This window comes from Diadema antillarum, unplaced genomic scaffold (genome assembly GCF_040938485.1).
Source record: "Diadema antillarum isolate AM-2024a unplaced genomic scaffold, OU_Dant_1.0 seq00000254_RagTag, whole genome shotgun sequence".
NCBI classification, from domain to species: Eukaryota; Metazoa; Echinodermata; class Echinoidea; order Diadematoida; family Diadematidae; genus Diadema; species Diadema antillarum.
In genome coordinates this window covers 223,591-459,086 of record NW_027271296.1, presented here as the reverse complement: position 1 = coordinate 459,086, position 235,496 = coordinate 223,591, and the positions used below count along the sequence as shown (strand labels likewise).

The 235,496-nt window shown below is 39.7% G+C and overlaps 1 protein-coding gene across 1 annotated transcript; it reads right to left on the bottom strand.

Moving 5' to 3' along the window:
* Window positions 1-1,590: 1,590 nt before the first annotated feature.
* LOC139729721 (extracellular matrix organizing protein FRAS1-like) lies at window positions 1,591-231,813 on the bottom strand. The gene is made up of 64 exons (XM_071640650.1): window positions 231,162-231,813; window positions 195,359-195,390; window positions 97,350-97,457; window positions 82,640-82,729; window positions 74,740-74,899; window positions 73,840-73,973; window positions 73,090-73,173; window positions 71,296-71,400; window positions 70,688-70,745; window positions 69,549-69,682; window positions 65,308-65,455; window positions 64,188-64,325; window positions 63,648-63,758; window positions 59,176-59,289; window positions 58,278-58,418; window positions 57,622-57,762; window positions 55,734-55,907; window positions 55,171-55,311; window positions 53,810-53,953; window positions 53,286-53,447; window positions 52,504-52,647; window positions 51,718-51,861; window positions 51,021-51,161; window positions 50,111-50,251; window positions 48,986-49,126; window positions 47,791-48,470; window positions 47,145-47,304; window positions 46,276-46,454; window positions 45,664-45,786; window positions 44,975-45,230; window positions 44,261-44,530; window positions 43,426-43,825; window positions 42,702-42,864; window positions 40,029-40,161; window positions 39,147-39,337; window positions 38,275-38,511; window positions 37,429-37,609; window positions 36,785-36,973; window positions 36,103-36,222; window positions 35,359-35,663; window positions 34,507-34,647; window positions 33,675-33,923; window positions 32,957-33,049; window positions 32,230-32,380; window positions 31,527-31,753; window positions 30,866-31,133; window positions 30,047-30,127; window positions 29,334-29,503; window positions 28,943-29,066; window positions 27,492-27,703; window positions 26,142-26,289; window positions 25,112-25,317; window positions 22,157-22,313; window positions 19,965-20,165; window positions 18,920-19,107; window positions 18,299-18,382; window positions 16,296-17,215; window positions 14,644-14,771; window positions 13,984-14,144; window positions 12,903-13,015; window positions 12,040-12,206; window positions 5,499-5,704; window positions 5,178-5,324; window positions 1,591-2,692 (listed from the first exon to the last, which is right to left on the bottom strand). Exons 1-64 carry the CDS (start codon window positions 231,250-231,252, stop codon window positions 2,129-2,131), a joined length of 11,814 nt encoding a protein of 3,937 aa, XP_071496751.1. The 5' UTR covers window positions 231,253-231,813; the 3' UTR covers window positions 1,591-2,128.
* Window positions 231,814-235,496: the final 3,683 nt, after the last annotated feature.

The window sequence follows — 235,496 nt, the reverse complement described above, 5'->3', positions numbered from 1 at the left end:
GTCATGAGAGCAGGAATTGTGGGACAACAACATTTGAGAGTTTCATTACGCTGCCCCAGGTACCACCGTTGACAGAAGACAAGGACATGGTTGAACCAGAGCAAACTGGTTGTGATTCCACAATGTAGTGCTGTATCTCTCTCTCTCTCTTCTAGTTTGTTTTGGATGGAGGTAAATGATGACGCCAACGTCATTTCCTGGCCTTGAGAGACAGACATACAGCCAAGGCAATATGTGTCATATGGTTCTGGACTGGCCAATGCTACCCAGTATGCAAACACACACACACACACACACACACACATCCCCTCTTCCTCTCTCACACACACAGACAGATTAACAGAAATGAAGTGCACTACTGCCCTAAATTAATCAAAACAATGCTTGCTAATCGCCAATGGTGTAATAAGGCACCATAGCAGGCAACAGAGCAGCAGGACTTTCTTGCGTAAAATCAAGACGAACTGAGTCACACAGTGAAAACAGAACAGGCTTCAGTAGTACATGGAGAAAGAAGATGGGATTGATTGATTGATTGATTCAACAGATTACACAGACATACAGATACTTAGGAAGCCGAGGAGGCAGATGATATTGGAAGGATACATACTGATAGACATAAAGACAGATATGAGGATAGAATGAATGAATGAATGAAAGACAGATAAAAGACAGATAAACAGACATATGGATAGATAGATAAAGAAAGATAAAGAAAAAGATACCACCTGATGAAGGGCTTAAAGTTTTAGTCTGATCAACTTTATGTAGAAAATAAACATCTCTGGAATTTATTGATATGATTTGATGACACAGGATGGGTAGCCAAACACACCGTCACGCAACACACGTTCTCGGGTCGCTCACACTTCAAAGACGCAGTCGAGACTCTGAGTTCCTTCTCACGCGAGCTTTTGGCTCGCCAAGAAACTTAAGTTAGCACTGGGGACATCTTCTGGAAAAATGCGATGACTGACTATTAAACAGACTGTTCTTGCATAGACACAAAGACATAAAGGGTGCCATCTCCACTCCTTGGAGTTGGCCATTTCTCTTCTCTCATGATAATTCATTTAAATCCAAGAATATAGCCCTACGAGACACCTCCTGTTCATGCCATGAAAATGAAACAAAAATTAAATGTGTGGTCATCAGTGTTTACACAAGAATATAGAGGCACACTGGACATTAGCTTCCTTTGAATTATGATTTCACATATCTAACATGACCTTTTTGAGAGAAAAAGAAATTTACCTTAATTGCGCATAGCAGTCACTTACACGAAGAATGCAGAAATCCACCAATCATTTTGTCTTTAAACATAGAAAGAGACAATCAATAAAAGCCTACGTGAATTTGCATTAAAAAGAGTGTTTATGTTTCTAAGAAATTCACCAATCATTTTGTCTTTAAACACATAAACAGACAATCAATAAAAGCTTATTTGTATTTGCATAACAAAGAGTGTTTACATTTCTAAGAATCAGATACAAACAATGTAATACATTATAATAATGTTATTCATGTAGAGACATGAATTTAAACATGTTAAAATACATCCTGATGCACACCATACAATAAGCAGCTACTTTGTGTTGCACCTGGGAATGCCAAACTCAGTGAAGTTGTCAAAACACACACTGACAAAGCATCTGATACTTTCAAGGCATCTTGCCAAGTAAAAAGAAAGCATAATGAAGCAATCTACACAGCCAGGCAATATGACTGGGTAGATGTAGCTATCTCAGAATCGATTGCAGCACAGACCCTCGTCTTCGTATCTCAAGAGGTAGAGAATGCAACAAAAAAACATGAAGAATCTTTCTTCTGAAGAATATTAGCCTACAAATCAAAGTCAACAGTCAGAAGAGATGTCATAAATAATACAGACATAATGAGAAATGCCACAAGGCCTGGGTACACGGACAATTAACTCTTCAGTCACACCTGCATCTCTTAAAACACAAATAGTTCATGACGACATGATTAGAAGCTGAGAAACCACTGGACAAGTTTGGCAGTTATGTATAAAAATGCTATTTAATCTTAAATAAGTTCACTACATATTTCCACACTATTGTCTTTCATTTCTTAACATTAAAAGAATGTGCAAAATCAGGGTCAAAGGTCAAACTTCAGTTCCACCTTCTGTTGTATTCTGTCCTTGATATTTGACCTCTAAGTTGACCTTTTTCACTTTGACCTGTGGCCTATTCACATTATCTATCTTGTGAAGATTGAGATTGCTAACTCGAACCGCTTTCTGAATGTCCATTTCTACTTCTTCTTTTGCTGGAGCCATGGATGCTGCCTTGACGGAGGCCAGACTCAGCTTGCTGGCGGCTCGCTGACGGTTGGCCATTACTGGCTCTGTCCGCACCACCTCTCTTCGTTGCTGGGCCCGCCTCCGGCGCCCAACCACGAACAGGACGACAATGACGACGAGGACCACCACGACGAGCACTGATGCGATAGTCGTGATGTTCGACTGTGCCCCTTGGCCGGCGTACCCCTCCCCTCCGAGATCATCCTCGCTGAGGAGGAGTGGGTGCATGTTGGTCCCGTTGGGGTTTGAGGTGCCCGCCGCCCGCTTGTCAATGGTTCCCATGATGGAACGTTTGTAGCGTGGTGCACCATCGGTAGGTCCTATTGTATAGATTACTTGCATGTACCACTGATGCCCTGAATTCACCTGAGGGGGAAAACAATATGAAAATTAAAATTTGAGCAATTTGACTGGGATGGTTCTGATTGCCCACAAAGTCACTACATCATTTCTTCAGTACATGGCCCTAAATGTAATGTTTTATGAAGTTCACCATTGTCCTAAAAATTTAGCCTGTAATCCTCATTATGACATGGACAGTTTCATGATTTATTTCCATCCATTAACACACACACATGCACACACACAAAACAACATTATAATTACGCATTTACAATGACATTTATATGGCCAGAAAGTTAAATTTTCAGGTAAATTTTGGTGACCTTAACCTTGACCCCTTCATTAGCTGGCTCACTGTTTTTATCAATTTCTTTCCTTTTTACCAGATGATATCACCACCAACAAATGGCTGAAATAACATTTTAACCTAAGAACAGTGACCTTTGACCTTGACCTTAGAATCATCACTGTTATGTCCATGCATCTAACATTCTATTCATTTCTACCCTTGTCACAATACCACTTAACCTTTCAAGCTAAAATTAAGGATGAGAAATGTTTAAAGTACAGTAACCTTTGACCTTAACCTGTGACCTCTCATTAGAATAACTCTCCATCTATTTCTACCATGTCTATCACATGATGTTTGACGTAGAGGGAATTTGCCCAAAGTCTAATCAGCAAGTCAACGCTTCAAGTAGCATACCTGGGCCAGATACGAAGAGAAAATCTACACTATAGTTTTTCATAAATGGTGGAAATGGGAATAAGGAACAGATGGCTTGACAATGGAACTGGGAGAGGGGGGACAGAAATAGTGATGAATAACCCTAAAGCAAGCTCCCAGCACCCTTCAGGGCAGCAGCATAAAGGCAGAAAATATCGTACTCAGAGGAAATTCAATACCATCCCAAACCTTCTAATTAATGAGGCAAACTGGTCTTATTTTAACACCACAGTTCCGTCTTTTCAACAATTCCTGCTTTGATGGAGTTGGGTTACTCGGTAATCAAATATTCCAGCATGACGACTTGAAGTGTTTACAAACCATAACTACCTTTGATGGATTCCAGCAAAAAGTATTGATGACATTTTGTAATAGCTGTCATAACCATAACTCACTATCTTTTTCTCCATGTATCTAATAACCTGATCTCTAAATATTTGAAGTAAACAGCAACCACTAACATTTACTTCATTATCAGCTAGATGAATGACATATGATACTTAAATCCCTTTCTTACTATACAGTATGTCTCAATAATGTTTTCCCCCTTTCTATCCTGACCTGTAAATATTTGCAGTACATAGTAACCGATAACATCTACTTTATTATCAGAAGAATGAATGACATCTACTATTAAATTCCCTTTTCAACCATTTTCAACCATACAATCTTTCTGCAGAATGTTCTGCTTCCCCCTTTATCATTCAAAGATAAGACATCTTATCTGTCAAATATAAGATATTATTTTGGCTTGGTAACTTGCATTCCATTTCTGTCAGCTGTCTGTCAAATGAGATATGTTTGTGTCGCAGTGACCTGTTTAAAGGACAAGTTCACCTATAATATACATATGGATTGAGAGAATGCAGCAATATTAGTGAACACATCAGTGAAAATTTGAGGAAAATTGGAAAATCCCTTCACAAGTTATGAATTTTTGAACTTTCATCGCCACCATCGCTGGATAAGAAGACTTCTACAGCTTGTAATGTCAAATGCGTAGAGTGATATCAAAAAATAAAACATATTTTCACTTTTCTCACGTAATAAAGAGCACTTGACTTGCTCTCTTTTAGAAGGCAGGGGGAATAATGTTACCCTTAAAACATGTCAGTAGCAAGTCGACAGAATGTGTACTTTTTTCCCCCCAAAAAAAGAAATTTTATTGAAGTCTCTTTGCAATGTTTTTCCTTTTATCATTCTAAGCATGTGACACCAAAAACTGTAGTAGTCTTCTCATCCAGCAGTGACTGCACAGAAACATTACAAATTCATAACTTTTGAACGAATTTTCTCATTTTCCTCAAACTTTCACTGATGTGTTCTTCTATTATTGCTGCATTCACTCAATCCACATGTATATTAAGGTGAACTTGTCCTTGAGTCTTTGTAATTCAATGTTTGTCTAACTCTTTACAACAATGGAATTCTACTTTGTTTTGACTCGAGATACAGAATAAATGTAAAGAAACAGAATATTAACGATAGCAGAAACAAATTAATTTTTTGTCTTGCGAAGAAATCAACACCACCACTACTATCACCATCTCCAACACCATCACCATCACCACTACTGCACCACCACCATCACCACCACTACCATCTCCATCACCATCACCATCACCACTACTGCACCACCACCATCACCACCACTACCATCTCCATCACCATCACCACCACCACCACCACCACTATCATCATCATAACCACCATCACCACTTCCACCATCTTCATCACCACCACTATCACTACTACCATCTCTGTCAGCTGCTCCCTTCATACCTTGTAAAGAGGATCTACATTCATGGTGAAGCCATCAACACCTGGCATCTGACTGACGGTACGGTATACCGGGCTACTGCCTGCAAATGTGGCGTCGAACGGAACGTCATTGAAATGGGGGTGGACCGCATCAGGGTTGCCCCGATCCTGAAAAAAAAAAAGGGAAGAAAAACAAAAGAGGCATTATAGTTTGAAAAGATCAAGTCCACGTAAGATACATGTAATGGTCTCAAGTTATTATCATACCAGACACAGTCATCATCTCCATCTCAACTGGTCACCACATCCAGCATCCCACCCTCGGTTTCCATGGAAACTCACCAGCAGCAGGAACCTGTGTTTGAGGTGGACGTTATCCTGCATGCAGCCAAACTGGGGGCCCTCCTCGTAGACAGTGCCCGAGGGGTCGTAGTAGGGCACGTAGCCATCGTTGCCCGTGCAGATGAAGAGCTTCTGGATGGTGAGCCGGTAGGCGCGGTCCAAATCCTGGTCCGGATTCCACAAGACACGTCCAAAGATGGTTTGACCTGCGGCAAAAGTACAAGGTACCAGTGACCAATCAAATATAGTACCTCCATATGTTGTAATTTTGAATGAATTTTATGGTGATGTTACTGAATCTACATTCAGTGATTACAAATGGTGGTGGGCCTTTTGGTCATGATATATAATCTGTAAGTTCAGGGGCAAACACAACTCCATCATCAGTTCCTACCTGTCCGATCCCTCCATACACATTGACATGTTCCAATAGTCTAAAAAGCTGTCACAATAAGGTTGTGCATCATGCTGCCCGATGGCTAACAGCTTTCTGACAATAATGGATGAGTGCATGAAAAAAGCAATCACATCCATTCATTGTTGCCAAAGTGTACACATTTTAAAAAGTCCTGCACTGGCAACTACTACATAACTTGTACTGAACACCATCAAACTACACATCACATTGTCAATATTCACTCTAATGTTCCTAAAATAAACATATGAACATGATGGATGAAATCTATAGGAAAAGACCATGTCAATAAGTCACTGACTAGCTAGCAAAGACCTGTGCTCAGGTCAAAAAGGACCCATCCCCCTTCCCCCCCCCAAAAAAAAAAACAAAACAAAACAAAACAAAACTGTTTAACAAGAACAGCACCATAGCCAATGAGGGTTTCTTGTAGTTTTTAACAATAATCCCTTATTTCATTGTTATCAAAATCACTATGTCTGGTTTTCTGAATTTTATGAGAGGTTCACACAAACAATGCACACAAGCCATACTTCAGATCTATGGCTTGCAACATCGGACAGATGCAAATATGAATTCTCCATGATTACCATGTATCATGATGACAACACATCCTCACACTTCACTTCACACCAGTGACAAAATCTGTCTACACATTTCAACAGAAGGAAAAAAAATAGCTCAGTAGCTCATAACACAACAATCTGTGCTGTCGGTGCAGTGTACTATCTTTAAGTTCTGTTTTTGTTTTTGCTTGTTTTTGCACAGCAGTTGGCCCTGCTGAAGTAGCATATCAATGCTGCGATTTAGGTTTATCTACCACAAGTGGAAGTGATTTGATAGGAAACAGGATATTTGGAAGGATAAATGATTAGTTGATGAGGAGCACTCTTGGCACACCTCTTGGAAAGTTGCCAATGAACATAAACTGTCACATAGTTATGAGGCCTCTTCAAACCTCATTAACTCTTTGATGGCATAGTGAGCAAACAGCCAAAACAAAGAGCCTCAGAAAACATAAACTCTGAAGCCACTTTAAGCTTACAAATAAACAATATTTGGATCAGGAAGGAGTCTTATTATCACATGCATGCCAGGTTTACTGTAAGCACTGTCAGGTAGCAAACTCTGACCTACTTCCAGAACTAACTGCTTATCAATTAAAAGGAGTTACTGTACAGACATTTACTGGGACATGATACTACACTTCTCATGCCCACCACAAATAATTCACCCATCTTGTGCACGAACAAAAAGGTTTGGATTTTAAGTTTTTAAGGATCCAACCAAGTCTGCATTCTCAATCACATACTCCCAACTCTGTTTTCTCTCCCTTCACTTCATGATAGTTATACAATTCAGAAATCAAATCTTTTTTTCACTTCTCTTTCTTTATATCTCCATGATTTCCACCCTTCTTCTTCCCCCTTCCTCCCTCCCATCCATTTCATTTTTCTCCTTCCACCGACTTCATAACCAGATACCTGATTCTCATCGTATTCTTCCTCACACAACTGTCCCTGTCTCCTATTCTCCTACCTCCATTAGTGCAACCTCAACTTCCAGCTCACCGCTGCCAGCTGACTGTCACCATTAGCCTTCCCTACATTCTCCCTGTGTCCATCTCCTCTCCTCCTCTACTCTCCACTCCCTTGGTTCTTCTTTCACCAAACAACACTCCTTTCAAGGACTACATACACATGGTGTTACCGCAAACCTCTCTTCCTCATTCCTTTTTTTTTTTAATCAAAGAAAAATGTATGTCTCCAGTCTGTCTACAACACAGGTTAATATTTATGGCAAACATAAAATTCTATAGACTCCGATAGTCAAGTAATACTGCCGGTTATAAATGATCAACACTGGAAAAACCTCAAAGTTACTTTCAAGCTCATCCTATTCCTACCAGCATACTATAAACAAATACACGACATCACAGCAGACTGGCATGAGGTTTTGTTATCATATTGTTGGAAGGGGGGGGGGTGGAAAAGGCAATGTTGATCAAACTTTACAAACTGTCCACAGGTTGCTTGGTTACGATCCAGTTTCATCAAGTTTTAACCAGAAATAATGGTATGCTCTTGAACCACTTGTCAGAGGGGAAAAAAATGTCATTCATTCTATGCCTGCCAAATTTGCCGAGTCAGCAAATAGGATGTGTGAACTTTGTAATCATTCCAGTGCTTGCTGAGGATAAGCAGAAGCTGATGCACATCACTGGCACCAGGCTGTACAGTCAAACCTTTGTGGTGATGGACTTCAGGAGATTATAGCAGCAATCTGTATTATCTTTATTTCCATTCAAGGAACTTCAGTAATGTTTACATATTTGCAAAGAACAGATTTTCAGAAATTCCTAGGACCATTCACACTTAAATGTGTTTTCTGAGAGATAAAAGCACCATTAAAAAGCACCATTAAAATTTTTGCTTAAAGACTGCAAAATAAAACAAATATAGTGTATGATCATTAACCACACCTTAGACACATACAGGTGAAAGACAATTGAATTTCAATTTCTGCTTTAATATTTCTGTTGTATCATTATTCTATTGTCTGCTGACACATAAAACTTCCGTAAAATGTTACTCCAGACATATCTCCCGATTCCCAACTCAACTAAAAATTCAACTAGGCTGTTTGATCTATCCCCAAGGATTTGACTATTTAGATCTTACCCTAAAAAAGATGACCCCGTGAATTTCAAGTTGCAGCTGATTTGTCTTTATAATTTAATAGAAAAGAAAAAAGATCAAGGTCATCCTCTATTATCACTGCAACATATGCAGCTGAATAATCCACACGGGACTTGCAATACATGGCATCCAAAGTTGTAATCTGCAGTCTCAATACTTGAGATAACTGGGACGAACTTGTTTCAATATCAAAACATAAACATGAGTAAGATGTCACAAATAGAATATCTGAATTCTGCATGGATTGGACTGTTCCACCATGCAAATAAAGAAACTTCAGGTACTGCTCCCCTGGCTCATGCGTACAGACACGGAAACACAAAGCTGTATACACAAGCGATGGTATAAACAAACTTTTGAGGTCACTCTCAACTTGAACAAGGCCACTTACAACAAAGACATACAGCGTGACAGACGTCAAGCTCAATACTTTAAGGAAACAAACTTTGACAAAATTTTGATGATCCGAAATCTGACTAGTACGCTTGCTGATGTAACATAGGAACATCACATATTTGCCTCCCCCTTCCCACCCCCCCCCTCCCAAAAAGAAGATTGACTTCCCTTGCTAGCACAAGCCTTTGTGGTATAGTGAGGAATTACACACTTTTCATATATCAGATTCACTGAAAACTCATAAAGAAGAAAGGTCTACGTGTTCCTGTCATACCAAAAATGGAATCTGACTTTTCTCTTAAATGGGGACCTATACATCAAAAATGTGTAAAATAATGCTGTGATATCAAAATTTCAGTTTTTAGGTCACAATGAAAATGTGAAATATTACCTAAACGGGTATGCCAAAAGTATTGCAATCTCAGAGCATACCCGATCATGGTTGCTACGTGACATTTTATTATTATTCTTAGTCCATGGGCCAGGCCAGATATTGGTACCACCTGAGGTGGCAATACCTTTTTGGTGTCATTTTGTTTGTCGGGCATAGATATGCTTATCAAGCTATGATAGCATTTCCAAATGAGTAGCGTAGTCATAATAAATGAATTTTAAACCAATTTGGTCTTGTTGTTATATCCCTATACTTCTGAATCGAGACCAACCGCTATACAAAGAAGAGCACTGTCTTCTGTGTGTTCACAGGTGTTCTGTTGTAAACGCAGTGCGCTTAGTCTTTATTCAAGGCAGCGAAGGGAATATCCAAGGTTATGATGTCTACAGCGCTTAGTCTAATATTCAAGACGGCGAAGGGAATATCCAAAGCTTATAATACAGTGTATATCCCTTTATCTAAAAACAACAACAACAAAAAAACAATTTCTCGTGAATTTTACCGTATTTTTCAATTATTTATCATTTTCCGGTGAAAAAGCTACGGTGAAAACGCTAGTACCACGCCAATGTCGCTTTATTTCCATCCAACAATGAAAGATAATGCAAAAACAATGTACCGGTACACTACAATACATTATCATAAATAATGTTGTAAATGAACAGAGTGATTTTTGTTTAAAACTGATGTATTTGTTGAGAGGGTGGTATAAAAACAGTATAGATAATCCCTTTTATTAGGAACTTGAGATTTGATAACGGTACATTGTTCTAGATAAAGACTAAGCGCACCGCGTGACAGCTGTGGACATCATAACCCTTTGGATATTCCCTTCGCTGCCTTGCATAAAGACTAAGCGCACCGCGTTTACAACAGAACACCTGTGGACATACAGAAGGCAGTGCTCTTCTTTGTATAGCGGTTTAGTTTCGATTCAGAAGTATAGGGATATAAAAACGAGACCAAATTGGTTAAAAATTCATTTATTATGACTAAGCTACTCATTTGGAAATGCTATCATAGCTTGATAAGCATATCTATGTCCGACAAACAAAATGACAACAAAAAGGTTTTGCCACCTCAGGTGGTACCAATAACCCATTTTTCGGGTCTTGGCCCATGGACTATCTATTATAATTTACATTACATCAATTACAGTAAACAGGGCCATAGCAGTATCCATCGCACAAGAGTGAATTGCATGTGCAGCTTATTAGCTGCATGTGATTCAATACTACTGCTACAGCACATTGTGGTTATCACATACTAGTAACATTGTACCCACCCACTACTAAACAGGGAGGGCACTTCAGGAAGAAAAGTCATATGCATACAATCAAAATCATTTTACACTTATGATCTCAAAATACTCCGACACAACTTATCATCCTGGAAAATTGCTTGGGCCAGACAAGTTTCTTGGTGGAGCTTTTCGATTGTATGGCGAGCAAATTCCAAACGGTGGAAGATGAATTGTGAGCCCTTCTGAGGGCTCTGTTTTGCCTTTGAAGGGGAATGTACACATACAAAGTTCAAGGGCAGCTTGGTCTACATTGAATGGCTCTCTATTTGCTCCAGGGGACAAATCAATGATAGATAGCCAAGCACATTTTACAGATCCTGATAAGACATACATCAATCTCCCATCACGTCTGATCTCCACAAATCATTGTGAATGCACACGCTCTGTTGTCTTTCCCAGGGGCGGATCCAGGGAGGACCGCAACCGGCGCACGCCCCCCCTTTATTTTTTGTTGAAACAAAAGAAATAAAAAGAAAAAAGTGGGGGGAGGGGTGCGTGCGCCCCCCATTTAATTTTGTAAACGCGCCCACTCTTTACGGAATTCCTGGATCTGCCCCTGTTTCCTGTGATTCTGAATAACTTATGTTACATAAAATCACTTAAAACAACTAAAGTAATTCTATTTATGTCTTGCAGCTGATGCACAACTCTATGCGAAGTATCAGGGTATGATTTTGTTTTGATATTTTGTTTTGACAATTTCTACTTTTCCTCTTTGAGCTCTTAGATTTTGACAAGTAGGATCATTTAAATTAACGTCTGTTGATACACATGTTAGGCAAGCTTGATCAAGACTTTGTCGAGAAGCTAATCTTGGGTTATAGAGACATCATAATATTTGGTGCCAGTGTGTGAAGATTTTGTACGCATTCCATACAGTGTTATTCATTCACAGCAGTTCAATAATACACTACTCACATCTTCAAATATGCTACAGGTAACACAGCTCTTATCTATTTTATTTCATTTTTTATTTCATTTTATTTTTATTTTTATTTTTATTTTTTTTTTGGGGGGGGAGGGAGGGTGGTGGGAAGAGGGTAAAGTTCAGGGACCTTCTCAAAAACATACATTTCATAAGAGCTCCTCTGTAGTCCATCTTGGGTTGGGAGGGGGTAAAAGTTCAGGAACTTTCTCAAAAACAGCTCCTCTGTTGTCCATCTTGGGGTGGGAACTTTTTTAAAAAGCATACTTGTAGCTTTAGAAAGAATTCCTCTGTAATTCTTTTTGGGTGGGGAAAGTTCAGGGACCTTCTAAAAATACTTTTGTAGAAAGCTCCTTTGTAGTACATGGGGGGGGGGGTACATCATTCAGGGACATTCTCAAAAACATACCTTTGGAGAAAGCTCCTCTGTAGTCCATCTCTCCAAGGGTCATAGTGGCTTCGATGGGGTTCATCATGAATACCTTCTCATTGTTCATCAGGTGGAACTCGGTGTTCAGGGAGTACACCACTGGCACGGGGCGATTTGTTTGTTGGAATGCTATAGGAACCACGAACCTTGGGGGAAAGGGGAAAAAAAAGAAAGAAGAGTGAGGGTTAGAGTAATCGGTAATGTACAGAGCACTTTAGGCAAAAGTGTTGTTTTGCTTCCATCTAGTAGATACACAGAGTACATTACAACTTTGATAATTGAGATCCTACAACCACGATTTTGTTGTTGTTGTTGTTACTAGGTTCTTTATTTTTTTCTCACATACCATCTCACATTATCCTAATTAATCATTTCATATTGCATACATTCTGGCTACTATGGAAAAAACTCTGAGTAAAAAGCTATTCCTTGTTGTCACTTTCCCACCCCTTGCACTGTGACAGATACCTGACTATAACAGTCCAACTTACTTGTTGCATGAATAAAAACATTAAGAAAAATATACACCAACAAACCTAAAACTTAAACACGTTCAAAATTAGTGTTTGAATATTTAACAGTAATTTTCGTGTTTACTTCTCAGCTTTGTCAAACATTCCATCCTCAGGACATGACTATGCATGTCGTTAACACTTTGATTAAAACAACATCAACAGGAGATTTGTGACATACTAAAATACAACAACTTTAAGAAGTTGATTTAAGAATAATATTTCTGCAAGAATTTCGACAAAAAAAGAAAAGAAAGAAAACATTTGTAACACTCTAAATGGGGGTTTTCATGGATTTAGTCAAAAAGTTGGCCAAGGGACAGCGCTTACTTTTCAGGTGGGTGTGCCGTGCACACAATGGGCAAATCTGGAGACGGGTTGTAAGACTGTGTCGGAGTGGCTGTGCACGGAATCAGCTCGATGATGTAATCGCCGGAGTAGTCCTAGGGTAGTGGTAAATATGCAACAATCAGATCAGATCAGTGGTGAGAGAATGGAGAAGTGCAAGATAAACAATGTTATGTAATCACTCGATAAATGCTGTGATATCTTATTCGCGATAGTGACTGCTGATTCATGGCTTAACTTGTGTTTACAAAGAGAAAAGGCATCGAAAGGTCATCACGTTTTACAAAATTCTTTGCAAGACTTGTGGGATGATTCCTCACATACAAAGATTGCTTTTGTAAAGCAGGAAAAAAAAATGGTATGACTGCTGAAAATCTATGCTCATATCACTGGAATATCCAAGAATAATTCTTACAGCACAACATGAAATCATAGCAAAAATGCAGAAACATTATATTTGCAAATTGCACAGAACAAACAGGATCACCAAAATCTGGTTCCCATTGATCCAATAACCTGACCTTCATGACCATCGACAATGAATAACAGATTGCAAAGCATTCATCCTGGTAAATTTACTCCATGCAGTACATCAAGTAGCTCCACTACGCAACACAGAATCAAGTGATGATAAGAATGATGTACAAAGCTGCGATTTTGTGCAAATCAGGAATCTTGAGCATACTAAAAAACAATGGCAAATTGTTATGTCATGCCTCTTCAGCTGGTTCATGAGCATTAGATCAAATTAAGAACCATGTTCAACTTTGTTCCATTGAACTAAGATTACTAATGACAGAATATGAGACTATGGCGTTGCTCACAGAAACAAAAAATGCCTCTCGTACCTTAAGGGTGGAAGCATGGAAAGCCTTTCGTCTGGCACTTACAAATTTGATGGTCCAAAACTTCACCAGGTGAGGGAAATGCATATTTTAGAGCCAATTTGGACCAACATGATGAACACTTGGTTAGGGAAATATCTATATTTACTGAATGAACTCTACTACACGAGAGAACAGAAGAAGGTCTTAATGCGTAATTGGGCAGCAATTTTTCTCACCTTTCTGTTGTATGCACTTGTGGCTCGCCATAGTTGCTGTGGGCTGTCAAAAGTCCCTTCACTCCAGAGGAGCTCCAACTCAAATGCAACACCAAGCTCGAGGGGTGGGACTACACGAGACTTGTAGTTGTCGAGGGTGTGATGGTTGATGACAAACTGACCTACACATGAAAAATAATCAGCGTACAGCATTGATATAGAAATTTCAGCTTTTCATTAAATATTCCTGTAGCAGTGTGAAGTGTAGCATTCATAGCAAAGTTTTTTACATTTTTACACTTCTGTTCCTGTCATCTTTAAGTAATTGCTCAGTTCTAATTATAGCACATCCATAATTTGATTCTACAGTCAACCTTACTTATTACTAAAGGAAAACTCGCAAAAGCCAAAGGTCTTTTTAAGTCCTCTTCTCTTATATTCTATTGATTTTAATCCCTCATAAGCCCAATTTTCTCTAAGTCTAAGCTATTTCTTCAGTCCACATAGATTCGACTTAGGCAAGTTTGACCGTATTTCACTTTCCTTCACAACACCCACCCACAAACATACATACAAAATGAAGAGTAATTGATGGTTATTTCTAAAAGAACAAGTCTGTGTGTCTGAATCATCAGTTTCATTGATTATTCATCAAGTCACTGTTTGAAGACTTGTCCCTACCTCTAAATTTGGTGGTAGTCTTGAAATCAATGACAAGGTTGCCATTATCTCCAATCCAAATCCGAAGGACTTGAAGTCGGCCGCTCAACACGCTCTCCGTTTCAAGGCCAGTGCGCCACAGGATTGTACTGCACAGGGGTAAATAAATCAATGAAATGATCAAACTGTTATCACAATATAAAGAGGTGTTGAATGTCTGTTAACAAATCATTGGAGGAAAAGAATCATCTATTCCCAGAACTACCGAGTCAACACTGGAAATAGAGGAAAGTCACCTTTTGGCCTACTCATTTGAGTAAATTAAACTGTGCATTTGTGAGGTACAATGAAGATACACTATTCTGTAACAAGCATGAACCATATCAAATCATTAAAATCATGAGTATCTTACAACAATGTCAACACACTTTAACAATGTCTACATCAATACTGTCGGTAAAAGATGCAAAGGATGCCATATCTCAAGGCCTTTCAAATCAAATTGACTTTGATATTTATCAGATCTTCCAAATGTAGATGCGAGAAGATCCCAGTGGCATAATATATGAAGATAAGGTCTGTTCACACTAAATGGTCAAGTGCCTGGTATTCCAAAGGTCACTTTATCCTCTTATCGCCCAAGAAATTCCCAGTCCAGACTGGTCCAGACATACCTGATCCAAAGTTCAAACAAAACTGACTCTAACTGTAAACAGCTAACCTCTGCTAAGCTGTCAAATTGTTAAATGCTGGGTATACTACTCTTAATTCATGGATAAAGTGTTATCTGCTTGACTTCATCACCACTGAGTCAAGTAATCAGAACAGTACTGATTAACACCCCCTCCCCGAAAGAAGGAGAATAAAGAGCAGAAAAGTGGAGATAATGTCAGAGTCGAATATCTGCATGATCAATGAAATTAAACACCCGACTTTAACAATGAACACTAGCAAACATGGTGCCCATGCAGATTAGAAAACAAGCCCTATTCTTTTGTGGATTATCCACAAAATCTGCTGTTTATTTTATAGTGGCGAGAGACTGAAATGAACTTTAGCCAACTGTAGATGACATAACACAGCGGTTGTTCCAACTGACCATTGCACGTGACTGTTGAGATCACACAAATTGCAGGCTTGCATGGAGAAACAAGTTTGACCTACTACACATCAGCTACAAAACTCACACAAAAGATGACTGTCACTGATCCCACATGAAGAGTTCACTGACACTATCATGCACTCTGGATTTTAGAAATGAACCCTATTTCACCAAATGACACCACTTTAGGGGTAGGATACAGTCCATTCATTGTAATCAGTGCACTGGCTATACACCAAAGTACATTGTAGCACTGAGCTATGACTGCACTTCTGAACGCTGATGTAAACCTCTACACAGACACAATCAAATAATTTGAAAGAAAACCTTAGATAACAGAGAGGACCATGTCTTCGCATGAAGTCTGCAGAGTCGATCATTGGATGCAGTGTTTGCAACAGGAGACATATACATCCTTCATATCTTGCATTGCTATGCGTCTTCATGATTACAAAAATAGTATTAACATTAACCCCTACTTAAAACAAGTGGGATTCTATTGTTTTCTTGCTCTGATCGAGACGACACTTTTGATATTAGCATACAACAACAGATGATAAGATGGCAATACCTGTAGAAAAATGAGAACTCCATTTCAGTCCTGTGATCCAGCGATGCCCAACCTGTTGGGGCCATGACATAGATGTAGGAGACATAGAGTGGTACTGTGACAGTCAAGAAGCTCTTGTCGCCGTTCCGCACCTCGAAGTCTGAGCTGACGGCACCCCCACACAGGTCAATGAGTTCCGTCATGTGGTAGTAGGCATCAAAGGTCCACGTGCAGCTCTTGAGGTTGAGGTTGTTGTACAGCCGGAGCGTGTGCTCCTCCCGAACATTGGGGTCGAACTGGTAGGGGTAGTCGTAGCCCGGACCCATGACCATGCTGTCGTAGTCGACGGTGTCCAGGAAAGAGTACTCCGCCAGGCCGCTGCCCTGCTCGGTGTTCACTAGGTTGGAACAGATGTGGGCGGAGCGGTAGACAGGCTCCGTCAGGAGGAAGCGGATGTTATGGATGGGAATGGTGGAGATAATGGGAAGCATTCCATCCTGGTGAGGGACCTCCACCGAGACGTGGAGAGTGTTCGGATGCTCCTCTTCTTCCGGTCCAATGTAACGGAGATTGGCGATGAAGGACTGCGCCTGGAGACCCCGCGAGACCCCTGCCGTGACGGGTGTGTGACAGATGCCGTTGTCTGCGCCGATGGTCACGATGTTGCTGCGGAGTGGTATGCCAGCTCGTCCTCGCATGTCGTAGGGTTGCGCAACACACCGCACCTGGAAGTGTCGGCTGAAGTAGATGCTGTCCAGGACCTTGTGCTGTGAGCTGGTGAAGGGTGTGCTATCAACGATGCGCTCAAAGGGTGAGCGTGTTCCCTCGTTATCCAGAGGGGTGGATACCTCCCAGTTGTAGCGGATGCTGGAGATGTTGATGCCCGAATCAAGGCACATGGAGCGAGTCATGGAGTACTCAGGGAAATGTGGGTCACATGGCTACAGGGCAAAGAGAGAGCAACAAAAAAGTGTGACTGGAATTCCCTGCAGTTAGTCCTCAATGAGTTAATGAACGTGATACACAACTGGAACATAGTACCTTTCAACAAGGCATCAGTGGTGTATGTACAACGAGTGGTGAATCACAAGATACATGTAGATTCATGCAAATACCGAATACCAATGAAACTCACGAGTGAAAGTTACACATAATGTTTGGAGGAGACAAAAATGCACTGATATAACACATGATAATTTTACATGAAAAATAACTGATAAACAGAAATAAAGCACCAATTATATCAGAAAACTGAAGGAAGGAAATCTGCAACTGATGGCATGCAACTTGACTGAATTCATGCAAACCAAAAAAAGTATACTCATTTTGTTTTGCACAGTTTATCTAGAAAACAACTACAGCAAACTGATAACCATGAAGCAAAGATGAATGACATCAACACAAATTTCAACTATTGGAATGACATATCTCAACTATAAAAGCAACATCTTACCGATCTCCTTCAATTCCAGATGTATGCTTTAGAAAGCATAAGATACATTTTTGGTGAATTGAGATATTCCATATTATTGGTTTTGTGGACTGACATTTTAAATATGCATACTCAACTATGATAAGCATTGTGAAAATACATATGAATGGATGATTACAGCGACCATTTCAAACAAAAGTAGTTGGTAGTTGAAATAGTAGGGCCTTATAAATCAATTCAATATATGGGACAAATGCTAGACGTCAGAATGATACAGAATTACACATATTTCCGATTAACATTGTGCCCAAACAAATTCAACAAATTGATCATAGGGAAAGACGAAAACATTCAATATGACTGACTTGAGTGAAATCTTTCAGGTCTCATGGACACCTGTAAAGGGTACATGTAGAATCATATTTCAATTTTTGTTTTCACAGAACAGGGCAAAATGGCATTGTTTTGCCACTGTAATTCAATTGCAAAAGCAGTTGGGGGTGGGAAGAGATATCAATACTTTTTGCAGATGGTGAAAAATAATATGTTCAGTAAACACCACAAGAGCACAGAGTAATTTCTTAAGACTTACCGTACAACAGACAAGCGGGTACCCTGGAGATGGATCAGTGTCTAGAGCTGTGGCAATGTTATCGTAGTCCATTAGAGAAACCACCTGAAATATACAACAAAAATATAGAAATTACAACTTCCTTGTCACTACTGAGACTTCATCAACTCCTCCGTAAGATTGCTTAACAAAAAACATCCTCATGAATTATTCCTGAAGTCAGAATATCACCTGTTTGACCATCAAATAATGGTGGAGACGGAAAGGTGATGTATTTTAAACACATCAAAAATTACAGCCATGATTGGAAGACTGGTACTTCAACCACAGGTCACCATATGAATGACCAATGGTGTTCTGTAAAATAACAGTGACTAACTTTTATGACTCATGGAGAAGGATTTGAAGCAATAATTTAGGCATGGCCCAATTTCACATGGTCAGCACAATGTATACAGACACAATTTTGCCATTAAAGTTGCAGAAATTGAGGTCTAAAGCAAAACTGATGAATGAAATGAAACACATCAAAGTATCACAAAACCATTACAATAAGAAATCCCGTATGGGTTATGTAGGTCATCACATCACCGTCATTGCCTGGGTACACAAAACTAGTGGAGACACTAGTACTGGACATACCACTGGTGGTGCTGGGAGGACAACACTGCCCGCTGCCTCCTCGTCAATCACAGTGACCGTTGCCACGTTGACCGCTCCCAGGAGGGCATTCTCCGGCTCGTCTGGTCCGAGGATGATGGAGAACGTCTCGTGCCATTCCATGTCTTCATTGTAGAGAATCTCAACTTGTATGTCAATGAACTGCACGCCTGTTGATTGCCATGGAAACATTCACAATTGTTTATTTCTTTGCACATTAGAGCTTTCTGTAAGATTATGTGTATGCTATCTTTTTTTTTTTTTTTAGTTTTGATATTTTGGATTGGTTTTTATTTCATTTAGTGTAAATATCTTTTACATATCAATAATATATTTGTACAATTTTGTTTTCAAAAATTGGGAATTCACGTAATATAACTACATGCTTTCCTATGTAGCTTGATTAAGTAAGAAAATGGGAAAACTGATGGCATTGTTTCAAGTACAATGATCTAAAGAAGCATCTGCATATATTGTAGACTGAACGCACGAAGTGCAAATGAACAAGCTGTATTGCCTTTATTCTAATTTGCTTGCAGAACTTATCATTGTCCAACAAATGATGAAGTACCAAACAATTAGAAACATTATACTGACATGGTATGAAACATGATTAACTTTTAACTACTAATATTCTTTTTTTTTTTTTGGGGGGGGGGGTGTTAGGCTAGCATCCTTGTAGTTTTTAGACTCCCACTTTGAATGGGCACACTGAAATGTGATTTGCTCCTCTACATGTCTCATTCATCATTCGTTTACAGTCTTCTCATCTCACTGAGTACTAGACTAGTAACAGTCAATTCATTAATACCTTCACAGTCTTCACTGATAGTGCATGTGCCTTTCAGGGCACACTTGTGCATGCACGAATAAATCACTTCATAAAACTTTGCCTACATATGTTCTACATACAGTGTACTTGACTGCGATAAAACAAAACTTAAGAATGAAAGAGAGGCAAAGGTTTACTTTGAAATGCCGATTGAAGATACAACGATATCAAACTTATCTGCTGTACTGATCTCACCTGGATCAAATCGGAGGACCTTTGAGTAGGGTTCATAGTCTACGCCCGACTTGGCCGACCCGTCCCGGGTACTGCAGCGCACGCCAGAGGTTCGGTTCTGGTCACCCGTGCGCACGACTTTGATGTCGACGAACTGTGTCTGGTCTTGGCTGCTGGGTTCCCGGACACTGTACGCCATACGCTCAAACTGAAGCATCGGAGCTAGAGGGTAGATGTGTGAGGAAAAAAAAAGATGTCACAACTGAAGTATACACTAGAAATTCCCTGTTAATGTTCTGGGGGCATGCATGACGAGCTCCCAGTTCAAAATTCCACGGGTATATTGGAAAGATGTGAGCAGAGAATTTGAGAAATTCTTATGTCTTCTTTGGTATTCTTTTTTATTTGCTCAGTTTCTCAGATATCAATATATGTGACCCGCTACAACAAAAGGATCTGAAAGTCGGGAAGGACAATTTTCTTAAAATGCCATGACATTATTTCCTCACTCTTCTTCTTTAATTTCATCTATGGCACAACTCATAAAAGTACTTGGTTGCAGAGATATCGGTGATTTTATTAGTGCATGTCAAGTGGGTGAGGAAATCAGATTTTCTGGAAAAACGCCTTCAAAGTTTTCCTTCCGACGCTATAATGATCCAAGGGGAGGCGAGACAGTTTCCACCGCTTGGCAATAGAAGGCATGCTCCTAGCGACCTCCGCGATGTTCATTCAAGCTTAGCGCCAGCGGTCTACAGACGACCAATCAGTAATCAGGATGCCACACACTGACCAATAAGATCACTCCCTCATTGCTAGGGGCGGAGTCTAGCTGTGGCGCTAAATCCAAATCTTCGGACACGTTTCTGTTACGTTGGAAGTCAGAAAATCATGGCCACAAAAAATGCTGATTTCTTGCCTTTCCTTTGATCATTTAGCTTGGAAATTTCAGCAGATAATAGACAAAACATTGGACTACAAAATTATGTCAAAAACAGAAATCCGACTGTTTTGACCGATTTTGATGATGTGACTTCAAACTCGATTTTCTCGACTCAGCCGTCAGCGACTTTAGGATCCTTTTGTTGTAGTGGGTCACATATTATCAAGTTTACTTTATGATCTCCGACATACTTGTTCAGAGAACAGAGCTCGAAATCAAGGGCATCAGGAGCTGACTTTTCACATACCATCGCACAAAAAGACCAACAACATTTGGTGAATTAGTTAGGTTTTTAAAGAACAACTAAAACTCAAGTACTTTTTCCCAAAGTTTTCCAAAGGTTCTAGGGCAAACACGAATCAAAGCTGAACTCTGATTCACCAGCAAAAAATGCTAACTGAAGGAGGAAGCATCGCATGGTCAACAATTTAAACATCTGATGACATTCTTTTTTTTTTAAAGTCATTAACCTTAACATGACCCATTCCATGGTGTTTTGAATAGAAGGGCAGTCTGATCAAATACAAGGGTATCTAATGATAACAGCATCCTGGGCACTTGAACTTTCAATTGTCCCTGACATTCGCTGTCAAATGCCGGCATCACAGCCTTATGGTAGTCATTGCTCTCCTATTTGCATAAATCTGGACCTTTGCCTTGGTAGGAAGTGTACACAATAGATAACCTGCCATTCAAAAATTCACCACACTTCACTTGCGTGACTTATCTGTCAAAAACTTGCCTTTGCTCTATAGATATTTGTCACGCATGCACAAGGATTCTAACAGCTTCACAAGTCTCATCAAGACATACGAGGTACTCAGCTTAAAATACACTCTAGTTAATAACACTTCCACCAGAATTGTGCATCCATCAAACAGGCTAAGATATTAACTGGGCTTTTCTCTGTAGCTTCATACATTACACTCGAGTGCAAAGGCAAATATATATAAGAACAGGATTTCCCTGTGGTTGCAATGTCATTTCTCTAAAGTTATTCTATTCATTTCAACTCATTTTACTGTACATCACATGCCATTAAAGAAATATATAAATTTACCTACATATATTACACATCATATCTACATGGACAATTGGTGGAATAAAAATATACATATACAGCACATGAAGGAATTAGCAAAAGGTCACATAAGGCTTATCGAGGCTGATTTCATTAGAAAAACACATGCCAAATTGATGGTACTAAAAGGGCATTCACAGTTTTCCCATGTACTTTTTGTGTCTTGTCATAAATGTGAAGGTCACTTACCATCAGCATTGTCCGTGATGGTGATCAGGGATGTTCGGTTCTCGCCGATTCTGGCGTCGCAGATCTCACTGCCATATGGCATGGACAGCTTGAGCATGAACGTTTCATCACTCTCGTACGTGCCATCTTCCACCAGGCGCACTGTGCAATTCTTGACCTGCGTGCATGTGATGATCACAGAGTTAAACTTTCTTCTGCCAACATTAGGTTGGTTTCACAATCAACACTAACAGCAGTTATAATACTGGCAGACTTTAAAAGACATCGAAAGGAGAGGCAAGTATGCACACAAAAAAAAATAATCTATGACTGGATGGGATGGGAGTAAAATGATCTGAACAGAAAGAAACATTAAGCACTTGCAAAAAAAAAAAACGTAAAAAGAAAATGAATGATCGTGATATCAAAGCAGTATCCACTGCCACACATGCTTCACAGGGCCTATACATGGTAGCTTCAAAAGCTTGATGAAATTAAAATCATACTTCAGAGGGAGATTTGGGGCCTGTTGCATAAAACTGTGGTAACTTTACAATTAATGGTAACACTGTGATCAGTGGTAATCATTAGTGATTTCTTGGCTTTGATTGGATATTGATTGATTGATTGATTGATTCACTCATTCATTCAATTATTTCCATATCAAAACAACATTTACAAAAATCAAAACACAATTGCCTTGGATACAATTTATACATTTTGAATGGAGGGATCATCGAAAGCACACAAGAGGCTTGTTGGGAATGATCCCCAAAAAACAATTATTATTACATTTCAACTGAACAATTATCAGACAAATTCAATTGATAAAACAAAGGTGGAAGATACAACGAAAACAGAAGAAAAGAGGCAGAGGTGGAAACAATGCATACTTTTACTTATAGTTTCACATACATTTCATCAAAAATATACTTTTTATAAAGCCTTTTAAATTGACGTACTGATGTAAGAAGAGTATTCCAAAGAATAGGGCCATGGTAAAATATGGAAGATTTAGTTTTTTTTTATAAGGAATAGTGTGGCATGGTAGTTATCATTGATTGCAGAGTTACCATTAATGGTAAAGTTAATAAAGTTTTATGTCACGAGTCACAGGAGTGAATTTGTCCATGCCAAGAGGTCATTACTAAGTTCATTCATGTCAAACTATATGTGAACTCCACAAAAACAAAATCCACACAAACAAAATTTACAAAAACAAAATCTACAAAAACGAGATCTACAAAAACGAGATCGACAAAAACGAAATGACAAAAACAAAATCTACATCAAATAAACATACAAAAACAAAATTCTCCAAAACAAAATCGACATAAAGAAAATTACAAAAACAAAGCTAAAAAAAAAATTCTCAGGTGCAGGAACAAACACTAGCTAGGTTCAAATGATATGCACGTGTGTGAATGTTATGCTTAGTTAGGAGCTAACTTGCCTATCACAAGTGATTGCTCAGTGACTGTGATGAACATGGTTACTAAAAATAAATTAGAACAATACTCATAAACAAAATTCCCACCTGGCAAATGACCAGGTGGGAATCTGCTTTGTTGGAGCGATTGCAAATCAAAACATTCCTTTTATTGTTTCGACATGAATAGAAGACGTGTAATTTTACACAGTGACATTCTCAAGGGAGTCTGGTGGCAGGGTGAAATGTACATTCATTTTGTAAACAAGTAGGAATGCGTTCACAGGTGTCTCACAAGCCAGATGGAGACCTGTATGCCCAAATTTACAAACATTTTTTTTCTCTGAGGACCTTTTCATGATGAGCTACTTCAATGCAACCATTTCTTCTATATTACAATACATTTTGATCCTTTCTGTGTCAGGGACTTTATACAGTGTTTACAATACCACAGAAATCTCTGTACCAATCAGTTCTTGAAGCACACAAAAGGTTATATACTTGACATAAAGTAGTTGTTGCTATATAAGGCAAGCCTCTGGCAAGGTATCAGATAATCAAGAGCTACCATTGTCATATTGCAAAATTTAAAAGTTTCCATAAATATGTGAACTGTCTTCTTGATAAGGTGCACTGCTAGTCAGGATCAAGCTGAAGGGTAATATGTGACCACGCATCACAAAACAAGCAAAAAGTCGCCAGACATGGATTTCTAGGTAAGGGCAGATTCTGAAAGAGCAGACTCTAAGCTTTAAAATGATGTATAGCTCAATTGAAATGGACTGTCACATGCTTTATAAACACATTCTGTCCATGATTAATGCCAACTTTCAAAGCAGTAGCATTATCCCTTCAAAAGTTATTACACTTGAAAGTGAAGAGTGTACAAAGGGGTAATCAAGAAATGAAAAGGGGTCTCTAAAGACATACTTGAACTCACTACTCTACAAAAAAAGGTTGTAGAAAAACTGCTGAAAATTCATTTTCCCATTCATTGTATGATACCAAACAGAAGAATAATGTAGAAGGGTAGCTCTTGCAAAAAATATGAAAAACCCAATACTGACTCGGTTGACCCATTTCATCTTCTTTGAGTCCTCATGTAAAATCAAGGGGTGCAACTTTTTGTTCGTTTTGTGATGCACGATCACATATACTGTATGAATATTAGCTGCTTAGAGGGTCAGAGTTCAAATCATTGACCCATGACGGATTTTATATTTGCACATAAATGGTGTGACCTTTCACCAAGTCATAGCACACAACTTGCCATAACATTGCAAAATGAATATAAAGCACTCTCTTTTAAAGTAACAAATTTGTTCATAAACTCACAAGTCACTTCAACAATAAATACAGTACCAAAGTGTGATGTCATAGCCATTCATTGCCATGGAAACTGGTTCTAAACAACCTCATCTAGCCCAATATCTGTGAACACAACGGTTGCTAACCATGCTCCAACAAAAGACGGCGACATCATCATTTCGGTGCTCTATAAGCCCTCATTTCTAACCACAGTGATCAATTTTTCTAGCTATTCGTACCTTTTCACCAGGAGCAAAGATAATCCTGAAGTCATCGGTGTTGAGTCTCTCGTCGTAGTCCATCATCACCTGGGCAGTCTTCTGTCGGGTGAAGCACCTGACGGAAGACTCAAACGAGATATCTCCGGTCCGGACGACAGGCACGTGGACCACGCCCGTCTTCTCTTCCACTGTCATTCGGGTTGTCTGGAACTGCATTGTGGGTACTGGGAAGGAAGGAAAGTATCAAAATTAGTTTCAGTTTTAGTTTTATTTCTGCATTTTTCATGATATTAGTCATAGAATAACAACACATACATCAGTACAAAATTATCAGCAGGACTTGGGAATTTTAGGTTACATAAATTCACAAAAATCAGCTGAATTTTGCAAAATACATGTCGTGATAACAGTCCGAATTATTCTTTCCATCATCTTTGTTATCCTGACTGGAATATATAGGCAGTGTATTAATCTATAGATGTCTATGAATTCTACTCATTATTCACCATCACTAATAATATCCCTATTGCATCTTCTACCACCAACTTCCTGTCTCGGAATACTCAGAGAACAAATCTCTCATCCCACAGGGACACACAGAATAATTATTTTTACAATACAATATACAATTATTCTTCTTGACAGTCCACTATCTTGAACCCTTGAATCAAATATCTATTCCTCAAAGTAGCTTGATAATGTGCGCTGTATTTTGCAAATCAACTGCATTCAATCATGCATTGTGCTAAACAGCTTAATTGAACAATAACAAGCCACAAAAAAAATGTTAACACCATACTGCAAAACCAGAGACATTCGCAACATGAAACTTTCATGAATTGCCACTGGCATTCATTACAATGTGTAGAGAAAACCTTCCACATGTATTTTACATGTATTTTTGCAAATCTTGGTGAAATTCGCAAGTTTCATGAACACAAAAATTTCTGGTTTTACAGTATACAATATACTTTGCCCTAAATACTGTCAATGGAAGGAGAAAAAAATGTAAGATGGGAGAGGAAAGGTCCTCAGAACGGCAACTCACCATCGTCGGCAGTGTCGTTGATGACCACTACCACCTCCGAAGGAGTGCCCAGCCTGGTGTTCATGGCTGAGCTGAGGAAGACGATGAACGTCTCGTTGCCCTCAAGCTGTGGGCTGGCCGAGTCGTCCACGATGGTGATGCGACAAATCTGGAGAGGTAGTGCCGAGGAGGAAGAGGAGGAGGAGGAGGGAAAAAATATCAGACACATTCATTGTGTGCATTGAAACAGTGCCTTTAGCTCCTCAGATGTGGCTGTTACTGGGAAACAGTCTTTTTCATACACCGGAGCCCTCGAATGGAACAGCCTACTAATAAACTGATGGCATGCCCCATCCAAACATTCATTCTCAGCCCAATTTTGGAGGGCACTTTACTGTGCCCAAGTAAAGTTCTGTTTTTTCTTTTTTAGGTAGGAGCAATTTAAGGATAGGAGGATGTAATTTGTTAAATGATTTTTGATAAATTTTGAGTTTAATATATATTAGTATATAGTATGTTAAGTTATATACAGATTTGATACTGCAAACTTGATGTTGGTATTGTATAATTATTATGTGTTTATTTGTATGTATGTGTTCATGCAGGGCCTCCAAGAACAACAGTGTTTAGCCCACTGACGGAGCCCCCCTGTGAAAATAAAACATATAAATAAATAAATAAACACAAACCTACATTGTATTCGTACCCATGTACATATGACATGCACACAGCCATACGCATATCATATAGACTGGGATGCCAACCATGCAGACAGGACTGCAGTACTCTGAAGACAGAAGAAGTGTATTTTCGGTGGAAAAATAGTTTTAATTTTCTCGCAATAGACATGTGTAGTAACACAACTACAGTGTAGTGCAAATTGATATTTTCTATGAAACTTGCAGTAATTTTAGTAAAAAAAAAATTGAACAATAATACTGAGAAAAAAAGTGGTAGCAGCTGAAATCCCTGCATATGCATATCTTTACATCAGGATCAGTGCAAAACATGCTTTGAATAGTATTCAATAGTCCATATACACATGAATAACATAATGTGAGCTGATATATATCTCTTTAGTAAGCACTTCTAATCATGATGGCTGCTTGACAGTCACTTTGATGTCAACTGTATGATTTGTCTTGCCTCTCAGCTTGGAGTACGGAGTTTATTTGTTAAACTTCAGGGGAAAAAAAAAATGTCACAATTGCTGTCACTGATGAGACCCTCTAATGGGATTATGTGTCATTACTCGATTAAGTCTGAGTTGGTAAGATAAAGAGAGAGGGAAGAAAGAAAGGGAAAGTCCTAAATCAGACATGACATTGTCATAACACTGTACACTACATTAACATAAACACACACACTGACCTCTACTGTTTGCTGAGGGTCAAAGGTCAGCATGTTGGCGCTGGGTACGTAATCCTGGCCTGGGGATGCAGACTGTGGTAGGGTGTCTTTGGGGGCGCACCAAACCATGGATGTATAGGAGAGGTCACTGCCCTGGCGATAGACTTCAATCTCCACAGTGCCAGAATTCTCGCTGAAGATGTAGTTAGGATGCCCGAAGTAGACCACAGACTCTGCAACATACCAAGAGAATTGACAGAGCATTATTCATCTCTTTAGTATGCGCTTTACTGTAAAACCGGATATTTTGAGTGCATGAAGCTATATCAGTTCATTTTGTGAGGAGCTAATATTCGTGAAAGTAAAATGCATGTGGAAGTGTTTGTCTACACAATACAATGCATGCTAGTGGTGATTCATGAAGTATCATGCTGAGAATGTTTTTGGTTCTACAGTATTCCTCTAGATGCTATGTTTATGCATACACATATATCATCACAGGATGTACAGTATGTGTGTATGTATGTTTAGCTGTTCATGTACCCCCAGAGAGGCCAGGATAGTGGAGAAAATACTTGATTTCCAGTACTAGGTTTATGGTAAAGAAGGAGGGGGGGGGGGGGGGGTAACCAAATGACTGTCCAATCAGCTAACATCAATTCCGTTACCATCCAGGTAAAACAATTAAAGTGTGGGTCATTCTATACAATGATGGCCTCTGTGGTGAGTACAATGTAGTTTCACAGAATGGTAGGCATTGAAACAATTGGTGATAATTGTGAGAATGTAATGAACAAAGCACTCCGCTGAGGCCTAGTATTTCTCAACCAGGGCCCATAAATGGTCAGTCAATTATATGCAGTATTTTTGCCACAGGTTAATGACCATGGATTAACCCATGAAGTCAGGGCAATCTGCTCTACTCTTTGGACAGAGTACACTTGCTAAAACCTCAGACTTCTCTCAAAAATGCTTGTCCCTTCTCATGTTTCTATAATATATCTCATTCACTTCATCTCTTTCATGTCTCATATTTTGATGTCACATCACATTTCACTGACACAGTGAATTCTTACACTGAACAATGCTTCTAACAGCAGAAAGATGTTTGTGAAGCTACACTGGCTACTTAATTTCTGCTTTATGGAAAGAAAACACATATATCCCTTTTTATCTTTTCTGACCTCTTTTGTTTGTGGAAACTGCTTACCTTCCCAAAAAGTTGTTCTTGTCTGAAGAAGAAATAATCTGCAATATCACAGCTCTGTGTGCTAAAGCTAAGTTGTAAATTGAACAAATTTGGCAGCATGACCCGCCATTTGTGCAGTGTCCCAAACAAATACACAAATGGTGAATGCATGACAGAGATTGCAACTGGCTCGCGGGACACCATAGTAATGCCATACATGAATCGATCCCCAGATCAGTCTATGAAATAATTACATAACCAGCATCAGAATCCTTGTTCTTACCATCATTTGGACCATCTATGATGACATCAGCCCTAGATTTGGGCCCTATCCTGGTGTTGTATGACGGCATGGACAGGGCGATCTCAAACTCTTCTTGCTCCTCGTACAGAGCATCATCGATGATCTGGATTCAGGCACAAATAGACAGAAATAATATTTCCATTGTGCAATTCTACCCTTCACACTAGTCCCAAATCCTAGCTTCTCCATGGTGTGCTAATGAATAAGGATGTACATAAATGTGCGATTTATCTCTGCATCAAAACAGTCACCTTTGCCAGCCTCTGTCAAGTCCTCCATATTCCATCCCTCAGAACTTGATAACAAAGAGATCCTGAACAACCTCAACATAGCAGTACCATATCCATTTTGAATGTAAATCATTGCTTACCTTGATGTCACATGATGCTGTGTTCACTCCTTGAGGAAAGACTACCTGGTACTCCAGCGACATGCCCCTAGTCTTGTAGTCAGACCCAGACTCAAGGCCGGTCAGACTGCTGCCTGTTGCAGAGCGAGGGATGGTGAAACAGATCGCTGACACAGAGGAGGAGGAGTCCCCTGGGAAAGGAAGATTCGAAACAAAACAAAATTAAACATTAATTTGTTTTTTACTGATTTCGTTTTATTGACAGGTTACTGAGATAAGCTACATAAATCAAGAATAGCTTGGATAAGATGTCAGGTAATGTCTGGTACTACTTGGTTTCAATAACAAATATGTCTCTGCAGTAAATTCTGATTAAAAATCCTGTCTCATCCCCACAGACAATGAATTTGTGTTTTAACTTTATCAGCTGTATTTATCTGTAGCATTGTGATAAAAATTTACTAAGATACGATGAAAGTTATCAAACTCAGTTCTTTCAAAAACGTTTGAAGATCAGCATTACATAAATGTTCATTGATTCATGTAATTCAATGATAATATAAACACCCACATACAACATATCAACATTAAGATCTGGAAAGGAATTGAAATAAATCTATTATGAATTGTGAAACAAAACAAAAAAAAAAAGAACACGGCAGAATTGTATGTGGATTCATCAATCTTTGTGACATATTAACGCTAAATGAAAAACTCTATGTTAATATACCAACCTTTCCTCACTACTGGAGCAAAAAGGAACCCTGCACTCTCGTTTACATGGTACTGTGTCTGGGCAAACTCAATGCTTGGTTCTGTGAACAGTGATGGAATGAGAAAGAGTGGAGTTACATTACAACAACAAAGAAGGTTTAGAATGAATCAATTTTTCATCTACACTGGATAATCACCATTTTTTTCCCTCTGATCTTCATTATCGCAGCCATATCAAAGGGACTGTACAGTACTGGTTGAGGTGGGGATTCATGTTTTGGACATTCTTAAGTGAGATAATGAGAAACCTCTTATGAAATATGAAAGAGCATGTAATCTTAAGAAGGATTCAACGTTTATTTGATGAAAATTGGTTTAAAAATGGCTGAGATATCCCAAAAAGTGATAATAATAAAAGGCGACAGGCCACAACTTTATTAGGATCTCTTTGTTTCACCTTGTTTTTGGATATCTCAGCTTTTTCAAAACCGATTTTCATCAAATAAACTTTTGATACCCCTTAGAATTGCATGCTCTTTGACATCTCATAGAGTGGTGTCTAAATATATCGCAAAACGTTAACAGCTAAATCCTCACCTCAACCAAAACTGTACACACCCTTTAATCATCACCTTTCACTGTTTTAAAATAATTAACATCATCATCACCACCATTGTCATCACATCACTCATCACCTTCCTCATTATCGACATCATCATCATCATCACTGTCGTCATTTTTGTCGTTATCAACATCATTACAACTAAAAAATGTACTGGTAGCTGAAGTTTTCTCCCCACAGAACTATCAAATCTGTACAGTCATTACAACATCCTTACCGTCTTCAATGTCGTTGATGGACACAATGGCCCGCGAGGGCTCCCCTAGCAGGGCGTAGGCCGGCGTGCTGAGGTCGATGATGAAGTCCTCGGGGCCCTCGAAGACGTCATCGTCGTTTATGATGATGGTGCATGTCTTGGTGTCCTCCCGCTCTTCAAACTGGACCTGGCCAGCGTGCTCCACGTAGTCGTTGCGGCCACTGCGGGAGTTTCCAGCTGTCGTCGCTGTTGCTGTAGCTGCTTCCGTGCGGCACAAGACGATGGCATACTACAAGAGGAAGGAGAAATGCAATGACACAGTCAAAATAAAGACCAATACAAACTTCCATATCACTTAACATGAGCGTGATGAAAACAGCTGACATAAAACACACTGTGGTACATGTAAAGAAATTAAGAAAGTATGTGAGAAATCAAAAGCTTTGAGGTGTTGTTGAATTGATTTCATAACGTACTGTACATTACTAGCTTGTTTTTTTCCTGGCCACTACATTTTTTTCTTTTTTTGACCAACCAAAATTTCAGATCTAATGATTTTAGAGGCTCGAACAGGCCATCAGATTTTTTTAAAAAGAGTGTCGAGCTCTGCTATACGCCATAACTGGAAGTACAATGTGAGTAAAAGCAAGAGAAAAACCAAATGTCAATAATCTTGCTTTACCTGATTGATATTCCCTGTTCTCTTTAGGGCCACGCTGATGGTGCCCTGCGTTTCGCTGACATTGTAGTGGGCCCTCTCAAAGTGGATAAGGGACCAGCGAATTCTGTACACCGACCCAATGACGGTGTTCGGCAGCGTATCAGAGACGTCAAACACGAAGCTGTCGCTGGTCTCTGACTCAGCTCCTGGTGTCAGGACGTACCGGATTATCCCATTCTCAATATCCTCTGTGGACCAACAAATTAGGTAAGAACAAAATCTTAGTAGCCATACACTGAATGACATGATGCCATCACATAATATATTTCCCCTTATTACTTCTGGTCTGTTTTAGACATTGCTCTGAAATTTGCAACACATTAGAATAAGCTCCCAAGAAATTTATAATGTCATTTGTGACCTTGCATCAGAAAATCAACAAAAAGGCACAAGACAAGGATTTTAAGTTAAGGGCAGATTCTGAAAGCGCAGACTGTTAGCTTTAAGATGAGGTATAACTCAATTCAAATGTACTCTCCTAAGCCAACTAAATATTGGAAGTAGACTGAAGTAGTACCTTTTTTTATGCTTAGGAAACAAATGCTAAAAATATTCCAAATTCCTCCACTATCGGTCAAAATGTACTTGTTCATCAAACGAGAAGATACAAGTAAATTCATTAAAAAAAAAAAGAGCCTTATTGTGTCATTCTTGTGCTCCTTACGCTGTGTGAAAGTGGAGACGGGAACCCTCGGAGTCAGGGTACTTTCCAGGTATCCATGGCGAGGTGGTGATGTGACGGTGTAGACCAGGTCACGATCCGAAGTGTCAGCATCCATAGTTTGAAGGGTACGACTTGTAAGTACTCCCATGGCCTGCAAATAATACAGGTAGGAAAATCAGTCAAGTGGCTTACATGTACTGTAAAGGCAGAAATTTTCGCAATACATTAATGTTCGTGTATTTCACGCAACTTCTGGCTAGCGCGAATTCTACAACCTCTGAAAATATCTTCAAAATTTTCTCTGCACATTATGAATGAGTTGACAATTGTGCAACACAAATTCAAGAACCCTCGAATATGTTTTTGAGCAGCTCAGTGCGAAAAATTAATCACACGAAAATACCGACGTTAAAGTTATTGACCAGCTAAGGACTTCTGCAGTTATGCCAAAAATCATTGGAAATGAATGTCCTATTTTACTCAGGATAGGACAAAAGATAAAATGCCACTATGGCTAAACTTCTTTCTTTTCCCACCCAAATTTGTCTTCACTGTGAAGAGTAAAAAATCAGCTTTGCTAGTGAAGATAGAGTACAGCATTATGTCCAATGCAGCTGAAGTACAACGTATTGCTCTCAAATGAATGCTGTATAGGGCATGTGTTCAGTAGGTACAGAGGTACAGAGGAAAATCTGTTCAGAGGAGAGCCGATAATAAGATGCCATACCCTGTCGTCCACATACTCCAGGTAGGAGAGGCCGTTGTTGGTGACGATTCTTGGCGTGCCGTCGTCTACTGGCATCACCGTGATCTCAAAGACCTGGAGGCAAAATGTGACAACAAAAACCTCAATGTCATTACAACACGACAAAGGACAGAAATAATCATCAGAGCTAGATCTGTAGGCATTGTCAAGAATAAATTGTCTAAGAATGATTCTGAGCAATAATGATTTAAAAGCATCCTGTTTTATTTTGACACCTTAATTTAACTTAATGTCTCAGTATCTGCTTTACCCAGGCATTACGAGAGACAAGAAGAAACACATACACTGTAATTCACAAAAGGTAGTTTAGATATAGCGATAAATTATGCAAAGTTCAATTGGATAGATGTGCACCAACGGCAATCCACTGTGTGCTGGTTTCAGTCCATGGACTAAAGTTAAACCATGGATTTGATTTAAGCTACCACTGTAAATATGGGCCATAAAGTCTTCTTAGAGAAGATGCTGTCAATGTTTGCAGTGGGATGTTAATCCAAAATCTTCCAGAGAGAATACATTTTTGAACAGAATGTATTCTTCTCTGAACAACCAACTGAAAAATGGAGAGTTCAATTTGTCGTAAGATGCAAATTGTCTCCAGCAGAGTTGTTTCTCAGAGCTACTGTTTTTTCATCCTGTGCTATCAGCAGAGTTTTTTTTCTTTTCTTTATCACCATACCTGTGGCGCTGAGGTGGTCTGCAGTTCTGTGCCCTGCTCCACAACAAACATGGGGTTGGTGCCATCGGACACGGTGAACATGAACCGGTCGGACAGTGTGTTGGTGCCATCGTGGTTGTAGCTGATACGATTCTCATAGATATCGGCCATGGAGAAGGTCAGAGTGGGGGTGAAGCGGACCCCATCCAGGGTGAAGTCAACAGTCCCATGAGAAGGTGGGTTGAACACTGTGAACATGATGGTTGTCTCCTGTTGGGGCAGATGCAAGTGAATTTTAAAGAATTTATCTGACCAGGCAAAGAATAAGTATGACAGCCGACTGAAAATATTCAAGAAAGGGTACTCCTTTTAAGCACTTACAAAATAATGCAATATCATACAAAAGTGGCTGTTGACACAGTCACTCCCACTGACATTTCATATGGGATTTAAGGGACTAAATGGGTGCTTTTCATGTGGTATAAACTTTGCTTTAATTGAAAAAAAAAAACCCAAACAGCCAAAAGTAGAGAAACTAGCCTGTGAGTCGATTACAGGTGAGTACTTGGCGCACATTGAACAAAAATCCTTGTTATCTTATTCAAATTTCAAAGAGGAATGGCGAATAAGACTAGTCTGAGTAAAGAGATGTCACAAACTTACTTTTACAGAGTAAAATCTTCATACAAAAAACAGAAAATGCTTCATCTCTGGCAGTAACTGATGATTATACTACATCTTACAAGGACAAAGAAGTATAAATCAAGATAGAAGATTCAAAGAGATGCAGGCACAAACAAATTATGGTAGTCAAAGGATCAAATACTAGTCAAAGGGAACTAACGACGCTTACCGAGGTATCAAGATCAATGGCCTTGAGTTCAAACTCTGTGATGGTCTTCCGGACACCCTCCTGCACCCTCATCCCAAGATTGGACACCAGCGGGAGAGAGTCATCAACTGGGCTGATGTTGATGTAAAACGTTTGCGTCACCTGGAGCAACAACAATGTAATCAGGACGAGTTTCACATTTTCACATTTTCATGAAGCACACACAAAGACCTTCCCAGTCATACCTTGATTGACACTTCTCATTTACGTCTTCTGAATCATTTCACTCACAATCCCGATCATCATCACCTTAACACAATCATTGTCATCATTAAGTTTCATTATCATCACAACCATTATCACAGTCATCCTGATCTTTTTCATCATCATTATCTGTCTTTATCATCCATCTCATCATTATCGCATGCATGCATTCACAGGTGAAGCAGATCATAGCCAAAGAGGTTATACTCTCACTACCTACAGAGGTACTAACAGGGGCAAGATCACTTGGCAAGATCACTTGGCAAGATCAACGCAATATCAAAATATACTCATTACCTCTTTGACATGACTGGAGTTTGCCAGGTGCAGATGCCCACGTAGCGAACACTGAATACTGTGGTGAAAATAGTTCGCCCTCCACCAATAAGAAGTTTGCAATCTCTCAGTAATGGAATCAAAAGTTGCCTGAGCTTTTGATCCTGACAGAATCTTAGTCAGAGGCAACATGACTTAATGGCAAACTTCACTTCATGTGCTCACAGAGCAACTGTACTGGGCGTATTGCAAGCCAGCATTCTAGTATCCATTATTATGCAACCCTTTTGATCGTAACTCAGACTGGGCAACTATGTCATAAACCACACCCACCTGGTTGCTTCCGTCATCCACAGTGAAGGTGAAACTGTCCATCATGTTTTCCTCAGGGCTGGTGTGGACGTAGCTGACCGCTCCAGCGGCCAGGTCCGCCTGGGAAAACTGGGAGATGGCCGTCCCGGGGAAGTCGGAGTGTTCCACTCGGCCGTAGCTGGGGCCGGCCGTCACGTAGTACATCAGGTTGCCCGGGATGCTGTCGTCGTCCGTTGCCGAGAGCGTGGACGTGTCAATGACGCTGGATGCACCCTCCCGCACGGTGAGTGGCTGGTTGGCCAGGATGCGGGGCGGGATGCGGTCCTCTGTTGATAACCAATGATACATCATATCTTTGAAGTTTTCCCACCGCACTGATTATGTTTGAGAATCATCAGAATCATGAGGTACAATCAAAATGTGATGAATAGGTTACAATTAATCCATCCTATCATGCTCATTATAGTTATGGAATATGGAATCTTTGGAAATACGTGAAGAGAATCATTTCATTAGTATTAAAGTAACCATAAAACAGGTCAAGAAGAGTAACAAATTATAGCCAAATTTCATATCACTATGACATTTGAGTTTTTCTTTTCACGCATGCCCTTCCTATACATTTTATATTATGTGTAACAGGTGATTTCCTTCAATACTGTTTGAAAAAAGACAAAACTAGGCTTATCTCAGCTGGTTGGCCCATGGAATGTCTGAATATTTCAAGTTTTGGCACTTTTTCTCCAAGCTCTTGAAGCCACTTACCAAGGACAGTGATGATGAAAGACTGGTCAATGAGCTGGTTACCCTCTGGATCGCTCACTGTGAACTTAAACACCACTGTACCAGCTGGCTCACTGAGAGAATGGAGGTACTCCACGTAGCCTGTGGGAGAGAAGAAAAGTAGAGGGAGCATAACATCTCTACAAACCACAAGCATGAAGAAAAATCTGTACTAAACAAAAAAAAAAGAAGAAGTAATGATTCAACTTGCACAGAAATAATGCTTTGCCTTATAATCCTGATATATACCAGCAGAACTGAAATGTGAATGAAATCATAAATAACCAAATTTGCTGTAAATGTCAAAATTGCTGTTACACTGCTATCACATGACAGCTTAACTTTTACTGCTAGGTCTGAAATTAACACATCAAATCGTCTCTATCCTTCCAAAAAGGTAGATTTGTCAAACTGCACAAGTCACAATTTTTATTGTCACTGAATTAGATCATGCATATTATTTCACTGACATAGAGGATCACATGTGAGGATGGAAATATATTAGGGATTTATTTATTTATTCAGCCCTATTTCAACAGGGTAGTCTCATCAGTAGGCAGGTACTGTTCTTCCTGGGGTCAATATCATATCCATCTGGGGTTCACTAAAATGAAAGGAACCCATAATCCCAAGTCAAAGGTCCAAAAGTTTCATTCTTCTTTACCATTATTAATGTCACTCTGCTTGAAGGTGTTCTTCTGTAAGCTGCTGCCCAGGTCGAGCTCCTTGGAGCCTTTGACAAAGCGAAGCTGGCCAATGTTTGGGTCCGCCGTGATGGTGAAGAGGAGCTGGTCATCCTCGGAGTCGATGTCCGTCGCCCGTAGGCTGTCAGACGTCAGCGTTGTGGCCGAACCTGGGAATGTGCGGGAAAGACAGTGGAAACAACATTAAAGGAACAATGTGTTACACATAGGAATTATTAGCATCATTGCTTCTCACTTTGCATAAACACCCCTTCTATTCTGATAATAATACAAGCAATAACATGACATGAATCGGACCACAGGTGACTTTGGTATATCGATATTGCAATGCCAAACAAATGTCTGAAATAAACAAATGCTTCTTGTTTTATTTTTGGCAGATAGATAATTGTTTAACTACAGTGTATATGGGCCTACATTTTAACATTACATTTTTCCCCTGCTAAAAACTGTGATTCCTTCACAATTTCCACATAACATAATCTGCTTACACCTGCTTTAGTCAATACTAATTAACTAACATAACATGGGTTATGATATCATAGAAACTCAGTTTAAACCCTCCATTCCACATCCTCTTCCCATTTTTGAGCTTGATACTTACCCATGCTGATCCTGAGGCCTGTGTTGGTGGCAAGCCTTGGCGTCTCGTCGTTGACGAGGCCAATGATAATGTTGATGTCCTCCTGGGCTGTGTAGAGTCCATCCGTCAGAGACAGCCGGAAGGTGTCCGAGTTCACGTCGGAGCCATCATGGATGTAGATTATCAACTCTTCAACAACATCCTTTTACAAAGGGGAAAATAAAATCAAAGTAAGCATGATCAGTCACTCTTTAACAAGGTATAAGACTGAGTTTACTGATAAGTTGCATTGATCACTTCAAAACAAGTAATATCATTATACTTTCCTTGTATCACTACTTTCTCTTTGGAAGAAAATGTGGGGGGGGGGGTAAAATGAATCTCAAATTCACCCAAATTCCTTACATCACTTCTGTTTATTAGGAGCAAAGGGTGGGGGGGGGGTAAAATCAATCTCAAATTCACCTTTTTCTGCAAAAAACTGACAAACTGTCCTTCATCGATGTATATAAACACCGACAACTAAGTGTTTGAGAAACAGCCATATTAAACTTCATGTGCATAAAACTTGAGTGGGATTCAATTCAAGACTGCCAGACAGGCATTACATCACCTAGACTACCCAGCTTCTGCCCAACAGCCAGTGACGATTCTTATCCCTTATATTCTTATATCTCTTATACGGCATATCTATTCACTTTTCTCCCCCATTACACTCTTATAGAAGCCAAAATCTGCATGTGGGCTTCTTTGTTTACTGCATATTTTCAGAATCTTATAACAGGTGGGACACAAACAAGTTTTTGTTACCCCTTCCACCACTATCCCTACTTTCTATGACCCCCAATCCTCCCTATCTCCACTAACCTGGTAGGTGAAGGTATCGCCGATGCCAAGGATCCTCCCAGAGTAGATGGGATCCTCCAGGAAGGCACGGCGTCTCAGGTTGCCGTGCTGGGGGTACGTCACGATCTCGAAGAGCAGGTCCTCCGTGGGTGTGTCCAGGTCGCTGGCAAAGATCGTCACGTTGGCGATGATCACCCCCTCGCCCTCAGGCACGAACGCCTGCTCCGTGAAGATTATCGGCTGCTCATCATTGACCAGCTGAGAAGAACAGAAGAAAAGAAAATTGTTATCCAATATCTTCCATAACAGCAATCTTTTGTATGACAGAATGATTTTTTTGTTTAAACACAATCTTCTATAAACATCTGGTATATATAATATACATAATTTTCTGAAATTGACTCATCTTCACCGACACTGCACAACAGAACTTCAGGATGGAATAAAATCCGTTACCAGTTTGGCTTTTATTCTTTTACCGCTATGTTGCATAAATTCATACTGCTCAACAGGACTGATTCCCTGAGCAGACTCATGTCTATCAGTCATCAAACTTATCTCTATTGTTACAATCTAAGACAAAGCACGCACAATATATAATGCAACTGCTAAGGAGAATGCCAACTTCTTTGTACAAAAACAGCATGAATACTTCAATACATCTGCAGTGGATATGATCTTCATCTCCAACGTTAAAAGGTTGCATTTGACAGGCTGTATTGACGGCAAAGGAGAAGAGAGCACCATAAAATACATCAGCATTTAAGAGTTTCCCCCATAGCGTGAATAACACTCGAACATCAATCCTACCGTTAGAACATAGCTACTGAATTTTGACTTAACAAGCTCTGTCTCTGGTGATCGAAAAAATCCAAAATTTGCATCTTGCTGACCTGGATGGAGATGTTGAACCTAAACTGCGGCGATCGGTTTTCTCCATCGGTGACATGGAAGAGGAATCCATCGTGCACCGGCTCGATGTTTTGGTGCCTGTTGTTGACGTAATAGACGACGCCGTCCAGAATGTCCTGGACGCGGAAGGCAGATATTGGGATGCCAGCGTTGGACTGTTCAGATCCAACACCTGTAGGGGTAGGGTTGTGAGGAGCAAACAATGAGCCGTTAGTTTGCGGTGTCATTGTGCTCACTTTAACTCAACAATGTTTTGCTGTCACACAAGCAGACACATCGAGGAACATATAATTTCTCTTACCAAACTCATTAAATGCCTAAATTTCCGAATAATTCAGTTTGTTTTTAATATAAGGGATAACAATATGATGATACGGTATTATTCAAATGTTTTCTCCCTTTTTTTCTCTGTGCTGCCAAACTTCTTTTTCTAAACCCAGGCATTAATCTGTGTCAGCATAGTTAGCATATAAACTTAGAAAGGGGGTGTCTACACATGGTATCTATGAATACTAGAGTAGTCATAGCAATTATTTCTTTTTTCACTGAATGAAAACAAAACAAGAGAACCAGATAAAATACAAAAATAACATGAAGACCAGACTATCTTAAAATTTTGTTTCTTGCAGGCAAACAATTAAGGATCAGATTCTCAACACAATACTATATCTAAATCTTGTCGGTAGTCCAGTGGAACATCTAAACAGTTTATGACATTTCGTAATAATGCTGTCCACTGACCCAACCACATGACATTCTTCTCCTCCTCCTCCTCCTCCTCCGCCTCCTCCTCTTCCTCCTCCTAAAAGGACAGGACAGAGGGGCCAAAGACATTCTACACGCACACTAAACTTGAAACCCACCTGCTCGGATGTTCTCAAGGTAGCCAAAGCTGGGAGCGGTATCCATGATGATGGACAGTTGGCTGACCCTAGTGTCCAGGTCAGTGGTGCTCAGATGGAGGTTGGTGACCCCCTCCCGACCTCCCTCAGTCACCTTGGGAAAAAAAAAATTGTAAAAGGAATTAAGCACGAACAACCAACAAAAATGAACCAAACAAACAATCTGATCATAGAGACATTACAGGATATTTTGACTGCATGCCTACAGTGTTTTGTAGCTACAAACACACACATATACACACACAAACACACAATACTGCATACAGCACTATCACATAAACTAGATATATCGCTACGGCTACTGATATGCCTCCGCCATAATGCATGGTTCTCCTAATAGGTCTATAGTACAATATCTTGACAATGTGTGATGACAGTTTCACACAATTGGCAAAATATTAAAATGACAGGTTTGACACAAATGTGCTGAATGTTCACTTTCCTAGAACTAGGTTCAATTGGATGAATGATTAAAATGTCAGAGTGCAGGTATTTGGGGAACTGATGATTTTTACTTGACTTTTGACCCTTTTATAAGTTTATGCATTGAGTAATTTTCAAGGTATTGAGAAAAAGTATAATTTCAGTATCAAATGGGAAATAGCATTATCTAAACCTGGCCTTTGACCTTTGACCTCACAGTTCCAAAGAGAATCACTGTTAGGTTGAACATGCATAAATATGTAAGTTTCATGATGATACCTTGAGTTACTTTCGAGATATGGAGGAAAAAGTGCAATTTAGCACTTTCACTTGACCTTTTACCTTTTGACCTTTGACCTTTTGGCAAGAAACTTCCCCAAAAATATATATTGGGTAATACATGCCATACATCAAGTTAAAAAAAAAAAACCTTCAGCCTATTGCATTTTAAGGAAAGTAGTGATATTTTGAGGAGTTGACCTTGACCTTTGACCCCTGACCTTTGACCCATGACCCCCAACTTCCCTAGATAATCACTGCCCATCAGTACAAGCATATATACTCAGTTCCATGAAGATACCTTGAACCATTTGCAAGATATGGAGAAAAACATGAAATTTCAATTTTTTTTTCACAAAATAAACCTGTGACCTTTGACCTTTGACCCTGTGACCCTAAAATCCACACAAAGTATTATCCCCCAAGGATATACCCTCATACCAAGTTTGATGTAAAACCACCTCACGGTTCTTGAGATATCGACAAAAACAAAACGGGACGGACGGACGGACGGACGGACGGACGGACGGACGGACGGACGGACGGACGACCCGAAAACATAATGCCTCCGGCCACTTCGTTGCGGAGGCATAAAAAACATCTTCACTGATTTTAACACTTATTCATAGAGTGATTTCAATGAGTCTCATGTAACTTTTGGCAATAGTCCTGTCAAACAACAATCCAAAGAATTAATCTCAATATTTGTCCTCATTGACTATAAAATGGTAGAAAATAATGACATGGATATGATGAGATCATAATGATGAACAAGGAAAAGTAGAAATTACGCGGTGCGTAACATATGTCCCCGCCGGAAGTAGCATTTTGTAACAAAATGTGCAATATAGGTAAAAAATCAAGGTCAAAGGTCAAATAAGTCAAAGGTCAAAATTCTGTGTAGAAGTTTTGAAGCCCTCACCTAGTGCCATCACATAAAGCAAATGGAATCAAAATTGGGTTAGAAATGGCGAAGGAGTAGCATTTTGTAGCCAATGTACAATATAGGTCAAAAATCAAGGTCAAAGGTCAAAGAAGACAAAGGTCAAAATTCTGTGTAGAAGTTTTGAAGCCCTCACCTAGTGCCATCACATAAAGCAAACGGAATCGAAATCGGGTCAGAAATGGTGAAGGAGTAGCATTCTGTAGGAAAATGCACAATATAGGTCAAAAATCAAGGTCAAAGGTCAAAGAAGGCAAAGGTCAAAATTCTGTGTAGAAGTTTTGAAGCCCTCAACTAGTGCCATCATATAAAGCAAACGGAATCGAAATCGGGTTAAAAATGGCGAAGGAGTAGCATTTCGTAGCAAAATGTACAATATAGGTCAAAAATCAAGGTCAAAGGTCAAAGAAGTCAAAGGTCAAAATTCTGTGTAGAAGTTTTGAAGCCCTCACCTAGTGCCATCACATAAAGCAAACGGAATCGAAATCGGGTTAGAAATGGCGAAGGAGTAGCATTTTGTAGCAAAATGTACAATATAGGTCAAAAAATCAAGGTCAAAGGTCAAAGAAGTCAAAGGTCAAAATTCTGTGTAGAAGTTTTGAAGCCCTCACCTAGTGCCATCACATAAAGCAAACGGAATCGAAATCGGGTCAGAAATGGCGAAGGAGTAGCATTTTGTAGCAAAATGTACAATATAGGTCAAAGGTCAAGGTCAAAGGTCACGACTGAAATTCTGTGTAGAAGTTTCAAAGCTCCCATGTAGTGCTATCATATAAAGCAAACAGAATCAAAATTGGCTCATAAATGACAGAGAAGTAGCAAATTGAAGATTTTGATCACACACGGACGCACACACGGACACACGGACACACGGACGGACGGACGGACACACGGACACACACACGTACGGAGCCCGTTTCATAGTCCCCTGCTCGAACTCGTTCGGCGGGGACAAAAAGGGGTGGACACTCAAGATGATTTCAACCAACCTGCATGGTTTGGGGCAGAGTGACCACAGGAGCCTGGTTGTTGACCGGTGTGATGGTCACTGTGAAGGTCTGCCCCAGCAGACTGTTGCCGCTGGCATCGCTGACGTTGAGCATCAGCACCTCACTAACAGGCTGGCTACCTATCTCCCCCTCCGAGATGTACCTGTAAACCAATACGATCCCCTGTCAATTACCTCTTAAACCTTTCACTCGACTAATCAAAAATTTGTTGTTAAAAGCATGAACTGAAAGCTGCTGTTTATGATCTGGGATGGCTGCAAATCTCCTGTATTCATCTAATGTTGTTATCTGAGATAAAAACTTCATTTACTCTTACTGTATCTTTTCTTAATTATTAATGACTGGTCACTTTTACCAGAGACACTCATTCTGCTCCCTCTGTGCATCCTTAACATCCTATATAAACTTCTGTCTTCTATCAGACATCGATAACTGTCTACACATTTTGCCTGCCTACAATGTAACTGTCATTTTTTTCAAGAACAATCTAAATTCGCCTTTCATCTGCATACGTGTATGTGTATATGATCAACATTAAAACCTTGTCTCAGTCCATTATGTGTTCTTCCATAGTTGTTCTATTTTTGTAATATTACTAGTAATAGGATAATGTCATTGTGATTATGTCATCAAAACAAACACGTTGAACCCTTTATCTGTTGGGGATAGGGGACTAGGTACGAGGAAAGAGTCATACACAGACCTGATGTTGTAGGCATTGACGTCGCTCTGGGTGAAACTAGAACCCAGATGCAGGTCCTCGTACACATCCCCGGTCAGGCGTCGCTGCAGGCGGCCGTTCTGGGGCTCTGTCCGCAGCTCGATGGTGATCGCGTCCGCCGGCGAGTCCTCGTCCTCGAAGGCAAGGCTCTCGTGGGTGACCGTGGCCTCGCTGCTCTCTGGGAGGTAGAGGGCCAGCGAGGCCTGCTGGCTGACCACGGGGCTGGACGTGTCCGAGAAGGCCACCAGCACGATGGCCCGGAGGACCGTGACGTGGGACCCGTCGTCCACTGTGATCTCGAAGGAGTCCTCTGAAGAGGGCGTGGCATCATGGAGGTAGTGGAAGGCTTCCTGCTCCAGCTGGGTGTATGTGAATGGGGTACCTTGTGGATTGAGAGACAGGAACGGTGTATTTTCAAGTGTGAAATGGGCAGAAATGGGCAAGTTCTGGCGAACATTAATTCAACAAGTAAAATGTACAACAAAGTTGTCCCCGCTTTTTAGATCATAGATGTAGAACAACAACATTCAAAGTTAGACAGACATTGGATGCCCTTTATCATAGGAGCATGAGCTCCCTACTCGTAAGATTCTAATGATGACGATTTTTGCACACTAGAGATGTACAAACAATACTAAATACATAACCTCAAAACAACCATAAATGAATCACTTTCCTCTCTCGTTTTTCCACTCTTCATAACCAATGTCTCCATTTTCAGTATGATACAATTACAAAAAAATATATATATATTCCAGATAAATGACTGTTTTCCTTGGCGCGATAAAATTGTGCCATAGTCATCACGGATACTTACTCATGTCCCAGATATCGGGACTGAAGCCACCTTTGAAGAGAGCCCCATAGTTGGGAGGCACAGTCACCCGGTACACCAGCTGGGAGAGGGCAGTGTCCACGTCCCGAACATCGGCCAGGTAGGGACGCACGGAGACTATGCCGCCGCGCTGAACCTGCAGAACTGGGTTGGGCTCGCCGAAGACCGGTGGCGCGGTGTTTCGCTCCATTACTCTAATCGTGAAGGGAAATGGGCCTACGGTGTTTGCAACAGCATCAAAACCATCAGTGACTGCAGACAATTGAGAAAAAAAACACATATTTGTGGCATGATACTTGAGTGTTGGATTGTAGAACACCCTCCCCCCCCAAAAAAAAAAGAAAAAAAAAGACGAAAAGATACAACCTACTCCTTGACAACTGCTGATCAGCCACAGATATTTGTCAAGAATAGCCCTATGTACCATACATTTGTAGATATGATTCATAACACTGTTAAAATACTGACATTCTTGTATGTGAACCGAGAGAATGAAAATTAGGGGACAAAAATAATAATCATCCATTCAACACAGTACCTTTTGTTGCCTTTCTTTGGCAAATCATTTTCTCGCTTTCGACAAATCCTGCACACGCTAAGATTCAGATGACTGTATGCACTACCCTCCGACACTTGAAGACATCTCAAGAACAAAATATTGCAAAGGTCAGAGCAGCGACCTCTCTCAAAACTAACCCGTAAACTGGAAGGTGAAATTCCTGGCTCCGATGCCTGCATCCAGTGAGGGTGAGCGGTAGAGGATCTTGCCGGCGTTAATGTCGGCCTGGGTGAAGTGGGTGATGGAGGCAAAGGGGGCTTCCATGTTCTCAATGATTCCTTCCAGGGGGTTGAGGGGCATGGTCAAGTTGTAGACGATGTTGCGGTCATTGCTGTCAGGGTCAGTGAAGGCCAAGTTCCCTCTCAGGATCGGGATGACACTCTCTTCTTCCGCCTAAAGATGACAAAATTGAAAAACCAAACGTCACGGTAACATCAATACACCTCTCTTCTTGGTTTTGGGGTATGTTGGTCCGAACATCACAGTTCTCCTGAGAAGAGGAAAAATGATACTACACTAAATGCTCACACCAAAACCTTTGAGGAACTAGAAATTGTCGCTATGGTAACTGGTATGCCTCAAAAATGTTAACTATCTGTATTCATTTACAAACAGCATTCCTCAAGTATTGGAAAGTATATGATAAGATGTTAGAGGATGAAATTATGGATGGTCTTCAACAAGCTGTGCCTACAGGACCCAATGACCCATCTATAATCTGAATGAATGTGTGACTATGAGATGTGTTCCATGTCAGTTGGCTATCGCTATCCAAAGGTGAGGTCACCAGTTGTAACGCCAGTGGCTAAAATGGCGTGTCACCTACCATGATTCCAAGCGGTGGCCTGACTTGAGGGACAAGGTGGGGAGGCTGGTCGTTGCTGGGCATCACCTCGATGTTGAACGCTTGGCCGCCCAGGGTGTTAGGAGGGCTGGCGACGTCGGATACCTGACATCAATAATGATGACGAAAGTGGTCATTTCCTATGATCAAACTACTCTGGACAAAGTTTGAAGAATATTTTACTTTTTTTTTTCTTCGGGAGGCCAGGACACAGTTTTTTCACTAAAATCTGACCTTGCTTCTTCTCTACTGACTATAAATATCTAATTTTGCTCTTGTGAATTCTGCCTTGCAGTAACTGGCTAGTACAGCACTTTTGCTTCACAACGTTTTTTTTTTTTTTTATTTTAAATCACTATCCGTGAAATTAATTACTGGTGGAATGCATTCTCTCATTTTTGCCAGTGGTCAAGTGACTATCGTGCTTGAAGATCATCATAAAATGAGGACTATGTCGATGCAACAATAAACTCTGTGAAATTAAAAATGACTGGATGTGATAGGGAATTGTTGCACTGGATCAACAGGAAGTGACCACAATGAAAAGTTTTTATTATTTAAATCCACTTGTATGGCATTGGCAACTTCTCGCACCTCAAACATAAAATAGTCGGCGAAGGACTCAGCCCCAGAGTTGCGGTAGTAGATGTATCCCTGGTCGATGTCCCTCTGTCGGAAGGTCATGAGACGTTTCTCCATCAGCCCCTGACCGATGTCCCTCCACCCCTCAAGCACCCCATCCCCAGTGATTGGTAGCACCATGACGACCTCACCTGTCAAAGAAAAAGAAAATAACAAACCAAACCATATAGCAATGATAATGGTACAAGGGTTGTAGATATCATCAAGCATGTCAAGGTTACAATGTGTATGAGTGCTTTCAGATATCCTACCCGACTGCCTGATTCACTAATAAGTTAGCACCATCAGAAGGAAACAGGCAGTATTTTTCTTCCTCATCATAATAATAATGATGATGATAATGATAATAATACTGACAATAATGATATTAATCAACAGCAGCAGCAACAATGTGCACCATTTACTATTCAGAGGCACAGAGGGATACAAAGGCAGAGTCAAAGAAAAATCATTTTGAAAGGGATTCATTAAATAAAAATTCCCTTTCTAGACTGCATTTTAGAAGCCTTTTGAAAAAAAAAAATCTGTACCAGTTGGCCATGAATTCCATGGATGTGCAGCACACACATTGACTTTTTTCCCATTACAGAAAGACCAAACTCTGTGAGGTGTTACGATGTAGCATGCCACTTCTAGCAAATTGAAAATTATGACTGGAATGACGAGCCAATGAGCTTTGAATTCCCTGGACAACAATCTCCAGCCAACATATAAAAGCAGCTGGTACTTAGGGGTGACCAAAATGTACCACCATCTAAACTCAAACAGAGGCATCTTTGGGTGAAGACAGGCACAGGGGTAGAGAGTGTTTGGTGGCTCACCGTGCCGTGGGTTGTTCTGTGGAGGAGTGAGGGTGAAGATCAGATCGCCGTCCTCCGAGTCGACGTCCTGCGCCCGGAGGTGGTCGTTGGAGATCTGCAGGAGACCGCCTTCCCGCACTGAGCCCTGGACGTTGTTCACTAGAATTGGTCCCCGGTCATCCTACATTGTGATAAAAGCAAATGGATTGAAGAAAAAGAGAACAGTAAAAATGTTGAGCATGATACATTTGGAAAGATTCATCTATACGATCAAACAAAACTGTATATGATTTCACGAGTAAGAATTTGCTGCAATGTGCCAGAAGTCTATTGTCAATGATGCATTCTACCTAGTATATATTGAACACTTCAAAAACTCATTTGGCAAGGACAATTTGATTAGTCTAGAAAGGACACAACATTAAAAGGTTTCAGAAAAATTATTAACATAATCAGAACAATCACTACTGGAGAGGCATTAATGCACCTACAATAGCCTTGGTGTCAAATCCCATAAGCAACATCTCATGAAAATGTTTGTAACCGCCTCATGTGTAAAAACATCTGTATGTGAAAATAGCAGCTTTTACAGCACTCTGAATTAAGTTTACAGAGAGCAAAAAGGTAAAATTGAGGCTTGAAAGTACACAAAGTGCATATTGGTCACCTTGGGAATGATGTGGATGTTGAAGAGGAGGTTGAGAACGTTGTGGCCGTCGGAGACCTGGAGGATGAGTGCATCGTACTGAGTCTCGCTGCCGTCATGGACATAGTGGATAGAGCCCAGTCTCAGGTCTTCCAGATTGAAATTCCGAAGTCGCGATCGGTCGGGGAGCCTGATGAGCTTCCCGTGCTTGGGGCCATCGATCACGGACACGACCACCATGTCAGGGTTGTCCTCATCATGGATCTGCAGGTTCTGGCCTGTCGAGATCTGGGCGATCTCACCCTCGATGACCACCAGGGGCTCGTTGCGGGTCACGAACGGGGCGTGGGGCGAGATGATGACGATGCTGACGTCCTCAGGCTCTGACGTGTAGACCCTGTCGCTGACCCTCATGGTGACGAAACCGTGCATGTCGCTCTTGGCATTGTGCACATACCTGATACTCCCGTCCAGGAGGTCCGGGTACGCAAATGTGTCAAGAGCAGACATGACGATGTCGCGGCCGCGCTCGTTCTTGACGAGGGCACCGTTCGTCGGAGGGCTGACGAGGACGAAAAAGAGATCTCGGCTGTTGGTGTCAGGATCAAAGGCCGTGAAGAAGCTGGTGTCGAGAACTTGGATTCCTCCGATACCAGTGGTGATGGAGCCATTGACGTACATTGTTGGTGGGTAGATGTTGCCTGTCAGTGCAGAGTGAACAGGAAAAATGCATCATGAGATTGATGTATTCAACTTGAGCTTCAATACAGACCTTCCTAAATCAACCAAGCATCTAATCATCACTCTGATCATGATGTGAAGGTGGTATGATAACCTGGAATGGTCTCTTGACCTATTCTTAATTTGATACAGATTACTACCACATCTTCATCGGTTCTGCAGTACAACGGTCATGAAGTAAACATTCCAATGGTGCAGAAATGCTACTCAACTGTCAGTGCTTTAAGATTCTTGTTATATCCGTACCTGTCATCACTTGTGAATTTACAAAAAAAAATCAAATAGCCAGCAATTGTTTTTTCTTCTTCTTTTTTCCAAGTACAATATCACACTTGATCTAACCATTGCTCAAATTCATCTTTCCAAACTCGCATTTACTATGACAATGATGAATTCAAGATTTTGTGCGAGGCAATGATTGGCTTTAACGATGTGCTACGGTGCATTGATGAGGAGTGTCCCACTGCTGACTCACCTTCACACACATTGTTGAGAGGATTAGCATAGTAGCCATCGCCGCAGTCCAACACGCACCTGCCACTGAGGAGGTACGTGCCTTGTCGGCACGCCACACACTGGATTGGGGTGGCACATTCCACACAACCATCGGAACACTCTGTACATGATTCAAAGGGGGGGAAAAAAAGGAAAGGTCCAATAATCAAACTAAAAAGGAAAATGAAAATAAAGCCACTAATGTGTTAGCAGATAGTTATTTGAAGCTAGATTGAAATCACCCGAAGTGTCCAATTACGACTAAGCCAGAATATGCATTGGCAATATAATCATTTTGAAAAGTTCTCATTGCAAATACCTGGTACATCTATCCTTTATACCTGTAACTTGTAATATCCATTTTATTCATGAAGTCTCTCTCCATAAAAAACAACTTGCTTACAAAAAAGAAGAAGAGAAAACACAAGAAAACAAGAGAAAAAGACAAAGATCATCTACGAGAATTTTCCTCTGAAGAATATCACTCGCAGTGCATACCACACTCTACTTGATCTAATGATGAGAGCTCTCGTAATCTTGTGATTCCATTATCACACAGTTCTGTGACTTTTTAGCAGGTGTGGTGATTAATGTGGCATGTTCAGCATATCTCTGAAGGGGTAAATTGTGCTTGTGAGAGGCATAGGGGGTCTCCACATGGTGGGGCCTCTCTCTCTCTCTCAGACATCTCAGACAGCTGCACCATGGCAACGGACAGGTGACACTTAGAGCTGTGGGGGTGTGCAATGAGGATGTGTGGTTTTCCTTAATGGGTCAAAGACCTGGGCCTGACATTTGATAAGATTGAGATCTTACCAGGATTGCATGAAACACAGTCAGGTGAGGAAAGAAATGTCATTCACTTTTTGCCTTGTAGAAGAAGCCAACAAGTGCTTTCTGAGTATATGCCAAATTTTCTTCAATTGAGAGAGAGGAAAAAAAGAGGGGTGGAAATTGAGGGACAACGTAAAGGAGAAACAGAAATAAATGAACAAAGTTTGGGAATGGAGAAAAAAACAAACAAACAAAAAGAGACAGATTTAGGATGTATTTATGCATGTTTGTGCTTGTGTGTGCGTGTGTGACAGAGAAAGGGGGAACATACCTATACAAGTATGAGTGGCGTAGTCACTGTAGTATCCCACAGCACACTGCATGACGCACTGTGTATCCAGGAGTAGGCGAGGCGGATGGCACGTGGTACAGACACCGACACTGCGACACGTCATACACTCATCCCCACATTCTGTGTGCACAGAGAACAAAAAGACAATGGCATGAGAGTATATAAGATACTCCTTATTCAATCCTTAATCCTTTGTGTGTTGTGAGTAATGATTGGCACAGAGAACCCCATAGCATTGTACACACCATCCAAAGTTCCTGGTGCAGAAAGGGTTTAATGTTTTACTGCACACGGTTTGCTCAAACGAGCAACACATATCAGCATTTCAAATCCAGTGTCTGCTTATGCTCATCTTATTTCTCTGCAGAGCTCCACTTCATAAGAAGTTGCTATATGACACCAACTCTTGCTACAATGGGAAACTGTCCAATGTTTGTTGCATACTAGCAAATATCTGCTAGGTACATGTATCTATGACAACTGAGAACACAGCACTATCTGTAAATCTGCCTTAATCAAATTTCGGCAAAGCTGGATTTAAAGACAAACCTTGTGAGATTATGAAAGCATCCATGAAACAAGACAAACAAGCAAATGAATGGATGTACGTCAGTCAATCATCTATTCAGCCAAAAATATACAGGAATATACTTGTACAATGTAAATCTTGAGACTGGGCATGCTTAAGTGTTCTAAGGTACACAATCCACCAATCAAGTAACATACATCCACTATTTTAATACAGACCAGCCACCCACTGTGAGGTTGCCACCATTTTTTTTTTCTTTTAAGAAATGGTGTCTTAAAACTTGCAAGTGTGCCAAGGTTTTTGTGTGTTTGTTTTTGAACAATGGCGAGACAAGTCAAAACTATTTTTTCTTATGTTCACCTCTGCACTCTCCTCTAGCCTCATAGTAGCCTTCACCACACTGGGTCACACAGGAACCTTCCTTTAACCTCAGGCCATCCATACACTGGGTGCAGTCATTGGGTCCTGGTCCATTGCAAGAATTACAGCTCCAGTCGCACTCTAAAGCAGGGGTCAAGATTGATTTGTCAAACAAAAAACAAACATAAAAACTTACGTGAATTGCATTTTGACAGTAACATCACATCACATTTATGCTAGTGAAATGACTTGGAGTGTGCAGTGTTTAATTTCTGAAAACAGACTTTTCTCAGGGTATTTTGCTGACTTGAAATTATTCCTGTCAAGTGTACATAAAAATGTATCAGTATATTTTTCAGAGGTAAAAAGAAATTAGATCAAGAGGCAAACCTCCTACAAAGAGGGTAATCCTGAGAAAAGAAAGATTTATTCTTCCTCCATTATGACATACAATGTACACATCACAGGCCAGTATCACAATGTGCATGGCTCTTTACGGTATCAGCTCTAATAACAATTGTTAAAATCTGCAAAATTTCTCAATGTTCCCCCACATCCATCCATCCCATCCAAAAATGAAAGCTCATGCATAATGCACAACACACAACAAGCTGTCACAAACAAGGACTTGAGGGACGTAATTGTGATACGAGCTCTCTTATTAAGGTGGTTGCCTAGCAACAGATGTTGGCCTCACCCCTACACAGCCTGGTGGCTGGATCAAGGTAGTACTGCTCTGCACAGAGGGAGGAACACTCGCCAAACTGTAGTACGGCGCTGGGGTCTCTGCAGACCAGGCACTGGATGGTACTCTCGCATTCAATGCAGTTCTCCTGGCAAGCTGGTAGATAATCAAAGAAAAGAATAATGAAAATAAACCTGAAGATAAATATCTAAGTCAACTCTGAGGAAAACTGATGGAAGTAGAGAGACAATGGCGTGGCAAACAATTTATGGGTCAAACTAAATCTACACTTGGTTTCCGACATGATAACTGAAGAAAAATGAAATGTATCTAAATGTATCTGGCTACATGGATGCTACAAAAGGTTAAAATTACACACATAGAGACACACACAAACATGCATGCATCTCCCTCTCTCTGCTTTAACTACACTTTTTATCACAATATGTTGTTGGTGAGTTTCGTTTTTTTTTTTTCATGACAAAATCCAATGTACTTGGGCTTTACTTCCACATGGTAGAATCAATTTTGTGAATCATGAACATCATCCATAACTCTCCCAAGATAGTTATCAGTTTTATGGAATTAAAAAGTTGATGTGTTGCAGTGTAACATATCAAACCCATGAAGATTTTTAAGTATGAAAATAAACAACAGAGAGAGACAGGGAATAATTTACTTCTTTCTTTCTTTCTTTAAATCTAATCTGAATGGTATGTCAAGTGTCTTTTTGAAATACTACACAAGATTTTTGCTGGGTGAGACAGACTTTGAAGAAGAAAGATTGTGTTTGCCTACGTTTGCAGATGCCACCATCGTTGAAGTAGCCAGCGTGGCACTCCGTGGAGCACATGCCAGTGTGAGCGAGGGTGTGTCCGCCGTGGCAGGAGGTGCAGTCAAACACCCCAGAGGAGGTGCAGGTCCTACAGGAGGCGTGGCACTCTACAGGGGAGGAAGGAAGATCAAAACCAGACATGATGGTTACTGTTACTTTAACTCATTATCTAACTCATTGTAGACAAGAAATTCAGTGCTTACTGTTGTTGCTGCTGGTTAGAAAGCAAGACAAAAATTTCGAAAGACTGGTTGAATAGTTAAAGTACTGTTTATTGTGAAACTATAGCTTTAGGTGCTATTAAATGTTGTTCTAACCAACTGTTCATGCAATGTAAAGGGAAAATCATAAGCCATAGAATGTGAATCATCTGATGTAATGGGGGTGTATTGGAGTAGCCGTGAGAACCTCAGGTAAATGTTTCAAGCTAAGACTCTGCTACATAAGGAGTTGCAGTAAATTATGAGTTTGCTCAACAATCATCGAGCGAAAATGCTGCATGTTATAACACATTTCTGAATAAATCAAAACTTTTGAATACGACTAAAGCCCTGAACTGTCATGTTCAATGAGTATTTGTACAAATAATTTCTGAAGTCTATATAGAAACTCAGTCATGTGATATAAATGGCAGAAGTGCAGCTCAGTTAAGCAGCAATGGATTCATAAAGGGACCAACACATCATTCATAACATACAGAGACACCCAGATGCACACTCAAATTAGAGCTGTATCGCTCACATACCTTGACACATGTTGGTCTGATCCAGGTAGAAGCCCGTCCCACACTCCGACACACAGGTATCCCCCAGGGGGTAACTGCCATCCCCACCACCAGCACACTGGGTGCACTTGCTCCCCTGGCCCCCTGGGTTGGCGAAGCAGGTTCCACACGCTGAGTCACACTCTGTTTTTGGCATCATGGAGAAAGATGAAGAAAGACACACCCATACATAAAATCACACTGATTTAAAAGCTTCCGGTAAGGAAATGAAATCTGTGCAAAAATTTCCAAGGATTTACTTATCATTTTTAGACGTGAACGACAGACAATGAGACGGACAATGAAAGAGTTTCAGCCAGACTTTGTCGCGATAAAACAGATTATGGTTTCCAATTAAGCAGTGGAAATAACCCTTGAAAAAAATTTGTTACATCAAGTTCTGTTGCATTTAAGCGGGTTCCAGCTAAAGCGGCTCCCGATTTACGAGTGAGCACTGTATAGCTAGCATTGTTGGTAATGAGGCTGCTTCAGCTATGGGCACACACCTTGGCACAGCCCCAGAGATCCAGGGTATTGGGTGGAGCCACATCCCGGGCTGCACATGCCCCCCTGGAGAGAGTCTGGACTGTAGCAGCCGGTGCACTGGTTGGCCTCTGGTCCGCTGCACGTCGCACAGCTAGGGTGACATTCTAGGTACGGAGGATACACAGTGCGAGCACAAGAATAAATCATCTTCTGGAATACAGCCTGCTACTCCTAGTACATGATATAATTGGTATTCAAGATATTTTACAGTAGAAGTACAGCACTGCCCATCCTTACCCCATTTATTGGCAGAAATTTTGCTTTGCATCACCACTCTCCGGCACAATGTTCACTGAGGAACAAGAAACTTTCACTCAAAGATGCTGGGTGACAGGAAAATGTGCCAATAATACATTGAGACCTTAAAAATTATGTGAAATAAAACAGCTTGATAAACATACGATCATTTCTTTGTTTCAACATTTCTGTCTCACCCTGTATTATCCTCTCCATAATTCTTGACTTTCGAACTTTCTCATAACACTTTTCCCTGGCTACGCCGGATTACCAGACTTGGCAATCATGACACAAACTGTGGGTGCCTCGACGTGCTGACTAATGTCTGACAGCATGGAATATATCAGCTCAAAAAATGACATGTGTGATGCCTTATGCTTCCTAGTTCACACATTGTTTGCACTCTTGTTGTTGTTTTCCACTCATCCAGTCCCACTGTGGGCCCCCCTTTGGCCTTGACTGCTTGTTTTCAACATCAAATTGTCTGCTCCATAACTTCCTCTCTCTTTTCCTCCTTTATAATTTTCATTCCATCTACTTGTATCTCTTTTTCTCTTTGCATTTCACCCATACCTCATTTTATGTGCCAAGAGCATCAACCTATCTGTCCAAACATTTCTACATCACTTTCATACCTGAGGAAACACGCGTTACCTCAATCCTTCTCCCCATAGTATCTCACCTCTATTCTTCCATCTCTGAAAATGACAAGGATGATATGGTCCTAATCACCTTGGCAAGTTTTCTCACTGCTAGCACTACTCTTCCAAACGGTTCTGCCACTAAAATCACTTTAACATTGCCAAGTACCTCATTGTACACCCAAGTCAAGAGGGATTGTCAGTAAAATGTCTTGTCCAAAGATGTATCTATTGGAAAGAATTTGTACAAGCTTTAAAAAGTCCTATTATTTGTTTGCGGCTGGAAGTCTACACCCCATAGTATATAGTTTTGTTTTTGAGGAAAGAGAATAATACTGGTTTTGGTTGTCAATCATGAATTTAACCATCCATAAGATATCTGCCCTACACATCACATTGTGCAGTTTCACCACAAGATACAATCTACCCAGAGCAGTACTCACCAACACACATGCCCTGTATGGCTACTTGGTGATTGTCGCATGTCCGCACACAGTAGCCATGGTTCAGGAAGAGTGGGGAGCGACATGACAGGCAGGCATCCAGGCTCGAGTCCGAACAGGTCAGGCACGACGGATTGCATGCTGGGAGGGAAAATTTCAAGCAGGGGACATAAGCAAACTTACAAATGATTTGTAGTTCTTATTTTCATCCCAGCAATTACTTCTACAAGACAGTAAATCACTGATACAGCAATCTTTCAAAGCAGCAGTCATTTTAATATACATTGACTGTTTGGCATATCTGAAATACAATAATTGACCAACTAAAATGATCTGCCAAGTATAATCTGTAGGCACGAATTGGTTGATTCACTTTGATTTCACACATCCTGGCATATGAACTAAACATCTTACTTTCTGCTTCACTCTCAATTTCATCATGTGAATCATAAATCATATGTGTGGATTCCTTTTTTTTATCACACATTTAGGCTGATAGAACTGCAAAAACAATGAAACCACAACCATATTTCCTCAGTATGATTTAGCTGATTGTAACTCACGTAGGCAGACTCCATGGGCACTAGCAAAGTATCCCTCCAAACAGCTGCCGGAGCAGGAGCCACGGAGCTCCCCCCTGAATGGTGGTCTGGTCTGTACCAGCTCAGCGGCAAACCTACAGGACGTACAGTCTGATGGACCCGGACCCTCACACTGGTGACAGGAGGAGTGGCAGGCTACATATTTGGGAGGGACAGAAACAAGGGAAAATTACAATCAAACAAATATCCATCTGCAGATTATGAATGTCCAATCCATGCATTGATTTACCAAATGTATAATACAGCATTTGGCGGTTCAGGCAGTTCTGCAAGTGTTCAACTGTTCCCTTGAAGGTTACAGCATCATACTTCTTTTTTATTCAGATTTATGGCTTTGTCATTATGGCACCTGAATGATAGTCCAATCTAGACATTATGTTCAGAACATCATCCAACAATATCTTAACTCTGTGCTCACACCCAAACAACAGGAAGTCTTTATGTTATCTGAAGAACTGAAATCTTGTTGAAGCACATTACTGTATAATTTTCAAAGAAGAAAACACACTTCCTTTCCTCCAGACTGATGCTGAACTTGAGTGACCAAAATAATAGATTTTCAAGACACTGGGGTTCATTTTACATGCTTTTCCATCTGGATTCTCAGCAGACGAAGTTAACCACATTTCTATTTTTTCTTTCATAGACAATGACCCTGGGTTGACTCTTCATGTTCCTGGTATAGCACAAATTGGGTCGGGGGGGGGGGAGGTAGGGAATATTGTTTCAACAAAAATACTGTCAGAATGTTTGGAAAACAATCTTGTCACAGTGTTTTTCCCTCTCGGCATTGGTGGCAGGAAATTCCTAGCTGGGGGAGACCACAGAGGAAGTGAATGTCTGGGAGTCTGTGAGGAGGAGGAGGCAGTGGTGGCCTTGGGGTGCATACTACCGGTATCTCTGGGCTGGCTGGTGGGGGAGGGAGGGGGGTAGAATGTCGCCTTCAGTGGGCGAGACTCTGTCACCTCTACCCAGACAGAGCTCCATCAACAGACCATTATGGTTTTAGATAACAAATTCTACAGGCTCTTTAATGAGTGAAATGTGCAACTCCTTCATGTCTTTTATCACCTAAAAAGTAAGGGTGTAATGACAGAAATAGTACATCCGACTGTCAATGTGTAATTTGTAACTTGTATCCCCAAAACTTGATAATGTACCTGCACATTGCTGCCACTCTTTACAGACAGTTAGAAGGACATAAAGCATGAACAGTCCGAATGCCTTTATATCGGGCATATGACTATCATAATGAATTTTTATTTGCTCATGAGCCTATTTGGCTGAGGAAATTTTCCCAAGGGGCCTTGCAACTGTCACAACTCCACCATTGGCAAGTGTCCATTTATAAGTTGATATCAAATACAGAGTCTCCAACCCAAAGCACCGTCTGATCTGGAGATTCTCCCGCCTGAAACCTCTAGCAAACGGGAGACTCCAAGTTGATGTGTGCGAAGTGCAAAATTCCCAGGGTTCTAGATGCTCTCTGGTGCTATCTAAGGCTTATTTTTTTCAAAATACGATAGAAATAGGTAAGAAATCCTTTCCAACGGGAGACAAAGAGCCAGGGCGGGAGAAATTAAATCTCAAGCGGGAGAACGGGAGATTTTGCAAAAATGGGTTTTCGGCGGGAGATCTCCCGTCGAAAACGGGAGAGTTGGAGTCTCTACAAATATCTTGTCTAAAAGTGTGTATGGTGTGGAGGATTGGAAGCCATTGTGTGGAGGATTGGAAGCCATGGTCTCCTGTGCAAGAGCCCAAAGACCTGTCAACTGGACCACTGTGCTCCTGGGCATCCTTGACCAACAGGTCTTTTTTGACCGGGGAGAGATGGATGTGAGAATCTCACCGAAGCACTGTCCTTGCTCATTGAAGGTTCCCAGGGAGCAGTTCTGCAGGCAGTAGCCATCCATGAGGACGAAGCTACGTGGACACGAGGTGCACTGGTCAATCCCTGGACCGCTGCAGGACAGGCATGCTATCGAGCAGGCTGGAGGAGGAGAAGAGGGAAAGACAACGGCTGGTGGAACCAAAAGTCATGCTTAAAGTTTAGACTTATGTAACAGAAAGAAAGTTTCTTCTCTGCAGGATAAACACATAATCTTCACAAATCATTGCATTTCAAGAAACTTCACTATTCTTCACACTGCATGTGGAATAGAACCCTCTTATAAGACCTTCGGAATGGACAACTAACCATAATCCAGCACTCAACTTGATGTCATAGTAAAACACATGAATTTCACAATGTATTAAAATATACAGATGTCATCCTGCCAACAACTCCTGTCTTACTTGTTAAATGCAATTTAAATTCTCGTCTTCATCAACTGGAGTGCATATAACACATAAATACATTAGTTCTTGCTAAGTCAGGTAAGCCTTCTGCAACTTTAGAGATTCTATTGATATGGAACTATGCATAATTGGTTTTCTAATAGTGGTTAAGATTTTGCTGCGTTCTGTCATGGCAGACGTGCCAGCATCCAAACAATGTCCCTCTACCTTCACAGAAGCCGTTGGGTGCCTGGTAGAAGCCTGCACTGCACTCCCTCACACAGGTGCCATCCTCCAGGAAGTGATTCCTGGGGCAGGTCACACACCAGGGGCTGTCCAGGAAGCAGGACTGACATGAGGGGTCACAAGCTGCAGGTGGAGTAAGAGAGATCAGAATTATTCCACAAAAGGGAAATTTTTCTCATTTTCTTTTTAGACAGGAATCACACTTACAAAGTGGTTATTGAATAACTCAAGACCAATGCGGTGAATGGTTCGATGTGAATTTGTAGTGTTAGAAAAAGCAGAACACTGACACCATTACAGCACATATTATTGCAGGTGATAATGCACATCATTTCTTCTCATGCACGAAAAGACATTTGCATCATCTGTTTTATAGAATGGGAGACAATTTTTTTTTGCCAGGAATCCAATTTTTTGATCATGTAACCTGATGGTAAATTACTGGATGTATTTCATTTCAGCTTGCCGTAGATGCAAACCATGCATCCAGTAATTACTGGATGCACAGCAAATGTACTAGATGCATGGTTAGCTAGCCAATAGGAATCTCTTACTGAGTGCATGGATGCTTTCTTAGTGTGTGAACTCTTGCTATATGTACAAGTGCACGATAACATGCTTACGATGGCTATTGTCAGTGAGTCAATGAGCGACGAGTAAAAACTGACACACAACTCTCAACCAATGAGATCGCAAAATATTCTCGACCCATTCTATGATAAATAAGTGGTGCACATATCAAGACTTGCTATTACACAGATTACATAACATCATTGACTATCACAAAGGACTGTAATGAATGGGGTAAAGGGGGGAGGGTTGAGGGGTGGCTGGGGATCGGGGTATGAGGGGGAAAGCAATGACCAGTTGGGCTACTCACGGTAGCAGTGATTGTCCCTGAGGTAGTAGCGGGGGCCACACTCTGGCACGCAGCCATTGTCTCTGATCACATGACTTGAGTTGGCGCAGGATAAGCAGTCGGTCCACTTCGGCCCTGTACATGTAGCACACGTGGCATTGCATTCTGGGAAAAAGAACAGGGGGGGGGGGGGAGTTGGAAATGCATCAGTAATTTTCCACATAAGCGAAATTGCAAAAATAGCACAGAGAGGGAAGGAATTAAAGGGGACCATTTGGCTGAGGTAGACTTTTATATATAATATTTTTGCTTTTAAAAACACATGCCAATGAAATATCTATAGCACAGATGTGATTTCTGTGAAAAGAACACTAATACATAACTATGGTATTCACAAAACTTACTGAATATATAATTTCTGTACATGACTTTCGCCTGTTTATGTGTATTAATGATACGTTAAGTTCAATTCTCATTGCTCCTAAATTATCAGGTTCAATTTTTGATAATCGTAAATAATAATAGTGAAGTATCAGCTGTTTGGAAGCACACAGAGCAGGTATAGATTAGCTATGTTATCACGCGTAAACACAAGGTCATTGCAACTGGGTGCACTCAGTTGGAAGTTTTGAGATGAAAATATGTATTTGTCTTACACCAATTACAAAGTCTTTGCTCAGCAGTATCCTTTAAAGGAAACAGTCAGAATATGCACATTCATAAACATCTGCACTGAAGTATGAATGCATGTATTCTTTACCCCTTTGATATGTCAAGTGGTCAATACAATCTTCATGAGTTCATCAATGAATATCTGGTTCTCTAACCAATTGCAGGACCATAGCAATTGAAGGGAAAAACATTTAAATCAGCAACATGAATAGTCTGGTCAGTACATTGGTGCACTAAATCACTAGTGCATTGACATTAATACTAATAGCTTACATTTTCGTGTCAACATTGAACGCTTAGAATCATTTGAGGGAAATACAATATACACTACAGCTCTAATGACAAACCGCTTCCTGCTGAGCAAAATTTCCTTCAACCTTCAACCTTTTTCCTCTGCAAAATTGTACATTTTTCCCAGTCAACCCCCCCCCCCAACCTCCAGCATCCCCACAATACATGCCTAAAATGGTGACATTATGACATTTAATTACATGGTGGTAGACTGCTACAGCTTCAAACGCTCTTGAATATTAAATGGTGTCACAGAATGCTCCAGAGTTTTATTTGGACCAACTGGGTAGTAAATAATAACTTCCTGCATGATAGCTAGCCATAGACTTTCATGTACTCCTAAATTTATTGTGCTCGTGCAAACATGATATACATTGTAGGTTACAAGCACACCTGAGATATTTTAGCCCTGATCTAACTCTTCAGGAGAAGTTCCATTGTGAATGGCTCAAACTTCTTGAGCCTCATTTGCAGTGTGGCATACAGGATATATTTCGCGAGTATAATATAATTTTGCAAATGGAGACTTGGAAGACAACTTTTGTTACGTGGTTGAATTCACAATCACAAACCTCAGTGACAGAATTAGTGGCACATTAAAGGGATGGTACAGTATTGGTGGAGAGGAGAATTGGGCTTTTAACTTTTAGCCAAATACCAAGAAAACACTCATAAAATAGTACAGAGCATACCATTTTAAGAGGAATTCAAAGTTTATTTGATGAAAATCTGGTTTGGAATTACTGAAACATCCAAAAACAAAGTAAAACAAAGCGATCGTAAAAAAAGTGTGGGTCCCACACTTTCTAGAATCACTCTGTTTTGGTTATCTCAGCCATTTCAAAACCAATTTTCATCAAATAAACGTTGAATTCCTCATGGAATTACATGCTCTTTCATATTTCATAAGAGGTTTCTCATTATCTCACCAAAAAATCTTAGAAACCTGAAATTAGGTCTCAACTAAAACTATAAGATCCCTTTAAGAATTTCTGTGCCAGGGACTTTGGACAGCTTGTACAGTGCTATGGGGTTTTCTGTGCCAATCAGCAGTCAGAGCACAAAAAGGGTTAAGTGATTTCCCACCTAACTGATGTACTACATTGCATTTGTGTCATGGATGACAGTATTGTGACCCATTGTTGATTGCATGAATCAGTTAAACTTGCCAAATTTGCAAAAATAAAACTACTGCAAAATATATGCCCCATACGGTGTACAGTATCTCTTGACACACACCTGCAACAAATGCATGGTGTTTCAACATTAACCCGTTGAGGACGGTTTGATTTTGCTACAACACGCAATTCCCATAGACACCTGCCCGAGTATACTCGGGACTCATCCTCAACGGGTAAAGTAGCATATTCAAGCGAAACAATTTTATTTGTTGTGCCAAACGAAGCAAAAGAATAACATCACAATAGTTATGAATACCTCTGAAAACCTACTCCTACATGCTTTGAGAGCATTTCTATGTAAGAAATATACAGAATACTCTGGTAAGCTTTTTAGAGATCACAGTATAACCATGTACAAAAAAGAACATCATATTTGGCAACATCACAAAATCCTAGGTTGCAAAGAAAATTCCTGTAAGTCCCCCTAACTTTGCTTCACTGGAGCTCGTTGTAGCGGGGACGCAGATCAAGTGGTAAGACGCCAACACCTCTGAAATCTTTATCCAAACAATTGTTCAGGCCTTAAATCTTACAACAACTTTGGGGCTTTTTTCTAAATCTACCTCATAAATCTACCCATGGATTACCGAGACCATCTAAAGATTGCCAGAGAACTATTTCAGAGCTTTTTAAGGCAATCCCTGCTGTAATTTCTCTCCTGAATACCTGCTTTGGCCACTGTAGGTGAGAATGAAATATGTCTATCATGATTTCAAATTTGACACCAACCTTTCTCCTGCACAACCATCAGTAAATCGCTCATCATATGCACGTACATGTACATCCAATATATTCTAATGCTCTGCTCCAAAGTTTTTTTTTTTTTTGGCTTATTCACTGGCTTTGTTTTTTTCAGTCACAATAAGCCAAAGACCATTTACATGCTGGTTTCTGTTTTCTACATATATCTGATGTATATTCTTACCTGAGGAAACCCTCTTATTTGTTGTGTATTTTGTGATAAGAGTAAGTATAAGAGCAACACCATTACAAACTGTATGCTATGTGGAAGTACTTTTTCTTTTTTTTTGCCATCCTATCAGCTCAATCAGCGGAGAAATTGTCTGAATCTGATAAACATGGAAATATTTTTCCCCTGCGTGTGAGTATAATTAATCTAATAAACTCATGCACACACACAAAAAAATCTCTCCACCTCCCAGCGAGCAAAGGATCCTGCCGAAAAAGGCCACAAGGCTGAATGTTGAGGCATGAACTTGCCCCGCCCACTCACTGTCTCGTATCATGCTCTGTGGGAGTGGGTCGCTTAAAAACACAGTATCATGATTAATCATACTCAGGTTTTTCCCCAAAACAAACTCCTAAGTGGCACAAAAACAAAGTCAACCACAGACAAAAACTGACAAACACAGACAAATGCATACATGCAGACAGCTACATGTGAAATAATATACACAGACACAGACACAGACACACACACACACACACACACACACACAGACAGACAGACAGACAGACAGACAGACACAACATCAAAGACACAAATACACACAACTTCTCAGACACAGACACATCACAAACATACCCACTTTACATATCACAGACACAAATGCAGACACAACATCACAGACACACATGCAGACATACACAAGACAAAACATCACACACACACAGACATGCAGACAGGCACATCACAGACACTTCACAGAAACACACACAGTCACACTATAACAGACACACATAAGACACAGTATCTCAGACACACACAAGCCACATTATCAAAGACACACATAATGATACAACAGAACAGACACAGACTCAGACAGAAGCACAAATACATAACAGACACATACATGTGTAGTGAACAGACACTATGACACATGCTTTACTTGGGTTAAACACATGAAGGGTTCTGTTGGCACAAGACATATCAACTTTTTGTCAATTTGCTCCAAGATTGTTGGCTCATTAGTTTTTATTTTTTTTATTTTTTAAGGAAATGGAACAGTAGGAAGAAGTGGGCTGAAACAGCCTCCACATAATATCAAATATTTCTCATAAATCCCAGTGCTCCAATGAACAAATGTTCTCGGAAGAGTGACAGAAATCTCTGAAGGAAAAATTAGAAGCGATATCAATCTTTCAAGTAAATTCTAATACAGTTCTCACATTTAAAGCATCAGTGAGCTTGTTGCTTACATACAAAAAATATGCTTTTGTCAAGAAGCTAGCTCATAACATTTTGATAAAAAAGCTAAAAAAGAAAGTATTAGCATTCATTTTGTGTTGCAAGTTTCATGTTCCACAATTAGGTAGAGGCACAAGGATTGGCAGACTTCTAGCTTTGAGCAGTATCCCACAGTCTGATTATTTTGCATCACAGCCTACCTTGGCATGTGCCATCCAGCTGGAAGAACCCAGGTCCACAGTCGGCAACACATCGGCCCCACTGCAGCAGTCCGTCACCATGGCAACTGGTGCAGTGGTACTCCGTGCCTCCTGAACACATGGCACAGCTCTCGTGACACGCTTGAGGGATGAATGCAGAATTCATGTAATATTCCCTCGCCATGACCATCATGCATATAAAGGGGATTGAATTTTCCTTTTTCATCTCAATCAAACCGACTTATCTGCTCATTACTCTTGATTGAACACTGTTGAACACACATTGATGAATTAGGTATGGACTGAGATTTTCATGATACACTATCTACTAACACTTCGCTATGCTTTTGGCAATGAGTATGGTGGAACATAGGAAAATATGTCTTTTTACACAGTGAAGTCCTCTGACCTATCATAACATGGCATAAAAGATCATTCTTTAAATCACGGATTATCTTAACTATACAAGAAAACACAATCAAAGCTTGATATCATTAACATAGTGACCCCTGCATTCTGCCACAAAACCGGTCCACTTACCATTGCAGGTGGTGTCAGTGGCCCGGTACGAGCCCGGACGACAGTCCATCACGCACTGACCGTCCATCAAGAGTCTCCCCTGGCGACACGAGGTGCAGCCCATCGCGTCACAGGACAAACACTCAACTGGACATTGCACTATGTGAACACAGATTTGGAGAGAGTGAAGGTATGTGTGAAGGAAGTGGGTAATAAGAATAAAGGGAATAAAAGAAACAGAAAAGAGAGGAAAGAGAGGAGGAAGGAATACGAAAAAGAGAAGAGAAAAAAGGAAAGCAAAAATTACATCTGCCATACTTCTCAAGTTTCAGTAAGGAATAAAAAATGGAAATTAACATTAACCCGTTGAGGATGGACTGATTTTGCTACGTAAAGCATTTCCCATAGACACTTGCCCTAGTATACTCGGGACTAACGGGTTAACATACTACCAGTAGCATTATGTTTTTCCTGTTTGCTTCGAGTGCCAATTAGGATAGAAAACCCCATAGCCTTGTACACACAGTCCAAAGTCCCTAGCACGGAAAGGGTTAAAAAAAACAACAAAAAACAGGCTCCATTTCGTCATTTAGTAGTTAAACTATCCACCTGATAAGAGAGCATTAGAATACAGAAGAGCAAAGAGCTCATAAAGACAGGATGAATTCATCGGACACAAAATCTTCTTTCTTTGTGACATGCTGACATATATCAGTGTGGTTAGACGTACATGTATCTCCAGGAATATCACCATGGCTCTACCTATCTCAGTAATCTTTGAATGATGGACAGCACTTTCACTACAAGTAATTATCCCCCAAAGATTTATTTATTTATTTATTTATTTTTTTTTTTTGGGGGGGGGTGGTAAACTGTTACTGTTGTTGTTATCGGTTATTTGGTTGGTTTTTTTTTTTTGCTATTACTGCCATGGAATCACAGACGTCTTTAAAAGGCAGTACAAGAATGACATTGAGGTTTAAAACTTAAAAAAGGATAGGAAATCAAAATTTTCAGGTGATTTTTATACTTACAAATAGCACAATTTGTACATACTTGACAAAAAAAGGAAATCATGAATCAAATCAGATTGAAGTCTCCAGAGAATCATGCCTGGCATTAAAATAAACTGCACACTTACCTGCAACACACTGTGGACAGCAGGACAGAGGGCTGGACTGGGGGACCGTTCCCACCGGACAAGGGGGACAGTCTAGCCTGAAGCAGCTGGCTAACCCGTCCACACAGCTGCACGTCCTGCAAGGGTCCGGCTGCCACGTCTCACCAGCCTGCAGAGGGCGATGTTCAGTCACTCTTTTCATTCACTAATCTTTCTTTAAGCATGCCTGAGTAATGTTCCTATCATATCTCTTTCCAAAAATTTTATTTTTTCTGCTTGTTTCTGCATTTTATAAAGGTGATAATTACACCTAGAAATCTGCAATATGCAGTATGATAGATACTGCTTGACCATGCATGAGCAATCAATTTATTTTCATCTCTCTGATATTCTTCTTCCATATGGAAATGATACAGACAGAAAGACAAAACAGAATACAAGCTTAAGTTAATATCCATTTGAAAAGTGCTGCATATGAGTTAAAAAAACATGTGTAAGATACATTTGTGTCTATCTACAGATACCCTAAAACTGTACTACATATCATATCAGCTTGCTTTCAACGAAATAAAAAAAAAACGAACAAATACAATATGCTAAACCAGATTCCTGCACCACAAATGATCAACTGCACCATGCACTTCATAAACAATGTTTCCCTAACATTGCAGTGACCATGGTTACATAAAAATCATGTGTGAAACTAAATGCCCAGCAATGGATCATGCTTGATTTTAATAAGTTGACATGAGCAACATGTGGGAGGAAGCCAAATCTAGCTTGGCCAGGCTCATCCACGGATGATTTAAAAATGTGTTAAATGTTCACACTTCTTTGTGTCTTTCCCCTCTTTACCCCTTACTAATTTTTGTCTTGCTATCCAGGTAACAGCTTATGAATTAACATCACTTCCTGGTTTGCTAGTATTCTTGCCAATCAAGCATGTTGTAATCCTTTTATGAAACATGACCCTGAGATATTCTCATCACCACTGTATCTGCCGTTTATTTGGCAAGTAACAATCATTTTGTAAGCATAAAGTTAGGGATTTCTCATCTTGGCGACAACATGCAGAGCATTCATGTCAAACTGGAAGGCAACATCTCAGTGAGTGGTATATTTTGCAAATTATGGTCAACTTCCCAAATTTGTGAAAATGGAAACACCATGAAACTTATGCCGCATACAGTATATGATGGACTCTTTGATGCTTGCTATGGCTGTTCAAGGCAATGGACAACTGTTCTGTGACCCTAATAACCTACTTACCAGGCCCCTCCTCGGTCCAACCACAAACATAGCAGCCAGAATTGACAATAGTTTATATCTAGTCCATGGATCATGCAAATTCTGACTGCTTAAATGCACGAGACAAAACATGTACACAAAAAGACTTATAAAGATAAAATGCAAGCTGATACGCCCATGTCCACAGTCAGTTTATTTTGCATTTGTTTTTAGTTCATGGACTAAATTTGAACCAAAGATTTGATTTCACACGACTGTTGTGATATCAGACCATTGAGTCTGGCAAACAGGGTTAAAAAATTGGTGGAATAGAACCTCGGGAGAGATATAAATGTACAATGTACTTACCGCATATGTTATCCTGTTGTATATACAGAACCCTAGTGGTGTGTGGCACTCCGGGCAACATCGTCCCTGCTTGTGTATTAATGTTTCACCCTGCAGAGTTTCAAAAAGGGTGGAAAGTATTGCAGTGAGAAGTCTAAACAGGTTGAGAAGTAAACGGGTGCAACGATGTGAAATCTGCATCAATCAAACTGGACCATACCTAGACTACAAACAATCATACCTGATCTGTTGTTTATTTAAAAGTGAGCCTGTACTCTAAATTCAAATGCAATTGCACTCAATGTCCCATTGGTAACTATCTTCTAACCAATGTACAAAAGCAATTACACCAAATTTCAAGTCGCAAAGCTGATTATGGATTGCAGATGAGCTACGATTAAATATACAATGTTGTATTCGAAGCTAAGTTTGATTTTTGGAGCCATTAAAGAACTTTAAAAAACTTTGTTAAGCTCTATTTCAGTACAAAAAGTTTACATAATGAAAACATTGTGAACCATGTTCAGAATATTGTTAATGAATATTGACATTACTGATTATCATTTGCTGGGGGGTTCCTACTGAATGGGAATACAATTTTTTGATCCCACATGTTTATACACATGTTGGGAATTATCAGATAACCTTGTCTTTGGCATGTCCACATCATTTCACAATGATTTTGCTTTCCAGTGTGAGCAATCATCATCAAACCTCCATTTTCATTCTTTGTTTCTCAACACTTTTCAGACAATCCCCCCCTTTCCCCCTTATCCCTTGGTGTATACGTGTGTGTGTGTGTGTGTGGTGGGGGGATAAGGGGGAATAAGTGGTTTTAATGCGATGAGCAATAAAGAAGAACAAATCCCGAGAAGCGCCCTGAGACGATTAAGGGACCAAGAATGGGCGATGACAAATATGAAACCAGGCGAGACGGAGCGTGACAATCATACAGAATACTGGGCTGACAGACACCAGGTGAATGTGCCTTCTGTGAGTCATGACGTATACTGTAAGCTATCACTGTTAAAAGCATCACTGTATGATGTCACGATATAGCAGGTAAGAGAAATTTCTGAAAGTTTCAAAACTTTTATTTTCATTGCCATCATAGTCATTAATGATCAAAATAACGCATCACAATTATGTAGAGTTTGACACAAAAGTTTCCAGGTGCTTAAAATCATCACCATCATCATAATCATCATCATCATCATCATTGAACATCATCATCATCATCTGTACTAAATACTTGTGATTCATCAGCTGACAAAACAATCATATATTTGGGCAAGCTTCACACAATCCTGCATGAAGATAAACAAAAAAATACCAATATCTCAAAAACAAGCTTTACATTCATGACTCGCATGTTCAATCATCTTTGGAGCACTCTCTCCCTCTTTTCTCTCCTTCCCCGTCCCCCTCCAACCCCGCCCCTTTGCTCGCTGTCACTCTCTACCTCCTTCAATAGGCTAAGTAAGTCACGCTGCCTGGGATATATTTCATGGAAGTTACTAATAGCACACCACAGCACTGAAGGCAAAGGAATAGATTAATTTTACCACTCCTCTGAGCCAAATTCCACACAATACCCGCCCACGTGTATATGGACGCCATGCTGGTAATATAACACAGGCTGGGTATCAAAAGGTCACATGGTTTTAGTGAGTTTGGATGGGGGTGTCTTCTATTCTTTTCTTTCTTTTTTTCCCCCCACCACAGAGGAAGACATTAATAAACTATAATGCATTGGCATGACAACAATAAAAACAAAATCTTTCCTCATCGATGCCAAAATGCAGGGAAGCAGCAGGAGGAGCCAAATTGGAAATAAAACCAAAGAGTCTACACAAGTGTTTGTGACTTTTTTTCACCACTGTGTTTTCATAATAAAGCATTACTCTTTCTACCAAGGTGCAATCACGCTAAATAAGCGTAATTTTGGTGAGAAAATATGAAAAAAAAAATGATAATGATGACGATATGGATGATGAAGCTAATCTTCTGTTTCTTCTTCTTGTGTGGCACAATGGGCCTGGATGATACTGCTTGTTGACTATTGCTCATCACCTGGGGTGAACTACTAAAGGGTGGGCATCATTCATTCATTTTTCTTGTGTGGGAAGGTAGGTGGACCACTTCGCTTTAGCACCCTGCTCTTTGTAATGAATGAATAAATGACTGATAATGATAGTGATAATATCACACTTTTAATAAATGATAATGATCTAGACTCCGAAAATAAGGACTCGCATGACAAAAGCAAATTAAGATGTCTGAAAAACTGCTACTCGCAAGTCCTGTTTTCACCGGACGCGCGACTTTTGAATCCAACAAAAGAACACCATCATTTACAGCATACAGCTATACTACATGTAGAGCTGACAGATCAGCATTCATTATGAACATATTTGAATCCGCTGGTCACCCTTCTCTAACCCATGTACACCCTAGTTTGCAGGTACAAACCCTTGTTGGTGGTAAAGGCATTTGAACCAAAAAGACTACACGCACCACTGGCAGTGTCCCATGGGCCACGTACTGTAGCTGCTCCCAACACCTTGTCGGGAGCAGATACATTGGAGAGTTTATGCATGCAAACACCCTGAAATAGATGCTTTGGCACAGACTCTTTACCTATGACTGACAACGGTTTGTGTTTGTAGACTAAGCACACCCCTTACCTCTCTGCATTCCGTGCGGGCGCACTCCGCGGGAAAGCATGCGATCAGACCTTCCTGGCAGAAGCAGAATTCGCAGTCCGTCACATTCCACATATCACCTGAGTACCACCTGACTCCGTCGGCCTCGCAGGTAGCTGTGTGGGGGGTCAGAGGTCGAAGCACCATTTTCCTCAATTTTGCACCACGAGTGACTTTTGGCCATGCGCCTCATTAAAATGATCCCTACTGTTTAATGGCTTGTGATTAATTTTTCAGCACATTTCTAGGATCATTTAGCTAACAACACCTGCAAACCAGAGCATTTACGGAAACAAATCAAATCTATGTCTTTCATACTCTTTCTTGAATTGTGATTATTACCATGGGTTTATATTGTACACTGAGAAAAGGTTTCACTCTATTACAAATAAAACGAAAACAGAACATCACTTTTCATTCAAATCATTTGTCTTTGAGACCACATCTCACAAAATGAATACCAATAGCAGACAATGATACAGTCAACACAAGAAAATATCACTTTCATATATCATAGCCAGCAAAAACACATTTGCAGCTAAACGTTGATCATAGTTTGTGACTTTCGGTCGTGAAAAAAGAACGTAGGTGGCTATATTCTGATATTGAGAGAAATGAAATGACTGTCAGACTGCCATTATTTCTCAGGTATTTTTTTAAAAGAATTTCTGCTATCGAAAAAGAATATTTAGATGGTTACATTCAGATATTGAGAGTATCAAAATGGCAAACAGACTTTCCTAATTTTTCTGGTGTCTCACCTTTTTCAGTCAGATTCCTTATGACTTTCTATTACTGTATACGCCAAATATTTCGCGAATTTCGCGAGTCAGCTGCTATTTGCGTAATGACACGGGAAAATATAGACTCTAATGCCGATATGAATGTTATGTACGCGTATACATTTCTCCATTCAGTACAGGACTCCATGATCACAAATTCAATCACTCACGATATTGTCGGGAAGTCCCAATTCGCGAAAATTTAGACTCACAAATTATATGGCTTATACAGTATCACAAAAGAACACTGATGGTTACATTTTGATATTGAGAGAAATGAAATGGCTGTCAGACTGTCCTAATTTCTTTAGGTATATCATCTTTGTCAGTGAGACTCACCCTGGGATGACACACACTCAGAGCAGCAGTGTCCGTCTCTCCGCATCCTTGTCTCTCCCTGCAAAACACAAAGACAAGCAGAAATAAACCGTTTTTGCCGTGCAGAAATTATACACTTAATTAACCCGCTGGAGACTAGTCCCAAGTATACTCAGGCAGGTGTCTGTGGGAAATGCGTGTTGAAGCAAAATCAGCCCGTCCTCAATAGGTTACGAGTAGAGGACCATTACTGCTCCTTTTAGTTAGCACTCTAATTTTTTCCTTTCTGTCTGTAGGTACATGTAGTATAATTCTAGTGCTTAAGAACTGTTGAAATTGATTTGTAGAGAGAAGAACAGTGTATTATTATCAGTGCTTTGACTATAACTATTACTAATGTTGTTGCAGTCCTAGTTTTCATTGGGTTGTTTGTTTGTTTTCTCTCCTAAGAGGTATTTATTCCATTAAAATGGGTTAATGTAAAAACAAGTCAAAATATGTCACACTACAGCAATGAAATAGGACAATTGCAGAACCACTGGTAGGTATGGTCCTGCAATCAAAGCAGCAGTCACTCCACGAAAGGACAGAATGTTATCTCTCTGGGACTATGGCTAATGGTCACTTACCGGCGCACAGGGTAGGTTGTCCACACAGGTTTCCTCCACACAGCTAACGGTGCCACTCTTACATAGACAGTGGGTGCAGACACCGCTCTTCCATGTCGCTCCATCCTGAGAAGTTAATAAGACAGGAGCCAGAGTTAAAGATTTTAGTATCAAGGCCTGTCATCTTTTCTTTCTTTAACACCTCATCTCATTACTAATACTTTTTTTTTTCTCCAGTGTCACTTTTTATTTTGTATTTTGAATTCATCATTTGATATATGTATTTCAATTAAATATGTAAATGTACAAAAAAATAAACAAAAATAACAACTCATGTCAAAAAATACATCCTCTCATCTGCATACACTCACAGACACACACACACACACCCTCTAAGAGCATATCACATAACGACTCAATTACAATGTAACATGAAGAGAAAAGATAGTGTAGGCACGTTTCTGCCCTTCTTTATGTAACAATACAATGAGGAGTAAGACATCATTTTTATTTGGAATTAACGTATTATTTCATCATAGAACAGATATATAGCATGTCTTATGTATGAACATAATTTTCATTTGGCTTCCAGGGGTTTATAAACTTTTACTAGGAGAGAAGCCCATAGAGAATGTGTGAGTTTAACCAATACGTGATCTAACCGAGGGAAAAAAAAAATGTCCTTTGATACAGTCATACTGTTGTCTGAAATGGGGCTGCATACGTTATGATATAAAGACTTGACACACATTAATCCTCCTTGGCTGCATCCCAGACAGGTGCGACCCTGTGACATCCCTTGTCTGACAGCCTAAATGGGGGGGGGGGGGGGGGGGTAATTCCAGGGAGTAGGGAACAATATCTCCCTTCATAATCACCCTCCCTCCCTTCTCTCAAGATTGCCTAGGTGTAATCACTTCCACTAGGAAAAACCCTCTGTGCGATTTTAAGGTTGCTCGTCTTTAATCCCAGCAGAGGTGTACGTGTATTCTAACCGCAAATGTCATTGTTTGTAGCTTTTTGGTTGGCGCAAACTATGATGTCAAACATTTCAATCCCAGTCACATTTTTTGTCTTCTAAAATTTCGGACACAAGATCATGACTGAAAATGATTGATGGATTGCATCCACAAGGGATACAACAGTCACTTTGTACGACATTTGAATTGTTTTTCTCTTTGTACTGTTTTTCTCTGGGAGGAGCATGGTGGTGTTGTGGTGTGGTGTGTGTACTGGTGACTCATATCTGTCGAAACAAAAGTTCAAACCTCATCTACCTCAGCCACTGCAAATGCAAATGTGTTATTTGGTTACAATCTATGTGTTGCTCTTGATCACTGAAACCATCAAAAGCTGCACAATAGAAAAATGAAAAGGTAATGTTGAATAATGATTCAGTCATGACCGTCGGCAAATATTGGTCAGTTGATCCAAAGAGAGTGGAGATTAAAATCATTTGCAGAAAAATTTCCTATTTTTTCACTGGTGGCTCAACACTCAGTCTTAACTTTTAAAACTATGTTAACAAACATAGAAATATTAAAAATGCATACAAACTGATGCTCATCTCTCACTCTCATGGGCCATATGGTCTCTGACAGAATCTTTAGCTGTAACTCTAACTTGATGCCATCTACTACCATAACAACCATTTCACTTCAATATTGCTTCTTTTCATTCTTAATAGGTTGTTTTGCTTAACTCTATTGAGTAAAGAAGTAACACTAATGTTAAAACAGGAGAGTTTTGCACAATCAACGAAGAGCCTCCTCAATGGGAGGCAAAGATGCACCCCACTCTCTGTGGCTGCCTCACCTGGTATGTGGCCCCATCCACCTGACATGACCGCCCCACGCACTCCGGACAGCACTTTCCTTCGGGTACAACCGCCTCTTCATCCTGAGGGGGGGGGGGGGGGGGGGGGGGGGGGAAGAGAGAGAGAGAGGGCGCAACTCAGTCAATTTGAGAGAAAGGAAAACTTTTTAAATACCTGTGGAGAGAACGACCACATGAAGTCATGAGGATCCTGTTCAAGAATCAGCATTAAAGAAGTAAACAATGAAAAAAGTGGAGCCATATACTCAAGAATAACTTCTCACACCCATTCAGAGAAACTGTGTTTCAGATCACATCTAGTTGAGAATTCATATATTATTTCATGGTTTGGTTTTTCTTTTATTCACAAAAACTTGCCATCAAATGAACAATTGCACAATTTCTAACTAAACAGTTTTTGGTGGTAGATGTATCTGACATCATACAAAAATACTCTGGTCTGCAAAGTGCTGAATTCATTGAAACTAGCTAAGTGTGAAAGAAAGGTTGGACACAATTTCCACCTTTGCAGTATACAAATGGACATATCTATTTTTTTTTCTCTTCTTACTAGGAACACTGCTTGCAGCTTATGTAATAAGACCAGAGGCAGATACAAAATACTGTACAAGTACACCGAAAACAACCGAATTGTGAAATCAAACAGAATTAACTAAACCTTGCTTTATGAAAAAGGTTTTTTCCCCCCACACAGGATTCATGGAATGAGGCTGAATTTTGAGATCTGACCTGTCCACAAGTCACTGCGGGGCAGTCGGCGATGTAGCACTGGGACTGACCGTTGTTACATATGCACTTAGCACACTTGACGGGTGACCACTCCTCCCCGTCGTAGTGAGTCACCCCCCTGTCTGTGCAAGTTCCTGCCAGAGAGAAACGAGAGAGCATGTTATTAAGAGCACAATATACCACACAAAAAGAGATTGGTTAAACACACACATCTCATCCATCTTGACCCGTAGGAAATGAGGTTGTCCCGCTACTTCTCCATTTTACTGTACTATCAAGGTTTGTTGTCAAGGCAAAGACTCTTTGCCTAATCATCTATGCTAATTAACCCTTACAGTACTGCAAACCTAAAATCCCATGGACATTGTATGCACAAAAAAAGTTGGTGATGGTACTGATACAGTTGTTCAGACCTGTGTTGTTCTTAGACATCCATACAGTGCAGATGCAAGTCTAGCTCAGATAAAACAACATTTAGAAATTTGAGTGCACTTAGTGGCGTTAAGAAGTCCATATAATCATCTTAACACAAAATGCATTGGACTGTGTGTGTCATAATTACCCACAGTACAGCTTTAGTCGTAGCTTATCAAAATAAGATATTTTTCGTTAAAAAATTTCAGTATAATTTTAGATTTTCTCTTCACTGATGTATCTCATCAGACACAGAAATGCCTTTTGTGGTCCAGTCATTTTACCCAAAAGCACGATTTTGCTCCATGGGACATTGCTATCAATTTTTGTCTGTGTCATACATGATCAATTACCAGTACCGGTAAGTTATTTAAATATCATGATAGGGTATGCGAGCGATTAAAACAGAATTGAGACTGAAAAAGCATCTTTTGAAAGCAACGAGCCCATCCATAGATGTTGGAAATGAAAGAGACAACAGCTTACTTCCTGATCGTATACACGTGGGGCAACATTCCGTCTCTGCCTGATAGAGCACTTCTCCCGCCCTGCACTGCCTGACTGAGCAGGTTTGATTCCGACACGTCACTTGTCCGCTGATACATACACAGGTCGTACATGGTGAGGGATTCCACTGCGAATTATGCTGGAAGAAAAACAAAACAAAACAAGAGATATTTCAATGTGAAAATTTGGCATTATTCCCTTCTTCAAATTCCCATTTCTTAAAGATTCACAGTACTGTTGAAGATCCTTTATGACTTTCCAGTTGTATAGTTTACCATAAGGAAATTGAACATGTGGGACTGTAGAGTAAATCATAATCATAGTGCCTGCGGCTCTTTGATTTAAAAGCAAAATTAAAGCAAGCGATGACATTATGGGAACATCGATCTAAATCAACTAACTCATAATTCACCATAATACACAATATAAACATGTTTTAAATGCATGAAACTTTAACTCATGATTTTTTACTATTACACACATGTACACTATCATATCTCTGATTCTATTTGATATCACAATGGATCATTTACCTCCTTGTCTTATGCATAATTGGGCCCCTCAAAAAAATATAGGGTTGGCTATCCAACTATCGCTGCTTTTCATATTGAGTATTTTGCATATTTCTTTGCAGATTTGTGTGTAGCTTTTCCATGCCTCAGACAACAACTAAAAAAATAAAAATAAAATAAAATAATGAAAATGATCCTACAGAATTAACTCCTGGGTCACTAAAACTAATCAATTTCACAAAATGAAACATAACATATTTGATATCAATAACAAGGAGACAGAAAAGGAAGTGGTTTGTGGTGAGCCGTGTCAAAACAAGCCGAACATAAAAATTACAGCATCAGTGAAAAATCAGAGTGAAGTTTGACACCAAAGCCCACAGATTTAACACGTACGTGTCATTTATTCATTGATACAGTGATCATCTTTGGGTTTTTGTTTCATTTTTTTACTTTGCAGACTGACATTCTGATTTTACCAATGGTGCATTAAACATGGGGAGATCAAAATCTGTCTGCCATGCTTCATGTGCCAAAGAGAAAAGCTAGCCGTGATTACATGACCAAACAAATTGAAAAATGATCAAATGCTCATGGACAGATGCATACTGCAACCCTGTGTGATATGAGTGACAGATTTTCAAGGAAATTCATGAGGAGTTCATGTGTGGGTTACTGCATTAAAAGTACAACCATCCTTGCATTTAGCAAGAAATTACAAGATGAGTAGCTGAACTAAGAAAGTTGCATCATTGAAAATAAACTGGGCTACAAAATATTCCTCGTAGAATTTGAAATGCTCTTAAAAGGTAGAACGAAAAGATCATCCTGTTTTGTATAGGGTATGCATGTTTTTAAACCAAGATATGTGAACAATATACAAAGTTTCGATATGACATCATCACGTGTCACTTCTTTCCTGCCCTGTTGCATACTAGAATGTCGAACTAGCAGGCATGCAATGTTTCTCCTCCACAAAGAAAATATATGCCACTTGCAAGAAAGCATACTTGTGTCTGAAAGAACACTTGACTTAAAGAAAGTAGGAATAAAGAATATCCATGAGCTAAAATGGAAGATGCCCCACGGGCCCAGGTAAGCTGACATCTGGAAAGAATTTGCCTGCATTCTCCAGGTTCACTTGCACCAGGGCTATGCTTGTTTTAGAACTGTCTCTACGCTGGTGTTAATTGCCGTGGCAGGTCTCAAATCCAGGGGAAAATGGCGTCCAAATCCCATGAAATCTGTAACAACACTTGATGCTGTGCAAACTGAGAAGTATGACAATGGCCTCTCAAAGTTGATGATGTCTCTTTTGATACAGTACTGTTAATAGTTCCAAATGTGTGTATGTATGTTTGTCCATCTAAGTGTGTCGTGTATGTCTGTGTGTGTGTGTGTGTGTGTGTGTGTGTGTTGGGGGAGGGGGGGGGGGGGGGCTTCATTAGACTCTTGATTATCAAAGTTATAGGCCTACTGTTTATATCTGTTTGCTACAATACTTGGAATGTACCCACAAATCTGACACATTTATGAACTGATCAGCAAAAGAGGCATTACCCATGTGCATCTTACTAAATTAGGCAGTACACATTCTCGTACAGAAGAAAATGCTTTTGTTATTGCCTGACTTTTCATGAAAATTACTGTCACTGTAGATATACGAATAAACATCATGATACAGAAAACAAGCATCAGTGAGGAGAACTGAATGTAAGTGATTATTGTACTTATTGTAGTCTGGCTTGAACAAAGACTAGTCTTCCAAACAAATCAAGGAAATGTAACTTTATGTGCTTCCTATTGAGTAACACAAACAAAATTGTGTGGGTGCACAGGTCGGCCATTGATATGTAAATTGCAGTACTTAATAAACAAAGTTTATTTTGACACAGTTGGACTCACACTGTCTGCAACTTTTGTTCTTTCTTTCTCTAATGTTAACTTTTGTTTTCTTTTTCCAATGATCTGCTACTGTTTATTTGCAAACCTTGATGTTGTTCCTCTCATGAATTTCCCCCTAGGTCTTTTCATAACATGTAAAAAACCACAACCTTCTACATGGACCGACAGAAATCATTCACCCGAAGTTACCTTTATTTTCTTCCTATTTAGCAAATGTTGTTAATTTATCAGTACGTGACAGCCAAAATTAGATTTTGCCACTGACACAGTTGGAGTGTGTGTGTGTGGGGGGGGGGGGGGGGGGTGGGGGGCAGAAGACTTCCTCGTTGCTTTGGGGTATGGCTAAATGGGATGTGACGTGTTTGTCTGTACCATTTGTCCCTGATCTTTGCTAGGAAGAGATTAAAAATGGCAGACATCTATTTTGGCATGCAATGGACAGTCAGAGTCAAAAAAACAAAGCAAAACAAGCAAACAAAAACACAGAAAACAACTTGCCCCACTGAGGGACTAGCCAAGTTCAGGTAAATCTGTTTCCTATGAAATAGCCGAGGTCACCAACAGTCCTGACATGATTACTGAAAGTAGTTTCAGTTCTCTTCCCCTCCACATTCCCCCCCCCCCCCCATTTTTCTCTTTTATGGTCAAGTCTGGTAATGAGCTCATTGGAAGGGGTGGAGGATGGGACAGGAACAACTTCAGTAAAAGGAGACCACAACAGTATGCTTAGATAACTTAAAGGGGAAGTCCGGACGATTATCAGCCGTTTCGTGTGTAAAGAACAATATTTCATGAACCTATTACCCTTTTCCCGACGAGAAAAGACCATCAGATACATTTACTATGATTTTTTTTTAAATAAGGTAATTCTTCATGTTCGAATCCGTCGCGAGCTGCCCTTCGTACTATCTGTCCCAGGATGCATTGCGCGTGACGTATCGGGCGCAGTTTCCTCAGCTGAGAGCACCGCGAGCGAAGCCCAGCTACGCATCGATCTCCCATTGCACTGCTGACTGCGGGCGGTATTAATATGTGTGCCTTGTCGGCGCTACTGCAGGAGATGGGCAGGAGACCGTACACCGATTTAGGAGTGCTGTTGCCAAACGCTGTATTCCTTTATTCAAATAATCTTCGTTATATATCTATATAAAATCTTCAAAGATTAATGTAAAATAGTTGCAATGCTATAATATTTTCATTTAAATTGAAATATGTATGTATTATAATACTGCCGTACTTATTAGTGTCCACCCCATCACTTACAATGCATTAGCTGTTGTCGGGCTGTGCAGGCATACATTTACGTCTGCTGCTGCCAAGTGCTATCACAATCCGCGATCGTTTTTTCGACTTCTGAGTGTGAACAATCTGAAATCAGTCTGTCAATGTCAGAATTATTGCCTCTTTTGTTGTCCGAGACTGTTGAAAAGTGTGTCTGACGGTGATAAAATACGACAGTATACATGTAACTTGAACCGAGGAAGAAACGCCAGCGCCAGCTTGGTACCCGCCGCCGCGCCGCGCCGGTAACTACGACCAGCAGCCCAATACACACAGCGTAATCGGGCTGCGTGTTGTAGCATTCAGGATCATGTAAAGGTAGTATCGTGGATAGATATCAATTTAAAATCGAAATATTTCTTCAATTTGAAGACTTACTAGTAAAGTTGAAGTATTGACAACACCCTAACACTTGACACATCGGCATTTTTTTAATGAAGCAATAGATCATGCCGCGTGCATCCGCTGTGTGGTCAGAGACTGTTGAGCGGTACGCTACTACCGCTTGCTTGGCCCGTATCACCGTTGCTCAAGCAGGGCTCCCCCGAGCCAGCTGACGCTCCAAGCAAAAAGCAATGTGAGGAGGAAACGTCACGCTGTCACGTGATCTTTCTCGCCGGCGTACAGAAATCGAACGGTTACGATTCAAAATTAGTGATGCTAAAAAATCGATTGTGGCGAGTTGGGAGGGTCTTTTTCAATGAAACTTAGTCATTATGGTCCTTTATTTATGTAGATTTTGGTTAATTTTTTTCAAAATCGTCCGGACTTCTCCTTTAAGAAACACACTGTATAGGCAGGTAACCAATTGGTAAAACACAGTCATTGTAAGTGAGGCACATCATAACACGTCACCCACTTGTTGTCAAACAGTACAAAGCCATTTTTTTTTTACTTCCAACCATTAATCATTACAATAATTATGATGTGCATTCTCATATAATGCATGTTTTTCCTGTCCTTGTCGGATGTACTGCTCGTTTGTGACTCCCTTGTCAGTCTATTCCTGATGCGTACAAAGCTAAATCTGTCTTTCTAGCAGGTGGAAGTCCTGCTCATGTTTTTAATGTCAACCCAAATTGGCAATTCAAAAGGATGGACAGGATATTTACATGATTTGGCCTCTTTCTATAAATTCCTCGGCTCAGATCAGGAAGCATCCAAGTTCATAAGATAAATTTTCATTCTCATCACATTTGCAGTATAAACGTTCACAGAAACATTATGCATGGCAAAACACAGAGTTTAAATGTGTTAAGCAAAATACACCAGAAGTATCACTGTACAGATGTGTTCCATCTCATTGCAGAATAAATAAAGAATTTGAAATATCAACTAATGACAGAAAAACCAAAGAAAGCATCCCTGAATTCTTCAAAAGTTTGTGAGAGCGAGTTCAATCATCAAATTACAAAGTCTGTCTTCAATCACTGACAGGCTTGCTCCAAAATTTCCAAGAAAAAAGAAGAAGAAGAAAACGTGTGAGTTGCCACCAAGGATGCCGTAATACATTGAAGTGGCAGGTTCGAGTCAGAAGACTAAACAATTTATTCCCGCTACCTCAACAAGACGCTCATCTGTCCATTTGGCATGGAACAAGTCATGCTTGAGGGGGCAAGGATGTCTTAATGGGGACATCACATTTCAAAGATTTAAGAACATACAATGAATTGACATTTCATCTTGAAGAGTCTATACCACTTCTCAATTCACACCAGATCATAAACTAAACAAACATCAAAATTAGAAAGTAAGTCATCCTACATTTCAACATTTTTTTTTTTTTTTTTTTTTTTGGGGGGGGGGGGGGGGGGGGGGGGGTGGTTAGGGGGATAGAGAGATTTTGTGTTGCTGAAATCAGTATCCGAGACCTCACAAATACAATTTGACTCTTGAACCTTGAGGGCACACCTTACAATGTTGGGGCATGTTCATTTCAAAATTTCTTGCATTCTGTCATCAAAATATGACAAGTAAAGTATTAAAGAGGGATGGATGCTGTCAGAAGCAGAGATGCAGGATGGGGTTCTTAAAAAATAGATGCATTTTTATTTCAGAAACTTCAATTGGAAGGCTTTACTGCAGGGCATTTTCCACTTATCCAAATCATCTGTGTCTTAGTTTTTATTGTTGTTGTCATTGCTGTTTTTCTGATCAGTAGTACATATTGTTTTTGTCCTCTTATGTATTCTAAAAAATTATTTCAAAACATATGGCACTGTGGATCTTTCCGAAGATTTATCATCTAACAAAGTGGCGTGCAGCAGCTCAGAAACCAGTTGTGGCCAGGAATAACCTAGGTGCCACAAATTCCATGTTGATGACCCCCTTGCCACTATGATCAGATTTTGCAAAAGAGGGGAATTTCAATAATGTTTGCATAACATCATGTTCACAGGGATGCCAAATGTTATCATTCTGACACATTGATAAGGAACACGAGCCAAGCACAAGGATTATAAACATTTTGTCGAGACTAAAATAAATGTCACACCCATACTCATGATGCTCTCTCCTTTTCAATTTTCAGCTCCTCTATTTTCTCTTAGAATTAAAGGAAACCAAAACCCATAGAGAAATGTGGATTGAGTGAAAGCAGCAACAGTAGTAGAATACATCAGTGAAAGTTTGAGGAAAATCAGACAATTGATGCAAAAGTTATGAATTTTTAAAGTTTTAGTGTTCTGGTTGACGAGACTACTGGAGGTTATGATGTCATGTGTGGACAACAATATAAAGAAAATATAAAGGGAATTCCACAAAAATTAATTTTTCATGAAAATTACACATTCCATCACCTTAATACTGACATATGTTAAGGGTAGTAATTATTCCCCCTGCTTTCTGAAAGCGGTTAGTCAAGCGTTCGTTCATTATGCTGAAAAGTGAAAGCATGTTGAAGCCTCTTCAGCTTTTAACTAGAGAGGGGCCGTCAAAGGCGGCAGACCCACGCCTTGTACAAAGTCGGGGTAAACATAATGTGCATTCGGTCATCTACCAGAATTCGGTCACTTAATTGCCAGTGTGCTTTATCACCAGCCAGCGAGTTCTACCAAAGATCGTACACTGAAGTGTACGATCTTTGGGTCTACAGTCACATCACACGCAAATCACATCATTTCACATACGGTAACACTCATTCACAACAGGAAAGTCCTTTAGCCTCCTCCAAAAATCCATCGAAAATCCCAAATACCACCGTCAAAAGTGCAGAATCAGAACTTTTCCAAGCGCGCACGAATTAAGTCCAGTTTTAAGAGTATTGTCTACACGACGGGTCGCCGAAAAAGCGCTAAAAATCGAGAAATACGCCGTTTTCTTGCAGGATATTTTGCTCATAGCAAGCCGAGAGTGTGATGATATCAAAGGTCGTATGAGTGTACGATCTTTGATGGTATCCACAAAAGCGCAAAAGAAAAACAAAATTTACGTACTCCCTAGGCAATTACCCCTATGATTAGTGTCTACGGGTATTATTCAATGCAAGGGCTGAATGCAAATGTCTACTGCACCAGTATTCGGTCACCAACGAGCGCCGCAACGTCCCCGATGCAATTTTGCACCAACAGTGTAGAGCGCGATGCATTTTCAGCGGCCTTGCACACGCATTGACATTGAGCGCGCATATCGTGCAGTGTGACTGACCGAGCAAATGCTCTTCCAATGAAAAAAAACAATCAATGTTAATTTGAAAAATCATCAAAATACGGGCCAGTTTGTGACGACGGAGAACGAACTTTCATAAATCTAGAAGGACATAGTCCCTCAAATAGGCCTAAACGTAAATTTCAGAATTCTTACGAACATTTGAGCAGCGAAGTCGGATCGTTTGGGAGTTTATGTGTTTGTATGGTAGCGGAAAATCGCAAAGTGAGAAACGGGAAATTTTCGGAGTGGTCACTATACCATGGGGTCAAAACTTCAAGGTCACACAGAATTTGCAAGGGTCAAGCGATTATCACCAAAATCTAATCGATTCCTTCCTGCCATTATCCAAACATCCCCTGAACATTTCGTGCAAATCCGTTTACCCGTTCTCTTGCTATCTTGTACACAAACAAACAAACAAACAAACATACGGAACCCTTTACATAACCCCCTGCCGATTTTCATCGGCGTGGGTAATGAGGGAAAAATTCAACATGATAGTCAAATGGTCAATTCTAGGCAATCATACTCACCCCTACAATTTCTCCCTGATAGTCACACGACCCTGCACTCGACGCACACTCTGGGCAGCACTTGTTGGCTGATATCCTCAAGATGGCGCCCTGTTGACGACAAAAGAAAAGTAAACACAGTAGACAAGTGAGACGCAACTAGCTTTTTCTTGGGGGGAAGTCACCATACATGTCGATGAATAATATACAAATACCCTTTATACACAAGGGATATGGAACTGAACTGCTTCGAAAACACCTCTGTGAACGAAAAATAATGCAAAAAGGACTGATTGTAAATACTTCTCTGTTTCTGCATTGCTTTTTTTTTCATGCAGTTGGGGTCCTATCATCTGGAAAAGAAAAACACTTGCCAAAAACTCTTAGCACTGTTTTACTCTGTCCATACATTCCTTGGTCACCTGGTAATCAATCTTGAGAAGGGCAATTAATATCCTGCCGCTTAGCAAATTCTACCCAGATGGGATATATCTCCAGCTTCTCCAAAACACACACAGTGAAAATCATTTTCTCATTCTCTGTTACTGTACGTAGCAAAGTATAATAGTAAAAATTGTGGAGGTTTCTACACACTCCCATTCAAATTACCTACCACACTGACAAAAGTCGACAGATCTGGCCCTGACTACTGTGGACAGTGACAGACACAAAATGATCTTTGCTGCAAAACTTTGACATCATTTGTGAGTGAAACTGAAATTGAATTGGGAGTTAATGACACTCGAGGGATTAAAAACACACAGGGGGGAAAATGGAACCGAAAAAACACTCAGGGATTCCACTGTTGATCATGAACCTAGTTGTACGAAAAATAGTCTCGCACATAAAGTCCTTTCCAGTGTTTAGTATCAAGGGTAGGAAAGACTTATGTCACTATGATGAACCTGAAATGTGAAATGAACTTGGATTGCGATTTTGGTGGCAAAAACTTTACTTGCCAGAGAAAAAAGAAATGACCCAATTTTCTTCTATATTTTGAATATGACATCATCCACTGCACCACTGTCTTCTGCAAAGGAATTACTTGAATGTATTTCTGACAGTTCTATCATTTTTTTTCTCCGAGTTCGAAGGTGGATTTGTTAAGGATGCTTGCCAATTTGTATTGAGACTGAGCTCCTGATCTACAAATATCAATAATATTAATGACATTGATAATAATTTCAAGAATAATAACTATAATAAACATGATTATAAAATCAAAAACAATTAATGTTAACAAAACCTCCATAAAACTGGTCTCTATACAAAACAGTACTATGCTTCTTTTGCTTTTGCATTTGTTCTGAGGAATAAAAGACCATACTATCCTCATAGTTTCAAATCTGAATTTTGTCAAGAAAAGTGCTTTTGATGTTTGAACTACGGACTCAAGCTTCTAACATGTGGGAGCACTTATCTCAAGTATTGCCCAAGTATTATTGGTCCTTTTTCTTTGACAGAAGTTTTTTTTTTTTGGGGGGGGGGAGGGAGGGGGAACGAGGGGAAAAACCTCAAGGAATGGCTAGGTCTGACATCGCGCGGCCAGTTTATTCAAGCAGGATCTGGTTACAAAAGCTGTCAGACAGCAATTTTTGCCAACAAACAAATATCAACTGAGAAGAAATCTCCCGTCGTCTGAGCATGTCACTTAGCGTATTCCCCTGACATACACGGTCATTTCCAGCGATACACAAATTGTGAATGCTAAGCAAGAAGTCCTGTATGGTCCAATTACGATGGAATAAAGTTGGGAAAATACTTTAGCATGGCAGGATGACACAAAATATCCCGACCACTGAGGAAAGAGGTAGTGTCAGATTTTACTTGATGAGGGGGCAAGTTACGTCCTGTTCGACATCTGCATCCGCCTCATACTCATCCATGGAGGATCAAACGGAGCGGGCCCTGTCCTACACTGGTTTTTTAATACAAGACAAGGGCTTTTTTAGTTGAGGTACAATCCACACCACAAGAAACATACTCTAAGTCTGAGCTCATAGCAATTCCTCTTACTCTTACATTATTGTGCATCTAAACCCATTCTCCACACCCAGTGTTCATGAACTTGGTTGCTTTCCAGAGGTTTACAAAGAGAGCTATTCATTCATTTATCCTACTTTCTGGCTGTATTTTTTTTCTTTTTTTTTTGGGGGGGGGGGGAGGGGGGGGTTTTTTCTCATTCTTTCCTTTTCAGGTTAAAAAAAAATTTAGTTTATGATGCAAAGTGATTCTGGTTTCATATCTCTCAGACATCAAAGTCTACTCTCATGGTAGGAGGTTAGGGGCTGGCTTTTGCAAAGCTCAAATCTGACCTTTTGGGAGATGGGGTGAAGTGCAGTACCCCTACGGTGGGAAGATTACCCCATGAGAGTCATCCTCTTCCAATATGTGCTCCCTTAATTACCCCCAGATACCACCGCATTGGGGGAGACCAGCCCATTATAAAGCCTTTCCATCACTCCCTCTCACTGGATCTTGTCAAACATTTCCTATCTCAAGTTCATGACAGGTGAAATTGGCGAGTTACTGAAAAGATTTTGTAAAAAATGGAAACCCCTTTGCTAATTAGCCCCTGCCCCGCCGCTGGCTAGCACTCAAATCTTTCCTTCTTCCTTTTTTTTTCCCTATTTGATTGTTGGAATATTTCCTGAAGCATTGTGGTGGCTTACAATTGCATCTTGTTTACAAAATGGAAGCAACCGATTTCCCCCCTGCCCCACCAATATAAGTGCAAAAGCGTGCTAATGATGTTAGAGTCAATGGGCGATTTGAGTGAAGTAATTCACTCTGAAGAAGTTTGAAATATGTCATTCATACATAATATTTTTTGAAAGCCCATTTAGATGTGGTTGTACTTTACAGCTCAATAAGTGTGATTTTTTGTGTATACAAATGTGTGTAAATATTTGTGTGTATTGATGGGCAGACAGCAGAAGCAATTGCTTCCAATTTTGAGTGCAAGTGTACTTTGGCTTCGATGTTCTTCTTCCTTTTTTCCCAATATGCTGGATGTGGAAATAGAAGCTAAAATGTTCTTAGAAGATATTGCACTATGGGTCTGTGCCAAATATGAGAGTTCCTCAATGGGGAAAGAAAAGCAAAGAATACAGTTTATCTTATTCTTCTTCTTCTTCTTCTTTTTTCAAGTTTGTATACGTAACTGTATGCATATTTTAATTTATGTTTGTATCTCAACAGTTGTGAATTTAGTTTGATAAAAGTAATCAAAACGTGCTGTATGACAACAAATATCCCTCAAACTTTCCACCTTTGTGACCACAGTACCCAAAACCCTTTTCAAATTCTTCATGCAATTTCCTTTAAATTATTAGACTAACTTCACTCAACAACAAGTTATTATATCATAATGACTTAATTCATATGTCACAATATAGATTACATCTACAGTGCTCACATACAGTATGAACAGGATTGACCTAGAACTGGTTTTGGTTACTGCCTGTGATATCATTCTGACTCCCAATAAATCTAATTCATTTTACAAAGACCTGACTGGTACAGCCACTATCTTTTTTTTTAATCCAAGAAATCTAGCAGTAGCCAAACTGACCAGTCAAAATCCAGCCGCTATTGCACAAATAAAAATTTGCCAAGAAGCCATGTGGAGAAGTGATTATGAAAATTCATTATGAAACCACCCAATTATTGTTTTTCCAACAAATGACCTGAAGACATTAAAAGATACAAAGGCTTCATCATAAAGCAGTCAGCATTCACTTTAAACTCTTAGTATATGACTTACCTATAGTTACGAAGATCCCCCCCCCCAAAAAAAAAGAAGCAAGCTGCGTGACCTGAGTATATCTACAACCCCTTGGGGGCAAGTGACTTTACCACTAAGTAATAGTCACCAGTTAACCATTCATAGGATAGATTGCCCCCCCCCCCCCCCCTGTTCTGGTGGTGGCAGAGATGGTGAAGGCACCGTTTGATAAAAGAAACCACTCAAATTTATGCACATAGGAAATTCTTTGCAGTGAGCAAGATTATGATCTAAGTGCAAAACCTATCACAAGAGGGCAAGTTTTTTTTCTGGAGATGATAAATTGATGTGGAATGTCGACATTTTGGGGTTGATTGTACCACTTTGAGATGTAATTCAGTCTCCATTGCACCTATAATTAGGTTACTTGGATAGGAAAGAAGAGAGGATTCATGAGTTTTCAAATCCTCTTAGACCTTTTCTGGTGAGGACATGTATCAAAAAAGTCAAAAACATTTAATATCAAATGATATAAAATTCCTACAAAACAATTTTTGAAGATTTGCTTATTGTTATTATGAATGGTAGACATTTGACTTTGTGGTGGTCAATCAGCTACGGAATTTGTAAGCATTTGTTTTGATACTTTAATCCAAATCAGAAATGTCTTCATGTGGACATACTAACTGTGCTTGGAACAGATTTGGTACCACTGTCCAGTGTTGGAGGGGGAAAAAAAAGGAGGGGGGGGGGTTATAAAGATTATTCCATCTTTTTACTGGATCATGAGGACACAAGTTCAAAGTCCACAGATCATTCAAGCATCAATTCGGATCTGAATTTAATCCCCCACTTCAGAGCAGCAGGCCATGGGGATTAGTTCAAGGGGATTATACAAGTAAGCCGATAAGTTCACATCTTCATCTGCTTGCCATTCATTTGGGTCTGATCTAGGAATAGTAGCGTCCAGAATTACAAAAGTCTGATTAAAATGAAAGTAGTCCTGATCATCATGGGGAGGTCTTACACAGCAAAAAAGGTGAAAGGTCACTGTTATAGCTGAATATCATTTTGCACATCTTGTGAGCATATTGAAATATCAACTTAGGATAGAGTGCGATATTTGCATGATTGATTAGAATCTATCCTTTGCTGACTTGACATAATTTTGTGAGATGACATGAGAGTAGTGGATTCTTCTTCTTTTTTTCTACTTCACTGACAAACTTACATAACATGATTAAAATTCCTTCTTCTTTTTTTTTTGCGCTATGAGTGCTGATTGGCATAAAAAATCCATAACCTTGTACACACTGTCAAAAGTCCCTGGCACAGAAAGGGTTAACATGGTAAAATCATCAAGTTGCAAGAGAGAGAATGAAAAAACAAACACATGCAGCAGTACAGGATGAGACAGTTAACTCAACTTATTCATTTTTTTCTTCTGAAAAGAGACAGTTTTAAGACAGAGACAAAGCTGTATTTCAAGAGGAAGAGAGGATGACAATTTTCAGATGTCACATGTGATACTAATGTCGCCCCACAAACATACACCTTGCATTAGAAATTCGTCTTGCAACTTTTCTGAGCAAAGGCGGCCTGTCACAGTATTCTAAAACAGAAAACTATACACACAAATTCTAACAAGGGCTCTACTGTTTCACTCAAAGCAGCTGTCTAGATCTGTGAATCCTGGCTTTCTTTTAAAACTTCCTATTACTGACTTTAAATCCATCACCAAATCTCCTCATAAGGAGGTATGGGGTGATTTGGGGTGGGCCAGTCAGCAGATCCCTCACAAGGGGTGATTTCTCTACCCTCTCTACCCCCTTGGTACAGTTTTTGACCTCAGCTTTACAGATGAGGGTTCACCTTCCACTAGAAATTGGTATAATCACCTGCAATCATTCTCACATGGGGAGCTGTGCTGAGCAAGAGCCCCCAGGAATACAAGCTCCAAATGTTTAACTTTTCTTGGCTCTATGTCAATAACAAGGGGCAATATTTGTTTCCAAACTTTTGTTATTGTTGTTGTTTCCATCATTTTTTATAGGGAGGGAATGTAAGCTTGTGCTTACATTTTATTTGTTTCTCACGAGAAAAGCCATTTAATTTCTGACATGTCTGGAAAAAAGGGAGGGCATGAAATATACCAAGAAATAATTGGCTTTAATACATTGCAGCAAATGAAAGAAAAAATGGATATTGTTATAAAAGAAATATCCTTTATACACTTTCATATACACCTTTCTTCATGACATATCCCATCATACCCAAGAAGAAAAGTTATTACTTCATAGTACAGGATACAGAAGTCTAGATAAAGTGTAAAACTTATTCCTTACATGATATATTGAATGAGTCTAAATTCAGAAATATCTAAACTCCATCAGCCCATTGTCTTTGACAAACAAGTCTATGAAGTGGCTTTCACCATCCCATTCTTGTGTCAAGAAAATACCACGCAAAACTGCTTTGCATCCAAGCGCATCTCGAAAGATTAAAGCCATCGCTTTAACAGTGGAGAAACTTTTCCATTTCTCACTGCAACTCCTACATTTGTAAATGGCAGCACAATGTTTGTGAAATGGCTAGAATAAAAAGCACACACTTGCATGGGCCAATCATGCCCAAGGCTCCATCGCAACTGGACCATCTGAATAGAGAGGAAAATGCAGTCGAGAAAATTCAAATATTTATTCTCTAAAATACACCCTCTCCTGTGCCTGACAGAGTTCGGCTTATTTCAAATATAAAAACATCCTCCACTGGAAAGAAACTGTTGTTGAAAGAGTCCGAAATTTGCCTCCAAAAGATTTTTCCTGTCCTTCCCTTTATAACACAATCCGATAGTTGTGTTTGGAATCTGTTAATTTTCCTTCCTACAAACATACATGCAAACGCCCGTCAATGTCCAGGTTTCCTGCCTGCAGGGTTTATTTCTCACTGGTGGTAGCGGAAATTTTTTTTTCCCTTTTTTTTTTGGAAGCTTGGGAGGAAATGGGAAAGTCCTCAGAAGGTGAAAGTTGGTCTTACCCCAACAGGCATATTCTCAATATTCTACACTTTGAACTTCTTTCAGAATTTCTTCTTGAAAGACTCTCACAATACCACTGCTTTAAATCATCTTAAAGTTCAAGATTTTTGTAGTGCGACCTGGTGGAGTTTGAAAACTCGCTGATATATGTTTGCATTAATTGTAAATTATTACACACATATTCTGAGGGCCTTCTTTTACAGAGATTCTAGAAAAAAAAAATCCATCACTGCTAGAAACTTTACTAGGGCAAGAAAATCCACATAGCAATACTCTTCAACTCTGATGTCAAGGTAATGGTATTTTTGCAGACAATTGGTTTTCAGTCATGTTTGTGACTATGTCCACCTCTTCTGTAGATGATATCACTCAACAACTTTACCACATCTTTCTGGCAAAACACCAAATTACCTTCACAGGAGACAAAACTTCCCTTTTACCGCCATCTTTCTTTTAGTTCTGTGTACCAAACTCCAGAGATGAGATATTCTAGATGTCAAAGCTTTGTGCCAGAGTGACATCAATGAAGAAGGAGTCATACTGTATGGTATGTTTACTTATAGAGCCATCCATTTCCCATTTCATTAAAAAATCAATCAATTTATCATCCCTTACTCTTGCTACCATTGTGAGTGTACAGAGAGTGCAACAACTGTGACAATTAATCCTAATCAAGGCTGACCAAATGTTGGTGATATTGCAATTGCAAAGCTGCAATCAGCACAGGCAAGCACTGGTATTTCATCACTACTGAAACGGTCCATCTTGTGAGACCCATAGAGCTTTGCATACGAGGTATGTATCTCAAGGGGTCAGAGCTTTGGAAGTAGTCATATTTGGGGATAACAAATCAACAAACAGAAACAAACAAACAAACAAACAAAAATCAAAGTATGAGCTGTTTTGAATCCCTAAACTATGCAAGGGCTTTGTATAACATCTTAACTCTTAAGCCTGTACTACATTTTTTTTTTTGTTGGCTAAACGAACCCTAGTGATGACTGCCACTTTGAATTTGCTATATAGTAAGCTGACATCAGCCTAAGTACTGTAGCATGATATGAACACACAAACACACACACACACACACACTTGCCTACATACATACATACACATATATATGCATACACAAATAGGCTCACCATAATGAAATCACTGCTTAATAAACTTCAAACCTTGATTTAACTTGCATGCTTTCCAGATATTTGCGGGGGTGAAATGGCTAAATGGTGAATTAATCTTATCTAGATTTAAAACCAGTCGGACTGTTTCATCAAATGTACAGCTGTAAATACTCAAAAGTGTCAAAGGGTTTGTTTTGCTAGACTAGGGCATCAACATGGCAGGTAAATCTCTCAGACAGGAAGAATAGAGAGGAAAAAACATTCAGAGGTGCATGACCTCATAATCGTCAATCGTAGGGTCAAAAAGTTAATCTGACGAAGGGAGAGAAAAGAAAAGGGATAGAAAAAAAAATGCCTGAAGACTTTGTGACTGGTTGCAGCCCAACGCACAGCTACATGTTTCTATTTCTTTTTCTCAGGGTTCTAGATTCTAAACGGGATTTTTGCTCTAGGTAACCCCCTACTGAAATAATCAAGCAAGCAATAATCTGCAAGAGAGACAGAGAGAGATCGAGAGGGATGGTCCTAAAAATAATTTCTTGCCGCTTGCTTAAAAATTCTCATTCATGTTTCCTTGCACTAATGATGTTTCTCATCTAAAGTAGCACTGATTTGAGGCTACATATTACTACTTTGAAGATTTATTTCATTATCATGTAGGCCTTTTATGTCATTAAAACCAAGTGTGTTCAGTCCAGAGAGAAATATACATTTCCGGAGAACATACCTTTGAAGCAATAGTTTATCTGAACGATAGCTGTCCTATAAAAACTAGATCAGTGAAAATTTGTCAGAAATCTGATGAATGCCATGGAAGCTATGACTGTTTAAATGTCACCATTTGGCTGCAATTTTCCAGCTTGCCATTGATGAGATTTATAGTGAATGTATCTCCTTACTCTGAAGATACAGGGATGTCAAAGGCATGTGATATGAAAAATGACATAATGTACAAAAACACAAAATAATGCCACAGATACAACTGGACCCCAACCAGGACGAAGCAAAATTTCTTGAAATGAAATCAGTAGAACCAGTTCTGCAAATCAAGAGAAAATTTTAACACCCAAGTTAGATCTACATGTACGGGCTACAGTTACATTGCTCAAAGTCCAATCTGATAACATCAAGTGGTTTACAGAATGCATCACACCCCTTGAAAATCCCTGCCTATCGAGGAAACAATCATTTCCCTGAATAAAACATCTTCCGGCATGGCTGTAAAAAGCTCAGGTCAGACATCGGACAGATAGTCCCCATGAAAGAGAAGGAATGCAACTGCAAGGCAACATCTAATATCACTACTTCACCACCACCTTATGACTTCCTAATGTTCATTCTTGATCAAATCCAGATCTCATTAAAAAAAAAAAAAAAAGAAGAAGAAAAGATATGATAATGTTGATGGTAATAGTGGTCAAGACTAGAACAGTTTGAGCTCTTCAGGTTTGGTTAGCCTCAAATATCGACCAAAATATAGCAGATACTACTACTTTCAGTAACACCATATAAAGAGAAAAGATATTTCATGTATACCAAGTAGATGAAATGAGAGAGAACTGAATGTATTGACAGACTTTATATGAACTGCTGCTATGAAGCAGCAGGTGCAATGCCATAAAAGTATGACAGGTAGACTTGACTTTTATAATGCACAGGGTATTGTCATGCTATGCATAGCACATATACAATGTCACTAAGACCCCGTTTACAGTGCGGGGCTGGGCCGAGCCCCGCGATTCTGTCCGTTTACAGTGCCGGGCTGGCTTTTAATTCAAAACCTTTCAATATTTTGTCATAGTGGTTGTAAACAAACGCAATTTGGTAGAGTCTGGTTTCCAGACCCTTTGCCAACTGGATTCCGTGGCAACGAAGTCGCCGTTCGGCAAAGGCTTTTGCCGAAGGAAAAATCCTTTGCAGGACAAAACCACCTTAAACTATACTAGTTTTCGACGTTGAGGGGGTCAATATCCTGAATAGCGAAATAGTACGGGCAGAGGGTCTGGAAGCCAGACTAAATTTAGTACCGCATTTGGCCCAGTTTGCATTTACACTGAGAAAAGGCCGAGCTCGGCCGCGGCCGAGACCACCTCCAGAGTGTGGCCAAATGCGCCGCCAATTTTGGCCCCGCATTTGGCCTTTTGCGCGTTTACACTGAAATGAAGGCTGGGCTCGGCAGCTGCCGGGCTGCCGAGCCCGGCCTTTTCGCTCACTGTAAACGGGGTCAGAGACCTGGGAGAAGCGAATGTGTGTTGGGGAGGGGGTGATGGAGCCCACAGATGAAGCATTTGTCAAAGACCCGGTAGAGAGGATACCATGCAATGGGAAGGCCGCCCCAACTAGACTTGGGATATGTTCAGGAATCCCTGTAAAGCATTGTGTACAGCTTTTATTACTGATCTCTACGTCAGTAGGGTACACACACAGCCTATGAATCTGGACTTGAGTTGACCGTTATGATGAACATAGATGCTTCCATGCACGTATTCGCTGACAGGCAATTCTATTCTGTAAGACAAGCATTGTTTGTGGTCTTTGAATGTACCCTGGTGGGCAGCTGAGGAAGATGGATTCAACCATGCTACTGGGTCTTTAACAAGAGCAAAGACATCTGTCTGGATTGTTCACTGGAGGCATGGAAGGAAAAAACGACACACTTCACAGCTTGAGATAAAACACTCCTGTCATATTATTCATCCAAAGTCTTACAAGATAACTCAAAGGGGGAAAAAATCATGAATGGTTCTTTTCTTTTGGTCTCTCTTTCTCCCTCCAAGAATACAACTAGGACTCTTGTCTGAAACAGGATATAAAACTCCTCTTCAGGCACCTGACCTGATTCCTTGGGTGCCATATTTTTGTGTTGATGTCTTTCATATTTAGTCCAGTCTGAGTTAATATGAGAGTCTGAGTCCACTCCCTCCTCATCCTTACTCTTTTCTTTGGTTACAGGGCCAGGGACACTAAATGCAAATTGCCTTACATTATTGATGGAATGAACTCATGAATCTTCCTCTCACCTTTCAAAAAACAAATAGCATGGTGATCAAGTTGTCACATGTCACTGATTCAATATGATTTCCTTGTCCAGAAGCTTTCTTGCTCATAAATGTATGAATCATTCTAATCATGGGGGAAAAAAATAAAAACATAGCAAAGGCTTGCATCCCTTTATTCTTCTTTGCTTTTGAGAAACTACACTCAAGCCTTTAAAATGACTTTTTAAAGATGACAGCAGCAACAAGACAGGGGGCAAGTATGGTAACTGTAAAAGGATTAGGGATGAAATATGACAAAGATTGGCATGGCATCTTTTCCAAATTTCAGGAAACTCTAAATGTTGTTCAATGTCATCCTAATACCACAGGATCATCTCAGCAAGGTTGTTTGCCAAGCCTGGAGTAGAGAGGGATCCAGACTCTTTTCCCTCTCTTTTTCTCAACTGGAGGAGATATCGGTACCAAATCTGTCATCCTTGAGACCAGGAGGTGGCTGGGTCAGGCTGGGCTGGGCTAGGCTGGGCTAGGCTTGGAGGACAATACACACGTGGTTGGAATCAATCGGGGGATCATCCATCTTTCACGACTTGCTCCTCGTTAGCATTGAGCATGTCAGGATAATTACATCCGTGAACGCAGAACGTGACATGAATGCCAGAACATATTCTTTTTACTACTTGGTAGGATTCATGGAATATACGTGTTCATGGAAAAGAAGGAGAATAATCACAAATTGGTCCTTAAAAGACCTCATTATCTCTCTTCACTAGGCCTGTTCACACCCATGCAAAAATGATGTTTTTATTTCATTTTTTTTCAACAGTTTTTTTTTGCGTGTGAACACAGAATAATCACTCTGGCAAGCTCCATCCCGCTGAAAAGTTAATTTCATCTTAAATTTTTGTTGTTAACCCTCACATAATAGCCTCACACAGTGCGTGTGGACAGCATGCAAATAATAACAACAAATACATAAAAACACATATTAAAGTACAATCCCATGATGCAACTCACAATACCAGGTCAAAGGTGAGGGCACCCTGGGGTCATGCTTCGGTCATTGTTAAGGCATGCACAATCTTAGGATTTAAAGTGTGGCTTTGCTTGCAGCTGAGCAAGTTTTTTGGACATATTGGAACAGTGGCGATATATATATATTTTTTTTTTTTTGGGGGGGGGGGGGGTGGGGGAACATCACTATCCACAAAACTAATAGCTCTTGCATGTGAATGGGCCTGTCATTTCTTTCCCACTACATCAAAGACTATGATCCATTGATGATGCATGGTACACTGAATGTTTGCACATCCCTGGAGGTGTAGCTTTACTGTCTTCTCCTTACATATTAAGCCTATTCAAAGAGTCCACTATGCGGAAGGCTTCACAATCAGAAGTACATTTCTTGTTACTCTTGATCATATGAAGAGGAATTACAAAAACATGATGTACAAATATTGTCTCAGGTAGTATAGCCTTCACATACATTATTGGAATTAAAATATCACAATGGGAAAATATGTTTAACCACAAAATCTATTCTGTCTCTGTGGATGACGTCATGATCTTTCTTCATAAGGGGTTTAATTCTTGTAGCATTCTGTCACAAATTTCTAGTAAAGTAAAAAAGTGGAGAGAGTAGTTAAGATGGTTCCATGACACTTGCTCCTGCGACAACTGCTCTCATGAAATATCTGCACGCTAAGCCAAACATGAATGCTAACCACAGATAAACCCTAGCCCTAAACCTAATCCTTACATCAAACTAAACCCAAAACCCTATCATACCCTAACCCTAACCCTAAGTCCTTGGAGAAAATAAAACGGGAATACTTGTCGCAGGAGCAAATGCCCTGTCACCAGTACAAACATGGGGCGAAGAGAGGCAAGGGTGGAGAGAATTCAGTCTTTTTAAGCTACCTTCATTAAATTTCTTCCAATGGAACAGTTTTGACTTTACTTGACCCCTATTACAAGAAACTTGACTAACTCGAAGGCAGTCCCCGATAGAAAGTAGCCTATCTGTTTTGGTCTCCGCTATCTGCGGAACTGACATTCAGTGCTTCGTAAATGTCAGTCGGTTGACAAAAGGTGTTTGCCAAGATGCGCGCTATCGCAACTTGCTCTCAACTGCTACACCTGTGTCGCCAAACCCATTCATGCACGAGTTCATGCCGAGTGTCGCATGAAAGTATGCATTGCGCAAAATGCATGGCTAGGGGTGTGCAACCAGCTCGAAACGTCAAAACTCACACCCCAGTTTACAGATCGGCTGTTTAGCTTTATAGTGGGGAAGGAGTTGTCTCCATATCTGTCACTACGAGCACCAAACCCTGTGTATACACAATGTCTGTGGCATTTCAAGGCAGTGGGGCTCAAAGGGTTAAAGCTGCCCTCTGCAGGTGGCTACCATCACTTAAAACCAGCTTTCCATCCATCTGGGGCTGAATTCATACTCCAGCAGTAGTATAGTATTCAAGCACAGACAAAAAAAAAAAAAAAACCTGCCACAGAAGGTTAAGAGCAATTGAAAGCAACATATGATTTATGCCATGACAACACAATCGATCCCCTTTATCACCCCTCCTCAGACAGAGGAGTCTCTTTATTTTTTGTTACCCCCCCCCCCCCCCTTCTTCTTTTCTCTTTTCTGGAAGCTAGAGACTGAATTCCTTTTGGCTTGGTAATGTTGAATATGCTTGCTTCTTTATGAGTTTCTCCCCGATGTACACCACTATGACTCTGCAACAGTGCCATTTCCTTTTAATGCCTGCAATCAAATTGGCTAATTTTCCAGAAAAACTCCAAAAGTGACCATTTTTTTTTGCAATTCATCAAATTTTATAGCAAGGCTGCCCTCATCAATGGCTTGATATTCCATATGAGTCATTCCAGCAAGCATTCATTTACCAGCTTCAGGGGCTGGTTAGTGCAATAGTTTTTTTTTTGTGTGTGTTTTTTTGTGTGTTTGTTTGTTTTTTCTCCACCCCCACCCCCTTTAACAGCCATATTGTCGTCATATCATTCTTGAAATGTCTAGACAGAACTCCCGGCTGAGGATATTCATGTAAATCGCTCACGAGGGTGACTGTTAACTCTACCTTCTGTTTTCTGACACATATATTTCTTTGCCCCCCCCCCCCCCCCCCCATCTAGCTGTTCTGTCTGCATTGGGTCAACCAAAGCTGTTGTGACCTTTGCACTTGTATACACAAGTAAAATCAGTGTACAATTACCTCACCCAATATGCAATCATACAGTTTTGAAGGCCTATGTAATCCCAGGACAATTTTTTTTAAAATCAAATTTTGATTTAACTGTCCTTCTTGGCATAATAAAAAACAATTATCTTGAGGTTACTATGAAATTGATCATGTAATTTTGCAAGAGAGAGCACTGTTTTCTAGCATTTATTTTCATGCCTCTCATCCTAAACTGACTGTTCTTTTGGGTAATTTCTCCCAAATGACTGGATACGGCTCGATACTAAGGACACTGGTAGTTGAAGAAGTCTCCTCCATTGAGGGGACATGGTATAGACAAACTATGCACTGAATTGATAATCAACTAATCTAATACCTACAGCCAGGCTGGCACCCTTCAATTTTCATCCAATATCACAATTACTGCAACAGGTGAAATCAATTTCAATGATTCTATAATTCATGAACCAAAATGGAGCCACACTAATTATCCACATACCCAGGTATTTGTAATCCTATGTTATCTAGTGAGTTACCACTAGAACCATTCTCCTTTCATACAAGTGAAAATGAGGGATGAAATCCCTCCCCCCCAACCACCACCACAAAGAGCATGGAAGCTTTTTCTTGAACTCTTCACTTACCCTGGTGAAATCACATTCTGGATTCCGGCACTGCTTCGGCGTGCAGGACACGATCTCTCCCAGGCACGAGCACAGCGTACACGGGTCGCTCTCCCATACGGTATGATTCTGCAGAAAAGGAAAGCAGAAAAATGAAAAGAAGAAAGTGGTTTAGTCTCAGATATCAAGTCTATCTCGAGCAGCAGTTAATGATGACAAATGTACTCCGGGTGAGACTGTACAGTGTGGTCCCAGTTTATTGGAAATCAGTCCCCATAGACAAATATCACAGATTTCTCATTGATAATATAATGAAGGGGATTCATCCACAACTGTAAGATGAACATTTGAAATGGCTCTTGGGATAGAACTATTTTGAAATCATAGAACTATTCTCAAATCAATCTTCCTTTTTATTTATTAATTTACCCTGTGATGTGACAAATTGAACTTAATCATCTGAATTACCTGTACACAAAAATCTCATCTTTTTTTTTTTTTTTTTGGGGGGGGGGATGGGTAAAATCACATAAAAGTTCAAGAAGGACACATCGGAGAGCTAAATGGTTCATGATGTAAGGTTGGATTCCCTAGGATTCTTACGGTTGTCTATACCTTACACCTGAAGACACCTTCGCCGATCATTGGAAAGTGCACCTTTAATTCAAAGGGAAAGCGTACTGAAGCAGATGCTGTGCTGTGAACACAGAGAATATAAAGGTACAGCATCTATTTTTTTTTCTTTGATTGATCTCATCAATTGATGGTGTAAAGCAACAAGCATATAAATTGGTACAATCTGTCATCATCATCAACCAAATGATCCGTTTTCCCCCCTCTACATTGAGTCACTGCTTTCGATGAAAATGTCACATTCGGGTATCCAACAACACACTCGTGAACCAAAATGTCACAACATCATCCCATGTAGTTGAGATAAGTTTACGCCATTGCAGTCCCAGATATCCCCCTAAAGACTGGCTGTGATTCGCAAGGCCACAGGTGCTTCTCCAACAAGACATGACCTTATTAAGAAACCGTGAAGTGAATTCCATTTGATACCCTACGTCAAATGTCCTGAAGACATATCATCTCAATGGCACTTCTATTGCTTTGAGCTACACGTATGTGTCATTAGGCCTATACCACTACTACGCTGACAAATACATCTTTTCTACTTTGTGTTTTCTCTTGGACAAAATGTTTACACCGACAGACAAATGACACAACATCTGAAGCCCATGTCATACCTTTGCAACTTAGGAACAAACTTACGAGAATAAACACTTTGCCATATATATTCACTTCCAAAGTGGCTACCACTCTAGTCATGTGACAAAGAGCTGGTTTTTCAAGTTATCTACTATTACATTACACGTGTCAATTTTTACATGGTATGTCTCTCACAAAATTTGTTTTTAAAAAATGCTGATTTGACGATTGGAAACTATTCATTTATTCTCGGTCACACAAATGATACTCCTGGTTGCTTACATCACTGAATTCTCTGATCTAATGTAATCTGTTTTTTCTTGTAAACCTTCTCAGACTGGACACTGCCATCACACCATACACATGTCATGTGTGTAAATGAAATCTACCATCATATCTATGTGTTTCTGGGTTCAACCCTAAATGGACAGGGAATGCTGAATGCCATCAACCCAGGAATAAATAGCACGGACCCTGGATGTGTAAATCTGATGCTTTGTTAAGCCATCAAGCACGTACAGCTCAAAGTTTACTAAGAAAATATTAGAAATAGATAGCAGAGTGTCATCCATCACAACTCATCCTCTTTTTTTTTTATTTGTCCTTTTTGTGTATGCCAAAAGAGCATGTACAAGGTCTTCTTATCTCAGCTATGTTGATTCTAGCTACACCTGCAAGCAAGCCCCAGGTGTATAGAGAGCAAATTGCTTTAAAAAAAAAAAGAACTTCAGAAATACGATCCATTCATTGGGTCAAACTCGAGACCAGAAAGAACAGTTTTGATATATGGTGGGGAAATGAATTAGATGATCAAACATCTCAAAGTTGACTGACATATCTTTACACAGTATTCAGTATGTAGCTGACATATGTGCAAATATATGCCCTATATATGACCTAGATACATCATACATTCTCCAGAGTCCCTGCTTAGATGATGATTTAAAATTGTTTTTCCATAGATGCAACTGTTTAAATAAAGAATACCAAGTTTATATGAAAGTTAGTGGAGTAGATGTAAAACAGTAAGAAATTTCTCATCTGCACTATACTGTGCCCAAGATGTAGGCCTACAAATTCAATCATCTTACAATTCTATATCAACGTATCACGCCTGCTTGCAACTTCATCAAATATGGGATTACCAGGTAAAGCAAAAAAAAAAAAAAAAGATGAAGTAAGGGGATTTCCCTGCCCCCTTCACCATGCTGTTACTGAACTAACAAGACTACCTCTGCTAGAATAGAAACTATCCCTACCAAAAAAGTTAAACTTCAATGTACATCTCTAATTTATGCACAGAGGGCAATGACTTTCATAAAAACAGAGTTATATACACACACACACAATAGAGAGATAGAGAGGCATCTCATAGCAATACAGGCAAGACAGACTCCTCCAACAAATCTGTGATGCTGGGTGTCACGGCAACCATGTGCTGCACTACCAATGATGCGGACAGCGTCAGCTGACCTGGGCCTATACAATCTTACATACCCACCTGATAGCACAGACCTCACAGCACAGAATCGTTGAATGTGTGCCATGGTAGCACAGTCCTCACACAACATTCTCCATTTGCCTACACTGTCAATCATTTCTTATTCCTGCATGTGTGGCAGTCTATAGATACAGACCTCAAAGAATGGACAGGATGTAATGTTGGCCTCAGAAGTATTCTCCCCCCCCCCCCCCACCCCCTATTTCCAGGCAGGGTAAATGTCATTGTAGCATACAAACATAGCCTTGGCTGATAAGAATGAAACACACAAAACTTATCCCCCCCATTTGCCACCAGATACATACCATAAACTTGCCCTTAATAATGTAATAAACTTGTCTCATATTGAAGACCTTGGCCATTGTTACAAGGAAAATTTATGAATACAAGGACTCTCCCTGAAAGGAAAGGGTGATTTACAGCTGACTTCTGTGAAAGGCTGAAAAGGGCGTGATCCTTGGCACCCTTAATAGCCAATAACAATGGCTTTTTTTATACCAGAGCCAGGCTATAAACATGCCATGTCCAGTTTTACCAATTTTTTATTACCAAAAACCATGCTCCACAAACAAATTGGCCTACCATGCCTATCTATAATCATTTTATATTCTGATAAAAATTTCAGTGTTGTGATTTCATCCACATACCATTATAGGGCCAATCCAAGAGGTATATGACTGAATGAAAGTGAGAAAATATAAACGTAGAGGGGTGAAGATATGCCATGACAGATTTAGCTTTTTAATCAGTTGTCACCCTCTGTACAAATGTATTTGTAACACCACAATAGCTCATCTACATTTTAACAAACATGTAGTTGACAGGAAGCAATGGGAATTGAAACTCTGCAATGTCCCCTATTGAAGCCGTTTATGAGAACATAAACGCACACACAAACACACAAACATATACACCCACAGTGGTGTCAGTAAGAAGATAAAGACAAGCTCCCGTGGCGGCACAGGAAATACCGCGCTGCATCTGATCCGCGGCTAGACGGAGACACGAGGCGAATATTTAGGCCAGATAAGCTCGTGAGCAATTACGGCAGAATTACATCTAATGAAATGAGAGGCTAAATTGGTCGATTCCAGATTTCGTGCATGGACGCTTAGAACAGCTTGATCACAAATCATGAAGACACAATCCAGAGAAGTCAAACTGATAAAAATCGCAATCCAAGGTATTGTCTTCAACCTGTGTTCTTATCAAGTCCTGTTCTTAAGGCGATTGCCGTGTAAGCTCTTTATCAAGCTATGAGCTTGGGGTAAACACTATTAGAAAATACACCTTATCGCCAACAAGCATAATCAACACCTGCCCAAAGAAGGAAACCAATTAGAAGGCCGCTCGAACACAAAAATTCCTGAGCACATCTGATAAGTAAGTGTCATTATTGAATGTTTCCAGAAATCTACTTATCATTAGGAAATTCTGGAATGAATATTTGGATACTAGCACAAAACATAATCTCAAGCAACACACCCAAGTTATATAGTGATATATAAATTAACAAAATCTAGATTCTGGAGTGTTTGTCATTTAAGTGTTTCTGTATGTTTATGGGAGGCTTAGCTAGTTTTCCCAAAACACTGAATAACATCCTCCAATTACTCACATTAGTGTTGGACATATGACTTAAGTTTGATCTCAATCTCAAAAAATCTCATTTAGACTTATGTAGAAACACATTGATCCTCCATAGGAATGAAATAAAGTATTTTGAACATCTGCAGAATATGTAGCGTTTCATGATGTTTAAGCACATGGAATTGATGCTCACTATCATTATAGATAAAAATCATCCCTTCATCGAAAACAAAAAACACTATGCTTCTCGTTGAAGATTCTACAGAGAACGAGAATGGCATAATATTTCAGGAGAGTCTGAGAAGCGAGAGCCCTGCAGAGTGCAACTTAAAGAAAAAGAAGAGAGTTGCTCCTAATTGATAAGAAATGATGTGGACGTGTTATTTATGGAGGACAGGAAGATGGCTTCTCCCACACTGCTTCCCTGGCACTGCGGGATGCCATCACAATGAATTGGTTGTCAACGACGACTGGCACAGATGGGGGAAAGGGGGGGGGGGGAAACTTGGAGAACTTGGGACTTGTTTTGGGTGCACTCAAGGCATTATGGGGCCTAACTCAACAATGCATATCGTCGCTGGGGTGACAAGACCTTGTATCTGCAATTTTGGTGAAAATGACTTTTTTGCATTTATGGTCAAATAATCGGTTAAGTGATGTTCTGTCCAAATCCTAGTTGTCTTACCCCAAAAATGAAGCCACCATGGCACGTCAAAGGAACGGCTGTCCCATTCGGTATAGTGCTTTGGCCGCCATGTTTTTTGGCTCTCCTGAACGTTTGCCATTTTGTAGATACGGGTCTTATCGCCCCAGCGACGATATGCCTGGCAAAATTTTCTCATCTACATAGTGTATTCCTAGCCTCACATATACAATATCTATTGATATCATTCATGCACAGTAGCAGAAGCAGAAGAACACAAATGCAACATAAGGGCTTTTTACACTTGTAAAATTTTGCTTAGCCCCGGACCAACGGTGGGGCTAAGGGGGGGCCTTAGCCCCACCGTTGGTATGGGACTATCCTTAGCCCACTTTCTGTTTACACTCGTTTTTGCCAAAGTGGGCTAGCCCCACCGATAGTACGGTACTATCTGGCCCTGCAAAATAGCAGGGGTTAGCACCGCAATTGCGGTGCCAAGCAAGTGAGTGTAAACAGAACGAAAAAATAATCCTGGGCTAAGCGACGGAGACGAAGTCCGACCCTCACTGACCAATCAGAAACGAGGTAATCAAGTGCTGCCGGTGCGTGCGTGTACGTGTACAGTACACAGCGTAATTATGAATATTCATGTGGTTTGGAAAGTCCGGGGCTAAGAAATACGAGTGTAAAAAGGTCAGTTTTCTCCTTAGCCCCGGACAAGAGATAGTACGGGACTAATTGGCGAGTGTAAAAAGCTGAAAAAATTGGTACGGGACTAACGATAGTCCTGGGTCAGAGAAAGTCCGGGGTTAAGAAACACAAGTGTAAAAAGCCCTATAGACATCACATGATGACAGCCTCCTTCTACCTCTCAACTGACCCATCTGATCTTTATTCTCCAATTTCTCCTCTCTCCCAAGAACATGTGCAGACACTTTATGCTTGCCCACCCCCCAGTGTTTATGCAGCTCGTCGTAGCCTTGACCAGAAAGAAAACCTGTATTTTGGAAGAGTCGGCAGATTCCCTAATTGCCAGGTCCTGCTCCCGTTTCATAATCCACTTTCACTCCAATTATTCACAAAGTCTACAGCACTAGCATGGTGCATTAAGATTGAATATGAGGCTTAATTTTGATGGAATAACATCCAATTTATTTTTAAATCAGGTTAAACTGAGCACAACTTTAATTTTGTTTTTGTTTTGAAGCGCATGCATCCAATGAAGATGACTTAAGTCTGTCAAATGTGTGTGAGCCGTGACAGAAAATTTAGACTTCATCAGGGATTTTGTGGACAAAACAAGCATGTTGTGCAAGTCCCGCCTATTTCCCTCTATCTTTACCAGGGCCCTGTTTTACGAAGGGTTGTAATTGATTATGTAGTTGATTTCTATCATAAGTCTATGGTAGCCTGTGTGGTAAGGAAATTTATAGAGGATTATATCTTTGGTAAAACAAGGCCCTTAACACTGAAGTTAATTCTCATGACAAATGGCCTAAAATCCTGATTGTCAGTGGTTTTTCTATTGGTAACATAAATTACTGTCATAAAGCAGATGGAGTCTATGGAGATGACAAGAGAGGTTGAAGTACAGGAAGATCTGTCCTTTTTGCTTTACTCTTCATGCTCTCCTCCCCCCCCCCCCCTCGTCTGTATACTCATCCTTCTTACTTCCTTGACACACATACACACAAACATACCAACAAAAATAAATAAACGTTCTTTCCATCCCCTGTCTATCACCTAGACACACATAAACATAGCACACAAAAACATACATACTACTTTATAAAAGGCACATGCACACACAAGCATGCTCTCTCTTTTTCTCTCCTTAATTCCCACATCCATCAACCCTGATCTGGCATCTTGATTGCATCTTGATTACAGAAGAGATCCAAATCAAATTCGCCCAGTCCAACACTGGTCATAATGGACTACAGCACTGGCATGCTGCTTAAGGCTATACCGCTCTTTGAAAGGCATCTGACCTTGTGCCAGCAATAAAGCCATAACCCTGACATTGGTGGTAGGGGAACAAAAGTAAGATTAAAAAAAAAGACAGAAATAGTTTCCATTTTCTTTCAGACCTCATTTGTTTTCTCTGCCAGGTCAGGGGTCAAACTCCACAGGATATATATAAACCTGGTGAATGGGCAATATTCCCTCCAGGCTTCTTCCAGATCGAATCTTCTCTCTCAAATGCAGGCCAGATTGTTGGGAGGGAGAAATGAAAACATACAACTGCCCCTGCAGATGGGTTAACTATGGATCAATAGACCATCATGGTGGTATAAATGATGCAGGTAGAGATGGGGGGAGGGGGGATGTTCAAGAGCTGAATCCCTCCTATGCAGGGTGCACCGATAGCCAGCACTGCTACGCTTGGCATCTCTCGACAGGTCACCAGCTAAATCGAGAATGGTGATTCGTTCGAGGAGTACTCACCAAACAATTTGCTACGCATTACTGGAATCCTGTTCAGTTGTCATTGCGGTTACTGCAATGTTAACCACGATACTTGACAACTGTAGAGCATCGATCAAATAAGTTAATTTGTGATACGAAATGTGAAAATCTCTATGTACCAATATACGTACAATCACATACAGGCTGGTATCCGAATTACTCATTTCTGAAATAGACCTGGCATCAAGGTTGGAAACTGGGGTAACAGATGACACAAGATTTTTTTATTTGTATCTCAATCTGTTTGTGGGAGCAACTTGAACAAACACTGGGTTATCATAATCATTTCTGCACACGTCGTTAACCCCCATCTATCACTGGGCAATCCTATTGGCAATTTGCTGATAGGAAGGAGAATATCTCTCTTGGGTATTAAAGCTGGAAGCCGCCAGCCTAAGCAGGTTGGTGAGCGGGTTCAGCAATCATGGAAAATTGTGTTTCATGTTTTCTTCTTTTTATCTATTTGTTTGAGGATTGAAAGCATCCTCACCACAACAAAAGGCATTTGTGATGTTTCATCACATAAACTACATCTGATCTATTCAACTCTAGGATAGAGACATAGAGGGAAAAGTTTGACTGTACCATCTTGTACATGAATACTCAATTGTCATCTAAAGAACAAAATGGTATATTGAGCTTCAAGATGAAATCATTAATACTTTTACAGGAAGGGGTGCTGCTGAGAGAGAATTTTTAAAAAAACAACATAAACCTTGTCTACAGTAACATCCCAACTGTCAATGCACTGAGATAAAGTCATGCTCACTGTGATCTACCAGTGATAGTTGTTTCAATCTCCCACACCTTTTTACGATATCTGTTTATCTACATTCTTCCAGTTCTGTGAAGAACAAGGCTCGATTTAAATTCAGTGAACCTCTTTCACGAACAAGTCGAAGGCAAATAATTTTCATGATCGCTGACAAAAATGAAAACCTGGCAGAACTGTTAGGAGGAGCAGCAATTGTCACAACTTGGTGAGGAAAAATAGTTTGCTTTTCCCTATCAGGAAAATCATCAGCAAACTGAAGCGTGGAGAAGGCAATCAGATCGGTGTGTAATTAGGTGCATCACCATTGGTGTATCTTGATTATAACAAAAACATTGTTTGAAATGTTGTGTTCTCTGAACACAAGGATTCACACTGTATTTGGCAAGGTCTGTGTTTCTTCAGGTACAGTTCAGTCAAACTTCGCTCAACCTTGCCTTCACACTTTGAAGCTCCTTGGTGTTGTTTGTACTTGTAGTTCCACCAGCCAAGCACAACCTTTCCATCCTTTTAACACGTCTTAACACCCACCTCTCCGCCTCCCTCCCCCTTTTTAATAGCACAAATATTACAGACAATATGGTACAATAACAAGAAGCCCTCTCACAAGTTAGGTTCAAATAAAGTTTCTAATCTTAAAGATTAACTTGAAGTTTTAAACTTTAATGATAAGTTGAGTTTAACACCGTACAAACAGACTCAAATGTTAGCCTTCTTCAAGATTAAGTACTGTAAATGCATAGATTTTTGTAGTACATTACTTTTCATGTATTTTGCTCTACTTCAGGCTAGCGCAAATTCTAAAACCTGCGAAAATATCTTCACAATTTTCTCCACACATTTCGATTGGGTTGACAATTGCATAGCAGGAATTCAAGAACCCACGAATATGTTTTTGAGCCACACAGCGCGAAAACTTTATCACATGAAAATATCAATGTTTAGAGTAGTCAGTGACTAGAACCACAAAACTGCATGTATGTATTTCTTCCGGTTCTGTGGTGTAACGATTGAGTGGGACTCTCTCTTGGAAGTTTGATCTTAAAGATTAGGTGTCATGTGGACAGGCATTGTAGTTTACAACTACAAGCTCATCATCAAAGTTTAAATCTTTGAGTTTAATAATCATACAGATTAAACATGTAGCGTGAACCTGACTATTAATAAAGTATCCTTGAATGAGATGACATGAGACTGTCTTCATCAAACAGTAACATTTACATATTTGACTGTCACAAGACATTAACAATGTCATGAGAACAAAGCAGCATCTTTCACACATCATAATACCAGCCTTCAGTCTCACTTGAGGTATCACTGAGAATCCCATTGGTGCAAGACAATACACATTGAAAGATTTGAAGTGGAAATTTTAACAATATGTTTTCCCTTTTTTACCTTGTTACTTACAATGCTACAGTGATTTGCGGTTGTCTCCGCTTCCTGTGATTGAAAAAAATGACATAATGCCCTTAAGAGAAAAAGGGACAGCTCTTCCAATTTTTCAATGTCTTTCTATTTTTTAAAGTGATAAAATTTCAAGGATGTAGCACTAACAATTGATAAGCATTTCTTCAAATTTCGAAAGACAAAACATTCGGTGTCTTTCCTTTTTTGTTCTGTTATTGCTTATTCTCAACTACCATAGCTGCATCTCATGAAGGTGTAATTATCCTATCTATCCATCTCCCCCCCCCCCCCCCCCCCCCCAGCCCCGGAAAAAAAAAAAATTTAGCCTTGTATCAAGAAATCTGAATTTCACCATCCAAATTACACTGTTCAGGATTTAGGGCCTATATGTAGGTCCTACAATGTAGGCCCTACTGTAGAGGATAATTTGGCATTTGGGGACTGGAAGCAAGAATATACAAGGACTTTGACACATTACAGCACACAAAAGAAAGAGAAAAAAGGGGTGTATGGGATGACACTTTATATCTCAGGGTTCAACAAGATCACATCAGAGGATAAACCTAGCGCAGGTGATGAGATATTCATGCGTAACGTCTCATCCCTGGTATGCAACTTTTCTGGTCAGCATCGAAACAACAGTAGAGTTGATAACTACGAGAATTGTTGCTAAATCCTGATGGTTGAGTAATGTCTCGTGAAACTACACTTTTTTTTCAAAGTTGCTCACATAATCTTCTGTTTGTTTTGTTGTTGGTTGATCTTGTTTTTGGTTATCTTGTTTGCCTATTTTCACTTTGTGTTTGCTATAGCATACCAGCAGTCCATGCAAAGTGTCTTTTTCTAGATCAATAAACACCTGAATACCTATAAATGGATGTGCATGAAAAATTGAGCAAAGAGTCATTCTACATTGTGAATGAATTAGAATACGAGATTAGAATACTCATGTTGCAATCATGAACTGAAGCACGTCAAAAGGAAATTTGAAGTATGCACAAAACAGATGATACGACAATCTGCACTATGAGAATGTGAAGGAGGTCAAAAAGAATCTTCAGGAAATGTGAGACTGATGCTTGTATCATTCTGTCGGTGACACAACATCTGCTCCTGCGACAATTGCTCCAGTCTTATTTTCTCCGAGGACTTAGGGTTAGGGTTGTGATAAGGTTTTAGGTTTAGTTTGACGTGAAGATTAGGACTAGGGTTAGAGTTTTGTTTGTGAGTAGAATTTATGTTATGCAGATATTTCATGGGAGCAATTGTCTCAGGAGCAAATGTCATGGAACCCATTCTATGAAGGGGGAAGGAGGTGGGGGGAGGGGTTGGGAGTCTGTGGAGAGGTCACAATCACATTTGCCCTCATAGCAAAGTTTGAGATGCTTTAGGACGAGCAAACAAACACTGAATGGCTGCCAAGTTTATTCAAAATGTTGACTCTGGAGCCGTGCTGGCGAGTCTATCACTGCAGCTCTCAACAGAGTTCAATAAACAAATATCCAGCAAATCCTTCATTTCCGCACTTTGAAGTTCAGTATTCTTTTTAAAGAACGCTCAGTTTAACATTCCACATTACGGGCAGACCTCCGTGATAGTTTAACTCCCAATAAGCCTACTCGATATTGCCAGTTTGGTCAAATATTTGTGTTAAGCATTTAAGCAAATTCAGCAATTGTGAAAACAAAGCTCAAAAACTTTAACACCCTTAATAAACTCAATGGTAATTTCAATCTTGACAAATGGACAATACTTACTGTGATCCTCCATTCTGTCTCTGCAGTTTTAAACCAAGAATTCAACCCCTTGTAAAAATGTGTAGGTTCTAATTCACAAAAAAGATTATATTTTGCAAAATATTTGACCTCTACATTATCCTGCGTCTGCTCTCGGAATTACATTAACATAACTTAACAAGTTCCTTATCAAATTTCATCAATGTACGTTCATGCGAGAGTTGGAAAGCAAGGCGCACGGCAATAAAATGTGTACTGTGTTAATGGCAGACTGTGAGTGAATCTCTCAAGTGCATTGTGCCAGCATAATAAAAAAATTTCTCTATCACCATAACCTCACGATTTTTGTTTTGGTGTGAAGTGAAAGGTCAAACATCACCATACCTACTGTTGCCATATATCTTGACTAGAATGGGCCAATTATTGCAATACGTCTCTCTACTCTCAATTAGTTTATGGCTTAAAATTACGGAAGGGTCATATGTGAGAAAACTTTCGGGTATTTTGCTTCCTTGTGCGGGGATGGAGACTCTTCTGTCTGGCAAAACCCGTCTCCAGTTTCCAACGGAGGGTTCTGCCGACACATAAATCTGGTGTATGTTTGACATTATCCAACATTTAACCCACACATCTGTTCTTTGTCAGCCAGTTCATAATGAAAGGTGGGAAGGGTAAGGGTTTACAGAATGTGGGGATAAATCAGCCTGAAATCAAAGCAGGTACTCCTAGCTTGTCACCTCCCGCTATCAAAGTACCAGGAAGACAAAAGACTGATTGCCAGACTCAAAAAGTGAGATTGGTGATACCCCGTATATAATTTTGCCCCCCTGTACAGTGTTACAAAAGAAATACAGATGGTATGAATCAAAGTGTATCCTCGTTGCTGTTTTTCCATGGGATTTTTATCTTATTTCTTAATTTCTTGGTGGGGGAGTGGGATGGGTGAAGAGAAGTTACAATTATTGAATGGTTTAGTGATATTCGGCAGCAAGCATTATTTTTTTCTCCCATGATATGTGAGAAATATATTGGCGCGTCCATGGAGGAAACCTAACAAGGGAACAATTCGTCACCCAAAAGTATCATTTTCCCCTTCCAACAATTGGCCCAAAACACTCGTTATATGTGTGATAACAAGGGAACAATTCGTCACCCAAAAGTATAATTTTCCCCCATACAACAATTGGCCCTAAACACTTGTTATCTGTGATTTGATCGCAATGTCATTTGACACAAATCTTTACTGAGAAGGACTTGAGATTTTTCAATTGCTGTCATAAATGACACCTCCTTTGTGTCGGCGCGCGGGGCTGAATTACAGAAGGACAACGTCATTGGGGTTAATGAGATTTAGATTGGGCTATACTAAAAGTTTACAGCCTCTTGAAAAGAGATAATCATTTATGACAGGGAAAGCTGTAAAGATCAGCCCTAAAAAACAAACACAACCAATGGGAAGATACTGAAAAAGTGGAAATACTTGCGGAGTGGAAATTTTTTGTACATTTTGCGCAACGTGAAACTAGCTAGAAAATACAAGCATGCGAATTTCATTGTTCCTTACTTAAGGGCTTTTTACACTTGTGTTTCTTAACCCCGGACTTTCTCTGACCCAGGACTATCGTTAGTCCCGTACCAATTTTTTCAGCTTTTTACACTCGCCAATTAGTCCCGTACTATCTCTTGTCCGCGGCTAAGGAGAAAACTGACCTTTTTACACTCGTATTTCTTAGCCCCGGACTTTCCAAACCACATGAATATTCATAATTACGCTGTGTACTGTACACGTACACGCACGCACCGGCAGCACTTGATTACCTCGTTTCTGATTGGTCAGTGAGGGTCGGACTTCGTCTCCGTCGCTTAGCCCAGGATTATTTTTTCGTTCTGTTTACACTCACTTGCTTGGCACCGCAATTGCGGTGCTAACCCCTGCTATTTTGCAGGGCCAGATAGTACCGTACTATCGGTGGGGCTAGCCCACTTTGGCAAAAACAAGTGTAAACAGAAAGTGGGCTAAGGATAGTCCCGTACCAACGGTGGGGCTAAGGCCCCCCCTTAGCCCCACCGTTGGTCCGGGGCTAAGCAAAAATTTACAAGTGTAAAAAGCCCTATATAATACTAATTAGGATTATGAAAAGCATGCAAAATTCATCCTACTTGGCCTTGCAGAAGAAATATTATTCACAAAAATATTTTCTACTTTTACAGTAGCAGGACTAGCATCACTGAGTTGCAAGAGATTATCCTTTCACTCACGCTCTTCAAAGATCTGGTGGAATTTCAGTCAAGCCATGGCAAAAGACGATACTGATTCGTATACTGTACGCGCCATATATTTAGCGAGTCTAAATTTTTGCAAAGTGGGACTTCCAAATGATATCGCAAGAGGTTAAATTCGCGATTGTGGAGTACTGTACTAAACGGAAAAATGTATATGTGTGCGTTACATTCATACGGGGATCAGAGTCATCATTTTCGCATGTCTTTAATTTCGCAAATAGCACCTCACTCGCGAAATTTTTGAAAATAAAAATCTTGTATAGAGTATTGTAAGAATTAGAATTAGTAGAATTATTCAAGATGTCAAAACCTAGAGTGGAATTATTGGAAGAAAAAGTGATATCCCTATCAAACATATGTACTGCAAAGCCAGAAATGTTCAGGCAAATCTTAATTTTGTGAAAGCAAAGCTTTGCAAAATTAATATGTATGCAAAAGTTCTTGTTTACACTGTATGCATTGAATGCCACTGGCCATTTGCGAAAATTTCATGCCGCAAAAAAGGCTGTAGACTTCCATTCGTTAAATTCTCATGTCGCGAAAATATCTTGCTTTACAGTATATACATACAGATTCTTTCTAAATGCCTGTGCTTTCCTCACAGTCTCTTGACATGATTACAAGCTATACCTTCAAGAACTGGATAATGCCATGGAGCTACTAACAGAGTAGCTCCATGATAATACCAAGATATTGCAGTAACTCGGTTCTTTATACTAATTCAACATTGTTGTTTGAGCCATATATCTGCATTGCGAAAGCATGGGAAACTTTGCAGTGCCAAGAATTCCCTTTTTATCACAAAATCCACACATTTTATTAATGCACTTCTAGCGATCTCCTTGATTTGACTCTTTTCAAGAAAGGTCACCGTGGGCATGAAATGGCATTGCACTTTTAGCAGAATAAAACTTGGAATATCATACTTGTACTCTCCTTCAACAGGCTATTATACATCATCATAATATTATTTCATATTTGCACAGTGGCAGTATACATAGCCCAGCCATTATATCTACATCATCATGGCAGCATCTATTACTATAAAGATACACGAACAAACTAAAAGTGCTTCAGAAGTAATCTACTGGCTCTGAATTGCTCCTTCAGGCGGACCAATTAGGACCGAACTGTTTATTTTCACTTTGGATTATCACTTCGACGTTTATCTCTATTGGCAGTAATTCACATTTTTACGCAAGATGGGTGTTTTAAAAAACACTTAGCCTATTATGAGCTGTTGTAATATTGCTTTGAATCAAGTTCCCCTCACACGGGCGTTCAATAAACACACACATCCTGCCCAACAAAGGAAAGCATGGCAATGCTGTTTGCATTTCTTATCAAATTATAACTAGAGGGTAAAGATGCCCTGAAGCAGTTTATAAAAGCCTTCTAAACAGGAACACCCTCTTTCTCTTCTTATGTTTCATCTCATGATACTATACTACTTCTGTGTAACCCAATATGAAATGACAGGGAGAGAAGAGAGAGAGAGAGAGAGAGAGAAAAGGGGAGAACAGATTGATATATTGAGAGAAGAAAGAGAAGAGCGAGAAAGATAGGAACAGAAAGAAACCGGGTTGGAGAGATGACTCAATAAATGCCTAAACAGTCAAACAGATAGATGGACAGATTGATTGAGAGATAGATAGATATGTATAGTCAAAACTAGAAACAAAGGGCAAAACTATAAGGGGCATACAAAGCTAGATAGATAGGCACGACAGTAGATACAATATGTAAAGAGCGAGGGGAGGGAGAGAGAGGAGAGAAGGAAAGATTGATTGATGGATGGATAGATAGACAGACAGATAGATAGACAGATAGATAGATAGATAGATAGATAGAGACAGAATGCTAGAAGAACTAAAAAGATATAAAGAAGAAGAAGAAGAAGAAGAAGAAGAAGAAGAAGAAGAAGAAGAAGAAGAAAAAGAGAGATGGATAACTGTTGTGAGAGTATTGGAAGCTACATGCGGTCCAATCAAGTCAAAGAACTTTTCCTGGCCTGGCAAGCATGGGGTCTGAAGTAGGGGAGGTCATCACTACACCGGAAATAATATTCCATCAAATAACGACCCTTTCTCTTGCGCCAAATTTTACACAATATCCCTAGCAAAGTGACACACAGGGCATGTTTTTCTTGTTGCCTCTATACAGGGGCGGCAGTCTGACTTCAGTCAAAGCCAATTTGTCCCTGGTCTTCCACCTCACAGGAGCTTGGGCCTTTTTCACACGTACCGAGAGTGCGTGATTTGAATCATGATTCTAGTGATGCTTCACCAGAATTGTAATTCATACCCCTTTCAGTAACTCATGCATTTCTGGCCAGCTCCTGGCCCGAGATAATTTGGCCCGTGCCAAGCAGTAAAAAATTGCATTCAGTAACTACAGCAGAGCCGCGCTACTTTTACGATGACCCATTCATGAACTCGGCCACGTAAGGGATAACTGCCACTGTAACTGAACACGTCATGGACAGAGCGGAAGTGCATTTTTGCGCGACATTTGATGTGCATGCCGCGTGCTTCTGAGCTGAGCAGCGTAAGCTGTGACCTTTGACCGGGAAAGGAATTTTGGCCCGCGCCTGACGCTGCTATCGTTCATAAACTCTTCGATCAGCGCCAGGCCCATGCCTGGCCCGCACCTGGTGCTAGCTGCAGCAGCGCCAAAATAGCCCGCTCCTGGCGCGGGCCACTTTGGCCCGACCCATTCATAAACTCAAAATATTACGACTTAGCTCGGGCCTGGCGCTAGCCAGGGGAGTTACTGAAAGGGGTATCAAATGACGCATTTTGGCCATGTGTATGCAAACTGGGATTGAGGTGCATGATTTGAATCATAATTTAAGTGACGATCCAGAGGTGTTTTCCAGTGATGACTCTCAAGTATTACAGGAAGAAACAGTTGTGTACCTGGGCTGACCTCCAAATAATTTGTTTTTTGTTTTTTGTTTTTTTGTGGGTTTTTTTTGTTTGATTTGTTTTGTTTTGTTTTTTTTTTTTTTTGGGGGGGGGGAGGTGGAGCATAAAATGACCTTTCAACTACTTCCGCAAAAAAAAAACCGCACTCCTAGTGAGTTTGGCCGAACAGCAAAGAGAAAAAGGGGTACTTAGCAGTCAAAGTGCAGCTACTTTGAAATACTACTCAAGAGTGATTGATGGGAACTTGGAAAGAAGCCACACCTCCACTCCTGAAATTCAAAACCACAGAATCCGTGAAGCCTTCCCCAACTGTGTATACAGAAAATAATTCTAAATGTAATTGTAATCATAGTTTTTGCAATTCAGCATTGCAAATTATGTTTCTCAACACGTGTGAACACAGCCTCAGTCATGCGCTTTATTTACCGAGGAAACAAACTGCCCGTCAAGGTTCCACGCTGCATTAACTCCTCATGCCTATCTCCACACTGTGATATAAAAATATGGCTGGAATGGACTAAGCCTGTACGAAAACATGATTTGTGTTTGGAATGAAATCATATCGCTCATTATGGCTTACCCACACAACTTGCAAGGAATATGTGGGAACTGGAGTAATAGATTGAAAATATCTTAGAGCAACCAACTTTGAAAGCAGGTAGGAGTTCTGTAAAAATTTCCGTCATCATTCTCTTCTTTTATTTTGCTTGTTCTTCACGCCTGTTGTGTTCCTTTTTCTTCTTCTGTTGAATATTTTCCACGGGACTTGCACAATTACTATTGATGGAACCATTTCAACAACACTGCTGAAACAACACTGGTGAATACTCCTCGAAGCTGTGATAAGATGGATGTTGTGCGATGTTTATCACTCGTGTCAACGCATCCGGAGCCAGCCGTAGCACAATGGAACATTGCTACCTGTGCTTTAAATAGGAGTTTGTGTTGTGCCAGCGGGTCAATCTATGTCACATCCCTGTGATGAAACCCAAACACATTAAAATATAACCAAGGAAACATGAATGCATTTTAATTTGGCCTCAAAATGTTGTCATAACCTCAAATGTTGCCTGCCTGTATCTCACACAGGCTTTGTGCCAATCAGTACCTTCAATCTACCAGCATTTTTCACTTCTCTTTCCTTCCTCCTCTCACCTTCACACTTATTCCTTAGTTCTTCTTCTTTCTACATCTTCTCTATCTTGCTATCTTTTTCGCTCTTTTTCTTTTCCTTTCTCCTCTGCTTTTCTTTCCACGCCTCTACACCTTTTTTTTTCATTCACTATCTGTTCCATTTTTTTCTAATTTTTCTTCTCCTTTTCTCGTTTTTTCGCTTTCTTATTTTTCCTCATCATCTTCTTTTCCCTCTTTCTTCTGTCTATCCTCTCATCTTTTTTCTGCATTCTATTTTATCAAATGCTGCTACTACCACTTCTGTATTACATCGTTGCACACATCTTCCACACAACTATCTATGCCACTCTGTTTATGACTTAAAATACCTCAGTGCATGTGTGATAAGAAAGAATGGGCAGCCCCATGGTCTACACAGAAACCAGGGGGATATATATATACAAGTACATCCCTGGAAACAGCTACAGGTATATGCACCGACAGAACATTCCTGAATGGATCAAAGGTTGGTCACAGGCGGAAGCCTCTCTAAACTGACACAGATTTGACAAATTGCATGTTATTCAAGATGGAATCATTCTTCATTTCAGATAGTCATCCTACATTCCTCATTTTGAATCATTTCTCCCCCCCCCCAAAAAAAAAAGAACAAGACATTAGGAATTTGCAAACAATCACTCATGAGCATATCCTTTTTAGCAGGTTGATAAATGCACGAAAAAGAATTCATGAGCACCAGCATTCTCAACAAAGGCCGTTCCACAAATGACTGCATTCATCCTACTATGAGAAGAAAGAAAAAATGTTTTGAGTGATACAATTCACATATCTTGTTTACTGCTGAACACTAAAGCCACCATAGAGGCTCTTAAAAAGAATGAATTCAATACAAATTTGGCTGCAAACTTTTGACTTTGCCACATTTTGGCTCTCCATTGACGGATGTCACAGTGTTCCCACACGCAACTATACTTTGCACCACACCAAGGGTTTCTTCACATTTCTCCCTGAATTCATCGACAATGGCACACACAATGTTCCAACAAAGTTGCAACTGCTGGATTCATAAACATCCAGACAGACAGACAGACAGACAGACAGGCGAAATTGCATGCCTCCCGTGTCCACGAGCAATTCTGATAATCTGGATGTCATCGCCTTTGGCAGCTTTTTGCTGCCGACTTTCAATGCGCCATGACAACAACTGTTCCCTCTCCACCATCTCCTTTTCATCACGATAATCTCTCCTCCTGAAAATAGGAAATCCCGCTGGTTCGCTCGACCCACTGACTGAACTGTCTTCGACCCCCCAGTTTCTGGACACAGACCCCGCCTCTTTCCCCCTCACTTTCCTCCCGTTGCCATGGCAACCTTCCCTCTTCCTCCCACAGAGGTTTACAGGAGCTAATTCCTAGAGGGTTTATAGAGTTGCCACAGAAAGAAAACTTCCCTCCTGACTTTAACTCCATGCATGTCAGACAGGAGACATGGTGGGTCAGTCGTAGATCGACTCTAAACCAAATGCGAGGCCTGTGTGTGGTTACAGCCTTTGTCACTAACAATCAGGGTTGAAGATTTCAACACTTGCAACAAGCAGCATAACTTTAATTGCGACTTTATCCCGAACGCTGTTATTGAATGCACTTCTGCAACCACACTTGATTAGCATCAAGAACCTCAAAATAACCGATGTCATGGACTTTGTATAACTACCGTCAGATGTATCTACAGTGTACCTTCTAAAAACTTATTGAAGAAGAAGAAGAAAAAAATGAAGACCATGTTTGTGTTGGTCTGTGGGATCTGTATTAGACTTATAACCAGGCAAAGAAGTAAAAACTATTATTGCCATGCCTCAAAAGGATTCAAATGCACAGAGCAATATAACATTCAGGTTGTTCATTATTCCTTTGCATGAAAAATCTATCGGATATTTTATTTGCTATAGGATTACACATTATTCCTGAGGTGTAATGTCCACAAATATTCAATTCTTCTTTTTTTTGCATTCATTTTGTGCTCCTACATGCCTAGTTTTCTTTCAATGTAATACTTCAACCACTGATTTTATACCAGTGAGTTTTCCTAACATGAAATAATGAGATGAGAAATCATGACAGTCTGCGTTCCAGTCCAGCGACCCGAGGATCGCTTCCTCACACCTGTCTGGCTGACGTTTCCCCGTCAATGTCAACCGAGGCAACGATCACCTGACTCACAGACGGCGCAGGAAATTTGCACGTCGTGAAGCGAGCATGGGAAGTTTGAGGTCACAGACACAAACAATCCACAGAAGGAGAGGTGGGGGGGGGGGGTGTGTGAGAGAGGTTGAGGTTGTAGACATTGTTTTAAGAAGGCCCAAATGCTGCAATGCTTGACTGGAAAGGTGTGGAGTCTGACATCGCTGCCAGCACACCAACAAGAGTCACACTCCCTGCAGATCAAATTCTTTGTCATTGAGATGATTTATATTTAGGTACAATTTGACATTCATTATACACAGTTTGCATCATACATGCAACTGCCCCCCATGAGACAGCATTTATGACCAAAAAACCACATGACAAGGAGGAACGTGGCATCCTCCTTGAGGAAAAAAAAAATGGAAAAAATCAGTTGTCAATCAGTGATGAAAAATGTGAATTGAGAAAAAAAGTTCAGGGTAATTGATATGGAATTGATCACATTAAAGGAGTATTGTGCTTGTGTGTATGAAAGAAGGAAAGAATGACAAATAGAAAGATAGAGCAGAAAAGAGAGCAGAAAAAGAAGAGGAGGAGAAGGAGGGGGTGGATGGAGGGATGGAGTACCAAATTGGGTCTTTAATGTGATAGAAAGGGACTTGCGGCTGATACAGTGTAGTTGTGCTTGTGTGCAACGGAGAGAATTAATTAAAGGCGCATAGTCCTGGTAGTGTAGAGGGCACTGTTGAATGATAGTGCCGCTCACCTCTAGCAATGATACGAAGATTGCCAAAGTTGAGCTGTCATCAAGAGCAAAGCGCATAGGTGTTGCTAGGTAATGTTGACTTCGTTGTCTTCTCTGCGCATCACGCGGTCTGACGTAATGCCAGGGTGCGTGCATGTGAGCTTCTTATTATGACATCACAAAAGAAGTTTGCTAAAGTTGTCATAACCCTCAGCCCAATCATGAGCCGAACTGTGATCAGACCACCGACTACAGTGGATCAGACTTCTTCGGACTCGGGGAAATGGGTCAAAGCGTAAACGATAAAGAGGAGTCGATAGTGTAGGTCTCTATAGGAAACTTGCGCCATGCGCCCGCGTACGCATTTGACTAAACCACCGGGACCATGCGCCTTTAAGAGATGGAAAGGGGGGGGGTGTGGTGGAGAAACAGAAGGAACGGGGAGGGGTCATGGAGAAAGGGAAAGAAGGAGCAGGGGGGGGGGGGAGGAGGAGGGAAGCAGAGTCCACACAAGATGGAGAGAAGCCAGGATTTGCATGTGAGGTACTATGTATGCATGTACGGTAGGGACTGGGCATCAGCCAGTGTTTCGACAGGAAGCAATGGTGGATATCCGTCATGCTCACCAGCAGGAGGAAATAGTTTGTGGTCAAAGGATATCCAGCCAACAGACATACACTGTAGGTAGTTTTTACACACCTGTCAGAAAGCCAGCTGAGGGAAGGGGGGGGGGGGAGGTGGGGGGGGGGGGGGTCTCAGGGGAGAGGGTCATGACTGAGAATGCAGACAGTTGGATGTCAGTCACACTGGCATCAAACTGGAGTACTAGTATATCATCAGATGATAAGGATCTGAAAGAATTGTATCTCAATTACCCACATCAGCTGATTATATTGCATGATTTTCACATTTATCTAGCTAGGATGCTATTATCAGTCTCTGGGCTTGGTGTCAATAACCTTAAACCAATCCTGCACACAGCACACTGACTAGATGCCCATGAAGAGGTAGATGGCCCCAATTTTACATCACCCTGAAGTGTAATCTATGGCATATGATACCGGTATCTATAATGAGCAACCATGGATTTCATATCTTTTTTTTTTTTCTTCTCTTTTTCTTCATTTTCCTTCCCACACGTCTGTCGGAGCAAGCCTGCCAAAGAACATTTACTGAAGTCTGCCAAAAAAACTTTCACAAAGGCGAGACTTCTCAGTCCCTTTCATCATTGTTGCATCAACCATACATGTAAACAGCAGCCATTATTCTCCATTTCTCCATATTTCATATATTACATTGTACATGATACTGATTATATTTTTGCATGGGTATATACTCGTGTCAAACTACTTCTCTGTTTGGTAACAGGGAACAGAAATGCAACCTACATCTAATTTTTTTCCAGCATTCCAAATTCCTATGGTAAGGTGGTCAAAAGAGGTAATGTGGCAAATCTGTATGAATTATGTATAATTATGACTGTGAGTCCTTACATGCAACTTACCTCCATGAGGTGACAATGATTTGTAGCACATAAGTTCAATATTCCTTTAAAAGAAAAAAAAAATCAGCCAAAAATTTTCTAAAAGGACGCTGTATATTAGAAGTCTCGTTGTGTTGTATTTCTGGTTTCTAGCTGCTCAGTGAAAGCAACACCTATTGGCACAGTTCTTTAGAGACACTTGGTGTGGCTGCACTCCAAGCTGCCTCTGGGGAATCAATGTTTTCTGTGCCACGCCCACAAAGAATACCCCCTCTCCCCAAGCTTAAATCACAGCTTTTAGCCTTTAAAAGGCCAAGGATGCCCTCCCTCCGGTAGGCAACTCCCATTCCCACTTCTCATTCGTTTACTGTCAATTACCATGTACTTTTCTTTAACATGATCTTAGGTACCTGGCAGGGTTATTACCTCACAGGTGAAAAGGCCATTTATTTGATTTGCTCATAATGCACTGCTCAACAGGTGAGTACTTTGCATTATCATCCTGTCTGAATTTTGAGTAAAACATACTTGGGAATCCTGGACAGCTTACCACATAGCAGCCTTCTCTATCAAACTGTATATATACATGTATATATGCATCTCTGCTGAAAAAATAACAATAACAAAACAAAATCAATGTTTTTTTTTTTGTATTACGGTGATATCATTCTATGATTCTGAAGCAACAGTGACGGGAAATTTGTTTTAGTCTGCTACAAACAACTTTTTTTCCAAATAAAGTTGCAGGTAAAAATTTCCCCAGTGTGCTGTATGAAGTAAACAAAAAAAGACAAAAATAGAGAAAACATACTCATCTGGTCTATATGTTTTTCTCCTTCCCCCTCCCCCATTCTTTACCAGATATTTGCCAAATGTCAGACAGAGTGCTGATCTAATCCCTTTCACCTCAGATGCTGGCATCATCAGCCTCACTGCAGTACCCCTTTCACATTCTGCAATTTTTGGTGTGTTCTCCGGGCTGTGCATCCACTGAGGTTCACTCTCCATTTTCTAGCCTTTAAACCAAAAAGATTTTCAATGTAACTCTCTAACTGAAATGTGCATGTTGCGGTGCTGATGAAAATTTAAGCAAAAGTTGCTCTTTTAAACTCTGGGTGACTCCTGACCACTGAATGGTGATGAAACCAGAGACTCTGATGTCACTTGCTCTCCTGCTGAAACATAGCTCTATGAATTTGCACATGATGCGCATGGACGAGGTGCTAAACAGAGCTACCTGGCTGCAGTAGTTTACCTTTTCATGTTTGTCACTGCCTTGAGCTATAACTGCATTGCATTCCAGCCTGAAAGATAGTGGAGAAATTCATCACTGGTTTATTAATCACATATTTTTCCCCTCTAAGTTTGAATCACTAGTTGCATTCACACAGACGAAATTAGCAGGACAATGATGGCAATCCAAATACCAAGATTTGTGTGTGTGTGTGTGTGTGTGTGTGTGTGCCCGTTCAGATGGACAGAAATATCCTGCTAATTGCCTATTGGGATAAGTTGACCAAAACTGTGCATACCTGAAATCTACTGAAATGACAGGTTAAAAAGATCTCAAGATTTGTTGCTCCAGCATTTATACACCCACCACAGTACAAATTATCATGCAATTTCTCAAATTATTGCAATAATCGCAAGATTTCTGGGGATTTGGATCGCAATGCTCATCGCACTATGAAGTGAGATTTTTATGTCCATTCAAGCATAAATCTTGATATTCAGATCACGCTGATGAAAATCTTGAGATTTGAGTCCTGCTAATTCACATCAGTTTGAACTGCACTACTGGGAGTTCCACAGGTAACCCATGTGTAAAAATCAATCGGAACTGGGGTGTGAGACCTTGAATTCCCTCCTTTCCACAGGGGAAGGAACCATGGTCCATCAACATATTCCTAAATCAGCCAGAACCAAAAAAGGGGAAAAAACAAAATTCACAAATGAAATGTAACTAACAGATGACAGTATATGAGACAGAACATTCAAGGCTACCTCTGATAGCTTGGAAAATGCAGTGAAGATATATGTTCCCTTTAGATGAAAATAAGAAGGAAAAAATAGCTTTATGTTCAGAATCGGGGTTCGAGTGATTTTTACTTTTTCTTTCTGGGGGAGGGGGTGTTGCTGATAGAGAGGATAAGTAGCTAATCTTATGCACTATTGCATTTGAAGTGAGATTCAGAAAAATGTTGAAACACTTATTTTTGTGATTTACTCTCAGCTGTTCCTGGCCATAACAAGATCTGTCTGGTTCAAGGAGATAAGTTCAAATTAATAATGAACTTTCAAACATGAAAACTATCATTTAAGTCATCCAAGTTCCCTCTCTGCATACAACATAGCAAGAGAAAATGAATTATTCAACATTGGACAATGAATACTCTTATTAATCACATGATAGCACGGATGCACTAATTTACTTAATTATTACAAAGATAAATCAAATGTGAAGTGTCTCTCTGGAGTTTTGTGCATTATGAAATTAATGCAAAATAACAATTACAAGTTCAAATGAATCTTGATGCCCTTTGCAGAATTATGTTGCCAAACTTCAGACAGCAAGTCGCACTACTGGATTCGATGTGACAGTAATACGGGCAAAACATTCCAGAACCTAATCCCATGACTAATTAGTAATGATGGCAAGTATGACATACAGACTGGAAAATCTTGTGGTTACATGTTATCCAATACAATAAATAGCTGCCTGTATCTCGTAGTTCTTTTTCCATGTTTTATATTCTAATATCTAGATAGCGCACGCAAAATTTACAAGTACATTCACACCTTACATGTCTTTCTCTTGCTGCCTTAATTCATTGCTCTGTCATACTGTCTTCATCTTTCTAGCTTCAAAAAAAAAAAATCTAGTCTATACATTGCTCTTTTTCTTTCTTTCTTTCCTTTTCTTTCTCCTTCTTCTCTTCTTCAAATGGCAGCATCTTCACCTTTCATTCTATCTCTCTCTCTTCATCTCATTATCCATCCACATCAGCTGTCAGTCTAACTCAATCTAAATGTATCAATCCATCTCCACCTGGCTCATAAGTTCTCTTGATTATTTTACATTTTTAATTATCAATCTTCTTTTTAAATACCATTTTGTTCTCTGGCATTTGAGTGAGGGTCTCACTCCCTCTCAAAATTCTGAGATACATTGTCTCATTTAATAAATACTTGATGGAAAATTGAAGAAAAATCCTAAGGATCATCCCATAATCATGTTCCCCTAAGAGTCAGAACAGAAGTCAACAATATACAAAAAGAACGGACATGTATTGCCATCACCCTGCTTCAGATTTTGGGAAACAATCACACCTACTCGGCACCTCCAGGGCATTTGTCCCTGCACACACATGAACAGCCTGAGGTGAAGGGGTCGTAGAAAAATGTGACAGGTTAGGGCACATTAATTTCTCCTATATCGTCAACGACCATCCTCCTCCCCGATTTCCTCTGCCTCTCGGCAAAACACATCCCTCCTAAACAAATGGGGGGAAGAATTTAATCGTCCCATCATCACCAGATGCTGAGAACAGCAGCAGTTTATTGGTGCGCCACCCGGGGATTGGCATATTACATTTTCTTTGCACCCCTCTGAATCTTTCGTCCTCCTCAGTGTTAATTTCCCCTGCATGCGTAATGAGGGTAACGAACAGAGGATTACATCCAATCAAACATCATTACTAGCCTGACTGGCTGTAGGATAGGTGATAAGGTAGAGTGGCTCCAAAACTAAAGAACAGCAAAAAGGAAGGTACTGGGCAAGAAAAAGTACCATATGTCTGTTTTCCTGATATATATATATATATATTTTTCTTCCAATGTGAAATTGAGCAATTGTGCACATGAGAGGATCATTATACTCAATTAAGCAATGACATCAGGTTTTAAACATATCCAGAAAAAAAAATCATCAAATTTCAGTGCAGAGTATGAATGAAGTACCTTACTGCCATTGACTGAAGTGTATATTGGCCTGTTTGTTGGGATGGGGGAAAGGAGAGGGGAGGGGAACAGCTGGGGGGGGGGGAGGCAGGGTCACAATAACCTTCCTATCAGCATTGCAACTAAAAATTCAGCATGTGGGACTAGTAGTTGTGCATGTCTTCCTGCAAGATAATCATGCTTTTCCAACCAACACTGATCTGGTATGTATTGCCTTATCTAGCATCACTGGCATTATTGCAAAAAGAATGACAAGAAGAATTCCTGAAAGTTCATGTGCATGTCTTCCTGCAAGAATAATACTTTAAAATAATTATGCTTTTCCAACCAACACTGATCTGGTATGTATTGCCTTATATCTAGCATCACTGCAAAAAGAATGACGACAAGAATTCCTGAAAGTTCATTGGCTGTTGCCATGGCAACACTGATTGTAGCACGTTCCCATGACAGCCATGAGCATGATGCAATGGCACCAAGGTCATTGAACCGTTGGTCTGCCTCTTGAGCTAGGGGATATGTCATTTTAACCAATGTATGGACTAGGCCAAATTTCAGGTGGAATAAAGTCCCTGGACTAACCAAGACCAACAGAGCTCTCCCGTTAGTGACTATGATGATAATGACTTTCAACACACGATTTCATCTCCCGGACTTTAGTGACATCACCTACCCCTGTGCCAATGTCAGAGTTCATGCGAGCGGCAGCCGCAGCAGCTCTCTTCATGACAGATGCTTGCTGACCCTCAATTTCACGGGTCAGAGCGGAGGTCTTGGAGCTGTTTTTGTTGGGCTTAAGTGGGCCAGTTGTCTTTGGAATGAAAACCCAAACTCTTTATCGAGAACGGAAAGCGGAGGGAGGGTAGGGAAGGGGGCAAAATAAAGGAATTGGTTTTTGCGCACCAAACAGCATGCCCTGGGCCAGTGTTTATCATAATACTCTCTTGATTCGGCAAACATGCTATTCTATTGGTCGGCCGATAAATCCCCGCTACGTGCATCTCTGCAAGAACGACTGAAAGATGGACCGCAGGCAGAACAAATTGGGAGATGGACCGCAGGCAGAGCCAAATGCACACTGTATCATGTTTTCATCAGGCAGGTACTGCGGTTTGCATTGGCAGTCATGTTTTTCCCCCCTGAGCAAAGATTAGCGATTCCATTGACCTTTTCATGAGTGCTTATAAACATGCTCTTGCAGGAGGGAGACGACAGCCTTCGGAACATTCTTGCATAAACAAACACTGGAATTACACATGCCATACATATGGCACATAATGGTAAATCTGATTGCAATTTCGTGATGTGATCTACAGGCCTACATCTACAGCATTGATAAAGATGATTGATGTAATTCATTTGATTTTACTTCTGAAAATCAGGATTGACTTTCAATAAATCTTCCAAGCCTACAACCTGTATGTTCAGTAAAAATAAATAAATAAATGAATAAATAAATAAATAAATAAATAAATAAATAAATAAATAAACAAATAAATACATGAATGAATGAATGAATGAATGAATGAATGAATGAATGAATGAATGAATGAATGAATGAATGAATGAATGAATGAATGAATGAATGAATGAATGAATGAATGAATGAATGAATGAATGAATGAATGAATAAATAAATAAATAAATAAATAAATAAATAAATAAATATATATATATATATATAAATAAAGAAATAAATAAATAAAAATATAAATGCCTAGGTGTCACAAAGTAGGCCTAGATAACATGTGACTGTGACGAGACATCTTGAAAAAGTGAGCGCCTCATTCATTTTAATCTCCCTCTGTTTATTTCTCTTTCTTTGTGATCTGAGTTATCTATTCTCTGGTATCACTAGCAAACCAGGAAACATCATCATTATTATTTGCTCATTTTGTTTCTAACCATATCTGGCATCACATCCTTCACCATCAACAAGTCTATCACACATGATAGGAACATTGTTTAAGCAATAATCTGATGTTATCATCTTAATTTCACATGATTAGAATTCTTATTTTTCCACTAATGATTAATCATGAGTGAAAAAAAAATGCTCATAATACAGTCAAACCTGTCTATAGCAGCCACCCAAGGGATACGGAAAAAGTGGCTGTTATAGACAGGTGGCCGCTATAGACAGGTAATCCAACTTTGTGTGCATTGCCTACATGTACATGTATCATCGTTGTATATACATGTACATTTATGTGTGTAGGTATGCACACGTGTGTATCATGCATAGAACAATGCCGGTGTTTATGAAATTGTTGCACAGTACACTAGATGTAGCATGTGCACAGTCATGAATTAGTGCATTATTGTGACTGAATAAGTGATGAATGCAACGGTGGCGATCACTGAATGTTGCCCAGAAATGACTGGCACGGCTAAAAAGCAGAAAAATACCCTGAATTATCGGCTCGGCTACGGCTCCATCGGGTTTTTGGCCGCTATAGACAGGTTAAAATCTACCGCGGGAAACAAACTTTGTGGCCGCTGGCCGCGTTAGACAGGTGGCCGCTATACACAGGGTCTTTAACATGGCTTTTCTCTTGGGGGGATTTTTCAGTGGCCGCTATAGACAGGTGGCTGCTATAGAGAGGTGGCCGCTAAGGCAGGTTTGACTGTAGTTCAACAATATGAAAAATAGTTCTTACCTGTTTGTGTAAGTCCATCGTAGTGTACAGGATCATGAAAGAGAAACAGATAAAAAAAATACTGATTGTGAGTATTACAATGATAAAGCAATGTTCCATAATCAATATCATTAAAAAAGGATTGCTATTATTGGCAATCAACTTATCAAGAATTACACATATTTCAGTCTATAAATATGCTGAATACTTGACATTGTCAATAGTCACTAAAACCTTCAACAACGATGAGAATGCACGGACAATAAGACTGTCATCAGCATGGCTGTGATGTGTGTCAATGACCTTCAAGTATCCGTGTCCTACAAGAGTCATCATAGTCCTAAAAAGAAAGATCAAACTTTAGATGCTGCCTCCAGAAGACGCATTCATATCTCGAATTCCGCCGACTGTTGACCAACCTCTCAAATTGCGCCCAAAGTGCTCCAAGCAAAAGATTTCACTGTCAAAAGTCACTGCCTGCAACGCAGCTTTCGAAATCTATAAACAGGATATTCTCCAGATAACACAGTCCTTTTTCCACACGAAAGTGGGTCAAAAGTTGCACCAAATTTGGCTCTTTTCACTGAGTGTTAAGAAGAAGAAAGATCTTCTTTGATACCTCAAGGAATGTACAGTGAAGAACGTCATGTCTTGAAGCCTTTCATACAATGTCCATTTTCAATGCTATAGAATAGCTTTGATACAATAGTCCTGATATTTCATTCATCTGGTGTTCTTCAGAAGGCACCTAGTGAAGGAAATAGGTCAGTATAGACAAAGGGGACACCAAAATGACAGGATGAGAGAATAACACTCATTTTCAAAACAGCACATAAGAGAGAAAAGTAACTTCACATCCAAGTTGACTTTGAGGAATAAAATAGTCAAAATGACAGAACAGTATAAATGTCAGCACAGATAAGCCTGGTGGAAATATGAAAATATTCATGAATGACTGATTGCCAATACCAGTTTTATGACATATTCAATGATCTACAGACAACATCATTCAAGAAATATTTGGTTGCAAATATACTGACAGTGCATACAAAAATGGTGAGCACTTTTATTGATATGTGTATATAAGCAAGCAAATGGTGTTCTAGTTCTTTTACAAATGTGTGACAAAGAAAATGATTCAAGGAACATTACACTTTAAGGCAACAGCTGGTGTAAATAGTCTCCTCATCAGTGACAGCATGCAAAAATTTACCTCCAGTTCTACAACTTAGGACTACTGATTGATTCCTGTGGATGCATTTGGGGGGAAACTCCTCACTGTTACTGATCTATTCCCATATATTTATTGAGAAAGACTGAGGATTAAGATTTTCTACCTTCTTACCCTTTCCACAGAGAAGAGATTTGCAGGGAGAAGTTTATGGAAGCAGTGTCTTTATAGGATTTGGATCTATTTAAGAAATAACACCTTTGTCCTGACCATGACTATCAACAAAAAAAAATAAATGTTGAACATCTGAGATGAGCAAAACCCCTTACGTCGATCTTTAGCAGGGGAAAAGCTACTGGCCTGTTTAGTCTAGCAATTCACAGCTTTTCAACTGGGGGATCATTTTGAGTGGCCGCATCCGATTTATGATGGAAGAGATTCTGACAGTAATTGTAGTAGCTTTGATCTTAATCTTTCTTTGATATCCATTTGCTAGGATGCACTCTTGCACTCTGGGGCCCCAAAGTTTCCCTATTAAATCCTTCACTCACAGATTCATTCAGCATCTATGGGGGGGGGGGGGGGGGGGAACAAGTTGTGTGATTTAAAACTAAGAAAGCCTGCTTTCGCCTTCTTTGGGGAAACACAGGACTAGGAGGTAGGAGATAGGATGAATGCACCCACTCACAATGCTCTGGGGACCCCTCAAAGGTGGTAGAGCTTAAAATCTGAGCACCTTCCTCATCTGTAGCAGTTGATTTTAAGGTGCAGTTGTAGCACGCACACACACATGCACACACACACACACACACACACACACACACACACACACACACACACACACACACACATACATACACATCATCAACTTCTCAAATGTTTTTTCTGAGATAGTTTTTTATGCTAAACCCTATTTCTTCATGTGTACCTTATTGTGTACTTTATCAAGTGAAAGATTTCTTTGTTAATTGAGACACACGACCTATTACAATCATATTACAAAGTCTGTTTGTCACAATAAATGACTGTTACATTGAGGTCATTCAACAAAGGTACAATGGAACTGGAACATCTTTCATACCAAAATGCAAACATTTACCAATATACACACAACCACAATCCCTCCAACCCCCCCCCCAAACAAAACATAAAAAGAAAAAACAGAGAAAGAGTAAGAAAACTTACTTTACTTAAAAAGATTTTATCAGATCCTCACATTTGTGACATTGACAAACATTCTATCTTATCATCTCTTATTGATAACATGTTATTGTAAATGTCAATTATGTCAATGCTGGTATACGAAAAAAATAGATAAATACAAAAATAAAAAAGTACTTCAGACAAATGTGACAAATGCAATTTTTGGGGAGAGGCTAATACCCGACAACAGTAAGTGCCTTAGGACTACAGATAAGGCTTCTATTGGGCAAACAGTTACTTGGCTCGGCTTATCAATAGAGTATCGCCCCACAGCAGTCCTCTGAATTTTCTTACAAAGCAGAGATTGGGAGAGAAAAGGGGCCATTTCTTTCCATGTATGCATTCATACAAGAGTTCTTTTCTTCCAGTGAGAGCGGGCAAGAGTATTTAAAAAGGACTTATGACAGGAGCGAAAAAGTAAAATGTCACAAGGAGAAATGAGGGGCACTCTGAAGAGATCTCAAATAAAAATTGCTGGTGTGATAGTACTTGCTCCATTCTCCTTCTTTTTTTAAGCTTTCTAAAGAGCGCTCGCTATCTAATCTTTCGGGATTTAAACTCATGTGTTTGTGCTCCAACAAGCTACAAATGAAATCAAATGCAGAATGTAGAACAAATATATAAAAGAGTTTTAATCAACCTGAATTCATCATTCAGGATAACTGCTTATCTTGCTCATAATTCAACCTACAATTTCCTATGCATGAAGGCCCTTCCACTTTTCGAAATTTGTGCAGAGGCACACTTGGTCAGTCTTTCCAAAATATTCCACTTTGTTTGGTATCTCTACAACCCTAAATATTTCAAGGGGCATAATACAAACTGCCCACCCCCCCCCCCAAAAAAAGAATAGAAATAAAAGAAGGGCAAATACAGCTACTTCTTCTTTGATAATACCTGTGTTAAGGATAATGAAGCAGCAATTTCCATGGGAAATATCTGTGGACTGCTCTACTTTTGTTGCCAAAGTGCAGTGTTTGCTCTAATTCCAACCAGTCTTGGTGATATGCCATCGTGCCCTATAGCAAATACTAGATCCAAAGGAGGATTTGTACAGTTGTTTTTTTTTCTCCCCTTTTCATCTTCTCCCTACTATATGAAGACAAAAGAACAGTAAAAGAAGAAAAGTTTGAGCTAAGAAATACATGCCAAAGGAGTTCAATTGCTTCTTACGTCTCTCTTTCTCCCTTGTACCTACAATATAGATGTTAATACAATGTACAGACAGATGTCATGGAATGTGCACACGGTCTGTAGGATGAATTTTGAATATTTCAAGAGTTAAAACAAATAAACTGCATTACAGGACACCATAGACAAACCTGTCAACTTTGTTCCTTTTAGCTGTTTTACATCTTGAATTCTCGGGAAGATATGCTAGAAAGATTTTGGTTGAAAGTGATACTTTCATATCAAAGTACCAAAAACCAGATAATCCTAAAAACATATCAGTATCACTTATGTTCCTCTGTTATATTTGCAATAATCACAAGTGTATTCACAATACAAATCTCAATGATCCTCTTTCCTCGTAACATCAGTATATATGCCTACTTATATATACTTCTCTCCCTCCGTATGGAAATATATATTTATATATGTATACATACATATAAATGAGTGCAATGCGTATGTGTATCTGTTGCATATGTCCGTTTGTCCGTTTATGTGTCATGTCTCCCTCTCTCTGCCTTTCTCACTGACTGCCTGTCCATCCATTCATAGTCTCATTAAAACCCCCATATGGGTATGTAGGTCTGCTTCGTTAACTTGTAATGGAACCAGACATCAACTGGTCAGTTGGAAATACCATACACTTGGGCTGATTGTCCGAACAGCTGCTGCCCGGACCCCTCCCCCCAACACACACATACACATAAGCCCCTGATGCAGAATAGATGAATACAAGCTGTGTGTGGAATATTTAGTTTCATCATTACATGCTTTTTCAAGAAACCAGACAACTTGAAAATGCCCACTAATGTGCACTGCATCAGTGGTATATCACCATCATGCAAATCATATGACAACAGCCCCCTCTGTACATAAATCAGCCATATTTTCAATCATAATGTTGCCCGCATATGACAAACTGTGCACATGGTATTTGAAGTGAATAACTGGTCAAAGTTTAGATTATATTACTTCCCAGTTGGGAAGAAAAGCATATTGAACAGATACATGAAAATAATACTATAAAACACAATATATTCACGGCATGAAAATTTCGCGAATTGGAGCCGACGGCCTTTCTCGAAGCACTGGCATCCAATGCATTTTGTGTAGGCAAGAACTTTCGCGTGCATTTTAATTTCGTGAATGTTGCCGCTCGCGAAATTCGCGAAATCAAAATGCACGCAAAAATTCCTTGTTTTACAGTACTCTCTATATCTTTCTTTGGCTCCTGGTAATCCTTATGACTTTATCAAGGGATGACATTTTCTACTAAGAAATCCAGTGGCAAACTTTGAATCAATCCAGATCAGGTTTTTAAAATGAGAGTTGATGCTCAGTTCAGTAAGAATGAGGCACTGTAGAATCCAATGTATCTGTAAAATGGCTTACAATCTTCTCCCACCATTACCAAGCTGTAGACATAGTCCTATATGCCTAGAGTATATCATGTTTCAGTGGAAAACTACAGGATATGAACATCTTGAAGAAAGACTAACACATGTTCTCATCCTGGGGCAAAGTGAGGGCAGCGGTGTGTGTCCATGGCCTTGTCAGTGGTAAGTAAGGGTTTCAAGTCAAGCATGAGAAGCCAAAGTAAACATATCTTTCTCACTCTTTTCAAATTTCTCTCTTTACCACAACTACATTGTATAGGCTTCCTGTCTTCAATAGTTTCAAGAACTCAATAACCGAATAGGGTATATTGGGAAGTCTTTGCATCCAACCTTGTTGTGGTTGATGACGTTTAATGTCACATGTGCAAATCAAGCTTCAAAGAATATCACTTGAGCCCTTTTTACACTTGTGTTTCTTAACCCCGGACTTTCTCTGACCCAGGACTATCGTTAGTCCTGTACCAATTTTTTTCAGCTTTTTACACTCGCCAATTAGTCCCGTACTATCTCTTGTCCGGGGCTAAGGAGAAAACTGACCTTTTTACACTCGTATTTCTTAGCCCCGGACTTTCCAAACCACATGAATATTCATGATTACGCTGTGTACTGTACACGTACACGCACGCACCGGCAGCACTTGATTACCTCGTTTCTGATTGGTCAGTGAGGGTCGGACTTCGTCTCCGTCGCTTAGCCCAGGATTATTTTTTCGTTCTGTTTACACTCACTTGCTTGGCACCGCAATTGCGGTGCTATCCCTGCTATTTTGCAGGGCCAGATAGTACCGGACTATCGGTGGGGCTAGCCCACTTTGGAAAAAACGAGTGTAAACAGAAAGTGGGCTAAGGATAGTCCCGTACCAACGGTGGGGCTAAGGCCCCCCCTTAGCCCCACCGTTGGTACGGGACTAAGCAAAAATTTACAAGTGTAAAAAGCCCTTTGGAGACTGAATTTAAACAATTTATGGCAATTTTGCTAAAACATTCTTGTGGAAGTCAACTCTTCTAGTCCACAAGATGAAGTGAAAACATTCCTTAGGGATATCTCATGTTATCAACCTTTCAAACAAACTTTAGCAATTGGAAAAAAAAAGGAAAAGAAATGTATATTACATAGAAACATATGAATATATATGTTTGTATACTACTATTTCTATGCTTACACTTGAAGCAGAATTGTAATTTTGATCTCTGTCACACAAGTCCAGATAATCAATGGAATGGGGGGGGGGGGGGGCATAACAAAGTTTCAATATAGAAAATATGATAGAATGGTAGATGTGTGGTATGTCAGCAATGACAGAGAGAGAGAGAGAGAGAGAGAGAGCATAATGCTATGTCTGCAGTGCAGATACAATGCTCATGGTGATTACAGAAGTGCTAAATATGATTTTTATGTTCCTTGCAAATGTCTCAAATTCACTGTCTGTCCCCCATCAACTTTAATTACATGGCATCCCGTTATCCATTACCAAGAAGACTTTGTAACAGGACACATACACAAAGAATATATGTGCATCAAATGACCAACTCTGACAAGGACATATATCTCGCAGACATAGAATGACCGTTATAAGTATAGCCAATCCAAAATACCAAATTCCGTCACTTTAATCAGCATTGAGTGATGTTCGGCATTCTTAACATAGCTTAGCCATGACCAGCAGTGGCAATATGAAGTTCTTTCACAAGATGTAGTAAGTGAAGTGAGGTTATCAGAGGGGGTGTGGATGAGGATCTGTTCCCTGTGCTTCATATGGCAAGCAGGGAGAGCCCCAATAGTCAGAGTGCTAGTCTATGACTGGAATAGAAACAGACCTTATAGCAAAAAGTCTCATCTTAACTCAAACATTCCATCCAACAGACTATAAATTAATAAACACAGAATTTTTGACACATATTAGAGCCTGTAAAAAAATGAAATAAAATGACTTTAAGATATGGTAATATGGCTGGCCTGAATACAAAGTTTACATGAAGTATGAATAGGGGCTTCAAGTTTCCACTGCACACACATTACGATGAGTCTGAATGAAAAAAACCTGATAACCATTTCTTTTTTTAAGTAAGGTAAACCTGATAACCATTTCTTTTTTAAGGTTAACATAAAATAGAGTAAAACAATTTTTTTTTCAATAACACTGATATCATGAAAATCATCACAAACATTTTTACAATTTTCTTTGTTTGTCAGCTGATCTGATTCCAAATATCTCAAACTGATTAAAAATAGATTTTTTTTCCTTCAGTTTTTGCATTATAACTCTTCACATAACGACAATGAAAAACAAAGATTGAATACAAATGTACAAGTTTCTGTGATGAGACTACACCGAAGACCTTGGACTGGCCTAAAATGTAGACAGCTTTCTCTTATCTTCAAGAGTGGATGTGCTTATCACTGGTTGGGGTGTGAGGAGGGAGAGGTGGGGTGCTGATTACATAATCCCTGGAATCGCACCCCCTCAGATATGGGGGGCTAGTCATTTCCACTACCTCTTAGCAGGTATCAGCAGCTCAGATTACACTGTGACCTGAGAAATGGGTCATATGAGGACACGAGCTGGATCAGCACATGTGGATTTGGAGGGGGGGGGGGGGTAATTTCTTCTCTTTTTGGGGAGGGGGATGGATGGGTTAGTTTTGTTCTGATGTGTATTTCTGAGCACACTATTAATAGTACAGTGCTTATGGTAACCCTGGGAGACCCGGGAAATTCTGGTTAGATGTCGAAGTCCAGCAGAGAACCACCGCAGGTGAACTTTAACTCATTACTGCTTGCGATGAAAAATCAACACTCGGAATTCACGCAATTATGCTTACGTTATTGGCTCACACATGGTTTTCAAACAAGAAGTTGCCCTTTAATATTCAAGCATTTTTTTTTTTTCCCAAGCCATATGTGGAGAGACAACTGAGAAAAAGGCAGAGACACTGCGCAACAAAAACTGAGAAAGAGACAGACAGACAGACAGAAATACTGACTAACTGACAGGTCTTTGGTGTCACTGGAGTCAGGAAGTGAGCCAACAAACCGCCAGATGTCTTGCATGAAATACTGCACAATACAGTACAGTAATTTCATTTATATAGCACCCTTACAAACTATTAGTTTTTTTCAGGGCAATTTACATCGTATCATAATCTAACAATCTGTAATGAAGCATCAAAGCCAGGAGTTTAGTGTCCTCCATACGAGATGGAATATATATCAAAAAGACAATTTGAATGTGATTAAAGTTTAACATATATCCTGTCCTGTACAATCACAAGGTAACCATCTTGGTCATGCAGCATGGTAAATCGTCAGGTAAAAATTCCTCGAATATCAAAAAATATACTTCCTATACCCTACACGATCTACAAATAGCCATTATGTACTTGAAAAACATTGCAGATAGTTATGAAAAATTTCACTCAAAGGTGAGGCTAGTGACACTGCAGGCATCAAACTATGGAGAATTAAACATGTATCCTCACAGTCATGTGATACTGATTACTTTTCAAGGTGCCTACCAAAGTTGAATGACTCACCAGCATTCAAACTGTTATTAATTTCTCTCGACATTGACATTTCCTCAATGCCTAGAGCTGTACATCCTATAAATATTTTGTCTCAGCTATACTTACATCTTTGCAATACAATAAACTTGTAAAAATATTCGCCTCGGTTTTGATACAACATATAAAAAAATGGCACATAACATTTGTCAATGTACAGTTGCTATGCAAGGATGAAGCCCAAAAAACAGAGCCTAATATGTTTTGCTCATTAGTTGAGGTCAAAAAAAAAAAAAAACACTTACTGGGGATGATATTATGGCCAAGTCATGCCCAACACATGCGTCTAGCCTGTAGTATAAGCCAACCCCTTGTCATTGTTGAACTACTGTATACAGAGAGACATTAGAGCTCTGAAGTTTGCTGGCTTAAAAAAAAAAAATCCCAGTCCAGCAAGCCTCATCAACCTCACTTGCAATTTCTAATTCTCTAGGAATTCCGCCCTCTAACATTTTGAAGGAGGGAATCGGACAAGACTGTCCCTTGTAAAACTGGGTCTGTCTTCACTCTCTACTACCTCTGATGGCAATTCCAGAAATTCTCTGCGGGTGACGATGACGGTGCATCGACTCCTAGGTATGACTGTTGATAGCTTGTCTCTAATAAGCGTGATAACTGAATGGTGTACTTATGAAATCTTTCACTCACGCAACACACATACGACAGTTTTTTCCTGTAAGCAATTTGAGTAAAACTGGAGGCACATGCACCGACAAATCCAATCTCTGATTTGCATGTAAAATATGTATTTCAATGACTATAATCATTGCCCTGTGAATCTTAGCTATCATGATTAATGTCCTACATACTTTTTCTATAACGACCAGTGAACTGAAACAAGTACAAGGCCAATTTGAATGCTATTTGCATCAAAAATAACCTACATAGATATGAATATATGGGGAAAGTAGAACTCGGGGTTTTAACCTCTCCTAAAAACAAATATAGACTTATAGTATTTTAGTTGCATGGCCAATTTCCTAGCAAAAAGAATTGTTATTCGTGCTCATATAGAAAAGAAAAAGAAAATCTAACAGACAGAGAAGGACAGGACTACAATGGAGAAAAAATAGCAATTCACAAGGCAGCTTGAACACGGCAGTCTGGGGACCCCAAGGTTTGGATCGCACTAACCAAAACATGGCATGTCCGCATTCAGTCAAGCAAGAGGCGGGCATTGTTGTTCTTGGGATACGGACCGCGAAAAAGCAACGTACTGACTCATTTTTCCTGCCTGTCAACTAACAGAACACACCTGTGTACAACTAGGGCTTCAGGCCAGCAACCTTCACATATATACAAGCAAGCCAAGGGGTGAAATGAGCTACCATACACATTACATCGCCTTCACATCCTCTTCATGCCATTTCTCCTCCTCCTCCTCCCCCCCCCCCCAAAAAAAAAAACTTTAGAAATAACTACAGGCATTTTACGGTGCCCTAGTTTACATGATGGTTACAATGCCCTAGTTTATATGATGATTATAATCTACTATAAGCTACTATCATGCTAATTCACAGTGTGTTACGAGATTGCACTTTTGCATAACATGATCCAAATATGACATCAGAGCACAGATTTTTCTATATTATTTGGCAGTGTAACATCAAATGCTGAAATAACTGATAAGTTAGGCCTATACTGTTGTGACTACCTGGCATATGTTCACAAATAGGCCTACATAGCCACAAGATGGTAGCCACACATGCACATTGGTGCAAACCATTAACCTGTTGAGGACGCACTGATTTTCCCATCTAGATACCTGCCCGAGTATACTCGGGACACGTCCTCAACAGGTTAATGTGATAGTAATTATCACATTGATGTGATGTAAGTGTAACACCCCTTTATATCATCGCACTAATTTCACCATGATCTGTATCACGTATCTTGGCAGTGAACCATGGCCTTACCACAGCAACCTCCTATGAAAGTCGCACACAAAAGCCTTTCATTGTGCAGTTTTCAAAGACATGACAAGAGACTGACTCATGAAATTAATCAACTGCTCCAGTGCGTAATCTATTCCAATGTCAATATTTCAAACGAGACAGAAATCAATGAGGCCTGAGGCCTATGTATTCACCACAGAGATTTCACTGGAAAGATGAACTAAACTTGATTGCCTCATCTGGGCCCTGTTTTATGAAGAGTTAAAATTGATTATATAGTTGATTTCAACTGTAAGTCTATGGCAGCCTATGTGGTAAGGAAACTTAAAATCGATTTTATCTTTTGATAAAACGGGGCCCTGCACACATTCCTCCTGCACTGCTTAAAGGGCACTCATAATCTGCCCAGGTATTGGAGGATTCATTATCCAGCAAGACATTATGAGAAGATTGCCTTTGTCATTATCATGGATAGCAAGAAAAGCTCCTTTTTCCACAACCAAAGACCTATCCTACCTTTAAGTGAGTCACTTGCATCTCATCTCTGTAATACTAAAACATAAAATATGAAAGAGTTTTACATGATAATGATGTGAGAAAAAGAAAATCATGTGCTTTATCATTTCATAATCAGCCATGCACTGCTGTTTATACGTAGGTACATTCTCATCAGAAAATATCACAATGACACAGAAAAAACAAAAGAGATATTTTTGAGCTTTCCATTCACATGACAAAAAAAAATCATACACTTTTGGCACTAGAACACAATCAAGAGATTTTAAGAGATTTTATATACCAATGAAATGCTTGGCAGTCTGATGCTGCAAAGCACTTATAGCTATGACGTTAACAATAGCCTGGGCGACTAGCTGCACATTTGGTGTGTGGCTGCGGGATAGATTCCAAACACCAAGTGGAAGCCACACAGTAAAAAATCATGATATTTCTGCAGTTAGTGTTCTCACATCACATCATCTAGGCGAACTTTACTTAAAAGTTCTCTAGAAAAGTGTACTCCAGGGTACAATTTTTCTGGCTATGTTTCAAAAGGACTTTGGCACAGTTGCCTTGAAACTTTCCTGAATTTTGTAGTGTTGTGATTTTTTCCATTGTCTGATTTCATTTTCCATCTAAACAAGATGGCTGGATAGCCCATATTCAGCTGCACCAGCTGGTCTTCTTTGTGAACACTTCTACAGGCAGACCACTTCACTTTTGCAAACTGACAACCTTTTTTGCATCATGAAACTTTCATAAATTGTCAATGGCATTCAATCCATGGTGAACACAAAACCTTTTGCATGCATTTTACTGTTGCAAATCTTGCTTCAAGATTTATCACAAATGAAAACAGTATATCGATCCAACTGTCTACCTGGAGATTTGTACCTTTCCTTCTAAATATGAGGATACCCTTTCTCATGAAATGTAGGAGTATTCGAGTCAGTAAGTAAACTCACTGAGCTATTTACAAAAAAAAAAAATCTCCTAAAAATCATGGTTTATGTCTTTCTCATTCTGCAATTAAAAACTTCCTGCATTTCAGTTTTGACTGAATGTATAACTACATTATGAGGACTGAGAAAATTTCAACCTCCAGGGAACCTTCATGAGCAATTAACAAACTGACTGAGAGAGATGGAGAGAGACATAGTAATGGAGAAGGGGAAGGGAGAATGGGAGAGAAACAGATAGAAATAGAAACAGAGAGACAGACAGAGAGAGAAAGAGAAAGAAAGAGAGATAGAAAAAGAGACAGAAAGAGAGATAGAAAAAGAGACAGAAAGAGAGATAGAAAAAGAGACAGAAAGAGAGATAGAAAAAGAGACAGAAAGAGAGATAGAAAAAGAGACAGAAAGAGAGATAGAGAGAGAGAGACAGATAGAAGGATAGAGAGAGAGACAGATAGAAATAGAGACAGAGAGACAGATAGAAATAGAGACAGAGAGACAGACAGAGAGAGAAAGAGACAGAAAGAGAGATAGAAAAAGAGACAGAAAGAGAGATAGAGAGAGAGACAGATAGAGAGATAGAGAGAGAGACAGATAGAAATAGAGACAGAGAGACTGACAGAGAGAGTTAGAAAGAGATTCAGAGGGAGAGAGCAAGAGGGGTGTTAGTGGTCACATCATGTCATGCCCCGCCACTGTAGCTTTCCTGCTCACATCGGAAACTGGGCCCCAGAATGTTTACACCGTCTACAGATTTAATGGAAAGTGATATCCGTCTGTGTCTTCCCTGACAGGGGCTTTCCCCTCCCTCTCCCCTCCCCTCCCCCCCCCCCCCCCCCCCCCCCAAATTTAGCAGGATCTGACACCTCTGGTTAGATGGACGCATTTCCTAGTTCCTTTGGGCAATCAACTGTAAAACCTCAATATAGATAAAGAAATCAAGACATATTACGTGGGTAACATCTGGATCTTATAACCACTAAACACTTTTTTTTAAATTCTGAAGTCATTGGCAATAAATGACCACTCTTGCAAAGGTCACTCAAAAGTCATTCAGAAGTTTTTAACCCTGTAGAAAAAAAAAAGATACTTGGTTTTTATCATCAATGAAAATATAATGGAAAAAATGACTCATATTTCACAGCAATTAATATAGTTCTAGTCTCCATTAACAAAAGAGAAACCACAGATTTAACATGGCATGTTGGTTACCTTCAAAAGAGCGGCATATATACTAGTAATTGACTGTGGTTAGTTTGAATATTCATTTCCTTCTTGTTTTAACAGGGGCACAAGCCCATGTCAATCCTTTTGTTTTTCCCCTGATCAAACATGGGGGTGGTGACGGTGGTTAAAACATCAAGGATGAGGCCTTTTATCCTTGCTGCAAGTTTTCATCTGTTGGCAATTCTTCCTTCCTGTTCTTGGAAAACCGCTAATTATTTTGTGTGACAAGACGTCTAGACACAGGTGACATGCACAAACACACACACATTCATGCAAATTTAGCAACACGGACATCCATTTTACACACAATCTTGAGATGGCACTCATATAGCTCTTACTTAATTCCACTGCTATTGATCTGACAAGTTTAAAGTCAATGTTTATTTGTTCTGTTGTGTAAATATTGTTCATTTCTTGTATTTTCTTGAAATTGTTATTGCGCTTTGAGTCTGTACAGAAAAGGTGCTACATAAATATTGGTTATTATTATCATTATCATGATTATCATTATCATTATTACTATTATTATTATCATTATTACTATTATCATTATTATTATCATTATCATTATCATTATTATTATTACTACTATTACTATTATTATCATTATCATCATCATCATCATCATCATCATCATCATCATCATCATCATCATCATTATTATTATTATCATTATTATTTCATTAATACACAAAGGAGGCCATGATAAAGGCTCCTCGCACTACTCCCTGCATTGACCTGGGAGGTAATGATTCATATGCTATCTTCATCCCTCTCTCTAAAGCCCATTTTAACAGAGTCTTTCAAACTACCGTTACTGCACCAACGTCCGCGTAGTGTCCGGGTAATCTTTTTTTACCCAGCCTGTTAAAATGGTCCCCGCAAAATGTTGCCCGGACTGTGTCACAGTAACTTTTGCCACAAATTCTATCCTAACCACCTGGAGTTATTGCTGCAACGTTACCCTGACATTACTGCGACATTACCCTGACAACCCATAAGAATGCAACCAGGGTAACATTCCTTTGATATACTTAACACACTTGTGTAACATTGCAGACAGAGAATGAATGATTGCATGGATTGCAACCACTGATCTCAACGACATAGAGATCAGTGATTGTAACCATGTTTTGTTTACTAACACGACTGCCTACCTAAATGTGCACAATCTAGAACAATAAGTGGTGTTGGGCCAGTGGGTGAGGTAGTTGCATGAGTGGACACACCCCCTTCGTGAAAACCTACCCAGAAAAGGATTTTGGTGTGCGTCTGTTAACCACCCCTCGCTTTCTCCTGTGATTTTATTGTCTGAGGCGACTGTTCTCCGGACGCTGTCCCAACTTCGCCATGACAAGGTCTGTTAAAACAGAGCTTCAGTATTCAAAACCTTGAAGATAATAATCCCCTTTGAATCGATGCATGTGTTTCTCATCATCATCATCGACTACTGGTATCATTAGGGGGGGGGGGCACATGGGGGGCAAAGGGCAGAAATAATAGTGTACACTGAACACTTTGGACCAAAAACAAAGTATACTTCAATGACATCACTCTATATCTGCACAATGAAAATGTACCTTCTTCCATCATTGACGTTCAGCCCTCTCCTCTGGGTAGGGAAAAGGAAGTCCATAGTTCACTGTGAACCTTTCTCTGTCAGTACGGGGGCAAGTCAGGAAATCGAAAGCTTCCTCAATTTTGGGACCATTTTGGTAACAAAAAAAAAAGAGGGGCCGTAAAATTTTGTCTATAACCAGACAAGCCCCCGTCGACACATATCAGCGGGGTGTAAAGTACCATCCTTGTCACTTGGTACATAAAGTCTTCATCCTGGATGATACCTGTCCATTACAATATCTGACAAACAGCTTCCAATTTAATGTTTTGTTTTGTTTTGTTTTGTATTCGAGGGGAAACAATTATACCACTGGCTTCACAACAGCATCCCCCTCACTTTCATACATCCATCCTATTTACTCAGACTGAGATATGGCGTGACTGAAAGATATTAGCCATGCAGTTCATGTCATGTTCAGTTCCAAGGACAAAACTGAAATGTACTGTTTACCGGACATGTAATTTCCGTGCTGGCATCAAAACCTGAAGGGCATAATATGGCCCTTTATTGAAATTAATGCCATGAAACACCAACAACACTCGTTATCAGACTGTGTTGATGGAGTGAAAGAGAGGTTGAGGTTAGAGCTAGGGAAACATCCATTTTTTGATGCGGAAATAAGTCAGAGGCTAACACAATTATCTCTTGGGGTGATCTGGAACATGACTGACATCCAATGAATCTTGGGAACCTGGAGTCATTTAGGTTTCGGAGAAGGAAATCATACTCTCATCCTCCCGCATTTCCGACAGTCAATATCACTCATCAGCTCACAAGGAGTCTTTTCAATTATTAATCTTTTTGCTCACCAAAAATATTAAGGTGTATCATTATATGTCCTGTTCAATTGATCTTAATGAACAAAAATAGAAAAATCAGAAAACAAAGATTCTACAAAATTGAACATGAAATAAACATAAATTGTACTTATCATTTCTATCATATTTCATTCATCGAGGCTAAATTGGAAATGGGGTTGAATAGCTCTTTAACCCATTGTAGATCTAGCTCAAACTATACTCAGGCAGGTGTCTATGGGAAATGCATGTTATAGCAAGATCAGTTCATCCTCAACAGGCGAAGGTCTTTCATCGCCATGGTTACATCTGCAAATTATCTTTAATGAGTCTGTTCCAGCCTCAGATTCATGATATTTCCTTTAATTCTATATCTTTCAAATCTATTGCTGTTAATGATATTTCATCGCTGTAAACTTCTTGGCATTGTGCCCCTAAAGAAATCCTACCTATGGTCCTTGCTACCTGTGTATGTGCTTTTCTGTATGAGCTGTCAAACACTTCATGTCATGGCAACAACATGACCCTCACATTTAGCGACATGGCTTGTCCGTTCAGGGGGTGATGGCCACTTTCGCTCCGCTGCTCCCTTGCTGGCGACGGTCTCACGTTACATCAAGCTGTGCGCACCTGTAATCACTGATAAGGGGAGGGAGCCCTGTGCTTTTGTCAGCCGGCGTCATTTCTCGTGTCCTCGCATCACGTTTTCTTGAGTGGCAGCATAATGGGTATCTCCCGCGTGCTTGCCACCCGGCCTTGCCCCAGGATGTAATTAAGCTGCTATGTCAGCAATGAGCGGCTTGTCAAGGGGGAACATTGTAGATTCAGAGATTAGGAAACATAAGGATGGAGGGAGGGGATGGGTATGTACAGATAACAAAGGGAATATATATACATCGGGGATACTCTCCACGCAGGGATTACTTCTATACTTCACCACTTGCAACAAGATAATTTGCAGATGTAACCATGATGATGAAAAACCTTAACACATTGAGGATGAGCTGATCTTGCAATTACATGCATTTCCCATAGACATCTTCCTGAGTATAGTTGGAACTAGTCTTCAATGAGTTAAAGAGCTATTCCACCCCATTTCCAATTTAGCTCATGTCACTACTGGGAGAAAAAAAAGAGTATATAACACAGAAAAGAAAGATAATATACTTGTTCTCAAAGTCCCAAGCTCAGTGCTTTTATCATCATAATCTTCTTCAGAAGTAAAGAATCTCTAAGGTTTTTCTAATTGCAAAATCATGAAAAAATCCATTTTGATCTTTCAATGGCTGGTGGTGTGGACAATCAAAGGTCAAAATGTTAATTGTAATACTGTGGGTTTAATGCTTTAAAAGTCAAAATTTATTTCTTTTCTGTTGTAATTCCATTGACGTGTATTAGCCCAAAAATTTGAACCTTGGTCTTGAGAATAAATTTCAGAGTTTGAACAATGTCACTATTCTAGAAACTTGCTTACTGTCAGAAAATATTTAAAGAACCCCTTCTATTTCTTTGAGGATAACATGCCTCTTAGATACTGATGCTGAAAATGTAAAAGCTGGTATTTACACACTAGTTATAATAACAACAGAATAAGATTCTTTAATCTTCTTATTTATTTATTTTTTTTTTTTTTTTGGGGGGGGGTTGCAAATATGCATCAGTACCTGGTACTGACTTATAGGCATGAGATTCCATTTTCTCTCTCCTTGTTTCTTTCTTATTCTGCAGCTGGGTTAATGGAAGAGATACTTGCCTTAATGATAGCACTTCATTGTCAGAGTAAGTAGAAGATTTCTACCCTGTTGAAAATGAGCAAATTTGGATCAGAAGAACCCTAAAGCAACCATTCATATTGTTGGGTTTTGCTTTACACAGTTTTTAACTGTCTTGTGCTTGTGCATGAGTATAAGGCTTTAGAAGTTCAACAACTTTGCAAGCTAAAATGAGCATTCAAGGTAATATGCACATTCCAAACATTCTTGGCAAGTATCGTAGGATTTACCGCTTGCTTTTGTTTTTTGTCTGTTTTCATGTGAAGAGAATAACTAAATTGAATAGATTACAAGTGTCAACGAACTGTACTTGTCAGCAATACCCATCTATCTAATGCAAGTTTTGTTTTGCCTTTATACTCATATATCTCTGGTCTTCTAAAAAAAGCATTCTACAATAGATAAAGTATTCTACAATAAATCAGTGTTTGTGTGTGTGTTTTTTATAGAACACCTATTTCTTTGCATCACTGCTTACCTAGCCCTCCCCCCCCCCCACATAAAAACAAATTTTAAAGACACACAAACATGCATTACAACTGAATCATCTGTAAACCCTGCACAGTTATTGACATCATTCAAACTAGTCCTGAATTAGGACATGACAAATAGACCTCAGTTCATGCATCACTAGCATTCATTCAGACCAAAAAGAGAACCTTCCCAATAAAAGCATCAATCTACATAAAAATGCCAACTGCTGACAATAGCCAAGATGCATGATAAAGCTGGTACAAAGACATTCCCAATTTTATGTCCCTTCAGATCCATAGGAGTACCTGTAAAATGGAGACTGTGGTTAACTCCTTGACACAACCCTGACAAAACGCTTTCTTTGAACCTTTCTCATGCATGGAAGTTGTGGCTCAAAAAAAAAAAAAGAAGTCAGGATCTTTGCTTCAGCTAGACAAAATGTGTACAGGTCTGCCAGGGATGTTTACGTCCAAGGTAATAATTATGGAGATTGGAATCACTGTATGCTACTGAAAGGGATAACTCCTGGGCCCCGTTGCATAAAAGTTACAATTATGGTAACTTTGCCATCCAATGGTAACTACCATGAATACTAAACAGCCAATCAAAATCAAGAATTCCATGGAAGTTACCATTGGATGGCAAAGTTACCATAATTGCAACTTTTATGCAACAGGCCCCAGGTTTTTAAAAGCACCTGCAAAAGACAAAGGAATGTTCACATGCATTTTAATTTCATGAATTTCGCAAGAGCCAAGATTCGTGAAATTAAAATGCACGCAAAAGTTCTTGTCTACACTATATGCGCTGAATGCCAGTGACAATTCACAAAAATTTCATGCCGGGAAAATATCTTGCTTTACAGTATACATACATGAAACAACATGGAAGATGAGAAAGTTTAACCCCTTTTACAGATGAAACAATGAGGAAAATGCAGAAGTTTCAAACTTCCTCTTCTTCCCTGTTTTTATCCATACAAGAGGTTTTCCACGTAGTTACAGTTTCCCCAAAAGAGCCACAACTCCTCCAAAACCTGACAAAATCTTTAGAAGAGAGTGAAAAAAGAGAGAGAGTCTAAACCACAAAATCTGAATATGTAAGGCCTATTGGTTTATTACCATACCCAGGTATCACACCACTACAAACACAAGGTCATTCAGACACTGATAGCACTGATATGCGACAATTTAAATGTTGCCATTTTTCACTAATAAAAACACACCCAAAACTTTACAGCTCTTGCAAAACGGCAAAGAACTTGTTTATAAATAAATTGAAGATATGATTTCTGCTCCAACTTTATATCAAATTATGCGAGACAAAATCTTGAATCACCAAGTTTCTCTCAAACATATTTCTCAAACCACGATTAGCGAGTTTCGCTTTGGAGCTGTTTTCAAACTGAGTTATTTTTTTTTAAATTCCAGGTGCGCATTTGTACTCCGAATGGTTTGACCGCACTCGCACAATACAGGAGATGGAGCTTAGCTTGACCTTGTAATCACTTCTACTGTAGTGCGTGCGTGCATGAAGGTACGTACGTATTCTTGCCTACTGTTGTGCGTGCATGCGGATACGTACGTATTCTTGCACATAAAGCATGTCGAGAGTCGCTAGTTTGATTGACAGGCCACGGAGCTGGCGATTGAGATGTCGTATGGAATGCCTTTACCATTACTAGTTAGAGAGGAGACTCAACCTCATTTCATGAACTCTACGCAACTCTATACAGCCTTAGAAATGCTTCAGAAACGTGATTACGAGTAAGTTCTTTTTCAGTCTGAAAATCCCCGAGTGAAGATGAGCAAGTCCTTTGGTCATTCCAGCTCACTTCCACCCAAAAAGGCATCAAACCACAATCAATTTATCGTTTCATACTTCAGTATGGTATTTTTATATGACTGCTGATGTTGTTGTACACCACGGTATGGATTTCACAAACTGGGGGGCAAGTTAACCTAACCACACAAGTCAATTACTATTTGTGTTGTTTGTTTACTGGGCTAATTTCTCTGTCTCCCCTGCAGTCAACTGCTGAATGGGGAATTTCAAATAAACCAAAATCGTTCATGCAGAATTCCCTGCATAATCTGTTCTTGGCCATTCAGAATACTTCAATTTCATACCTAGATTTTGATAAACCTTTGTACAATTTGTGATGCCTTTTTTTATGCTGTTATACATATTGCTGTATTAGAAATCAAATCTGACTATCACATATAACTTGGCTTTCAAATGTTTTTAATAAAACATGTCATCTGTGCATATGTGTACATTTGACATTTTGTTCACTTCAAATGCAATATACATGTCCATATATTTTCTTTCGTGCTGGGAAAGGGGGGAAGAGTTGCCAAAAAACTGTGATTTCTGTTTTTTCTCCCATTAAATGTACAGATAAGTTCAACGATAAATATGACCTCGGATGTCCACTGCTAGAGTCTATGGATCAAAGCTGCAATGCTCAAACGTTATTATATTCCCTTTGCACCAAAAATTATCACTATTCACAGCACAGCTCTGAACACATATGCTTGTGACGCAGTGATGTGATACACAGTTTTATGTACAAAATATTGTACATGTTCTATTATCATATTATACCATATTATTATTGCAATCATTATGTACTGTTTAAATGTTTTAATGTGTTGATTTAGATGTATTAAGAAGATATTTATGAATGTGAAAGAGGAGTTCATGCAGAAGATGAAGAAGATGTTGGTAAGAGGAGGATTTTTCTGAACGTTGAATCTCCAATGATGATATGATTATGATTATGGAGTTTATTCAAACTACCCAATTGAATAAGATACAAATAAGATGTATTGTGAATACTATGATCATAATTTTCATTTTCTGCAACAACCAGAGTAAAAGATTTTTGTTTGTCAGATGTCCTTTGCAATGTATTATGCATATGCTGTTCTTTGATCGATTGTTATTTGTGTATATATCTCTTGTATGTAACACTGGTGGAAGGCATATTTCCACATTTGTATTTGAGGACAATAAAACATTAAATTCAATTCAATTCAATATTCTAATGGCTGAAATAGAAATCCCTCCAGAGCCTACTGACAAAACTCTTTCATACGTAAAAAGTAGGCCTGCACTTTCCTCAATAATTTCTTCAGTTCACGATTCTTTCATTCTCTTTAACACTTTGAGAACGACGAGGAGTGCATTCCAAGCACAGATGAAACTGGAAAGAGTTGGAGCGGAGCTAACACGTCTGCATTTCTTCCTGTAACGCCATCGCTCCCTCAATTAAGCGTGGCAGAGGACCCCCGGGCCATGCGACAGGGCATGTAAAAGAACCGGATGCTACACAAGTTTGTCAACAAAGGGAAGCTATATTAATGTGTTTTTGTTTTTCCTGTCTCCCTCTCTCTGTCAAACATCCACCGAAGCCACTACCTTCCCACCCCTAATTAACTGCCTATCTCGGCAAACAAAACCAGTGGGCGTGATGGGCTTTGGGAGATGGCGCACTAAATGTGGCAGTCCAACGGATTCGGCAACCGGAAGTTCTTAGAACCCTAACCCCCCAGTCAATGAACAGTGAAAATGAGCTGCTCCATGACAAGCTGTGAGCATGAAGAATTCAGCAGTATCAACTAGACCAGACATAGAAGCTGAATAGTCCGTGCATTTAGAGAAAGCCTTTGAAGCTATGGTTATTTTGTTGTTGTTTTTTGTTCGTTGTTTTGTTTTTTTTTTACTTGAGAAGATACAAACTGAGTATATTTAAATGCAATTAGTACAATTAGAATACAAGTACAATAAATACAAGGATATACACAACTCTGTCTCATTATAATACTTTTGAAATAAGCATATCATTTAAGGTAAGCCTGTAAAAGAAACTAAGAAAAATAAATTAAATTAAAATTGTCAGTGGTTGATGGTTCCTTGATTTGTATTTGGCATCAAACATTAACATCTTCATACCTGCCAACATTTTCAGATGAAATATCTTACTCGTGGATTGCAAAAATCTTATCTTATTAGTTATATGCAAACTGAAGTTAAAAATCTTACTTTCAGTCAAATCTTCAGAAAATACACATGAAAGGTATATCTACATATTTTTTTAAAATCTTATTTCTCTGACAGAAAATCTTATTTTGCTATTTTTAATGTAAAAAAAATCTTACTGAATCTGATAAAATCTTATCAGTTGGCAAGTATACATCTTCACACAAACTGACCTTTGTCATCTAGTATCTATGGTATCAAGGCATGCAAATCATACAATGCCTGCACTAACACACCTTCCTGATGAATCTCTTCCTTTTGAAACAGCTGTCATGGCACAATTATTCCTATCCAACCACAGCATTGCATTTACTGTGAAGAGAATAAGCTTCTCCTCCTCCCCCCCCCCCAATATTACGGTCATTTAAATCCACTAAAGTCCAGATTTTCCCTTGAATTGTGGTCAAATATTTGGACAATAAATTTTCTCTAGTTGCAGATAAGTAACCTGTATCATCCCATCTTTTACAATTCATGTGCGATAGAGGAGAAACACTAAAACTGACAGATAAAAATCACCTTCCAAACCCGGGACACATCAGATCAAACCAAGATCCAATCCTTGTCATCACAATTTAAACAAAAGTTGCCCCAAATCACCCAGGCAAGTGGTGGAAGGTGGATCTGGAGTGACAATGTAGCAATGTTTAGGCATGGACCTACAACGAAACATTTCGCGGTAGCTCTATGGTTTAAACGGAAGAGAAATAAGTTTCCTGAAGGGATAAACTTCAATGGTCAAGCTCCAGACTCACTGATCTGTCATTTCCCACACACCGTTGTCTACTGCACAATGTACGAGAGAAAATAAAAACATGATTTTGTGAGATCATGTGTCTTCAGGGAATTTCATCACTGTTAAGATAAGGTGGGTCGAAGGGCCATAATCCTTTATAGACAAGGCCAAGAAGGTTTTGCCATGTAATATTTCTGTAAATAACATAAATAAGTGCTATAACATTCATTTTCAGTAGGTCAATATCCCTGTAAATTTTAGTGAAATGTCTAAATATTGACTCCTGACTCCAAGTACGATCACAGTGACTAGAAAATGAAAAAAAAAATGCACCTTTTCTTATCAGTCATGCAAGTGTATACCACAAAACTTGGTTTTAGGATTGTTAGCATTTGATGCAGAAGTTTATTCAATTAATATGCATATGCTTTCATCTATTGAAAATCTTCAGTGTTTCTTTTAAGGATAGTCAAACACTGAAAGTCATATTTCTATGCTGATTCATGGAAGACATTTCACTTGTGGTAACTATCACAAGCTTGTCATATCCCTTCATTTCATCATGGGTCGTCCCCACAAGCTTGTCAGCATTTTGGTCATCAATTTGCATTCGGCGACCATCATCACAGTCAATACTTTTGTGCTATCATATCTACATAGCATAATCTTATATCTCACTTACCTGTGTGGAATATTCACATCAGAGGAGGGGGTACATGGAAAAGAGAGAGATAAGAAAAATAAAACAAAGATTAGAAACAATCATAAATTTAAAGGCAGTAAGTTTCAATTAAATGGAGGTACTGATTTCACTGCTTCTTACTCATAAACAATATTCAAAGTAATGGAATAAGGTCAATGTGCTTCATTATATCCTGACATCCTTAATATCAGGATGAACAAAGTCAAATATCAAATACATATTAATATCAGCATCAGAAAAATGAATGAATATTGGCTAACACACAAACAGAATTATTAAAGTCAATTATAGCAATGCAAAAACCAACAAGTTTTGCATGTGAACACACATACACACACACAAAAAAAAAACACTACAATTATTGCACTCTGCATCACAATGCATAAATTGGTTCATCTTGATGATTCCCTCGAAACCCTTGACATGATTTGCCATGCAAAGTGTGTGTGAATGGCACATGAAGACATATTACTTTTCGTTCACAACCCACGAATCATCTTGCCACAGCTAAAGTGTATCAAAGTAATAATTTGTGGCTGGTGTGTAAAGAGCAGCATATAAAATATTGATTTTTGCATCATTAAAAAAAAAAAATAAATAAAAATTCTGGAGTGTGAATGTGCCCAATTGGAAGTTCCGATCAGTGATCCAAACATAGGTCACCACATTTCCAAGAAAGACCAAAGTTTCTAAATGACCACAACCTCCCAGTGACCACACTTCCATTGAGTCGGTTTCCTGCCTTGTCAGACTAAAAAGCATCTTCCAGTGAATACCTACTACTCTCAACAGCACACCACCACAACCTAAGAGCATACAATTTTTGGCGCTTGTGGGAAGCACAGCTGAGGGGTGAGCATAGCTGAGGGAGTGGTAAGGTTACCATGACAATTATTCTGATCTTGCATACAACTTCAGTGGTCAAAAATGGCAGTATATTATAACGACTTATCCCAAGCTAAAGTCATCTCGCTTTGGAAGCGAGCAAAAGTTGTGTGCAGTACAAATGGGGGTAGATTCCCTAAAAGTCATGAATACCAAATGAACTTGTTTTCCCTTTTTATTGATTCTATATCAAATTTTCACTGCCCAACATCACATAATGTATGACAACAAACAACTATGGTATCGTTTACTATGAAAAAGTAGTGTCAAAAGGAAGCCACTTTTAGAACCGGTATCTGCAAAGTACAAACAAATATCAAATTTGGAGGGAGGAGGGGGAGTTCTCCAAAAATGACTCTCAACACCTATTAGTCCATCTCTACCATAAAGAGGGCTCTTTAACTGAGGGTATAAAGGACAGATATAGCTCATTGCCCAAAAACGTTCACACCACAATCGTACGGGATACACACTCCATTAACGACACCTGACGGAAGCCCTTTGGGTAAACAAATGACACAAACTTTTTTAAAGAGTGATATGCCTCTGCTCACAAAGCCAACAAAGCCAGACACATTACACCTATTGGAGCCACGTTTCCCACCACGGGTGATAAGGGCCGTCACCATAATGAGAGACAAAGAGAAGTTGGCAACTTGCAATCCAGGATTATAATACAAGTGACACCGAGCGGCTTAAGGCCTTCCAAAATATGTTGATGATGACGGGTGCGGGGCTACCCTCCAAGAGAGGTTTAAGCTGACAGCGGTGGAAGGATGAGATGTGATTTCTGAAGCGAGGCGGCATTTGTGCCCAGCGATCCGGTTCAGGGACGGAACACATCAGACACCCAGAGGGGAAAGTCAGGCATCAGCCACAAAACACGGGCGAGTCACAGTCTAGCTTCTGTAAAATTCATCCAAGCACTGCTTCTGATCAGTTTCCATAGAGAAAGTGTTGCAGTGATGGAACTCTGCCCAGACTTTCCTTACTCGCGAGGGACTTTGCTTCAATTGAATAGCATGAGGTATCAAATGATGCATATCAGTTGCCATGTAAACGAGAGTGTGCATCACGTATACTGTTTCTGCTGTAACCCTCTACATATTGTACATCTTTCCCCAGTGTATGATATATGAGTATACAGCTTTGCACCACTATAGGTGTAGGGCTTGGGAGGTTTGTATGAGTGATGACTATAGATTCGTACAAGTTACGAAACCACAACACTGTCATATGCATGTTTCGTTCTTAAGCGTTATCCAGTGACCTGAAACAGGTACAGGCATCTCTACGTGTTCCCATGTCATAAGCAACCTACAGACGGATACATTTCACTATGAATGAGGGGTTGACTGCACACTTGGGTAATATCTGCAGGTCAGCATTATCCCTCTATTGTAGAAGCCCTAGACATGGCAGGCTAGAATTAATACTTAAAACCTATTCTCTGGCTCCAGAGAAAGTGTCAGCAGCAGTCCAAACAGTCCCATACTTGGTAATCCCATTTCTTGTGAGGAAGAAGAGATTAAGACACTCTAGGTTGAGAACTGCACTGCCCTCTTCGCCCTCCTCACATCCGTACTTATCATTCTTCCACTTCCCACCACCCTACCCCTCACCACCCCCCCCCCCCAACAAAAAAAAAAAGGATTCTGCAGTGTTACCCAACTAAGACCCAGTCTATCTCACTCAAAGCACTTACTCCTATTGCCATTTTCTCAATTGGCAGCATGGTTCGCATTCAATGAAAAAGTGACATAGGCACATTAGGGACTAATAGAGACAGACAGACAGATAGACGGACAGACAGGTAAAGAAAAAAAAATGAAAGAAACAGGGGGAGAGTGAGAGAGACAGTCATTCTGACTCTACAATAGAGACAGGATTAAGCTGTGGTGGTCAGTGGCATGGTTTACAAAAGTGGTTTTATTTGATTTTTCCCTTTCATGGAGCATTCCTTTCTCTTTGGAATCACAAAGTTTGGCCACTCCAATGCAATTCTGCGTACAAGGGAATTGCGGCTCCAACTATATTTGGAAACTCGGCCCATTGTGGGAGTATTTCTCACATCTTCAATTTCTGAACAGAATGACCGTATATCATGAATCATTCCTTGCTTGAGCAGCAGAGGGTTATGAAGGAGAATATATATGAGGGAAAAAAAAGTATAGAAACTTCCTGAAAGAAGGTTACATTCACTGATGATAATAAGAACTCTGGCATAAAATTAATATGTAAAGAGATAAAATGGAGGGGGAAAATACTTGTAATTGCTCTATGGCCCACCATTGTGACAAATTAAAAGCTACAATGACAATCAAACCATTATTCAATTTGATAATGGCAGAAAATGCTGTGAAATTGCCCAAATCATCCCATTATTGCTGAACACTGCTGCCAGGCCAGCTATACATTCACTTTGGCTGTAATGACAACAAAAATTAAAGGTCAAAACATTTAAAATCCTTCAACTAAAGTCTCTCTTTGACGATGAAGAAAATGAGCCATCACTCAGCTGAAGAACACACATATACTGGGATGTTTTACTTAATCTTTTTGCCGAATAGTCTGGGGCTAAAAAGAAAGAGAGAAAGGAAGAAAAAAACAACAACACTGCAAATCTAATTCGGCCCTGGGAGAGATTCCCGTAAAGTGACCATTCGTGATACTGCCACAGCCTGCATCACAAAACTATGAACTAATTCTCAGGATGATGACAACATCCTTGTGGATGTGAAAAAGTAATTTCTTGCTCCTACTCTTTTATATGTTTTTACAGTAAGTCAGTGGGTGGTGCTTGCAGAAATACTAACCCAATGCCAGGAAAGAAAACAGAATTTTCAAAAAAGGGATTGTCAGTACGTTACAGCATTGCCTGTAGCATGGCAAACATTTGGGTCGTTGTCACTGGCTCTCGAGTTATCAAAATGTTTGCTGTTAATTTTCTGCTTACACCAGGAAGGTAAAGCTCTGATGACAAGAACGGATACCAAACTATTTACTAGTAAGTTGAGACAGTGAGGAAGGGGGGGGGGGGGAACTGAGAAGAAAATTTGTGGGGAAAAGGTGAGAAAGAGATAGAATGAAAGACAGAGAAACCGAGTATACAGATACCAAAAATATCATGGAATATATAAAACGAAAAGATTTCTAGAATAACACAAACAGTCTCCAACATGATCTAACCATAATGTGGAAACATTGCATCATGAATTCAACATCACAATTTGCACAGATGTATCATATACTTCTTCATCTTCTTCTATTACGGTGATGTACTTGTATCTTCAGTCTGTTTGCTTTGATGTACAATTGTAAAGCGCCTTGAGCATTTAATCAAAGTGTAGAACGGTGCTATAGAAATTGTATGTATTATTATTATTATTATATATTTAGCAAGAAAGAAGCTGAAATGCAAACTGTGTAAACTGTGCTGAAGCTTCATCTGCATCTATCTTGCCAATGAATAGAACTGTGTGCAGAAACTCTGCAGAAAGTGACGAGCCCCTGCTCAATGGAGTGACCTGTGAAGAATTCTGGCAGGTTTAAAATGTAAATGTGTGTGTAGGGGATGGGGGGAAAAGGGATCAACTGTAGGTCAGTTGACACTTCCTTTCTTTCAGAGTAAAAAGAGGGCATTTGTCACACAAGTGTCTTGTTTGTAGGATCCTGTTTGCATCACAGCTTAGCGACACCTCACAGTGTATAATAGTCCTGTACTCGGCCCTTGTGACAGAAAACTGATGCATTCATTAAGGATTTGGCACCTGCACATTTGAACTAGGGTGAAGTCTTTCCTCTTCCTCCTCTTGTACTTCTTTCCCCCTTCCCCTCCTGTTCTAAAGAGTAGAAATTATCATCTTGGGAACCCTGTGAGAGAAATTTGTGTATCAATAAATTGTTATGAGGTTTGTGCAGACAGCGCAAAAGCTCTGCTCAGAAATACTTGGATATGTACCTGAGAGATGGGGGAGAGAGGGTTAGGGTTATCTCCCACCTCCCTGGACATTATACAAAGGAGGTGGAACCCCCTCCCTGGCTGTCATAATTGGAACAGGAAATAAAGAGGGTGTCCCAATTCAACAAGCTTCCCGGACTTTAGACATGCATTTTCAATCTTTAGATTGTATTCTGTGCTAGGAGAGCTACACGCACAAATTTCCAGTCACACCTAATCTAAAATATTTCCATAAGAAATTAAAACTTAAAGAATTTACTTTTATTCAAAGTCAGCACCTTTGCTATCCTCCGGTTTTCAGAGATAACAAGGAAAAGTAGAAATTACGCAGTGCGTAACATATGTCCCCGCCGGAAGTAGCATTTTGTAACAAAATGTGCAATATAGGTAAAAAATCAAGGTCAAAGGTCAAAGAAGTCAAAGGTCAAAATTCTGTGTAGAAGTTTTGAAGCCCTCACCTAGTGCCATCACATAAAGCAAATGGAATCGAAATTGGGTTAGAAATGGCGAAGGAGTAGCATTTTGTAGCCAATGTACAATATAGGTCAAAAATCAAGGTCAAAGGTCAAAGAAGACAAAGGTCAAAATTCTGTGTAGAAGTTTTGAAGCCCTCACCTAGTGCTATCACATAAAGCAAACGGAATCGAAATCGGGTTAGAAATGGCGAAGGAGTAGCATTCTGTAGCAAAATGCACAATATAGGTCAAAAATCAAGGTCAAAGGTCAAAGAAGTCAAAGGTCAAAATTCTGTGTAGAAGTTTTGAAGCCCTCAACTAGTGCCATCATATAAAGCAAACGGAATCGAAATCGGGTTAAAAATGGCGAAGGAGTAGCATTTCGTAGCAAAATGTACAATATAGGTCAAAAATCAAGGTCAAAGGTCAAAGAAGTCAAAGGTCAAAATTCTGTGTAGAAGTTTTGAAGCCCTCACCTAGTGCCATCACATAAAGCAAACGGAATCGAAATCGGGTTAGAAATGGCGAAGGAGTAGCATTTTGTAGCAAAATGTACAATATAGGTCAAAAAATCAAGGTCAAAGGTCAAAGAAGTCAAAGGTCAAAATTCTGTGTAGAAGTTTTGAAGCCCTCACCTAGCGCCATCACATAAAGCAAACGGAATCGAAATCGGGTTAGAAATGGCGAAGGAGTAGCATTTTGTAGCAAAATGTACAATATAGGTCAAAGGTCAAGGTCAAAGGTCACGACTGAAATTCTGTGTAGAAGTTTCAAAGCTCCCATGTAGTGCTATCATATAAAGCAAACAGAATCAAAATTGGCTCATAAATGACAGAGAAGTAGCAAATTGAAGATTTTGATCACACACGGACGCACACACGGACACACGGACACACGGACACACGGACGGACGGACGGACAGACGGACGGACACACGGACACACACACGTACGGAGCCCGTTTCATAGTCCCCTGCTCGAACTCGTTCGGCGGGGACAAAAAATTATATAATTCCTATATAGATTATATTGATACTACAAATTAAATTTGGTAATTTTTAGTACTTGAGATATCGCAAGCAATGACGAACCCCTTGCTAATTGGCGTTATTACCTTCACTCCCACCTACAGTGCGTTCTATGTAAGGGTTGCTAACTCAACTTGGTTTTCTGCCAATATAGACTCTCTTCTATTTTTTTTTTCCTCGATAGTCGATTTGATTATCTACCTACAAAATAACTAAGCTTCTATTCCATTACAATACACACACACACACACACACACACACACACACACTGTAAAACCAGAAATGCACTGGAAAGTTCTTGTCTGCACTATAATGCATTGGATGCAAGTGGCAATTTGCAAAAATGTCAAGCTGCTAAAAAGGCCATCGGCTCCAAATCACAAAAATTCCATGCCATGAATATTTTTCGCTTTAATGATACGTTATATATTTCAAATGTTGAATACAGTACGTACACTTTTCACATGATCTAATTTGTCATGATATATTTCTGCCAAATTCTAGTGTCGCACAAGTTTAAGGCAATGTTTTACTAATAGTACTATATATTTTAATCATAAGGATGATAGAAAAGTTATACAAAAAGTTGAATAGTTCCTCACATTAGGCTTTGAACATTTATGCATATAGAGTACATCAGAAACAATTTGGTGGCCTTGCCCACGTTACATTTCTTCCTACATGGTACCATCTCATTGGTCACACTGTGTGTATGTTCAGTCTACAAACCCAAACTCTTCATAAACCACAGAGATTAGGTACAGAATGTATGCTGAGTCCCTCTTGCCCCTCCCTCCAATTTCCATTCACAAATAAGACACCAAACTCCACTATTGTGCGATGATGTTGGCGCGGGGAGGGGGATATTTGCTCACACGGATCACACCATGTTGACATTAACGACTGAAGAATCATGCAGCCTATAAATGAGTGTCTTTTGCATTCTGACCAATATACAAGAGAAAAGAATGAGGAAGGAGAACAAGGGAACCACTGATTTTTCTTTCTCCCCGTGGATCCATTCCCTCTTTTCATGTTTGATTAAAGGGATTGTATAGTTTTGGTTGAGACCTAATTTCAAGTTTCTAACAATTTTTGGTGAGATAATGAGAAACCTCTTATGAAATATGAAAGAGCCTGTAACTCCATGAGGAATTCAACGTTTATTTTATGAAAATTGGTTTTGAAATAGCTGAGATATCCAAAACAGACTGATTCTAGTAAGTGTGGGACCCACACTTTATGACGATCGCTTTGTTTTACTTTGTTTTTGGATGTTTCAGTTATTCCAAACCCGATTTTCATCAAATAAACTTTGAATTCCTCTTAAAATGGTGCGCTCTGTACTATTTCATAAGTGTTTTCTTGGTATCTCGCAAAAAGTTACAAGCCCAATCCTCATCTCCACCAATACTTTACCATCCCTTTAACATCACAGACAGAGAAATGAGGACTCGTTTTTCACGGCTACCAATGCTTCTTCAACTGCTTATAAATGTTGAGCACATACATAATTTTACAAATCTTGAGTGCGAATATCATAAACTTTGTGGGAACAAATGTAAAATAGCAACCTGGCTGCACTGCTGCAACGCAGAAAAAAGGGCAAGTTTGTACACTTCAAGAAATGTCCAGTGTCAAACAACTTGACAGTTACATAAGTTACGTTCAGACGGCAGGCCGTAACCTCGAGGTTAGGAAACCTCGAGGTTTAGCTCTTGCCCCCTAACTACGACGTGTGTCCACACGACGAATCTTAACCTCGAGGTTACGAAATCTCCAGGTTAAGCATCTGCTCCCCGTAACTACGAGTGGGTCCCACTCGATGTTAAAACCACAAAACCGGAAGTTTCAGCCCACACTGCTAACAAGGCGTCTATTTATTCTTTAGTCCAACCCTGTTGGACTCGCTTGCAGGTACTCTTTTTCTCTGTCATGGTATGCAGAGATAGCACTGCACTGATGATTTTATGCCTTTATGAAGATATTCGTCGAAAACATTTTTTTTTTAGCGTCGGAGAAGAATATAGAATACAGTAGCGAGTTCGACGTGTTCAGTTTCAGAGATCAAGCGCATGGGAAGAAAAGATGATGTTGTTGTGTCGTGCGTCATAGGTTTTTCACGTGTAGTGTATTTGTGGTGTACGTTTGGGAGGTTGACCCGGAAGCAGAGGGAAATTGTGGGGGCTGGAGTTTACGGCGAGGTCACTCTTAACTTCGAGTTCATTGTTTTTTGTGTCCACACGGTGTTTAACTACGAGTGGGGACCCCCCGCAGCTCGTGGTTAGAGCGCTAACCATAAGATTTCTCGTGGCTCGAAACATCGAGCAAACCTCGAGGTTTGCTAACTATGAGTGCGTCTTCACGGTCCCTAACTACAAGCTCTAACCTCGAAGTTTCCTAACTTCGAGGTTAAGGGCTCCCGTCTGAACGTAACTATAGAAATGTCCACATTGTGTTTACACCTAACCCCAGTGAAATGCAGAGCGTGTCAACATTTGAGATTTCACCCACAATACCATGTCATCAATAAGATTTTGACATGCAGCCTTCAACCAAACACCTACTATTCCAAAGAGACCTACCGTCATAAATTTCCTGAAATAGTTTCTGACCCTAGAATACAATTTTTGACGAATGATCTCTAAATATTTGCTATAGATTGCCAATGGCTGAAAATTTGATTTATATGCGTATACATTATTTGGAGACTTCAAAAGATTCTTCACAACATTATTCAAACAAGTCTAAAAAGTTCAAGTTTTGTTATAACCTTCACTTCAAATAACAAACAAAAATGGACTCTTTTGTCAGCTGTGTATGTAGGTCAATTCTGATTTTAGTAGACACACAAGCATGTTCATTTTTCTCATACCATGTCTTAATCTTCAATCCATCATCTCTAACTTGAAATGACAGGACGATTTATCGACAGTTACCTTATGGAGATCAAAGTGATTAAAAACTATGGTTCTTCTTTGAGAATCGAGTGCATCTGTGTACTATATCCAGGGATTTGCAGTTTCTAAAACACATTCAAATTGATCAGTCTTTTTTGCCTTACAATGAAATCAAAATGAATACAACAGAAATAGGGTTTTGATTTTCCCCACTAGAGGTTTTACAATGACATTCTCTTCGAATCACTTACAAACTTGTTTGATTTTTCTGATGGTAATATTACAGCGGCAATGAGAACCAAATACAATGGTAATAAAACTTTGCTTTAAGATGATTGCAATGATTGTACTTGAATCACTGGATGTCAACATCTTTTGGCACAGTTAGCAGGTAAGATAATGATGTTCAGTGATTTTCTAAGTATTAACAAAAGAATCAAGAACTTTTCATAGCATCTCATGCATCTATCAAAGTGTTTATGACAGTGCATCTCAGGTGAATCACGTTATCTCTGTGGAAACATCAAGGGACTAGAATTTCTCCTCCCTGCTTCTGTCAATCAGAGTCGATCATAACCTCCCTTCTTCCAGTTTCAATACCACAGGAACCAACACTAACTATCAAAGACTCTGAAAGGTTTTGTTCGTTCTTCCTTGATGATGACTGGAAGGTAGGTCATGTGGGAAATCTAATGGAGGCCATCCTGCTTATATCTTAACCCTCCCCCTCAAGCCAATGACATTTCTTTCAGACAGCGAGCAAACGGCCGAACAATCTTCATCCCCACCGTCTGCTCCACATTGTCCCTCATTTCCTGTCCCGGCTAGATCAAGCTTTTTCGGTTGTGACAAGGAGTGGGGGCAATCAAGGCAGGAATGGCTTGGGGGTTACAGAAGCACAGCAATGTCAATTACAGTATCAAGGGGGCATCATTTACACCCATCACCCCTCATCCCTCCCCCACCCTTCACATGTTTCTGGCACCTCCTGCACTCAATGACCCGGAACTCCCTCCCACTCTGACACTATGTTTTAAATGTGCTCATTAATAGAGGTTTGGGGTGTATTTCTTGCAATGCCGACTGAATTTTATTCAAAATGACATTTCATGAGGTCATGTTGAAAGATTTTCCAGCAAATCCTTCATACTCATCTGATTGTAACACTACCAGGAAGTATAATTGTGGAGATGCAGCAACTTGTTCATCTTTTGTGTGCTGCTCTCATCATCTGATGAAATGATGCAGTGTTTGGTAATTTATTTTTAACAACATCAGGGATCTCGCCAGCGTATATCACCCTTGTCGGCCCCGACAAGCGTGCGGTTTGAAGAAGCAATTGCCGACAAGGGTAAAACTTGCCGACAAGGGTAACACCACGCGTGAACTTGCCGACAAGGGTAACTTGCTTGACGAGCTAAGTTCGGACCGATTTCTCGCCTTTTTCAGTCTTTATTATCTGGCTAGAAAAGAAGCTAGATGTTGAAAGCAGCAGCAGTTTACATACTTATACAAGCGCAAAAATTTACCCACGCAGTCACTGCACCGATCACAACAACGCGGCTCAACAGAGCGACGTACTAGCTGATACCAGGGAGGTCTCACCTCCCTGCTGATACACACCACATCACACACTTGCTCACTCACATGCGCTCTGATTTGGGATCCACACACACATGCACAAGCACCCAGCCGGCCACTTATCCAGCCGCCTGCGTGTACAACGCTATAGTGTATTGTGAGAGGGAGAGAGAGGACGGGAAGAGAGGGTCGGAGGCCGAGGGAGGCTGAGGAAGGCTGACACGTGCTCGCTTGTTGTCACGCTTGTTGTCGGGTTACGCAAAACAAACGATATGAAATGCATGCCCCCCTCCGCCAAAGGTTGTATTTTTTTTTTTGGCTGCTTTGGTTTGTTTGTTAGCTTGTCTGCCTGTCTGTCTCTCTACTCGCAAAATAAGTCACAATTTGGGAACAGATTAGGATGAAATTTTCAGGAACAGTTGGTTGGTAAAATGGCGCAAGGAACAGATGATTAAATTTTGATAGTGAGCAGAATTTATAATACCACCGAAATTCACCGCCAGGATCCAGGATCTTTAGACTTTGTTTCGTATATTTGAAAGGATTCGTATCAATTCTTTAGGAAGCTGGCCATCGGCAAAATGACGCAAAATTAGATGCGTTCAAAGCATTGCCGCAGAGAGAAAATTAACTCAATTTTTCGTTTAAAAAAAAGAAAAGAAAAAAGAACGTGCGATGGAGTAAGCAAATGCAAATTGTTATCTAGGTTTTGGTAGTTTCAGTTGGTTATTTTTTTTTTAAATCTAAAAAGCCATGCGTTCCATTTTAGCCTTTCCAATTTCTGTGGATTTGTAAACGTCATTCGTGAATATTCCATTTTCCTTCTCCGGGCCGAAATTTATAGTAATTCTGTCATGATGGTCTTTCAAGTTCAACGTATACGTAATGCTCCACGTGCTTCTGGCTTGGTTTGTTAAAAGGTGGGTTAGGGGCCTTCATGGGCAGAAAATAAATGATGATCATTCATCAATGTTCCCAGTTGGTTTACATGCTATGCATGTACACGCTGTTTACGACCACTGAAGCAAGGTGGCAGTACGTACGCGCGACATTCTTTATCTGACACCTGGCTTTCGTGGAAATATCATGGAAATTTCCACAAGCCATGATATCAAGTTTCCCCACTGCTTGAGGTCGTGCTTTTTTTTTTATTCTTCATCACGAACATCAATTTGTTCAACTTGAAAAGTGTAGATAATTTGCTTTGAGGGAGTGTTTCTTTCTTTTCTTTTTTTTCATTGCAGCATCGGTAACATTTTGTTTTGTTCATCGTCCGTGCATGGCAGGGGTTCATGGGAGGAGAACGATAGGAATGACTGGGGAGAAAATAAACTGCGAAGAAGGAAGCATCTTTTGAGCGAGCTGTCTTTGTTTTTCTCTACACCAGCATCAGTTATCGCCACCAAGATTCATTTTTTTTTCGTTACTCCGACAGATTAATGATAAAATGATGCTAGATTCTTTATTCTGAAGGTTCGTTAATCCAAGAATGATTAAGAAAAAATGTCCGTTCATTTCACGACGAAATCAGTTTTGTTATTTCGAACGTTCTGCCAGTGAAATTTCTGAATAAAACGACGGCACAAAACAGCGTGTTTTCGTACTCTAAGGGTCTGTTATTCCGACAGAAGTAGTAATGATGAAATAACAAATTGTAGATTCTTTATTCTGAAGGTTCGTTAGCCGAAAATTGAATAAAGAAAAATGTCCGTAAATTTCAAAACGAAATCAGTGCGTCATTTCAAACGTTTTGCCAGTGAAATTTTGGAATAAAACGACTGCCCCAAAACAGTTGCAGTTTTCTTAATCTGAGGGTTCGCTACTCCGACAGATTAATGATAAAATAATGCTAGATTCCCTATTCTGAAGGTTCGTTAATCCAAAAAATGATTAAGAAAAAATGTCCGTTCATTTCACAATGAAATCAGTTTTGTTATTTCGAACGTTTCTGTCAGTGAAATTTCGGAATAAAACGACGGCACAAAACAGCGTGTTTTCGTACTCTATAAGGGTCTGTTATTCCGACAGAAGTAGTAATGATGAAATAATAATAGATTCTTTATTCTGAAGGTTCGTTAACCGAAAATTGAATAAAGAAAAATGTCCGTAAATTTCAAAACGAAATCAGTGCGTCATTTCGAACGTTTTGCCAGTGAAATTTGGAATAAAACTGCCCAAAAAACAGTTGCACTTTTCTTACTCCTAGGGTTCGTTACTCCGACAGATTAATGAAAAAATAATGCTATATTCCTTATTCTGAAGGTTCGTTAATCCAAAAATGATTTTAAAAAATGTCCGCTCATTTCACAATGAAATCAGTTTTGTTATTTCGAACGTTTCCGTCATTGAAATTTCAGAATAAAACGACGGCCCCAAAACGGTTACAGTTTTCTTTTACTCTGAAGGTTCGTTACTGCGAAAGAATAACGATATAATACTTTAGATTCTTAATTCTGAACGATCGTTAATCGGAAAACGATAAAGAAGAAATGAAAACGGTTAACAGTTTTCTTACCCTCAGGGTTCGTTACTCCGAAAGAATAATGGCAAAATAATACTCTACATTCTTAATTCTGAATGATCGTTAATAGAAAAATTATAAAGGAGAAAATATTCGTTTATATCCAAACGAAATCAGTTTTGTTATTTCGAATGTTCTGCCAGTATAATTTCGGAATACAACAACGGCCCCAAAAGGGCGTTTTCTTATTCTGAAGGTTTGTTATTCTGAAACAATAACGATGATTGATGATAGATTCCTTTCTGAAGGTTCGTTGATCGGAAAATAATAAAGAAAAAATGATTGTTAATCTTCGAACGAAATCAGTTTTATTTTGAACATTCATCCGTAGTACCGACCTTTGGTGTTGTTGTTGTTTTCGATTACAAACCTTCGAAGTACTCAGTAATGAATCGTTTCATTTTATGATTAAACAAACCTTCGGAATAATGACCATCATTACATTTTTGTATGATATCTCTTTGATGTCACGGCCAAACTACCGCAGTATACCCAGAAAGGAAAGTGCAACGATGTCCCGAAAGTTCTCGATCGCTTCTCGCGCATCTGCAATGCAATAGGCCTACCACGTGGTCGAGCAGACGGCGAGAAAGCAACACGGCGCGCGTTGTTGCGATGCAGAGGCGGCTAATTATTGCAACGGTGAAACAGGAAAGGCCTAAAAGAAATCGGAACCTCCACCATCGGCACCTACTTCTCTTTCATTTAGTATTTAGGAACTGCCGCTAACAAAAGGTATGGAGTTTCTGCATTGTTTCTGTGAGAATATGCCCCTCACAACGTTCATTACATCTCCGTGAAAATGTCGCATTTAGTGGCATTTTAGCGGCGATTTATCTGTGTTGTATTGAGCATTAGCGAAGGCTTCCGCGCTTCGCGCGGGAGGGGGAACCCCCCTCCCGTACCCACCCCCAGAACAGCGCGCATAAATGCCGACAAGCGTGAAGAAATTCCTGGCGAGAACCCTGAACATATAAGCTGTTTCCTCAATTTCACACTATCATAATTCTGAAATGCCGGGGACATTTCTTATTCTCCTGATCTTACAAGCTGCATGTTTGAGGAATAATGTGAGCTTTCATAAACCTGCCCCTTTGCTGATGGCAACATAATGCATTGGCACCTTGTATTGCATGGATAATAATGCAAAATAAGTTCCAATTATAGGTCTAGATAGGATATACTATAAGGAAGGTATCCCATACTCCTGCAGAAGAAACCATACCTTGTCAGACAGCTGGTGCAGGTTGTCCCCCTAGTAAGCATAGACACTATCTGAAGATGACACTCCAACATGACATGCTAACATAACATGCTTTATAATTGCCTCAGTGGAGAAAATGTGTGATTGATCTGCTCAGTGATGAGTGCAAGAGCTGCCAAAAAAGCAGCTAAAAATGTGTTGTTTTTGTAATTAACCCTCCAGTATAGGCCTACATTCCATATCTTGCAGAAATCAACTCGAGTGGAATATGGTCATTTGGTCACATCATGATTTCTATAAGTTTGAACCTACAATTGTACACTGCCAGTCATCATTTTTACTTCCCCACTCCCCCCCCCCCCAAAAAAAAAAAAAAAAACCCGGAGAAGATACATAGTGGAATACTCATTACCCTCTCTCATCTACCTGTGATGCCAAGGCCTGTCAACATTCATAGCAACGAGAATGACAAGTAAGCACCACATGTTGCCATGTAACCAAACTGTTTGATAGTAGTATGGCAACAGAGCAACAACTTCCCAGGCCCATGCTTACTGCCTATCAAGACAGCAATCATCCCTTACAAATATCAGAACAGGTTCAATTGTCCTGTTCTACTGAGAGGGGGTAGGCTGTGACTTCACCTTTGGTTAACCCACATAGGTCAATATGGGATTGAAGGGGGGGGGGGGGACTGGGGCAGAAGTATACTGATCTCTTGAAGGCTGGTCAGAAACCCAGGAGAGAGAGATGGGGTTATTCATAGCATCACTGCTTTCTTAAATATCTATCCAAATCAAATTGACATGAGTCAGAGTGATGTTTGGAAACAGCCACAACCTCTGAAAAACTGCTCCAGCAAAGGGAAGGCACAGAAGACCCACGGAATGAATGAAACAATTTCTGATTGGCCGCATCCTGTCACCGAGCAACGATCCTTCTCTTCCCTCCTCTGGTGAGGTTAGTCCATTTGCAGACAGGGCTTCCTGATTCCTTCCCATGAAATTTTCCTCAATTTCATGACACACTTGCCATCGCTTGACACTGGAAAGGTCCGCTCTGACACTTCCCAGCTGTAGCTTTCGCTCAAGGGGCTGACAGTTTACAAAAGTCCCCAGATTTCTCAATCCTCAAAGAAGAGGATTCTGATCCTGGTTTCCGGGTTAGAGATATGTTATATAATCATTCTGCTTGATAAATGTCAATCTGTTTGGTTTCAATCCAGGGAAAGAAGCCTCTATCATTAGAAGTTCACATAGCAATCACATCGTACGGATGGGTGATTCTCAGCTCGCATCGCCGCTCGGATATTGTCTTTGAGCAAGAGGTGAATCTTCAAAGCCCATTTTCTCGCAATTTTGTTAGGCTAACAAATCAAAAAGTGCATCATATTTCGCTTTATATGACCACTTACGGTACCGGATAATACAAGTGTTTGATATCAATGTAAAGCTTAGGAAATGGGCAATGTGATTCAAAGAAAAAAATGAATTTTCAAAATTCCTGACTTTTGCCTGAAACCGTTGTCACCGGTCACAAATGCTTAATCAAACAGTGATATCAGTCACATACGCAAAATGGATGAGGAACTGATGATTCTTTAATACACTGGCTTATCAACTCAACAGTTCCAAGCATAGAAAGTTCCCTGTTCACAGCCAGTGTTATCATTTGGAGGATACGACAGAAAAAAGAAGAAAGAGAGAAGAAAACCTGTCTGGGCTATTTCACCATCATCGTCCTCTGGGAAGTCAGTAGCTTGTGATGGAACACTCACTTCTCAACGATGGCCCAAATTAGAGTATGGTGCCAAGTCTCACAGACCGGAGAAACTGCAACTTCCTTTGAGAGAGGCGTAACACAACCACGACCCTGACAAGAATAATTCTCGATGCCCCCACGTCCGACCCTATCCCAAGACCCCTTAAACTTAAAAACCTTAAAAAAATCCTTCAGTGGTCATTGCCAAAATGGTGGATCTACACCCAAATATTTAGAGAAGGGACAGCAACTCAACGAAGACACCAGCCTATGACCCTCCGACCCTCTCAATAAATTTCAATGATATGAGTGTTATGTAGGTCTATACGACATACAATTTCGAGACACACTTTAAAGGCACTGTCACTGATTCAACAAAAACAAGCATGCAGCACAATAACAAAGCAACATTTCTCCCATGTCCCTTTAACCACTGAGAGAGGGAGTCACCCTTTCACCTTCTTTCCAAAACTTCCTCTCAGACTACTGTTGTCGACAGAGACACTTCCACCCGCCTTGGAGTTCGTACATCGCAGGGCTTTGCAGAAGCTCTTGTCTCCCAGAGGAAGAATCGATTACCTCAGTCGCGGAGAAGGGGGGGGGGGGGTGACAGGAACCATTGCAACAGTAAATTCTGCACTCAGTACAGATTTACTGCATGTTATCTTGCATACTGTAAAAGTGGAAATTTTCGCGGTGTTGAAATTTTCGCGCATTTCGCGCAACCAGAAACTAGCGTGAAAATTAAAGCATGCGAATATTTTTGCATGCCATACGTTCCAGTGGTTGATGTCTTGATTCCGTGGAATTAAAAACACGCGAAACTCTTCTCACCCGGCCAAGCGCGAAAAATTAGTCGCGCGAAAATAGCCACTTTTACAGTAATCTCCAAGATATAAAAAACAACAAATAAACTACAAAGACACAAAATTTGCCTATCCTTTGTAGCAGCATCCAAATTCTTCTCTTGCACACTACCTCTGTTAGTCCCCCTATTAAGTACATTCCCTTTACCTGTCCAGAATCGCATGACCACCTCAATGATTTCTTCAGTCATCCCATCTATCGTCCTGAATCAGGAATGTTTTTAATTGTGCCGATAAAAATTTGTTCACATTGCCCTTTGACACACTGACTCTCTTTGCATCTTTACTAGTGATAATATGTGCCAACGTGACACCCTTTTCCACTCACAGTCCCTCCATACTTGCTACAATAAAGTATATCACTCGATCCTTCCCTTACCCATCGCTTGCACCTGACTCCTCCCTGATCCCCCCCCCCCACCATCTTTACTGGTGTATCATCTGATGACCGTACCATGATGACACCCTTTTTCAACCTAGTTCCAGACATGATAGGATCTGAAACTACTCGGTATCAAAGATGCATATTAGTGTATGAAGCACACATAAAACACACTCTCCATCATCCTTTCCCAACCTCATCACCATGAAAAACAAAACAAACGGACAGAGTCCCTAGTATTGCCATCAATCTTCAAACTTGTCTCTGTTGATAATTCCTGGTACTTACAATTAGTTATGACAAATGATTGTTTATCTTAACCCAAAAGTATCTGCAGAAGGTCGCAAAGAGTCAAGCTCATTTCAAACCATGGGGTGGGGGCAACCGTTACAGACATCAAACTCCTTTAAAAAAAAAAATGGCCAACACACAGACCATGTACACACTGTCACCAGATCTATTTCAAATGATTCAGAAGACAATTTCAGTTTTTTTATTTCCCTTCATTTTCATATAAATCTAATGGAATAGAACATGAATTGACTGATAAGCACTCTAGAGAAAGTTACTGACAGGACTGCCTTGCACTGTGATGATACACAAATCCACTTTCATATGGTACAAACTCACTCACACTCCACACACAGACCATACATATACACCATAATGCATGACCTGGGTATCACATACACCCATAAACTTGGTACAACACGCCTAGTAATCAACACATGAAGTCTTGATTTCGGCAGACAGACAATGTATCTGACCAAGACAAGAGGAAGAAATTTGATTGATTCTCTTTTGCTCTTCCCACTTCCTGTCGAGACGAAAAGAAAGCAACACCAGTCGGCTATGACTTGATGCACCTCAGGGAGGTGCAACGAGAGAGCACATTCCTCTCGCTCATCATCCTGGGCTCAGTTCCAAAAGAAGTCGTCTTTCTGTCGAGATGTCCTGAAGTCTGCGTCTCTTTGATGTCCTGAATTCTGCATCTCCGTGATCTTCAGATGCAATAAGATGACTGTTCCTACAAATGCTGAATTTATTATGCCGCTTCTTACGAGAGATGTATTTCATGAATCACTTGTCTTTCTTTTATATCTCCCCATCCCCACTTAAGTTTAGCTTTCGGCATCTATTTCTTTGTTTTCCACTTCTTGTGCTCTTGTATCTTCAGAGATATCCTTCTTATTATCCAGTGTCTGTCCAGATTTTTACTGCCATTATTTTCAAGGATTGCAATAGGATGTTTGAATGATGGCTGGCATGGACTATGGAAAAAAAAAATGTAAATCACATGGATCACATAAATTCAAAAAAGGAATATACAAGATCAGGAGAACAGATGGGAGTTCTGTGCTCACAAATCAGTCGACTTTGATTTAAGACAAAAATGGAGATGAGAAATCTTGAAGCTATTAACATACTACATGGATTGTCTGTAATGACATACTTTCTTTCATAAATCAAGCTGTGTATGGGACAGGAGAGAATTCCAGCAGAAAACTAGGTCATGATCCAGTTAATGCATCATTTCAGATCATCACCCCACAATGGCTGGGATAGCAGTGAAGATACTGATACAGCTATACATCAACAGACATTTCTAACCATGTTTACATGGGGTGGGGGAGATGCCAACCAAAAATAGGATGGGCAATGTAGTTAATCATCTAGGAGGGGGAGAGTAGGAATAGAGGAGAGAAATGAATAGATGTCATTGTATGATTCCCAACATCAAGATGGGAGGCGGTGATCAGAGAAAGGGGTTTTTTCTCAACCATTTCAGACATCCCAAAATTTTTACAGTCAAACATTTCAGGCATTCTAAGTATCGCGTGAAAAAACTCTTTCACCTACTACCAGATCACAGACGAGCTAGTCAATACCACACCTATGGAAGCTGAAAAAATAAAAGGTAATTTTGAATCGACAAAAAAAAGGGAAACAAAATTGTACAAGCATGTGGACTTCAAATACATAGTAATGGCAACATCTATGTCAAAATTCACTATTTCATAGCGTTGAAGGGTTAACATTCTGAAGCAGGATGAATGGTTTTTCAAGGCGTGGTTCTTTCTGTCAAATTAAATTCAAGATATTATCAAATCAATCCTGCAGCACTAAAATATGAAGTAAGAGTGGAAACTGCCCCATGAGAACTCGAGCTGTATCAAATTAACTGGCACCATAACCTACAAGGTACAGAGTACAAGCTGTAAGTACCAATCCATACGGCATTCGCTACAAAAACATGACTTGCACTTGGGAGCTAGCTGTAGGTGCGAGGGAATTCAGACTGTTAAATTAGGACAAGGTAATGCAAGGCCAAGTGTAGTGTACGCCCATCAAACTGTGACCGACCGACTCGGATCAAATTCTCAGTAGCGTAAAGCAGCATTTGTCACGGAGAGGTGTTGTTAGCTGTCCTAGTGTTGGGTGGTCAAAAGATGGTATTGTGGCCATTCAACCTCAAAATCATAACTGTACGCAAATCATTCTGTTTACAGTCCAAACACACCAATATATTGGAGAATAGATGACTAAAACACATGGCAACTGAAGATGCTGGAAGAATTTAAAGAAAACAGATAGGCCTATAACTTCAGCTAATTATAGCACGATATTTTGCCCCACAATCTCAAATCAAAAGTTGGGCAAAACATTTAATAACTGTTTCTTGATGCGGGTAACAATATGCCTATCACTGGCTCAAAAGTACTGTGCACAATAACCTTTAGACATTTATTGAAGTTCTTTGGGTCCATAACAGATGAAATGTTTCATATTTGCTGCTATTTTGGTCCTTGCAAACTGGAAGCCAAAACCTTCACAAAGGAAATTCCGTTAAAAGTCCATAATTGAGCTCTGAGTGCCAAATACAGACTGTCCTCTGGGCTACATTAGCCAACACACAAACCACTAAATGGAATTCAATTACTGAAAATGTGATTAGCATGATTTCAAGAGGGCACAACCTTGGTGGGGGAAAAAAAAATCTGCCATGTCATCTGTACTATTTTGCTACCATAGCAACAAGAAGCCTATGCTTGCTATTTCTCACAATCATGTTACCATCTGTTGCTCTGTGTCAGAGAATGGGTTTAAACAAAGTATCATTATATTTTGAAATAAAACATACCAAATAGGTCTGTGACCTCATGTCCTCAATCTAATCAATATTATGGATTTCATTTTGTCCTATAGCCCAATGAAAACTGTTCCATCCACCTGTGCATATTCAATGCACATTGCACCTGGAATCCTATTTGCATACATTATGCATTGAGAGAACTTTTTGTTTTTTAAGAATAGGCTTTGTTACAGAAGTATACATTTTTTTTTTTTTTTTTGAGTAGCCTGCCTATTACAGCAGCATTGACCCACAAGAAAAGCCTGGCAATAATAAAAAATCAATCTTGCCAAGTCAAGCAAGAACCAATGATCCACTGTACTACCTGAGAATTTTATTATCCATTACACTGTAACTGCCATTTTTTTTTATGCATGTGACACAAAAAGAGAGAATGTAACAAGTGAGATAAATGAGAATGTAAATATGAATATGTGAGTTCAGTCTGAGGGCAAATCTGTGCAAATTTGTTGAGATTTGTGGGTGGTAAAATCAACTAAGGATGGGCAAAACAATAGGTAGACTGGCAAGGACTGTAGTAGACCACAAGAGTAATTGGATATCACTAGCCAGTTAGAAGTGACATCATTATGTATTGGGTAACACTATGCCATTCAGTAAGGTGTTGACTGACAAAGATAGATAGAGAGAATGAATATTTCATGTGTGGGTGTGTGTTGTGTGAAGAAAATGAGAGAAGGAGACAGACAGACACACAGACAGACAGACACACAGACACAGAAAGGAAAGGGCCCAATAAAATGTGAAAACAGAAATTCTACACACATCTAAATAAAAGGCATTAAAACTATTTCATTGCTATGAATATATACCATTAGACAAATAAATGGCAGATTGGAGCTCTTCATTGCAGGATACCCACAATGCTGGTCTTTTGTATCAATAAATCAGACACTCCAGTGGCTCAGAATAACTTCTGTCATTTCAATCTTTCTCCCACGTCGTCGACACAGGCTGGCGGCGCCCACTGATGGGCTCAGCTGTCTCCCTCTCAGACCGGAGCTCCGTGTTTGCACAACGGAGGATTTACTTCATCACCATGCCAAGTCAGGCATGCCATGCAAGTATTCCAGGGCGCAGCACTGACCCCCCATCAAGATCAAAATATGAACAGAACATCGACACCAGTAACGATGGGTTCAGCAACCAAACTGTATTACTGAGCAAATTACGAATCAAGCCATTGAACTCTTTGGCTTAATAGAATGCTTCCATGTATTAAGTTTCAAGTTTTAAGATTCAAGTTTATTTTCCACATCTCATAAAAAAAATTCACATCTCAATTCTCATTACAAAAAAATTGTACCTCCATTCAAAATAGATTGCACACAAAATCAAGATCATGAAAAGACAATAACTGAGCAGCCTCTAACATTGTAATGCTCTTCTACAATTTATACTTCCATTTAAAACCACTTGGAACAGAGAAGCAAGGTGGGAAAAGGACATCAAAAGTACCTTAATATGATGCAGAACCACAAATCATACGTGAGGAACATCGAGCCTTTCATCTGCAAATTCTGCTTCATGATTGAAATGTCCACTGAGAATAACTTAAAGGGGATGGCTAGTAACTGATCAGTGGGAATCAGTGGAAATGCTGAGGGATGATTGTTCCAATCCTTGTGGGATTCATTTAAGAGTACATTATATATCTATTCTGGTGTGAAAATGATTTGCTTCAGAATGGTCTCATATTCAAGTAATGTGCAGTTTAATGTTTCCAGGTAAGCGTCCCTGGTCAGTGACGGGGCATTAATCTGCACATTACTTGAATATGAGACCGTTCTGAAGCAAATAATTTTCACACAACAGTAGATATATAATGTACTCTTAAATGAATCCCACAAGGATTGGAACAATCATCCCTCAGCATTCCCACTGATTCCCACTGATCGGTTACTAGCTATCCCCTTTAAAGCACATAACCAAATCTACAGATCTTCTTCCGGCTAAGGAGATGGTGAACAAGAAACAGTGGCACCCCTGACCTACTTCTACTCAGAAGATGATATCATATCCTCTCATGTCAGATGCAAAGATACCAGATTTATTCCCTCAGCCTCTCTTCCCAGATTTTTTTCCAGCTATTCCACTCTCCCCCACACTTTTTATCACAAAGGAATATATTCTGAATCCATTCCCTGTGTGCAATGTTTTTCTTACCAGTATAATTTTGTGATCCACTCACTTTTCCTATCTTAAAGATAGAATAACAACACCACTACTCACTTTTCTTCAATTCTTTTTTCTTTAAAAAGATTGGTCATGGACATTGGAATATTTGAACATTTCAAATATTCAACCCAACTTTTCTTTTTAAAAATCTCAGGCTTACCTAGATTTTATTTGAAAGAAAAATTTAATTTGGAATTTATGTTCTTCTCTTTGTAATAAAATATGAATACTGTACACAACAACAACAAAAATCTTTCTAGAGCGTTATATGAGTTTATTCTGACCACAAAAATTCTGACGAGGAAGAGCAAATCAATCTCAGTGCAGATTAAGAAGAAAAAAGAATTTACCAAGGAAGACGACACATCTTGCACCTCTTTCCAAAGGGCAATGACCCTACTCAAAAAGGCCTGAAATCCTCCATGGATTTTTCCTTGGAGGAGGGTAGATAAAGCCCTACTTCTTACTGACAGGATGATTAATGAGACCTGTAGAAATCTGTGAGCCAGGGAGAGGGTCTCATCCCCCTACCTTAGCCTTCATCAAAGCTCTATTCCCTGTAGTAATTGCAAAGAGAAGAGAGCAAAGGGTTGTCATGGGAGGCCAAAGACATCACCGGTGAAGACCAAGCCCATCAAGACAACTATGGCCTCAAGAAACCTGTCCAAATTTCTTAAACAGAACTAACTGGCAGAGATTATGGTTCTTCAACTGAATGGATCTTCTTTCGCCATCTGCAATGGTACATTCGAAAACCATGCCTAGTGCAGGCTTGCTAAGATGAAATTGCCCATCAGTGACTATGTGCACCAAAGCAACTTATGGTATGAATCCTGTGAATGGACTAGGAGATTGGCCGAAAGAAGTCAGTAACTGCATGATACTTTTCTCTGAGTGGGGCTGCTTGCAAGAGCCTGTTGTGTGAGCAATATCCACAATGTTACCTGGATTCCTGAACATATTTTGAGTCGGGCCAACCTTCACAGTACATCTTCCATTGATATCGTCTTTCATTTTGAAATACTGAATTTTGCTACCAGCATTTGGTAGTGAAAATCACAAACAGTCAACAGAGCTCCGCACGAAGAAGCTTAAAGTGCATAATGCACTTTGCACTGAAGGCAGGTGGGTAAATCTAGCAATTCCATCGGTCGGAATGACAAACTGCATTTTCTAGACGATTGGTGCACTAGTTTAGGCTTTCTTCTGGCTCTATGATAATTAATAACTTTAACAGACCTCACGAAGCCCTAAAGTTGTCTGGTTGAGCACTCTTCACTTACAACTGTTAGTCTTTGGTAGCAGCAAGAGGGCCTTGAAAAAGACTACAATTACCCAAGATGGCAAAGATATTTCCCCCTGACATGCCTCTCTAACATCACTAACATACTGAGTGGGCAGTTAACCCCAATCAAAGGAATTGTTCATTCCAGTGTCAAAATGCTCAGCAGCCAGTTTTAGCAATTTCTTCAAGGTGAACGATATTCCAGCCCAATGCAATTACTTATACACTTCAGTTATCCTGCTCACTCAGGGACAAAGTTAACTGCCCTGAAGCCAAAAAATTTGGGATTGTGAACATTCTTCCTTCCTATAAATTCTATCATTGAATAAAGGTTACCATCCAAAGTAAATCTTCTGATCAGATAGTGTTCCCATTCCACCCACCCCCCCCCCCCCCCCACGCACACACTCACATTTCAGTTGATGGCAATTGAACTCTGGAGATACCAACATTCAAAGCATATAATTATTTAGAAGCTCCCCCATTGGCTCCATTAGAGCTCCAATATATCTAAGCCTGTCAGTACCACTGGTGACTTGTGTCCATACAATATCTGAGGCAGTGAGGCAATGGGTGGTCCTGGAAGGGTTAAATTATACAGTTTCAATCTCTATACCCTGTCACATAATTCTCCAAATTTTGGCCACAGTACAGATGGGATATGAGATATTCTTTTTTTTTTTATGGGGAAGGGGGAGAGAAGAACAGGATGTTATTGGTGTGGGATGCACCGATAGTGATACCAGGGTCCCTTGTCCGCCCATCCAGCACTGCACCAAACATGGCCTGCCGGTCGGTACAGAGCTCCCCTGCCAAAGCCCAGCCTCCTACATGGTTCGAAATCATGCCCAAAACTGATAACAATGATTTCATTCATGAGGACCCAGGACTGAATAAACACAGGCCCGGTGTTGACAGACGTGAGGACTTCTTGTTTAGATTGCCATGGAATTGGAAGACACTACTTGGCTGGATGTAGAAAAGAGGCAGGAAGAAGAAACCAGAGGCTTGGAGCTCAATGTTTATCTTCCACTCAAAGTCTGCTACAGACATGTCAAGAATGGGCGAAAGTTTTGTTTTCTGGAGAGGTTCTCTTCAGTTCCACCTTTTGACTTTTTACCCACCTCATGACTCCCTATCACCCCACCCCCACCAAAAAAAAAAAAAAAAAAATGTATTAAAATGACAAAAAGGGTCTAAATCACTTAAAACCTTTTGTTGAACTTCCTGTTGGCAAGCATTGTCAATTTATCAGTGCTGTACTAGTCCTACAGCATCTCTTCAGTCTTCAGGCTTTGAAGGAGAATTTCTAATGGAGCTGTAATGTCGCATTATAATTGGTCCTTTTAGTCCCACACATTCCTTTATTTGGAATCTATTACCATCTTTACACACAGCAATTAAACAGTTTTTACACTGCAAACACAGTGAGGGCTGATTTGTAGTGGGAGTTTCCATGGAATGTTTCTCCCCAACAAATCATGAAACAACTGGGTGATTTTTTTTCTTCAAATTCCTGTTTCTGTGTTTATCCCCTGTAAGGTTCATTCCACCCTGTTTTTCACAGTTCACATGGAATTTAGTGCAGTCATCCCTCCCCTCTGCCCCTCTCCAACCTACCCCCCCCTTCCATTCCCTACCCCCTCTTTAATACTGGAGGTATGGACCTCCATGGGCAATTCACAATGAATTCATAAATGGCCAACTGGTGTGAGCCAGAGATGGAAGGAGTGGGTGTCCCTCTATAGTCTGGCCGACCCACTGACCCTTGGAGAGACGACAGGGCGTCTCCGCCACTTCACAAGAGAGGGTATCACAGACTATAGAAAGAGGACGGAGAGACAGAAGAGAGAAATGGTAGAGCAACAAACTGAACTTGACCTGTTCATACTTCAACTGGCTCCACTCTAGTAATAACATGCTTCTCTCAAATATACTTTGGTTGTAGCCTGTGTGTACATTGTTGCCTTATCTGCTTGAGGAATCAGTATATATTAATCCAAAAATGCTGAAATCAATGTATTTATATTTGGGGGTATTCCATGGAGCTGGCCAGTTCTTTTGTGATTGACTACAATGATATCTATCATAAGTGAGTTGATGCTTCACTGATTAAAATATTGAGCAATATGAAATCTGTCATAAAACTTTCTGCCAAGTTTCACAGTCTCTACCAAGTTTCACAGTCTCTACCCTACATCACAGTCATGATTGGTGCAAAGATGTGTATACCCGCACTACAAGAAAAATTTAAATGGATAACATAACCTCTTTAAATCTCTGAACAAAGAGTCTCTGGATGTTGATGTACATGTCTGCATTCTCTTTACCAAGTTCTGGGAAATTTGGTACAATGTTGCCATTTGATATATTTCCTGGGTAGACATCATGGAAACAATCTACAAAAGTTTCACTTTTCCTAAGGTAATTCCTGTAGTCAAAGTGAAATTGTTTTGACAAAATCTTTGACTAAAGACAAATAAAATACCTCCAAAATGGTAATTTATCATCCACAGGTATAGGTTCATGTAAACCGGCTGGTTGTGCAGTCTGAGATTGGACACTGGAGACTGACTCCAAACGACCTGCTGAAAGGCTAATATCTGTGAGATATTCCTTCGATGTTAAAGGTGATGAGGGTATGGCCGATAACAAGGTAATTGATGGAAGAGATTAGCATCAACAGGGCAATCTCAATTTCATCTCTAAAGATGAACGAGGTACTTGTTATTGCCAGAGTTTTGCAGCTCCACCTTCTTTCCTGATGGAGAAAATATGATTCATGGAGTAAAAGCACCTTCTAGTTGTTTCCTTTCATTTCACAAAGGGTGCTTTCTATTCGTTGTCCATTGACCTTATATGTCCTTCCGGTGTCTGCCTATCATAAACATGTTGCCACTTATTCAACAGAGTGTCTCTGAAACAAGGTTACAGTAAAAAAATATGAAATATTGACCACATTACCGGCCAAAAATATTCCCTCTCTGATCGTTCATTTTATAGGTTAAGTGTCTATAGCAGCCTCCAAATATCAGAAAGGAGATAATTCTCAAAGGAAGGACAATTCTGAAGTTCGAAGAAGATCATCTAGATAACGGCTTCTTCTTGTTCCGTTTCTTGATCTTTCTCCACTGGTTCTGTGCTTTTATCATTAACCTACGTCATCTGGAGCTTTTTTTTTGGGGGGGGGGGGGAGGATATACTTCAGACACTGTACACATTGACAGGTTTAGGTTTCTATGACAACACATCGTGTGGTAGAAGAAGAAAGGGAACATTTGTCTCCTTCAAATTGAGCTGGTGGATCTCGGTATTCCATCAGGGGACTGCCTTGACACCAAGGACCGCATCAATTGGCTCCTCGTAAAATGCCTACCAACATCAGACTGGAGGCGAGATGTGCATCAGCTGCTGTGGTGGCTGAAGGAAAGGTGCCATTCACATTAGAATTATTATCGCATTAAATACCATTTAATACCACAGTAATAGATACCACTGGATTTTGGTTGGTATCATTCTCATTCACAAATTATCATGATATTTCTGGCCCAAAAGTACATATCTCCAAGGTAAGCACTGAGCATATGCATATCTTTTATGGAAAGAAGATAAAAAGTATGTTGGGTCACACAAGAATTACACTGCAGTGTGGTGGGTGTTATTTCAAGACAAGATTCACACTCAAGCTTGCATATATGTATTACGTGCAAAGTTTGAATTACCATCCTAAATACCATCCAATTTTGCAAGGTATATCTCGATGTATTTGTGTTCACATTATGATACACAGCATGATTTCACTGTAAGTGAGAATGGGTCTGTTGAAGACAACTTAAAATCATGTTCCGCACCTAAACACACTCTCTTAGTGCATTAATCCTCTCAAATTCACAATCTTACAATTACAATGAAATCTGTGCACTGATAAGACTCACAGATAGCAAGGATAGAGTTAATAGACTGACATACCCAGATTATGACAGCATTGTGATTCCTGCTATCATACTGAGAACATGGAGGCCTACTCATACAAATGTCTGTGGCTGCTGCATTTTGTAAAGAGAAGGTACCCACGCCATACAAACCATCTTTCTGGCTGAGTCATCACGGAAAGAAATTACGATTACTGTAGGTGAAAATGGGCAGCCCTAAGAGTTCTATGACAGTGAGGAGACATATGAAACTCCTCATCAATCAAGTGCCAATTTCGTCCACCCCAAAGTTTTTATCTCCAAAAATAGACTTTAATTGCCATTGTGAAGTGGAAAACCTGACCTTGCATGGCGAGTGGGTGATATTTAACTACCCACATACACTAAAAAGAAAAAAAAAATCTGTTCACTTTTTAGAATGACTGAAGCAGGAATCCTACTGTGCAATCTACTGAACTCAATACCTGAAATACTATGCAAATAAGAATATCCTCCTACATACACCGAATTGAATGAGAGAAAAGCCTGGAACAATTCCAAGACTATTATAACAGCTTCTTGTATTTCTGCAGAAATCACTACCACTGCATGCAGGTAACTACATGCCCACACAGATTTTTGTCCCAGTTCTGAAAATGTTTTAGTCTCAGAAGGATAAAAATTTTTTAAAAGGGTCAATATCCACTAGATGGACTAGCAAATCCTATACTGGATGAGTAAAAGAAAAGGACTGCATACTATCCCTACTTAAGACTATTACGATTGAAAGAAGCCTTCATGCTATAGCTGGCTCCAAGCAGTCAAGGCAGTCATGCAGTCAAAGCCAAAAAGACCAAAGGAAGAATAAAAGAAGTTAATGGAGGCAGAAGTGGAGGAGCCATTTCTTGTGTACACAAGATCCTCTTCTTCAAACAAACGGTCTGTTTTTTATGAACTGTGTGCTAACAACTCCCACAGACACCTATACCATGGAAGTCAAGTTACTTCTTACTGTGTATGGAGGCTCAATGTCAGTGAACATGACACTGGGACTACTACGTTTGTTACTCTGTGCTTAAATTGCTTTGCTATCAGAGTTGTACACACAAATGGTCTATTTTGTTTGTTTGTTTGTTTGTTTGTTTGTTTGGTTTTTTTTTTTTCTCGTGACACTATCAACATGGACACAAAGAGCTTCAAGTTTCCCCCAGTTGTACACATTGGATCAATAGATGTTTGGTTTCATTTTACACGAATATCAAAATGTCATCAAATTCTTGAAGGTGCTGACAGGTTTTTCTCCAGAAATACAGCACACATTCAGTATGTGTTAAAAGATTCCTGTATCCCATCTGCCATCCCCTAACACACACACACACACACACACACACACACACACACACACACACACACACATACACATGCACACAAATAAACAATGTTGGTTTCAAAAGTTTGCAGCTTTGTGTATTTGCCCAACATATCACTTTTAAATCCTGACTGCAGAATAAATCTGTTTCAGCTCAATTTTCTTGATACACCATGTACTTACATACAGTTTACAAAGTTTGTAATGTCCAATGTAGTAAAAGATGGCACCCAAATATTGAGAGGATTAAAGGGGGGGGGGGGGATTGTTTTCAGCGCTAAGCGCAATAACAAGGGTAATGTGGGAAATCCAGTTCACACATGCCCTGCTCAAACATTGCCATCAGAGCTGAGTGTGCTGTGTAAATGACAATCTGAAGTATCTCCACTCTTTCCTTTCAAAGTGTTCCCCTTGTGTAGCAAAACCCAAATAAATCCAATGAACAGGGTCAATTCACCCAGACAAAATATCCCAAGCAGTCAGACTAGACACCCCCATCCCTAAAAATGTGATGATTCCAAACTGGAAATGATATGTGACCATGCACCTAAAAACGAACATAAAGTCGCACACACTGATTTTGCGTGAGGACTGAAAATAAGTGAAATGGATCAACCTAGCCAACTTTTTCATATTTCTGAAAGAGCGGATCTTCTTTTACATTATGCTAAAATTTGGTATCATAAAACGGGCAGGAAAGTTTTTTTTTTAGCAGTTTATCTCGAACATTTTTGGTAGAATAGTGTGATTAGGTGTGTCTTTAGAATCCCTTTTTCAATTCTGAAAAACCTTGTCCACACTCTTCACTTTCAACTCTAATAACTTTTGAAAGGACAGTGCTACTGCTTTGGAAGTTGGCATTAATTATGGAAAGAATGTGTTAATGAGGCATGCTTAATTTCAGTTTAATCTGATAATCCCTTCATCGTTGTTACACTGGTGGTTTACTTCCTGTTTTTTGTCCCATTCATCGCACAGCCAGCACGGTTTTGTACAGATTAAGCGCTTGAATAGACAATGTACTTCAGAGCCTCTTTTCTCAGTTCACACTTTTCCTGAGTTTGTGCTTTCTTTCCAATATTTAAATAGGTTAGGAGAGTCCATTTGATTTGAGTTATACATCATTTTAAAGCTTAAAGTCTGTTCTTTCAGAATATGGTCTTAACTAAAAATTCATGTCTGGCGACTTTTTGTTTGTTTTGAGGTGCAGGGTCATGATCCTGCAGGATGGTCCAGCAGTATGTACGATGCATTTCAGATTTGAGAGCCATTTTCCCAAAGTTGGACTGTATCTCTTATTTCTCTCAAATTGTCTCCATGACCCTAACTCCTTCACACGTCATCTGCCTTTTGATTCTGAGCTGTCTCGCTCCAAATCGGATCACAAACGCATGGGTGTAAATTGATTCTCATCCACTCTCAGAACTCTCAATTTCCCCCGCCACATCTTTTTCCATTTCTGTCCAGTAAATTTAATTCGAAAGCAATTTTCCACATCATCACCGGTCCCCCTCCCCCAAGTAAACCTAGCTCATGATCATGCTATTCCATAAGTGTCTCCTGGGTTTCTGTGGATAAGGAGCTGAAAAAAAAGAAGGGGGGTGAGGAAAATAGGTAACTCAAGCATGATTACAGATTGCCCTCTGAGAAGCAAAATTATGTTTTCATTCAGTTAGAAAACTGCCACATGCTGTTCTCTTCTTTCAAGCATATTTTGTTCATTTTCTTTTTTGGAGCCATTGAGGTGTAGGATAAATAAAGAGCATATTATGCCAAATTTTTCTCTGCATAGTCAGCCATAGCTACCACCTGTCAAACTGTTTCAGATACAGTTATATCATCAAAACCCAAATAGGCCTACTGTGTCACTGTAGTATTGCAAATGAATACTCAATACTTTTAGGTCAAAGCAAGTTCAGCACACAAATATACATAAACAATTTTAAAATATGTTTACATTAGGTACTTGTCTTCACATTGCTCTGAGAATAACATACAGTATTTCCCTCATAAAGGTGTAGGCCTATGTTGATTTGAGTAGTATGAACGACTACTATGACCAGAACTACTCCAAGGCATAAATTGCAATGAAATGGAGAAATGTTGACTTCGAGCTATTGAAATTACTCACAAAATAGACCATCATCACAGAGGAATTGGCACGCCTGCACCCTGCAACACATTTTCTGCACAAATGAATGCGAGGCCATGTAAGAGGCCAGGGATTTTTTCTTCTTTTTTTTCCGGCTGCATCCTGTATTTATGATGTTTACATTAGATTATGGTCCACATCATAATTCATCTGTGTGCAGAAGGCAGCGCTGTTTCCCTGATCTCCAAACAACACATATTTCAAAGTGATGACAACCTACTGGGACTGGTAGAGTAAAGATAGTACAAGATACTAGCCCAACACTTCTGAATTACCTCCTGGAGACATGGTGAATAAAAATATGGTAAGAAGGACATTAAAAGGAAATTGTATTAGGGGTCAAAGGTGAATGTTACCCAGATTTAACCATCTCCTCATCACTCAATACCCAGATTAATCTGTATACTAGTAATCTGTGAAGCATCTACTAGTATGTATCAGTGTACATGCAGCAAATGGTACAAGTCTACATAGATAACTTTAACAATTCCTTTTCTAAGTTCCTATTCTACTTAACCGCAAAGGCACTTACTATGAGGTAGGCTGTAGTACTCAACATGGCAGCCTTCAAAACAATTGGTTTGCACAATGGGCTTTCTTCGTGTATTGCTAATTACAGGATTTGAGTATGTTTTGCCATGAATAGAAAAAGTATCTATTGTCTCCTCTTGATTACTAAAATATACACAAATAAAGTCCCTTTGCTTGAAAAGGGCAGATACATGAATGTTTGAAGTGGTAACAGCAACTTTGTCATTCTTATTTCACACAACTGATGATTTCCTGAATTCAATGATTTCAAATGACATTGTTTAAGTGATATTTCACATCACTTAATTCTGAAAACAAAATAAAGTATGGCATGACATAACAAGTAGGGTTCACAGGCAGTAATCTCAGACAAATGTACTCAAAAAGCCCACATTGTTATTTTCTTTTTCCCATTTGACTCAAAGTCATATGCCATACCATACCCCAAGCTGCAAACCATTGATTTGTAATTCCTCTCTTCTGCTGCACAAAAGAAACAATGTTGCCGTAAACGATAAGTGTGGAAACGTCTACACAAAGCACATTTGAATGTGGTGTTTAGAATGTGGTGTTTACTTAGGAGTCTACTTTTGCCCTCACTCCTAGTAGATTTCATCATGATAAGAAGCTGTTCTATTCACCACAAGTCTGCCAAATGACGACTCTCCTAGCTCAATGTGACAGTCACTGATGTGAAACATCTTGTCCAGTGAATCATGCATTGGTATAACCACAAAAGTAGAGGGAAAGCGAGAAAAGAACAGAAAAAAAAAAAAACCAGCCTCGAGAAAAAGAAGTGGGAGTGAGTTGGCGCATTTATTGTTACTCTTTTGGGATCACTAGTTTAGACCAGAGGTGAAATTGTATGTTGTGTAGCTGTTAATGGTCATGACAAAGCTAAGAAAGCATCACCACTGTTCATCTCTTCTAAGCACTAGCAAGACAACACATCAATGAAAGAATGAAATATGTGAGGGTTTTCATCAAAGACAAAGGCTAAAACAGATTCTTTCTTTCTTTCTTTTTTACTGCAATTTTAATTCAACAATTGCATTGTGGGAGAATTTTCCTTATGTAATATAAGCAATAAAGAAGAACAAGGAATCTGATCAAAATGACTATCATAGCACACGATCAGCTGCATTCAAGACACTCAAGATATGCCCACATGTCATCACTAGTTCTCAAAGCTGTCTGACAATCCCAAAACTGACAAATCAAAGATGACATTCTTATTAACACTGGTCTCATATCTGGCTTGGTATGGAAATCATGGAGAAAGTGTTGTTCTCATACTTTCATGCTCTAAGTGTCAAAGGCCCTGGATGGAAAAGACTCAGGAGCAAAAAGGGAGATTTCTGTCATCATTCCCCAAAGATGCCTGACTCGCATTTCTGCGAGTGTCATGACGATCCGCTATCCACTCGAATTTCTGGTGGTGTCACGACGTGACGATCCATACGTTGATGGATCATGAACGTGCGCCTTACAGCACATTACTGATTCCCTCTCTACGTGCGCACTGAGTTGAGAACATCTGTGACCCGGAGAATGATCTGCATTTGATACCTAAGCCAGGATCATCACAAACATCAGGAGTTTTTTGAGATGCTCTCTGTGAAATTTCTCCATCTGGGTCATATGACCAGAAGACGACTGCATGATGTTTCCTGCCAGAGCAGGCAAAAAAAAAAAAAAAAAAAAAAAAGCTGCTGTGAATAACTGGTACATGAAAGTTACTGCCTGCTCTTTTGGCTAAGATGTTATCTTGGCTCCCCTGACAGTCGCGCACATCATCATTCATCTCGTCAGAGGGGGCATGGAACTCATGATGCCGGATTGAAGACATAGCCACGCCCTTTTGACATTTGATTTTGTCCACATGACATGTTTCTCCCTTTCAACCATTCTTATTTCATTCGGCATGGTCTGTCACAAGATAATCAGAAGTGTTTGGCATCTACTCACACGTTCTTCCCTCTCTTAACATGGTTCCATTACGTGCAGCATGCACAAAGTGAAAACATATGAAAACTTTGCTGAAGACTGAACAAGGTTACTGGCTTTGACATGAATCTAAATATGTGGGACTGACATGACAAATTTGTGTGTGTGAAGGGTATAGAGGGATTTGAAAAGAGAAAGAAAAGAAAATGACAGAGAAAGCAGAAGACATAAATGAGTCATTCCCATTGATAATCTATACAACCATTGACCATCACATGTGAAGATTGTCACCTTGATAAAAACTTTCATTCGACGAATATATTTCTGTGCACAGAATTATAGCAGAGGTATTGCTGTAACTATCTACCATGTAAATCTTCAATTGGCTTTATGTTAACGCATTCTACTCTGCTCATTTCAACAAAAGGACAGAGTAAATCAGCCCCTCAAAAATGACATTTTAATGTATCAGTTCTATTTATATTTGTTCATTAGTTTTGCTATTATTGAGGCGAGCATTTTTTCTTTTCTTTTTATGCTAGCCTTTGTATATCTGTCATAAATAAATCATGGCATAACAAACTGGCAAATCCTGCAGCATTTCATTCATGTGAATTTTTGAACTTAACAATGACTTCAAGAAAAAAAAAAGGCTTACTCTTCTAACAGAAATCCCATAAATCAACTTATGATGTCATAAACACATATTTCTGTATATTGTCCAATATATAGCTGGAATCCCCTCAATGTAAGGGGAAAAAATGCAATAAAAACATTGAGCAGGAATAGTATGAAAAGAGCTTTCAATGTTTCCATTTTCTGCTTGTTTGCCAGATATGTTTGTGCGGCATAGGGGGGTCCTTGTTACTGCCCCACTGGAGACTGGTAGAGAAAACAGAGAATCTGAAAAGCCACCTACGGATTCCTTCCACACTATCAATATTTCGACTCACGGAGTGATAACCCTGGTACTGGGCACTCTGAAAAGATACCTTGTTATACTAGTATTACAGGCTGTATTAACCCGTTCAGGATGAGTCCCGAGTATACTCGGGCAGGTGTCTATGGGAAAAGCATGTTTTAGCAAAATCAGTCTGTCCTCAACAAAGATTCATGGAGAATACTTCATTATCAAACTTTTTTTTCAAAAACTGATGTCAAATTCACCATTTTTATTTTTTGAGCATTCTGAATGAGAATAGTAAAACAGCCTTTTATTGAATGCTACAGGAATGAGAAAATATGTTTAAAGACATGCAGTGGGCAGTTTTCTCCATCTGGCAAACTTCAATAAACCAATGAATCTATTTATTCCATCAAAATTCTGCTGTATCAGGGCGTAATACTTTATTTTGACAAGACTTTGCTTCATTTGTGTTCTTTACACGAATCAACTGCATCATCACATACATACCTTGATCATATGGAGAGAATCAAGAACACTGCAGTAAAGAGTACTTTGTGAAAGAGAAACATTTTACCTGACCGATCTTTTCGAGGCCAGCACTGTTGGGGTTTAATTTCCTGTATCACATCTTAAATACTGTACACTGCAAACAAGCATATTTCTTGCACACTGGTCAGTATACTGCAGCTATTGCTGTTAGTCCTAACTACTTGAAAAACATACAATCACATAGCATGAAATCATTACAAAAATATCACGCAATGACACTTCAGCCATGTTACTTGAGTGTTCTGCAGCATTTGACTACAAGGCAACCCTGTTAATGCACACCAGGCTTTTAAAATTGTTATTGAAACTCCCATGCCCTAGCTAGTTACACAGAATAAGGTGCATGGGAACTTGGATTGCAAATTAAAGTGCGAGGGGATAGATTTGAGGCAACTAGGGGGAGTGAATACGGACGGTACTGACCCACATCAGAAACTTCAAATACCATGTTGCATTCTTTATGTCATCCCTCTTTGCGCAGCTCAGGGATTGACTCAGGGGCAGTCAACACATGTAGAATGTGCACATAATCCACTATGTTCGCACAATAGCCCAGAGATTTCCATCATTAAATACCTCCTGTGTATAATACGAAGGCCTATATAAAAGCAAGTCAAAGATTTTCAGGGGCAGTGGCAGGCAGCAGAATGAAAATAGAGCATTCTGACAACTGTCCCCGCTGAAAAAAGAAAAACAGATCAGATTTTCCTTCAGCCATGCTTGGATCTACAACAATTCTCCCCATTCATGGTCATCCCTTCTGGCTCACAGATACCCCTGGTAGCTCTGGTACTAGCATCCCCACTTACCTAAAATAAAAAAATAAATTTTTAACGAATAAGAAACCTAAAAATCCTTTCCCTGTTACAGTTGCAAGCATCATGTCATAGTTGAGTCAAACATCAAACATTTTGATCATGCTGAGGTGGAGTTTAGTCTAGACTAGGGTGGGGAATTCTTGGATTCAAAATTAGCTTGGCACACCTCTACAACTCCATCTTCTGAGCCTTGCCAATTACCTGACCTCATCCTTGGTCACAGTGAGCTCCAAACAGGAACGAGAAAATCTAACAGACTATTTCTTGTCAAGACTAAATGTGTTTATTTGAAAAATCTGCACCCCATAAACAAAGTTTGCACCTTCTATTGCTCTGGACCATGAAGACCTGCTTGTTGGGAATGGCCAAGAGTAATCAAATTTACTCTCCAGACGCTACTAGCGATTATCATTTGTGTGTATCTAAAGTATTTATTTGATAATTTTGTGAATAGGACCCACCCCACCCCCCCCCCCCCCAAAAAAAAGTGACAATTGAATCACAAACAGACCTTCCCTCTGAACATTCTAACATCTACAGCGGTTGACCTTCTGACAGCATGAAAATGCAACCTTGCCAGCGTTTGCTACAGTGGTATACTCACAGTTATAAAACTGAAGCTGTAAATCATTAAAAATTTGAGCCGAAGTGGGACAGATATTGAAGAGTTAGAATGTCAGTAAATCTAACCTGGCATGTCCTGGGCAGATTTCAAGCATTCTTTTACTGATGTGATTAGGACACAGCTCACTATGTACTCTTTTATTTGATTGTGAGTAATATGCCATAACTAAAATCATGGTATCAACTAATAAATCAATCAAATAAAATTCATTTATGGAGAAAAAAAGCATGATATTTAATATACCTTTAAAGGACAAAGGAAGTCATATGAAAAGTAAGATAAAAAAAAATGATACTGACCAAGTACTAACTCATCATTCATATTGCCATTTCATACACTAGACTTCTAATAAATTCATACAATTACGACATATTGCTGACCCTTAGTATCACTGAATGCATTTTTGAAAAACGTACTGACATATTCTAAGTATTTTCATAATTTTCATAAAGTAACAGCTGGTTGAAAACAATGACAAAACATGGTTTTTGTTTTTCCGAATAATCAGAACAGAGTCAACAACTGTAATAACAAGATTGCACTTTTTCACTTTCAGATTCTGAACTTGATGTCAAAACCATAATCCTAAAAAACATTTATTCCTGGAACAGGCGAAAATATTCACACGGTGGAAAAATATATGACAGCCATACTTTGCATTGCATGCAAGGTTAAGAAATATGACCATTTCCATTTAACCCTCTGAAGACCAACATCTCAAAATACCATCGCGAGACATTTTTGGCATCCTGCTGTATACCAGCAGGATGCCCAATAGTAATGCCAGGGTGAAGGTGATATCATTGCAGGCTGCAGCCACCTGCGTGAACCTGCACGCAACAGGTATCGCACAGGTTGGAGCCCCATGCTGACAGTGTTGACCTCTTGCTCCACTCATGCCTTAATATTCTCTACATCAACCCTCTAATCCAGAGCAGAGGAGCCGAGTCCCTGAATCTGGCTGGTCTGGTCGCGGAGACGCTGGACTACCCGCTGTGCCAGTATTGGCCTCAGGACCAGGAGGTCCAGAGGTGAACTGGGAAGCTCTTGAAAAAAAGGACAAGTTGGTAGTAGTCTCCTGCAGCTAGTCTCGGTTTACATTTAGTCTATTCTCTCCATCTTTCTATGTCCAGCTCCATTTGAGGAAAGACTTGGCAAAAGATCATTGGAGTTTCAAGAAAAGCCACTCTTCAGAGATATATCTTTTTTTCTTTTCTTTTTTTTTGTTTTTAACTAAGTCTTCTGGTAGCTAAAGCCTAGCTAATTCCACCAAAAGCTTCCACTTCCATGTGTACACCACTTGCTTCACAGAGGAGTAAGATACTTGAAATAGCCTTTTAATAGGACACCTCGTAACAATGTTACAATGTAGGTCCTAGAACATAGTGACAACATGTCATCGGACAAGGTGCACATTTTTACAAGATTCCTGTGTGTAATTCTTGTTCTTACATGTACAAGGGGTAGGGGACCTCTTTTCAACCAAGGCACATTGCACTGAGGTTTGGGCATTGCAAGGTATCACAGGACATCTTCCAGCTTGTAGGACTAGACTGGGCAATGCACTTTGGCCTACAAAGTGGAGTCTTGCCATGCCGAAAATTGGAGCCCAGCAGTGAATTCCACCACAGGTACCAGGTACATTACCCCCTTTGGGATGGGAGAGGGGAGCTAACTGGCTACTGGAGTGGGAAGCTGAGTAGGTCATTTCAAGTAGAATGACTTGCAGTCGGCTGTCTCTCATCACGGGTCCGAGACTAGATGGAAAGCATCCTCGTCTACCACAGCTATGCCTGGATCAAACCACAAATTATTCTTCGCAATCAAACAATTTATCAGGATAGATTTGCCTCGTGAATGTTTATCGCTTTTTCCCTCAGTCGATTTGATCAACTCAATGTAGCGGTTTATGAGGCAATAAAAGTCAGCCTTTGGTATGAGTCACAACAAATTGTTACCACATATACATCCTGCATAGTCTATTCACAAAAATCACAGTATTTTACCATATTTCATTAATTTCGTTCATCCACAGTATATGTACAAACTCAAACTCTAAAAGGAGAATGCTGCAGTGACGCCAAGTGGACAGAAAGCAATGGAGATGGTAAAGATGCCCCTCCCCTCCCCAGTGATGTTCCTGAAATCTATGCTTTCAACCCAGTACCTACACTTGTAGTTGTTTTTCCCATGTTTTCAAAAGAGAAGGGATTACACCTGCTCTGGTATACAATTTTCAATTTTTCCTCCTTACTTTTGTATTTTGTTTTCACAGCCTGAGCACAACTGACACAGATTCCGAGAGTGCTGAAAGATTTGCCTGTACTCGGTTCTTTGCCAAAAGTCCAGACAGACATTGCAGGTAAAGGCCCAATAAGTGCTACAGTACATTGTGGGTGTGTGTTGCAGTCGCCTAATGGAGCGGTGGGTGTTTGATTTGTTTAGTCTTACCTTAGCGCAACTGCTGTTTTTGCAGCTGAGGGAGTGATAAGCCCCAGATCCAATACTCTGTGTCTTGTTCTTCAACATGAATGCTGCCATGTGTGAAAGCCCATACCGATGACAAGTTAATATAAGCAACTGCTACAACATCCTCCGACCATATTGTCCTTGCATCAAACTGATTGATCTCATTCACTCTGTCATGTCCTACCTTTACATATGTTTGCTTATTTGTTTTCTACTACCTCTTTTCTGTTTCGACTGCTGCTTGATTTATCCATTCATTCTCAAATGCCTATAATCATTATTACACTCTTCATACATATGTAAAGCCGTCAATCTCTTTGATACAGTCCCTTATTCTCCAATACATAATCATTTCCATCCTGTATCTATGTAACATGTGTATCCCTCCTCCTCCCATCTTGGATTTGATGTTGCAGAAAACGCTACAGACTGCCACCTCTTAGCTCCTGGTCTATGACTGGACAGCACACACTGCAATCAATTTCCCCTCCCACACCAAGTTTCACACACAAAGCCATCTGCCGTCAACCTGTTACGCTCTGCTCCAGTCCATAGCCACGTCAAGTGCCGAGTGCGGCTACCTCACTCATTACTTGGTTTCAAGATTCGGGTTCCAGCCGCAAGGCACACTCAAAACCAAACTCTTGGCCCAATAACATCAAAGCAGATATATCGATGATCTCACACATAAAAATAGATCATACATCTCTGTAGTCTTGCTACAAAAGTTTTGGGTATTCCAGCACGTTGCATATAATTCTACTTTCAGACTGTTCAAATTTCTTGCTTGCAACAACATTTCTAGAATGCATTTCTGATCTCGTATAGAGCATTCAAACATTGAAATGCATCTATTTCCAACTATAACTGTGAAAAAAGACATCCTACAAAGAATATGTGTCTCTAAAAGCCATGACCTTTCAATCAAATATCCAACTTCCAATAAACTATGCACACATGAGTCTGGAAATACAAGCACCTGCCACGCACTATAATCCTGACAGTGTGCTCTTTAATGGCAGAATTGAGTGAAGGTCCAAGCCAGCAAAGATCTACCTTCTCAAACATGTTTCCTACTGAGGTCATGAGCGTTCAGATGCTAAACACACTCACCCAGAATCCAGCGAAACTCATTTTACAAAAGACCACCAGACTGTGATTGGCCAAACACGATTGAATTTAGCTTTCAAGAATTACTTGACGAGCATGAAATGTTTCTGACCACAAACTTACAAATTATGAGCTCCTTTGCCAATCTCAACGGAGTGAAAGACGTACCATGTATCTATAGTGGCTGGAGTTGGGGGGGGGGGGAAGGGGGAGGACAGGTTGGTGAGCTGTGAATACATTTCAAGATACAAGGAAGATTTGGGGAGCAGGACGGCAACGTAAGGGTGCATGAGCAAATTGAAAGGTGACAGTGACTCTTTCAACTTCACTTTCAGTTAACCTTGAGGACACATGTTTTAACCAGTTTCTTGATGGAATCACATGGTAGTCTCCAATGCAAAGACCCTGTGGCATTCTCAAAAGTTCATATCATTGTGTTGAGTTTGAAGATGAGCAATACTTGAGGAGAGCAATTTCAAAACATTTCATTTTGATCAATTCATTTAATTTTAGCACATAACCAGATTTTCCCCTGCTTCCAAAGCTACAATTTCATTATATGATATAATCGTTCTGACATTCATCAATGTTATCAGAATCGGACTTTGTTCAGGCTGCCCATACAATAAACCACATCTAATTTTTTTTTTCTTTTGATTAACCAGGATGTATCTTTCTGTCAAGCGCATTGACAAATCATCCTGCTGTGAGCACTAATCCCTTTATCTCAATCTAATTTGGCTCTTTCTTGAAATTACAATTGTATCTAATACCCCTTTCAGGTAATCGCGGTTCAATTATCCGCACCCAAATAATGCCGATGAAGTAATCAAAATCACGTTCATATATCCCATGAAGTGCGCACTACTTTTACGAGCGCCCGTTCATATAACGGTGCGAAAGACGGGAGTATTTGTCATGGTTACTGCGCACGCCTCTATAATGACGTAATGTTTCCGGTGATATATCCTCAAGCGTGCGCTCGCGAGGGGCTTGGGGACGGGACTCACGTGTATGCACAGCTCTCGCTCAAGCTCAGTAATCAGCGGTTGTGCGGGAAATCGAGCGACCTTTGACCGAACTGTGGAATGTTAGTCCGCAGAAGTCGTAAAACGTGTTCATGTATTCTCGATCAACTCCTCATGCTGCAATAATGCAGATAATAGCAGCATCAAAATAATGCACACTTTTTTACTCCTCTCCCGTTCATGTAATCAAAATTTTATGACTTATTGCTCCTATTATCCGCATCCACGATTACCTGAAAGGGGTATGAGACTTTCAGGATTGAGCTTTAGTGCAAGGACATTGCTTGAGTGTACATCTGCAAATTCAACATCCCTTCTATTGTAGATGTATGAAAAATGTGTCTTTAGACAATTTTGATGGATACCTTTTACATTACTAAGAACCAAAAGAATCTGTCTGATTGCCGTCCAAAAAAGAAAAGAAAAAAGAAGGTATCATGACAAGTTTTTGTTCTTTCTATCTGCCAGGGACAAGTAGCATGAAGCCCTTTCAACAAAGTGGCCTTTTTCTTTTCCTTCGCTGATCCAGATTTCGAACTTTTATCGTTTTCCAAAAGTACAGCCAAGATCCAGAGACTAAAATGAAATTGGCCCCAAATTTAGCAAAAGACCCCAATTTGCTCCTTATCATCCAGCATTAACCTCCAACGCAATGCAAAGAGACCAAGAGAGTAAGAACGAGTGAGAGGGAGAAAGAAAGAGATAGAGAAAAAAAAAGCCAGGACCCGAGGTTAGCGATCTACATCCATCAGAGCAAAGTGAAACTGATGGACGTGATGAAACGGAGTGATAGAAAGACAGATGGCAGAGTGAAAAGGTGAACACATTATCTGACAGGTTAAACAAGCGGCCACCGTTGCAGGGGGAGATGTGACTGCTAATTGACCTCGTGGATCAGAATGGCTCTCGCTCGCGATAGACTTGCCTACCGGGGCTGAAGATATATTCTACTGGAAACCAAAGCCCCAACATAAAGATGGATTGAGCAAAAGCAGCCATATCAGTAGAACACATCAGTGAAAGTTTGAGGAAAATTGGACAATCCATTCAAATGTATGAATTTTTAAAGTTTTAATGCCATCATTCCTGGATGAGGAGAATACTACACTTCATGATGTCATTATGGACATATAAAGAAAATAAAAGGAAAATTCCCAAAATTTCATCTTTCATGAAAAGTACACATTCCGTCAACTTGTTACTGACAAATGTTTGAGGTAATATTATTACCCCTGCTTTCTGAAAGAGGTAAGTCAAGTGCTCTTTCATCATGCTAGAAAAGTGAGAATATGTTTCCTTTAAACAGGAGCAGCAGGGAGTTTGCAGGAAAAGGGTGATGCCCTAGCCCCCCTTATGGTGTCACCATAACCCCATTCATGTTGGTAAAGACCTCCAGGTATGACTGACATAAATCGGACATATATACGTAAATATGACTGTCCCTTGTGACTATACATCAATAGTCCCATAAACTGCCTAATGTGTCGTAGAAGTCATGTCACTCTTCCTCCCCATACCTCTCCTTCACCCTCACATTCCTTTCTTGCACGAACATACAGACAAATATTATGTAGCATACAGACAAAGAGATACAGTCAAATATAATAGATGTATACCTGTGTGCTGTAAAAGAATTAAATTAGCTTTACATTTAGTTTCGACACAAACTCTTGAGCTTGGAAATTGTTAACATTTGTCAAATCATTGTTCCCTCCAGTCCAATGAACACTCAGATATTATGATAGTTCATCCTGCTCCTTCAAAGACACTTAATAATATTGTTAAATAAGAAATATGTAAGAATCATTCTAATGACATTATTTTCAACTTTATAGATATTTCACAGGTTTTACTTGATTACACATAAGTTCTGTCATATGCTCCTTAATATAGTTATGAAATGGATGCACAGTTTTGCAAGTTATTTATTAGGCTGTTTTGAAAAACAGATACGAGGGCTTCATGCCACTGCTAAGTGACAATATTGCTTTGGGGTCTTCATTGGGGTCTTCGTGCAGACTGTAAATCCCCTAAATCGATGCCTGTCACTTATCACCATTGGCATGACTCACACGACACGACACGACACAGGAGTTATAGCGCACAAGATCCAACCATCACTGGGACGAACCTCTACCTGATTTTTGGGCTGGGAGAGGATTGAGGTACCTGCACTGGAAGTTTTGTCTGTGGCCACGGAAGGGCCACTTCTCACACGTTGCTTCAGACTCACTGCCACCCAATTTTAGTCAGACACATTGCCAGACACGAATCAACTCATATTACTCCTCATCCGGTGACTCAATATGACATATTCTGTCTGAATACCGGGAGAATCTTCTCCGGCTTGCTTCGCTTTGTTTCCCTCACACTTGGCTGACCTCTTTTGCCATAAGATGGAGGGAAACATTTAACAAAGCAATAGACAAAAGCTCCCTCAGAAAAGATGAAAGACAGGAGAAAGAAGATACTAGCACTTAAATTCTAGCCATGAAGTTCCAATTGTCACACTAAATTCATTGGAGGAATTATTGTACTTCTACCAGATCTATCTTGAGAAATTCCTGTCTCAAGACATCATTTTCTATACACTGACGATCCAATCTCCTCCCCTCCTCTTGATACCACTGTTTTATGCAGTCAATAAAAATTTCCCATCAGATTAATGACTTTCAGCTAAAACTTTTGACAAAAACAATTTGCTGAATTTTCATAGATTCTGATGGGAATTTAGATGGGGAGTATATCAACAGCTACTGTATTTGCTGCAATACCAATCAAAGATGATATGCATCCTCTTTGCAAAACAAAACTTATTTTTATGACATAACAGATGCACATATTCGGAAAGAAGAACTTAATATCGCGCCATATGAACATTTGGCAGCGTTTGATGAATTATACATTTTAATGGAGCAGAATGACAGCCTTGGCTTACTGGTTTAAGGCATTCACAAAAACCTGTGCATTCCACACAACATCCTTTGGGGATGAAGGGTTTACCTCTCGCATCATGCCAGACAACAGACAAAAGCATATTTTTATTGAATCCCGGTAAATTTTGTTTGACATGTGACTGCAACAGTTGCACACTTGCTTTATTTTCCTTTTCAGATGAAAAAAGGGAGATGTAATTGATTGGGTAAGGGTCTGAAGTATTCCCCACAGCATCGAGTATTCCATGCCCCTGCACTACATAAGAGACTAAGGGAAGGTGAGGTTGGAGTCATGCTAAAATCCCAGTTTGCTGCTGCTGAGTTATTATTGTGGTCTTTTGAAGACATTGAACTAGGCATAAAAGGATATTGTTCGCTGGAGTCAAGAACGATATTGTTCCTCCCCTAACAGCCCTGGGAAGAGGGATTACAGCATTTTTTTTTTATGATACAGCTGGCTGGCAGTCATGAAAGCTGCATTCCTTTCAAAACATTTGTTGGTTTCTCAGTCTGTCAGCAATATACCACCGGGGATCATAAAGGTTTGCATGTTTTTCACTTAATATAAGGCTTTCAAAGTGTTATTCAAATGGTGATACCATACCTAAATCCCAAAGATTTATAAAGGCACTCAAAATGTATCAAACTCACACTGTACCTGTACCACAAGCATATCAGATGCTGGGAAAACAAGTGTTCTGGTCCATTGGCATTTCATACAAATCTTGTATTATCCAAATAAGCCATTTCAGAGATATAATCTGGGCATTTGCAGATATATAGGTCATTGCAGACCTTCTCTTGAAATTGACTTGCAAACTGAGACATTCAAGAGCTGGATAGGTCTACATGAAAACTACATTGTAAATAATTTATGTATGAACCATGTGCAGATCGGAATGTTCAGGTGAATGTGTGTTCTTTTCAACCAAAGTAACAAAAGACATTCATGCAACACATGCATGTAAATTACAATTTTCTGCTTGGATGTTTTCAATAGGCGTTTTCACATCAGCCCGATGTTTCGAAATAGCGCACTATTTTCTGACTTGGGAAATTGGAAAATATCTCGAGCTTGGATTTTTATCGGGCTGATGTGAAAACGGCTAATAGCTCTTCTAAAAGATTATTCCTTGTTGAATAAGTCTCTGGTTCAAGAGTTCATTGCAGGTGAGAGCTAATTGTGAAATGGCTTATTCATTTCAGGAGAGAAGGACTTGCTGTAAACACATATTACATGCCTTCATCAATAAAGACTCAACACTCATCATTTCTAAACATACATTCTGGGACAAGAATGGCTGTGTTACTGCACTGGGAAAAACAGCAACACAAGGCCAATGACACAGTTTTCTGCCTTCAACAGAGTTACTAACGGAAACCAAGAGGGACTCTTGCTTCCATATGCAGAGAACTTCTTGCCGCTTCAATTTTTTTCCCCTCATTCAAATGCAAAGGTGCGATTTTTCACAAAAAGTAACTTTTCTATTTCCATCCCTTCTGAACACTTTCTCACTGTTCCAAATTTTGTCATTTTGTCATTTTCCCATTCATTGATCACTTATTAAATGGTTGTAAAAATCACAAATTAGGCCAAGACTTACCGCATAGTGGAAGCCGTCATACAGACAAGCACCTGCAAGAAACAAGGAAGAGAAAAGGAATACAAAACAGTCAAACATTGTAGGCAAGGCATGAAACTGAAATATCATGTGACAGGTACAGTTTTGCTCAATCTGATGTCTCTTTTTTCAAGAGTACAATGATTTGCAAAATCAGTAGAATTCACACAAATTTTTCCACATTCTATATGAAACGTACACTTTGTTGTCATTTTGAAGCGGCACACAGACAGTTGTGTCTTACTTTAGCCAAATCCAGATTGAAGCATGAGGTCAAATGATATTGTTAACCTTGGAAACAAACTTAGAAAAAGAACAGCAAAAATAATTTGTCACAAATTCACATCAATATAAAAAATAATAAATACTTATTACCATGAAGGAAAAAAAAAAGAAGCAAAATGGAAACATGGGAAGCATAACTTTGTGTAGTAGCTAGACTTTGTAGTTTACTGCATTGTTTTTCAGTTTGTTTTAAAGTGTGAATCTGTTTTGACAGTTTATCCAGGCAGTGTGGAGATTTTGTATCCATGCAGAATGCAGTGCTGTGGCAAGTTGGGCCAAACAGCTTACACTGCACGCACCATGGAAATATCCAAATATAGGTGGCACTTTCTATCGTCACATTTTGTTTCGCTGCGAGTCGAACAGAGGGGGAGAAGTGAAACTTTGGGTATAAAGAAGGAAAACAAAATCTGTGTCAGTGGGTCAGAGCATAATGTGGTGGAAACAGGATCAGTTGTTGTTGTTGTTATTCAGTGTCTGAGGTGGTGGTAACCTCGCTGCAAGGCTTGGGGATGTTTTCTTGACAGGGACCCTCTTCTGTACATTGTACAATTTTATGTATGTGTCTGTCTTGTGGAGACTACAACTTTGTACCTCCTTGTAGATTCTTTCTCTTGGCAAGTTTGTAACATCCCAGGGTGGACTAGTCTCTCATAAAGCTCCACGAACAAAATGCATCTTCAGAAAAGAAACTCAATGCCCCTGAAGCCAGGCTAAGGTAAGGAGATTACTGTTTATACATTATCACGAAAACTGGTGATCAAAGAGGGTGTTTTTTTCTTTCTTTAATATTGTCATATTCACAGGAGATCACATGGTTGATATAATGTTACATCATTAGAAAAAGTCCTGGTCATAAGACAGATGATTACATGGAGGTTAGATGAGTTTTAACCTTTCAATATATGATAGCAGATGAGAAGAATACATGAAAAACCCATTCTGCCCCAGACTGCATAGCAGGTAAGGTCTATATACTGTCTCCAACAGCACCTGAACAAAGATTAACATTACGGTTTCAAGTATAGAGTCTTTTCTGGTACTAATCTTGGTCACAGGTTAAAGAAGCTGTTTCTAAAACATATCTAATGACATTAAAAACAAGTTTATAATGTCCATGTAAATACACATTCAACTCCATGGTTCTTAGAATGAATTGATCAGGGAGGTGAGACTCTCCCCTTCCCTAATTTGACATCCATGCACATACAGTCAATGATTAACTTGGTCATTTCTACCACCAATTACGATATGCTGAATATCAATAGCACTGCTATATCAGTAGCCCTGTAAGAGTGTTAAAACAGAAAAGAAATTTTGTGACAATATCATATGAAAGCCACATACATGTAGCTGTGTAAGCCATGATGTTGTTCTAGTTGCCAGATCCTAATTTCATCACACCTGTTCAATAGGGACAACACATGCCACACAGATGCTGTGTACAATGCATTGTTCCTAAACCAAATTCACCCTACGTAGGGCCTACATCTAGGGTCAACCTCCTTTAGAAGGTGACAAGCACGTCTTATAACTTGCTACTTGAATCATACACTGTAGTTCATCCATAGATAGGGAGTACATTGGTCTTTGCAACGCTACAGGTTATAATTACGAGAGAAATCTCCCTAGAAATCACTGAATTCAGTGTAGAACTGTTGTATGATACATATGTTGTAATAAATTCAAGTGACATCAAGACGGTACATTGTATGTATGGTGTTTCTTTGCTTGATGAACTTTTCTCTCTTCAACCACTGATCACATTAATCAATTTTCAAGAATTTGCCGCTTACTCCTTGGTTGCTACAATACAATATGTTCAAGAAAAATTACTTGGATGTTCAAGATAATTCCTGAGGGACGAATATAACGTACAAATGGAAAGAAAATATGTATCATTGCCACAGTCTGCAACACTGATGAAATTCTTCTTCATAAGCCCTGCTGTGCCATCTGCAACCACTAGTGTACATGATTTCATGATTCTATTTCTACAGTGTGCAGGGAACTCCTGTACACTTCATTTTTCTGCTCACTCATTGCTCAATCGGAGACTTCGGTGGTAATCAAGATATCCAACAGGTGTGGGTATGTTACAAAGTTACTCCTGGAGTCGCTTGCACACACTGGCTGCTGACTTGTATGACTGGTTGACTCACGACGGCATTAAAGGGTGCTGCCATGAGCTACGTTATTCTCAACTACATTCCCCATACGATGAAGAGTTTAATGACTTTGATTCATGTGATCTACTAACTTAGATTCCATTAGAAATATTGAGAGGATCAAATACAAGAGTTGCCGAGGAAAGTGTAACAATTATAAACACATTACACTGTCACTCACATTATTAGATAATATAGACAGTTCACATGTGACTGTGAGTAATTAAGCAATGCATTTTAATAAACTGAGCATAAACTTAACAATGTAAGCCCTATATCTTTGCTGTGATTTTTCCATGATTTGGCTAGACCAGAGGTGTGTCCAAACAATATTAACACTTCTAACCATATGTTTCAGCATTTGTATGTCTGAAATGGACGTCTTTAAAGGGGAAGGCTAGTAACTTCCAGGTTAGCGTCCCTAATTAATCTGCACATTACTTGAATATGAGACCGTTCTGAAGCAAATCATTTTCACACAACAATAGATATACAATGAACTCTTGAATGAATCCCATAAGGATTGGAACAATCATCTCCCAGCATTTCCACTGATTCCCACTGATCAGTTACTAGCCCTCCCCTTTAACCTTGCAGAAAAGGCACAACACAGTTGTAACCAGCTGACTCGGTTCAAAACATGTTATGTTACATTCTCACTGTAAACAAAGTCAGAAGTGTACTTTTAGAGGGGAGCATTTCGTCATAATGGGTAGGAACCTACTTAGGACATGCAAGTACGACAGAATATATCCTCAATTCAAAATTGACAATTTGATTGAACGTCCCACTCCAGGCAGAATCACTAATCCGACTGAATGTGTACATGATGAAAAGAAAATGAATGATGGACATAAAACATATATGACAGTGAAACATACTGAATCAAGTTATGACATTACTTAAAGAAAACTTAATTGACTGATATAAAACTTGAAAGGAAAAAGCTAACAGCAAAAATGAGTATATTTTGTTCTATGAATACACTAATGTAGTAATGAAAGACATAAATACACACAAATTTGTTGTGCTTTTAAATGTCATCTGGTAAGAAAGGTCAGCAGGAATTTGACCAGGGGTCAGTTTCAGGCCATGCAATGCAAAGCAGCTCTTCTCCCTGGCCCAGGCTATTCAGTAACTGACCACAGTGGCGAATTCGACACTGCAGAGGGATCAAACTACTCATGGGTATTAGAAGAAAAAGGCAGCACAATGCATACGATTGAGTGAAGCCAAAATGGCACCATTATACTAAAGGTGCTGTGAAAGGTTAGCGCAATTACTTTGAATCACCACTACCACATATTGGCCCCATAGGAGCTCCTCACACACTCATAGTCCGAGCACTTCACTTCATTCCCTCAGCTCAGTCATAGTGCAATCGCGTTTGTCAGTTCGCAACACAGTAAAGCTACACAATTACAAAACTTCCCTATGTGGAAAGAGCTTTCACTTTCTTTGAATAAAACAGCAAGTACCTGACACTCATTCTATGTTCATATCACACATGAGAAAACCCATCCTGATCTCAATGAAAACAATTTCAGAAGACATTACTCCCATGCACGGGGCTGCAAAAACAAACTTAACCCATAAAACTACCATCATTGAATGCAAATATAAAGTCTGGCAGCCTTAAAGTTTGTAAGAGTGTCACAAGGTCTTCCTGCCCTGCTAGTAGGAAGGTTCTACAAAAACTTCCAAGAAACTTCAATATAATCACAGTCCGCACTTTGCTACTTCAAACTAAAAGAAAGCCAGGTACATTCTCTTCCTTTCATTCAAGTGGAGCAGTGCATTTGTGATTCATTCCCATATGAGAGGAGTGATCTAGGTCCCTGCATGTTCTTGCTACTTGCGGTGAGGCAAAATGCTTTGGTTCTACGTGTCATCAAACACATGACAACCTACGTACATAGGTGAGGCACTATGCACCTGATCCCTGTGAATATGGTGATGTCAAGTCAGCTGTACGACCCCGTGATCAGATGCAAATGCTAATTGTAAAGCAAGATATTTTCGCGGCATAACATTTTCGCGAGTTGGCGTCATCCATGAAATGCGTGCAATTTTACTTTCGATGGGCAAAGTGAGAGGTAAGGTCGCCTTTCACGTGCTCATTTTTGTGTGCCCCACCAAGTTAAACTGTCGTATGGTTGCCACATGTTCAGACACACCAGAAAAGGTGACTTGTTCTGCCGAGTTCTAGTTCAAAATGATGCTTTGACCCTTGTTTGGTTATACAATGTTTTAGTGAATCAGCGTTTAGTCACACAAAACCATAATTTAACTATATTGTTTTGGTATGTATACATGTGTGTGTGTGTGTGTGTGTGTGTGTGTGTGTGTGTGTGTCTGTACACCATGCAATTTTGCCATTTTGGTTCTGATAAGATTTTATTCTTTACCTTTATTTCTTCAAGTCACAAACATACACACCTCCGCATTCAAACAAACAAACAAAAATAGTTTGCACATAAATACTGTCAAAGTGAATGTGACCCATGTTGATGTATTTGAATGTTCACATATTGCATATACGGTATGTGAAAACAAAGTCTTGAAACCTTATTACCTTTTCTACCCAGACAATTGGTTCAGGTGATGATCGATATGTTTCTTTTCTACCCAGACAATTGGTTCAGGTGATGATCGATAAAACTGGGCAAATTAGCTCCTCACAATCAGAAATAAAATCACACTAATAGATATCCATAGCCTAAATCATCCCATATCATACCTCTCTATCAATACATTGTAATCAATTGACAAAGTTCCAAATAAAACAGACAAGAACAGCAAACCTCTGGTTATCACTTCATTCGATTTGAAAGACTCTGACCAAACATGAGGGACAACAAAACATTTGGATATCTAAATACATCAATTTGAAAATCCCTCCCTGTTTGTTATGCTACACGTAAAATCAGAAGGTGGGAGGGACAGAAATCCACGCCCCTTTGAGTTTGAGCAAGAAGTCCCCCCAGCAATCAATGTCTGTCAAAAGTGCATTGAGCCGATCTTTGCCTTAGCGCAAAAGATATTTGGATTTAGGGGCCACTTCATGCTCCTCTGAAGTCTATAGAAGCCAGTCATACACTTTGGTGCAATTGGACACAAAGTCCTTTCTTTGGTATCCACCAATGGATGGAAATGGGGTTCACTCCCTTTTCTCAGCATTCCCAAACACATTTTTTTTTTTCTTCCAAGCCGCACTGATCACAAAATGCCCTGCAGTCTATTTGTCCTTGACTGAGTACCCCCTTTAAAGTGCACACTTGAGAAAAGAGCTAGATATTTTGATGGGGTAAAGACCCCCTAAGGTGCTGGCTACATACTGTCGGTAGGTTTAAAATGGTGAAATTGAATTGGACACAAGCATACTAATGTTGCTTTACAACCAATTCTGTCATGGTGGAATACTGAGAGGCGCATACAATTCAGATCCCAGCGGATCATAAACTATACATGAAGCTCATGTACTTTAAAAAGATCACAGTTTTGAAAACTCACAACTTTATGGTGACTTGTATACAGCACACACGCCTGATCACTTTCCATCATTGCAGAAACTGGGTATATTTAAACTGTAAAGTGCGTGCTGGTATCCATTTGGCAATGCCCAAAAACTTCAAGAAACCAAAAACCACTGAATTTTAAGTAGCATCACCAGAGACTCCAACTCTCCCGTTTTCGACGGGAGATCTCCCGCCGAAAGCCCATTTTTGCAAAATCTCCCGTTCTCCCGTTTGAGATTTGATTTCTCCCGCCCTGGCTCTGTGTCTCCCGGTCGAAAGGATTTCTTACTTTTTGCTATCGTATGTTGAAAAAATAAGCCTTAGATAGCACCAGAGAACATCTAGAACCCTAGGAACTTCGCGCTTCGCACACATCAACTTGGAGTCTCCCGTTTACTAGGGGTTTCGGGCGGGAGAATCTCCCGATCAGAAGGTGCTTGGGGTTGGAGTCTCTGCATCACTCAGTAGCATCACTAGCGCAATTTCCTTCACACGGTCATTCAAATCTGTACACTTAGTCATTTTTTCCTGGTCTTTTCATATCTGGAAAATGCCTTGATTGCCTTTAATACATTATAAGCAAACACAAATAAACCTATTCATAGTTAATCATAGTCATGAACCTGATGTAATTTTTTTCTTCTCGAGGGGGTTATCATTTAAATGCATGCCCAATTTCATTCGTTAAGTTGCATATTCTGTTCTGTTGGAAAAATGAAAATAAAGTTTGAATTGATCAGTAACCTCATTTTGAGGATATTTCTGATTCCTACTGCCTGCAAGTTCAAACTCACTATGTACATACTTTGCTAATGGCAAATGACACTTGAGAAAACTAACATAAGACAAAATTAAGAAAGCCCACAAAAGCAGGCTGATGTCTTTCTATCTCTTTCCTCTTCCTTCTCCTCCTTGCTAGTCCACAGACCAGCTTTCTTTAATCAAGCCATTAGACCAGCTTTCTTTAATCAAGCCATTGAGAATGGATGTCTTTAATGTTAACATCTCACTGTTTGAAATAGGAAGAACAAACTAGTTAAGTGCTCATTAATTCAAGAACCTTCAGAGCAAGACAAACTTAGCGCACTCCGATCACAAAGGGTATACTTTCCTAGACTTCCATCACTGGCTTGCTATGCTAAGTATTTAATGGGGGGCTGAAAGTTGCCAAAGTAGAAATCCCATTGAAAACTAGATTGGGGGAAAAAACAAAACTTTACAAATACGATTTAAGAAGATAAAAAAAGGCCCAACTGATCAACCCTCTTAAATTAATGGGGCAAAGAAAGCTTCTGTTATTTTTTCTATTAACGTTGCAAACATCCTAAAGGGGCCCTGTAACCTCACCCATCTGGACAGCAGCCTGTAGAATGCAGGAAGAAAACTGTGCTTGGCTGCTCATTTGACTGACAGGTGACACAGGGCATAACTATCAAGGCAGGATCGAGGGCGTTCTTTTCACTGTTTGTCGTTTACATCCCGTATTCCGCTCTGAAGAAGTTTCTAAGGTACTTGTGATTTTATGAGCCCCAAAACCCGCTGAGATCTCCGGTCTTTGCTTTGGTCTTCAATTCCATTGTTTCTTGTTTTTCAGACAATGTTGGAAAAGCTGAACACTCTTACCCTCGCTTTTTCTTGATGACAGGCATTAATCATGATAAGCCGTTTAAAATTTTGGTGCCACGGGGAATGTCTTTATCTTACAAACTTATGCATGTAAATGGAATCACAATCCTCACGCCACTAGCTTTTTGAGGTGTCTGCATCATTTATTCTTTGTATATGAAATATTGGCTTTATCATAGTACGAAACCAGTGAATCAAACTGAATTGAATTAAAAAGGGTAGGCTGATGAAGAGTTTAGATATTTGGTCATTCAATCATTAACTTGTTCAATCATTTTTAATATCAATGCCTGTATACAGTAATTGCTAAGTTATTTCTTTTTAATGATTAACAAAAGCTGTTTTCCTAAATAGACTCAAAAACCATGCCAATCACATACACATCAAGCCCATATATGACAATAAATACAACTGTATACTATACTTTAGAAATCTACATCTAGACACACACACAATATCAAAAGCAGAAATCCTTCATCTCTTTATGTATCACAAAAGGGTAAAAAATCAGTAAAGTCTGCTCTCTACCATCCATTCAAAAGTGCACTTTTGTGACTCTCAAAAAGGGTGTTGATGACATACACACATAAAGCATGCCTCATGAATATTAAAGCTTAAGCAGAATGAGAGTACATGTAAGCCTGTCACCCACCTTGCTACACATAATATCCTAAGACTCAATGAAAATTAAAAAGAAATTAAAAACACATGATTTGTATCTCAAGACCAGCTTAAATTGTTGCACAGTCACTTGCAAGACATTACCACTGTGCAACATACCTCCACTGGGCATATATCATTTGCACCTATTAATTACACACACAGAAAAAGAAATACAATGTACATGTACCAACAGGTAATCACTTCCATCATCCATTTAAAATGTTAGGCTAATATCAATTTGTACGATAAAAGTTTTTTTTTTTGTTGGTAAAAATGTGATGCTTCAACTAGGAACATGTACACTGAACAATGTTGTATTCTAAATAAATTTGTACAACATGACATCAGATACACAAATGCACAGGTGCCTTTAAAATGAAGAGTGGGGGAAAATGGTTTTACCTGTCACCAGGCTCACCAGGTTGACTGTGGAGCTGTGAAGTTTCCCCTCATTACTAGCAGGAAATCATAATTATTTTTCATATGGGTACAAGGGGGAGGGGAAGGCCCTAACTATATCACACATGGTGACAGAATCATCCAATTTCAAATTGTTTCCTACACCTGCACAAAATATATGGAATTTGTTGGGGCTGATGGAAGACTACAATGTATGTGAAGCCAAATCTTACTCACACCACCTCCTCTCTAAGAAAAAGATAAGAATATTTCAATGAAATTGATAACATAGACCACGTAAGAAAAGTATAACAGACTAGAGAAGCACTCTGAGAGCGCAGACCTCCACCAAGCATGCAGCTCATTTCCACCACTGATCTTGTTCTTCCATAGAGATATCAGTGATTTCCATCCATACGTACATTGTGTGCTGAAAGTCGCCCGATTTCCCAATATAGAAGCCTTTGTTACATCATAAACCCTCAGCTCCATGGCGCGCCTCGCCCTAGCAGAAAATAGAGCACGCACTTTAGTGCGCGCATGCAAACCTCAATACGCGCAGCCTGAACTCCCAAGTTCATTGACCCTACAATTGTACCTGCCAAAATGTCAAAAATCCTTCATAAATTCCCCCAAAATTCTCGGATCACTACCAAAATTTAATCATCTGTTACTTGTATCATTCTAAACCTTTCCTGCAAGTTTCATCCAAATCCGTTCACTACTTTTTGAGTTATTTTGCACACTGACAAACTAACTAACTCACTAACAAACGAACACACAAACCAACAGTAACGAAAACATAACCTCCTCCCTTGGCAGAGGTATATGCAAATGCTGTACACATGGAGTCCACGCTTAATATGTAGGCCTACATGTACTTCACACACACGAAATCAAATGCTAAAATCAAGATGACCAAACTAAACATCAATTATCATTTCATTGCAGCATACCACATATAGCATTTAAATTTTGTACTCCTCCATACTTGCCAGCCAATATCAGCACAAAATGTGATAATTTTCTGTGTATATAATTGACATTTTTGCCAACAATCTGGGGTATACATACATGGCATGATTTACATACACAATGTCATTTGGTAATCTTACATGATGCAAGAGAAGAATGTTTACAGGAAGTATCAGAATTTAACATGAATAATTGGGAGGATTTGAAATATCATGCAAATCGGTACATTGTGTAGGTGTGCAGACTTGTCTAGACTGCAGAAATGATAACCTCTGTTTCATTGTTTTCGTCTGGTTTCATTTTCTTTGTGGGTTTGTTTCTTTGAAGGTTGTCAATCACGGAGAAAGATGTGCTGAAATATAAGTCTGAATGAAACATGAAATATACACAGGGTACATTGCAGCACATTCTGAAGTGTTGACATAACATTCACAAGAATTTCCAAATGTATTGACACAGCAACAGACAAAATATATCCAACGGTCTGCTAACACAAGTAGGCATTCAAATGTAAACATAGCGACATGTCTGGCTATGAAATAGACCTGGGGTTCAGATGACATATCAAATGTTTACCATCTAGAGGTTAGAAACAGGGCATACCCTCCGAGCACTGGCACGTCAGTAAAGTTCGAACAAATCTGACAGCATGAAATATAACATTACAGATCACGCACATTAACAACAGCAAAATACAAAACAAAACAAAACAAAATGGAGCACATACAATGTAGATGTATAAAGGGAACCATAAAATAGTTTCTATGCCCCTGGGTGGGTACAGGAACCCCATTACATCCTGAAGCCTGCTTTCCGACAATCGCACCCGCCCAACAGATTACATGATGAATACTGCATTGTAATCATGGCATAATGTGGCATGTGCTGATATGCATAATAATTTGACATGAAGGAATGAATAATGAGAAACTACTACATGAGTGTGGCATTATGTAATGACTTTGCTATTTCATAACATTCGCTTGCTCATTACATACTGTACATGTATTTACTCCCCTCAAGTAAGGAGTCTTTGGATTTGACATGCTGCATCTTTAATTGCTTGGTGCATCTGGGGAATAACGTGACCGTGTTTTTCACCCAGCATGTGATGAGAAAGAGAAAAACGCCTAGCATTGCGGCTAACACTCCAACATTGGAGGGGAAACTCATCGATACATCCCTCTTGAGGGTGACATCGGAGCTAATTAGAACACAGGATGTCACTCCCTAATGTGATTATATGATGTGCTGCTCCATGCTTTCTCACAACATTGTTTTAAAACTGACAAGACCACAAATATATCAGGCTTTCTTTCTGTTAATGTAGTGTGTACAATAGCGTCAACCCTCCCTGGGAAAGTACAGTGCACTGAGCAGTCTTTCCGGGACAAATCACTTTTAAAAAAGGGGACAAAAACTATTAACTTTCACATAGCTGTGGGAATCTTGTTAATGTACAATATTTAAACATTGACATGGAAGCCCTGAGAATCAAATAGAAAATGTGTGTAAAAATTCTATGCATTATGATTTGCATATCTCCATTAAAGGACAAGTTCACCTTCATTAACATAAGGATTGAGAGAATGTAGCAATATCTGTAGAACACATCATTGAAAGTTTAACGAAAATCGGACAATCCGTTCAAAAGTTATGAATTTTTGAAGTTTTTGTGCAGTAACCGCTGGATGAGAAGACTACTGCAGTGTGTGAATAACTGAGATGTCACATGCGTACAACAATGTAAGGAAAATATAAAGAGAATTTCACAAAATTTCATCTTTTGAAAAAAGTACACATTCCCCCGACTCGTTACCGACAAATGTTATGGGTAATATTATTCCCCCTGCCTTTAGAAAGAGGCAAGTCAAGTGCTCTTTTATTATGCGAAAAAAGTGAAAATATGTTGAATTTTCTTTACATTTTCTTTATACTGTTGTACGCATATGACTCACAAGCTGTAGTAGTCTCCTCATCATTTTATAGAAGGTGTGCGCCTAGCTAGGTAGCCCCTTCGTGTGTGCTCCTAATGAGTTGGTGATTGTGGCGTACATTTGTGACTTTTTGTTTATTCTACTTGAGAAACTTGTTCGGGATGCCCTTCTGACTAGATGGGACAAATTCTGCTCTATATTTTTGCGGATTTAGACGGTAGAGAGAGATGGAACTTTTTCTTGGACTGAGCTTGGCTTTTGAATCTTGGCCACCATTACACTACACAGCCCAATGTTTTTTCTACACCTCTTCATACTCTACTGATCATCTATAGCCTCTTTACCATTACACTGGACTGAGGTCTCTGGAGCACAATGGGGTGTTTGAAAGCCTGGACTATCTTCTTCATCTTCCTGCTGAGGAATGCTTTGTCCAGTGAACTTGAACACCAGCCTTACTGTTCTGCTATTCAATGGAAGGAGATCCAAGAACCAGCAGCAAGTGTTAAGCATTATGGAGCCCCAGTATCCTATTATCCGAACTGCACAGCTGTACTTAACTCATCAATACTGGTATGCGGTGATGTGGATCCAAACCCTGGACCTATTCAGAAGGAGGACAGTGAACTACCTGTCAACCATGATGAGATTCCTCACCGTGTGTCTCAACGAATTACGTATGACCCCCCTACACTACATCTTTTGACCACGAATAACCAGTGTCATAGATTACAGCCTGATGTATGGAGACGAATCTGCAGTCTTCGGATTGGACGACGCAAAAGAACACATCGCGGTAGACGGGCCAGAAAAAGAACGCTAAGTCAGAATACAAGCATTTTTTTGGAGAAAGCTACTGTTGATGAGGAAAAGGATATGAATGAACAGTCTAATGTATCTAATTTACATTCATGTATTGAAGTAAAATCTAGAGGTTTGAAGTTTGCTCATTTGAATATCTGTAGCCTTTATCCCAAAATTGACCACATTAGGGATAAGTTTGCAAATAAGATCTTTGATGTGCTAACCTTTTCAGAATCCCATCTAGATGGAACAATAGGTGATGCTGAATTGTTTTTGGATGGCTATATGATTGAACGTACAGATCGCAACCGCCGCGGAGGCGGTGTTGTGGTTTATGTAACAGATAAGCTTTCATATACTCGCAGAGTCAACCTTGAACAACCTGGTTTGGAAAGTTTATGGGTTGAAGTCAAACTACCATGTACAAGGCCTATACTAGTTGGGACATTTTACAGACCCCCTGACTCTGATGTAGAGTATTTCAACAAACTCGATGATGCAATATCTTCAGCCACTCAAACTGGCTTTGAATGTTTTATTCTGGGTGATTTCAATTATGATGTGTTAAGTGGTAGAGGATCCCGCTTTGTTAACCAATTATGTAATCATAACAGTTTGCATCAAATGATCAAAATCCCGACTAGAGTAACTGATAGGAGTACTACATTAATTGATCTTGTTCTGTCAAACACTCCCCAAAATGTATGTGAATCAAATGTTGTTCCACTTGGTCTAAGTGACCACCGCCTTGTGTATGTTGTGCGTAGACTCTTTCGACCTTATGTACCACCAAGAATGATTACCGCACGAAATATCAAACAACTTAATGAGAATATGTTTCTTACAGACCTAGAAGAATGTTTGAAAAATATTGTCTGGTCGCAAGATATTCGTGGAATATGGGATATGTGGAAAGATATGTTTGTTCAGTCATGTGACAGACATGCTCCACTAGTCACAAAGAGAGTTAGAGGGAATAAGACACCTTGGGTTTCACCTGAGTTCATATCTCTGTCAAGTGAAAGGGATCGGTTACGAGAGAAGGCCGAAAAGTCAAAGACCAAACTAGACTGGCAGTTGTACAGAAATTGTCGTAATTATGTTAATAACCTCCGCTTCAGACTTAAGAGAGATTTCTGTAAAACTCAAATAGTTTCAAATAAAAACAATCCAAGGCAATTGTGGAAAATTCTGAAAGAAATAGCGCCCACCAGTGTGAGGTTCACCCCATTGAGTCTGTCACTTGGTGATGAAGTAGAATGTGATCCCCTCAAAATTGCAACTATGTTCAACAAGTATTTTGTATCAATTGGGAGTGAACTTGTTTCAAAGTTCCATTTGCAAAATCAGTCACCTGTTTTATTGTCAGATAGAGGACATGCTATGAACACATTTACTTTGACTGACATTGATAAAGAATTTGTTGAAAAGGAACTAAAATCCATTGAAGCAACCAAATCCTCTGGTCTAGATGGTTTTAGTAGTCATTTGCTCAGGTTGGCAGCACCTGTCATAGCACAATCAGTTACAGAGATGTATAATTGTTCCATTCGAACAGGTGTTATCCCCCCTTGTTGGAAACGGGCAAAAGTAACCCCAATTCACAAAGGAGGAGACAAGACTAACATTGACAATTATCGTCCAATTTCAGTACTACCTGTTATTGTCAAGATACTTGAAAAAAGTGTACACAACCAACTCCATGATTACTTTGTTGACAATGGTCTACTTACCCCCCATCAGTCGGGTTTCAGAAAGGGCCATTCCACTCATACTGTTTTGACTTTTGTTACTGACCTCTTATTGAGGAATATGGATAGAGGAAGTTTTACTGGTCTTGTCTTCCTTGATATAAGGAAGGCATTTGACACAGTAGATCATGCGATATTACTTAGGAAGTTACAAATGTACGGTATTGAGGGAACAGCTCTTAAGTGGTTTACTTCCTACTTAAATGAGCGAACTCAGTATACTGTTGTTCAAAAAAAGAAATCTGCCATTCATGAAACAACGGTTGGAGTACCGCAGGGGTCCATTTTAGGACCTCTGTTGTTTACTATTTTCATGAATGACCTGCCAAGAGTAGTTGATGAATGTGATATAATGATGTATGCAGATGATACTGTTATGATGTTCAGTGATCCAAATCCTGAAAGAATAGAAATGGTTTTGAACCGAGAACTCAAGAAAGTGAAGTCTTGGTTAGATGAGAATCACCTCACACTCAATGTAGATAAAACACAGGTACTTGTTGTTGGCACACAACAGAAGTTTGTTCAGTCCAATCTGAATATGGTCGTTAAGGTGAATGATGTGATTATCAAACAGGTCCAAAGTGTGAAGTATTTAGGGGTCTGGATGGACCAGCATCTTAGCTGGCAAGAGCAAATCAAATATACCTCAAAAAAGATAGCAGCCAGATTAGCATTACTCAGACGAGTTAGAAAATATCTAACTCTTGACAGCGCTAGATTGCTTGGTAATGCACTGGTCTTACCTTACTTTGACTATTGTTGTAATGCCTGGACGAATTGCAATCAGCGCAACAGGTCGATACTGATCAAACAACATAAACAAATGGCAAGGATAATACTGAAATCAAATCCTTTAACACCTTCCTCTCAAATGTTCAAAACTTTGCACTGGATTCCCATGGAGGAACGTTGGCGGTTCCATCGGGCTAAGCTCTTATATGATGTAATTAATGGTTCTGCTCCATCCTATTTGATTGATCGCTTCACGCTATGCAGTAGTACACATCGGTACAGGACAAGAAGGGCGGGCACCCATGGTCTTGTTTTGCCTAGAGTCACCTCTGAGAGTGGGAAAAGGGCTTTTTCTTTCTCTGGAGCTATGCTTTGGAATGCACTTCCTGCAATTATACGCAGTTCTCCTTCAAAAGCTACCTTTTGCTGTAATTATTTGAAACATTTCGCCTCATAACCTGGGTTATTTGTTATCTGATATTTATGTTGATCTTGTTAGATCCATTTTCTGTAATCTCTGTTGTATATTTCTGTAGTGTTATTTGTCTGTTTCGTTTGACTTTTATGAATGAGTTTGTGACACAGGGCCTCTAGGGAGAACAGTGCGTTGACTACTGATAGGGCCACCCTGTATAAATATGACTAAATAAATAAATAAATAAATAAATAAATAAATTCCAACAGAAAAATTTTAAAAATTCATAACTTTTGCATCGATTGTCCAATTTTCCTCAAACTTTCACTGATGTGTTCTACTAATATTGCTGCATTCTCTCAATCCTTATGTTTATGAAGGTGAACTTGTCCTTTAAACATGTAGGCCTACACCGTACATACAAATATACGTTGAGCATGTACATGTACATGGAAGTGATTTAACTACAGTATAAATCATAGCCCCGAGTTACATACTTCATGGAATTATGTGATTTGTCATTCAACAAGGAATTCTCTTACATCTAAATGTTTTTGAATATTAATTTCCTTTCCTTTCCAGTATATCTTTTATCTTTTTTTTTTAGTCTTCAATACAAATTATATGTTCTACATAATCATATAGTAAACATAATAGAAGAATCCTTCTGCAGGAGGTTTTATTTTTGTGCTCTATTCAGAATATTTCACCATTTGTCAAAGTTACGGCAATAAACCTATCGTGACAGACAAAAACCCACTTGCTAGCTATCATTGTACAAAAGGCCTACAATATCAGCTGAACTTTGGAACACGAACAGTGTATTCCTTGAAAGCATATCAAATATTAAATGTCATTACTCTCAATGTCACGATTAAAAAAACAAAAAAACAAAACAAAACATGAGGACCAAAAATGCACGTGATAAGCATCCAAAAGTATTCAGGAATTTCAAGTACACAATACTTATTTTGCATGTGTGTTAATCCCATGTAATCTGGTATGTACACATGCAAGAATATGCCACGGACCACTTCAAATGGTCCTGGATGGTGACTAATGCCTGTTTTTCAAACACGGGCACAAATTCGAACTAATAATGTGTGAATTTGGGCTTTGCAAATAATCACTCACGCACACACGTACTCACACACATACATACATACATACATACACAGAGGATAAAAAGAACAAGATACAAAGCTGAGCTTTGTATGGATGTTTGCAGTACGTCTGCTGAGGTTCATGCACAGTTGAAGTTTGTTTCTCACAGAGGAGTGACCAGATCCAGCCATTGTATGCATCTGTGTAATATTAACAATAAGGCTCTCCCTCTCTATCTCTCTTCATTCAACATTGAATTCACCACCAGGTGATCTACGTGACTTTGGAGCCTACAAAAGAATGTAACCATCTTTCTCTTTTTTCTCTCTTTTTTTTTCTTTCAAAGCACTATTTGGCTGTGAGCATTCACAGAAAGCTGTGCCACAAAATAAACATTACCATGGAATTGATTGAATTTAAATATTTCATGGAAATTAATAACTGATCAAATGACATGAAACATAAGACAAGACAATTATTGTAGAGGGGTTTTGACTGAAACAGACAGAAAGCTAGCTAAACTGAGCATAAACTGAATCAAACTTGTGTTTCACAAAACTTGGTTTCCAACGCTATGTGCTTGACATATCGATAGAAGCATTGGCCTCACACAATAAACTGCGAACAACGTTTTGTACATGACATGAATAATGTGAACATCCTACACCATCTCCTTTGCCAAGAAGTGAATTGATGTGATTTACACAGACAGCAAAGCAAAATGTGACTCAATGCATCGATCATAAGTTGCCAAACATGAAATACATGCTACCATGTGCTAATCATCATGCTTCTAGCACACAGCCTATGTATCACAGCCATACCGTCTCTGCTTTCTCATTACATGTAAATGTTTTTGTAGCTGTAAAAATTCCAATAAACACTCAAAAATTGAGAGCCAGTCAAGGTTTTTCAGCAAATGTTACAAGTCATTGACATGGTCTTTCACACCTGTAAACAAGTCATTCAACACCCAATTCACACTGAAGATTTTTTTCCTATCACTATACAGCTTACATTATGTATATTATCATTCAATATTACACCACTCTTACAATGTATTTAAATGCTTGTATATATTGATACATCATAGGTATTAGGCAGTTTACCAAACTTCAGGTTGAAAATCACTTCATGCTCTTATCAATGATTCATATCAATTTGGATTTGTCAATGCACGAAATCAGATCACATTTGAATACCATAAACAGGACATCCTAGCATTTAATATGCATACATGTACATGTAGATTCCCCCATCGGTCGAACAACTTTTGCTTCGAGAACTGGAGCGGGCATGCCGATGTACCGACTGGGAAATGAGTACTGTATCATCATCACAGCGTGCCAAGATCTCGGTAAGCCCACAAACTGCACAAGACTAAGATTCCTACAGTACAGCACTGAACTTCCACCGCGACAAGACTATCACAGTGGGTGTGTAGTGCAAATGCTGCAGCGTAAGGTACACTACGGTACAGTGATATATATACTCCATGGCTCTGTGTCTAAATGTGCACTGCTCATATTGATACACATCTAATATGATGACATGAATATTCTACCTGTCTAAATGGGCTGATAGTTTCTCTAATTCTTATAAACCAATCATAATCATAGGGACTTGGGTAGAGGTCAATTCGAATGATATTCACCACCAAACAATACAAAGAAGATTTTTTCAAAAGTCAAGAGAGTGCTTTTAGTATTCTGGGAGGTTTGGATTCTGCTGTTCTACTTTCAATTTCTTTTCTTTTTCTTTTTTCTTTTTTGAGGGGGTTGCTTACTTTTGATGGTATCAGTTTGGATGGTTTATTTACAAGAGATATTGTTCAAAAGAAATCAGATGTGACAGATTATCATCATACATGGAATATGTATATTAAACTTCACACCTGAAGAAGAAAACAACCCAACATAAAACTTTGTATGTGTGTGTGTGTATGTTTGTGTGTGCATGAGCAGCCAATGTAATCAAGATATGCTTGGCATCACAGAAATATTATTATCAAAAGATGAATCCAACTTCAGAGCACTGTAACTTATGGCGGTCATAACTTGGGGGCTTCTAAAGAAGAACAAAAACACCTTCAATGGGTTATGCACTGAACCAGGTGCGTTGCTAGACAGTGCATAAAATTATCTTTTGTTAGTCATACTTGAAGCCCCCAGTTAGAAATCACCATAAAAGACAGTACCCAAACCGAATTGGTCTATATGATGCATTTAGCGGCTCATTAGAAATCAACAATTACCAGTTCCCAGTTTCTCATGTCCATGTCGCTGGTCTTGAGCATTCTCACAGTGTGTGAAAAGTTAATGTATGGTTCCCTACACATTCTAGATTCTTGTTAGAGTCCTTTATTATGGGAATCTTTGTTATTACCCATTCAAATAGTGTCAAGACATGTAGGCCCTATATGTTTCTTCTTTAATAACGTCATTTAATCTTTATGTTGTCATTGCTAACTTTTTTTTCTTTTCATGGCAACTTTACTTTTTTCCTCTCCCAGCCTTCCTGCCCCTGAGAACTATAGTGGTAGTATTTGGAAGCTTTAGACCATACCTGAGATATGATTTTGTGTAGTGGTGGTGCCAAAAATGTAGATTACTAGCAAGCAGCAGGAGGGGCAGGGGAGTGGCATGTCCTAAGATTGACCTCAAAAGTAGCATACTGTGTATTTTTTCCCCAAATTTCATTCCCTCATATGGGTCAGATTTCACTAGTTTCCATCTCTTTCCATCCCAATGTGGAAACCATAAAAGCAGGTCCAATCTGCCATGGCTCTGATACAGTGCACACAAGATTATGTCTGAAAGGCAATTCTTACAAATACACTTTTTGAGAAAAATAGACTCAATGTTTAGTCCATTGATTATGGACGTTATCTCCTGTTGAACTAAGAACATTTGAATTATCCTTAAACCCCCTCTCCTCTGACTAACAAAGAATTGAATTCATAAACAAATACTTCACCAAATGCTGATGACAGTGTTCACATGCTGTATGAGTTTGAACTAGTGGAACTCACAACTTTTGAAATAAATATATTTCCTGTTAAAAAAAAAAAATCAGGAGATTGGTTGTAGACATGTTGGTAATATCACAGCACTTTCTTTAACCCGTTTGACTTGCCTATTCTGAGTATACACATACATGTATGTACCATGGTATGTAGTCCTATTCATGTCAAGGGGGGAAAACTGTGAAGCTTCACCATTTTCCCTGAGAGATAGTTACTGTACATCAAATACAAGCACACCTTTGATTCATTGATTTGAAAGAAAAATGAGTGCGCTATCTGACAGCTACTGATTGTGATACTAATGTAACACTACACACACCTACAGGCTGTACATCACAATGCCCGTAAACAGATGGTGGACTGGTAACATGACAAAATTTTCAGTTGCAAGCATTCACACTGCCCAATGATTGAGAAGACTGACAGGGGTCCGTGAAATATCCCTAGTTTGAGTGGGAAGTTTCACGGGAAGTTTCTCAAGAAGTTTTGCAAGAAGTTTTGTGAGAAGTTTGCGGTCACACTAGCAAAAATTTGATACCTTAAAGATTGTGATCTTAAACTTCGCAATCCTTTGGCAGTGTGACCGCAGTTTATGTAGATGTTTTAATGATTTGTCATAAGTTTTGTGACTCAAAAAAAAGGGGGGAAGAAAGGGGCACAGAAGACTGCAGGAAATGGACGGAAGTGAGGGGATAATCTCACTGCCCTTCCACTGACACCAACACCTGTCATGCCTCGCTGGCTACATCAATGGTGGTTTCTACAATAGAGATGTATGGGCTTCGCTTCAACTCATTTCAATAGAGGTGACATCCAGGGCCATAGCTGGTCCTTGAATCCACCAAAAGTTATATTTACTTTGCAACAAGAGAAGAGAACAAAAAATTAGTTCGGATCGTTCTTTTGTCCAATGACTGGACTACTGTCTCGGACTATATCAGTTTTATATTCTGCTTTACAGCAATCACGTACTAGTATTCATACAACCAGTCTTCAAAGTAAAGTCTTAGCTGGAGTTCAGGTCACACACAGCAGACGAATCATACCAGTAATGTCATTTTTTATGATTATTTCTTCTTTAAAGAAATATACATCAAAGGCTGCGTTTATCTTACTTGAGAGAGAGAATCACATTTCCAAACGTGTTTGCAACGGTGTTTGTAAACGTGATTTGAAATGCGATTCTCGAGGAGCCGCGTTTATCTAACCATCATACAATTGCGATTCCAGTGGTGTCACTGCGCAGCTGCTTTGCGCCGTCTGACCCGGGAAGTAAAGGTCAACTTCATACCACCAAACCTGCCTCATCAGTCACACACAAATAATGGGCAGAGAGCACAACCGGAAACAGCTGGGATTTGACCTTGAGATATAAACGCGTTTCAAAACGGCATTGCGTTTATCTACAATGTACTCACAGAACAGCGATCATGGTCTCAAACGCGTTTCAAAACGCCCTTTGAGAGGCGTTTCAAAACGGCGTTCCTACATGCGTTTGAAAAAACGGTTGCATAATATCTAACCCCTGAGAATGCCTCAAACGCGTTTAGGATCGTGATTCTGCCTAAGAAAATTTTTAGATAAACGCAGCCAAAGCCCTCTGTAATACACTGTGGGACAAACCTTCTTTTTTTTTCAAATAGAGACAGCATTTTTCGTATTTGAGAGAAACTCCCTGTCTATACATGTGTATAGGCCTACATGGTATCACTGATAACAATCCTTCCCAGTAATACAGTGTACTGTAAGTGACTGATGCAAATTGGTCGATGACTTTGGTATCAATGTTACTGAAAAACATGCTGGGATTCATATCACTTCATGCACAAAGTGCAAGATCAAACACAAATGAAAGAGTTGACTATGGGCGTGGGTATGGCTATGTCAGACAGAGTACTGTAGTTGCGACTGCATGCAATTTCCCAGTTCCCTGAAGGCATATCATGGGACTGTCACACACTTTGGAGGGACTGTACAATACTGATTGAGGTGAGGATTCAGGTTTATAACATTCCTAAGTGAGATAATGAGAAACCTCTTATGAAATATGAAAGAGCATGCAATTTTAAATAGGATTCAACATTTATTTCATAAAAATTGGTTTTCAAATGGCTGAGATATCCAAAAAAGTGATAATAATAAAAGGCAACAGGCCTAGTCTTTTATTAGGATCTCTTTGTTTCACCTTGTTTTTGGATATCTCAGCCATTTCAAAACCGATTTTCATCAAATAAGCTTTTGGTTCCCCTTAGAATTGCATGCTCTTTGACATCTCATAGAATGGTTTCTGAATATCTTGCATAACATTAAAAGCTAAATCCTCACCTCAACCAGAACTGTACAGTCCCTTTAACGTCTACGACGTACATACAATGAACACGCAGACTGCATTTCTCATCACTTCACAGTCTCGTTCCAGAATGGTGCTCAACCCCTCTCTGGCAGGCAATTCCCCTTCGCCCACCTATTTTTAGTTCGGCATGGAAATTGTCGCAAATTTCGCTTCCAGCCCGAATCCACGAACCAGACTTCAGGGTCATGGGCTGGAGCCGTTCCCCCCAAAGGAAGTTTCCCTTTATGTCATTTGTTTTGCACGCTTCTGTTTCAATGCTTCGTAAAGTTTGTGATTCTTTTCAAAAGAACATGGAAGATTCACCGGCATTTGATAAACCAGACACTAATGTTGAGCATGTGGAGTGAATTACATGATGAACATAGAACAACAAGCATCTGTGGACAAAGTATGATATAAAGTATCCAAATCTACTGTAGTAGCCTGAGATCCTAGAAATCTTTACATGCCAGACAAAGTGTTGCTCTAAGGGAATCCTGTGTTACTGTAAAACATGATACAATTCGCGGCACGAAAACTTCATGAATCGGAGCTGACAGCCTTTCTCGCAGCATGAAATTTTCGCGAATTGCCACTGGCATCCAATGCATATTGTATGGATAAGAACTTTCGCATGCATTCTAATTTCACAAATGTTGGCGCTCGCGAAATTAAAATGCATGTGAACATTCCCCATTTTACAGTATATGGTGTAAAATTGAGACTATGTGGCAAACTTGAGTTAACATGCACATGTCAACACTGCGGATAATTTCGGTCCAGCTGTTTTATGTCATCAGTTGTTAACCACTTGACACCCATAATATCCACATCCACAATTACCACTAAGGAGTACTATAATTTCATGTTCATCAGCCTCCTAAAAATACATTGTATAGTCATCCTAGTCATGAGACTGTTGCGTAATACTCCATAAGCATTATCTGGAGAAAATTTTATAGTCTCTTTAACAGACTGTCTCTCTTCATGACATATCAGAAATATCAAATCGCCACAAATCCTCCAAAATGAATTTAATTCCTTCCTACAAAACTGAAGAAGAGAGTATCTTGGGTCTTTCTCTCACGTAAACAATAGGAAGAAGGTCTTTTTGTTGTTACTTTTTAGCAGCATCACAATCATGTTATTAGGATTTCTATTTTCAAGGTTCATACAGGACACGCTATTGGATGACACTAAATTTGGTCAAATTTCACACTATCTCTCCTTGCTGCATAATTGCTTGGTTTCACTGAAACTTCCACGAGCTGTGTACATTCTGATGACACCTATTTCAATTGAAAAGAACTTTTCCTTACAAAAAACAACTTCTCCTTCAACAATACCCATTTCATAAAAATCCATGAAAGTTGGTTTGATCTAAATACAATGCAATGCATCAAAAAGAAATATTGAAGAAGATTTATAATTAATCTAGAATAACTTTTCATATATAAACTGCATTCTGCTAATGAACATTAGTTCTAAAAAATAAAAAATAAAACAACCCTCTCATACATGAGCACATGGATGGATCTATAACCCCAATTTGCACTTACAAACAATGGCTACAGTATTTTGAGTATCAGTTTACAGTCTCTTGATAACTCAACTGTTTCATACAATTGAGTGTGTATATTTTTCCACAGGATCATATTTTCAAATCATACTTTACAAGTTGATCTTTTTGAATTAGAACCATCAGATGTTTACACAACATCGGATAAAAATACAATTTGCTGAGCAAGTTAGTATCAAGGGCAAGATCTAGGTGGTCTACATAAAAAAAAAAAAGAGGAGGGTAAATGGGACATAAACAATGCACAAGTAATGTAAGAGCACATGAAAAGCCAACATTTTGTATGAAATGGAGTCCTGATATACAGGATAAGTACTGTCACTTGTTTCTATAGATGCATACTGGTTTAAAAAAAAGAAATTACATATTTCAAAACAACTGTAAAATAGTCATAAAAAATGCACTCGAACTTCTATTCTATATGCCTTGAATAACTATCGAGACAAAATTTCAGGAAAGCAATTGTGCACAATACTTCAAGTGGTAGAGCTGTATGAACAGAACAAGTAGATGAATTGTTCGCAAGGCCAACAGGAAGTCATATTGGATATGATGCACCCAAACAAATGATATAAGCTGAGGGCCAAATACCAAAAAGTCGGTTTTGTTCCCACCATATTTTGATTGGCATCCAACAAATTGATTTATAGCAGTAGCCCTCTATTATTAAAAGCGAGGATTTCCACATGAAGCAACACACCAAATTTTCAAAAAAGGCTGCCCCCCAAATAAAAAAGGGGAGGGAAATGAATAAAAACACTTGGCAACCAAAACAAAAACAAAAACCACACATGCAGGTTCAGAAGTTGTCATTCATCCTACGGTTTATAATCACTCACAGAGAGACAATAGCCTCGTATGATGATGGAGGAGGGAGGGGAGGAGTGTTGGAAAAGAAGCTGCCAGGTTGACATGCTTCCTGTCACAACACACAAAGAAGAATACTCGTTAATATAAAGATGATGAATGCACCACAGGCGGCTAGAAGTCAAGGGATGCACTTGGCCAGTGGTCCAGCACATAGCACACGAGTGGGGGTGCATGGCCTTTGAGAGCCATGAGTAAAGGGGTACTCAGAGCAGTCAACTTTTGGAGGCTTGGAAACATCTAGTGCCCAAACGAAAACGTGATGGATTCAAGGGGCCTCTATCTACAAGTGGGGCATTTCCATCAGATGAAATTACAACCTATAGACTCTCATTTCAAATTTACTTGTTCCATATCCAGAATCTGCAGCAAGTACACTGACACCATGTCAAACCCGTTTTGACCAACCAAGACTAGACAGGAACTTAACCTGGTAACTGCAATGTCATCATCAACATTCTCCTTTTTTCTTTAAAGAAGTATGACTTATCCCACACACCTATATCAATGCTGGTACAGTCAACTTTGCTTTTAAGGTCAACCTCGCCTACAAGTTAAGGTCTTTTCAAGTCCTCTTCCCTCTGTATTCAATTGATTTTAATCCCTCATAAGTCAAATTTTGTGTAAGTTGAAGCTATTTCTTCAGTCAAAGATAACTCATATTGCCTTCAACAAGCATTTATTTTGCTGCTTCTGGCATGGAAATCAAGTGCAGGAACATGCCTGGAGCAACTATCTACAGTATACACGGATGTACACAGTAATATATATAACTTTTTTTACAAAGTCACATTTCAAGTGAGATTAGACTAAAAATCTAGTCAAGAAGAGGGAAGTGGAAAAAAATGTCAGCATTTGATTTCATGATTTTTTTCACCACTATACTGTGGACTCTGAGGTTATGGGAATAAATGAACAAGGCAGCAATCCTGTTTCACAGTATTACTGGATACAGTACACAGAATGGAAGGGAACAGTACAGGGACGAATCCCCTCACAGGAAGCCTTACGAACGACGTATTCCTTGTCACACAGAGACTGGTGGTTCAAAAGTTGAGACAGAAATCAGAAAAGGAATTAGCATCTTGATCTCCTTCTCCTCTTTCGACCTGTCTCCCTCTCTATTTCCATCTCTCTTACTCTCTATCTTTATCCTTCTGTCTCTCTCCCTCTCCGGGGAAATCTGTGGAGGAAACGTTCCAGAACCCTAGCCTGGCACAAAGGGTGTCGCCCTGTGTATATTGGCAAACAGTATCATTCAAAGCTGGCTGGAAAAAAATCCTTCTGAATCTGGAATAAACCAAGATAAATGATTGCAATGTCACGTTTTTAAATAACACACACACACACACACACACACACACACACACACACACACACACACACACACACACACACACACACACACATACAAACACAAAGTACTGTAGAAAGGTTTGGGTTGTGTGAGTGTGAGCTGAGATGGATGATCTGGGATGTGGTTATAGGTCTAGGTTAGGTGTATTCTGATTATTTATAGGTAAACATGAAACAGAAGCTAGTAAGCTGACATGGTTTGAGAAATATGAACAGTACAGTTGTATATTGGACATATTACCATTTGACACATATAGACTACGAGGTCAAAATGCATATGGAAGAAACAAATGTTTCACATTCTATTCCTGATACTCCTTCATTATCTAACTAGGCACTTGTAAAATATTATATAGCTTTCATTGTCTAGTAAAATGATGCATATTAATGATCATTGTAATGCTAAAAGTGAGTTTTGTGGGATCATTATTGAGCAATGGAAGCATGTATGTACTGTACTGCTGCCCTGATGAAGATCGGAAGGGAAAGGGGGAAGGGTTGGAGAGCACAGGGGTCAAACATTTATCATCGCTGTCTCAATGGATCAGGGGATCATGCTTCCTTCCAAACACCTCACCAGAATCAATGGCAGACCCTTCTTGGGCTTCAGCTATTGATTTTTCCCTCCAATACCTGTGTTTTGGTATGGGCCCATTCACTGGCCGAGGGTCCAATAAACTGTCCGATTGGGCATATCGATTGACAGATACCACTCTAATGCATCTGTATAGCGCCATTTAGGCTGAATACAGCAGACAACAAAGAAGTTGGCAGGGAGCAAGACTTTACAAGTGCATGTGATGTCTGCAGTCCTTTTCATCAATACATGATGCTTGCAGAAGATGGGTCATGTAAGGTGCCTCTTCATCTTTCTTTCTTTTTTAATCCATCCTGCATTAATATTTTGACAGCTCCTTCATTGCAAGATTAATTATAATCATTAATCTATTAAAAACCAGTAGTCTTGAACTGTGGCTACATTTTTTTTTTTTTTTACAGAAAGTGGCAACAAAACATTAGATGAACAGATGAGTGTGGTAATGCTAGTAAGATGACAACTAGAATACTTTGTTCAATAATATCTTATAGACTAACACAGGAAATTTCATTGGAATACTGTTTAAAAAACAAAAAACAAAACCACCACCACCACCACAGCAAACACTTTAAACTAGACCAATTCAGTCTGTGCTGTTACTCATATTTGATGTCTATTTCAGCCATTTGGGGGGGGGGTATGCCCTCCAGTTATAGCGTACATAAGTTACAGCATTTTTACATCACAGCAGACACTATAGACTAATTCAGTTATGGTGCTGTTATTCCTGTTTTCAGCCATGGGGGGGGGGGGGGGGTGAGGTGCTGAAGCAATCCTACGTAAAGCAAATAATGTGTGATTGACTAAGGCCGTGTTTATGCTTCCCCTTTTCGGGCCAGAATCAGCGTTTTGAAACGCGAGTAGTGCAAAACGCTGTTGCGCATTCATGCTCACTTCGATAGAAACGCTGATTCAAAACGCCGATCCAAAACGCACAAAAAGGTGCATTTACGATCGGCGTTTCTGACTAATCACATTTGACGGGGAAGCATAAATGCAACAGCGTTTCTAAACGCGTTTAGAGTGACGTCATCTAAACGCCTTTCCGGTTCACGTGAAAAAGCGCGCACCCGGCCAGCCAGCTACCCTAGCCTGTGCAATCTTCCCATACGCATGTCTTTCCCAGCTGCTCTCCCAGGCCAGGCCACCAATCGCAGCGCACACCCTAATTTGACCTGCCTCTGCTGAGGTCAGTGAAGCAATCGCAAACGCTCTTTCCAAGGCTCGAAGAAAGTGAGCATGAACAGTGCTCCCATGAACGGCGTTTTGAATCAGCGGTTTGAAACAGCGTTTCAAAACGCTGCCTTCGCAAATTGCCTTCGCAAATTGAGCATAAACACACCCTACTTCGTTGTAAGTGGAAAACAATGGGGTACCCCTGTGGTACCACACATCTGACTACTTTCATTTGCATAAAAGTTTATATTTGGGTATTCCACCATTTCTGGCATGTCCTTCTAAGCAGGGCTTGAGTCAGAACACAAATCTGTCTGGGTTGTTGTCCTTGTTTTATTTGTTCTTTCTTTCTCATGTGGAAATTTCTTCCATTGTCTGTGATTTACTTTTTCTTTCTCTTTTTGGAAAGAAAATGGGATCTTTCTCAAAGGCTGAAGTCAATCATAAGTACCAGTATCTCATCTCTAAGTTCATTTTGTCATATTTGCATGAAGAGATCTAAGGAAGATAAAAGTCTGAATTTGGGGGAAGGAGGTACATTGTAAGTATACTGTTCACATAATCCACCAGTTATATGTTGGTTGAATGTAAGTGGCTAGGTGTCATTTGCAGTGGTACGAAGCTGAAGTACATTATTTTTTATGCTTAACTGTTTTCATACGTTGTAGGTTTATTGTTGGTGCTGCCATGCTCCAATATACATCACCTTTATAGGCTCTATGATCAATCCCCATCAGATACTAAACTGTATAGGCCTACAACACTTTCATAATACAGACAAACAAGGGCCTGAATAAAAGGGGTCAACTTCTCACAAACTTGAGAAAAAAGTGAACAATAGTACACATATGAAAGCTTCACCAGCAAAATAACGTTTCTCAACTCCTTTGTTTTGTTTTTCCTTTTCACTTGAAGTATTTTTATCAGGTAAACCTCACGAGTACCATATAATATCAATCCCTGGAATAAAAGTGCAGTGTGCATAATCTCATGATTAAGTGCATTCCATATGTTTATAAAGCTTTGGTTCAAATTGGAAGAACAAAGTTCTTTTTCTTTTCATTTTTGGTAATATCTTTGGTGACGCAAAGTAGTAAACCAGAGGCAGCACAGTCTTCTGTATGATGAGTATGTGTAGGGAGGGAGAAGGTGTTACAGCACATTTCAAACAGTACTGGTAATTTGCACTCTCTTCACTTTCTTTTTTTTCTGTGACATCTATTAGCTCTTTAAGTTTTACGTTGTACTTTCATTAAGCATGATCCCTTCTTTTCTTCTCTGTACTGCACAGATGTATATTACCTGAAACTTGTTTCAGGGTAAAAAAATACATGTACATGTATCAGGCCTCTCAAATTGTATACTAGGCATTTTGCTGAACACAGGGGCAGACACAAAAACAACAAAAACAACAGCAAAACCACATTCCAGTGGAATGCCACAAGACTATCTGGACACCACCTGAACAATGGTCACATTACAATTGGAGGGCAAACACCCCTTTTGTTCTCTGCAGCTAAAAGACCCAGTCTGGTCAGAGACAGTAACCTCCTCATAGAGAGTACACAGTAGTCTTTGCTTTTGCCAACTGGCCTAGAATCTTGTCGTTTTTTTTCTCTCTCTCTGCTATCTCAAGACTTCAGCTAGCTTTAGGCACATCTAATTATACATACACGTAGGATTTGTATGTGTGGGTACATTATACTTGTGATGATTTTATCCCTCATTTGAAGATAAAAGCCTGGCAACTGATGCTTAGAATCAACCCTGTTGTTACTGCTGTCAATTTCATCATGAATTTAGAATGTGTCAGCGGACTTCTTTCTTTTCCTCCCTTTTTTTTCACTTTTGATGTGTGTTGTTTGTGGACATAGTCCAAAGAGGGTCAAGATACTATAATACATACTGAATAAAGGCAACATGTAATGTTAAAGGGATTGTAAAGTTTTGGTTGAGACCTAACATTTTTTGGTGAAATAATGAGAAACCTCTTATGAAATATGAAAGAGCATGTAATTCTATGAGGAATTCAGCGTTTATTTGATGAAAATTGGTTTTGAAATGGCTGAGATATCCAAAAAAGAGCGATTCTAATACAGTGTGGGACCCACACTTTATTACAATCGCTTTGTTTTACTTTGTTTTTGGATGTTTCAGTCATTCCAAACCCGATTTTCATCAAATAAACTGGTATGCTCTGTTTATATCATGTGTTTTCTTGGTATCTCGCAAAAAGTTAAAAGCCCAATTCTCATCTCCAATACTGTACCATCCCTTTAAAATGATGCATCTTTCCCAGTAATTTGCAAAAGTGTTCTGTACTAAGTGCCTGCTATCAAAAAAGAGCTTCTAGGCACAATGTTATCTGTATGTAGTATATAGTTTACAATCAGCTCTTGTACAAACAATCAACATTTGATACATAATATGACAGAACCATCAGAAGTTACAGTAAATACACCGACAGCCTTTAGCTTGCAACTTGGAACTACAAAAGATAAAAATTGAAAAAGGCACAAAAAAAGAAGAAAATCTTTCCGTTCCGGAAGAAGAACCTCTGTGCACTGTGTGAAAGAGTATACCGGTAGCGCCAAAAAATAAAGCCCTTTTTTACATGTGAAAGAGGAGCAAAGCTCACCTAAAGCTGCGATTGTTGATCCTAGCTGGATTGTGTGCTGGGATTAGGCTCAGGATTCAGTGAAGGGGAAGAGAGGTTTTAGGAGTCTGGGCTACTCAAATTCTCCAAGGAAAAATACAAAACAAGACAAAACAAAACAATAGCACATGCAATCGACCGGAGAAGGACTTCTTAACACTCTCTAGTGAGATCTGAATATATGTAATGGGCCATACTTTGTCGTCATTAATGAATGTAAGACTAATTCTTCATGTTGTCAATCAATGCAAAGCTCTTCAATTTGACATGACTTGCATTTATTTTGCTACCAAACAAGAATATGGCAAGATCCTTCCCAATAACGCACAGTGAAGTCATGTCACTTTGTGCATACAATGTACACAATGTACAGTATGTTCAAAAAAATTACAATCGCATTTTCACATTGATAACTCCCAATATGATTTAAGTGTCTGAATGTTATTTCAGGGCCTTAGAATATAACACCTTAGCTACATTTTGCAGAAAACCCCATTCAATTTGGTTAAGTGGTCACAGAGAAATGTGGATTGTTATAAACATGTCATGGGTCTGTTTCTTCCAAGTTTAGCACTTGGATGCTCTTGGAACTGCATAATGTGTGAACACAATGGACAGAACCTGGAGGGAAGGGATTCCTCACATGCTCTACAAAAATTCTCATTTCTCTTCAAATGACCACTGAAGCAAATCGGATGGGGTTTTGTGTAAAATGTGGGAAATAACTTATAGTTTCATATCCTAAAATTGTATTTGGATTGATTCACTATCTTTAAAGTTATTGTTGCAGAGGGTCCTGTTGTAATTTGGGGGACATACGGCATACTGCAAGCACCAACGGACCAGCTGGAGCGCTTCTCTGTTTTCTGTCTGGTACAGGTAAGTTTCACAAACCACCCCAACAATGAATCATTCCATACGTGTATCTTACATTGTATATACTGAACAATGGAGATGCACAGAAACAGGTACAGGTTGAAACTATTTTTAGCCAGTATCATTGGCAGGTTATGGGACTTTGCCGAGATCTGCTCAAAAAGTGATCAGCAGGAGACCTCCTATCCCCTAAAGTCTCTGTGTCTAACTCCCTGATAATTTCAGGCTAATCTACAGGAGAGGAGGGGGCTCCTCAGGGAGGTTACAGGGCACCAGACATGTACACGTAAATGGGGGAGGGGGTGTCATCCTAATATCAAAAATAGAACTGACACTTCCCCCCAAAAGAAAACACGTATAGCGGGAAGATTTAACAAAAAGAACCATCACCACAGCATATCATTATTATGATGGCAGGAAATGTGCTTGACCATGAAACTCTATGAACAGAGTGAGTGTTTTTGGTTTGCACGGAAGAGAATTCAGGAATACTGTGAGGCAAAACTTTTTTTTTTCACCCCCTGGTTGATGCAGTGCAGACTGTCTGTGTGTGTAGAAAGAGAGTGAGAGAGCACAAGCAAAGCATCATGACGAAATCTACAGACGTCAGCCATTTAATCACTTCCACATCACGCTGTGACACTTCGCTGTGTGAGACAGAGGCACTGAGATCTGCCATGAGTACCATGTTACGCCTGTGTATGTCGCACAGTGTATATGATATGAGCTCAGCAAGCCCTCCTACAGTCGTTAGTTCCAACTGCCTGAGACAATGTTTCATTGACAGCACCTTATCAATGAACAATTCCAAATTAGAATACTGAAGCCCCCCAGTTATGGCTGAAATAATTTAATAAACATGAAAACAGCATCCAAACTGAACAAATCTACAAGTCTACTCATAAAAAAGGCATCCCACACTTGCTACATTAGTAGCACACAGTTATTTGTCCTAACAAGTCTATGACTATTACTAAAGAACATGAATACCAAGGTACTGTCCTACTTGTAAATCAAAATATACTCACATACTTGTATCTCTTTTAGTGAAATAGCTTTACTCATATCAACCGAGTCTATCACCACAAGACATACTTCACATATCTTAAACAAATGTGAATTTGTTTACTGTAAAAATCTTAAAGCACATTGAACTTACCCACTGCGTGTATGTTTGCTCAACACTTTTTTAAAAGCAAATTTTCGGACTGCAATATACAGTTTGTACCTGAAGATATCCGACAGTTGCATGTAAAATATGACAGTGCACTGTTTCTAGCCTACAATTTGTAGGGTGCAGTTTCTTTATAATGTTCAGTATTTCATAAGTGTGTATCATATCCAACCCACAAGGCATTGCGATGTCTTATCACAGAGCTACAAACTGTAAACGTATGTATCATAGAATACCGTACTAAAAAGTACACTTTTAAAAAAGAAAAAAAAAAACAATATGATTACACTGGTGTAATTACAGTACAAATGTACCAGGACTTTAACATGTTAGTATCATTTCATAATTAACTTGAGTTGAACATACACTACCCTGAACATCATACACCACTACTCATGTGTGTCTTCCATGCTTTTATATTGTGATTGTCAATTTAAAGAAAGTACAGTATCCAGGGACAACAGCATCCACTTGGATCAACCACATCTGGTAATCTTATAAAATCAATGAAGTCAGCTTTAGCTACAGGCATGGCATTGAAACCCTTATACTCAATTGCCCTGATCAGTACTGAACTTGATTTAGAGTTATACATTGCCCTGAGAATCACACCCTACTTGGGTAATACTCATTTGTATTGAGATTGTCGACATAAGAAAAGGTAAAGTATCTAGGGGCACCAACATTCACTTGTATCCATCGCAATGGATGGTAATCTTATAAAGTCAACGAAGTCAGCTTTAGCTACAGGCATGGTATTGAAATCCTTACCCAGAATTGCCCTAATCAATAATGAACTTGATTTAGAGCCCGAACATCACACCCTAATTGTGTAATATACTTATTTGTGTCTTCCATTCTTTTGTATCCCGTATATTTACATAAGAAAACGTAAAGTATCTAGGGACACCTACATTCACTTTTATCCAATTGTATTTGGTATTATAAAGTCAACGAAGTCAGCTTTAGTTACAGGCATGGCATTGAAACCCGCAAGTTAACCCTGAATTGCCCCAGCTTTCAAGCTAAAAGTTACCAAACTCTCCCCCTTTTTTAATGAAGACCTCTGACAATGGATGTCATGATCCTTTTCACAGCTTACCCACAAGTGGTTTTAGCCTAGCTCAAGTTCAAAGAGGAAGGGGCCTAATCCAGGGTAAACATCCCCCTTGGGCTGAATAGGATTTAATTGGCCGCTTTAAGCAGACTGGAAAATCAGCTTGTTGCTTGATTGCTTCTTTGTTCTACCCTTCATAATGGGGAAGGGGGACCATGGAAAGGTCAGCTCTACATTATCAAAGAGAAACCTGGAGTCTGGTAGAGAGTATTTTTTGGCTTGGTTATCAACAACAACAACTAAAAAGTCCAACAGAACCACAAAGAAGTGAAGTCTTTTAGCTACAAATTATGTACACTAGGTTCTGTCATTTAGTACAGGGTTTGCTTGATGTACGGATTTGTGGTCAGATGTGCCCTGCCTTCCTCAAACATGATTGCACTTCAGCCCAGTCAGTAATTTTTGACAGACTTGAAAAACATGGCAGTGCAGCTGTATTATACAACAAAGGAGGTGGATACAACTGTATACACTTGCCTACTGACTTCTTCTTTACGAAACATCAACTCTAGGAGCATGCATTCAAGCCTTTCTATGAATTTATTGGAACGCCACAGACATCTTCAAAGAAAAGTCCCTTTTAATTTTCATGATGTTTGAAGACTTTATGTTCTGATGGAAGTGTGATGCATCAATCATGTGAAAACAGAAGACACAAATCTCAAACATCATGGTAGAGGGAAAACTTTTGCTTGTTCCTATGGTTACAAGCAGTACCACTCTATGAGTACACGTTGCTCTCTGCGTTAAGACTGCTGCCAGTAGGTGTCTGTCATGCGCTTGCTCATGGTCATGCGTGAATTATCATGTCTTACAGACAACCGACAAGGAGAGAGAGCACGCTCTCTCAAAGACAGCTTTCTAACAAGACAACCAAACTGTGAACCCTCTGGAAACCACACACACGACAAAGAGATAAAAAGGACGATTCAATCCCATGCGCCATGGTGTTGGTGAGTCACAACATGTAGGTTTGCAAAGTGGAGAATCCGACTTCTTTTCTTTTCTTTTCTTTTCTTTTTTTTTTGCCCCTTCTGGGAAGAAGTACTTACATGGTAAAATGCAGTGACATACCATGTCAAACTTAAGTTTCAACAGAGTAAAATTAGATGATAGTATTCATCAACACCCTGGGTAAAATATAAGAAAGTTAAGAAGTTTTATGGTTTTAGATTTCTTACACTTTCAGTGACATCAGTTGCAATCACAAAGCATATAAGAAGCAATTCAATAACATCACCACCTCACAACTTTGCCACTGGGAATACACCAAATATCATAACAATTATGTTTTTGATGGACAATTTGACAAAATACAATCCCTTTCTCCTGAAGTCAATGTTGCTGCATGTGTACTGTATTGCAGGACAATAAAAATTTGATGTGAAAGGATGCAACTTATATCCATAATCTTATGGATTTCATGTCAAAAGAGGAAACTGAATCTAAACATGTATAACAGGTAATATTGAAGACTTTAACACCTTCACTCTCCTCCTTTGATTATTAATATCACCAGTACTGTGGAAACATGTGAGCTTTTAAGATTTCTTTAAATTCCTTACTCAATATCCCATTTTGACCAAAACCTCTACCATTCCGTTTGGCCGATTTATGTCTAAAATCTATCAATAAATCCAACTTGTTCGTAGTACGGAGTTGCACTGTTTACACTGACATGACTGGGTAAGCCGACACTGGCTTTTACTACACAGAGCTTCCAACAGAACTGTAACAACAGAAATAGGCCTATAGTATTTTACAGTATGTTCTCTCTAATGATCTCATTCACACAGAATATTGTTCACACATGGAACTTAGAGAACTCACATAGAACTTACTTCTGCAGATTATCTGCCCATTGTGATACTTGACTATATATTATGCATTGTGTAGCTTTGTGCCAACATCAGATCAGGGAGGTGTGATTCTGCAGAGGTACAGCTGCACATTGTATACAGTTGTAAAATGTGTAATATTGGTTCCCATTTTTACAGCTGAAGGCACTGCACACATCATGAACAACTACAACACAAACACAGTTATCAACTCATTCAAATTCTGTCTCTTGCCATAAGTTTTTATTGTACGGTCACATTCAAGTGACTTGCCACAACAAACCATAAGTATGCTAGAGGAGCAGGACTTGAGAGTACTTGCATGGTTTATGGGGAGTATGACTATGAGACTTCATTAGTGTCAGGACATATAATACTGTATCGTGCAAATGAGTTTAATATCCCCAATCTAAGGTTTTGAACACATCTTGATATTAGAATTACACTTTATAAATGATTGAATGGTGTTCAGTTATCACTTGGATCATCTAGACATGGTGTAGTCTCCTAAAATACACACAACATTACAGACCTTTGCTTTTACACGTGTAGTTTACGTCTTTTATGGTAAAGTCTTGAGGAAGGAGCATGATTATGCAATGAATATACCCACTACCGGTATCAATGTTAATGACATACACGACAATATTAATTGGTACCATATCAAGGATCTAACCAAATGCTCCAAAACAATCCAGTGAAAAACACTTTCACCGTGAAATACACCTTCCCTTGAATGCAACACAAACAGACACGAAGTAAGCTTTTAACCTGACATGCATTCCAGTTCCAAATCAACATATTTACTTACCGTTCACAAATACCGGAAGTAGTACTACGATACCAGACGCCAGAAGCCATAGAGCAAACGCCGTTCTACTGACCGAAGACATCTTTCTCATTGTACACCTTCCTGGCTTTTACAAAGGAACAGACTGGTCTACTGCCGAAAGAAACGCAATCTACGCAGTCAGTCGCATAAATTCCCCACTCATTTCGATATTAACTATCCACTAGTTCATAAGATATGTAAAGGAAAAGAAAGTAGAGACATTCGTGCGAATCAAAAGACACCGTGAAGAACGCTTGCGAAGAGACTTGCGTGGACGGGAATGCGTGAAATGGGTACAGAAAGGCACCAGACCGGTTGTGTACTAGACGAGAGCCTCTTGGATGTCCGCACAAAAGTTTGTTTTTCCACCTCCGGTGCGGTTTGAAAACCACAAAACTAGTGAAGCAGTGGGCACGGAATAGTCAGAACAAGAGTAAATATCCTCGATCAGAACTATTCACGTTCGAAATGTCTGAAAATAATTTGTCATGTAACGCCTGTGAGATAATCCCAGCTGTATCGAACTTGGGTGAAAATCTTTCGCTTTCTGGATCATGAACAATTTTAGCAATTTTTTGTCAAGTAGTCTAGAACTCTCCAAAAGCGGTAGGAAATTCGGAAAGCACTTAATATTCCACGGTAATCCAGATATAAGGTGAGTCCATAAGCAAGAACAGTCTCCGGACGATATATTCCCCCAGATTTGTGTATAAGCGGGTCTGGATTTAGTCGTTTCCAAGGCAAAAAATAATCTAACGACACTGCCCTGCTACAGTCAGCTACTCCGGCAGCGCAGCAGCCAGAGCAGTAGGCTCACAGAGGGGTGGAAGTCAACGAACGAGAACGGACCGAGTTCGGAGCGACGCAACGGAGGTGCTCGCACTGTCCAGAGCAAAAACTTCCCAAACTTCCAGTTCGCAGATTAGTCGGCAATTTCAAGAACCAGGAATGTGTTACTCCACAGATTAGACGACGATTCGTCTCCTTCAAAGGAAATGGGGCAAAATGCTCCTTCCAGCAATCCGCATATAGCGCCAAGGGACACTATACTTGTCTTTCCGACCAACAGGCCCGTGCCGTCCACCATCTAGCTCAAGGCGACCAGCCGAGCAGTAGTGGCACAATAGTGTGTGTACAAGACACTGGTACCGATGGTACAGTACACGAGTTGCGGAACCTCGGTACCCCTGTAGCTCCGAACGGGGGGTGAACGGCGTGACCGCATCGCTACAGTCTCATGCTACGCAGGGCTTACCTTCGTTCCGCCACACTGAATGTAACTTTCCACACGTAGAACGTAGCTGGCGGTTTTCCATTTTGTTGTATGCTGTTGGCAAAGAGATTTTTCTCATAATCTTTGTCTGTTGGGACACCTCTTTGGTGTCAAAACAGCATGAACATTCATTTTGTTGGTCATCAGACTTTAGAAATTCAGGAAAGTTCACAAACGCAATATATATAGTTGTTGTTTTTTCATAGGGGAAAAGAGTTAGATATGGAATTAACATGGAAGCCTCATATACAAGAGACAGAGAAAAAAAATATCAAAGAGCATTGGTATCATATCCAGACTAAGCTACATGTTACCTACTGATATTACGGATGTTATACTCCACTCTTGTTTTGCCCTATTTGTCTTATTGCAACATGGTGTGGGGAAGTACTTTTCAGTCAAGTCTAAAGAAATTGACTTCAAAGCAAAATAAAATAGTAAGAGTTATACATGGAGCGGACCCGAAATCTAAAGCAGGCCCGTTATACTCAAAACTAAAATTGCTTACTTTGAAAAATATCACCACCTATCAGCAATGTATTTTTGTATATCAGTGTGTCAACAAACTTATGCCTGACCATTTTGTTCAATTGTTTGATATCAATCAGAATGTGCATAATTACAATACACGCTCCTCGTCATTAATGCATTTGCCCAGACCCAGAACCATAGCTTACCAACATAATATTCATTTTATGGGCCCCAAGAAATGGAACAATTTATCTAAGACATAAGAAATGCACCATCTCAAAATTGTTTTAAGATAAGACTCAAGAAAAGGTTGTATTCATCCATATAAGGCAGTTTATAGTGAGGGCTGCTAAATTTCTCTTGATTATACTAAAATGAAATACATGTACATGTATGTACAATGTTGCCTTGTTTGTTTTAGTATTACACCTGTACAAGTGTGTGTTTTAGGTTCTCGTTACCTCTCCTTAATGTATTTTTTTCTTCTCTTTTCTTTTCTTTCTCTTTTTCCTTCTTCCTATCTGTTTTCCCTCCTGCATCCCTAGCTTTAGTCTCTTGTGTATCTGTACTTCGTCTTGTAAATATGTATATTTAAAAAAGAATGTCTTTTTAGCTATATTTCAATCAGATTCAACTACATTTTCAAATGTTAAAGGTGCACTCACTTCAAGCTGTGCTTACTGAGTTGTCACCTCCAGTTTGTCATTACTGAATTGTTACTGCTGTTACACGAATTGATCTGGAAATAAATGTTCTATTGAATTGAATATTGAATTATGCTACCCGTCATCAATTTTGAGTAGCAATTCTTATGTTCATAATATTGTAACATGATGTGCCAATGAGTCAAAATGTGTCAATTTCACACACACATTCCTGTGGACAGGTATTAATGTGGCACATAAAGGGTTGAAGGGATAGTACAAATTCAGTTGAGATGGGGCTTCAGGTTTCCAACGTTATTGGTGATGATTCTATTTTTATGCCTCCGCCACGAAGTGGTGTCGGAGGCATTATGATCTCAGGTTGTCCGTCCGTCCGTCCGTCCTTCCGTCCGTCCTTCCGTCCGTCCTTCCGTCCGTCCGTCCTTCCGTCCGTCCGTCCTTCCGTCCGTCCGCCACAGTCTACTTGTATGCATGGGGGGGGGGGGGGGGCGGGCGGGCGAGCGCTGTATCACCACCCTTCCCGTACGAGGGAACTTTTGCCTTTTTAAAGCTGAATTGAGATGTCTCGTATACGCATATTTGATGGAATATTTGGGATATTATAAAAAGAAACTGATCTGGGGGAACTGAGCGAGGAAAGGGTTGATTAAAACGGGACATTCCCCTTGTACATGAAGGAACTTTCGAGTTATCGGAATATAAGTGATAAGTCTTGTGCACTCAGAATTATACAGAATTTTTTGTAAATCTGAAAAGCGTACTTTTTGCTTTTTTGCTTTTTTTTTAATTGAAATTCAACGATCTGGTGCACACTTTGAGTGAAATATTGAAAAAAAAAATATGAAAGGTTGAAAGGGAGACCTGCTTCATGTACATGCATACAATATGCACGCATTTTTTTCCGTCTTCATCCCCGGTCCAAATCTTGGGGGGGGGGGGGGGCGACCACCCCCTCCCCTTGGCTACGCCAGTGGGGCCTATACGATACATGGAAGTTATGGGGGAGGATGTGGGAGGGGGTAGCCCCCCGTACACCTCCCACACGACGGAGCTTTTGGAAATCTGTCAATCTAATGTATAGGCTGAACGGGAAAGGGGTGCAGGCGGTATTCCCCTCCCACGCGAGAGAGATTTCGCATTTTCAGAATTGAAATTCAGCAATCTGGTGCACACTTTGGATAAGATATTTGGACAAAAAAACAAACACGTACACAAGAAATTTTTCCTTATTTCGGGAATTATTGGGGGACAAAATACCATGTTTGCCCCCCCCCCCACCCCGTCCTCCAGGATCGACGTCCCTGCATACGAGTAGGATTTTGCATTAGTATACAAATACAAATGAAAAGTTTTGATAGAATTCGGAAAGTTTTTAATGGGAAACCAAATGGGGAAAGGGTTGATTGAAAGAAGATATCCCCTCCCATGCACCCGCGGTGGATCTTTTGTGTTCTTTTTTTGTAACTGAAGTGACAGACCTGGTGCACACTTAAGATGACACATTTGGAAATCTGTCTATATCTAAAAAGAAAATAAGGAAAAGCGGCGAAAGGGGGAGGGGGTGGATCCCCCTCCCACGCGTATTCTTTTTTATTTGCATTTTCAGAATTGAAATTCTGCAATCTGGTGCACACTTTGGATAAGATGTTTGGACAGTTTTCTATCAAAAACGCAAGAAAAATTGTCCTCATTTCGGGAATCATTGGGGATCAGAATGATATGTTTGCCCCCCTCCCTCCCGTCCGCGCCCCCTGTCCTCCAGGATCTATGCCCCTGCATACGAGGGTGCTTTTGCATTTTTAGAATTCAGATGAAAATATCTCGTAAACACATTTATGATGTAATCTGGGAAAATTTCAGTCTAAGAAGTGTACTTTTTTTGGGGGGGGGGGAGGGGGAGGGGGA

What these genes read in the sequence shown, in the direction of transcription:
- LOC139729721 (XM_071640650.1), bottom strand. Translation starts at nt 231,252, where the DNA reads ATGAGAAAGATGTCTTCGGTCAGTAGAACGGCGTTTGCTCTATGGCTT. An exon ending in ACAGAACAACCCACGGCACG is followed by an intron (nt 46,455 to 47,144) that starts GTGAGCCACCAA and finishes TTTCTTTGACAG; the next exon opens with GTGAGGTCGTCATGGTGCTA. An exon ending in GGTTCAACATCTCCATCCAG is followed by an intron (nt 38,512 to 39,146) that starts GTCAGCAAGATG and finishes TGTTCTTCTCAG; the next exon opens with CTGGTCAATGATGAGCAGCC.